Source organism: Salvelinus namaycush, chromosome 10 (genome assembly GCF_016432855.1).
Source record: "Salvelinus namaycush isolate Seneca chromosome 10, SaNama_1.0, whole genome shotgun sequence".
NCBI lineage: Eukaryota > Metazoa > Chordata > Actinopteri > Salmoniformes > Salmonidae > Salvelinus > Salvelinus namaycush.
Window position 1 is genome coordinate 29,484,707 of NC_052316.1, and position 288,358 is coordinate 29,773,064.

At 44.1% G+C, this 288,358-nt stretch overlaps 8 protein-coding genes and 2 pseudogenes across 19 annotated transcripts in view; 7 read left to right on the plus strand and 3 right to left on the minus strand.

The window, feature by feature from the left end:
* LOC120054944 (protein PRRC2C-like) overlaps positions 1–4,684 on the plus strand; it is a 4,874-nt gene extending 190 nt beyond the window's left edge. Inside the window, exons 2-4 of the mRNA XM_039002710.1 lie at positions 206–332; positions 2,450–2,728; positions 2,851–4,684. Coding sequence (XP_038858638.1) covers positions 243–332; positions 2,450–2,728; positions 2,851–3,105 — 624 coding nt within the window. The 5' untranslated portion in view covers positions 206–242 and the 3' untranslated portion in view covers positions 3,106–4,684. The remainder of the gene's footprint in view (positions 1–205; positions 333–2,449; positions 2,729–2,850) is intronic.
* An 8,464-nt stretch (positions 4,685–13,148) lies between these two features.
* Positions 13,149–43,943, plus strand: LOC120054945 (vesicle-associated membrane protein 4-like). Of its 2 annotated transcripts, none has more exons than XM_039002712.1 (8): positions 13,149–13,345; positions 17,436–17,540; positions 25,090–25,136; positions 25,234–25,284; positions 36,850–36,950; positions 42,782–42,861; positions 42,930–42,981; positions 43,097–43,162. In XM_039002712.1, exons 2-8 carry the CDS (start codon positions 17,475–17,477, stop codon positions 43,120–43,122), a joined length of 423 nt encoding a protein of 140 aa, XP_038858640.1. In that variant the 5' UTR covers positions 13,149–13,345; positions 17,436–17,474; the 3' UTR covers positions 43,123–43,162. The 2 variants fall into 2 exon arrangements, with proteins under 2 accessions (XP_038858640.1, XP_038858639.1); XM_039002711.1 differs by lacking the exon at positions 13,149–13,345 and adding an exon at positions 15,627–15,838 and having other exon boundaries at positions 43,097–43,943.
* Positions 43,944–51,887: 7,944 nt separating this feature from the next.
* myoc (myocilin) lies at positions 51,888–59,234 on the plus strand. Its single transcript, XM_039001710.1, has 5 exons — positions 51,888–52,374; positions 56,065–56,130; positions 57,019–57,120; positions 58,211–58,422; positions 58,595–59,234. The coding sequence occupies exons 1-5, from the start codon at positions 51,888–51,890 to the stop codon at positions 59,165–59,167; spliced, it is 1,440 nt and encodes a 479-aa protein (XP_038857638.1). The 3' UTR covers positions 59,168–59,234.
* A 4,151-nt stretch (positions 59,235–63,385) lies between these two features.
* Positions 63,386–69,104, minus strand: LOC120054521 (annotated as a pseudogene).
* A 205-nt stretch (positions 69,105–69,309) lies between these two features.
* Positions 69,310–73,200, plus strand: mettl13 (methyltransferase like 13). 2 transcript variants are annotated; one of them, XM_039001960.1, is made up of 10 exons: positions 69,310–69,681; positions 69,908–70,180; positions 70,363–70,455; positions 70,572–70,947; positions 71,069–71,268; positions 71,403–71,592; positions 71,661–71,852; positions 72,048–72,254; positions 72,413–72,544; positions 72,715–73,200. In XM_039001960.1, the coding sequence occupies exons 1-10, from the start codon at positions 69,529–69,531 to the stop codon at positions 72,996–72,998; spliced, it is 2,100 nt and encodes a 699-aa protein (XP_038857888.1). In that variant the 5' UTR covers positions 69,310–69,528; the 3' UTR covers positions 72,999–73,200. The 2 variants fall into 2 exon arrangements, with proteins under 2 accessions (XP_038857888.1, XP_038857890.1); XM_039001962.1 differs by having other exon boundaries at positions 71,664–71,852.
* Positions 73,201–74,983: 1,783 nt separating this feature from the next.
* Positions 74,984–99,004, plus strand: LOC120054946 (dynamin-2-like). 4 transcript variants are annotated; one of them, XM_039002713.1, is made up of 23 exons: positions 74,984–75,263; positions 75,532–75,774; positions 80,582–80,655; positions 81,041–81,190; positions 81,305–81,384; positions 81,483–81,606; positions 81,775–81,873; positions 82,325–82,485; positions 82,583–82,725; positions 82,828–82,963; positions 83,055–83,122; positions 83,221–83,359; positions 83,479–83,565; positions 83,665–83,735; positions 83,855–83,906; positions 84,127–84,153; positions 85,466–85,579; positions 93,316–93,425; positions 95,566–95,677; positions 96,658–96,822; positions 97,054–97,292; positions 97,371–97,565; positions 98,497–99,004. In XM_039002713.1, exons 2-23 carry the CDS (start codon positions 75,560–75,562, stop codon positions 98,534–98,536), a joined length of 2,601 nt encoding a protein of 866 aa, XP_038858641.1. In that variant the 5' UTR covers positions 74,984–75,263; positions 75,532–75,559; the 3' UTR covers positions 98,537–99,004. The 4 variants fall into 4 exon arrangements, with proteins under 4 accessions (XP_038858641.1, XP_038858642.1, XP_038858644.1 ...); XM_039002714.1 differs by lacking the exon at positions 84,127–84,153; XM_039002716.1 differs by lacking the exons at positions 93,316–93,425; positions 96,658–96,822; positions 97,054–97,292; positions 97,371–97,565; positions 98,497–99,004 and having other exon boundaries at positions 95,566–95,674.
* Positions 99,005–100,912: 1,908 nt separating this feature from the next.
* On the minus strand, positions 100,913–102,255 carry LOC120054294 (annotated as a pseudogene).
* A 2,959-nt stretch (positions 102,256–105,214) lies between these two features.
* On the minus strand, positions 105,215–185,807 carry suco (SUN domain containing ossification factor). Of its 4 annotated transcripts, none has more exons than XM_039002718.1 (23): positions 185,360–185,800; positions 134,948–135,077; positions 133,792–133,890; positions 133,357–133,709; positions 129,158–129,329; positions 128,509–128,638; positions 127,045–127,169; positions 126,871–126,938; positions 126,331–126,438; positions 126,139–126,244; positions 123,727–123,747; positions 123,372–123,427; positions 121,385–121,476; positions 119,790–119,855; positions 118,048–118,125; positions 114,576–114,666; positions 113,263–114,498; positions 113,097–113,184; positions 112,785–112,889; positions 112,478–112,620; positions 109,935–110,026; positions 109,052–109,104; positions 105,215–108,327 (listed from the first exon to the last, which is right to left on the minus strand). In XM_039002718.1, exons 1-23 carry the CDS (start codon positions 185,410–185,412, stop codon positions 107,857–107,859), a joined length of 3,936 nt encoding a protein of 1,311 aa, XP_038858646.1. In that variant the 5' UTR covers positions 185,413–185,800; the 3' UTR covers positions 105,215–107,856. The 4 variants fall into 4 exon arrangements, with proteins under 4 accessions (XP_038858646.1, XP_038858645.1, XP_038858647.1 ...); XM_039002717.1 differs by having other exon boundaries at positions 109,052–109,107; positions 185,360–185,798; XM_039002719.1 differs by lacking the exon at positions 123,727–123,747 and having other exon boundaries at positions 109,052–109,107; positions 185,360–185,796.
* A 2,969-nt stretch (positions 185,808–188,776) lies between these two features.
* On the plus strand, positions 188,777–202,504 carry LOC120054295 (transmembrane emp24 domain-containing protein 5-like). Its single transcript, XM_039001711.1, has 4 exons — positions 188,777–188,953; positions 193,533–193,630; positions 193,719–193,902; positions 202,286–202,504. Exons 1-4 carry the CDS (start codon positions 188,777–188,779, stop codon positions 202,502–202,504), a joined length of 678 nt encoding a protein of 225 aa, XP_038857639.1.
* Positions 202,505–205,153: 2,649 nt separating this feature from the next.
* LOC120054949 (histone H2A deubiquitinase MYSM1-like) lies at positions 205,154–221,338 on the plus strand. Of its 4 annotated transcripts, XM_039002722.1 has the most exons (16): positions 205,154–205,210; positions 210,033–210,108; positions 210,195–210,259; positions 210,369–210,449; positions 210,578–210,662; positions 210,737–210,835; positions 211,089–211,792; positions 211,873–212,003; positions 212,127–212,227; positions 215,816–215,973; positions 216,084–216,189; positions 216,301–216,375; positions 219,418–219,606; positions 219,777–219,906; positions 220,074–220,237; positions 220,406–221,338. In XM_039002722.1, the coding sequence occupies exons 1-16, from the start codon at positions 205,155–205,157 to the stop codon at positions 220,775–220,777; spliced, it is 2,592 nt and encodes an 863-aa protein (XP_038858650.1). In that variant the 5' UTR covers position 205,154; the 3' UTR covers positions 220,778–221,338. The 4 variants fall into 4 exon arrangements, with proteins under 4 accessions (XP_038858650.1, XP_038858651.1, XP_038858653.1 ...); XM_039002724.1 differs by lacking the exon at positions 210,195–210,259 and having other exon boundaries at positions 205,194–205,210; XM_039002723.1 differs by lacking the exons at positions 210,033–210,108; positions 210,195–210,259.
* Positions 221,339–288,358: the final 67,020 nt, after the last annotated feature.

Below are 288,358 nucleotides of genomic sequence, written 5' to 3' on the forward strand. Positions count from 1 at the left end.
ACACACACACACACACACACGCCTAGTCCTTACAGGTAACACACATTCTCTCACACACTACTCCTACATCTAGTCCTTACAGGTAACACACACACACTACCCCTACACCTAGTCCTTACATGTAACACACATTCTCACACAGAACCTGTCCCACCTTCTACTGGTTTTATGAGTATACCAAGAGCTGATGTATTTGTCTGGTCAGGGCCAGCTCTACATCTCCCAGCAGCCAGTCCAGTAAGATGAACAGCATGCTGTACCAGAAACAGTTCCAGCCCAGCTCTGCTGCCATGAGGATCACACAGCACTTCCCTGGACAGTTCAACCCACAGGTAACGCACGCACACACACACACTGGGGCGCCACAGCGTCTCTACTTCCATCGGCGGCTGAAGAAACTGCATGCCGCCCCGGGTCCTCTCCAAATACTACCGCTGCACTATCGAAAGCGTCCTGACCGGTTGCATCACGGGCTGGTACAGGAATTGCTCTGTCCAAGACCACAAGGCCCTCCAGCGGGTGACGAAGACGGCCCAGTACATCACTGGGACCATGCTCCCATCCATCCAGGACATCTACTTTAAACGGTGGCTGGGGAAGGCCTGCAGCATCAAGGACCCCAGCCACACGATATCGGAGCATGAGGTCTTATACCAACCGGAATGAGACAGTTTCCATCTACAAGCCATCATACTGCTGAACACTTGTACTGGACTGACAACCTGCACGGATTCTCCACACCTTACCACACTCACTCATGCACCCACACACATTATACGACTAACATTTGACACTTGTGATAGAGGCCAGCTTAACACCACATTTTCCTTGGATTTCTAATACACTGCTCAAAAAAATAAAGGGAACACTTAAACAACACAATGTAACTCCAAGTCAATCACACTTCTGTGAAATCAAACTGTCCACTTAGGAAGCAACACTGATTGACAATAAATTTCACATGCTGTTGTGCAAATGGAATAGACAAAAGGTGGAAATTATAGGCAATTAGCAAGACACCCCCAAAAAAGGAGTGATTCTGCAGGTGGTGATCACAGACCACTTCTCAGTTCCTATGCTTCCTGGCTGATGTTTTGGTCACTTTTGAATGCTGGCGGTGCTCTCACTCTAGGGGTAGCATGAGACGGAGTCTACAACCCACACAAGTGGCTCAGGTAGTGCAGTTCATCCAGGATGGCACATCAATGCGAGCTGTGGCAAAAAGGTTTGCTGTGTCTGTCAGCGTAGTGTCCAGAGCATGGAGGCGCTACCAGGAGACAGGCCAGTACATCAGGAGACGTGGAGGAGGCCGTAGGAGGGCAACAACCCAGCAGCAGGACCGCTACCTCCGCCTTTGTGCAAGGAGGTGCACTGCCAGCGCCCTGCAAAATGACCTCCAGCAGGCCACAAATGTGCATGTGTCTGCTCAAACGGTCAGAAACAGACTCCATGAGGGTGGTATGAGGGCCCGACGTCCACAGGTGGGGGTTGTGCTTACAGCCCAACACCGTGCAGGACGTTTGGCATTTGCCAGAGAACACCAAGATTGGCAAATTCGCCACTGGCGCCCTGTGCTCTTCACAGATGAAAGCAGGTTCACACTGAGCACATGTGACAGACGTGACAGAGTCTGGAGACGCCGTGGAGAACGTTCTGCTGCCTGCAACATCCTCCAGCATGACCGGTTTGGCGATGGGTCAGTCATGGTGTGGGGTGGCATTTCTTTGTGGGGCCGCACAGCCCTCCATGTGCTCGCCAGAGGTAGCCTGACTGCCAATAGGTACCGAGATGAGATCCTCAGACCCCTTGTGAGACCATATGCTGACACATGCACATTTGTGGCCTGCTGGAGGTCATTTTGCAGGGCTCTGGCAGTGCTCCTCCTGCTCAAAGGCGGAGGTAGCGGTCCTGCTGCTGGGTTGTTGCCCTCCTACGGCCTCCTCCACGTCTCCTGATGTACTGGCCTGGCTCCTGGTAGCGCCTCCATGCTCTGGACACTACGCTGACAGACACAGCAAACCTTTTTGCCACAGCTCGCATTGATGTGCCATCCTGGATGAACTGCACTACCTGAGCCACTTGTGTGGGTTGTAGACTCCGTCTCATGCTACCATTAGAGTGAGAGCACCGCCAGCATTCAAAAGTGACCAAAACATCAGCCAGGAAGCATAGGAACTGAGAAGTGGTCTGTGGTCACCACCTGCAGAATCACTCCTTTTTTGGGGGTGTCTTGCTAATTGCCTATAATTTCCACCTTTTGTCTATTCCATTTGCACAACAGCATGTGAAATTTATTGTCAATCAGTGTTGCTTCCTAAGTGGACAGTTTGATTTCACAGAAGTGTGATTGACTTGGAGTTACATTGTGTTGTTTAAGTGTTCCCTTTATTTTTTTGAGCAGTGTATAAAGAGTTAATGACGTTAACACTCCTCCTCTCCCTCCTTTCAGATTCTGTCCCAGCCCAACCTGGTCTCTCCTCTGGTGCGCCCTCCCTCCCACACCCAGCATGCTAACTCATTTGGTGGAGGGATGCAGCGTTCGCCTATGGGCCCACCCCCCATGTCTCCCTCTCTGGGAGGGGGTTTGATGCCTCACCCCCGGCCGCCACCGCAGCAGCAGCAGTTCCCCCAGATGCACCCCTCCCACCCCCCTAGAGGGCCTCTTCCCCCCCTCGCACCTAGAGGCCCTACAGGTCCCCGAGGCAACCAGGCAGAGCAGGACCTCAAGGTATAGTACTGCTTGCTGATTAGTTGACTGGTTGAACTAGAATGTGCCTGGTGTTGAAATCCTGATGTCTCCTAAATGAACCCAGCATGTGGTTGAGTGAGTCATTTGATTGCTGTCCCCAGGCGAAGCAGCGAGCTGAGGTGCTCCAGTCGACTCATAAGTTCTTCTCAGAGCAGCTCAAGGCTCCGTCAGTCTCCAAACCCTCTCGTCTCGACCAGGGGGGTGGCAAACCTCCCCTCGACATCCTGCCCCCCAACCACCAGACGGTGGGAGTCGTGGAGCGCCCTGAACCCGACAAACCCTCCCTGTCAGCGGGCAAACCCATCCGCACTGGCCCCATCAAGCCCCAGGCCATCAAACAAGAGGAGGGGAAGTAGAGCCTCACACATCTCCACAGATGGAGGGATGGGGGAGAGAGATGATCCAGCTGCTCCACATATTCATGCAATCACTCACACACACATCACCCTCTCTGGTGTTAGAGGCGGAGAAAGAGAGGAGAGGTGTATAAGTCAATGGTTACTGAGGGGGCTACTGTGTGTGTGTGTGCTCCAACCTCATCTCTCTCTTCCCTTCTCCTCTCTTGTCCTCCCCTATTGGGGGTATGTGTGATTTTTAGCCCCGCCTCTTGTAATTTGGGTGGGGCGGAAGATAGCAAGCTGTACTTCAAATGTCTACTAAGATGGTAAAAAAAGATTGAATGGAGAAAAAAGATTTGCCAGTTTGCCATTTTTATAGCCCTAGGATTTCTGTTCCTTTGTTTTTCACAATAGAATCCCATTATTAGGAGGACAGGGTTGTTATTTTTGTTAACAGGAGAATCAAGCAATCTTTTGTTTTTGTAGTTGGATCAAACAGTCTTATTTAAAGAAGTATTTTAGTGAAGCACAGACACGTTCTATTCCTCTGCCGGTCTTCCATCCATCATTGCTAACACACAGCTGTGTGAGTGTATACAAGCTTGTACGATCACCACACACAAACTCCCTCTAGCGCTCAACGCTTTCACCAATATTCACTAAAGAGAGAAACTATGAAATCAGGGTTTGTCTCGAAAGGAAATGTAAGATGCAGCAGTTGGTTGATTTAATTGATTAGTCTGCCTTTTCTCTTGCTCGCATCTCTGCCTGAGCGGAATGATAAAGGTGGTGTTTGTGTGTGTGTTTGCGTGTGGCACACGGGAGGCCACTGCCCGGTTCTCTCCTGTATCTTTAGCCAAAGGTTAAGCGTGCAAAGATGATTTCACAGAGCCTTGAGAATCCCTGTTGTTAGTGTGTGGAAGGGGAGTTATTATGAGCTGTCTGTAAATGGACAGACAGACCCTGAATTCAGTCAGAGCTTTCCTCCCCCGTGCCTCCCGAGAGAGAGGAGGATGGAATACCTCTTCACCACTGCTCACACACCCATCGTCACGGTGTCTCCTCACACACTCACTCACTTGCCTGTAGGGCACCCAACCCTGCTGCTACTAACAGAAAGGGAGTGAGTACTAGTTCAAAACTGTAGAAACAAAACAGTGTGGCTTTTTGTTAACCCTCACCAAGAGGGAAAGGGAGACCGAAGGGGGAGAAATAAAACAAAATTAGAAATAGCTTTGTGTTCGACTGCTGCATTTCAGGGCAGAAGGACAGGTGTTAGTGTTGAGAGGAGAGATTATTCCTGTCTCATCTCACTTCCACTCACTCAAACCTACACCACTCTCATCGCTGGTTTACCATGGTGACAAGGGTCCTTCAGAAATGTACAGTAGTATGCTCCACTAGTGGGGAGGGGTCTACCCCCTCCCCTAACCAGAACACGGGATGAGGAACCTTGTGTAGGACAGAGTGGGGGGGTAATTGGTTTGTTTTTTCTTTTACTTGTACAGGGGGTACATCGCTGTATTAAAATATGTACGGTCTTACATTCTTGGTTTTAGTTAAGAAACTAATAAAATAATATGCTGTTTAAAAGGTAGCCCTGTGTCTGGGGTAGTTTGAGTCTGTTTTAACTCATGATTCTGTTTGAAGAACCAACATGTAGTTACAGATGGCACCACTAGATGGGAATTTCAAGACCAATACCGTAGGAGGGAAAACTCAACATTTACTTAAGATCAGTGGCAATCACACTTTGCACACACGTCCAGTTAGGGTGGAAATCCAGAGGCCAGGATTTAGTAGGAATGTGGAAGATCCAATGTTTGACCATTCAGTCCTACCACAGCCCCATGCTGAAGTGATTCTCCAACAGTTTGAACCCACTTCATTCGGGGTTCCCTAGTATTTATGAGACTATGAAAAGTGGGCTTTTAATCATCACAACCACTTTGAAGCTGTCAACTGAAACCAATTTGGAAACATGGAGTCAGAAGTAGTGTACTACATGGGCAATAGGTAATTTGAGAAAGAGTCTGGTGTAGGTTCTGGTGAAGTGAGGTATGTTTGGCCAACCTCAGAGGGAAGTATTTAGGAGGCTAGGACAGACTCCCTTCTATACCACATCAAACCCTCTCTGCCCCTTGGTGGGTTAACGATGGAGAGAACTCATAAAGGGTGGGGTTGCTCTCCTTCCTCTACCTCCCTACAATTAAACACAACATTCCTCTTTCACTAATCCAGTGGAAATACCTCTGTCCTGTCTCCCATCCACCCACATCACATGTATGTGTGGAGAGGTACCGGTAAACCTGTTATTGATGTGTTGCGTCTGCTTCTGAAGACCGGTACGATAACATCCTGCTTCTCCTTCCTGATGAGGAACCAGCCATCAGACACACCATACCAGGAATGACTGACAAAGGGACTTTCACACTACATCCTATTGCTGTTTAAACATCTATTACAAAGCTGACAGAAATGTGATATGATAATAAAACGTATACAGTAACACTAAGCATGTAGCCCTCAGTCAAAAATGCTCCAGTCAAGTTAGTTACACAACATCTATCCTGCCCAACTGAGAACTGCTGCGTGGAGACAATATTCTAGGAATAGAAGAACAATGGCTTTCATGTAACTCTGAACATTATGAGCCTCAGCCCCACTTGTAACTCTCCTATTTCCACACAACGCAGAGCCAAAGAGTCTTTAAACCACTACTGAGTGATTTCACACCTGAGAGGGTGGTGTTTAATCACCCTAAGCACCTGCAGGGTAGAAAGGCTGCGTGATAATGTGGGTTTTAATGTGTTCTCTGTGAAGACCCTAGTAAAGGTAGAGTCCTGTTGAACACATCGTAATCACTGGCCTTTTATTAGTTGGGACAGACACATCCAGTCTACGTAAACGTGTGTGTGTGTTTGCGTGAGTGCGCACATGCATATCACATCTGTCTGTCATCATAAATACATGGCATTGACTGTTGTTTAGTGTGTGTTTACACGTTGTTTAGTTATGTGTGGGTTTTTGCATAGCATCTCTATGGAGTGGAATATATGACTACTTCTCCCTTCGGGGGACAATCTGTTTACAGCCATGTGACTGGAAAAACACAGCACCGGATAAATAAATGACCGCTATGTTAAAACTGCTGTTCACTAGATGACACAGACCTAGATCTGTGATGAAAACAGTCAAATGGAAAGTGTTGTTTCCCTCAACACCTTCTGTTTACTGTTAGTGATTATAATTAACAGACTTTTTTTCAGATTTAGAATCTGGCATGTGTTTTGGTACATAGCAGTGTTAAGTGAGGACATCATTTCCCCTTGGCTACCAGTATCTTACTCAGAGCAGCTAGGCTGGGATTGAGAGTCCGTGTGTGCTCTAGCATCGGTCATAACCTCACACACTGGGACTACAACAGTGCTGGTGTGAGATAGGGGAAATAGGGATATAACCACTGGGCTAGGGAAAGGGGGCTAGGAAGTCTTGAGGTTTTGCTCAGTACCTTATGATAAGCTGTAGACCACAATATAAGAGGGTTTTCATCTATATTCTTATCTGTCTATCATCACAAACCGACGCTCGCACTATGACGGCACTCAACGAGCTGTTTAAGGCCATAAACAACAAATAAAATGCTCATCCAGAGGCAGTACTCCTAGTGGCTGGGGACTTTAATGCAGGAAATCTAATCTGTTAGACCTAATTTCTACCAGCATGTCACATGTGCAACTAGAGAGAAAAAAAAGTTTTAGTTTTTTACTCCACATAGCATATAAAGCTCTCCATCGCCCTCCATTTGGCCAATCTGCCAATAACTCTATCCTCCTGATTCATGCTTAAAGCAAAAACAGGAAGTACCAGTGACGAGCTCAATACAAAAGTGGTCCGATGAAGTGGATGCTAAGCTACAAGCACAGACTGGAATATGTTCCGGGATTCATCCGATGGCATTGAGGAGAATACAACATCAGTCACCGGCTTCGTTAATAAGTGCTTTTTCTACATTTTGTTACGTAACAGCCTTATTCTAAAATGTATTAAATTGTTTTTTCCCCCGATCAATCTACACACAATACCCCATAAAGACAAAGCAAAAGCAGGTTTTTAGAATTGTTTGCAATTTTCCACAAAAAAACAACTGAAATATGACATTTACATAAGTATTCATACCCTTTACTCAGTACTTTGTTGAAGCACCTTTGGCAGGGATTACGGCCTCGAGTCTTCTTGGGTATGACGCTACAAGCTTGGCACACCTGTATTTGGGGAGTTTCTCCCATTCTTCTCTGCAGATCCTCTCAAGCTCTGTCAGGTTGGATGCGGAGCGTCGCTGCACAGCTATTTTCAGGTCTCTCCAGAGATGTTTGATTGGGTTCAAGTCTGGGCTCTGGCTGGGCCACTCAAGAACATTGAGACTTGTCCCGAAGCCACTCCTGCATTGCCTTGGCTGTGTGCTTAGGCTCGTTGTCCTGTTGAAAGGTGAACCTTCACCCCAGTCTGAGGTCCTAGGCACTCTGAACCAGGTTTTCATCAAGGATCTCTCTGTACTTTGCTCTGTTCATCTTTCCCTCGATCCTGACTAGTCTCCCATCCCTGCCGCTGAAAGGTTATCCCATCTCCACAGCGGAACCCTGGAGCGCTGTCAGAGTGATCATCGGGTTCTTGGTTACCTCCCTGACCAAGGCCCTTCTCCCCCATTTGCTCAGTTTGGCCAGGAGGCCAGCTCTAGGAAGAGTCTTGGTGGTTCAAAACTTCTTCCATTTAAGAATGATGGAGGCCGCTGTGTTCTTGGGAACCTTCAATGCTGCAGACACTTTTTGGTACCATTCCCCAGAACTGTGCCTCGACACAATCCTGTCTCTGCGCTCTATGGAGAATTCCTTCGACCTCATGGCTTGGTTTTCACTCTGACACGCTGCCTCTGACATGCACTGTCAACTGTGGGACCTTATATAGACAGGTGTGTTCCTTTCCAAATCATGTCCAATCAATTGAATTTACCACAGGTAGACTCCAATCAAGTTGTAGAAACATCTCAAGGATGATCAGTGGAAACAGGATGCACCTGAGCTCAATTTTGAGTGTCATAGCAAAAGGTCTGAGTACTTATGTAAATAAGGTATTTCTGTTTTTATTTTTAATACATTTGCAAAAATGTCTATAAACCTGTTTTTGCTTTGTCATTATGGGGTATTATGTGTAGATTGATGATAAACATTTTTTTTATCCATTTTAGAATAAGGCTGTAATGTAACAAAATGTGGAAAAAGTCCAGGTGTCTGAATACTTTCCGCATGCACTGTATAATTATCATAATGATTTGGCTCTAGATTGCAGGAAAAAGCTGATTCAGGTGTTTGAAACATGCTAAATTCTCCAACTTCAGGAAGGGGGTGAAGACCCTCCGGACCACCCCCCTTCCATACTCACGTAGTTCATGCCCCCTCTAAAATAATGGGTGCATGATGCCCTGCCAAGGCTTCACATAATGGACAAATAACTTGCCACATTTGTACTGGGATACAGACACAGAGTTGTCTACTTTATAAGATGCAAGAGAAAGTTTCCCAAAGTAGATACAATAAACTAAACTAACTATGAGCTGACTCAGACTTTCCTCAACAAAGCATTTACTGTTGAGGCCCAATCTAAACTTCATGATTATATTAGACTGATTAGTTTGACTCTGAATGGTTTAATAAGATAAACAGTTGATCATGAGGGAAACGTGATGGCCCATTAGTGTAAACTGTAACTGTTAAATGGGGACAAATCCAGCTTCAGCTGACGAGTGTGTGTGTGTTTTGACATACCTGTATGTGTGTGAGATAAATTATCTGGTGTTAGTCTGGGCTAAGCACTGGGGACGGTTGTGTGTGTGTGTGTGTGTGTGTGTGTATGTGTGTTCTGTCGGCACATCTGGGAGGCATCACTCACAATTTTGAGCTCAGTTCCTGTTCTAGGGTAGTTTATAACCTAAACTCCCCTGGTGCTGCTGCTGCTGTTGTGAGTGTGTGCATGTGTGTATGCATGCGTGTGTTTGTGCGTACTGAATGACCTCCATCTTCCTCTCAACATCCGCCCTCCCCTCCTTCCTCCTCTCCTCATCCACTTCTAGCGTTCGATCCATCTCAGCTCCCTCATCCTCCTCTCTCCAGCCCAAGAGCCCCTCTCAGGCGCTAGTCTGTTGCTCTCATTAGGGCCTCTGGTGCTCCATTCTACAAATTCTCTTGGTCTTTCATTGATTCTCTGCCAGGGTTACACACACCAGAACAGACTATTCTATTGCTGTTACTAGTAGATCTGGACACTAGTCAGAGCCCCTTAAAAATGCTGGCTGAGTTGAAGGCTTGGGACCTGGGTGGCAAGACCTCATCTGAGGCATGGCATAAAAGTGTAATACTAGTAGGCATGTCTGAGCCGTGGTCACCCTCTTATAAATAAATACAAGGCCTGGTCACACCTATGAAGATTCCCAAGCTTAGCCATTTCTCTCTCTTTCGCAATAAAGATGTCTATTTTCAGTATTTATCAGTCATCCAGCAATTGTATTGACTTCAAATCAATGAATTTGAATCTTCTAATTGATGCTGCTTCACATCTGGGAGAAACTGGGCACTGGGCAGGCAGTGATTCTAGGGACTACAGCTACAACCGGAAGTTACTTTTCGAAGCAAGTTAGGATTATTTACGCAGCAGGTTAGGATAATTAAGGTGGCAGGTTAGGAGACTTAGGTTAAGGTTAGGCAAAGGGTTAGGGTTAGCTAAAATTCTCTCCTAACCTGCTACAAAAAGCAACTTCTGGTCATAGCTGTACTCCCTGGAAGAAGAAGAATGTAGGAAGTGGACAAACACGGATTTGATTAGATAGAATACAGTTTGCCACAATTGACCAGAATTTACTTTTCGTAGCAGGTTAGGAGATCTTGCTCAGCAGGTTATTTTAAAAAAAAAAGTTTTATTTCACCTTTATTTAACCAGGTAGGCTAGTTGAGAACAAGTTCTCATTTACAACTGCGACCTGGCCAAGATAAAGAAAGCAGTGTGACACAGACAGACAACACAGAGTTACACATGGAATAAACAATAAACAAGCCAATAACACAATAAACAAGTCAATGACACAGTAGAAGAAAAAAAAGTCTATATACAGTGTGTGCAAAAGGCATGAGGAGGTAGGCAATAAATAGGCCATAGGAGCGAATAATTACAATTTAGCAGATTAACACTGGAGTGATAAATGAGCAGATGATGATGTGCAAGTAGAGATACTGGTGTGCAAAAGAGCAGAAAAGTAAATAAAATAAAAACAGTGTGGGGATGAGGTAGGTAGATGGGGTGGGCTATTTACAGATGGACTATGTACAGCTGCAGCGGTCGGTTAGCTGCTCAGATAGCAGATGTTTAAAGTTGGTGAGGGAAATAAAAGTCTCCAACTTCAGCAATTTTTGCAATTCGTTCCAGTCACTGGCAGCAGAGAACTGGAAGGAAAGGCGGCCAAATGAGGTGTTGGCTTTGGGGATGATCAGTGAGATATACCTGCTGGAACGTGTGCTACGGGTGGGTGTTGTTATCGTGACCAGTGAACTGAGATAAGGCGGAGCTTTACCTAGCATAGACTTATAGATGACCTGGAGCCAGTGGGTCTGGCGACGAATATGTAGCGAGGGCCAGCCGACTAGAGCATACAGGTCGCAGTGATGGGTGGTATACGGGGATTTGGTAACAAAACGGATGGCACTGTGATAGACTGCATCCAGTTTGCTGAGTAGAGTATTGGAAGCTATTTTGTTATGAGAATTAACAAAGCAGGTTAGGATAATTCGATTAAGGTTAGGGAAAGGATTAGGGTTACCTATGAAAAAAAGATCTACTTTAGACGTAATTTAACATAAGATGTATCCCAGGAGTGTGAGAGAGCGTTGGAGGTTAGAAATGGCAGTGACGTGTGCAGACAAAATTGAGAAAAAGTTGGTGAAGCAACAGCTGTGCTGGAATGCAAACATTATGGCTTTCAGTTCTGATGGTATGGAGCGGGAGGATGAGGTTCAAGGACCGGAGTGGTTGGTAGTGGAAAGACATAGGAAGAAGAGAGATCATGATACAGAAAGCAGTGGAGCGTCTAGTAAAGAAAGCATAAAGAGGGCCAAGGTAGGAAGCAAGAGCAATGATGTGTTGGAGTGGAAAGTGGTGATAGTGTTTGATGAGACCACAGGGCCTCACTTATACCCTATCAAATCAAATCAAATGTTATTGGTCACATACACATGGTTAGCAGATGTTAATGCGAGTGTAGCGAAATGCTTGTGGTTCTAGTTCCGACCATGCAGTAATATCTAACAAGTAATCTAACAATTTCGCAACAACTACCTTATACACACAAGTGTAAAAGAATGAATAAGAATATGTACATATAAATATATGGATGAGCGATGGCCGAACGGCATAGGCAGGATGCAGTAGATGTAATGTAGGGTATGTAAACATTATATAAAGTGGCATTGTTTAAAGTGACTAGTGATACATTTATTACATACTCAATGTTAGTGATGGCTGTTTAACAGTCTGATGGCCTTGAGATAGAAGCTGTTTTTCAGTCTCTCAGACTAACTAATGCTGTAAAGATTTAACTAGGCAAGTCAGTTAAGAATAAGTTCTTATTTACAATGACAGCCTACCCCAGCCAAACAACGCTGGGCCAATTGTGCACCACCCTATGGGACTCCCAATCACAGCCAGATGTGATACAGCCTGGAATCGAACCAGGGTGTCTGTAATGACACCTCAAGCACTGAGATGCAGTACCTTTGACCACTGCACCACTTGGGGGCCCATATGCAGAGGCTCTAAAACAGATTGGTAGAACTATAGTGCGGACTGATGGATCTTACATAGATGTACCTGTAGTAAGTGGACCTACTGTCAGACTGATGGATCTTACATGGATGTACCTGTAGTATTGGACCTACTGTTGGGGCTGGTGCTTCTGAAGGTCATGGCATGGTTGAGGTCTGTTCAGAAATATTGTGCTCATTACTGTGCTGTGTCAAAGGACACTTTGATAATGAATAAAGTTGACTTCATAGCTTTTATTGGTAAGGTTATCAATACGACTCAGGTTGTGGAAAGCAGAAATGCCAGGTTGAGAGTTATTGTGGAGACGGCAAAAGAGATATTGGGGGCAACAGATGTTAGTGTTGTAAATGGTTGTTGACATGCTGAACAATCCTAAGGGTGTAGTGTTTGAACGTGATATACATAAAGTTTAATGCGTTTGGGTTGTTTTTCTGGGGGGGGGGGGTGACCAGGGTGGTAGGGATCTATTTGGGACCTAGGTGTTAAGGATCTATTTGGGACCTGGGTGTTAGGGAACTTCCCTAGAAGTTTGAGATCTATTTGGTTTTGAAGTCTATTTTCATGGTAGTACAGAATTTGTACATTTGCATATTTCCGTTAGGGAACGCCTACTCTGAAGTGCGCATGTGCAATAACTCAATTAGCCTTTGCACTCCTTCTAAACAACGCATTTAAAAAAATTACTTTGGCAAAGTGTAAAGTCTGTGTAAAGTGTCCACTCTGTTCGTAACAGGTTATAGTTTTGGGAACAGAAAACTGTATTGAGATTAAATGTTCCGTCGATGGGAAAATTAACCGAATGTCGGCCAAAATCCATATATTTTCATAGTCTCCCACTGCCGGTCAATGGGCTTTTGGTAGTGAGTGGAAATGACAAGCGGATGCTTCACATTTATACATCCTGTAAAATATATGTCTCATTGTTCTATCTGTTGCTGTATTCCCTCTAGTAACAGTCGAAATTGGATTTAAGCCAATTAAATACTCTACTAACAAAAAAGCTGTTAGAATAATAAGTGTATGTATGTCCCTTAAGGTCCTTGTGTAATGTGATATTGTACCCCCTAGCCCAATTGTGCTTTGAATATTATTTGTATATACTTATGTTCCCACATGTACTTCCTGTATTGATTTGTTGTTAATTAAATAAATAAACATTTAAAAAACAGTCGCAATTGGTCCGCACCAGCTTTCTGGTCTGTGGTCAGCTAATCAGAGAGAGCAGGAAGGATTGGAAGAGCAACTCTGTAGCAACCATCCTCAGTTGGATTTTTTTTTTTTTTTTTAAACATTTATTTTATAAAGCGAAATAGAACATTGTGAGCCTGTATTTATTAACGAAGATTAACTAAGTTTGTTTGGTCGTCTGTATGCGAGGGTGCGAATCTAGCAGGTAACGTTAGCATTAGTTTGCTAGCTAATGTTTTTTTCTACAGTGTGACTATGAAAGTTGTCACCAGCGGCCTGTGTCAGTGTCTTGATAATAATCTTAGCTAACGGTAGGCATCATAACCAAACATATTTGATTCGATTGATAGCTTCATACAATTAGGTTGTATTTAAGTATTACTGATATTGCTAGCCAGCTAACTAACGTTACGCTGTTCCCAGCTGGTTGTCATCCTAGTTAGGTAACGTTAGCTAACTAACTACAGTTACCATTCACAGAAGACAAATATGTTTGTCTGGCTTTCTCGATATTTCGGGTTTAGCAAGCTAGGTACCGTGACTGCAAGATGGGATGGCTCACTCTATTCTTGATGACGAATTGCTGAGGATAGCTAACGTTAGCTAGTTGGCTTGTGTTACACAATCAGTGTTGTTGATAAGGATTACATTGAACCAGTATCTGTGTTTAAGAGGTTCTCTGACGCAAAGATACTGGTTCTGGATTACATGGTTATGTCAGTGTGGAAACTATATTTTATTTAGTGCTAGCTAGATAATGTAATCCATTCAATACTGTGAGTATCAAATGGTAAACTGCAGCTGAGCTGTGCTACAGGGCCGGGTCCTGCTTCATGTTTTAGTGCCAGTCTCTTCCTCCTGTCCATAGACTAGGCTAATAGAATATCAGAGTTCCACTTCCCTCAACAACAACAAAACTTTGATCATGGCTGCCTGAACCAGTTGTTTTAGGCTCTCTGTCATTTCCTCATTCCCCATGTTGCTGATGAGCTTCTGCCATTTAGCCTAGATACTTGGCTTAGGCTATACCTTTTTCAGCTGATTCCGTTTTTTTCTAAGCTTGATTTTTAAAGGCACAATCTGTTTCACTGTCCATAGGGCAATTCCATGCCAGCGTGAGCAGATTCTTTAAAAAAAAATCTTAGCTTGTTCTGTCAATTCTCACATATAAACTTAATTGGGAGGAAGGATGTTTGAACTGCGTTTTACATTTCTATCACAAACCATTTTTAATAAAAATATGATGAGTGGCCATTTTAGGCCCATTTTAGACCTATACATGCCTCCTGTAAGACCCTGTGATCTGTGACGCATACATGATACGGACAACATCTTGGTGTCATTATACTCTATATTCGAGAGCACACTATAAGTACTCTGTCGAGATATTGAATACTATTTCACATTAGTTTATTCAACATCAAAAATATCTCAAAACTACTACACTTTTAGATTTAGTTCATTTTAAGACATTGTTTGGAACAATATACTCTTCAGGTAAATAATATGTCCATAGTGGGCTCTCTGATAATTCTGAAGGTATGATTAATGTAATTGACACCACCAACACAGTGAATGAGGAAAATGGATTCAAAGGGAACTCCCTCTGCTGATTTGCTGAATGTACAATCCTAAAGGAGGGCTGTGATTGATTAATAACCTATAATGTCGATTTCTATGTTTTAAAATGGGTCGTATCATTAAAAGTACCAGAGGGCTCTTGAAATTTGAGGTTGAAGAGTTTTGTTACAATTTCTTTTTCAAAAAATAGGCAAAATCAGAAAGGGTGGTTTTGAGATTCATATATATATTTTTTGTATTTCAGAATCTATACAAACTCCATATTTGAGAGAACACTATAGAGCCCTCTAACTCAACTCTGGACCTCAAAGCCAGCCAGTTCTGCTACATTTTTTTCATTGTTCACCTCTAATCAGGGGCTGATTTAGACCTGGAACACCAGGTGTGTGCAATTAATTACAGAAAACCAGCAGGCTTTGGACCCTGTAGGGTTAGAGTTGAGTACTTCTGCTATAGAGAGTTTAATGACACCAATATGTTGTCTGCATCGTGTACAGTTCACAGGGTGTCATGTACAGTTCACAGGTCAAAGGGTCTTACAGGAGGCATATATCGGTCTTAAAAGGGCCTAAAATTAAAAATTTCATCATGATTTTCAAAAAAAAAAATTGTGATACAAATGTTAAAAGCATGTTAAACATCCTTCCTCCCAATTAAGTTCTGATGAGAGAATTGCTGGAACAATCTGAGAAACCACAAATATTTTCCCTGGTGTGGAATCGCCCCAATACAATCGAGTGTGAAACTTAACAAACACCCCCCTCTACATCTCGCTCCTTTCATCCCACTCTTCTTCATTGATTTTTGTATGAACAAAACATCTTACCAGAAGTAGATGTTACAGATTGTGCCTTTTTAAAGTGCTTCTTTCAAAGCTGCCTACTTGGATATTTGCACCCCAGATTTGCTAGCTTGGCTTTTCTTTCCTCTTCTTTCCTTTTCTGTGCATCTCTCTTTCTTCTCTGTAGTTGCCTGAGATAGAGCTCTGACCCCTGCCACTCTTTCCTCTGTTTACCGGAACGTTCCGCTCCTGGCCATGGAACGTCCCTTTACCAACTGCCCTGCCAGAAGAAGACGCTGAGAAAAGCAACAGTTTCAGTCTGAGCTGGATTCAATGGTACATAAGGGGTAGGAGAGATAGGAGAGATGGGCTCGGAGGTAGAAGCTGTGAAGAAAGGTGGGGTGTGTTTAGACAAATTTGTATAAAATTCTACCTTGAATTTATTCAGTTCAATTCATTAAATCTTTATTGTCTCCAATGGACAATTCATGTGCAGCATAAAATAATAAAAAAAGCGATGGGTTTGGGGTTGGGAAGTATTTCCTTTTCCATGACTTCTGTGAGGCGGAGCCTTGCCTCGCTCTCTCTTCTCACCGAAAAGCATTTGGTTTCAGTAAAACCATTTGATGTCTGGCTGTATAACTCACAGGCTGTACAGGAGGCCTTTGTGCCCCACCTAAAACCACTGAACAGCAGGGGTTGTGTTGTATGTTACTGGGGCTGAGTTTGATGCACAGCCAATCAACTGGTTTGGGAAGAGGGACGGTTGAGGCTAGATGGAGGAACAGCATGTTTTCTACTCTGGGCCTCCGAGACAGGAATGAGGGAATAGAGATGGAGACACAATGAAGAGGTACAGGCAGCAGTGAGCGGACACAGGAGCCCTCCCCTGAGTGAGCTGGGTTCCACAGCATAGCCAGCCAGCAGAGTTAAATCAAACTCTGCTCCCCATTAAAACTGCTCCCATGTTCCACCCCTCAAAAGGGAACAGGCAGGAGAGAAGAGCAACTCTGAATAACAACCAGGCCGCTTTGCTGAAATGGAACATTTAGTCCAACGCCACCACCCACGCATAAGTAGGCCTAACTTTCTCACAATTACATCCTGGCAAGCCTGACATAATCCCTAAAGTTTTGGGGGTTAGGGGAAATGGTTTAAAAACCAGAATGTTTCTGTTACTAAATATGCTTAAATATACTAAATATCTATCCTAAATGAGTTCTACATGTTTTGAAGATTTAGGTGAAGTGTTTAGTTCCTCTCTGCTCTCACACTCTTCATGGTGAGGCCAAGGCTGCAGTTATCGTTATCAGCCTGCAGCACTCACACACACACACCTCCTAACATGAGCGCGAGGGTCCCCTCTTCACTGCTCTGTTTGCTAAGTGACATATAGGCTGATACTGTAAGTAGGATAGTTGTTTCTGTTTGGTCAGTCCAGTCACAGAACACTTCACAAACCCAGGACCTAAACCCTTAGAGAGCAATACCTGAGTCTGGCTTGGTGAAACTTAGAGAGGAACCAGGACCAGTCATAACTTTGAACATAAGTGTTCACGTCAGAAAAAAAGGTGTTTAAAAGAGTCAAGCAGGCAGACCAGCTTTGTCATATTATATATTTTATGTGATAACCAAGCTGGTGTTGAGGCCCACCTGAGTGTGTGCTTTGCGTGTTTGGTATTTGTCTGCCATTGGTATAATGACTGTAGCAGCAGTGGTCATCTGGAGGGCTTGCTGCAGGCTTTCATTTCCAGCCCATCACTTACACGCCTGATTCTACTAATAAAGAATTATCCTTGATTAGTTTAAACAGATGTTAGTGCTGGGCTGGAGCAAAAGCTTGCACCCCAGTAGGACCAAGGTTTCTGCTGAACTGTATCATTAATATGTGTGTGAGGTTTGTAACAGGTGTGTTTCTCCTCCTGTCCTACAGAGGGAGCCAGAGCGGGAGGAGCAACCTGAAGATGCCATCATGCCTCCCAAATTCAAACGACACCTCAATGATGAAGAGGTCACGGGATCCATATGCAGCGAGAGGGTGAGACACTGGTGGAGGGAGGGATGGAGCAAGGTTCATGGGTTTTTATTAGTTACATTTACAAAAAAATGTAATCTGTTTCCCAAGTGCAAACTCATTTAAGACCGGACTTAAAACCATGGGTGGAGAGAGCGGTTGAGAGCGGGACATTGCAGGGGGACAGAGAGGGGAAGGCATCCACGTCCGGCAAGTGCAAATTATCCTAGATATAGGAGACGCAGATGGGTCATGAAAGGAGGGGAACATTGGAAACATAAGGGACAGAGGGATTGAAGAGAGCAAGAGATGGAGGGATGACACTCCAGAGCCCTTTAGCCAAACGTATGTTCTCCATCATAGTTCCTCTATCCCTTTGCTTCTCTGAGGTTCAGAGAAGACTCCCTCCCTCCTCTGTCTCAGGATTGTGTTGTTGTGTTCAGCTGAATTCAAAGAGAAACACAGACTTGCTTCTTACATACAGATCTGGCATCTTAATTTGATCACCCTTTTGTTGCAGCAAGTTTTCCTCGTCCACAGGAAAAAGCAAATGGTCGCAAATGGGCTTTGCGTTTAACATAAATGCAACAGAAACCCAAATAAACCCTTTCTCTTCATGCAGGGACAGTTAAGTCATTAGTTCAGATTCAAGTTATAGAATTTGCATTAAATGAAGGCTATCCGTTTCCTGCAAGAACAGAATGGCCCAGTAAGATCCTGGTGCTACAGGAATAATTTGGGTCACATTAAGATGCCACATCTGTAACACACACACACACCCCTCTCCATTCTCCTCCCTCCATCCCCCTTCTCTGATATTAGCACTCAGTCCTCTCCTGGCTCCTGGGATCAGACATCCAGGAGTTGGACAGAGCTGAGCAGTGACATGCAGTCAGATGGCTGGGATGGAACATGGGTAGAGGAGAGGAAGAAGGGGGGTTTGGAGCACACATCAGATAAAGGCTTGTCCTTATGATCATACGGATCACATTTAGTTTGTACAACGCGATTCAAACCAGAGTATACCGGACCTATTTTCTCTCCATATCCCCGGATTCCTACCGCATGCTCTGAACCTTCTCACCTTGATCATCGCAGCTAGCTAGCTGCAATCCGAGTGACTACTCCTGGCTAACGTCTCTGTCCCGTAGCAAGCACCAATTAGCCTGGAGATAGCCCATGCTAGGCCCATCTCCCGGCTAGCTGAAGAGGTCCATCAGCCACTCCTGGGCTACAATACCTGTTTTGCCAACTGGCCTGGACTCCTTTTACTGCCAGTACGGGGTACGGAACCCTGCCAATTCTTCACGACTGGACTACCGACATAATCTGCTCAAGTGGGTTACTCAACTGGCTCCTACGTCGCGACGTCCCCTGAATGCCCATCTGCTAGCCGCGGCCCGCTAGCTGTCTAGGGCATATCGGACTGTTAGCTAATAGGTCCATCGGCCAATTTCTCTTCCTCTATTCCTATTTTGCCAATCGGCCTGGGCTCCTTTTACTACATGAAGCCCTGCTTATCCATCACGACTGGACTACCGACGTAATCTGCCCGAGGGTTTTTTCCCCAACAGGCCCCTCCGTCACAACATCCCCTGAATGCCCATCTGCTAGCCTGCTAGCCGTGGCCCGCTAGCTGTCTAGAGCATATTGGACTGTTAGCTGAATAGATCCATTTGCCAATTGGACTGGACCCCTCTGCTACACGAAACTCTACTAATCCATCACGACTGGTCTATCGACGGAACCGCACGAGGAGGCTAAAACAGACTTTCCTCCGTCGCGACGTCCCTCTAAGGCCCTTCTGCTAGCTTGCTAGCCCCGGCCTGCTAGCTTTCTGAATCGCCGTGTATCCAGCCAGCCCAACCATTCACTGGACCCTTATGATCACTCGGCTACACATGCCTCTCCCTAATGTCAATATGCCTTGTCCTATACTGTTCTGGTATGTGATTATTGTTTTATTTCACTGTAGAGCCTCTAACCCTGCTTAATATCGTTCTGCCCCTGAACAGGCAGTTAACCCACTGTTCCTAGCCCGTCATTGAAAATAAGAATTTGTTCTTAACTGACTTGCCTAGTTAAGTAAAGGTAAAATTACATTTTTAAAAAGATATATGCCTTAACCAACCATTTAGTTCCATCTCCCACATATGCAATGACATCACCTGATTTAAATGTTTCTAGAGACAATCTCTCTCATCATCACTCAATGCCTAGGTTTACCTCCAATATACTCACATCCTACCATACCTTTGTCTGTACATTATGCCTTGAATCTATTCTATCACGCCCAGAAACCTGCTCCTTTTACTCTCTGTTCCGAACGTACTAGACGACCAGTTCTTATAGCCTTTAGCCGTACCCTTATCCTACTCCTCCTCTGGTGATGTAGAGGTTAATCCAGGACCTGTCATACTATCCAGGTCTAAACAATTCGAGCTTCTACTTTTTAAAAATCCACCTTTCCAGAAATAAGTCTCTCACCGTTGCCGCTTGCTATAGACCACCCTCTGCCCCCAGCTGTGCCCTGGACACTATATGTGAATTGATTGCCCCCCATTTATCTTCAGAGCTCATGCTGCTAGGTGACCTTAACTGGGACATTCTTAACACCCCGGCCATCCTACAATCTAAGCTTGATGCCCTCAATCTCACACAAATTATCAGTGAACCTACCAGGTACAACCCCAAATCCGTAAACACGGGCACCCTCATAGATATCAGCCTAACCAACCTGCCCGCCAAATACACCTCTGCTGTTTTCAACCAAGATCTCAGCGATCACTGCCTCATTGCCTGCATCCGTAATGAGCCTGCGGTCAAACGACCACCCCTCATCACTGTCAAACGCTCCCTAAAACACTTCAGCGAGCAGTCCTTTCTAATCGACCTGGCCAGGGTATCCTGGAATGATATTGACCTCATCCCGTCAGTAGAGGATGCCTGGTTATTCTTTAAAAGTGCCTTCCTCACCATTTTAAACAAGCATGCTCCATTCAAAAAAATGTAGAACCAGGAACAGATATAGCCCTTGGTTCACTCCAGACCTGACTGTCCTTGACCAGCACAAAAACATCCTGTGGCGTATTGCATTAGCATCGAATAGCCCCCGTGATATGCAACTTTTCAGGGAAGTTAGGAACCAATATACACAGGCAGTTAGGAAAGCTAAGGCTAGCTTTTTCAAACAGAAATATGCATCCTGTTGCACAAATTCAAAAAAACGTTCTGGGACACTGTAAAGTCCATGGAGAATAAGAGAACCTCCTCCCGGCTACCCACTGCACTGAGGCTAGGAAACACTGTCACCACCGATAAATCCACTATAATTATGAATTTCAATAAGCATTTTTCTACGGCTGGCCATGCTTTCCACCCGGCGACCCCTACCCCAGTCAACTACCCGGCACCCCCCTTCAGCAACTCGCCCAAGCCTCCCCCATTTCTCCTTCACCCAAATCCAGATAGCTGATGTTCTGAAAGAGCTGCAAAATCTGGACCCCCTACAAATCACCCGGGCTAGACAATCTGGACCCTCTCTTTCTAAAATTATCCACCGCAATTGTTGCAACCCCTATTACTAGCCTGTTCAACCTCTCTTTCGTATCGTCTGAGATTCCCAAAGATTGGAAAGCTGCCGTGATCATCCCCCTCTTCAAAGGGGGAGACATTCTAGACCCAAACTACTACAGACCTATATCTATCCTACCCTGCCTTTCTAAGGTCTTTGAAAGCCAAGTTAACAAACAGATAACCGACCGTTTCGAATCCCACCTTACCTTCTCCGCTATGCAATCTGGTTTCAGAGCTGGTCATGGGTGCACCTCAGCCACGCTCAAGGTCCTAAACGATATCATAACCGCCATCGATAAGAGACATTACTGTGCAGCCGTATTCATCGACCTGGCCAAGGCTTTTGACTCTGTCAATCACCACATTCTTATCAACAGACTAAACAGCCTTGGTTTCTCAAATGACTGCCTCGCCTGGTTCACCAACTACTTCTCTGATAGAGTTCAGTGTGTCAAATCGGAGGGCCTGTTGTCTGGACCTCTGGCAGTTTCTATGGGGGTGCCACAGGGTTCAATTTTCGGGCCGACTTTCTTCTCTGTATACATCAATGATGTCGCTCTTGCTGCTGGTGATTCTCTGTTCCACCTCTACGCAGACGACACCATTCTGTATACTTCTGGCCCTTCTTTGGACACTGTGTTAACTAACCTCCAGACGAGCTTCAATGCCATACAACTCTCCTTCCGTTGCCTCCAACTGCTCTTAAATGCAAGTAAAACTAAATGCATGCTCTTCAACCGATCGCTGCCCGCACCTGCCCGCCCGTCCAGCATCACTACTCTGGACGGTTCTGACTTAGAACAACTACAAATACCTAGGTGTCTGGTTAGACTGTAAACTCTCCTTCACATTAAGCAACTCCAATCCAAAATTAAGTCTAGAATCTGCTTCCTATTTCGCAACAAAGCATCCTTCACTCATGCTGCCAAACATGCCCTCGTAAAACTGACCAGCCTACCGATCCTCGACTTCGGTGATGTCATTTACAAAATAGCCTCCAACACTACTCAACAAATTGGATGCAGTCTATCACAGTGCCATCTGTTTTGTCACCAAAGCCCCATATACTACCCACCACTGCGACCTGTACGCTCTCGTTGGCTGGCCCTCGCTTCATACTCGTCGCCAAACCCACTGGCTCCAGGTCATCTGCAAGTCTCTGCTAGGTAAAGCCCCGCCTTATCTCAGCTCACTGGTCACAATAGCAGCACCCACCCGTAGCACATGCTCCAGCAGGTATATCTCACTGGTCACCCCCAAAGCCAATTTCTGCTTTGGCCGCCTTTCCTTCCAGTTCTCTGCTGCCAATGACTGGAACGAACTGCAAAAATCACTGAAGCTGGAGACTCATATCTCCCTCACTAGCTTTAAGCACCAGCTGTCAGAGCAGCTCACAGATCACTGCACCTGTACATAGCCCATCTGTAATATAGCCCATCCAACTACCTCATCCCCATACTGTATTTATTTATTTATCTTGCTCCTTTGCACCCCAGTATCTCTACTTGCACATTCATCTTCTGCACATCAATCACTCCAGTGTTTAATTGGTATATTGTAATTACTTCGCCACCATGACCTATTTATTGCCTTACCTCCCTTATCTTACTTCATTTGTACACACTGTATATAGACTTTTTCTGCTGTATTATTGACTGTATGTTTGTTTATTCCATGTGTAACTCTGTGTTGTTGTATGTGTCAAACTGCTTTGCTTTATTCTTGGCCAGGTCACAGTTGGAAATGAGAACTTGTTCTCTACTAGCCTACCTGGTTAAATAAAATAAAATAAATTCCTTTTGTTATCTGAGATATATTTATATACAGCCAGATATCCACCAAATATACAAAAGTATGTGGACACCCCTTCCAATTAGTGGATTCGGCTATTTCAGCCACACCCGTTGCTGACAGGTGTATTAAATCGAGTACACAGTCATGCAATCTCCATAGAAACATTGGCAGTAGAATGGCCTTACTGAACAGCTCTGTGACTTTCAATGTGGCACCGTCATTTCAACAAGTCAGTTCGTCAAATATCTGCCCTGCTAGAGCTACCCCAGTAAACTGTATGTGCTGTTATTGTGAAGTGGTAGGCCAGACAAGTTCACAGAATGGGACCGCCAAGTGCTGAATCGCATAGCACGTAAAAATTGTCTGTCCTCGGTTACGACACTCACTAGCACGTTCCAAACTACCTCTGGAAGCAACATCAGTACAAGAACTGTTCGTCGGTGGGTTCATTAAATGGGTTTCCATGGCGAGTAGCCGCACGCACACAAGCCTAAGATCACCATGCGGTTGGAGTGGTGTAAAGCTCGCCTCCTTTGGACTCTGGAGCAGTGGACACGCATTTTCTGCCATGATTAATCACGCTTCACCATTTGGCAGTCCGACAAACGAATCTGGGTTTGGCGGATGCCCTGAGAACGCTACCTGCCCCAATGCATAGTGCCAACTGTAAAGTTTGGTGGAGGGGGAAAGAGGAGGAACTAAACACTTCACCTAAATCTTTAACGCTACAACATACAATGACATTCTAGACGATTTTATGCTTCCAATTTTGTGACAACAGTTTCCTGTTTCAGCATGACATTGCCCCCATGTGCAAATCGAGGTCCATACAGAAATGATTTGTCAAGATTGGTGTGGAAGAACTTGACTGGCCTGTACAGAGCCCTGACCTCAACCCCATCGAACACTTTCGGGATGAATTGGAATGCCGACTGCGAGCCAGGCCTAATCGCCCAACATCAGTGCCCGACTTCACTAATGCTCTTGTGGCTGAATGGAAGCAAGTCCCCGCAGAAATGTTCCAACATCTAGTGGAAAGCCCTCCCAGAGGAGTGGAGGCTGTTATAGCTGCAAAGGGGGGACTAACTCCATATTCATGCCCATTATTTTGGAATGAAATGTTCGACGAGCAGATGTCCACATACTTTTGGTCATATAGTGTATTTATTTGTGTTGGCTCCCGAGTAGCTCAGCGGTCTAAGGCACTGCATCTCAGTGCTAGAGGCGTCACTACAGACCTTGGTTCGATTCCAGGCTGAATCACAACTGGCCGTGATTGAAGTCCCATAGGGCTGCGCACAATTAGCCCAGCATCGTCCGGGTTTGGCCGGGGTAGGCCGTCATTGTAAATAAGAATTTGTTCTTAACTAGTTAACTAAATAAAAATATGACTGAGGCTAGATATAGACTTTATGGAGCTCTCTCTGGCATGTTTTTGGGGATTCCTCTCCACTGTTGTTGCCAGACTCTGATAGGCCTGCTGTCTGTTATGGTTGTTATGGCCAGAGCCATGGTTGTAGGCCATATCCTACCTGTCCCTGGTAGAATACGATTGAACAAGGATCTGATATCCCTGAGAAGGGTGTGGTTTACCCCAGTCTGTCAGAGTTACCTGGTAATGGCTAGTGAAGTCCACACGACAGGAGAAGAATAATAAGCAGAGACGTTCTGTTTATTCTGTAGCCAACTCTCCACCTGAGAAAGATGTACAAAACCATCCCAGTCTGTTTTATAACATTCCTTCACTGTGATCAGTTTTATACACAGTCTATTATAGGGGTTTAACTGAGCTGTTTTAACCCACATTTATATAGGGTCTTATATAACACAATTGAAGAGTCTGTCTTGTTGGAGGTAGGTATATGATGGTTGGTAAGCTGACTTCAGATCAGCCAGTCTCTGGAAGCATTCACACTACTCAGCTCCTCTTAATAGACTCCATGCTCTAATACACTGTGAAAGGCAAAACAAACAACATTCTCTCTCAAGTAATGTTTATAGCAACAAGACACACAGGAGACCAGCACAACAGAGCAGAAATATACCTTTTTTATTAGCTTATGTAAGCAAAACAGAAAATAGATTAGATGTTGAATGGTTTCTCAATGATCATGTAATTGATTTGATTTGCTACCATGTCATTGTATTCCATATCAGTGGTGGTGTGTCTGACCCCTGACATCTAACCTTTGCCCCCTCACAGAGGAACCTGCTGGAGGAAGACTCCGATGAAGAGGAGGACTTCTTCCTGTGAGTAAAACATGAGTGTGTTTGACTGAATTGGCCGTCTGTTTCCTATACAGTGCTGTGTATGTGGAGCTACAGATTCTTTGTATGTTTCTTTCAGGAGAGGACCAACTGGACCCAGATTTGGAGCTGGAAGTGACAAAATCAGACAGTAAGTGTGTATGCACATGCCGTGTGTGTGTGTGTGTGTTTGGGATGGGGGGCATGAGTCTACACTCTTATATTTGAAATTATGAACGAAATACGTAATTCTGTTTTTTGTTAATATTTGTTAATTTCCTCTGCTTTTCTGAACCATCAACAAATCTGACAATTTTTTTTAATGAGTTCTTTGGTTCATTATTTTATTGAAGAACTACATATGTTTCTGTGAAACTGCTGAACACAGTTGATTTAGATGGTTCTGGATATACTGCCTCTTAGTAGTACTGCCTCTTATTGGAACCCTCGCTGATACCAAGGTAGAGGAAATCTTTTGGGCAACAGGTGTTCTAGCGATTGGTCTGATGTCACCGCCAATGCCCATAGCACATCTGTTCTAGAATCCCAACCCCGCTGCTCTTCCGGTCTGTCTCCGGTCTGTTCAGGAAAAATACAAAAGAGTGGTGATTTCCAGACAGACCTTTGGTGCATCACACCACGTATTGCTTGACATAGTCGGTGCCCTTGAGCCGGTGCTTGGTGGAGTCAAAGACCCCGTCATCTGGAGCTCTTGGAGGACAGCTTGGCACAGACCTCGCTGTGTTTCTCCAGGCGGCTGGAATGAAAGCACCGGCCGCAGTGCTCCCATGTCTTCAGCTTGGAGCTGGCCGCACTTATCCCAAATCGATGTTTCGTCTCCACCTGAATTAAGTAATTATTCTAATTTGTTTATTAATTTGATAAATGTCAAATACATTGAGTTTCCTCAGTCATTATGAATACAACACTACATACATTTAAAATGGTCAAGAATAAAAATCACGAAGTGAACAGAAATATTTCCATTGTGGTCCTCCTCGTTATCAGATGGGCAAGCGAATGCACAGCTCAGGCACTCTAAAGGCACTTTACACACAATTAAATTGAATAAATGCATACAAAATACAGTATGTATTTCAAATAGGCCTACATGTGATCACAACAATAAATTAGAAAAATAAATCCATTAAGAAAAATGTGATTTGCTTCATTCAGCTCTTGGAAAGTATTTTTGTGGCAGTGGGTAGGATTGCCTGAACATGTGAACATTAGTTTAGTGTCTCTAGCTTGAACGGTTCAAGAGTTATTACCGTGGGAGGTTATTTTATGCGAATTTATGAAAGTTTATTTAGTTATAGTTGATAAACGTTTTAAATAATTTGAAGTTGGGATAGCCTGAACATGTGAAAGTTAGTTTGGTTTCTCTAACTTGAACAGTTCAATATTTTACTGTTGAGTTATTTTATGTACATTTCTAAAGTTATAGTTGAGTTGATAAACATTTTAAAGAATTTGATGTTTGGATAGCCTGCACATTTTAAAGTTGGTTTGGTGTCTCTAGCTTGAACAGATCAAGAGTTACTGTTGGTGAGTTATTATTTTTTATGCTAATTTATGCAAATGTATATATTTGATAAAGATTCTAAAGAATTTGAAGTTAGGATAGCCTGAATGTTTTAAAGTTGGTCTTGTTTCATAATTGGCTAAGGAGCAGGACCCTTTTGAATAGCTACCTCTGTATTCCTATGGTTCTCATTCAAACCCATGTTTATTTATTTTAAATGGTTGTAGTTCAAAAGGTGTAAATACTATAAAAACTATTTTGACAAGCAATCTAAGTAGGGTCAGTCTGAACATGTCAGCGTTGGTTTGGAGTTGATAGCTTAAATGGTGAAAGAGGAGATGGGTCTAGAATTTTAGATTTCTTTACCATTCTAGTCTATGGCCCTTTTTTTTGCCATTGAAATGCATTGGAATCAATAACAATGAGCTGTTAGCTGATATTAGCTAGTTACTTTTCATCACTCAGCACCAACAAACAGTTGTAACTTTTTATTGGTAGCAGATAGGGCTGTGGCGGTCATTCATGAAATTTGTCAGGCGGTTATTGTCAAGCAAAATATTGCCGGTCTCACACGTTTAGCATCTTCAGGCCTCCAAACGTACAAGCTGCTGCGTGCCTTTGGAAGATCTGCATTTTAACAAGTCTAATAAATCAATTGTAATATAAACCATAATAATAATCCATTATTTTAGGTAGGTAAAGAATCATTGTGATATGAAGACAATGTATTTCAGATGAACAGAATATGAGTTGGCCTACTGTGGCCTATGTGCCATAGGCTGTAGGCTTGTTCATTTAGCAGACAAGATACAGTGGGGCAAAAAAGTCAGGTTTCAAATTATCACTTTTACCCTCAACAAAGCCTTCATATGCGCACAGTGTACCTATGATGAAGTGTACCTATGATGAAAATTACAGGCCTCTCTCATCTTTTTAAGTGGGAGAACTTGCACAATTGGTGGCTGACTAAATACTTTTTTGCCTCACTGTATGCTTATAAGTCCCGTGTCATTATTTTATATGATTTGATAGTAAGAAGAATATAATTTAACTTAGCTGAATAAAATCGAAAGGCTATTTTTCCCATTCTGCAGCGTGTGCGCATATGAAGGCTTTGTTGAGGGTAAAAGTGATAATTTGAAACCGGTCCTATAGGCTACGCTAGATTTAGAGTTATTTAGCAACTTTAGTTGTTAATCATACAAACCTTATATGTTTTGATTTAAAAGACATTCTATGGGCTGCATGATTCAACTATAGGCTGTTGATGATTTCAGAAAGTCGCAAAAAAAAGCTTATGCTCTGTTCCTTGCGTCAGGCTGCACACACTGCACACACAAGTGACCATATCACCCGTCAGACTATTCTTAATATTGTCTTCACTAATATGTTAAATTAGTTTAGGTTTAGAATGGCCCATTATCAAATGGGCAGGGGGAAAAAATACATGTCAAATGCTTATGCAGTCGAATAGCGAATGGACGCTGCTTTCCCATCTGTTTGTTAGGGTAGGCTACTCCGGGTATTTCACTCCATGCAGCAACCATTGTTTGAGGAGCATGCAACCTCTCACTGCACGACAGGTGATATTCCGACAAAAACTCTGTATGCCATGGGCTCCCCAACCTTGTTCCTGCAGCTACCACTTGCTTAATTTGGGAAACAAAGTGAAATCTGTCGGGAACGTCGAAAGTAACATGTTTTCACAACGAAACATATTTCATTAAACTGTTGACAGCTACTCTCTCTGCTTGCTTGAGAAAGTAATGAAGGAGAAAGGGGAGGAGATGGAAAAGCACGGTGGTGATATATTCTGCAGCTAACGGTAGCCAAATGTGTCCCCCTATTAATTATAAAATTATTTTAAAAAGTCCTATTACTAGGCCATTCAAAATCAAATACAAATTCACTATTGTAGGCTAACTCTGTAAGCCACCCTGCATAATCAATGAACCAACAGCATCACCTAGGCCTGCCTATACGTTCTCTCTCAACGCATGAATAGAAACTTTGAAGTGTAGCATAAGGTAACCAGTTTAGTATCTAGTATTCATAATAATACAGTCCACACTCAAAGGTGATTACTAGAATTTGAATAATTTTGGAGTATAGGCTAGACCAATTAAACATATTAAATCAGTTTTAAAAATATATATTTTTTTCTGTGCTGCATAATATGCATAGGCTATGTGTTGTATAAGGAATCATGCACAATGCATCATTTTAATATTTGTTTCAGTCTTGGGCTCATATATAGGTCTATGTGTATGTATAAGCTCTAATATGTGTATGGGTGTCTTGAATTAACCATTACCTTTTGAAAGCGCTGTCTATTTCGTTGTTAGGCTTTGAAACAACATCCACAATGTTCATGTTTTCCACTGTTTCAATCTGTTGAACTTCTTTCTTCAAATTGATCAATTACAGTGAGGTGAGTTTTAAAAGCACGATACTGTTTTGATAAGTGTTTGATGTGATTTTCGATTGCATTGATGTCAGTGTTTTAGAAGGACAATAGAGCCCTGAGTACCAGGCCATTAGCGAGTTGGATACTACCAACACATGTCCTGAGTGCATAAGAGGAGATTACGGTGAATGGTCACGTGGAGCCCTAGTATCAGATAATTCTGTTCTGATTCTGGTTTTGAATAGCAGAGAAGTAGACCAAGATGTCACACACTTAATATTTTGTCTAAAGTGCTGTGAAAGTGGGCAAAAATGTTAGTTGTTTGTAAAAAGTTAGAGAATTTTGTTTATGAGGTCTGACACATTGTTTGCTGCCTCAATGACTCAATATTTTAAACAAAAATGGGAGGCTATAACTAAGGCTGGGAATGTCAATACAATCAAACTAGCAAGCGCAATGATCACAGGTCAGTCATAACGTGTTTAATAGGCTACGTGTCAAACACGTGTCAAACACAAGGCCCGCGGACCGAATAGGACAAACAAGCGAGTATAAATGAGTCATCTACTAGTTACAGCCTGATGTGCTCGCATGGGTGAATTCAGCTGCACTGCTTTCATGTGTCAGATTTACAGCGTACAGCGGAGGGAAAGTGTACAGACACATGCCACAGTCCTAGTTTGGCTACTAAAATGTCGCAGTCTGGCTTTGGTTTTTAAAGCTTGACAATGAATAACCATAAACTAAACCTGCAACAAAACACCATACAGCAATGCTGCATTTAACTGCACTGTTGAATGCAAATGTTTAAATGTTACAACAACCTACGTTTTTGTTATTTAGAGTTATTAAATACTTTTTGATTTGGGTTGCAGCATATTATGCAGATCTGCAAGTATAGCAGCAAAGGCTGGACAAATATGATTTCTCTGTTTTTGTTTTAATATGTTAATGCTATATATAGCATCCTTATATACATAAGTGGACATTATACAGGGACATAGCAGCCAAGTCCCCATTCAGTTGTGGGTTGGGACAAGCATGCATTGGCAGGCAAGCTGCAGAAGGACGGGCAGGCTACTATTCCCCATCGTGGCTCTCATTCAGGCAAATGAGAAATAAGTGCACTCAGGGTATCCGGAAGGCCAAAGTTAGTTACTTTAAGGAACAGTACTCTCTCTCTGGGTCTAGCCCCAAGAAGTTCTGAAAAATGGTGAAAGACCTGGAGAATAAACCCTTCTCCTCACAGCTGCCCATGTCCCTTACTGTTTGTGATGTGGTTGTTACTGGCTGAGCTCTTTAATCACCACAACACAATGTCAGGATTCCTATTTGACTCAGCCATGCCTCCTTGCCTGTCCAACACTTCCTAATCCCTCAGCCCTTCTAATGCAACTATCTCTGATGCTCCTCCCTCTTTTTCCCCTGCCCCGCTACACGGTTTCTCCCTGCAGGCAGTCACTGAGTCTAAGGTGCTATAAGAATTCCTTAAACTTGTCCCCCCAAAAATATCTGGGTCAGATGGTTTACATCCTTTCTTCTATAAGGTTGCAGCCTCTATCATCCCCGAGCCTATCTCTCACCTTTATAACCTGTCTCTGGGGAGGTTCCCAGTGCTTGGAAGGCAGCCACGGTGCATCCTATATTTAAAGGGGGAGAGCAAGCTGATCCTAACTGTTATAGGCCAATTTCTATCTTGCCCTGTTTATCTTAGTGGGAAAATGTGTCAATAATCAACTGACTGGCTTGCTTGATGTCCAGTGTTTTCTCTGGTATGCTATCTGGTGTCTGCTCAGTTTATGGATGTGTCACTGCAACCATAAGTCCTCTGATGTCACCATTGCCCTTGATTCTAAGCAATGTTGTGCTCCTATTTTTATTGACTTGGCCAAAGCTTTTGATACAGTACACCATTCTATTCTTGTGGATCAGCTAAGGAAAATTGGTGTCTCTGAGGGGTCTTTGGCCTGGTTACCCAACTACCTCTCTTAAAGAGTGCAGTGTGTAAAGTAAGAACATCTGCTATCTCGGGCACTGGCTGTCAGCAAGGGAATACCTGAAGGCTCGATACTAGGCTCCACGCTCCTATCAATTTACATCAACAACATAGCTAAGGCAGCAGGAAGCTCTCTCATCCATTTATATGCAGATGATAGTCTTAAACTCAGCTGGCCCCTCCCCGGATTTTGTGTTAAACGCTCTAAAACAAAGCTTTCTTAGTGTCCAACAAGCTTTCCAACAAGCTTTGTGATTAACACCTCTGAGGGTTTAGAGCTTGAGGAAGTCACCTCATACAAGTACTTGGGAATATGGCTAGACAGTACACTGTCCTTCTCAGCACATCTCCAAGCTACAGGCTAAGGTTAAATCTAGACTTCATTTCCTCTATCGAAATCACTTTTTTTTTTACCTTGTTTTCTACCCAATTTCGTGGTATCCAATTGGTAGTTAGTCTTGTCTCATTGCTGCAACTCCCGTATTGACTCGGGAGAGGCAAAGGTCGAGAGCCGTGCATCCTCCAAAACCCGTGTCAGCGTGCACTGCGCCCGGCCTGCAACAGGAGTCGCTAGTCCGCGATGGGACAAGAACATCACTGCCGGCCAAACTCTCCCCTAACCCGGACAAAGCTGGGCCAATTGGGTTTCCCGGTTGTGGCTTGCTGCGACAGAGCCTGGACTCGAACCCATAATCTCTAGTGGCGCAGTGCCTTAGACCACTGCGCCACTCGGGAGACCTCGCTCCTCTTTCACCCCAGCTGCCAAACTAACCCTGATTCAGATGACCATCCTACCCATGCTAGATTACGGAGACGTAATTTATAGATCAGCAGGTAAGGGTGCTCTCAACCGGCTATATGTTCTTTACCATTCGGCCATCAGATTTGCCACCAATGCTCCTTATAGGACACATCACTACATTCTATACTCCTCTGTAAACTGGTCATCTAAGTATACCTGACGCAACACCCACTGGTTGATGCTTATTTATAAAAATCCTCTTAGGCCGCACTCCCCCCATCTGAGATACCTACTGCAACCCTCATCCTCCACATTCTCATCCTCCACAACACCCATTCTGCCAGTCACATTCTGTTAAAGGTCTCCGAAGCGCACACATCACTGGGTTGCTCCTCTTTTCATTTAGCTGCAGCTAGCGACTGGAACAAGCTGCAAAAAACACTCAAACTCGATAGTTTTACATTTATCTCTACATTCAAAGACTCATCATGGACACTGTTACTGACACTTGTGGCTGCTTCACGTGCTGTATTGTCTCTACCTTGCCCTTTGTGCTGTTGTCTATGCCTAACAATATTTGTACAATGTTTATGCTGTTACCATGTTTTGCTGCTACCGTGTTGTTGTGTTGCTACCATGCTGTGTTGTTGTCTTAAGTCTCCCTTTATGTAGTGTTGTGGTGTCTCGTCATGTGTGTTTTGTCCTACATTTGTATTTTTAATCCCAGCCCCATCCCCGCAGGAGGCCTTTTGCCTCTTGGTAAGCCGTTAAGAATTTGTTCTTAAATGACTTGCCTAGTTAAATAAAAGTTTTAAAAATGTATAGGTCCAGAGAATAGGGTGTTTGTGTGTGTGTGTGTGTGTGTGTGTGTGCATCAGTGGAGGCTGCAGATGGGAGGAGGATGGCTCATAATAATGGCTGGACTGGAGTATGATGGCTGGTGTGGAGTGAATGGAATGGTATCAAGCACATACAGAGTAAGATGGCACCGACAGATACGGCAGCTCTGCTTCTAGCTCCTAAGCAACTTTGGAGTATCTTTTTTTTTGTGTGTGTTATTTCTTACATTATTAGCCCAGAAAATGTTTTGTGTTATTACATACAGCCGGAATGAACTTTTGGATATCAGAGTGCCGGTAACTCACCAGCATTATGACCAGGAATACTACTTTCCCGAATTGAATCCTTTGTACCCCCCAGGGCAATTGAACTTATTCCAGAGGCTGCTCCAAAACCCAGCCGGCGGAGAAGAGGCATTCAGAGTGGACTTCTAGTCCGAATCAGGAGGCATGCACACCATCCACCGCTTCTGAGTATATTTCTCGCTAATGTTCAGTGTCTGGATAATAAGGTAGACAAGCACAGGGCGAGGATCTCCTTCCAGAGAGACATCAGGGATTGTAACATAATGTGTTTCACGGAAATGTGGTACTCTCGGGACATACTGTCCACGTCCATACAGTCAGCTGGGTTCTCAGTACATCACACAGACAGGAATAAAGAACTCTCCGGGAAGAAGAAAGGCGGGGTGAATCTTTCATGATTAACTCCTCATGGTGTGATTGTGATAACCTATAGAAACTCGAGTCCTTTTGTTCACCCAATCTCTAGAATACCTCACAATCAAATGTAGACCGTATTACCTCCCAATCGAATTGTCTTTGGTTATAGTCACAGCCGTGTATATTCCCCCTCACGCCGATACCACGACGGCCCTTGTTAGCAGTTGATGTTATTCTTCAATATCACAGACCCCAAAGCAAATCAGGGAGAGAAATTCAAAGATTTAGAGTAACTGTAGTGATGCCACAACACTGCGACGCAGTGCCTTAGACCGCTGCGCGACTCTGGAGGCCTAGAAACATATTCTATTCTTATTTACAATAAAAGTTACTAAATTAGTTCTCCAAAGCGCCAAATTTATTCAAAGAGAACAAATCATAGTTGTTATGCCGGGAAGTAGATGGTAGATGTTTATTTTTCCCTGTCCTTAATGTTTCTCCACTGAACAAAGAGATGTAGTTTATACCCCAACCCTAGCCTGTGGTTGATCAATTAGAATTCCTTGTAGTAAAATTGGGCCAATGGCCAAATAACAAGTACCCCTTTTAGGCTCAATGTATAGACAATTTGGACCAATGAGAACTTGCCACATGTAGCTTTAAGTCCAGGATTGAAATTCCTCCCGTGTCCCTGACCCATTCATCTTCAAAGAAACAACTATTTCCATTGATCGTTAATTCCCTCTTGTCCTCTGCGTTGCGTATTTATCTTTGAATATTCTTACACCCTCAAAGAACTACACTGGACTTTATGCAAACTGTAAACCACATATCCTGAGGCCGCATTTATTGACTTTGGGGATTTTAAGAAAGCAAATTTGAGGAAAAAGCTACCGAAGTTCTACCAACACATTGACTGTGGTGCTCGCGCTGGAAAAACATTGGACCACTGCTACTCAACTTTTTGAAATGCCTACAAGGCTCTCCCCCGCTCTCCCTTCGGCAAATCTTATCACGACTCCATTTTGCTCCTCCCTTCATATAGGCAGAATTCAAACAGGAAGTATCCGTGCTAAGGTCTATTCGACGCTGGTCTGACCAGATTATTTTGATCACGTGGACTAGGATATGTTCCGGGTAGCCTCTAAGAATAACATTGACGAATACACGGATACAGTGACTGAGTTCATCAGGATGTGTATAGGAGATGTTGTACCCATTGTGACTATTAAATCTACCCTACCCGAAACTGTGGATAGATGGCAGCATTCGCACAAAACTGAAAGCGTGAACCACCGCATTTAACAATGGCAAGGTGATGGCCAAATACGAACAGTGTAGGTATTCCCTCTGTAAGGCAATCAAACAGGCAAAACGTCAGTACAGAGACAAAGTGGAGTCGCATTCCATGGCTTAGACACGCAACGTATGTGGCAGGGTCTACAGACAATCATAGACTACAAAGGGAAAACAAAACCAGCCATTATGCGGACAACGACTTCATGCTTCTGGACAAGCTTAACACCATCTTCGCCTGCTTTGAGGATAACACAGTGCCACCAACACGGCCTGCGACCAAGCACTGTGGGCTCTCCTTCTCCGTGGCCGACGTGAGTAAGACAGTTTAAGCGTGTTAACCCTCACAAGGCTGCCGGCCCAGACGGCATCCCTAGCCGCGTCCTCAGAGCATGTGGAGTCCAGCTGGCTGGAGTGTTTACGGACATATTCAATCTCTCCCTATCCCAGTCTGCTGTCCCCACTTGCTTCAAGATGTCCACCATTGTTCCTGTACCCAAGAAAGCAAAGGTAACTGAACTAAATGACTATCTCCCCGTAGCACTCACTTCTGTCATCATGAAGTGCTTTGAGAGACTAGTCAAGGATCGTATCACGTCTACTGTACCTGACACCCTAGACCCACTTCAATTTGCCTACCGCCCCAATAGATCCACAGGCGATGCAATCGCCATCACACTGCCCTATCCCATCTGGACAAGAGGAATACCTATGTACGAATGCTGTTCATTGACTATAGCTCAGCATTCAACACCATAGTACCTACCCTCCAAGCTCATCATTAAGCTCGGGGCCCTGAGTCTGAACCCTGCCCTGTGCAACTGGGTCCTGGTCTTCCTGACGGTCCGCTCCCAGGTGGTAAAGGTAGGAAACGACACCTCCGCTACGCTGATCCTCAACACAGGGGCCCCACAAGGGGTGTGCTCAGCCCCCTCCTGTACTCCCTGTTCATCCATGACTGGTTGGCCACGCACACCTCCAACTTGATCATCAAGTTTGCAGACAACAGTAATAGGTCTTTTTTACCAACTATGATGAGACAGCCTACAGGGAGAAGGTGAGGGCCCTGGGAGAGTGGTGCCAGGAAAAATAACCTCTCACTCAACGTCAACAAAACAAAGGAGCTGATCGTGGACTTCAGGAAACAGCAGAGGGAGCACGCCCCTATCCACATCGGTGGGACCGTAGTGGAGGTGGAAAGCTTCAAGTTCCTCTGCGTACAGATCACTGACAATCTGAAATGGTCCACCCACACACACAGTGTTGTGAAGGCGCAACAGCACCTCATCAACCTCAGGAAGCTGAAGAAATTTGGCTTGGCCCATAAAACCCTCACAAACTTTTACAGATGCACAATTGAGAGCATCCTTTTGGGCTGTATCACCACCTGGTACGGAAACTGCACCGCCCACAACCACAAGGCTCTCCAGATTCTGGTGCGGTCTGCACAACGCATCACCAGGGACAAACTACCTGCCCTCCAGGACACCTACAGCACCCGATTTCACAGGAAGGCCAAAAAGATCATCAAGGACAACAACCACCCGAGCCACTGCCTGTTCACCCCATTATCATCCAGAAGGCGAGGTCAGTACAGGTGCATTAAAGCTGGGACCGAGACTGAAAAACAGCTTCTATGTCAAGGCCATCAGACTGTTAAACAGCCATCACTAGCTGGCTTCCACCAGGTTACGCAACCCTGCACCTTAGAAGCTGCGGCCCTGTATTCATTGACTTGGAATCACTGGCCACTTTAATAATGGAACATTAGTCGCTTTTTAAATAATGTTTACATACTGCTTTACTCATCTCGTATATACTGTATTCTATTCTACTGTATTTTAGTCAATGCCACTCCGACATTGCTCAAATTAATTTCATAATTTTTATTTTAGATTTGTGTATATTGTTGTGAATTGTTAGATACTACTGTACTGTTGGAGCTAGGAACACAAGCATTTCGCTACACCCGCAATAACATCTGCTAAATATGTATATGTGACCAATAAGACTTGATTTGATTTTGATTTGATACAGTTAAAATAAAATGTTTGATTCCATTCCGGCAGTTATGAGCCATCCTCCCCCCAGCAGCCTCCACTGGTGTGCATTTATTTGAACGTCCCTGTGTGTGTGTGGTTTTGTGACTGTGTCAGTAAGAACACCTGTACCAGCTAACTCCTCCACCTTCAACACTGTTCACATGTTATTTCTGTGTGTTGACATTCATGTTTGTTTCTCTCCCCAGAGTGCAGTCGCAGGTTGATGAGGTCATCGATGTGATGCAGGAGAACATCTCCAAGGTGATCGACAGGGGAGAGCGACTTGAAGACCTGCAGGACAAGTCAGGTGAGACTCAAGTCCTATTCAGATCAAGTTAATATCTATAAAATGATATGTACAGAATCTGAGACTAACATAAAAACACGGTAGACTCCTGTCTTACATAAACAGTTCAGATAGGAAGGGAAAGAGACTGTATATGTGATCCTATGAGCGTACCCTGCCAGAAGTCTGTACAAGCAAGAGAACATTCCTGTTGAAGATGACCTGGATTTCTGACAGGTCCATTAGTCATCCTCTACAGGAGCTAATTTCCCACTGAGAATTCCACTCAGTCACTCCGGAATGGGAATGTGGGGGGAGATATGACAAGGCTAACTCTCACTCTTGACTGCTCTTATTTGGTTACCATGGATCAGACCTAGAGGTCGACCGATTAATCGGCATGGCCGATTTAATTAGGGACGATTTCAAGTTTTCATAACAATCGGTAATCAGCCTTTTTGGACGCCGATTACATTGCAATCCACGAGGAGACTGCGTGGTAGGCTGACCACCTGTTACATGAGTTGCAATCCACGAAGAGACTGCGTGGCAGGCTGACCACCTGTTACACGAGTTGCAATCCATGAGGAGACTGCATGGCAGGCTGACCACCTGTTACACGAGTTGCAATCCACGAAGAGACTGCGTGGCAGGCTGACCACCTGTTACACGAGTTGCAATCCACGAGGAGACTGCGTGGTAGGCTGACCACCTGTTACATGAGTTGCAATCCACGAAGAGACTGCGTGGCAGGCTGACCACCTGTTACACGAGTTGCAATCCACGAGGAGACTGCATGGCAGGCTGACCACCTGTTACACGAGTTGCAATCCACGAGGAGACTGCATGGCAGGCTGACCACCTGTTACACGAGTTGCAATCCATGAGGAGACTGCATGGCAGGCTGACCACCTGTTACACGAGTTGCAATCCATGAGGAGACTGCATGGCAGGCTGACCACCTGTTACATGAGTTGCAATCCATGAGGAGACTGCATGGCAGGCTGACCACCTGTTACACGAGTTGCAATCCATGAGGAGACTGCATGGCAGGCTGACCACCTGTTACACGAGTTGCAATCCACGAGGAGACTGCATGGCAGGCTGACCACCTGTTACACGAGTTGCAATCCACGAGGAGACTGCATGGCAGGCTGACCACCTGTTACACGAGTGCAGCATCAAAAGGACCTGGTGGCTGCAAGGAGCCAAGGTAAGTTGCTAGCTAGCATTAAACTTATCTTATAATAAACAATCAATCTTCACATAATCATTAATTAACTCCACATGGTTGATGATATTACTAGGTTAACTAGCTTGTCCTGTATTGCATATAATCAAAGCGGGTCCTGTTAATTTATCATCGAATCACAGCCTACTTCAACTTCGCTAAAAAGAGTGATGAGTTAACAAAAGCGCATTCGTGAAAAAAGCACAATCGTTGCACAAATGTACCGAGCCATAAACATCAATGCCTTCCTTAAAATCAATACACAGAAGTAGATATATATTTTTAAACCTGCATATTTAGTTAAAGGAAATGCATGTTAGCAGGGAATATTAATTAGGGAAATTGTGTCACTTCTCTTGCGTTCAGTGCAAGCAGAGTCAGGGTATATGCAGAAGTTTTGGCAGCCTGGCTCATTGCGAACTGTGTGAAGACCGGAATTAATTTGCCAGAATTTTACATAATTATGACATAACATTGAAGGTTGTGCAATGAAACAGCAATATTTAGACTTAGGGTTGCCAGCCGTTTGATAAAATACGTATTTAGACTTAGGGTTGCCAGCCGTTTAATAAAATACGTAACGTTCTGTATTTCACTGAAAGAATAAACGTTTTGTTTTCGAAATGAAATGATTTCACCATTATTAATGATCAAAGGCTCATATTTCTGTGTGTTTATTATAATTAAGTCTATGATTTGATAGAGCAGTCTGACTGAGCGGTGGTAGGCACCAGCAGGCTCGTAAGCATTCATTCAAACAGCACTTTACTGCATTTGCCAGCAGCTCTTAGCAATGCTTGAAGCACAGCGCTGTTTATGACTTCAAGCCTATCAACTCCCGAGATTAGGCTGGCAATACTAAAGTGCCTATAAGAACATCCAAATAGTCAAAGGTATATGAAATACAAATGGTATAGAGAGAAATAGTCCTATAATAACTACAACCTAAAACTTCTTAACTGGGAATATTGAAGACTCATGTAAAAGGAACCACCAGCTTTCATATGTTCTCATGTTCTGAGCAAGGCACATATTGCACTTTTACTTCTCCAACACTTATTGTTTTTGCATTATTTAAACCAAATTGACCATGTTTCATTATTTGAGACTAAATTGATTTTATTTATGTATTATATTAAGTTAAAATAAGTGTTCATTCAGTATTGTTGTAATTGTCATTATTGCAAATATATATATATAGATATAGAAAAATCGGCCGATTTTAATTGGTATTGGCTTTTTTTGGTCCTCCAATAATCGGTCGACCTCTAATCAGAGCCAAATGTGGCGATGACATACAGAACACGCACACAAAATGCAAGGCTTAGACGTGCAGGTGTGGCAACTGTAAAATAAGTTTTATTTTACCTTTATTTAACTAGGCAAGTCAGTTAAAGAACAAATTCTTATTTTCAATGACGGCCTTGGAACAGTGGGTTAACTGCCTTGTTCGGGGCAGAACGACAGATTTTTACCTTGTCTGCTCGGGGATTCGAATTTGCAAACTTTCGGTTACTAGTCCAACGCTCTAACCACTAGGCTACCTGCCGCCCCAAGTAAATGGAGTCTAGTCTGTACTGTTGTAATAATGATTAGAGTAGTCCCGGGTGGCGCAGTGGTCTAAGGCTGTGGCTGTGCCACCAGAGATTCTGGGTTCGAGCCCAGGCTCTGTTGCAGCCGGCCGCAACCGGGAGGTCCATGGGGCGACGCACAATTGGCCCAGCGTCGTCCGGGTTAGGGAGGGTTTGGCCAGCAGGAATATCCTTGGCTCATCGCGCACTAGCGACTCCTGTGGCGGGCCGGGTGCAGTGCACGTTGACCAGGTCGGTGTTTCCTCCGACACATTGGTGCGGCTGGCTTCCGGGTTGGATGTGCGTTGTGTCAAGAAGCAGTGCGGCTAGGTTGGGTTGTGTTTCGGAGGACGCATGGCTCTCGACCTTTGCCTCTCCCGAGTCCGTACGGGAGAGGCAAAGTTGCAGCGATGAGACAAGACTGTAACTACTACCAATTGGATACCACAAAATTGGGGAGAAAAAGGGGGTATTTTTTTTTTGTTGATTAGAACTAATTAGTAAGGATGTTTTTCATCTGGAGCAGTAAGGAGCTGTTAGAGGATGTAGGAAACTGAACACATCCAGGTGTGCAAGCCATCGGAGGAATCCCGGAACATATTCCAGTCTGTGCTAGCAAAACAGTCCTGTAGCTTAGCATCTGCTTCATCTGACCTCTTTTTACAACATTAACAATGTCTACACTGTATTTCTGATCAATTTGATGTTATTTTAATGGGGGAAAATGTATGTGTGTATATATATTTAACGTTTATTTAACTAGGCAAGTCAGTTAAGAACAAATTCTTATTTACAATGACGGCCTACACCAGCCTAACCCGGACAACGCTGGGCCAATTGTGCACCGCCCTATGGGACTCCCGATTACGGCCGGTTGTGATACAGCCTGGAATTGAACCAAGGTCTGTAGTGACACACCTAGCACTGAGAAGCAGTGCCTTAGACCGCTGCGCCACTCGGATGCCCTTGTGGCAGGGCTTGCAAACTATTACGGACTACAAAGGGAAGCACAGCCGCGAGCTGCCCAGTGACACTACCAGACGAGCTAAATAACTTCTATGCTCGCTCCGAGGCAAGTAACACTGAAGCATGCATGAGAGCATCAGCTGTTCCTGATGACTGTGATCATGCTCTCCGCAGCCGATGTGAGTAAGACCTTTTAAACAGGTCAACATTCACAAGGCCGCAGGGACAGGCGGATTACCAGGACGTGTACTCCGAGCATGCGTGTCTTCACTGACATTTTTCAACCTTTCCCTGACCGAGTCTGTAATACCAACATGTTTCAAGCAGACCACCATAGTCCTTGTGCCCAAGAACACTAAGATAACCTGTCTAAATGACTACCGACCCATAGCTGGTCATGGCTCACATCAACACCATTATCCCAGAAACCCTAGACCCACTCCAATTTACATACTGCCCCAACAGATCCACAGATGATGCATTCTATATTGCACTCCACACTGCCCTTTCCCACCTGGACAAAAGGAACACCTACGTGAGAATGCTATTCATTGACTACAGCTCAGCGTTCAACACTGTAGTGCGACTCCAACACCATCATTAAGTTTGCCGACGACACAACAGTGGTAGGCCTGATCACTGGCAACGATGAGACAGCCTATAGGGTGGAGGTCAGATACCTGGCAGTGTGGTGCCAGGACAACAACCTCTCCCTCAACGTGATCAAGACAAAGGAGATAATTGTGGACTACAGAAAAAGGAGGACTGAGCACGCCCCCATTCTCATCGACAGAGCTGCAGTGGAGCAGGTTGAGAGCTTCAAGTTCCTTGGTGTCCACATCACCAATACACTATCATGATCCAAACACACCAAGACAGTCGGGAAGAGGGCACGACAACGCCTATTCCCTCTCAGGAGACTGAGAAGATTTGGCAAACGGTTTTACAGCTGCACCATCGAGAGAATCCTGACTGCTTGCATCCCCGCCTGGTATGGCAACTGCTCGGCCTCCGACCACAGGGCACTACAGCGGGTAGTGCTAAAGGCCCAGTACATCACTGAGGCCAAGCCTCCTGCCATCCAGGACCTCTATACCATTGCCAAGGGCTCCAGCCACCCTAGTCATACACTGTTCTCTCTGCTATCGCACGGCAAGCGGTACTGGAGCGTCAAGTCTAGGTCAAAAAGGCTTCTTAACAGCTTCTACCCCCAAGCCATAAGATTCTTGAACAGTTAATGAAATGGCTACCTGGGCTATTTGCATTGTCCCGACCTCCCCATTTTTACGCTGCTGCTACTCTCTCTGTTTATTATCTATGCATAGTCACTTTACCTCTACCTACATGTACATATTACCTCGACTAACCGGTGCCCCCGCACATTGACTCTGTACCGGAACCCCCTGTATATAGCCTTGCTACTGTTATTTTATTGTTGCTCCTTAATAATTATTTGTTAATTTCTGTGTATTCTTTTTTCTTATTTTTTTTCTTAACTGCACTGTAAGTTAAGGGCTTGTAAGTAAGCATTTGACTGTCAGGTCTACACCTGTTGTATTTGGCGCATGTGACAAATACAATTTGATTTTTAGATGGTGCATGATTACAATGTGCTTATTATCCCTTTCTGTAGGTGTCTGCTAGTTATTGGCTGGAGCAAGTTCAGCTCTGTTAACAAGTACAGGAGATGACATGAGAGGAGAGGTGTTCACCATGAGAACAGGAGATCTCTGCATGCTCAGTTCAGCAGCTTTCATGTCCCTACCAACACACAGAATGTCAAACAACTGTCTGACTCCAAACAGAGAGATCAAATCAAACTTTATTTATATATGTAGACATGGAGAGGCAGAAGGAACAAGTTGTGTGTTTTGCTTTGGCAACATGAGGTTGTCCCTGTCATACCAGAGTATGAGGTGAGGTAGTTCTTAGTCATAGAAACAGAGAATACAACACAGACAGCTCCTATCACATGCTGTTAACATGTTTCTGTTTTCTTCTATGTGTCTCCCTGTCCCCCTCTTCCCTGTCTGTCCCCATCTTCTCTCCGTGCACGTGTGTCCTTTGGTCATATGACCTTCCAGAGAGCCTATCAGACAACGCTTCAGCCTTTAGCAGCAGAGCTAAGCAGCTGCACAGGAGGATGTGGTGGAGAGATATGAAGGTGAGTCAACGTGTGTGTCCGTGTATGTATCCATGTCTTTGTGTAATGCTTGTTTCTGTCTTCTACAGATGAAGGCCATCATAGCTCTGGTGGTGGTCGTTCTGCTGCTTATCATCATCAGTGAGTATCAGCCTGAACAACACATATTGTATTAATCAAGAATATTATCACACTGATTCAACGTATAGCACTGAATACACACTTAACTATCTCTCTCTTTCTCTTTCTCTCTCAGTTCCAGTGGTATTGCGGTATCGCTAGTGTCGCCAGGAGGAGGAAGAATATCTCCTCCTCCTCTTCCTCTCATTATCCTGTACACAGTCCTCCACATCAGCCAGGGGGCACCACCCAGCCTCCCAGACCCCTGCTGTGCCAGCCTGTGTGGCTCTGGGTAGAAGTTGCTCCTAACTACAGATCTAGGATCAGCTCACCCTCTCCCAATGCTAACCTTTACCGTTAGGTCAGTTTTGTGTTTTCAATCCTAAGGTCAGTGTGTACTAGAGACCACTTCATCCTACTCTGTGAGTCCGGATCAAGGGTGACATAGGTAGCATTACGTTGGCGTTACATAGGGGTTGGGTTTGCTTTGCAAATGACACCTTATTTAGGGAAAAGGTTGTCATTTGACATGCTGCCTGTGTCTCAGCCCCCTCATCAAACTTAAGGAGAACTCCATTCAATACATAATACATATCAGCTAGTCCAGTGGTCACCAAACTTTTCTGAGTCAAGATCTCTTTTACAGTCAAAAAGCAAGCCGAGATCTACCACTTAGATAATTTTACATTACTTAAAAAATGTAACATTAACTCAATAGTTCTGTAGGAATGAGGTTTGTGCAGTAGGCCTAATACATTATCACAGCATATTGGCTATATGCCTGGACTGCCAATATTGTTCTTCTCAGACTATATTATATTTCAAAACTCGAGCTTTGATAACAAAATAGACCAGTTGATGTAGCACTTGCGAGGCACAGCTAGGGCTGTTGCGGTCACGACATTTCGTCAGCCGGTGATTGTCAAGCAAATAACCTCATGGTAATTGACCGTGAATTAACATAAACACATTTAGCATCTCCTGGCTTCCACACACAGCCTACAAGCCATTTAAAATGTCTAATAAATCCATTATTTATTTTAGACAGATCTAAAGAAGCATGATATGAAGAAAATGTATTATATTTCAGAATAAAAGAATAGCATACACCTGATGTGCCAAATGGCTGTTGGCTACACTAGTTCATTTAGCAGACAAGATTCGATTATAATTCCGTGGTGGTATATTATTTTATAGTATGAAGAAAACAATTGAACAAAGCTGAATGAAATATAAATATTTTCTCTGAATGATTTGTCAGTCAGTGCGCACATGCGGCTGTTCTGTGTTGAGTGGTTAATAAAGAAATAGGTACTCCTATATGCTTCATTTAGAGTTATTAATGTAACTTGTTCTACAAACATTGGGCTGGCTATATGTTTAGATTTTTAATACATTGTAAGGCTGCGTGATGCAACTTTTTAAAGTTCTGCTTTGTTTTTTGCACAGGCTGAACACAGTCTCTTATTCACAATTTGACAAGCAATTTGACATTGCCTAGACATGGCGGCATCCCCTTTGTGGCCGTAATGCATCCTATAAAAATCCATGCCTTTTGCGGCCCGGAGTGCTGCATTGTGCCCTTCCCCCTGAGTGTGCTGCGCAATCCGAAGCGTCTCTCACTCACACGGCTCTGACACATCAGGGACGCAGTTGTGCGTGTCCTTATCCAATTACAAGGCGCATATTGAAGATATTGGAAGAACTGGCCACATTTACTTTTCATCAGCCAACAAGATGAGTAAGCCTAACGAACAGCAAAAGTACTAGCATATGTCAATGTACTATCCCCCATAGTACAAAAGCCGACCTATTCTGTGCGAGAAATGAATATTCCTAACATAGTCTGGGACAGTTGTGGGATGCGATAGATCCCAAATTAATATAACCACTAACATCAAAAAAACGTTTTGATGCAATGTGGCTGACGCAACAGATCAGAACATATAGCTTAAAATGTTAAAAATCTATTAGGCTATTTATTCACATTATAACCGCAGCAATGCGCACATGGTAGTAGGCAATAAGCGCACATGTTCCATTAGCAGAAAACAACATTAGCAAAAGTGACTGCAAATGCAAATATGCATGTAATGCTTTTACTATAAAGGTGCATTTTAATGTGAAAATTAACTTCCCCAAACTGGAAACTCAGGCGCTGCTTATATATGCCAGTTAGGCTCTACACCCCTTGTAAAGGTGATTAATGTGTTTAATTTTAAGTTATTTGACCACTTTAGTTGTGATACAAACCTTATTAAAACATATAGGCCTATGGGCTAGGCTACATGAGGTGTGCGAATATGATTCGAACAAGTCGCAAAAAAAAAAGTAATTGTTTCTTATGCTGGGCATCATTCACAAGTGATAATATATCATTCACACGTGATAAGCTAATATTGTCACCCATCAGACTATTCTTGATTTAATCTTGTCTTTACATATACTAAATAATATATGTGACATTTGTTTTGATTTAGAATGGACCATTATCATGCACCTGTATTGAAACGGGCAGCAGGAAAAAATGTCATCTCACGCAATTGCATTGCCTATAGAAATGTTGCGCAACATGAGCTCATGGGCTCTCATGAAGTGTTTGATTAGGTCTTCGAATATATTTGCATTGATGTCAGAGTGATTAGAGGGACAATAGAGTGCTGAGTAGTTAGCAAGTTTGGTAGGCTACTAATGACCAGCAGCAGCATCAGAGCTTGGAGAAGCCTAATTACCGTGACCACGGTGTGGCGGTAATATGGTCACCGCAACAGCCCTAGGCACAGCTGAGCATATATTTTAGAATTTGCTTTATTATTTTACTGGAGGTATGGTACCTGCGTCTGATGGTCATGGTGCTTTCAAGACAACTGGGAACTCGGAAAAATCGAGGTCAAATCATGACGTCAGTGAATTTCAGGTCGGAAAGTCGGAGCACTGAAAGGTACCGGAGTTACCGAGCTGGATTACCGTTCAAAACGATTTTCCCCAGTTGGATCTCGTTTTTTCCCCGAGTTCCGACTTCAGTGCGTTCAAGACAACTGGGAAGTCTGAGATTTGAAAAAACGGTATTAGTCTCAAGGGAGGGAGAGAGCAGCAGTGGGTCCGCCTCTCACGGTCCCTGCTCTCTCCTTTCCTCAGGTGAGACTGACCAGAGAGAGAGTACATAATCTTTCAACTGATGGCAACTCAAGTCGCACCGCATCTGCCTCAGGCACAAATTCTTGTTGTTCCTATGACCAAAGAAAGTTAAATACTCCTCGATATTAAAATATACACATCGAGCTGCTAATAATAATAAAACGCAGGGCTATCGATACACTTGGCAACTCATTCATTGCAGCTGCAGCGTGAGTGGAAGAGTGTTTTATGTTTTGTAATAGTGTTGAATTAAAACAGTGTTGACAGTGCTGAATAAAACTTAGACATGAACTCACTCATAAAAACAGCAGTTCTTTGCTCTATTCTTTGACAGTCTCTCTCTGGACATGGTTTTAAAAGTTATGGAATCTAGGACCTCTCGAGTAACGCAGTGGTCTAAGGCACCACATTGCAGTGCCAGAGGCGTCACTACAGACCCGGGTTCGATCACAACCGGCTGTGATTGGGAGTCACATAGGGCAATTGGCCCAGCGTCGTCCTGGTTAGGGGAGAGTTTGACTGGGAGGCGCTTTACTTGGCTCATCGCGCTCTAGGGACTCCTTGTGGCAGGCCGGGTGCCTGCAGGCTGACCTCAGTCATCAGGTGAACTGTGTTTCCTCCGACACATTGGTGCAGCTGGCTTTCGGGTTAAGCGGGCGGGTATCAGGAAGCGTGGTTTGGCGGGTCATGTTTCGGAGGACGCATGACTCCACCTTCGCCTCCCGAGCCCGTTAGGGAGTTGCAGCGATGAGACAAGATCGAAATTGGGGAGGAGAAAGGGGGTAAAATACACACAAAAAAAAGGTATGAAATCTCACATAGGCTAGTATCAAACTTTGCTGTGGGCGGGGTCGTGAAAGCTGTAGGTAGGCACGGTGATTTGAGCTATCCTATTGGCCAGCACAGTAGGCACGCTCTATTTAACCACATATCTCCCGGTCCACCAGGTAGGCAGAGTTTGTATTTTCAGACAAATGAAATGGTTCAAACTGGGAATACTTTGCCTACCCGGTGCACAGGGCTTCTGTATGAAGTGCATCTACCACCAACAGCGCAACACGGGGGAAAAAAGGAGTGCAAGTGTTTTTGCCTTTATCGTTGGCTTTTCTACAGAAATGTTGGTGATCGTCTAGGAATGCCTTGAAGATCGACCAGCGATCGACCGATTGGTGACCATTGCCAGTAAGGTTACATTTCGTATCATATACTGTAGTCAGACATATTATTATTATAGTCAACTTATTATAATTATTATTTATTATTATAGTCAGATGTAGTAGTATTATTATAGTCAGACGTAGTAGTATTATTATAGTCGGACGTAGTAGTATTATTATTATAGTCAGACGTATTATTATTATAGTCAGACGTAGTAGTATTATTATTATAGTCAGACTTTTAGTCAATCTGTCTGCAGTAGTCTATCAACCGCTTAGAAACATGTTATACAGGACTTGTAGCACACCAAACTATTTGAAGATAAAGAAAGTAACCCCCACTACCACCCCCTCGTCCCTTCTCACATGTTTAAAATGCTTTCAAGCCAGAACTGAAAATGAGGTAATGGATGTATCTCAATACTCTACAGTGGCCTCCTTTACTTGTCTCCTGCTTTCCTTTTCTACACCCAGCTTGATCCGACACTAGTAGGATAGGTTCTAGCCAGTGAGCGGAAGCCACTGTTGAGTATTGAACTAGGCTTGGGCTGTATCCAGACTGTCCTACCTTCATACAAACCTTGAGCCATACCAGGATATTCCATAATACCGGCACCCAAGGAGCGCTATTTTCAAACCCAACTCTGCCTCTGTAATCCGAAGGTTAGCAATGCTAACAAGTACATGTAAAAACCCATATAGAATGCTAACTAAATACTAAAGTTATACAAATAACTAAAAAATGCTAGTCACAGTTTGTTGCACGCACAAAACAAATCTTAGACAGCAAGGATCTTGATCCGGGAAGGGATTTTCTGCTGTTACCAAGCAAAGCTTTATTTTGGAAGAAGTTAACCACTTAGCTAACTAACTAACTAGCTACTAAATTAGCAAACCAAAGCATTTGCCACATTTTAGACTTAATAGTTAACTTAATAGTCATAAGATATCTCGCTGGCAAACATTTAGTTGTAAATTACATACTGTAACTAGATCACCTGGTTTGTGCTGAACAACAGTGAGTGACTCACAAGGCTCTGGTCTCTCATCATTGTGTGCTTGTAAACAAACACCATGTGGCTGGGGACTACCGAAAAGCTTCATAATGAAAAATATGTGACAGGTGAAATGAAGATCACATTTGTCTTTATCTCCTAACGTATTGCATAAGTTGACTTGAGGGATTTACTTAAAAAGTAGCTACAGATATTCACATTTATAAAAATAAAAAAACTTCAAAGAAATAGTATTGACAGTATTGAAAAATCATCCCGTGGCTATTTCCAAATAACACATTATACGGTATACCAAGCCTAATTGGAACACAGTGTGTCCTACTGACCTAGTACGGCACACTGGGTCATAATTGCGGAAGACACATTTTGTTTGAATGCATTGAGTTGTGCAACTGACTAGGTATCCCCTTTCCCTGTGGTACTGCTTGGCCACTTGATCTAATTTCTCATTGGTAATGCTAGGTTAGTTGTCTATCTCTAGATGGGTGAATTCTATTGTGTATGATGTATTTTTTCTGTGATATTGAGTTCTGCTGGAAGGTTAACATGAAGCTTATGAATGTCTGCTGCTATTCCCATTAACCCTGAGGAGCTAAGGGACAGACACTGTTCATTCCACTGCATCTGCTGGAGGTCATAGCTGTCTAGTACCACTGCTAGTGTGTGTGTGAGGGAGAGATTTGGGTGACCCATACATTCTGAGGGGGTGGGGACTCAGGTGGCATAATTTGTTTTAATTTGAATGGTATTAGTTTGTATTGTTATGATGTGTCTGGAAGAGTGCTGGTTAATGAGTTACAATGACTCTATGGGCTGTGAAACACACACAGACTGGGGTGTAACACTGCCTAGTGTGATGACAACACAGCGTCTTGCATATCTGTACAATACAATAACCCCTACATCTTCATACCTTTTGTTTTGTAATGTAATTTATTTGAGGTGTAAATATTGATCTGTAATAATGTATTATACTCTGGCATTGACAAACTGTGAACTACTGTAATGTTTCTCTGAGCTAATAAAATTATTTTAAAGGATATCTGTATTCGACTGGTTTGGTCTTGTTTATGTGACACGGAGTAGTGGGGAGGAGAGGGATGGGTGGATAGGGGAGGAGGAGCGGTTGGAAGAGAGAGGTGATCGTTGGGACAGAGGTGGTTCCTGTGTCATCTTGCCTCTTTGGGCTGGCATGTCAGAGGCCGTGTGTGTGTGGAGACAGTGCTGCTGGTATTTTTCTCATCTCATTATTGGCCCTTTTTATTAGTGACTTTCAAAGCTCTCTGTAGTTAAAGCCCAGACTGACTGTTATACTAGTGTTCCTGCTGCGCCTCTCATCTCACTACTACTGTACCTGGCACACACGTGTAAATGTAGAGTCAATGACACAGTGGAAAGTTGTACGTACGGTCATATAGATGACTACTGGTTCTAGCTTCCAGCTCTGTGACCCCAGGCTCTTCATCTTCTTTATACCTCTTCAGAGAGAGCGATTCTTCTTATGGGTTACCAACACACACACACACACACACACACACCTTGTTATGGGTTACCAACACACACACACACCTTGTTATGGGTTACCAACACACACACCTTGGCAGGACTATGTGTTTTGGTCCAGTTGGGGCTGGATGATGTCATAATCCAGACAAAGCAGCAGTCATATATCGGTAAAGAGAGAAACATTTGAGACATAGTAGCTGGGTAAGACTCTGCTCTGCCAACCTCCTGTTTTTCACTACAGGACAAATGAGCCTATTGAGGGACTGGGGAATCAGACACACACACACACACACACACACACACACACACACACACACACACACACAACCAGACACTGAAGGATGGGGCAGACACTAGGAGGAGGGAGATGGATGTGGCTACCTGGAGGAAGTAGTAGAGAATAAATCAGCATCACAACAACCCAGTCTGACACTCACCACTCCTGTTGGCTACAGCAGCAGTACTACGTACATATTCAGCAGGGTGACAACATGGAGAGAATACCAGCCAGGACTTGCACAGACGAGCAAAGAGATTTGGGGTTTAACTATTCCCTACATTATCTCTCGTCTCTTTCATCCCCTTGACCCTTTGAAATTGGTCTCTGGAAAGATGTGCCCATGCTAATAATACTGACCCCAAATCACTGGCTTCCTTAATCAAACACATACCAAATCCATCTAGCTAATGAAATGCAAACCCCACCAATCTCCTGACCAATCAGGGGTTGAGGCTAACAAACATCCTGCCATTAGAAACAGAGCTGGCCTGTACCAACCTGCCTGAGAGGCAGAGAGAGCTTTGTGGAAGAGAGTATTTCAACGCCAGCCTTCCTGACTGATGTACCAATTGAGCTATATGACCCCTGACCCCATTTCTCAGACTCCTCCAGGGTGTGTATGTATGTATGTGTGTGTTCTAGTCTTGAGCTCAATTTGAAAATGAACAAGGGATCATAAAACAATGCATCACATGAGGGTGAGGAGGGAGCGAGAGTTCAGTCTGGTAGGTAGGGGCTTTGTGTGTCTGTTATTATGTGAAAGACAGGGATTGACAGGGAGAGGGATAGAGAGAGATAGAAAAGTCTAGAGCAGGTGTGTGACTCATGTTATATTAAACTACAAATTTAAAAGTTATGAGTGGAAAAGCATCTGGTGAACACACACAGACCCATGCATGCACACGCACACACATGCTCACACACACACAAGTAATCCAGCTATCGATTGACTCATAAGTCTAGCCCTTCATTCTGGCAATTGGAATCTGGACAGCATGGGTCAGGAGTCTTGTAGTGATCAGTCTCTTTTATGACAAACCAATTGTCTGCTTGCATCACATTTTGGCACCCTATGGGGGCTCTCCGTCTTTATGGGATGGTAACTCAATCCCCTCAAGGCCCAGCTACCCCTCCCATCCCTGTGGAGACTCCCCTGCCATGCCCCCCTATCCCTGGGATCAAACAGCTACAGACAGCTACTCACGTAGCTACAGATAGCCCAGCCCTGTCATAGCTGACAAGGAGTGCTACTGGATATAGAAAGTGAGAGTGAGCCTGTATTCTCTCCTTGCTTACCCTCTTTGCATGTGCACACGCACACCCAGGCATGCATGCATACACCAGCATGCACGTGAAAACACACAAACAGTCCTCACCCCTCCCATCTCTCCCGCCTTTTCTTCCTTCCCCCTCTCTCTTTCCACTCTTCTCTCCTTACTCACCTCCTCTCTTTCCTCTCCCTCCTTCACAGATTGTATAAATATCCCTGAGCTGTTGAGAGGGACTCAGAGACCTGAGGACCCTGACCTGAGAAACAAACAGACCGGAACAGAAAGAAGAGAGACAGACAGGCAGCAGCAAGAAAACAGACAGACTAATCAGAGAATAAGAACAATAATCTGCTGTAGCACATTGAGAAAAACAAGGAAAAGGAAGACAGATGGGCAAGAACTAGGTGAAGAGATAGAAGGGGCAATTACCACAGCTAGAGAAAAAGGAGAAGGGTTGAAACACAGAGTGGTGGAAGAGAGACCCTGAAGAGAGAGAGCGTGAGAGAGCAGAAGAACCACGTCTAGTCTACATCTGTGTGTGTAGCTGTTTGTATCCACCATGTGGCTGCTGCTTAGCGTGTGTGTGTTCTGTCTGCTGGGGTGCAGTGAGGGGCAGGACCGTGCCACTCTCTGGAGGGGGAACGACCACAGCGGGCGCTGCCAGTACACCTTCACCGTGCCCAGCCCCAGCGAGACCAGCTGCTCCCCTACAGTCTCCGGAGGACCAGAGATGGAGGGGCTCAAGGCTAGACTCAGCCTGCTGGAGGTATTGGTGGCCAGGCTGACTGGAGGGGAGATAGGGGGTCCTGGGGCTGGGTCCCAGTCCCAGGCTGGTCTCCAGGAGGCTCTGACCCAGGCTATGGGAGAGAGGATCCTGCTGCAGGGAGAGAAAGAGCATTTGGAGAGAGATGTGGAGGGGCTTCAGAGGAGGATGGAGGAGATGAGGAGAGAGACGGAGAGACTGCAGAGCAGACCCTGCTACCCACAACACCCTCTGTTGCCACCCAGCATCCCACTACAGGACAGTGGTCTGCGACCTGCCGGAGGTGAGTAACAACATTCTCTGTCTGTTCTCTCTTCTGCTAGGGTCGGAAGTTCATAAGATTCCTGATTAAGTGGTGCAAACATTATAGACAGACTGTGTTGTAGACAGACTGTGTTGTAACTGCAAGTGTTCTCCATTCTCTCTATGAGACCTATTTTTGCTGCAGATCCTGTGTCTTGTGGTTTTATAGTGAGTCAGGAGATTCTGAGTTAACTGGAAGAGCTGAGTAAAAACATGACGCCACAGACCTGTGTGTGCATATGGGTGGGTGGGTGTGTGTGTGTACATGTCTGTGTTTGGGCAACACAAGCAAGGATGCAGAAGTAGGGTCAGGTTTCTCAGCTATCGGTCTGTTTTAAAGAGCAGAGGGAGGGAGAAGGTTCTAGAGGACAGCCAGCGACAGACAGGATTAGTCTGGTATTTACGACCAGAGCCTTCTCTATGATGGTGCTTCCCTGAACTTCCTCCTACATTACCCGGGGAGGGGGGTTCAGTCTCACCTCCATCTCACCTTAGGTTTGATGACGCTCGACTCTGTGTGTGTGTCTTGTAAAACCGTAAATCCTCCTTTGCCAACATCCCATACACCACCTCCCTATCTCAGAGCAGCCCTATTGGAGCAGCCCTATTGGAGCAGCCCTAATGGAGCAGCCCTATTGGAGCTGCCCTATTGGAGCTGCCCTATTGCACTACAGCCCTAAAAGGAGTTCATATATTTCCCTGCATGGCTCTGTGGCATCTGGTTAGATCCTCATGTAAGCACCTGCAGGCTGAAACATACAGATAGAATGCTGGGGGAGCACCATACAGCTCCACACAAATACACACACTCAGGGGACAGGCATACGGAAAACAAATCACAGCCAGAGAGAAGGAAACATGAAAAGGGAAGAGAAGAGTGAAAAGTAAAACAATTACAGTGTTTCCTCTATATTCATATTCTGCCACTCCCAAAATATGACAATAATAAAATACACGTTCAGTATTTCTGCCAAGGAATTTTGCACAATTTTGGCAATTAAGCAATTTTTTGACTTACCCAGATTCAGATGAATCTGTTCCCATAGACTTCCAGTCATTGCGCTAACGATATTTAGCAATGGCTCGCGAAACTACCTTCAACTTGTGTGTTTGTGTGCTTGTGTGCATGTGTGTGTGCTCGCATATGTGTGGTGAGGTATGGTAAAGGGGTCCTTGGTTTTAACAGCCCATCCGCTCAACAAACACAACATAAATCCCCAGCTGACCTCGGCTGATAGAGCCCAGTTTTACTGGACCAGTTGAAATACTGTGGGCCCTACTGGGTAAGATTAGAACACCTCTCTGGCCCTGTAACAGGCCATGCTTTATTCATGTCTCCTTTTATTGTTTAACTCAATGGGACTTCCTGGTTATATAGTGGGTAGCTAGGGCTGGTCAGTCAGAATTAGGCATATAGAAGATGAGGTTGTTTGTGATGGTTAACCAGGTGAACTGAAATATGAAGTGGGTTTCATATTGGTTCTAAAATCATCTGTAGCGACTGACTCACATCTCCCTAAATATATTTTATTACATTCATTTTCTAATGGGTTCTGAAAATACCTTTGTTGTAGAATAGATGTTATCAACAGCAGCCAAGGCAAGAGTCCCATTGTGAGCATGTCTGCATCCAAGAACAGCTCTGCTACACAGCAACATTCAGGTGGACCGACACGTGCTGAGAGACTGAGACTGAGGGAGGCAGAGCAGAGCAGCCTTCAACCAAATTAGAGTCTTTTATTTCCTCTTAGCTCTAATAACTCTAATAGCACATGGTTAGGGCTGATTGGGCCGTTGTCAGAGAGTGTGCATGTGTGTGTGTTCATATGTTTTGGTTTTTCAGTCTGGGGGTCTTGATGTTCTGCCGGATATACCCTGATATCCAACACACACAGCCAGAGGAACAATATGCTCTTGTTTACCTCAGATGCTGAATGACCTGGCCCTCTGGGAACACTTATGTAGTTCAGGGAAGCAAGACTCTTCCCCTCACCCTCCCTTACCACTTTTACCCCACCCCCCCCCCTTTCCCCATACTCTCTCTCTCTCACACAGAGAGAGAGAGAGAGAGAGAGAGAGAGAGAGAGAGAGAGAGAGAGAGAGAGAGAGAGAGAGAGAGAGAGAGGAGAGAGAGAAGAGAGAGGAGAGAGAGAAGAGAGAGAGAGAGAGAGAGAGAGAGAGAGAGAGAGAGAGAGAGAGAGAGAAACAATATGCTCTTGTTTACCTCAGATGATGAATGACCTGGCCCTCTGGAAACACTTATGTAGTTCAGGGAAGCAAGACTCTTTCCCTCACCCTCCCTTACCACTTTCACCCCACCACCCTCCTCTCCCCATACTCATCCACCCAGAAAGCATCCATTGACTCTGGCCATACAAGGCATGAACAGAAGCCAACGATAATGGACATTCTCATTGTGCAAGGTCAGGCTGTACTTCCTCCATTTCAAAACCCCTTTCTTCTGTTTTGTGCCTGTTGAACTTAGCCCTGGTCTCCCCCCTTCAAACCCCACACCTCTCCTCCTCCTTCTCATCCAACTTTACCCCAACCTCACCCACTCTCTTCATCAAAAGAGGAAATCAACATCAGTTTCCAGATGCTAAGGCTAACACGTTCTGCATCATTATCGCTCTTTAGGATCCTGTAAACCCTTCACACACATGCATTGTACCATTACAAGGTTGTAAACACATTAGCATCCATCACTGTTGTAGACCAGTCACAGCTGCTGTTTATCAACACTTCTGAAGCATTAAAAAACTATCAATTGTAATGGTTGTCTGAGGGGCTGAAAGACTGAAGGGAGCAGGAGAGGGTATGGCGCAGAGGGGATGGGGATTGATGGGTGTTACGTGCCTCCTAAGTGGAGGGAGGTGCAGGAGAGCAAGGGAGTCCCAGTAGCACAATCGTTTATTAGAAGTCCCAACTCAACAACAACAGGTGGAGGGACACGCCCAAATGAAGTCGCCACACACAGGGAAGTAACGTAACACACGGAGGAGAAACCTCTACTCCTAATTACAGTCCAAAACGGTACAACGACCGTGAGAAAGAAAACCCCATGGCGCAAACACGCACCCCTAACAGAGCAACAACAGCAAATAATCCTGCACAAAGAATAGCAGGCAGCGGAGATTAATAAACCCACCGAAATTAACTAATAGGACACAGGTGTAAAGAAAAAACAGACAGACACAAACGAAAAGGAAAATGGATCGGTGGCAGCTAGTAGGCCGGCGACGACGACCGCCGAGCACCGCCCGAACAGGGAGAGGAGCCACCTTCGGTGCAAGTCGTGACAGTGGGTGAGGCTTGGGCTAGTGTTTGGAGTTGTTCTAGTTGAACTAAACTGGTATGAGGAATCTCTATCTGTGGCAGCAGGGCAGATAGCGGGGGGCTCCATGACTGAAGGTTGTGTGTATGTGTGTGTGCATCCAACAGCCCGGCAGACTCCACAGTAGCTGGGAATCCACTCAGGAGTGTTTTTTTCCTCCTCTTACATTACCTGCTGTCAGTAGTATTGCCACAGACCCCCTCCCAACACACACACAGAGATACCCCATGGCTGGCTGATGTGGGCTGCTCTGGCCTCAATGGTCATTGCATGGTCAGTGTTGGTGCCGTCAGTGTGACTATTCTGTGTGATACTAAATCCAGTATGTGTTTGCAGGTGCTGGTGTTCTCTCTCACCTGGTTTCCAGACCTGGAAGACAATGGGACACTGGCAGCCTGAGAGGTATGGCGTCTTCTGTAATACCACTGAGTGTGTGTTTGCATGTTCGTGTACATATCTTATTTCAACAGAATGAATATAGCTTAATAAAAAAGTAAGAAAGTACACAATGAAGATAGTGTCCAGTGTCATGGACAAATGTGCCAGGAGATAGTTTTTTAATGATTGTTGGTTTTATGCAGTTATCACACCTGCAGCTGGAATGTGTCAATGTGTCGCAGGTAATCCATCAGGGGTAGATTGTGGTAGTCTCCCACAAGCCGCTTTACCTTCTCCAGGCTAGTGCAGACTCTCTCTGGTGATGGTAGGTTGCCAGCGAAGTACTGGTCCAGTTGAGGTTCATTCAGAGCCTGTTGTTGTTGCAGGGCTGTAAGATATAGGCTGCTGGAATCACGGTTGACTGTTGCAGCCCCGAAAAGGTGTACAACTGCTGAAACAAAGGTGGGGCCCCTAATGAATGACCCATCTACACACCAGGATGAGGACTGGCACAGGAAATCTAGGTTGTATGTCGTTGTGAAGATAAGAAACCTTTCTGGTCCTGGTCCACTGCCATGCTGGAGGAACAGCTGTCCACCCGCCCTGCCACAGTAGCTCTCTGGTTGTTCTATAGGTCCTCCTGTTCAAAAGGCCAGGGCTTACTCAACACAAACACAACCGCCGAACAGGCATTCACACGTCTGGGTCTCCAGGTCCTCCTGCAGTGAGGATGATGCAACCTTTGCACTTGTACTGATCATAACTGGTGCACTTCCAGAACCGCTTATTTGTAGTAAAGCTATCCTATCTGTAAATGTAGCCAGTTTGTGCCAGGACAATGGTTCAAGTCTTGTTCGGGCCAGCATAGCCAATGTTGCAGAGTTCCATTGTAACCCCCCCTCTTCACTCCAGACCCAGCATGGCAGTATGGTGGTAATCCAGTGCTCCAGGAGTTGAAGGCTGAGGTGACTGAGATTCCTGCTCCTAGTCCTGAGGGCCCTGAGGACAGCACAGGTGAGACACACACCTGAACACACAGCTGTCCTGAACACCCACCTGGAGTATCAAATAGTTCATTAACCTGACGCGATCCCAAGAGCCCCATTATTATTACACAGTAACCCCCTCTCCCCCATACAGCTGACCCACAGAATACCCGGGCAATACCAGGGCAAATATTAGGGCAAATACCAACACCAGAGCATGAGAGACTGCATGTGTTTGTATATTTAGTGCCTGACAGGGAGCGAGATCCATTGAAGCTCTCTGAACACACTGAGTGGCACATCTATGATAAGATTATCTCCATCATGCGTGTTTACCTCGGCACATTTCCGTTGCTGTTTCTGCCACATCTTGAAAAAGACTGAAACGTCAACAAAATAAACATGCTGAAATGAATGTGTGTGCTGGAATAATTAATATCAGTGATGGCTGTGCCTGTAACACATTTATATTTAACCTTACATCCAGAGTTACACCCCCCCTTCTCTGCCTCACACACACCATTCTGTCTTGAATATTCTGAAGGTATTTTAGGAATTGGTACATTTACAGCAGCCTGATCATTCTCTGTGTGAGAGACTTGAAGTGGTGAAGGATTCCTTCTTGCATCTGATCAGCTGCTGCCTTACTAACTCTGTACCACACACACACTCATCGGGTATGTCAAACCAACACGCTGTAGACCTACTAGGTGTCTCTACTGACTGATGATCATCTCTCATATCTTTCAGAAGCCATGACTTCTTCCCTCCATCCCCCTATCCAACAACATGATTTACTACAGATCATCTCTACACACACCTCTTCCTCTCTCACTCTCTCACTCGCTCCCTTTACGGGGCTTTATTGGCATGGGAAACATATGTTTACATTGCCAATGCAAGTGAAATAGATAATAAACAAAAGTGAAGTAAACAATAAAAACTGTACAGTAAACATTACACTCACAAAAGAATAAAGACATTTCAAATGTCACTCTCTCGCTCTCTGTCTTACAGGGTGCATCTCAATAGTCTAAAATAGACACCTCTAACAACTGCCCCCCTCCCCCTCCCCATCTCTCACTTAATGTCTCTAACTCTCCCCTTCTCTCTCACAGGCTGTGGAGAGTTGATATCAATAGGTGAGCCAGTGTCTCATCGTAAGGCTGACAGTATAGCTGGTAAATACGGGGTGTGGATGCAGGACCCAGAAGCTGTGGCGCCCTATGGAGGGAAGATGGTGTGGCGCATTGATACAGTGGGGTCAGAGGTCAGACAGCTCTTTGGTTACGAAGACATGGATCAGCTCTCTAAAGGCTTCCCCTCCAAGGTGGGTGACTGACTGACTGGCATGGGATGGTCCTAGAGGCTAACCTTAACCACAGATCTAGTATCAGATTACCTTCCCCCTAACCAACCTTTACCTTAACCATGATAACATATTGAGGTATAATGTAAAGTGTGACCATTGACCAGACTGTATTATCATTATCTATCACAAGGTGTTGCTGTTACCGGAGCCAGTGGAGAGTACAGGAGCAACTCTGTACCGCGGCTCTCTGTACTACCAGCGCCGCCGCAGCCGCACTCTGCTGAGGTACGACCTGGTGTCTGAGAGCATCGCTTCCCGCCGAGACCTGCCCCACGCCGGCTTCCACGGCCAGTTCCCCTATTCCTGGGGGGGCTACACCGATGTGGACCTGGGGGTGGACGAGCAGGGCCTGTGGGCTGTCTACAGCACCAACAAGGCTAAAGGAGCCATAGTGGTCTCCCAGCTGGACCCACACAGCCTGGCGGTGAAGAGGAGCTGGGAGACCAGCATCAGGAAGACCAGCGTGGCTAACGCCTTCGTCATCTGTGGTCGTCTGTACACAGTGGCCAGCTACACAGCTCCCAACACCACCATCAACTTTATGTTTGACACAGCTACAGGCCAGGGGAAGGAGGTGGCGCTACCCTTCAGGAATAAGTACCGCTACAACAGCATGGTGGACTACAACCATGCCCAGAGGAAGCTCTTCGCCTGGGACAACTTCCACATCGTGTCCTACGACGTCAGGCTGGGCCGCCAGTAGAGGAGGAGGCCTCTTCATACAAACCAAAGACTTTCAATGTCTGTCCTTCAAAGCCTGACAGCTTTAGAGCAGCTAGTGTGGTGGTAAGTTGTTAGTGTTATTCACCACCTTCATCAATGCATAGGCCTAGTAGTTACCATAACTGGCCACTATAGTGATTGAGATTTAAAATTATTCTAGCAAATTGCATTATGAATGGAACCCCCTGCAGGTATCTTGTTTCTGTGGAAAGGCAATTGCTGTGGCACGGTCCACAAATATGTTTATATAGGAATTATTTTTCTACTGTTTGGTCATCAGAGTAGTGCTTTTATTGTATTTCATGTATAGTTTTGAGAAGGGGATTGGGGGCAAAGCCAACATTATCAAGTCTACTGCTCTCAAACATCAATGATCATACAAGGTCTAATGTGTGTACTGTGTATAAAACTCATTCCACCCTGTCCTGTACATAGTGCCTCTCCCCCCAGTAGGAAACATTTTCAGAGACAAACTTGCTGCTCTCTAGCTCAGCATTTATTGAAATATTGCATGTTCCTGTGCATTGTACTTCTCTATATTAAATGATGTACAAATTCATACCAGGGTCTAATAAAGATTATCTATTCTAAATAATATAGTTATCTGTAAAAATCATTAACTTCTAGATTTTAGGAGGATGATAACTCAGTCGCATACCCTTTTACTATCATAAGAAGGGGAAGAAATGGATTCAGTCACCAAATAGCCCAGATCCATCCACTGCTTCCATCCATTCAGCTCTTTCAGGTCTGTGAACACAGAAGGAAGGCCTTGGACCAAAGAGGCCAATTATAAAGAGCATTCCTTCACAGGTCAATAGTGACTGACGACTCCATTTTAGTGGAGGTTGATGTGTTAGTGCAGTGGTTTTCCCCATCAGCTGCATTCATGAATGATTTCCACAATAAAACACACGTCCACTCATGGGACCTTCACCAGAGAAGGGGGAGACAAGACGAGGTGATGAGGGGAAACGAGTGGAGAGGAGGGAATTGAAGTGTGAGAAACAGAAGAGAAAACATTCACTGTGTTCCTTCCGTAAAGAGAAATAAAACTAAGGATGGCAGAATGTTTATGGTTTATTATACACTTCTCTTGGGGCACTCCATACACACTCACAGAACCAGCCTCAGTAACACATCACACATACAGTATGAGTATAGTGCTGGTTTGGAGTCTGCACTTTAGAAAGCAAAAAGTATTGGTTATAAACCCACATAATCCAGGTTGGACAAAGGACACATCTTGAGTTCTTCCAGTTTAAGGAAAGCAGATAGAGTGCCTTCAGAAAGTATTCAAACCCCTTGACTTTTCCCCACATTTTGTTGTGTTACAGCCTGAATTTAAAATCGATTCAATTTAGATTTTGTGTCACTGGCCTACACACAAGACCCCATAATGCCAAAGTGGAATTAGGTTTTTAGAAATGTGTACAAATTAAAAGCTGAAATGTCTTGAGTCAATATTGTATTCAACCCCTTTGTTATGGCAAGCCTAAGTAAGTTCAAGAGTAAAAATATGCTTAACAAGTCACATAAGTTGCACGGATGCAATAATTGTGTTTAACATGAATGACTACCTCATCTCTGCACACCACACATAAAATGATCTTTAAGGTCCCTCAGTCAAGCAGTGAATTTCAAAAACAGATTGAAACACAAAGACCAGTGAGGTTTTCCAATGCCTCGCAAAGGGTACCTATTGGTAGGTGGGTAAATATAAAAAAAGTAGATATTTAACATCCCTTTGAGCATGGGTCGAATATTAATTACACTTTGGATGGTGTATCAATACACCCAGTCACTACAAAAATACAGGCGTCCTTCCTAACTCAGTTGCCGGAAAGGAAGGAAACTGCTCAGGGATTTCACCATGAGGCTGTGATAGCAGAAAACTGAGGATGGATTAAAAACATTGTAGTTACTCCACAATACTAACCTAAACCACTGTATCAAAAGCACCACTATCTAAATTCAACATCAGAACTGTTTGGTTGGCTCAGACTCTGATACCCATAAGTCAGAGTAGGTAGAAGTTGCCCCACCACTGATACAGGGTCAGATTTTGTATCCCTCTAATGCAGTGGTTCTTAACCTGGGTTCGATCGAACCCCAGGGGTTCGGTGAGTCAGTCTCAGGGGTTCGGCGGAGGTCAAGACACACATCCGACTCATATGATTCGTGATGACACGCCCCGCTTGGCCATCATTGGCTGCAGGTGATCACGCTACATCGCTTGGCCTATCTGTGCTGCAGGGAATTTGGTGCGCTCAGTTGTCGACTTGTGACTGTCGTGATGGTACGTCTTGTGATTTCTTTCTTAATATTTTAATCCCTTCATACTTACTATGTCGAGCAAAAAAAGAAAGTGTGTATATGTACAATATGGATTCACATGTATAACGGAACGTGATGGGAGTCAGCGTCATAACTGCATGATTTGCAATGCCAAGTTGAGCAATTCTAGTCTAGCACCGGCAAAACTAAGAGAACACTTCCTTAAGCTGCATGGAGATGGAAAATACAAGAACACAACGCTCACTGAATTCAAGGTGAAGAGAGCCAGATTCGATGAAAAGGCTACTCTGCCTGTTCTCGGCTTTGTACCCATTAACAAACCGATCCTCACAGCATCGTACGAAGTTGCTTACCTGATCGCAAAGCAGGGCAAACCACACACCGTTGGTGAAACACTCATAAAACCAGCTGTGTTGAAGATGGCGAATATCATGCTGGGAAAAGAGGCTGAAGTTAAGTTATCCCAAATGACACCATCAGTGACAGAATAGAGGACATGAGCAAAGACATCTTGGCTCAAGTAGTTGCAGATCTGATTTCAAGCCTGGCAAAATTCAGCCTTCAACTCGACGAGACCACAGACATTTCCAATCTAAGCCAGCTTGCTGTATTCGTGCGCTATGTGAAAGACGACGTGATAAAGGAAGATTTTTTATTTTGTAAGCCTCTTACAACAACAACTAAGGCAGCCGATGTGAAGAAACTTGTGGATGACTTCTTCAAAGACAACAATCTTTCGTGGGATATGGTTTCTGCAGTTTGTTCGGACGGAGCTCCAGTCATGCTGGGAAGAAAGTCTGGTTTTGGTGCGCTAGTGAAAGCCGATGCACCACACATCATTGTTACGCATTGTATTCTGCACAGGCATGCGTTGGCAACAAAAACCTTGCCTCAAACTGGCAGAAGTATTAAAAATTGTAGTGGAATGCGTGAACTATGTGCGAACTAGTGCTCTGAGGCACTGCGTCTTCAGTGAGCTGTGTAAAGAATGAATTCGAGGTACTTCTGTACCATTCTAACGTTCGGTGGTTATCCCGGGGACAGGTGCTGAATCGTGTTTTTGCCGTGCGTGTGGAATTAGCCCTGTTTTTGCAAGAGCACCAACATTGTCATGCAGATTGCTTCAAAAATTCTGAGTTCATTCTCATTTTAGCGTACCTTCGCAGCTCTCAATCATCTCAATCAAAAGATGCAGGGCGGTAGAGTCAACATCATCGAAGCAGAGGAAAACCTGAAGGCTTTTCAAAAAAAGCTACCGTTATGGAAACGACGAACAGAGAACGATAACTTCGCAAACTTTCCCCTGCTGGACGACTGTGTAAGTAAGATCGAAGATGTATCTGGAATCGGAGACATTTCTGTACCCGTGGAACTGAAGCAAGCAATTGCCACGCACTTAGATGAGCTTGCAAAGTCTCTCGACGGATACTTCCCTACAAGAGAGTCATATCCAGCATGGGTGAGACAGCCGTTCACGTTTAGTGTTGAGACAACAGATGTCAATGATGAATTTCTCGATGAAATCATTGAAATTCAGCAGAGCCAGGTTCAACAGCAACTCTTCAGAACAACAACGCTTTCAGCGTTTTGGTGTCAACAAATGGTAACATACAAGAAAGCTCTGGAGATTTTCATACCGTTTGTTACAACATATCTTTGCGAGCAATCCTTTTTGAGGATGCTGGACATAAAAACGAAAAAAAGGAACAGACTTTGTTGCGAAAATGACATGAGAGTGGCACTTGCCAAGGTGAAGCCGCGCATTTCTGAACTGGTCTCTGAAAGGCAACAGCAGAAGTCACACTGATTTGCAGTAAATATTCATTATTATGTTTTTGTGTGAAAATCATGTTTTGATGATTTTGTTCTTTGAACACACGGTGTTGATGTTTATGCACGGTTCATTTTGTGCACCAGTAAAATATATACCTATGTTTTGAATTTGAAAAAATCATATTTTATTTTTCCAATTAAGAAGGGTTCGGTGAATGCGCATATGAAACTGGTGGGGTTCAGTACCTCCAACAAGGTTAAGAACCACTGCTCTAATGGTTATGTGATCTGATGCTAGATCAGGGGTTAATAGCCGTTTCTTCTTCTTGCTGTCTGGTGTGCCATTGTCCTGAGAGGAGAAGTGTTCAGACATGGCTGCCAGAGCCTGATACCGATGAGAAATGGTGTTCTTCACCTCCTTGGGTAGCTCAGCATAACTACATGGATGATAGAAAGAGGAGAGAAAATTTACAAATCATCAGTGAAACTGGGAATAATCACTATCATTAGTTTCCGTCAATTGGTTCAATAAAGACAGGTAAAGTCTGATGCATAAACCCAGACTTCTGCTAGTAAAATAAATGTCCTGCATTAAGTCCTGCTTATGTTTTGTCGTATCCGTCTGGCTGGAAACAGGGGTCCCATCCAAAGTCTCTGGGCCTCCAGGCTCTACAATGTAACAGTTCAGATAAAAGACATGTACAGTACCAGTCAAAAGTATGGACACACCTAATCATTCAAGGGTTTTTCTTTATTTTTACATTGTAGAATAATAGTGATGACATTAAAACTATGAAATAACACATATGGAATCATGTAGTAACCAAATAAGTGTTAAACAAATCAAAATATATTTTATATTTGAGATTCGTCAAAATAGTGTCATGATGTGGCCTTTTCTGGGTGTAGATCGTGGCTCCCTGTACATTTCCCAGCTGACAGGTTTACATCTAAATATTGTGAAACGTATGTGATTAAACATTAAACTATTTGTGAAAAGATGTCATGTGATGTTAACCTTTAAATGAGAGTATGAGTTTTTCATATAAAGTTAACCAAATCAATGGCCACGCCCACGTGAGCATGGACATTACGTCGGCGTCATGGAACCGCCCTTTTCTACTGAAACGTATAAAATCCACTCCTGATGAAATTCACACCAGACCACGCAAACCCCGGTGCGAGCGGTGCAAAATAAATTTAGAAATCTATGTTATTCAATTATTGCGAGCGTCTGCGTCGCCAGGGCTAAAATAGAAGTCAGTTCTATTTCTGACGAAGATCGTGCTGCAAGTCCTGCCTCTCCCATCTCCTCATTGGTTTATAGAAGCAGGTACCCACGTGCCATCTCCTCATTGGTTATACCCACATGGGTGACTGAAAGACGGATGAGGTCAGTGGCGGTAATGCACCTAATTTATGAAAGTTGCCAATCGCATTATAAAGTCAAGAGAAGAAAAAGCCTGGAAGGATGAGAGATGACTAGAAACGATTCGGTTGACCGTTGGCTGATTTTCCTTCACTCTGTGGTCCAACTCATCCCAAACCATCTCAATTGAGTTGAGGTCAGGTGATTGTGTAGGCCAGGTCATCTGATGCAGCACTCCATGACTCTCCTTCTTAGTCAAATAGCCCTTACACAGCCTGGAGGTGTGTTTGGTCATTGTCCTGTTGAAAAAGTAATGATAGTCCCACTAAGCGCAAACCAGATGGGAAGGCGTATCGCTGCAGAATGCTGTGGTAGCCATGCTGGTTAAGTGTGCCTTGAATTCTAAATAAATCACTGACTGTGTCACCAGCAAAGCACCCCCACACCACCTCCTCCATGCTTCACGGTGGGAACTACACATGCGGAGATCATCTGTTCACCTACTCTGCGTCTCACAAAGACACAGCGGTTGAAACTAAAAATCTCAAATTTGGACTCATCAGACCAAAGGACAGATTTCCACCGGTCTAATGTCCATTGCTCGTGTTTCTTGGCCCAAGCAAGTCTCTTCTTCTTATTGGTGTCCTTTAGTAGAAGTTTCTTTGCAGCAATTCTTCCATGAAGGCCTGATTCACAGAGTCAAATAAAGTTTTATATGTCACATGCGCCAAAAACAACAGGTGTAGACCTTACAGTGGAATGCTTACTTACAAGCCCTTAACCAATAATGCAGTTAAGAAAATACCTAAAAAAGTAAGAGATAAATGTAACAAATAATTAAAGAGCAGCAGTTAAATAACAATAGCGAGGCTATATACAGGGGGTACCGGTGTCGAGGTAATTGAGGTAATATGTACATGTAGGTAGAGTTATTAAAGTGACTATGCATAGATAACAGAGAGTAGCAGCAGTGTAGAATGGTGGGGCAATGCAAAAAGTCTGAGTAGCCATTTGATTAGCTGATAGAAATTAGGTAATGTCCCCGGCCACTAGGAGCGCCACCTCTAGATGAGCGTTTTCCTGTTTGCTTATGGCGGTATACAGCTCATTGAGTGCGGTCTTAGTGCCAGCATCGGTCTGTGATGGTATGTAGACAGCTCCGAAAAATACAGATGAAAACTCTCTAGGTAGATAGTGTGGTCTACAGCTTATCATGAGATAATCTACCTCAGGCGAGAAAAACCTTGAGACTTCCTTAGATATCGTGCACCAGCTGTTGTTTACAAATATACATAGGCCACCACCAGAGGCTGCTGTTCTATCCTGCCAATAGTGTGTATAACCAGCCAGCTGTATGTTATTAATGTCGTCGTTCAGCCACCACTCAGTGAAACATAAGATATTACAGTTTGTAATGTTCTGTTGGTAGAACGTTGGCTAACAGTACGGATGGCAAAGGCAGATTAGCCACTCGTTGCCTGATCCTCACAAGGCACCCCGATCTCGTTCCACAAAATCTAAGTTTCTTTTACCTGCGAATGACAGGGATGAGGGCCTGTTCGGGTGTTTGGAGTATATCCTTCCAGTCCGACTCATTAAAGAAAAATCTTTGTCCAATTCGAGGTGAGTAATCGCTGTTCTGATGTCCAAAAGCTCTGATGTCTAGAAGCTGCTACCGTCATAAGAGACAATAGCAGCAACATTATGTACAAAATAAGTTACAAACAATGCGAAAAAACTAACAAAATAACACGGTTGGTTAAGAGCCAATAAAACAGCAGCCATCCTCTCCGGGACCATCATCAATATTCAGTCTCCTCTGAACAGTTGACTTTGAGATGTGTCTGTTACTTGAACTCTGAAGCATTTATTTGGGCTGCAATTTCTGAGGCTGGTAACTCTAATGAACTTATCCTCTGCAGCAGAGGTAACTCTGGGTCTTCCTTTCATGAGAGCCTGTTTAATCATAGCGTTTGATGGTTTTTGTGACTGCACTTGAAGAAACTTTAAAAGTTCTTGAAATGTTCCTGATTGACTGACCATCTTAAAGTAATGATGGACGGTCATTTCTCTTTGCTTATTTGAGCTGTTCTTGCCATTATACGGACTTAGTCTTTTACCAAATAAGGCTATCTTCTGTATACCACCCCTACCTTGTCACAACACAACTGATTGGCTCAAACGCATTAAGAAGTAAAGAAATTCCACATATTAACTTTTAACAAGGCACAGCTGTTAATTGAAATGCATTCCAGGTGACTACCTCATGAAGCTGGTTGAGAGAATGCAAAGAGTGTGCAAAGCTGTCATCAAGGCAAAGGGTGGCTACTTAGAATAATTTCAAATATAAAATCTATTTTGATTTGTTTAACACTTTTTTTGGTTACAAGTTGTTTCATGTTATTTCATAGTTTTAGATGTCTTCACTATTATTCTACAATGAAGGAAATATTAAAAATAAAGAAAAACCCTGGAATGAGTAGGTTTGGACCTTTGACTGGTACTGTATATTAGAGCAAGCATGCAGAGATTTTCAATGTGTGTGTGTGTGTTATATTCTTACCTCAGTTATCCCTCTAAAGAGTTGTACCGGTTCCTCTTTCCCTGGATAGAAGGCAAAGGTACACAGAGCCCAGGCCGACTTGTCCTCAAACCCAGCCAGCATCTTAAACAGACCTGGGCCCGGTTTCCCAAAGGCATCTTAAGGCTAAGTTCATCATTAGAACCATAGGATCCTATATATAAAAAACATCTTATGGCTAAGTTCATCATTAGAACCAAACCGGGCCCTTAAATGTTCACACACGCTTACATAATAATTGGTAACTTTACATTTACTGTAAGTAACTGTACTCATTTATACATAACATAGGCTTTGTAGCTTATGAGTCATTGCTTACTTTCTGGCTTCAGTTTATTCAGGAACCATTGATAAGGTGCACTCACAGTCAATCTTCTTGGACACTAGTTTGTAGGGAAACTTGTCCCCCAGGATCTGAATCACCTGTTGGTCAGAGAACAGAGGAGCAGTATTTTAGAATAGCATGGACTTTTAGTCGGACTGCAAAACTTCTGTAACTCAGTTCATGTTATCTCTGTACAACACATATCTCCATCTATTTATTGCCTTTTTTATTTAACTAGGCAAGTCAGTTAAGAACAAATTATTTTTTACAATGATGGCCTATCAAAAGGCCTCTTGCTGGGACGGGGGCTGGGATTAAAAAAATGTAGAAATATAGGACAAAACACACATTAAGACAAGAGCCAACACTACATAAAGACAGACCTAAAACAACATAGCAAGGCAGCAACACGGTAGCAACACAAAACATTGTACAAACATTATTAGGCACAGACAACAGCACAAAGGGCAAGAAGGTAGAGACAACAATACATCAAGCAAAGCAGTCACAACGGGTGGGTATAATTTGTGGAATGTTCCAACAGGAATCTGTTCCAAAAATGTCGTTAATAACAAGGATGCCAACAAACAACGCATACAAATTAGCATGATCAACTCACCACGTAGCTTATTTTTAATGTTTGTCCATCGGCTACCAGAGTGAGGGCAGACATTTTTCGGAATAAACGTGGTGAGTGAAAAATGTAACAAAATTTCCCACTCCCTACCCGGTATCCTATTCTGCCGCTATACAACGGTGTATGCGTTGTTTGTTGGCATCCTTGTTATTTACGAGGTTTTTGGAACAGATTCCTGTTGGAACGTTCCCCAAATTATACCCACCCGTCACAACTGTCAGTAAGAGTGTCCACGATTGAGTCTTTAAATGAAGAGATTGAGATGAAACCGTCCAGTTTGAGTGTTTGTTGCAGCGAACTGAAGAGACGAGCGACCCAGGGATCTGTGTGCTTTCGGGACCTTAAACAGAATGTGACTAGCAGAACGGGTGTTGTATGTGGAGGTTCAGGGCTGCAGTAGATATCTGATAGGGGGGAAGTGAGGCCTAAAATAGTTTTATAAATAAGAATCAACCAGTGGGTCTTGCGACGGGTATACAGAGATGACCAGTTTACAGAGGAGTATAGAACGCAGTGATGTGTCCTATAAGGAGCATTGGTGGCAAATCTGATGGCCGAATGGTAAAGAACATATAGCCGCTCGAGAGCACCCTTTCCTGCCGATCTATAAATTATGTCTCCGTAATCTAGGTGGTGAACCGTAATCTATTTTTAGCGGCTAATAACAGCTATCAAACCATTTGATCTGTGCAGGTGTAATCTAAAACCACCACCACATTCCCCGTCAGTCATTTCCATGCCTTCACAGGGGTTGGCTGCCATGGCTAGAACCTAAGTAAAGCCTCTAATAAACAGCACACGCTGTAACGTTTAATGTTCACAATAGGCCTTTTCTACATGGAATATCGATTCTTGTGAACCATTCTGCCACCACTTCTAGTTTATTTGCGGTTCCAGTCACGAAGACCACAGATCTCCCTGTTGGGACAGCCATGTTGATGCCTCTTGTTGTACGGAAGATAATCACCGACGGACCAGAACTCGCCAGGCCGCAAAGGCATCCGATTCCACATCAGACAATGACAGGCTTCTGTCAAGAATCTCAGCAAATCAGCATTAGACTAGGAACTCCGCCTATTCATAGCTATCCAATCGAAATGTAGTTGTGTACAGCTCGGAATAATGTCCGGGTGAACATGCCATGTGGGGAAGGGATCTGAAAATCCAAGCATTTCTAGCTTGATAATACGTTTTTCGACCAATTGACAATCTACCAATTGCTACCTTTAGACAGTTATGATGTCCTGCATGTTCCTGAATCTTAGCTAGCTTGTTCAAAGCTAATCGAAAGTATTCTAACGTTAGTTTGTTTACAAGTAGCTAGCTAGCTACTGATATAAACCTAGCAAGTGTCAAAGATGAGTCTTCTACCTCGCACTGCCGAGGAGTTCAGTTCTGCAGAGTACTGGGAACGCTTCTTCAAGAAGAGAGGAGAGAAGGCTTTTGAGTGGTATGGAGACTACAACAAACTCTGTGGCGTGCTGCACAAATACATCAAACCGCGGGATAAGGTGAGCAGATACACTGACAACCTGACATGTAGGAAAATGCCCCCTAAAAACGTTCCGAATCCACAGTCAATTTGTCTTCTGCTGAAATTCTTTCTACTGAAGAGCCATGTAAGTTTTGTATTATATGACGCACGGAAGAATTCCTATCCAAATGACAGGGTCCTTTAGCAGACGCTTTTATCCAACGCGATTTACAGTCATGCGTATCTTGTCTCGTCTGTCCCAGGTCTTGGTGGTGGGCTGTGGTAACTCTGAGCTGAGTGAGCAGCTGTATGACGTTGGCTACAGACATCTGACCAACATTGACATTAGTGAGACGGTGGTGAATCACATGAACCAGAAGAATGCCAAGCAGCGCCCAGACCTGACCTTCCAGATGGTGGATGCCACCCAGACGCCCTACGAGGACGGAAGCTACCAGGCTGCACTGGACAAGGGGACACTGGACGCCATGGCCTCCCAGGAGGAGGGGGCTCTAGCTGGGAGGATGCTGGCTGAGGTGTGCTGGTGTGGAGTAGTTTGACAGGGATTATAAAATGGTTTAACAAAGCCAGAAGCCCTGCACATAGAGTAGTACTCCAGGAGTGTGGTATACACTCTGGTATACATACATATGTTAGTAAAATGTGTCTTAAAGTTTAATCACATGCAATAAACCCTTTATGCCTTGTGTTTGTGTAGGTGGGCCGTGTCCTGGGTATAGGAGGCCGCTACGTCTGTGTGACCCTGGCCCAGGAGAGTGTCATCAAGCTGGCTGTGGAGCACTTCATCCAGGTAAAAAGCTTAGGTTAGATGCATTGATAGTGATAGATGGTTGCCGTACCTACTTTAATTCAATTCACTCAGGATAGGATAAGAGCATTTTCGAAATGATTGAAATGTTAATGTAGGTGGGCTGGGCTGTGAGACTCCATTGTCTGGGTGACCCGGAAAGCCAGGAGGTCTCTTCCTTCGCTCTGCCTGTCTTCGTATTGGTTTGCACAAAGTTCCGCAAGCCAATGCCCATGCCCATCCTGGAGATGTGCCAAGGGGAGGATGGTGCCCCCGTGAGGCTTCCCGTGGTGGCAGACCTGCTGTCTGTGGTGAGAGAGCGCCAGGCGTACGCCATGCTGAGACAGAGGCTCCGTACGGGTACAGACGCGTCCTCTACCCCCTCTTTGACCCTCTGTCACGCCCCCACTGGGCGACCCCGCTACACCCTCACCGTACAGGACTGCCCCCCTGGTGCCAAGGTTCCCCGTGCCAACCACTTTGCCATCTTCATAGGTGAGGGATAGGATTTGTCGTATATCGGCACACCTGGGTGGAAAAACATGGGTATGTTTGTCTTTCCTTTCTGCTCTTGGCTGCATTCTTAACCTGGCTCTTCCTGTCTCAACCCTGACAGTGCCTCAGGGCAGAGAGACTGATTGGCTGTACGGCTTGGCTGAGGGGCGGGGCCAACTAGCGGCTAGCGCTAACTTCAGACGTCTGGTTGTCGTGGCCATGCACAGAGAACAGGAGTATACTGACATGCAGGCTGTCCAATCAGAGCTCTCCCCCATGGTGATGGAACTCGCCCCCCCTGGGATGCCAGCCAATCAGAAAGTAGGGAAGTTGTGATTATTCTATTTTGGGTAGTAATTAAAAAAACATACATGTTTCCTAATTTCTCTATCATCTTGCCCCCTTCACCCATTTTCCCCATCTCCCTCTCTCCATCCCTGTCCTTCCCCCTGTAGGTTCCGTTCCTGTCGGTGGGAGGTGAGCTGGGTTGGAGGGAGGTGGTGAGTCATGGTACCAGTGATCTGAGTGGTCAGTACTCTGTAGAGGACGTGAGAGGAGAGGATGGTCAGCTCTACCGTAGACTGGTGTTCCTGGCTAACGACGGACTGGTCCAGTCAGAGAGCCGCCTCACTAACCCAGCAGCAGGTGAGAACAAACACGCACAGTTTTTATTACTTGGTGAGTTCAGTGGCTAACCGTCTCTTTAACTTTAGCAGCAGCCTTGTCTCGGAAGAATAAGAAGAGCAGAAGGAAAGCCAAGCCCTCTACCTCTCCCCCCATGACAACCCCATCCCAGACACCAGGTGGCGCCCTGGAGGTGGACAAAGGCTATCTATGCTGTGCCCACCACAGGGTCATGGTGGCTGGCCTCGCCATGCTAGGCGTGGGCACCGACCACAACAAAGGTAGGTGTATTTGCCAGCATTGTCTGCAAGTCAGTTGCCCTGTGCCCACATACCTGCCAAATACCAGTCTGTGTTTGACACTTTTTCTCAAATCCACTATTTTTGCCTACAGGAAGTTTGGTCTTTTGACACGACAGGTCTGATGAATCAGCCAAATGTCTCCTGTCTGTCATGTCTCCTATAACTTCTCTGTAGATGTGTCAGTGCTCCTGGTGGGACTGGGTGGAGGAGGGCTGCCCCAGTTCCTGCGGGACTTTGTACCTGGAGCCAGGGTGGAGGTGGTGGAGCTGGATCCAGCAGTGCTGGAGGTGGCTCAGGGATGGTTCGGCTTCACACCTGATGAAAGGCTCACTGTCACACTGGGAGATGGACTGGAACGCATTAACAACATTGAGAGAGAAGGTGAGAGTGCTGGGAGGGAGGGGGGACGAGAGAGGGAGATGAGGAAGAGATACCGGATACACATTTAAGGTGGGAGGGAGAAAGTAAAAGGTTGCTTCAAGAGCAAATTTGTAACCTCGAGCATGCACATGATTAACACTATTCTCTTACCTGTCTAGGTGGTCATCAGTATGATGTCATCATGTTTGACGTGGACAGTAAGGACCCCAGTTTGGGGATGAGCTGTCCTCCTCCTGCCTTTGTAGAAACAGCCTTCCTGGATAGAGTTGGCAATCTGCTGACACCTCGAGGTACAGTAAAAGTTTTTTTAATAACTTTCAAGGAGCTAGTCTGCTTTATTTTCCAAATCTAAAATGTTACATTTTTCAAAGCCTGTAGACCTAGGTCTTATCGAGGTGTATCTTGTATCTCACCATATTACACCCTCCCTCTGTCCGTCTCTGTCACCCCTCCCCACCAGGTGTGTTCATGTTGAACCTGGTGTGTCGTGACTCTGCATTGAAGAAGAGTGTGTTGGGTCGTGTGCGGGGTGTGTTCCCGCGTGTGCTCTCCCGGGGCATCGAGGGGGAGGTCAACGAGGTGCTGCTGTGCTCCAGGGGAACGGGGGAGACAGGGGTCCCGCCCAGCCTGCTGAAGGCAGGGAAGACTCTACAGGGAGCACTGGGCATGAACAGCAGTAGAGCAGCAACCTGCATCCCTCAGATAGACATCACTGAGCTGCTAGAGGACCTGAAGGTGGCATGAGGGAGAGGGGCATGAGGAGAAGAGGACAATGTGAAAAACTATAATTTTCATTTTAATTCTCAAGATGCTACATGCAATAATGTGTGAAATAAAAATGTACAGATGTATACTGAACTAAAATATAAATGCTACATGCAATAATTTCATATTTACAGTTCATATTAGGAAATCATTTGATTTAAATAAAATCATTAGGCTCTAACCTATGGATTTCACATGACTGGGAATACAGATATGCATCTGTAGAGCGTGGATCAGGAAACCAGTCAGTATCTGGTGTGACCACCATTTGCCTCATGCAGTGTGACACATCTCCTTCGCATAGAGTTTCAGGCTGTTGATTGTGGCCAATGCACTGTTGTCCCACTCTTCAAAGGATTTGTGAAGTTTAATGGATATTGGCGGGAACTGGAACACGCTGTCGTACACGTCGATCCAGATCATCCCAAACATGCTCATTGGGTGACATCTGGTGAGCATGCAAGCTATGGAAGAAGTGGGACATTTTCACCTTCCAGGAAATGTGTACAGATCCTTACAACATCGGGCCTTGCATTATCATGCTGAAACATGAGGTGATGGCAGTGGATGAGTGGCACGACAATGGGCCTCAGGATCTCGTTGCGGTTTCTCTGTGCATTCAAGTTGCCATCGATAAAATGCAAATGTGTTCGTTGTCTGTAGCTTATGCCTGCCCATACCATAACCCCACCGCCACCATGGGGCACTCTGTTCACAACGTTGACATCACCAAACCGCTCACCCACACAACGCCATGTCTGCCATCTGCCCGGTACAGTTGAAACTGGGATTCATCCATGAAGAGCGTGCCGGTGGCCATCCAAGGTGAGCATTTGCTCACAGAAGTCTGTTACGATGCTGAACTGCAGTCAGGTCAAGACCCTGGTGAGGATGACGAGTACACAGATGAACTTCTCAGATATGGTTTCTGACTGCAGAAATTATTCGGTTATGCAAACCCACGATCCCGCAGGTGAAGAAGCCGGTTGTGGAGGGTCTGGTGTGGTTACATGTGGTCTGCAGGTGTGAGGCCGGTTGGAAGTACTGCCAAATTCTCTAAAATGACATTGGAGGTGGCTTATAGTAGAGAAATTAACATTAAATTATCTGGCAACGTCTCTGGTGGACATTCCTGCAGTCAACATGCCAATTGCACGCTCCCTTAACTTGAGACATCTGTGGCATTGTGTTTTGTGACAACTGCACATTTTAGAGTGGCCATTTTTTGTCCCCCAGCACAAGGTGCACCTGTGTAATGATCATGCTGTTTAATCAGCTTCTTGATATGCCACACCTGTCAGGTGGATGGATTATCTTGGCAAAACTCACTAACAGGGATGTAAACAAATTTGTTCACAAAATTTTAGATAAATATTTTTTGTGCGTATGGAAAAATCCCCTGATCTTTTATTTCAGCTCATGAAACATGGGACCAACACTTTACATGTTGGGTTTATATTTTTGTTCTGTGTACTTGGTCCCAACAGAATCCATAAATGTTTTATTCTCAAACTTTTCTCTGGTGTTTATTGATGATGAACCCTGGAGTGATATGCTTATAGTTGGTTTCAAGATATTTTAGAATATATATTTTTTTCTGGCAGATTTTCATCTGAAATCTTTTGCATAAAGATCCCCCTACCCACAGCTGATTTTATACAGCACTGCCTCGCACTCACACATACTCTCTCTCACTGCCAAAGAATGCAGCCGTGTTATTTACAGTAGATGAATCGTGTGGCATGGTTACAGTCTCCAGACTACATGGACAAGAGAGACAGTTACTGCGAGGTGGGTGTGATTTAAATAGGCCTGGGCTGGAGGCGGGGAATATTACCTGTCTGTCAAGCAAAATCAATATTATAACTGGCCATCTGTTCTGTTAACAGCTATGAATGGGCGTGCAGACTATCTGGCAACTCCTGCACAGATTTGTACGCATGCGCAGAGAGACCCGTTAGCTGTCAAATTGATCAAATTGTCATCGAGTTGTTTCACTGGCTTAACCGTGTCGAATCAGACTCAAAGTCCACCGGAGGAAATGTTACCTACACGATTCTCTCTTTGACTTTTTGGAATCGTCTTTTCCAACAGGAAGTAAATATTAAACACGGTATCACACGGTAACTTGCGTTTGGATCACACGGCACTGGACCACGGCGGTCCCAAGTTGGATTTGACAGTACCATTGCTAACGTTACCAGCAAGACAAGAGAGAAAACGGATTTTTAGACCGACTACCAGGTATCCAGAAAGCCGCTAGCTAAAAAACTAGAAATAATTTATACATATAAAAACTTACTATTTGTTTTACTGGCATGCCGATTCAATAAACATCAACCAGGGCCAGCACTCACTGGAAGTTGTTAGCCCTGCGATAGCTACAATAGCTAGCTCACTGGTTGTCAGCTCAGCTATCAAAATATCCCAAATAACATTATTTTTTAATGCCTTCATTTATTCTTGGAAATTTGGCAAATTTGCTTGTCCACAATTATGTCATTCTTCCCAGGTTAACCGAACCAGAAAGTTCGGTCCGGATGGTGTTGTCTGTACAAATTCAGGTGGTTGACAGTCGGACGGGCACTGTCGCCATGGGCAACCGGGGGATGGAGGATCTGATCCCCTTGGTGAATAGGCTCCAGGACGCCTTCAGCACCATTGGCCAGAGCTGCAACCTAGACCTGCCGCAGATAGCTGTCGTTGGCGGTCAGAGCGCAGGCAAGAGCTCTGTCCTGGAGAACTTTGTGGGCAGGTATGGTAGTCAGACCTAGCTAGTGATCATCAACAATAAGACATCAGCTAATGCACCAGAACCATTCATGTGCAGGAAACCATTCATGATGTTATTCAATAATGGGTTATTCAGATGCTGGCTGTTTTGAGTTTGGTAGAGATTCATGGTTCCCAACAGTTGACCTCTCCAAATGAATGCACACTGCAGACAGACACCCTCTCCTATTCAGTGAGCGCTAGCATGGGTTGTTTACTAAAACCTCTGCCAAGGGTAGTTGCGTTTGAAGCAGCTGATCGTTACAAATTAGTTCAGTTATGTGACAATAGGCATGATGTGTAAACAAGTGTTTTCAGATCATAGCAGATGAAGGAGAGAGGAGACAATAATATTCTCTCCTTTTCTTTCTCAGTATGGTTGGCATGAAGTGGGGGCTCCTCAGAGGAGGAAGGGGAGGATCATCCTACTCAGTGAATTTCATAAAAATAAAAACTGTGAAAGATTTTAAGTTATCCTTTTTAGATTAAACTATACTTAATATTTATTCACGTCACAAAATAACTGATTAAAACACTGTTTTGCAATGAAGGTCTGCAGTAGCAGCAACAGCAGTCTCCACCAGTGTAACTGCTAACCGGCTTGCTGTCAGAGCATGTGAGGGCAGTTGGAAATCCCGCTCATTTCTCATGGAGCAGTGGTTGTGCACGGTTCCGGTGCTCCATGTCCTTTCCAACGCTCCACTGAAAACGGCTCCGCTCTCAGAGGGAAAAAAACTGCCACTCCAAATTCGCTCCATTCATAAAATCCCAATTTAACCAACAGCCATCTATTTTTTGTGACTACCTGGACCTACCATTTGGTTTTGAAGTATTGAAACCAAAGCATATGGATTTGAATGAAAAGTATTTGAATAAACATAAAAAGGTGAATGTAAGAAGTACACATTTCAAATAGACTACATGTCATATTAAACAGCATATAAACACTCTAAATAGGTCAGGAGCCAGACAGGGAGCCTAAGAAGGAACGAAAGTTAATTATTTCGTCTATATTATTTAAATTATTTCAAGGCTATAGCTTATAAAGAAATACATTGTGAAGCATTTGCGAGTGCGACACAATAGGCTGGTAGGGACATAAAGCGCTCAGCATTTAAACAACATTTCGTTGTATTAAATCATTATAGTCTATACATTGCGCATATAGGCTGTGACTTACTTAGAATTAAATACAAATTAAACGGAAGTGCCTTTTTAATAAATTTTTAGAAACACCAGTTTGGCCAGTCTGTGGCTTCAGGCTCATGCGATGGTGCCTGGAGAGCAGGCCAGCAGCGGATAATATTCTTTCCGCACTTGCAGAGCCACTGGCGATGCTAAACACCCTTTAGGCCACTCTTGCCAGGCTGGGCAGAGATGCAGTTTTTTATTTATCTTTTATATAGGCAGGCCTAAAGGTTTTTAGGCAAAATAACCCAATCAAAACGGAAAGCTCCTTGAACGTAGGAATATGCCAGGCCTATTGGGCCAAAATCAACTATGTCCTATTGTACAGATAATATAACAAAATTAACATTGTTTAAGAGATCTGATTTAAAATAAAATACTTTGCTACAATGACACACTTAGTTATCTACCCAACTCTTTCCTTACTTTTAGCATGTGCACGTAGTAAGTACACCATCAGGCCTTTCGGGATAAGTGTATTTTCAGGTCCCACAATGATTCTTTAGTGGTGAACACTACATCACCGCACTCCCTCTCGTGCTCTTGGTCCTCATCTTTGTAATTCACCTTGATTTAGCACCTGTGTGTTCTATCAGTTTCTTTCTGAAAATATTTAGTGAACTCGATGACAGTAGCCAAAGCAAGGGGCTATAGCAGCACACAAGTAGACTACAAAGGCATGCTGGGCCAGGCTTGCCCTGAGCTCGTGAAGTGAGCGCTACTAGATCGAAATTGGAGTGGGCGAGAAGGCCGCCGCTCCAGCCTTCTTGAATCTCGTTCCGCGCTCCAGTCAAATTGGGCACGCTCCGCTCACATACTCTGTTTCCTGTACACTGTACTGCATGATTGTAGCGGGTTTACTAACGCGTTAGTACTAGTCGCCATGTTGACTATGACGTTCGCAAATATGGTGACAACGATGTAAGCTGTGTGTAGCGGTTTGGTTTTAAGAAATGTTTTTCGCCTGGTCACAGACATATGTTGTGTTGTGCACTGAAGTCCACAAACGAAGGGAAAAGGTGAGAGGAGGAGAGTGCGTAGATGCAAGAAAGAATTATACAACGAACAAAGTGATGATGCTGTTTGTATGTGGCTGCTATGAAAGTGAATTGTGTATTCATTCCGCCGATTCTGTTGAAAAACGTTTCTTAAACGGAACGAAATGGGGATAAACCTCAATTTGTCCAATCGAAACTCTTGTTTGCAACTGTTTGGAATAATGATTGTAGCAACCTCATGATGGTTATAGGGCAAATGTGAGTATCATGTAGTAGCCTAAACCTATCACTGTTACATTGAACTGGGTGAGTGGAATATGAATGACAGTCATCTAATATGCTGTAATAAAAGCCCATGCTCATCCCCAAAAAAGTGTCCTGCCTAATCTTAAATCTTTGGACTCTCAAGTGGCACAGCGGTCTAAGGCACTGCATCTCAGTGCTCGAGGCGTCACTACAGACACCCTGGTTCGAAACCAGGCTGTATCATAACCGGCCGTGATTGGGAGTCCCATAGGGCGGCACACAATTGGCCCAGCGTCATCCGGGTTTGGCCTGCACGTGCTACAGGTGGGTGTTATCGTGACCAGTGAGCTGAGATAAGGCGGAGCTTTACCTAGCATAGACTTATAGATGACCTGGAGCCAGTGGGTCTGGCGACGAATATGTAGTGAGGGCCAGCTGACTAGAGCATACAGGTCGCAGTGGTGGGTGGTATAAGGGGCTTTGGTGACAAAACGGATGGCACTGTGATAGACTGCATCCAGTTTGCTGAGTAGAGTATTGGAAGCTATTTTGTAAATGACATCGCCGAAGTCGAGGATCGGTAGGATAGTCAGTTTTACGAGGGTATGTTTGGCGGCGTGAGTGAAGGAGGCTTTGTTGCTCCAGATACGCAACTAGTCTAAAGAAGGCCAGTTTTATTGCATATTTAATCAAAAAAACAGTTTTCCGCTGTGCTAACATAACTGCAAAAGGGTTTTCTAATGATCAATTAGCCTTTTAAAATGATAAACTTGGATTAGCTAACACAACGTTCCATTGGAACACAGGAATGATGGTTGCTGATAATGGGCCTCTGTACGCCTATGTAGATATTCCATAAAAAATCAGCCGTTTCCAGCTACAATAGTCATTTACAACATTAACAATGTCTACACTGTATTTCTGATCAATTTGATGTTATTTTAATGAACAAAAAATGTGCTTTTCTTTCAAAAACAAGGACATTTCTAAGTGACTCAAACCTTTGAACGGTAGTGTATATATATTTTTTATTTAAACAGCACCAACCGCCACTGTTGGCATGGGAGAGTGAAGTGGTTACTGGATGCCTGATATGACTGTGTGAGAGTGATGGCTGTGTGACAGTGACCAGCACTTGGTGGCTTATCTAGCAGGCTCCCTGCTGAGGACTGGATCTGTGCTGAAGGACTGGAATCAGAGAGAGGTCAGGGAACAGAGTATGCCTTAGAGCACGTGCAGTCAGTCAGAAAGTTTTCAGTCAGTCATTGAGCTAACAGAGCTGAACTGAAGAGGGCATTGTGTTCCTTTCTTCCCTCTGTGTGCTGATGCTTGATGTCTCCTCCTTACTGACTGACTGACTGACATATAAGCAGGACCTCTTTCAGACAGGCATGACGCAGCCTCTAATTCATTTCCTATCAACTGACACTGGAGGAGAGTTGGAGAGCTGTTGACCTGGTGAAAACTCTCTCTGCTGCCATACGACACACAGACATACTCCCACAGTAACAGGCTAACAACAACACTGCAGCGTCCCCTTGGCAGAATGTGTCCCCTTTATCAGTCTTTTCTGTCTCTGACTCACTGACTTCATGTCTGAAGGCTGAATCCAGCTGTATCTCCTGCCCTGAGTGTCAGTCCTTCCTCTCTCCAGGGATGTTGTGTTGTCACAGCTGAATTATAAATGGAGGTAGGATGCTGTAAAATAAATACAAAACGGGACAACAGGGAAAAGGTGGCACTCTGAAGTTGGAATGAAAGACAAGAAATACGTCATCGTGTTTTCCACCCATTATTGCTTTGTACTTGATACTGTAGCCTGAGTGGGGGCTTGTTTTGACATTGAGATGTAGAGCTATTGTATGTAGAGCTATTGTATGTAGAGCTATTGTATGTAGAGCTATTGTAATACATTAGAGATGCTTCAGGTTCCAATGTTGTGCTTGATATCATCTTTCTCTTGTCTTTTAAAAGTAAAACAAACCTACACTAGCTGTGTCCTAGTCATCACACATAAATGAACATGCCCCTGCCTGCACTGGAAAAACCTATACCGGTATGTAAGCCCTCCACAAATAAGTGTTGTAGCAGTAGTAAAGATGGTGAGGTTGAGTGAGCCGGTCTAGTATTTCAGGCTCTGATAAAATGTGCTGGCTCGACTTGGCCAAGTGTGCATTGGCTCTGAGCCTCTGACTGCCCTGGCATTGTGCCTCTGAGAGTGGAGCTTCCTCTATAGAGCTAATACACAGACACACTGTGTATCTGTTGTTTGGCAGTGAGACAGATGCCTGAGGGGGTCAGTCTTTCATCTCCTGACTCTTCTATTCCTCTATCCCCTTTCTCTTCCTCTCCTCTCAGGGACTTCCTCCCCCGGGGTTCTGGCATCGTCACCCGCAGACCCTTGGTCCTCCAGCTTATCTCTGCCAGCACAGGTAACACACACACACACACACACACACACACACACACACACACACACACACACACGACAAATAAGTCTATAACTGTAGGATACATCACATTAAACTTCTGTCACTGTGTGTAGATGTGACTCCCTGTCTGTCTGTCTTCAGGGACAATTATGGAACGCTGTTAATTGTACACAACTATAGGAGACACACCATACTGCTCTGTTCCCCTAAGCTCCAGGGTTTGTTATCTGTGTAGTGCAGATACAGCAATGATGTCATATATACAAACTAGACTAGATATCTGACGCCTGACGTATGTGTCCGAAGACGATTGGTATAATATATTTAATGTCTGTGTGAAATGGGCATCTCTCTCTCTTTCTCTCCCACCCCTCTATCTCTGTAGAGTATGCAGAGTTTCTCCACTGTAAGGGGAAGATGTTTTCAGACTTTCAGGAAGTTCGCCAGGAGATCGAAGCAGAGACTGTGAGACTCACTGGAACCAATAAGGGCGTCTCTCCTGTCCCCATCAACCTACGAGTTTATTCCCCTCACGGTACACACACCACAGTGTACTACTCTTACACACTCCCCACATGGTAACACACCCTGCATCTCAACCTAAACCGGATGCTTCAATGCATAAATATGTGTGTCTGTTTGTCCTCAGTGTTGAACCTAACCCTGGTGGATCTGCCTGGCATTACCAAAGTGCCTGTAGGAGACCAGCCGGCTGATATAGAGTACCAGGTCAGACACATCAGTACAATTGAACTAATATTATAAGATAATTTCTCCCACCCTTCTCCTTCTTTCATAAATCAAGTTGTATTGTATTTGTTCCCCAGGTGAGGGACATGATCATGCAGTTTATCTGTAAAGACAACTGTCTGGTCTTGGCTGTGACTCCAGCTAACATGGACCTGGCCAACTCCGACGCTCTCAAACTGGCCAAGGATGTGGACCCTCAGGGTGAGACCAGAAGGACAGAACGTCTCCCCCAGCACCTTTTCACATGGTCCAAATCATAGAAATAGCATTATTTCTTCATTCTTTTTTCAATGGTCAAAATAATCAGTACTTTGGAAGTGAATATAACATGGGTACTGTTTGACTTTCTTTTTCATTGTTTTCCACCAGGCCTGCGGACCATAGGGGTGATCACTAAGTTGGATCTGATGGACGAGGGAACGGATGCCCGGCACATACTGGAGAACAGGTTACTGCCACTACGCAGAGGTACATGGGGTTTTATTACCATAATGTTCCCCATAATGTTCCCCTAACATCCCAATAATGTTCCCATAACATCAGCCGTGACCAGGCTGAGGTAAGTTTTGAAATGGAGGCTTGATGTCCTCCTGCCATGCTGAGCTGAGCTCACGGGTTGAGTTACAGTATTACAATCAGTGCCAGCCTGCCCTGGGAGTGTGTGTATGTGTGTGTGTGTGGGGGGGGTCAGGGTCTAGGCTGGCTGGGTAAAGCTGTGCCAGGTGCAGGGTCATGCTTGATCCTTCAGGTAATACATTATACATGGAGCCTACTGTTAGTACTGCTGTTACAGTAGCAAGTTAGAGTTGAACTGCCTCGAACCTCTGCTGGCCTGCTGAAATCAGATGACCTCTGAATCCTGCATCCAGAGATGTAGTGATGTGTAATGCATGGAGACAGCTTACTCTCTCCTCTCCAGGTTATATCGGGGTTGTGAATCGTAGTCAGAAGGACATTGATGGGAGGAAGGACATTAAGGCAGCTCTGGCTGCAGAGAGGAAGTTCTTCCTGTCTCACCCTGCATACAGACACATGGCTGACAGCATGGGTACCCCCTACCTACAGAGAGTCCTGAACCAGGTACACAAGAACATACACTGATACGTGTTGACCAGATAACTGTTCAAATCAGCTTTTTCTTTATTGTTTGTGTGTGTGTCTCTAACTCTCTCTACAGCAACTGACCAATCACATCCGAGACTGTCTGCCAGTGTTCCGCAGTTGTCTCCAGAGCCAGCTCCTAGCGCTGGATAAAGAGGCTGAGGAGTACAAACACTACAGAGCTGACGACCCAGCACGCAAGACAAAGGCCCTACTACTGTTAGTACACACACACACACACACACACACACACACACACACACACACACACACACACACACAGCTAACATAATACACAACGCTCTATTGATGTGTGTGCAGGCTGATGCAGCAGTTTGCAGCAGACTTTGAGAAGCGTATTGAGGGCTCAGGAGACCAGGTGGACACTAAAGAACTGTCAGGAGGAGCCAAGATCAACCGCATATTCCACGAACGCTTCCCCTTCGAACTGGTCAAGGTCAGCCTGGGGGTGTGTGTGTGTGTCTCACCAGCTTTCGCTCAGTGTGTGTCACGTCTTACTTTGGGTGTGTGCGTGTTTGTATCTTCAGATGGAATTTGATGAGAGGGAGTTGCGGCGGGAGATCAGCTATGCCATCAAGAACATTCACGGCATCAGGTGTGTGTGTCAGAGGGGATACATGCTTTGTTGGGCTCAATGGTCTATTTCACCACTCCTATTTCTGTCTCTGTGTCTGTCTGTCTCTCTGTATCTAGGACAGGCTTGTTTACTCCAGACCAGGCGTTTGAGGCCATAGTGAAGAGACAGATAATCAAGCTGAAGGGTCCCTGTATTAAATGTGTGGACATGGTCATCCAGGAGCTGATCAACACTGTACGCCAATGCACCACCAAGGTAACCACCGCTGTGTGTGTGTGTGTGTGTGTGTAACCACCGCTGTGTGTGTGTGTGTGTGTGTGTGTGTGTGTGACAGTAATTCCACCATCATATCTCTTGTTATTTCTTGTCTCTAGTTGGGTTCCTTTCCAAGACTGCGAGAGGAGACGGAGAGAATTGTTACCACAAACATCCGAGACAGAGAGAGTCGAGCTAAAGACCAGGTCTCTCTCTCTCTCTCACACACACACACACACACACACACACACACACACCCCAACCATAAAATATAGTGACGGTGTGTGTGTGTGTTCTCTGTACAGGTCCTGCTGCTAATCGATGTACAGGTGGCCTACATCAACACTAACCATGAGGACTTCATTGGCTTCGCTAAGTGAGTTTCCCTGTCTATGTTTTCTGGTCATCATCATATGTGGGTTGGACATGATGATGATTAAATGAAGAAAAATTGTCTGATGGGAGAGTGACTGACTGTGTGTGTGTGTGTCCCAGTGCGCAGCAGAGGAGCGCTCAGACTAATAAGAAGAGCATTGCAGGAAACCAGGTGAGTTTCACATAGCTTAGTTACTTTATCTCAGGTAATGAATGTCTTAGGTTTTATTATCTGATGCTAATACGTGTGTTATGAGAAGTTAACAAATGTACACCTGGAATGGCAGCTGATGTGGAGGTTTACTGTATGTAGGAAGAGCAGCTGAACCTGCCTGGGCACACAGTGTCTGCTCCATCCTAACCTCCCTGTTCTCTCCTCTCTCCTGTTACAGGGTGTGCAACCAGTCTCCAGTCTAATAGTATGAGTAGTCCAGTCTCTGTAAGGCTAAACCCTCACTGCTGACTCATGGCTGCCTCCTACTGAGACACTGTTTGTACCTCTCACTGGTTGCCTCCTTCACCAACCTCTCTAACCCACAGCTTCACTGCTCTCTTTTCCACCGTCTTTCCACAGACTGCACTCTGGCCCTCTCCCTGCTCCTCTCTCTCTCTCTCTCTGTGTGTGTGTGTAAGCAGCACAAAATGGCGCTGAGTTGTAAACTTGGCTCGGGTTTCTCAGATCCAAGCGCAGCTGTCTGGTCACTCAATAAATACAAACACTAGGGACAGCTACATCAGTTTGTGTGTATGTGTGTCACTGCCTCATCCCCCTTTCTCTCACTTCCTCCTCTCTTTCATCCTCTGTCCAAATCTGTCGGCTTTTAGCCGTCAGCTCTTTTTCTTCCTTTGTCTTCTCTTTTCCTCCTTCCTGTCCTCCTCACTGCTCTCTCACTCAGTCTCATCACTGAGCTCACAGTTTCTCTCTCCCACAGTTCTTCAACAGTTGTTTTTCTCTGGGACTATTTCTTGGTACTATTTTACCATAGCGTACCGTCAATGTCTATCATTTCTAATGTTTATTCCCCTCATACTCTTTATTTCGCTTTGTATTGGTCAGAGAAATGTGGTAAAGGACTTGGCAGAAATGACCACTAGTGATGTAATGACTGGGTGAGGGGACATTTCCATTTTCTAACTGATCCTCTGTCTCAACAGCTGATCCTCTGTGCACGCATTACATATCTCTCTCAATCTATGTGCATGTATATGGATATCTGTGTATGTATATGGATATCTGTGTATGTATATGGATATCTGTGTATGTATATGGATATCTGTGTATGTATATGGATATCTGTGTATGCATGTAGTATATCTGCTCTCTCCCACACTGTGACCCATATGTAAGATACATCATCCCACCATCTCGCTTGTTCTCAAGCTAAGCTCCACAGCACCTGCCTCTCTGTCTCTAAACCTCCCAGCTCAAAGGGATAGTTCACCCAGACCACATATTGACTCTTCTATTTACAACATGCTAACAGGACTTATCACACACATTGTTTTACCTGCACAATTCTAATGCTGGGCTGTAGCTAAGTAGACATACAGTACAATCCCAGATCTTAGCTAGCTGACATACTGTAAGGGCTTCATAGCCTACTGTCTTTTGTACCCATGAGATGAGGTAACTTTGTAATCTGAGTGAACTATCCTTTTAATTCCTCCCACCTTAAAACCTCTTCTCAGTCCCTCCCCTGACATCACCCCTGACCTCAGATCTCTCCACAGGTCATCCGTAAGGGCTGGCTGACCGTCAACAACATCAGTATCATCAAGGGCGGTGCAAAGGAGTACTGGTTCGTCCTGACCGCTGAGAGCCTGTCCTGGTTCAAGGATGATGAGGTGAGCACAGAGTCACTGATCTGGTCTGATGATGAGACTACTGAAGCTGCTAAAGCTTTACTATTGAGGCTTACTAGTAGAGTAGTGATGGGGGGGGGGGGGGGGGGGGGAAATCGACACAGTTGCATATCAGGATATTCTTTTTGACGATGTATCGTTTTGACAATATCGCATTATTATTTTTGCACTAGTTGGCTGTACTTGTACCAAAAAGGTGGTTTTCCATCTTCTTTTTAAATAGGGAGCCAATTTATTTTTCAACACAAATTTCTATGACTGATCTAAACTAGTTCTCATGGTTCTCTTGTCCCGCTGCAGTAGACAAACATTGCCTTCAGAAAGTATTCACACCCCTTGACTTTTTCCACTTTGTTGTGTTAAAGCTTCACTTTAAAATTGATAAAATTTAGATTTTGTGTCACTGATAAACACACAATACCCCATAATGTCAAAGTGGAATTATGTTTTAGAAATGATTTCAAAATGAAAAGCTGAAATGTCTTGTTATTGCAAGCCTAAATAAGTTCAGGAGTAGGAATTTGCTTAACAAGTCACATAATGAGTTGCATGGACTCACTTTGTGTGCAATAATAGTGTTTAACATGATTTACCTGATCTCTGTACCCCACACATACAATTATTTGTAAGGTCCCTCAGTCGAGCAGTGAATTTCAAACACAGATTCAACCACAAGTCCAGGGAGGTTTTCCAATGTCTCGCAAAGAAGGAAAATTATTGGTAGATGGTAAAGAAAAAAAAGCAGACATTAAATAACCCTTTGAGCATGGTGAAGTTATTAATTACACTTTGGATGGTGCATCAGTACACCCAGTCACTACAAAGATACAAGCATCCTTCCTAACTCCGTTGCCGGAGAGGAAGGAAACCGCTCAGGTATTTCACCATGAGGAGTTGGAGTTTAATGGCAGTGATAGGAAAAAGCTAAGGATTGATCAACAACATTGTAGTTATTCCACAATACTAACCTAAATGACAGTGAAAAGAAGGAAGCCTGAATAGAATAAAAAATATTCCAAAACATGCATCCTGTTTGCAATTAGGCACTAAAGTAAAAATGCAAGAAATGTGGCAAAGATATGAACTATATGTCCTGAATACAAAGCGTTATGTTGGGGGAAAATCCAACACAACGCATCACTGAGTACTACTCTTTATATTTTCAAGCATGGTGGTGGCTGAATCATGTTATGGGTATGCTTGTCATCGGCAAGGACCTTTACAGAAGGACAATAACCTGAAGCACAAGGCTAAATATACGCTGGAGTTGTTCAATAAGACAACATTGAATGTTGCTGAGTGTTCTTGTTACAGTTTTGACTTAAATTGTCTTGAAAATCTATGGCTAGACTTGAAAATGGCTGTCTAGCAATGATCAACAACCAACTTGACAGAGCTTGAAGAATTATTTTATAATAATGTGCAAATATTGTACAATCCAGGTGTGAAAAGCTCATAGAGACTTACCCAGAAAGACTCTCAGCTGTAATCGCTGCCAAAGGCGATTCTAACATGTATTGATTCAGGGGGTTGAATATTTATATAAAATACATATTTCTGTATTTAATTTGCCAAAAATTCTAAAAACATGTTTTCACTTTGTCATTGTGGGGTATTGTGTGTAGATGGGTGAGAAAAAAAAACATATTTAATCAAGTTTGAATTCAGGCTGTAACAACAGTGTGAAATAAGTCAATGGGTATGAATACTTTCTGAAGGTACTGTGAGTAATATAGTGAGCAATATGTTTGGAACATCGAATCATAATAAAATCACAGTATCGAATCGCAACACATATAGAATCGTGAGAATCGCAATACCGTATCGGCACCTAACTATTGTAATAATATCTTATTATGAGGTCCCTGGCGATTCCCAGCCCTATAGTAGAGGCTGGACAAAATACACACCTGAGTACCCCAGACCAACACACACACATTTATTACACATACATTTCTGTTAGCTACAAAATAACTCCAAATACTACTGTCTTCTGCAGTAGGGGAAGGGAGAGTCTAATACAGGGAATGTAGGAAAGACATGGGCAGCTGGGGTTTGAGTCATCACCATCATCATCAAGCAGGAAGTCTGGGGTATACTGGCTAGGATTGGCTCTGGGAGCTGTCCGTCAAGCTGTAGGTGCGATGTGGTTGGTCCGTGGGTCAGCGGGGCTGCCATCTGTCTGCCTGTCTGTGCCTGCTGTACAGGATAGGAAGGTCTGCACAGCAAGTGTAGACAGGCAGACACACCACAACACTCTCTCAGCCTAGCACAGCACTGCTCGCTCATGAGGTCCACAGACTGTGTTTGTTGGTGTGTGTGTTTTGTGATGGGCTGGCCTGTAACTTAGGTAACTCAAATGCACACATGTAAGTACAGAGCTGGCCCAATACTACTTCAACTAAGCCCCTCTATTCCCCACCATACCTCTCAAGTACAGAGCTGGCCCAATACTACTTCAACTAAGCCCCTCTATTCCCCACCATACCTCTCTCCCTCTCTATTCCTCCCTCTCTCTGTCCACTCTTCCTCCTGCTCCCCCTCTTCCTCTCTATTCCTCCCTCTCTCTGTCCACTCTTCCCCCTGCTTCCCCTCTTCCTCTCTCTTCCTCCCTCTCTCTGTCCACTCTTCCCCCTGCTCCCCCTCTCTCTTCCTCCCTCCCTCTGTCCACTCTTCCCCCTGCTCCCCCTCTTCCTCTCTATTCCTCCCTCTCTCTGTCCACTCTTCCCCCTGCTCCCCCTCTTCCTCTCTATTCCTCCCTCTCTCTGTCCACTCTTCCCCCTGCTCCCCCTCTTCCTCTCTATTCCTCCCTCTCTCTGTCCACTCTTCCCCCTGCTCCCCCTCTTCCTCTCTGTCCACTCTTCCTCCTGCTCCCCCTCTCTCTTCCTCCTTCTCTCTGTCCACTCTTCCCCCTGCTCCCCCTCTTCCTCTCTCTTCCTCCCTCTCTCTGTCCACTCTTCCCCCTGCTCCCCCTCTTCCTCCCTCTCTCTGTCCACTCTTCCCCTGCTCCCCCTCTTCCTCTCTATTCCTCCCTCTCTCTGTCTACTCTTCCCCCTGCTCCCCCTCTTCCTCTCTATTCCTCCCTCTCTCTGTCCACTCTTCCCCCTGCTCCCCCTCTTCCTCTCTATTCCTCCCTCTCTCTGTCCACTCTTCCCCCTGCTCCCCCTCTTTCTTCCTCCCCCTCTTCCTCCTCTGGGAGTTGAGGCATTTGGAGGAGTTCACTCTGACACAGCTGGAGCTGCCCCAAGCCAAACCAACACACACATCTCCTTAATCATTCATTTATTGTTACTCATCACGTTCCTTTCACAGGGGTATGATGGCAACAATGATCTAAATAACACAGTCTCGTCTAACAGCAGTGTCTCTGACAACACTACTGATAGGAGAACTACTACTAGCCTGGCTGGTACAGGAGGTTCTAGTGCCCCTTTGCTCTGCCTTCTATTTCACAATATTACACATTACTACACAGTGTAGTTACAGGTATGCTGGGAAAGGGGTAATAATCTATGGTGAAATGGTAATCAGAACTCTTTCTTATCCAAAGGGCAACAGGGTTGACTACTGTTGGAGCCCTGTACTCTCTCCATGTGCCTACAGTATGTGTGTTTGTCTCAGTGAGGGGGGGATGTCCACTGTAATAAATTATCCTTACTATCACAGCTACATCAGCATGCTGCCCCAACACCACTGTAGGCCTCAGACACACTCCTCGAGTCAGACCCAGGCCAAGCTTCTCTCTCGCAAAGTCTCCTATATTTGAACCCACTTTCTCCACCTCCCCAAAATGTTTTTTTCTTTCCCCATTCCTATCTCTCCCTTTTTCCTCTCTTTTTCTTTCTTTCTCTGGCCCTTCTCTGATTCCCTCCCTCTTTTCTGCTCTCTCCCTCCTATTCCCCCTCTTGCTGGGTCTCTCTCCCTTTCCCTTTCCCTCTCTCCCTCCCTCCCTCTCTCTGATTGGCAGTCTCTTTGGGCCTGTACACATTCCTGGCTGGAGAACTCAAGGTTTAGTCCAAACACCCGCTTAGCTTCCAACATCTAGCTAGAGAAATCCCACATGGCCGCTTCTTCACTTCAACCCCCCCCCTCCTCTCTGTTCTCCCCCCCTTCCATGTCCCCTTTCTCCCACTCACAACTCTTCCACACATCCAGATCACCTAGCCAGACCACCAGACACCCTTTCTCACTCTCCCTTGTGATCTCTTACTTTTTCTTCAGCTCATTCAATCATGTCTCACGACAGTGTGGTCACCGTTACTTATTTTCCTTACATAAACACACATGCTGTACCCAGTCACACACAAACACAAACTCCCTCCCATATTTGCTGCTCACATTCTCTCAAGTATAGATACCCTCCATACGTTTAATCTAAACAATGTATACACACTAATCTCCACACACTAAACGGTGTATAATCTCTATATAACATTAAACAGACAGACATTCCTCCTTCCCTCTCTCCCTGCCTGACGTGCAGCCTGAGGAAAAACAGACGACCTGCGCCCATACTCACCTTATACACACGTCCCATACAGCACCCATACACTCACATTACACTGTACATACACATTCCCATACAGCACCCATACACTCACATTACACTGTACATACACATTCCCATACACTCACATTACACTGTACATACACATTCCCATACACTCACATTACACTGTAAATACACATTCCCATATAGCATCCAACCATTATAATCTACAGACTCACCTGCAGCCTTTTACCACAGCACAGTAGTGTGTCTGTCCGGTCTGCTTGCTATATCACACAGTGAGTCTGCAGAGAGACCCAGTTTCAGATAGAGCATCTTTGATATATGATCCACCATGAGCAGCCTGACACACACACACACACACACACACACACACACACACACACACACTATACTACCATACCGACCACTTACTTACAAATATAACAGGCCTCTAGGCTTTCCTAACACAAACAGCACAACAACGTACTGTAGTAGCAGACAGCAAAGACCAACTCATACATCTAGTCCCCAGTGTGAATGTGCATGCGTGTGTGTGTATATGCTCGTGTGTGTGTGTGTGTTTTGAGAGAGAGTGGTGGAAGCCATTCCTTGCCCAGTCTAACCAATGTGCAGACTACTGTACACCAGTAAGACCCTGAACAGGTAGTCTGAACACTGGGATGACGGAACAGGACTCACTCTCTCCTCTCCTTCTTCTCTCTCTCTCTCTTCTCTCCTTCTATGTCTTTCTCTCCGTTTGTTTCTCTTTGCTTTTTCATCTCCGAAGTGTTGGAAGAGTAGAAAGATTCTTCATGTCTCCTCTCTGTTTTATCTTCTCTCATTCCTTTCTTTTGTCTTGTTTTTCACCCATCCAAAGGTTTCGTTGACAAACTGGTTAAAGGATTCTCAATGTCTCCTCCCCTTTCTCGACCTGAGTGAAGGGTGACGGGGTCGCACGCATGTGCACGCACACACACTGGCTGTCCTCTTCTATTGATCTGGGTCCTGTTCTGGTCGCGTCTCGGCCCGGTCCAGTGTGTGCCGGGGATCTGAGGGGCTGCGTCCGAGCAAACGAGTATCCAGCCTCGACGTGGCACATTCACTCTCACCACTGGGGATCTGCCAGTGCACTTAGTGAAGGCATAACGAAAAAAGGGGGGAAAGGGATGGAAGAAGGGAGGGACTGAGGCGCCATATATGGGTTGTTGGGACCCTTGGGAATCAACTTTGGAGTGGTCTGCAGTTTCTCTCTCTCTCTCTCTCGCTCTCTTTCTCAAGCGGTACCAGATGTCTGTCGTCTGTCGGAGCGCCAGCCTCTCTCTGTATTTTTTTCTGCCTTTCTAACAGGAAGTGGGCCCCTCTGGAAAAAATAGAGCGGAATGAAGGAAGAGTTGCAGGGTTCAGGAGAGACCAACACACACACACTAGCGTGTGTGAGACAGACTGTCACCTTTCAGTCTTTTTTTCTTCTTTCATCTTTACCTTTCCTGCTCAATGGGGCACTCCTTTTTAGGCCATATCTTCATCCCTTTCTCCATCCCTCCTCCATCTCTCTCTTTCTCCATCTTCCCCCTTCTCTCCATCTCTCCTACCATCCTTCCTCTCTCCACTTTTTACTGTAGCGGCTTCCTGAGAATAGCCCCTCTGGAAGGGGGAGTGGAGTGGAGGAGAGGATAAGAGAGGGGAGGAGAAGGGTGGACGAGAAGAGAGAGGGGAGCAGGGTGGCGAGAGAAACGTGGAGAAGAGCGAGGGGAGGAGAAGAGAGGGGATGGAGAAATTTTGTTTTAGAGCTTCACTTTGAGCAATGACTTTCACATGTAGGATGGCTTCTTTCCCTCCCTATCTTGTTCTCTTTCCTCATCTCACTCACTTTTCCTTCCCTGTTTTATTCTCTCCTTTTCTCTCACTCACTCCATTATTTTCCACTATCCCCATATATTTTCTGTCATTCTCTCTGTTTTGCTTCATTTCTCCAACTTTTTACTTTCGTTCGTAACTTCTAATGATGACAGTGTGTAGACTCATGCCTCCCCTCCTAAACACACACACACAAACGCATCACTGTAATGTAGAGTAGTCCAGTCCCTTTATGTATCCTAGCTAGCTCTGTTTCTCTGCTGTTTCCACCATAGAGAAGAATGTTAACAAACCAATAAGACGCCTCCCCCCCATGCTATACTTAAGCAATACGGCCCGGGGGGGGGGGTGTGGCCAATATACCACGGCTAAGGGCTGTTCTTAAGCACAACACAGAGTGCCTGGACCAGTGGTGTAAAAGTACTTTAAAGTACTACTTAAGTAGTTTTTGAGGGTATCTGTACTTTACTATTTATGTTTTTGACAAGTTTTATTTCACTACATTCCTAAAGAAAATAATGTAATTTTTACTCCATACATTTTCCCTGACACCCAAAAGTACTTGTTACATTTTACAGGAAAATGGTCCAATTCACACACTTATAAAGAGAACATCCCTAGTCATCCCTACTGCCTCTGATCTGGTGGATTAACTAAACATAAATGCTTCGTTTGTAAATTTTGTCTGAGTTGGAGTGTGCCCCTGGCTATCCGTCAATAAAAAAATAACAAGAAAATTGTGCCGTTTGGTTTGCTTAATATAAGGAATTTGAAATGATTTATACTTTTACTTTTGATACTTAAGTATATTTTAGCAATTCCATTTACCTTGATACTTAAAACCAAATACTTATAGTATACTTAAAACCAAATATTTTACTGGGTGACATTCACTTTTACTTCAGTCATTTTCTATGAAGGTATCTTTACTTTTACTCAAGTATGACAATTGGGTACTTTTTCCACCACTTGCCTGGACACAGCCCTCAGCCGTGGTATATTGGCCATATACTACAAATCCCTGAGGTTCCTTATTGATATTATAAACCGTTTACCAACGTAATTACAGCAGTAAAAATACATGGATATACCACCGCTGTCTGCCAATCAGCATTCAAGGCTCGAACCATCCAGTTTATAATACAGCATATTTTCTCTGCATGCTGTTTCTGCTTTGACCAGAACAGTAGACCTATCAATGAATGAACCCTTCTTCTATCCTCCCTCCCTCCACATCTCTCTCCCTCCCCCGTCTCTCTCTCTCCATCCCTCCCCGTCTCTCTCCCTCCATCCCTCCGTCTCCCTGCCTCCATCGTCTCTCTCCCTGTCTCTCTCCCTCCCCCGTCTCTCTCCCTCCATCCCTGCCCAGGAGAAAGAGAAGAAGTATATGTTACCGTTGGACAACCTGAAGCTGAGAGACGTGGAGAAGAGCTTCATGTCCAGTAAACATGCCTACGCCATCTTCAACACCGAACAGAGGTGTGTGTGTGGTTATAGTGGTGTTTTATGAGACAAGGTTATGACAGACATATCTGAAAGAGATGGAGGGTGAGGTTCAGGACTTTGACACCCTAACTTTGTGACTTCCTCACTGACAGAGAGAAGCAGTGGGTTACTGGACTGAGCAGGCTAGTGCTGAGCTGGGTGGGACCTGGCTGGGTAGGGTGTGTTTGTGTGGACCATAGTATACCAAGGGCAGGCTCATTAAGCAGCTATTCAATGCCAGAGTTCTGGACCAGAGATGAGGCTGTTCTTGTTAGGAAACTATTTCTCAGATCGCCACAAGAAGGAGGGAAAGAAAAGAGAAAGAGGGCTGGGTGGGGTGAGTGGAGGGGAGGGAGCGATCAGCCAGGAATGTGTCAAAGCGTGTCCTACTGCGCCCCCTGTTCCCCCTTCTCTGTCTGTGTGTGTGTGCATGCTTTTGTGTCCAGAGTGCTGATCCCGGTGCTCTGTATGTCCGTCTGACATTTATCACAACCTCAGGAAAGTCCCTGATCTAAAGGCAGGGGGAGAGAGAGTGAAAGGGTAAAGGGAGAAAGATGCTAAAATTCCTCAAGAGGAGAGAAACTCCCTGGACACAGCGGAACTGAGCGAGGAAAAAGGAGAGGGAAAAAGTGGGATTTGGTAACTGGTTACAATCCAGCCATTGTAACGCATTGAGTGAGTTAGTGAGTGGGAGTGAGAGAGCCCCCGACTGGCCCTCCTAACACCTAACCCTTCTGGCCATCTGACCAACAACATCTCCAGCAGCATCTGGTCTACCATCCAGGGATCGACCAGGCCCTGCCTAGCATACAGACACTTGAGATGTCATGAGATACTGTATGTGGTGAGGCTGCTCTCCATAACACTCAGCCTTCGTTTGGAGACAGACAAACACACACACCAACAACGGCAGCTTAGAAAACATGAGAGAGGGAGAAACAAAAGGAGAGGAACAACAGAGTGATCAAATAGAATGTTTAACAGATGTGTGTTTTAACAGATGGGCTTTAGACAGCTCCAGATTCCTGCCACTGTCAGACGCAGCGGCGTCTCCCTGACAGAGGGGGGGAGAGAGCGAGGGGAGGTGGAGAAGTAGAAAGGGGGAGATGAGAGAGCGAAAGATTCATTGTGTGTGAATAGGTGTTTTCCAGCACTCATAGCATGCCCTGTGTGAGACCTATGTTGTAGTCATGTGTATGCATATGGGATGCAACCTCAAACATCGAAAGCAAGGTGACTGTTTGACTGTATCTGTTATAATTGTTGGAACTAGACTAGATCTTTAGTAGTGGTTTCTTTGCAGCAATTCGACCATGAAGGCCTGATGCATGCAGTCTCTCCTGAACAGTTGATGTTGAGATGTCTGTTACTTGAACTCTGTGAAGCATTTATTTTGACTGCAATTTCTGAGGCTGGTAACTCTAATGAACTTAACCTCTGCAGCAGAGGTAACTCTGGGTCTTCCTTTCCTGTGGCGGTCCTCACAAGAGCCAGTTTCATCATAGCGCTTGATGGTTTTTACGACTGCACTTGAAGAAACTTTCAAAGTTCTTGAAATTTTCCGCATGTCGCAAAGTAATGATGGACTGTTGTTTCTCGTTGCTTATTCAATCTGTTCTTACCATAGTTTGGACTTGGTCTTTTACCAAATAGGGCTATCTTCTGTATACCCCCCTACCTTGTCACAACTCAACTGATTGGTTCAAAAGCATTAAGAAGGAAAGAAATTCCACAAATTAACAAGGCACACCTGTTAATTGAAATGCATTCCAGGTGACTACCTCATGAAGCTGGTTGAGAGAATGCCAAGAGTGTGCAAAGCTGTCAATGCAAAGGGTGGCTACTTTGAATAATCTCAAATATAAAATATATTTAGAATTGTTTAACACTTTTTTGGTTACTACATGATTCCATATGTGTTATTTCATAATTTTTGATGTCTTTGCTATTATTGTACAATGATGGAAATAGTACAAATAAAGAACAACTCTTGAATGAGTAGGTATGTCCAAACTTTTGACTGGTACTGTATATAAGACCTATAGGTTCCGGGAGCTGGGTATAGGTGTTTTTTTAAAGCTGCTGGCTGGGAAATGTAGTTTGACGTAGCTGACCGTATGTAATGTTATTGTAGGAATGTGTATAAGGACTACAGGTTCCTGGAGCTGGCGTGTAGCTCTCAGGAGGAGCTAGACAGCTGGAAGGCTTCTCTGCTGAGGGCCGGAGTCTATCCTGAGAAAGTCACTGTGAGTACCCTAGTCATAACCCCTGACCCCTGACCTCTAACCCTAAACCATGATCTATAAAGTAACTGAATATTGTTACCCTGATCCCTAACCTCTAACCTTTCCCCCTGACAATATCCTGCACCTGCCCTAAATGTCCTCTGCCTGGCTACCCTGCCCCTCCTCTCTCCTATCTCGTCCCCTCTACAAGCCCTCCCCTCCTGTTGTTGGCTGCTCATAGCAGCATTCCTGGGCCGTGATGTCATTATGTGTGTGTGTGTGTGTGTGTGTGTGTGTGTGTGAGAGTGCGTGTGTAGACTCCGAGAAATGTCAGATCTGTTTCTAATCAGCACTGCTCCCCTTCCCTCTTCTCTAACCCCCTCCCCTTGTCTCCTTCCCTTCCCTATTCTCTAACCCCCTTCCCTATTCTCTAACCCCCTCCCTTTCTCCTTCCCCCTTCTCTAACCCCCTCCCCTTGTCTCCTTCCCTTCCCTATTCTCTAACCCCCTCCCCTTTCTCCTTCCCTTCCCTCTCATCTAACCCCCTCTCCTTGTCTCCTTGCCCCTTCCCTAACCTCCTCCCCTTGTCTCCTTTCCCCTTCTCTCTTCTCTAACCCCCTTCCCTCTTCTCTAACCCCCTCCCCTTGTCTCCTTGCCCCTTCCCTCTCCTCTAACCCCCTGCCCTTGTCTCCTTGCCCCTTCCCTCTCCTCTAACCCCCTCCCCTTGTCTCCTTCCCTCTTCTCTAACCCCCTCCCCTCATCTCCTTTCCATCATCTCCCCTCTCTCTTTTCTCTTCTCCCACTCATTTTTGTCCATCAATTCAATTCAAAAAAGCTTTTAGGTTAAGGAACTTTCCATGTTGCCAATGCAATATACTGTACCTTACAGCAGCCATGACAAATTACACCACTAACAGCCACCTCTCTCCCCCACTCTTTTCCCTCCCTCTCTCCATCCATCCCTCCCTCCCTCTCTCCAACCCTCCCTCTCTCTCTTACCAGGTGGATGGGGAGTGTAGTGGTTCTAGTGATAGTTTCTCTATGGACCCTCAGTTGGAGCGTCAGGTAGAGACCATACGGAACCTGGTGGACTCCTACATGAACATCGTTTACAAAGCCATCAGAGACCTCATGCCCAAGACTATCATGCACCTCATGATCAATAACGTAAGACTGTCTGTCTGTCTGGGGGCGTTCCAGACCATCTTCATCACATCTCATAACACCTGGACAGAATCACATTGTTATCCTAGCAATCTGATCTATAAGACTAGTACACTCTCAGGTTGTACAACATATGACACAACAGTTGTGATATAGATATACAAACATGTTTAGACAACCATGGCTTTGTGTGGTGCCTCCATCCCCCTCTCCTCCTTTTCTCCTCCTCCCCAGGTGAAGTTGTATATTGGTAGTGATCTCCTGGTGCAGCTCTACTCTCTAGCAGAGAAGTGTGTGTTGATGGATGAGTCTCCAGAACAGGAGCAGAGGAGAGAGGAGGTGCTGAGGACTCACTCTGCCCTGAAGGAGGCGCTGGCCATCATAGGAGACATCTCTACCTCCACCTCCTCTACTCCTCTACCACCTCCTGTTGACTCCTCCTGGCTGCATGGAGCCCCTGGGACCAGCTGCAGGTAACACACACACGTGTACATATGAGTGCATGCACACACACACACACACACCATAACTCTAACCCCATTCTCCTCCAGGTCTCCCAGTCCTACAGCTATAGCTTCTAAGCGTATAGCCGCTGCTCCTAGAGCCTCACCCTCCACCAGAGGCCCCGCCCCCATGGCCCCACCAGTCCCCTCCCGCGCTGCACCCCATGGACCAATCAGCAATCACGCTGATACCACCCAGTCTCCACCCACCGGACTCATCAGACCCCCCCCTAGTGTACCCAGGTAACCACGGTGATGATGTTATTTTATTCATTAGCTATTTGTTGGAATTCTGTGCGCGTGCAGAGCCAAACATTGGGCTGCAGAGAAAGAGGGAGGTTATTTGAACTGCATCAACCCCATATTACAAACGTTGTCTCACCTCTCTCTCTCAACTTCACTTCTCTTGGCATGGATTTGTTCTACTGCGTTCCATTTTTCCTCATGCAATATCTGTCTCCCCTCTCCTCCACTCATTCCTCCCCTGCTTTTGGCCCGTCTCTTTTTCTTTCTGCCTCATTTCCTCTCCACAGTTCTTTTGGGCCTCACCCATCATCCCTCTCAAGCCCCTTCCTAACTCACTCCATAACTCTCCCTCTCTTTTTCTCTACCTCTATCCCAGGAAAATTACAAGCCCTTTTCTCCTATTTCACATCACAGCAACACTCTGCCAGTACACACACACACCAAAAGATTCCTTTGTCTCCACAGGGATCTTTCCTGGTCAGCACTAGCAGGAATGCTCACTGATTTCTCAACAGGACTTTCCTCCTGAGTGCACACTGTTTTCTTTAGGAGATCTATAGTGTATTATTTTGTTTTAATCATTTAAAAAAACTTTGTATGAATTGTAGAGTACTCTAATACTTTAAATACATACTACATGTGTATGATGGATGTACTGTAGTGTGTGTCCTGTAGTAATCTAACGGAGTAGGCGTAGAAATGCCTGAAACTAGATCCCCCTACATACTGGTCTTGACGAAAAAAAATTAATAAAAAAAAATGTCGGGAGGTTCTCTTCTGCACTGTTCAACCAATCCAGTAAATGTGGAGGAGGAGTTAAGATGGAGTGTCGCCTTGTTAACGTCCAAAAGCGGCAGTCACGCTGAACATTTGGTTGTTGGGGCACAGGCTAGTCCAGTAATGGTCTCTCTTCTCTTTCCCTTTCCAGGAGGCACCCCCCAGCTGTCCCCACAAAACCATTGCACTGACCCCTCCCCACAACACAACAATGCCTCTTATAGGACAACTACATCATACAGTCATGTCAATCAGATGGATTATATGACTTTTTTTGTAATGCCTTTTTTAACTTCTTTGCCAAATCCCAAATGCACCCCTATCCCACAACCCTGAGGCACTTCTCCTATCCCCTACCTCCCGGACACTTGCAAAGATCTGAAATGATTGGATAGGTGTAATCAATGTGGTGACTATTTCTACTAGTCTATTGGAGGGCAAGTTGAAGCCATTGCCATATTGATAATTTCTACACATTCTAAACTCAAATATCAATCTACCATTTTGCTGGAGACTCTTACCCAAATCTTGTCAATGAGCTGTCTAATCTGTAATACAGTGTGCTGGCTCTTCCTCCCTCCCCTCTCTCCTTTCCTTTCCTCCCTCCCCTCTTTCTTCCCTTCCCTCCCCTCTTTCTTCCCTTCCTCCCTCCCCTCTTTCTTCCCTTCCCTCCCCTCTTTCTTCCCTTCTCTCCCTCCCCTCTTTCTTTCTTTCTTTCCCTTCCCTCCCCTCTTTCCTTCCCTTCCCTTCCCTCCCTCCCCTCTCTCTTTCCTTCCCTTCCCTCCCTCCCCTCTCTCTTTCCTTCCCTTCCCCCCCTCCCCTCTTTCCTTCCCTCCCCTCTCTTTCCTTTCCTTCCCTTCCTCCCTCCCCTCTCTTTCCTTCCCTTCCCTTCCCTCCTCCCTACCTCTCTCTTTCCTCCCATCTCCCTACCTCTCTCTTTCCTCCCCTTCCCTTCCTTCCATCTCCCTCCCTCTTTCCTTCCATCTCCCTCCCTCTCTCCTTCCATCTTCCTCCCCCCTCCCTTTCCTTCCCTCCCCCCTCCCTTTTCTCCCCTCCCTCCCCTCCCTTTCCTTCCCTCTCCCTCCCTCTTTCCTTCCCTTCCTTCCTCCCCTCCCTTCCCTCTCACCCCGCTCCTTCCCTCTCACCCCTCTCACCCCGCTCCTTCCCTCTCACCCCTCCCTCTCTCCCCTCCCCTTTCCTTCCCTCTCACCCCTCCCTCCCTCTCACCCCTCTCTCCCTCCCCTCTCCCTTTCCTTCCATCTCCCTCCCTCCCTGGGGAATCCTCTGTAGTCACTCCCACAATCTACCATTTTGCTGGAGACTCTTACCCAGATCTTGTCAATGAGCTGTCTAATCTGTAATACAGTGTGCTGGCGCTCTCTCTTTCCCTCCTCTCTCTCCTTCCTTCCCTCCCCTCTTTCTCCTTCCTTCCTCTCTCCTTCACTCCCCTCCCCTTTTGTACATATGGTAATGTCTACAAATGTTGGAATGTGTGTGTGTGTTACCATGTGTGAGCTTTGTGTAAATATACAATATTGTGTAAATACACAAAAACAATACACCACTGTTTCTATGGTTTTAAATAAACAGGGTTTTAATTTTCTACAATGTTGTGGACCTTTTACTTGAAGATTTGTATTTGATAGATCCATAAATATTAACAGATTGGACAATTCGATAATTCCAATCAGCGCGTCAAAAGAGAGGGACAAGACTCCCAGCCACGCTTTTAGTATAATAAGCCATACAGCAATGATATGTCACCCTTTAATTAGGCAAATAGTGTTTTCTACACGTTATTACAATTGCTTTATGTCTAGGTTGAAGATAATTTAATAGTATTAGTATTTTTTTCGACCTAGCTTTATGTGCCTGGTGGTTGTGTTCGATGTCGATGTCGTCGGTGCGCGAATGTAGCATCATTAACTTCTATTGTTACGCCATTCGTGTGAAAACCAGACAAAATCATTCCGGCCTTTTCTCAGTGGTCTAGTAGGGGAGCGCCAAGGGGGTGAGAGGCACTATCCACGGCTGAACTCAGTCGAGGATCAAACAACTCACCATGGAGCCACAGGACCGACCACAGCCCGGGACAAAGCCGAGAACCAACCGCGTCAGGCCCGGGAAAGGCGATGTGAAGGTAGGCCTACGGCTGACATCAAGTGGATTTAGTACGGTACTCCATACACGTAGTTTAGTGTACTCGACTAATACACTAACAGTACATATTTTTGGTTGTGGCACCAGACAAGCACACCTGATTCTACTTGTCAACTAATCATCATGCCATTGACTAGTTGAATCAGGTGTTTTTGTCCAGGGCTACAACAAATCTGTGCAGTTAGGGGTATTCAAGGACCGGAGTTAGGAAACTGCTCGAATCAGGTCTCTCCTTTCCAATCTAGTCTAACCACAGTCAACAGTAACACTATCCACTGAATAAATTCATCACACATACGTTTTTATGAGTTCATGAAACCTTTGAAAGTTTGCCCCATTCTGAAGAATAATTGTCTCTAACCTATATGATGTATAATAAAAACAACTTTTATTATAACAAAGCTGCATTTAAAAAAACACTGACAGTACTACAAAAATGTTAATCATTACAGGTTGAATATTCCCTACTTAATTCAACATGTTTGCAATCTATCATGCTTCAGAGCCCTTGGTTACTAGACACGTTTAGAATTTTTTTCTTCATATTTGTACAATTAATAAATTAACAACAATGTCCTTTCTTAGTGCTGGAATCTGAGCAAAGAGCATTATTATTTCTAGATGAGAAACACTCCTTGTTCTGCTAAAATAGGAGCAACATATTTCTCTGAAGTGTTTTCAGGATGCCAATCATGCTACCAGTCTGGTATTTGAGGACGGCGACATTGGCTAACCCTCCTCAGTGGATTAGGGGGTGTGCGTGGCTTGCCCCACCAGTCCTCTCCCCCTGGTCTTTCCCTATCAGTGTAGAAAGTGTCAGGTCCTCTCGTATCTCGGCCTTATCCCAGGGTCCCTGTATGTTATCCTTGTCACTCTGCAGTTTGATCAACTGGGCCCAGCAGAGCATGCTGAAGGTATGAAGGGAGGAGGGAGAGGAGTCCAGGCCCCAAGAGGTGGAGAAGGGAGAGGCCAGGCAGACTGAGGCGAACAGGGCAGCATTGAGAGAGGCTTCCAGGGGGAGTGGGCTGGGTGTAGGAGAAGGCCACCAGCATCAAGGCTGTCATGGCGTAACCGTGTCTGTATTGACGGACTCTTAACGTCCTGAGGACAGGAGAGAACCCGAAGGTGAAGATGGAGGCACTCTTCAGGTCAGACCAACGTGTACACTGGTGGCTGTCTGAATTCTCCCGTGGAGCCAGCGCTTGGTAGTCTGTAGCCAAGCAGGGCACAGAGCAGGCCGCTCCACAGCAGGGTGGAGAGCAAAAAGATAGGGTTTAGACTTGAGACATGTCCTAATGTGGTAGGAGTCAAACTGAATCACAACCTATTCCCTTTTCTAGTGCACAACTTTTGACTACAACCCTAGATATGTGACTTACACCATGTTGTTCTGGTCACGTTAGTGCACTATGTGGAGAATAGGTTGTCATTAGAGCTTCACTGTAAGGTGTGTACAGTACCTGCTCCATGTACAACCAGCAAGTGAGGAACAGAGCCACAAAGGAGATGTGTTGTGCCACCAGTCCTGCCTCCCGCACCACAGCAGCGATATAGGCGGAGACCCTCGTTCCTCCTGAGCTCCTCCATGAAGCGGCGGTCCACGTAGTTATCAGGGAAAGACTGGCGATCCCATAGCACCGTCCCCCAGGACACTGCCTGGGCCTGGGGCCGCCCCCGACCCACTGTCTGCCCCATCAACTGGACAAACACATAACCTTCGGTTGACCACTAGCTAGGTAGCCTAGTGGTTAGAGCGTTGGACTAGTAACTGGAAGGTTGCAAGATCGAATCCCCGAGCTGACAAGGTAAAAATCTGTCGTTCTGCCCCTGAACAAGGCAGTTAACCTAGGCCGTCATTGAAAATAAGAATTTGTTCTTAAATGACTTGCCTAGTTAAATAAAGGTTACATTTTTTTAAAATAATAAATATCAAAAATAAATAAAATAACCATAGGCAAAATATTAATCCCATAGATCACAACTAGTATATTCCCTATACTGCCCCACCCAGCACCACATCCTTCTCACACACATCATACCAGAAATGATTGTTTCTGCTGAGACAAACTACAGAGACATGGGTAGTCAAATTGGTACTATAGTTTCAGAGCACAACATTATTGCATAAAAATGTATGACAAGCACTGCCAGGTTTGTCTTGAAAGCTGATTATGGTTGTTAGCTCTAGTATTCCTAAGTAATCATTCAACAACAGAACCATCCTGAAAAGATCCCACAGACCGTGTTACATTTCTGTTAATAACTACACATTATTTCAGTAAAAAGGGATTTTCAGATTTGACCTGCGAGGGACTGGTGCCGCGAACTTAGATATTTCTGACTTCAGTGCATTCAAGACAACAGGACTGAGTTTGGGAAACCCTGGTCTACAGCTCCGGCTTTCTAGCCTGAAGATATCACACAAACAAAAGTTAAAACTCCCTAAAAATCATTAACTGGTTTCATAACTTTTGATGTCTGTACAGGTGTCTGTGGTGAACATGTGTGGTCCCTCCTCCACCATCCTGGGGATGATCTCCCAGCAGACTGCCCTGTCTATCAACAGGTAATAACACACAATACACCCCCCCCCCCCACACGTCCTAGAGACGCCTGCATCTGTCCGTAGTCAATACCCAGTCCAGAGGAGTAAACCCTGGCCCTACGCTCCCCACCTGATGGGCCTGGCTCCTGTACCAATAACACCCAGACCTCTCCTCTGCAGCACCCAGACAAGCAGAGGGACAGAACCAACCACACCCACCACGGTAAGCATAGGGTGAGGAGATTAGGGCTACAGTTAAACTAATTGTTTGGATTACAGAGTTTGGGACTACAGACAGGCGTTAATGTTGAAAGTCCTATGAGCAGGGGTTAAATTAGGAATTGGAGAGCCTTTTGGGGGGGGGGGGGGGGGGGTTACAGTTAGGATTATGGTTACAGTTGAGGTTATCCTAAAACTAGCTTCATGTCCACATTCCAGTTCAATCCAAACCCTAAATACATCTCTAATCCTAGCCTCATGTTCAATCCAAACCCTAAATACATCTCTAATCCTAGTCCTATGTTCAATCCAAACCCTAAATACATCTCTAATCCTAGCCTCATGCTCAATCCAAACCCTAAATGCATCTCTAATCCTAGCCTTATGTTCAATCCAAACCCTAAATACATCTCTAATCCTAGCCTCATGTTCAATCCAAACCCTAAATACATCTAATCCTAGCCTCATGTTCAATCCAAACCCTAAATACATCTCTAATCCTAGCCTCATGTTCAATCCAAACCCTAAATACATCTCTAATCCTAGCCTCATGTTCAATCCAAACCCTAAATACATCTCTAATCCTAGCCTCATGTTCAATCCAAACCCTAAATACATCTCTAATCCTAGCCTCATGTTCAATCCAAACCCTAAATACATCTCTAATCCTAGCCTCATGTTCAATCCAAACCCTAAATACATCTCTAATCCTAGCCTCATGTTCAATCCAAACCCTAAATACATCTCTAATCCTAGCCTCATGTTCAATCCAAACCCTAAATGCATCTCTAATCCTAGCCTTATGTTCAATCCAAACCCTAAATACATCTCTAATCCTAGCCTCATGTTCAATCCAAACCCTAAATACATCTCTAATCCTAGCCTCATGTTCAATCCAAACCCTAAATACATCTCTAATCCTAGCCTCATGTTCAATCCAAACCCTAAATACATCTCTAATCCTAGCCTCATGTTCAATCCAAACCCTAAATACATCTCTAATCCTAGCCTCATGTTCAATCCAAACCCTAAATACATCTCTAATCCTAGCCTCATGTTCAATCCAAACCCTAAATACATCTCTAATCCTAGCCTCATGTTCAATCCAAACCCTAAATACATCTCTAATCCTAGCCTCATGTTCAATCCAAACCCTAAATACATCTCTAATCCTAGCCTCATGTTCAATCCAAACCCTAAATACATCTCTAATCCTAGCCTTATGTTCAATCCAAACTCTAACCTTGGTTTGTCATACTTTTCTCTTTGGACCCATAAACTGCAGGAGCTTGGCCCCAGCTCAATGTAACTACGTCTTATGAGTGACGATGTGTGTTGACTATCTCTGACCCTAGCTGCAGGCAGGGACCCCTCAAAGCTCAGCCAGAGAGAGGCAGGACCGGAGCAGGGTGTGGCCGTGTAGACAGAGACTGAGGGAGCGGTAGGGACACACACTATACTGACACAGAGTTAAGGAAGATGCAGTTTTAGCATGTCTTTTCCCCGCTCTCCCTCTTGCACTCTGCTCACATCCCCAATCTCAGGTTGCGTCCTCTGTGTATAGCGGAGGTCTCCAGTCCGACGGTGGAACAGTGTCGAGGGATACAACCGCTCTGTCAGCCCCTCAGAACAAAAAAAATACACCAGTCAGCTCATGAAGGTTAGTATTGGCCCAAAACCAAAGAATATCAGGGTCAGAAAAGTAGGATTGTTTAATTTACATACCAAAAAGCCTTTTCTATTTGTAAAAGCAGGAATTGGTTAAAATCTGAACAGGTCATGTGTTGTTTTGCAGTGTGCTGTTCACTGTTCTACCATAAGATGGTGATGGGGAACTTCTCAGCACAGCAGGAATCTGTAGAGAATAAATAAACCTCCACTGATCCTAGATCTGTGCAACCTTTACCTGGAGCAATGTCACGAACGAATACAGACTCCAAACCAGTCGAGTGAAAGACTAAATGTTTTATTTGGAAATTCACAGTTTCTAATGGCACTACATCTTTGTAGTTCCTCTCGATCCTGTTCCACAATACTGTGCAGCTCTTTCCCAGAATACTCAGAGAAAGAGAGAAGCGTGGAAACAAAGCAGTTGACAGACAGCGTTTAGTGTAGAAAAACAAAAGGCATGAAGGTAGTAATAATAACAAAGTGCACACTGAGACCTGGAGGTCACCGACGACCAATCTCTAGTCAGTGTGTTAAATTAGGGCTTCGCTGAGTCTCTCACAAACACGCATCAAGAGAACCAAGAAACACTCTTGCATGCATACACACTTACCCATAATATCATACACATTCAAAAAGGGTAGAAAAACAAAGTCGGTCATGATTCACTGGGTGTGGAACACTTGTAATCAGATAAAACAGTGCATTCCAAACCCTTTCCCAACATTCCCTTTTAAATTCACAAGTTCCTTCAGACTCCTGAAAACCACTACCTTATTTGAGGTGGGGTGAATGCACAGTAATGAACACATTAATGAATGACGAGCTAGTAAGGACAGCAGAGGTGGCCAGTTAAAGGTGCTGTTCTTGGTAATGGGAACAGAAGTGGTTCAATTAAAACAGATGCACTAAAAGAGAGCTCTTCACACTTTCTGAACCCTGAACTGTGTAGGGGTCAGAGGTCAGTGTGTGGAGTAGGGGACCTGGGTGGCTGGTCTGTAGAGGTAATGGAAGTATACTGTAGAGGGAGTGTGGTGTGTGTAGTTTGTGGAATACAGTGGGCCCAGTCTCTCTTTCTCAGTCAGTCAACAACCAACCCAACATAGCTCAGAGGCCATCTAACCACTGGCATACTAACCACTGGCACAGATATACAGATATATAGTACACTGATTTTTCACATCCGCAACTTATTAAAATTGACTTTTGCCGTTCCAATCACATCCTTGCACAGACATCTAGAGACAGACAAACAAATTGACTTCAAACATTTCTTGTTTTAACGTCATCTTCCCAAAGGACGACCCCAGCAGTTATTGGGACTGTTACTGTTACAGCCCTCTGTTCCCTGGTAAAGTTCTAATTAACAGGATGGTGTGTGTGCAGGTGTGACAGTGGAGGCAACTCTACAAACACCAGATGATCAAGCCACCTTTACATCCACCTTTACAGAGACAAAAGGTGGATGATACCTTGTTGTCCGTTTAGCTTTGAAAACACAAAACAAATATTGGTCGCAAGAGGTGAACTAGTGTCGGGCAGCCAGTGACAATCATACAGTATGCGACAGTAAAATGCTATGTACAATACATCTACCTTTGTGTTTTAATTGCAATCATTATTATTCTATGTAACATGTGTTTCCCCTGGGCTACAGTATGATAGGGTTGTTTTGAGGCCAGAACATAAATAACTAGATAAATAAAAGTGGCCTCACAGCATCCCCTACAGGACCTCAGGGGATCTGCTCTCGACTGACATTACCCTGTGTCACGGATCGTCAGTGTTGCATTGCACTGTTGATATGAATGGTTAACATTAGGAATTGGGGGAGGAAAAGCAGATCCTAGAGGCAACTTCTACCAACAGCGGGTGTTTGTGTGCTCGAACACACCGACATCTTCAGACTAAACTGTTCCTAACAACTATAATAACACACAACATTCAGCTCTCAGCATGGCTCATATACAGCTCAATATAAAAACAACCCAACTAACTCTGACTGGGTTCTGTTGACCTGTCACAATGTGCAAAAACAACCAGCCTATACAGTACAAGATCCCTTTCCTCTTGGCTGGCTCTCTGTATACACACACACACACACACTACCATTGGAGGTCTGACTGGAGAATAGCTAGGTTAACTAGTTCAAGAGGTATAGAGCATGTTCCTTTGTATCAGAGCTGGATAAACATGGGCTAGAGACAGGAACGCTTGCATGCACACACCAACGCTCAAACACACATTGGGTATGTATCTTCATTCAGCTCTGCTGGTTGTGTGGTGTTAGGTTAGACTGCCTGAGAAAGGGAGACAGAGGGCCTGTTGTGTGTGAAGGGTTAACACCCTGGTCCCATACGAACAACTGCAGTGGTGTTAGCTACCGCTGAACAATGCACAGAGAATGAACAGAATGTGGAAATGGAGGAAAGAGGGAGAGCTTAAAGAAGAAGCTAATCCTGCTGCACAGTTCTCTCACTGCGACACATTTCATCCTTACAGCTTCATACTGTACTTTCACAGGCTTCAGGTAAGAGCTCTACTCAGCCCCTCTCCTCTGGGTACAGGGCTGGAGTACAAGCCCCTGATGCCCAGGTCTGATGTGCTTGTCCAGTAGAAACAGCTGAATGAATGTCTGTTTTCTAGTAACACTCCCCACCATTAGTCTCGCTCCGAACATAAAAAGAACAATCCTTTCAGTGTTTTTTATATCAGTGAAAACTTTAGAGTGGACAGAAAGGCACATGATTGTGGAGAGGTCTCTGAATGGCTGTTGCTGGGTGACTAATATCATGGTGTCTGAGTTCCACTGTGGCCCGGGTGCTCATGGGAGATGTGGTTCAGAGATGTGGCCATTTTGGGGCAAGACCACACCCTTTCACATATCCCTAACCAAGTCTGCTACCAGGGTGTGTGTGATCAGATGTGTCCTGTGACTGCCGTGGCTCTTATGGTCCCCACACTGATCTCCTTGTTTCCCTTGATCAGCTGCTGCAGGCTGTGCAGAGAGTTCACAGCAGCGCCTCCTGTCTGTCTGGAGGAGAACTGCAGATCTGCCTGACGAGACCGCCGACGCTTCACTGACCTCTTAGAGGGAGGGAGGGGGAGAGTGGTAAGGTAGGACGGGAGGGGAAGGGCAGCGTGGCCATTACACAGGCCTGGGGGGGAGGAGAGGGGATGGCCTCGGCTGATGTAGGACTCTTCAGAGTGGTTGGAGGAGCTACAGCTGCTACTCTCTGATGGGAAGGGGAGCTCCTTACAGGACATGTCTTCTAGAGGGGGAGGAGGAGGGCGATTCAGGGAGTGGGGGAGACCATTGCATTTGAGTCCCCCGTTAGCCATCGGAGAAGAGGGGGCTGATAATGCTGCCTTCAGTTTACATCGGTTCTTCTGGAGAGGGAGAGAAGGATTGAGAGATTGATAGAGTACAGGGATAACTTTAGAGATGTATAAATATGTTAAGTCATGTTAACCACATCTATACCAGACACATTGCACGGTTACAACCAAACTGGACAGATACCAAGCTTTCAAAGATAGAACAGGAGACAGTATGAGGTTACAGACAGGACTGGGAAGGGCAGGGACTGTGGGTAGAATGGCATTATAATAATAATAATGTTTTGTCGTCACACACACTGGATAGGTCCAGTGAAATGTGTTGTTTTACAGGGTCAGCCATAATAGTATGGCGTGACTGAAGAAAATTAGGGTTAAGTGCCAAACCTTAGCATCTCTACATGAGTGGAGCAAAGCCATGTTATGGGTCGCAGCTTATTGCCATCTATTGGTGGGATACAACTTTGAAACCACTGCCCAAGCCTGCCCTGTGCCTGCTCATACATCGTCCCCCTAACAGTGGGCTTCTAGCCTGTGTCAACAGAGAAGTTTAACCTAACAAGTTCGTAAATCGCCCATAACCAGAGATCTAGGATCAGCTTAACTCTCCCCAGACCCTACAGTATTCTTAACCATTAGGAGAATGCTAAACTGACCTTAGATCAGAGTCTGGGGGCAAGTTCACCCCACTCCACTGAAACCATAAGCAAACAAAGATGGCCGCTGGGGCCACCATACAACAGCAGTAGCAGGCGGAGAGGAGGGGACACTGTACCTTTTTCTCTGGTGAGAACCTTAAAGGTTCAACAATGTAAAGGTCGTCGGGGCCTACTGAACAGGGAGAGAACAGGGCCATGTTAATGATGAGATGGCAGGCACACAGGAACACACGTTACAAGCATGACGCCACCTTGCAAGTAGTACTACTGATTTACTATTAAAGTAGTATTACACACCCTGACATACTATAGCCCAGAATAAAGGTTATAGCTCCACTGAAGAGGTTATAGCTAGTAGGTACACTGGGTGACGTAGGGTTCTCTAGTTGTTGTTACTACTTGCAGTGGTGTAACAAGAGCCAGCCAAAAGCATTGTGTTCTATTTATATTCTCCTTCAGTTCAGCCTCTATAAGGACACGCACTCTGGCCCAAGGACACGCACTCTGGCCCAAGGACACGCACTCTGGCCCAAGGACATGCGATAAATAGAGTGGGAAAGAGAGGAAAGAGGAGTATTATGTTACATGGCTGTCTGAATGAAGGTCTTTATTCCTTCATGGTGGGGTGTGCCCAGGCAGTCCCACTGGGGTGTCTGTGGCTCCAGTACCCTTACAGCAGACATACTGTTCAGCAGCTCAGCAGCATGGACACAGCCAGTAGCATGGACACAGATGGGAGAGCATCTAGTCATGCGGTCTATAATGAAGCTGGCCTCTATATAGAGAGGACATGTCAGGCTTTCTGAGTCTTTTAGTCCTGCTTCAGCTCCTATGGGTGTGATAGGGCAGCAACAGGATGGACAGAACAGCGATGTAGAAGACGGGAAGGGTGTGAGCAGGCCTCGTGAGCAGGCCTGCTGCAGGCCACGTGAGGCCACGTGAGCAGGCCTCTTATCCTTGTTAGAAAGCTGTAGAGTGACTTGGTGTGTGTACACTCACCTTCGGAAGTAGGAAAGGTGAAGGACTTGGAGCGTAGGAGAGGGCACGATACCCTCCGCTTCAGACTCAAATCATCATAGGAGGAGAAACACCTGACACATACAGGATATGACACGTGCAGTAACGTTAGTACGGGTTAAACTAAACAACGCCTGTATGGAAGAGATCCAATGTTCCCTATGAAACATTAACTGAACTAAGAGGAACATATCAGACCTACAAAAGCAACAACAATACTCTTATAAATAATGTGGGGAGATCAGACAAAGGTGTGTGTGTATTTACCTCTTGGGGCTGGGATAGTGGTTGACTACGGTGTGTGTATTTACCTCTTGGGGCTGGGGTAGTGGTTGACTACGGTGTGTGTGTTTACCTCTTGGGGCTGGGGTAGTGGTTGACTACGGTGTGTGTGTTTACCTCTTGGGGCTGGGGTAGTGGTTGACTACGGTGTGTGTGTTTACCTCTTGGGGCTGGGGTAGTGGTTGACTGCGGCGTGTGTGTTTACCTCTTGGGGCTGGGGTAGTGGTTGACTACGGTGTGTGTGTTTACCTCTTGGGGCTGGGGTAGTGGTTGACTACGGTGTGTGTGTTTACCTCTTGGGGCTGGGGTAGTGGTTGACTGCGGCGTGTGTGTTTACCTCTTGGGGCTGGGTTAGTGGTTGACTACGGTGTGTGTGTTTACCTCTTGGGGCTGGGGTAGTGGTTGACTACGGTGTGTGTATTTACCTCTTGGGGCTGGGGTAGTGGTTGACTACGGTGTGTGTGTTTACCTCTTGGGGCTGGGGTAGTGGTTGACTACGGTGTGTGTGTTTACCTCTTGGGGCTGGGGTAGTGGTTGACTACGGTGTGTGTATTTACCTCTTGGGGCTGGGGTAGTGGTTGACTACGGTGTGTGTGTTTACCTCTTGGGGCTGGGGTAGTGGTTGACTACGGTGTGTGTGTTTACCTCTTGGGGCTGGGGTAGTGGTTGACTACGGTGTGTGTATTTACCTCTTGGGGCTGGGGTAGTGGTTGACTGCGGTGTGTGTGTATTTACCTCTTGGGGCTGGGGTAGTGGTTGACTACGGTGTGTGTATTTACCTCTTGGGGCTGGGGTAGTGGTTGACTACGGTGTGTGTATTTACCTCTTGGGGCTGGGGTAGTGGTTGACTACGGTGTGTGTATTTACCTCTTGGGGCTGGGGTAGTGGTTGACTACGGTGTGTGTATTTACCTCTTGGGGCTGGGGTAGTGGTTGACTACGGTGTGTGTGACAGTGTGTGTATTTACCTCTTGGGGCTGGGGTAGTGGTTGACTGCGGCGTGTGTGTTTACCTCTTGGGGCTGGGGTAGTGGTTGACTACGGTGTGTGTGTTTACCTCTTGGGGCTGGGTTAGTGGTTGACTGCGGCGTGTGTGTTTACCTCTTGGGGCTGGGGTAGTGGTTGACTACGGTGTGTGTGTTTACCTCTTGGGGCTGGGGTAGTGGTTGACTACGGTGTGTGTATTTACCTCTTGGGGCTGGGGTAGTGGTTGACTACGGTGTGTGTATTTACCTCTTGGGGCTGGGGTAGTGGTTGACTACGGTGTGTGTGTTTACCTCTTGGGGCTGGGGTAGTGGTTGACTACGGTGTGTGTGTTTACCTCTTGGGGCTGGGGTAGTGGTTGACTACAGTGTGTGTGTTTACCTCTTGGGGCTGGGGTAGTGGTTGACTACGGTGTGTGTGTTTACCTCTTGGGGCTGGGGTAGTGGTTGACTACGGTGTGTGTGTTTACCTCTTGGGGCTGGGGTAGTGGTTGACTACGGTGTGTGTGTTTACCTCTTGGGGCTGGGGTAGTGGTTGACTACGGTGTGTGTATTTACCTCTTGGGGCTGGGGTAGTGGTTGACTACGGTGTGTGTGTTTACCTCTTGGGGCTGGGTTAGTGGTTGACTGCGGCGTGTGTATTTACCTCTTGGGGCTGGGGTAGTGGTTGACTACGGTGTGTGTGTTTACCTCTTGGGGCTGGGGTAGTGGTTGACTGCGGCGTGTGTGTTTACCTCTTGGGGCTGGGGTAGTGGTTGACTACGGTGTGTGTGTTTACCTCTTGGGGCTGGGGTAGTGGTTGACTACGGTGTGTGTGTTTACCTCTTGGGGCTGGGGTAGTGGTTGACTACGGTGTGTGTGTTTACCTCTTGGGGCTGGGTTAGTGGTTGACTACGGTGTGTGTGTTTACCTCTTGGGGCTGGGGTAGTGGTTGACTACGGTGTGTGTGTTTACCTCTTGGGGCTGGGTTAGTGGTTGACTACGGTGTGTGTATTTACCTCTTGGGGCTGGGGTAGTGGTTGACTACGGTGTGTGTATTTACCTCTTGGGGCTGGGGTAGTGGTTGACTACGGTGTGTGTATTTACCTCTTGGGGCTGGGGTAGTGGTTGACTACGGTGTGTGTATTTACCTCTTGGGGCTGGGGTAGTGGTTGACTACGGTGTGTGTGTTTACCTCTTGGGGCTGGGGTAGTGGTTGACTACGGTGTGTGTGTTTACCTCTTGGGGCTGGGGTAGTGGTTGACTACGGTGTGTGTGTTTACCTCTTGGGGCTGGGGTAGTGGTTGCCTGCAGTGTGTGTGACGGTGTGTGTGTTGGCGCTCCAGCAGCACTGCAGGCAGAGCACCAGGCCCAGACAGAGACACAGGACTAGAGAGACCACCAGGTAACTCTGTCGGTCAGACACCTAGAAAACACAAACAACATTTAGACATCAGAAGAAACACAAACTCCTTACATCCGATCATGACATTTTGCGAGTTCTGATTAAAATAGGCCAACATTGAATCTGATATTCAATACGTGTAGTTAGTAAGAGCAGAAGGCATCATGGTCTTCAGCTGTGTGTACCTCTCTCTGTAGCTGTGAGACAGTCATGGTGAGGTTGATCATCAGCTTGGTGACGTTCTCCAGCTGGCCCTGTAACATCTGGATTGACTCTGTCTGCCGCTGGTCCTGAGGGATCACACAACCAAAATACAACGTTAATACAACCAAGTTGAACCAACCCATCCCAGAACCATCAGACACAACCTACACCAAACAATGACTCAACCATCACTGAACTACACAATAACAATCATATAACACAATTGCAACAGCCATCCCAGAATAAGCATCCGGCCAACCCAAACCCAATCAAGAAGCAATTGTCTAACAGACCTGTTCTTCAGCGATGCGGGAGGTGTTCTCCAGTTTGATGATGGTCTTGTTGAACGCTCTCTGCATCTCCTCCATCTGCTTACGATACCTAGAACACACAAGCCAATCAGAACCTGAACAGGACGAGTGATAGAGGAAACTACTAGGTTAAAGACAGACAGCTTACCTCTGGCTGAGTTCCTCCAGGTATCTGCTGCTGAGGGACATGTTCATCTCCAGGGCTTTGATCCTGTTGTTCAACCTCATGAACACACTCTCCTTCTGACTGGAGCCATGCACGTTCACTCCTCCGTTCACCCCTCCATTCCCATTCCCTCCAATGTACTCCCCCGCGCTCTGCAGCTCAGCGTAGAAGTCTGTAGCCGTCCGGTGTAAATGTCCGTTAGCGGTCACCGGGACGCTAAGCAGTAGGTCTTCCACGGATTCTTCCCCACGCAGGTGTTCTGCTGGCTGGGCAGAGGCGTCTCCCTGCTCCCCCTGACCCTGGATGTCTCCACTCTCTGCCCCAGCCCTGGGTGTATGTGGCTCTGTGTTTGTGTCAGGCTGAGGGGGGACAGGGAGGTCGGTGGGAGGGGGGAGGTCTGCAGGTCTAGAGGCTGTGGGAAGGGGCTGGACTGGTTGCTCCTTCAGGGGGGGTGGAGGGATGTCCAGGGAGGCTGTCTCAGAGGTTGGTAGGTGTAGGGGAGCGGTGGAGCTGGGAGTAGGGGTGGGGGTGCTGGCCTGCTGAGTCTCCGGGACGGGGGCTCCCTGCAGGGCTGGAGGGGGGACAGGGTCTTCTTGGCTGGGGTGCTGGGGAGCTTCGTCCTGGGTAGGGGTGGGTTTGCAGAGGGAGGTTTGAGAGAAGCTGTGGGGGGGCAGGGTAGAGGTCCGGCTAGGCTCCAGCAAAATGATAGGGTCCACGTGGTGTGTGTCGATGTGATTGGTATGATTTTGAGAGTCTAAAGGGGGTAGCCCCTCATGTTGGTCCTGGGGGGCAGTCTCAGGCTCAGGAACCGTCTGTGTGTGTGTTGGGGCTTCCTGTGTGTGTGTGGGAGTAGGGACAGGGACCTGTATAGGGGTGTGTGTGTGTATGTCTTGCTGCCTCTCTCTGGCGAGGTGAGCGTCACACCAGCGCTGTAGCAACTCTGGCAGTGTGGCCACACAAGAAAGAGAAGAGACGGAAGAGATTGGACAGTACAGCTGGCTCTCTCTCTCCCTCATCCATTGTTCCTCTCTCTCCTCCTGCTCGTTATCATCCCCCTCTTCCTCCATCAGAGTCACAGTGGACTGTGGGGGCTCCTCCTCCTCCTGCACCACCAGAGTCACGATCTGTCCATCCTCCGGGGAGGGGGGAAGCAGGGAGGAGAGGGGGACCTCAGGGTCTTCCTGGGGAGCAGGGTAGTCTGGCTCTACCGTCTCCACACTGAGAGAAGGGGGGGGGGGGGTTAGACTCTTACTGCAAGGTGAATGAGGGCGAGAGTGAGTGAGTGAGTGACTCACGCTGGAGGAGGAGTGGTGGGGGTTGGAGTTGGGGTGAGCTGCACATCTTTGTTCCCCTCGGTCTCGTTCTGGGCTTCTAATGATGCGTTGGCTGGAAGAGATGCACAGACACACAGCAGGCTTTAGATAAAGTCGTCAACTACTACATTTAACCCTTCACAGGATAACAAACTATCACTGGACATGGCATGGCAGAGATCTCCAACCCCAGTCCAGCTGGTGCCAGTCTCCTCCACTCTACTGTATGTTGCCACTGCCAGCGGGTTAAAATGGGGAACAGAAACAGCTTTGTTTTGGCCAACGTCTATGCTTGGTGTAACAAGCACAAGAGTGGTCTGAACTAAAGCAGAAACAGTCAGGCTGGTCCAGTTAGAACTGGTCTCAAACCTCAGCAACCTTATGGGTTGAAAAAAGATCAAACACCATCAGCTGCCTCACTGCAGCCCATTGAGGGTGTGTCGATAAGGATGAAGGGGTTATTCGGGTTTAAAACAGTGTTTAGACTCCAGTATATTCTGAGGGCAATATGGTGTTCTGAGGTAGTTGGTTCTGCGTCATGGACCCCCTAGTCCTAATAGACAGAGCTCGCCTCCTGCTGCTGTGTTATACAACACAGAACTATGGTTCCTCTGAAAACCTCCTGCCAACAGTCAACATCTGGAGCTCCAGGCAGGCACACATACACATGGACACACACTGCAAACCGGAGCTACAGTTGAAGTCGGATGTTTACATACACCTTAGCCAAATACATTTAACCTCAGTTTTTCACAATTCCTGACATTTAATCCTAGTAAAAATTCCCTGTCTTAGGTCAGTTAGGATCACCACTTTATTTTAAGAATGTGACATGTCAGAATAATAGTAGAGAATGATTATTTCAGCTTTTATTTCTTTCATCACATTCCCAGTGGGTCAGAAGTTTACATACACTCAATTAGTATTTGGTAGCATTGCCTTTAAATTGTTTAACTTGGCTCAAACGTTTCAGGTAGCCTTCCACAAGCTTCCCACAATAAGTTGGGTGAATTTTGGCCCATTGCTCATGACAGAGCTGGTGTAACAGTCAGGTTTGTAGGCCTCCTTGCTCGCACACGCTTTTTCAGTTCTGCCCACAAATTTTCTATGGGATTGAGGTCAGGGCTTTGTGATGGCCACTCCAATACCTTGACTTTGTTGTCCTTAAGCCATTTTGCCACAACTTTGGAAGTATGCTTGGGGTCATTGTCCATTTGGAAGACCCATTTGTGACCAAGCTTTAACTTCCTGACTGATGTCTTGAGATGTTGCTTCAATATATCCACATTTCCCTTCCTCATGATGCCATCTATTTTGTGAAGTGCACCAGTCCCTCCTTCAGTAAAGCACCCCCACAACATGATGCTGCAAACCCCGTGCTTCATGGTTGGGATGGTGTTCTTCGGCTTGCAAGCCTCCCCCTTTTTCCTCCAAACATAACGATGGTCATTATGGCCAAACCGTTCGATTTTTGTTTCATCAGACCAGAGGACATTTCTCCAAAAAGTACGATCTTTGTCCCCATGTGCAGTTACAAACCGTAGTCTGGCTTTTTATGGCAGTTTTGGAGCAGTGGCTTCTTCCTTGCTGAGTGGCCTCAGGTTATGTCGATATTGGACTCGTTTTACTGTGGATATAGATACTTTTGTACCAGTTTCCTCCGGCATCGTCACAAGGTCCTTTGCTGTTGTTCTGGGATTGATTTGTACTTATCGCACCAAAGTACGTTAATCTCTCCTTCCTGAGCGGTATGATGGCTGCGTGGTCCCATGGTGTTTATACTTGCGTACTATTGTTTGTACAGATGAACGTGGTACCTTCAGACTTTTGGAAATTGCACCCAAGCATGAACCAGACTTGTGGAGGTCTATAAGTCTTGGCTGATTTTTTATTTTTTCCCCCATGATGTTAAGCAAAGAGGCACCAAGTTTGAAGGTAGGCCTTGAAATACATCCACCAGGTACATCTCCAATTGACTCAAATGATGTCAATTAGCCTATCTGAAGCTTCTAAAGCCATGACATAATTTTCTGGAATTTTCCAAGCTGTTAAAAGGCACAGTCAACTTAGTGTATGTAAACTTCTGACCCACTGGAATTGTGATAGTGAATTATAAGTGAAATAATCTGTCTGTAGACAACTGTTGGAAAAATGACTTGTGTTATGCACAAAGTAGATGTCCTAACCGACTTGCCAAAACTATAGTTTGTTAACAAGAAATTTGCGGAGTGGTTGAAACACTTAGTTTGGAGTCATTAAAACTCGTTTATGTAAACTTCCAACTTCAACTGTATATACCCCTTGTATATGGCCCTGTTATTGTTATTTTATTGTGTTTCTATTTTTTTTTTTACTTTAGTTTATTTTGCAAATTGTTCTTACTTTTTAAAAACTCTGCATTGTTGGTTAAGGACTCGTAAGTAAGCGTTTCAAAGTAAGGTCTACAACTGTTCTGTTCGGCTCATGTGACAAATATAATTTGATATGACCCAGTTTCGGAACAGCTTAATCTAAGCAAGATGGGGGCTCAGACTAAACTGTCCAGCGGTACAGTGAAGGAGGGATGCAGGGAGGAAGAGAGGACATAGACTTATAAAATAAGAAAAGGGGAGTTGGGCAAGAGAAAGGAGGATGAGACTAGCGTGATTTGCTGGGAAGGAAGCAGAACCAAAACTGACAGTCAGAATGAATAAACGCATTAGATTGGAGCTGACTTAGCTTGTACTGTGTGTGGGGTCTCTCTCAACACAAGTACACGTCAGACGTTCTATCACAATTTGTTGGCTTTGGACCAGCATTGCTGACTCACATTTGACTGAACACACAAAGACCTGCTGAGTTCTGAGTAGAATATGAATGTAATTTATTGTTGTGTGGATGAATAAGTTGGTTCTGTTTGATAGTTTCCATTGGCAGTGTGTGTGGTTATTAAACAAGCAGGGTTGAATAACAGGGCTTGTTCGGAAAAGAGAGGGCGAAGGACAGAGCCGTACTAGATGGTTGAACTTCTCTTCTGTGAAGTAAATAGAAGGGGCAATAGCCTGGGTCTGAGACTCATAAAACCCTGCTGCTATATTTAAGACCTTTATAATGTATATAATACCTCTCATGACACACTCCCTTGGGCAGCACGGTGCTTTAGTTAACACGAGACAAATGTTCCACCACAAGTTTCATAAGCAAACCTCATGCCTCTCGCTCCAAGAAGTGGTTACCACAGCAAGTTATTTACAGTATCTAACCCATAGCATTTCCTTTAAAGGAATGTATAGTATGGGGGGAGTGAGAGGAGAAGAGGGGAGTATAGGAAAGAGACGAGAGGGGGAGAGTAGAGAGAAGGGGAGGGGAGAGAAGGGAATGACGGCTTTTTGGTAGGCCGTCATTTAAAATAAGAATTTGTTCTTAACTGACTTGCCTAGTTAAATAAATAAAAAAGGGGGAGAAGAATCCATACCTTCTATCTGTGCTCCTCCCTCAGGCTTGCCTCCCAGAACATTGGCTGCTATGTTGTTGACCATGTTGAGAATGGCATCTGTAGGGAGCGCGCACACACACACACACACACACACACACACACACACACACCACACACCACACACACACAGGAGAGCGAGTGTGAGAGCATCATGAATGTTGTCCTTCACTGGTAGTATAGTAAAATAGGAAGGCCCCACAGGAATCTGTAAAACCACAGGCCTTTGGCATTCCCCTCAGACTCTCCATTCCCTTACCCAACCACTTCTCTCCAGCCCCTGCCAGTGTCTGCTTGGCTACAGAAGACCCTGTCAGAGTCTGCTTGTTTTCTCTCACTGAGTTGGGGTTGGGGTCATATAGGAATGGGTCAGTCTGTTTTCTCAATGTTGAACAAGGTGTGTGTGGGGGGGGGGGGGGGGGGGGGGGGGGTGTTTTAGCCAATCTGATTGCAGCCTCATTGCAGTGCCAGTCCCTCCCCCATAGAGGCAGGGAGAAACAGGGGCTCCAGTGTGTGTAGCAGTTATATACGTCAGTCGCTAACCCGCTTTGTGTGTGTGTGAGTGGGAATACAGCAACTGAAGGAACATTCAGGACTTCATGTATTCAAGGAAAGCAGCTTCTAGTCTCTCCATTCTCCAAGAAACACAGAGCCAATTCTGGAGATCAATTCTCTGATGTGATTAGATACAATAGAGAACTGACACTCAGCCAGGATATCAAGTTACCCATGTTAATGCTATCCTGTGCCATGTGAATCTACAGTTCCTTCAGAAATGATTCATACCCCTTGACTTATTCCACATTGTGTTACAGCCTGAATTCAAAATGGATTGTTTCTCACCCATCTACACACAATACCCCATAACAACAAAGTGAATAAATGTTTTTTGAAATTTTAGCAAATACAGAAATTCCTAAATTACATAAGTATTCACACACCTGAGTCAATACTTCGTGGTGGCGATTACAGCTGTGAGTCTTTCTGGGTATGTCTCTAAGAGCTTTCCACACCTGGACTGTGCAACATTGGCCCATTATTCTTTTCAAAATTCTTCAAGCTCTGTCATATTGGTTGTTGAGCATTCCCAGTCAACCATTTTCAGGTCTTGCCATAGATTTTCAAGTAGATTTAAGTCAAAACTGTAACTCGGCTGCTCACGAACATTCTCTGTCTTCTTGGTAAGCAACTCCAGTGTAGAGGTGGCCTTGTGTTTTAGGTTATTACCCTGATGAAAGGTGAAGTCATCTCCCAGTGTGGAAAGCAGACTGAACCAGGTTTTCCTCTAGGAATTTGCCTGTGCTTAGCTCCATTCTGTGTTTGAAATTCACTGCTCAACTGAAGGACCTTACAGATTATTGTATGTGTGGGGTACAGAGATGAGGTAGTCAATCAAAAATCACATTTAACACTATTATTGCACACAGAGTCCATGCAACTTATTATGTGACTTGTTAAACACATTTTTACTCATTAACTTATTTAGGCTTGAAGGGGTTTGAATACTTATTGACTGAATTAATTTGCAAAAATCTCGAAAAACATAATTCCACTTTCACATTATGGGGTATTTGTGTGTAGGCCAGTGATAAACTAATCTCAGCGTAATCCCTTTTAAATTCAGGTTGTAACAACAAAATGTGGAAAAGGTCAAGGGGTGTGAATACTTTCTCAAGGCACTGTAAGCTCAAAACAATCTGACGTGGTTGTGTGTCTGTACATACTTGTGGCAGAGCCCAGCAGATTTTTAGACCCCTTGTCCTCAGAGTGGAGGTACCCAGGAGGGTAGTCTGTAGATTGGGGATCAAAAGATTATTTAAATCAAATAAAATGTTATTGGTCACATACACATGGTTAGCAGATGTTATTGCAAGTGTAGTGAAATGCTTGTGCTTCTAGTTCCGACAGTGCAGGAATATCTAACAATTCCACAATAACTACCTAATACACACAAATCTAAGTAAAGGAATGGAATAAGAATATATACACATAAATATATACACATATAAATATATGCATGAGCAATGACAGAGCAGCATAGGCAAGATGCAATAGATGGTATAAAATACAGTACCTTTCAAACATTTGGGGTCACTTAGAAATGTCCTTGCTTTTGAAAGAAAAGCAAATTTTTTGTCCATTAAAATAACATCAAATTGATCAGAACTACAGTCTCAACGTCAGTGAAGAGGCGACTCCGGAATGCTGGCCTTCTAGGCAGAGTTCCTCTGTCCAGTGTCTGTGTTTTTTTGCCCATCTTAATCTTTTATTTTTATTGGCCAGTCAGATATGGCTTTTTCTTTGAAACTCTGCCTAGAAGGCCAGCATCCCGGAGTTGCCTCTTCACGGTTGACATTGAGACTGGTGTTTTGCGGGTACTATTTAATGAAGCTGCCAGTTGAGGACTTGTGAGGTGTCTGTTTCTCAAACTAGACACACTAAGGTACTTGTCCTCTTGCTCAGTTGTGCACCGGGGCCTCCCACACCTCTTTCTATTCTGGTTAGAGCCAGTTTGCGCTGTTCTGTGAAGGGAGCAGTACACAGCGTTGTACAAGATCTTCAGTTTCTTGGCAATTTCTTGCATGGAGTAGCCTTCATTTCTCAGAACAAGAATAGACTGACGAGTTTCAGAAGAAAGTACTTCTGGCCATTTTGAGCCTGTAATCGAACCCACAAATGTTAACGCTCCAGATACTCAACTAGTCTAAAGGAAGGCCAATTTTATTGCTTCTTCAATCAGAACAACAGTTTTCAGCTGTGCTAACATAATTGCAAAATGGTTTTCTATTGATCAATTAGCCTTTTAAAATGATACACTTGGATTAGCTAACACAACGTGCCATTGGAACACAGGAGTGATGGTTGCTGATAATGGGCCTCTGTACGCCTATGTAGATATTCCATTAAAAAAAAAAAAAATCTGCCGTTTCCAGCTACAATAGTCATTTACAGCATTAACGAAGTCTACGCTGTATTTCTGATCAAGTTGATGTTATTTTAAATGGACCAAAAAATGTGCGTTTCTTTAAAAACAAGGACATTTCTAAGTGACCCCAAACTTCTGAACTGTAGTGTATATGAGTAATGCAAACATGATTAAAGTGACTAGTGATCCATGTATTAAAGTAACCAATGATTTCAAGTCTGTATGTAGGCAGCAGCCTCTCTGTGTTAGTGATGGCTGTTTAACAGTCGATGGCCTTGAGATCAAAGCTGTTTTTCAGTCTCTCGGTCCCAGCTTTGATGCACCTAATCAGGTACGTTATTGAGAACAAAATCTCTTTTATAACCAATTATCAAACACAGTGTACCATCTCACCATAATCCTCATCAAGGTATTCCAGCCTCTCTGAGGGGTACTGAGAATCTGCAATCTCTTCATATTCCTCCACCATACTGGTACCAAACACCCTGTAAACACACACACTGTTATATAACACACACACAGCTAACATCTGGTTACATTTATTATATATAGCTGAAAGAGAGGAATTATGCTTAGACTAACATGAAATTTGTCAGAAAACTGACAGGTGGGTTGACATGTTGCTGAGATAACACTGTTCCCTATAGTATCCTCTAACTCAAACAAACCCCAGCCCTGAGGAGATGTGGCATTGAGTGAGAGGGTCAACATCAGGGAAACGTCTGTACTGTAACTGCACATTCATATATACATCTCAACCCTTTAACCTTATCGACTGAGAGAATGTACACCTTAACATGTAGTTTATCTACAGAGTAGCAGCAGTTAAGTGGATGTGAACTTAGTTCCAGTTAAAAGGGGACAAAGGGTGTTTTTCAGTTTTTTTTTTAAATACTGACTGTTATCAGATCTTCAACCAAAACCTAATATTAGATAAAGGGAACCTGAATGAACAAATAACAATTACATGCTTAATGTTGTTTAAGAAATGAATTAAATAAGTAACACCCAATGCCCTGGTGTGAAAAAGTAATTGCACCCTTACACTCAATAACTGGTTGTGCCACCTTTAGCTACAATGACTCCAACCAAACACTTCCTGTAGTTGTTGATCAGTCTCTCACGTCGCTGTGGAGGAATTCTGGCTCACTCTTCCATGCAGAACTGCTGTAACAGCTACATGTGGTTTTTTTAAAGAATGAACAGCTTGTTTCAAGTCCTGCCACAACATGTCAATTGGGACTAGGTCTGGACTTTGACAAGGCCATTCCAGAACTACAAATAAGTCGTTTTTTTTGCCATTTTCATGTAGACTTGATAGTGTGTTTTGGATCATTGTCTTGCTGCATGACCCAGCTGCACTTCAGCTTCAGCTCACAGACGGATGGCCTGACATTCTCCTGTAGAATTCTCTGATACAGAGCAGAATTCATGGTTCCTTCTATTAAGGCAAGTCGTCCAGGTCCTGAGGCAGCAAAGCATCCCCAAACCATCACACTACCAACACCATGCTTGACTCATCTGTCCATAGAACATTATTCCAAGAGTCTGCATGATCACCCAGGTGCTTTTTGGATGACATGGGTCCCATTATGCCTGGTGAAAACCAAACACTGCATTCCAGTCAGAACCTCATACCAACAGTCAAGCATGGTGGTGTTGGTAGTGTGATGGTTTGGGGATGCTTTGCTGCCTCAGGACCTGGACGACTTGCCTTAATAGAAGGAACCATGAATTCTGCTCTGTATCAGAGAATTCTACAGGAGAATGTCAGGCCATCCGTCTGTGAGCTGAAGCTGAAGTGCAGCTGGGTCATGCAGCAAGACAATGATCCAAAACACACTATCAAGTCTACATGAAAACAGCTGAAAAGCAACACATTTGAAGTTCTGGAATGGGCTAGTCAAAGTCCAGACCTAGTCCCAATTGAGACGTGGCAGGACTTGAAACAAGCAGTTCATGCTTGAAAACCCACAAATGTCACTGAGTTAAAGCAGTTATGCATGCAAGATTGGGCCAAACTCCCTCCAAGCAATGTTAGAGACTGATCAACAACTACAGGAAGCATTTGGTTGCAGTCATTGTAGCTATGTGGCACAACCAGTTAGAGTTTGAGGCAATTAATTTCCCCACAGGGGAATTGGGTGCTGGATAACTGTTAATTAACTAAATAATATAAGCATACTTTTTTGGGGTTATTTGTAACCTCAGGTTCCCTTTATCTAATATTAGGTTTCAGTTGAAGAGCTGATCAAAAACATGCAAAAATAGAGAAAATAAGAAAAGGGGGCAAATACTTTTTCATAGCACTGCATCTGTAAAAAGTGAAATGACAGTCTCTCTACCACTCCTTCCTTCCCTCCCTCTATACATCTCTAACCTGATAAGGCTGAGGGGACAGAAGTGTTCTGATCCAAAGTGGGAGATGAGCTCCACCTGGAGGGAAGGGGAGACGAAGGGTTAAACCACTGATAAAACACTCACACCTGGTTAATTAAACCACCCAGCAACACTAACATTCTAGTCATCCAATAACGTCTATACTAAATCAAATGTGATGTAGTAGAACTTGCCAAGCTGAAAATGTATGTTTCTATTCATGTGTGTTTTATTGTTTTAGTTTGTTTTGGTCATGCATGACAGTATCTGTGCACTGCCACCAAAGCTCCCCATTATGGTACATTATATAAGGCATCATTGCATATTTACAACCTCTAAAAGAGAAGAATGCTAACCTTTATGTACTTGATGAACATCTGATGCAAGAGGAAGAGAGAGAGGGGAAAAGGAGAGAAATCAGTAAAAGGCTGATACATGCCACAAGCAAGTCAAGCACCTGGTCCTTTTTTTGGGGGTATTTTCGTAAAAATATTTCCTGACAACATAACACAGTGTTGACTGAATGCTTGCTCTAAAAGAGACTACAAGGATAAAGCAATAAAGGACAGGTTAAGGTATACGAAGCAATACAAGGTACAAATAGCATTAAAAGGGAAATGTATTATACAGTGCATTCGGAAAGTAGTCAGACCCCTCGACTTTTTCCACATTTGGTTACGTTACAGCCTTATTCTAAAATGTATTAAATTGTTTTTCACCCCTTCAATCTTCCCATAATGACAAAGAAAAACACGTTTATAGAAATTTGCGAATTTATATAAAATAAAAAAAACGTGAATAATAATTTTTACATAAGTATTCAGACCCTTTACTCAGTACTTTGAAGCACCTTTGGCATCGATTACAGCCTTGAGTCTTAGGTATGACGCTACAATCTTGGTACACCTGTACTTGGGAGTTACTCCCATTATTCTCTGCAGATCCTCTCAAGCTCTGTTAGGTTGGAAGGGGAGCGTTGCTGCACAGCTATTTTCAGTTCTCTCCAGAGATGTTAGATCGGGTTCAAATCCGGGCTCTGGCTGGGCCACTCAAGGACATTCAGAGACTTGTCCAGAAGCCACTCCTGCATCATCTTGGTGTGCTTAGGGTCATTGTCCTGTTGGAAGGTGAACCTTCGCCCCAGTCTGAGGTCCTGAGCGCTCTGGAGCAGGTTTTCATCAAGGATCTCTCTGTACTTTGCTCCATTAATCTTTCCCTCGATCCTGACTAGTCTCCATGTCCCTGCCGCTGAAAAACATCCCCACATCATGATGCTGCCACCACCATGCTTCACTGTAGAGATGGTGCCAGGTTTCCTCCAGATGTGAAGTTTGGCATTCAGGCCAAAGAGTTCAATCTTGTTTCTCATGGTCTGAGAGTGTTTAGGCAAACTCCAAGCGGGCTGTCATGTGCATTTTACTGAGGAGTGGCTTCCGTCTGGCCACTCTACCACAAAGGCCTGATTGATGGAGTGCTGCAGAGATGGTTGTCCTTCTGGAAGGTTCTCCCATCTCTCCACAGAGAAACTCTAGAGCTCTGTCAGTGACCATCGGGTTCTTGGTCACCTCCTTGACCAAGGCCCTTCTCCCTCGATTGCTCACTTTGACCAGGTGGCCAGCTCTAGGAAGAGTCTTGGTGGTTCCAAACTTCGTCCATTTAAGAATGATGGAGGCCACTGTGTTCTTAGGGACCTTCAATGCTGCAAAAAAAATGTGGTACCCTTCCCCAGATCTGTGCCTTGACACAGTCCTGTCTCGCAGCTCTATGGACAATTCCTTCGACCTCATGGCTTGGTTTTTGCTCTGACATGCACTGTCAACTGTAGGATCTTATGTAGACAGGTGTGTGCCTTTCCAAATCATGTCCAATTGAATTTACCACAGGTGGACTCCAATCAAATTGTAGAAACATCTCAATGATGATCAATGGAAACAGGATGCACCTGAGCTCAATTTCGAGTCTGAATAGGGTCTGAATAGTTATGTAAATAAGGTATGTTTTTTATTTGTAATACATTTGCAAACATTTCTAAAAACATATCGCTTTGTCATTATGGGGTATAGTGTGTAGATTGCTGAGGATTTATTTGTATTTAATCCATTTTAGAATAAGGCTGTAACGTAACAAAATGTGGAAAAAGTCAAGGGGTCTGAATAGTTTCTGAATGCACTGTAAGTATTCATAGCAGTTACTTTTAAGGAGTAGGGAAGAGGTAGACAAACAGAACCTAGACAGACATCAGAACAAGACATATCAGGTTGAGAACAGCTTCAGTTCTTCATCATTTGGTATCAGTGGCATATTCATATTAACCCAACACAAAAAAAGCTCCCACAAAATATTATTTTAAACTACACAAATAATTAAATAAATAAATGCAATAACACTTAGTGTTAGATAAGAGAAGATGGCGAGGAGGAGTAGAGTTGAAAGACTACAATATAGTAGACACTTTCCAATACTTTTTTACTGTATTTATTACACATAGAAGTAGGGAGGAAAGGTAGCTGAAATACATCAACACCCTCAGAATATTTCCTTCCACATTTTCACCCTCACAATCACATATATGGTGTGAGGTTTGAGTAGGGAGCCAGTCTCATGTTGATGACATAGGAAACCTATTGTGAAGTCATGAGGAATTTACCTGGGCTTAGAACATAGAATTCAAATGGTGTGTGTGTCTGCAGTATGTGTGTGTGTGTGTGTATGGGTGTTTGCAGTGTGTGTGTGTGTGTGTGTGTAGGCGTGAGTGTGTAAGTTTGTACCTTGATGTATTTGGCGTAGAGCTGTTCATCCAATGGGAAGCTCTGGACGGTGCGCTCGTCACGGGCGTGGAACGTTCCCAACTTCAACCACTTGTTGGTGGGATACCTGAGAGAGAGCAAGAGAACGAGAGGGGTGGTCAGAGGGGCAGGTGTGCGTGTGTCCTGAGAGAAACGGGAAGGGTGTGCATGTACCTGTCGCTGATGGAGACCAGGAAGTCTTTAGGTGTGGAGGAGAACAGTTCAAAGTTAGCGATGTCCAACTGTTTCACCTGGATGGGCTCACAAAGCTCTATCACAAACCTAGAAAGAGAGAAGAGGAAGATAGAGGTAGATGAGGAATGATAATGTGAGATCATTTCCAGCTGCCTGCTCTCCCCTTGACCTCTGCCTGGGCAGATGGTTGGCAGTTGGGGTCACACGTGCTGAGGGGACAATGTGTGCGTGCGTGTGTGTTTCTGGAGGAAACAGCAAAGCAGAACACTGAGTCACCCATTGTCACCCTGCAGCTCCACAGAGAGCAGCCAGAACCAGGAGAGAGAGGAGGAAGGGCAAACTGTCCAGAATTAAACAACGAGAGATGAGTAGATTGAAAATCTGACATCTTTAATTATTTATTCTCATGATTGTTTCAAACTGTGTATCCCTCTTGCACAATGTTAACTGAAGCAAAAGTGACAACGTCTCCTGCATCAGCAAGCATAGACACGCCCCTAGAATGTGTGTGTGACTCACCAGATCTTAATGCTGCAGGGGTTCAGCATGTACAGGTCCATATTCTCCATGAGGATGGCAGATGTACTCTGGAAACCAGAGAGGATAGAGAGAACAAAATGGCAAATATGAGACACATAATGAGTCAATGGACTGGTTCATACTATTCTAAGAACATATAGACTTGTGTGTTACCTTGGCCTCTGTGTTAGCTGACAGTATCTTAGCTCCACACTCCACAGAAGCATAGTTGTTTTTAAAGTTCTTCTGCACCTTCTTCACAGGGGTGCTTCCACTTGAAGAGGTATGGAGGGACAGAGCTGGAGAAGACAGGAGGGTTAGGAGGTGTGTGTGTGGGTTGGTTCTTCTATCCTTGAGGGGACCTAAAATACCCCAAAAGTCCCCACAAGGATAATAAAAAAAGGAAAATTCTCCCTTGTGGGGACATTTCCCATGTCAACAAAGGCTATTTTAAGCTTAGGGGTTAGGTTTAGGGTTACTATTAGGGTAAAACCCAATTTATGCTCGACCCGAAAATGTGGTCGGAGACTTCATATGGAGGGTGTGACGCAATTGCCGAGCTTCTGGAGGCATGCAGAGGCCAAATCAAGCTCCCTACCGCATTGCTGTGCTCCGTATAACTCCACATTGACATGATTGGTTGACGGCAGGTGGGGGTGGTACGTCTTGTATAAACACAAACTCACTTCATTGACAACAGCTCTGCTCAGCGCAATAAGGATGAAACCCTGACGTCTGCGGAGGCTGCATGGAGTAAATGCTGTACGGCCTCTTCAGAAGTCAGATTGACCACGCAGAGCCTTTAAGTGGTTAGGTTTAGGAGTTAGGTTAGGGAAAATAGAATTTTGAATGGAAATTCATTTTAGGTCCCCACGAGGATAGAACTAACCGTGTGTGTGTGTGTGTGTGTGTGTGTGTGTGTGTGTGTGTGTGTGTGTGTGAGAAAGATGCAGTCCGGGACCTTAAACACTTCCAAATCCGTAACATATTGTACAAATTACAAAATAAAATAAAACATATCATATGAAATGGATGACGTAGTACACAATTGCCACCGTCACGCCATCTGTTTATAAATGTGGTGTCTGTCTGGTCTGTGATTATGGTGACGCTGAGGACAGGAGATCTACACAAGGTCCAGTTTCTAGCTCAGCGGATAACAACACAATGGGTTAACTGACCCTGCCACGCTGTCTATGATCTAAGAGTGTGAGGGTACTGTACGCAATCTGGAAGTGTGTGTGTGCAGTGCATGTGGCATGGAGTTCGAGAGTGTGTGTGAACTCATGCATGTCTGTTGGTCTGTGTCCTTCTGCTCCAGTAGACCGGGCCATTCATGATGGTGGAGAAAGAGTGCTGCCTCAGAGGAGGGTGAGAGGTTGACGACACTCACACATGGTCCAGTACCCATACTGCCCTCATTCAGAGGGAAGAGATTCAAGAATGAAAGGCAAGGGAGAGAAACTATGAGGGAAGGAGGAAGATGGAGGGAAGGAGTTGAAAGGAGGAAAGAGATGAGGTCTCTGCACTCGTTTGTCTGAAAAATGACTGTTGCGACCATCATGCCTTCTTCATGGTCACTGAGCTTCTCCTGAACATGAGATTAATGAGGGAAACGTGTCCCTGTGTGTTTCTTACTCTTCTCCTTCTCCACCTCCATGACTTGTTTCTTCCACTCGTCAAAGGTTGGGATGTCCTCCTTACTGGGCACTGAGGGATCCGTCTCAATAGCGCTGGCATCACTGGCATCCACTGCCTGATCCACTGCCTTGACAGGTATAGAGAGACACGTTATACAGACACGTCATACAGACACGTCCAGTGAGCTGTAATTTATATATTACATAATCACTTGATAAGACCACAGAACGGTCGACAAAGCCACCAAATGGCAAAGCCTCTTCATTAACACACAGATACAGGCCAATCCGGTTCAGCTCTGTCTGTCTGCAGCCAATGTAGTTGGAGAACAGAACAGCTCTGTACCAATACTGGACAGGGCTTTTAATTCATCATCATCTACAAACAAAGGCTGACCCTCTTCTTCCATTCACTCCCTCCATCCCTCCTCCCAGTAAGAGAAAGGCAGAGGGAGCAGAGGGTTCCTTTACTGAATGAAACATTAATGAAGCAGCTTTTTGCAGAATTAGCAGCCAAGCTGTGTGTAGCTCCTCCCCCCCAATGTTCACACGCAAACCTCTACACTCCCCATTACGTTTACATTCAGTGGCACAACTAACGGTCTACTCTCTAACACTGAGGAATAGGTTGTGGGACTCCCTCTCACCTGCTGGTCTTGGTTGGTGTCTTGGTGCCTGTGGGAGGTGTTTCCCCCCTGGTCCAGCTCTGGTAGACCTTGGTCCTGGTCTGGGTCCTCTGGGCTGACAGATGCTTGGACATCAGCATCAGCCTGAATTTGATCCTGCTCTGACTGGCTCTCTACTGGGTCAGCATCACCACTATGGGGGAGAGGGAGAGAAGGCGAGTGGAGGACAGAAGAGAGGGGGTTAGAGGGGATGAAAGGAGAAACAATCTGGAGCCACAGTATTTTATTTCAATAACATTCCTACCGTGTATAAAGGGGCATTTACATTTGAAAAATAAATAATAATTACGTGAAAAACTCAACAAAAAACTATTTCAGCTTCAAGGGAATATCAGTTAAATAACTGGATGTACATCAGAGGTTGACTAATGACACCACCTCTTACGATATGATAAATACTTTATACCAAAGAGGAAATTGTCGTGGACCCATACTTCTGCTATAGTAACAGAAATAACATCTCATATACATCATACGTACAATTCACATTTCTCATTTTAGTAATTTAGCAGTGCACTCATCTTAAGATAGATAGTGGGACAACCACATATCACAGTCAGAGTAAGCTACTTTATTGAAGAAAAATGTACTCTCAGCAAAGTCAGGGCTAGTAAAGGGGAAAAGAGTTAAGTGTGAGTGTTCGTTCACTAAATGCTTTTTGAGGAGAGGGTGCAAGGGGGGTGCAGGGGGATTATTTAACATACTCTTTGAAGAGGTAGAGTTTCAGGTGCTTTCAGAAGATGTGCAGGGACTCTGCTACCCTCCCATAGTGCCAAAAGGCCAGAGGTGGCAGAACGGAGTGCTCGGGTTGGGGTGTAGGGTTTGAGCAGAGCCTGAAGGTAGGGAGGTGCAGTTCCTCTTGCTGCTCTGTAGGTAAGTACCATGGTCTTGTAGTGAATGTGAGCTTCTACTGGAAGCCAGTGGAGTGTGAGGAAGGAGCAGGGTGACATGGGAGGAGCGGGGTGACATGAGAGGAGCGGGGTGACATGAGAGGAGCGGGGTGACATGGGAGGAGCGGGGTGACATGGGAGGAGCGGGGTGACATGGGAGGAGCGGGGTGACATGGGAGGAGCGGGGTGACATGGGAGGAGCGGGGTGACATGGGAGGAGCGGGGTGACATGGGAGGAGCGGGGTGACATGGGAGGAGCGGGGTGACATGGGAGGAGCGGGGTGACATGGGAGGAGCGGGGTGACATGGGAGGAGCGGGGTGACATGGGAGGAGCGGGGTGGCATGGGAGGAGCGGGGTGACATGGGAGGAGCGGGGTGACATGGGAGGAGCGGGGTGACATGGGAGCAGCGGGGTGACATGAGAGGAGCGGGGTGACATGAGAGGAGCGGGGTGACATGGGAGCAGCGGGGTGACATGAGAGGAGCGGGGTGACATGAGAGGAGCGGGGTGACATGAGAGGAGCGGGGTGACATGGGAGGAGCGGGGTGACATGGGAGGAGCGGGGTGACATGGGAGGAGCGGGGTGACATGGGAGGAGCGGGGTGACATGGAAAACTTGGGAAGGTAGAACAGCAGGCGAGATGCAGTGTTCTGGATACGTTGCAGGGGTTTGATGGCACAAGCGGAGCCCAGCCAACAGTGAGTTGCAGTATTCCAGGCGGGAGATGACAAGTGCCTGGATTAGGACTTGCGCCGCTTCCTGTGTGAGGTACGGTCGTACTCTACGGATGTTGTAGAGCATGAACCTGCAGGAGCGAGTCACTGCTTTGATGAGGACACCGTGGAGTTGTCAAAAGTGATGGAGAGTTCAAGGAGCAGGCATCCCTTCCCCGGGAGGAAGAGCAGCTCCGTCTGGTCAAGGTTGAGCTTGGGGTGGTGGACCGACATCCAAGCGGAGACAACTGCCAGGCTTGCAGAGATGCATGTTGCCACCTGGGTGTCAGAAGGGGGAAGCCGAAAAGTAGGTGAGTGTCATCCGCATAGCAATGATAGAAGAGACCATGTGATGATATGACAGAACCGAGGGACTTGGTGTAGAGAGAAGAGGAAAGGACCAAGAGACCTGGGAAACACCAGTAGTGAGGAGACTACGTGGTGCAGACACAGATCCTCTCCATGTCACCTGGTAGGAGCAGCCTGCCTGGTAGGATGCAATCCAAGAGTGTGCAGAGCCTGAGACGCCCAGCCCTGAGGGTGGAGAGGAGGATCTGATGGTTCACAGTGTCGAAGGCAGCGGATAGATTTAGGAGGATGAGAACAGAAGAGAGCGAGTCAGTTTTGGCAGTGCTGAGAGCCTCTGACACAGAGAAGAACAGTCTTGGTTGAGTGACCCGTCTTCAAGCCTGACTGGTTAAGGTCAAGAAGATCGTTCTGAGAGAGATCATGAGACAGTTGGTCAGAGACAACATGCTAAAGTGTTTTGGAAAGAAAATCATGAAGTGAAACCGGTCTGTAGGTTTTGACGTCAAAGTGTGTTCGTTTCTTGAGGAGGGGAGCGACTCGGGCCATTTTGTAGGCAAGGGAATGCAGCCAGTGGTCAGGGATGAGTTGACAAGGGAAGTGAGGAATGGGAGAAGGTCTCCAGAGATGGTCTGGAGAAGGGGATGGGGTTGAGCAGGAAAGTTGTCGGGTGGCCAGACCTCACTAGTCACAAGATTTCCTCTGCAGAGAGAGGGGAGAAAGTGATCAAGGCGTAGGGTAGTGGGACCAGTGGACTCAATAGGCTGAGTGAATGAGCAGCAAATGTCGTCAACCTTTTCAAAGTGGTTGACAAAGTCGTCCGCAGAGAGGGAGGAGGGAGGAGGGAGGGGGAGGAGGATTAAGGAGTGAGGAGAAGGCAGAAGCTTGACATTTAGAGTGATAGAAAGTGGCTTTATCAGTAGACACAGAGAAAGAGAAGGTAGAGAGGAGGGAGTGAAAGGACAATAGGTCCTCCGAAAGTTTTCGCTCAGCTGGCCGCAGCCCTGTAAGCTCGCAATGAGTTACTCAGCCACGAAGCAGGAGGGGAGAGCCGAGCCGGCCGGGGGGAAAGGGGACAATACGAGTCATAAGATGCAGAAAGGGAGGATAGTAGGGTCAGGAGACAGGAGGGAGAAGGAATTATCAGAAGGGAGAGATGATAGGATAGAAAAGGAGAGAGGAGAGAGAGAGTAAAGATTGCGATGGCGCATAACCACTCAGCCCCTACCCAGATGGTCAAGGTTGGAGGAAAGGGACACAGAAAAGGAAACAAAGTAGTGATCAGAGACCTGGAGGGGTTACAGTGAGACTAGTAGGCAAACAGCCTCTAATAAAGATGTCAAGCGTATTGCCTGCCTTGTGAGTGGGAGGGGACTGGGAAAGGGTGAGGTCAAAACAGGCAAGGAGGGGAATGAAAGTTGTAAAGAAGTGAATCAAAGGCAGACGTCAGGAGGTTGAAGTCACCAAGTACGAAGAGTGGTGAGCCATCGTCAGGCAATGAACTTGTCAAGGTGTCAAACTCATTGAAGAACTCCCTAATGGCACCTGGCAGGTGATAGATGACAATGTTAAGCTTGAGTGGACAAGTGACAGTGACAGCATGGAATTCAAATGAGGAGATGGACAGGTGAGAGAGGGAGAAAATAGCCCTGTGCCACCACCGCAACGACCAGATGCTCTTGGACTATGAGAGAAAACGTAGTCGGATGGAGAGCAGCTGGAGCAGCAGTCTTCTCTGGGGTAATCCATGTCTTCGTTTGGGTCTTCGTCAGGGCAGCATAGGCTGAGATGAACTCGGAAGTTCCAAAACGCTGCCGGAGACCAGGAATTCCACATTGTTCTCGCAGGGTACACTAAATTAGTTGGGTTGCAGCCAAGGTTTGGGGAGCGTCTTTAAAGCCTACATGGAGAGGAGCGAACTGAGATAGAACACACACACATAGTTGCCAAAGCTACAAAAGAGCAAAATTTGATCTGAAAAGTAACTAGGGAAGATATTCAAGTGAGCGAGTGATGTGGAGCCTTTCTGTCCCTTAGTTGTTGACACATCAACCAGGATTATCTTCAAGTTATGAGCAGTCAGCAGTTCACACACACCAAGTGGGCTATTAGGAAGACCGGGAGCACTTAAAGTAGGTGGCCCTAGCTAGCAAAAAGAAAGTACTAGACAAAAACAGATTAAGACAAATGATACTCCTCACTCTAGGAGATATCAGGAGTCATCTAGCTATAGAATGAAGCAGCTTACCTGGCTGGGGCTGGAGCAGGGGTGTGAGAGGTAGAGGTAGGTGTGTGTTGGGGGTCTTCTGTGGCCGGGGCTGGGCTGGGTTCTGCCAGGGCATCACTGCGGGTCTCCGCCGGGGCTGGGGGGTCTGTGGAGGCTTGGTCCTGGGCTAGGTCATTGCTGGGCGATGGGGTGGAGGAGGGTGGAGTTGCCTGGTCCTGGAGGGGAGGGAGTTGTGTATCGGGCTCTGGGTGTGTGTGTGTGTGAGGCTGTGTCATTTGTGTGCGTGGCTCAGCAGCAGCGGGGGGTTCAGGATCAGCGTGTGGTTCTGGGGCTGACCAGACCTCTACCACTACAGGCTCCTCCTGATTCACAGTCTGGAAAACACACACACCAGTTCAATTCTCTGTCTGTGTGTGTGTGTGTGTGTGTGTGTGTGTGTGTGTGTGTGTCTGTTACCTGTTCAGTGTTGTGTGTGTTGGGCTCCTCTAGTGCAGCCCTCTCCGTCTCCAGTCCCATGTCGTAGGAGGAGTGTGTGTGTGTCCTCGGCGACTCCATCTGGGGAACAGGCGCACACGCGCCGTTAGAACATGGCGCACACACAGACACACTTCCAATAGGAAGTTTTAATTCTACAGAAACTATGGTAAACTGAAGTAGGCTAGCCTCTTTCGCCGGAAGACATGACAGAATGATAGAAGAACACCACAAACAGGAGAATGAGTGAGCGTCTCAGGCTGAGAAACAGTTCTTTGTTAGACCGAGGGACAGAACAAAAGTCTGTTCTATAAGGGACTGACAGCACGGCTCCGACAGTACAGACAGGCGTGTTTGCCATGTGTACATTGACAGTATACCAGCATGCAGCAGGCTTGTACTTACATGCCCACGGAGGACTAAATATGTGTTAACATAGCCCCCCACCCCTCTCCCTCAGCCCCCTAGTTCAGAGTTGTGTGTGGATATGGGCTGAGACAGTAAGAGGGATTAGTCTGTATTTGGCTAATACTGTCAAAACAAAGTCTGAGTGAGGCCTAGTGGGGTCTGGGGGAAAGCTGAGTGAACTGTGGCCTCACCTGGTCTGGGCCTAGATACATTACCATTATCATAGTCTCAGGAAGACACCATGGCCGGTCAAGCAGACCTGCTCTCAGCCTAGGGGCCAGAGATGGGGGCTGGGAGGAGGTCTAGTCAACAATCTAATGCACAACAACCACCAATGTTAAGTCTTGCATAACTCTTCAGCCAAATACCACCCCGCTCACCTCTAGCCAGAGGTCAGGACCACACACACACACCTCTCCTCCACTCCCCAGGCCAAATCCCAAACTCATTTACGGCCTTACCTCCTCTGTCTTTCACCGGAGGTCACGTATGACCCCACATATAGCACTACACAACCCCCCCCCCCCCCTCCCTTAACACATTCACACTCATGGCTTTGTTGAACTGGTAGGTCAGAGGAAAATAAACGCTTTAGGTGGGTCACCGTGCAAACAATTAGTTAACTCAGGTCTGATCATGATCCTTTCTGGCTGAAACCCCATAGTAACTGATTCTAGGTGTAGTAGTGGATTATTAGCCTGGTCTGCTTGTGCTTTAGACAACTCCTCACCTTGTGGTCCGTCCTGTGGTACTGTGCATGCTCATGGTCGTGAAGATGCTCTGGGGGGCTGCTGTCTCCACTAGACACACCTGGACCTGACGAGTTGTGCTCTGAACAACACACATGACTTCTGGGGTACCTGGAAGATAGAGACAGGCTCAGTAACACACAATGAACAATACAGCTGGGGTACCAACGCTGTCGTGCGTGGAAAAATAATTATACATACAGTACCAGTCAAAAGTTGACACTTAGTCATTCCAGGGGTTCTTTATTTTTACTATTTTCTACATTATAGAATAATAGTGAAGACATCAAAACTATTAAATAACACATAAGGAATAGTGTAGTAACCAAATTTTAAAAAGTGTTCAAATATATTTGATATTCTTCAAAGTAGCCAGCCTTGATGACAGCTTTGCAAAGTCCCCCACCCCCATGCAAACTTTGCCACCGCTGCCTTAAAGGAACAGGACTGGGCTTGCTGGACACTGAACCAAACTACTGTAGAACTGCCCTGCCGATGCCATCTCTGCCACTGGATTCCTTTTGGTCTTAGTACTAGAGAGAAAGTCTGGAAAGGTCTAATATTGCATAAGAGCACAACATCGAGATAAGCAGGAGAAAAAAAAGAGAAGTAGAGCAGGGTCTTTTTGTGTTTATCTGATCAGAGGGGTAAAGGCCGAGGTGATGTGGCGGGAGAGGAGGGAGGGTCCCTGGGGTGTGTGTGTGTGTGTGTGTTTAGGGCTCAATGCGCGTGGGGCCTGCCTGAACATGTCCACAATGTTCAGCTTCACACACACTTTAATAAAATGTTTTTTACACAATGTACTTTCCCCTCGGGCCTGGCCTCTGAAGCCCAGTATAAATCTAAATAACAGCTGGACGCTGCAATTGTCACCTCACACACACGCCCCTTGCTCTGAAACCTGAGAGCTTCACCTTGACATCACTGTCAGGCCACACACAATCTGGACTATGTTTTAGCCTATTAGTTTGATGGCAGGACTTGAGAGGATCCTGAGAAAGGTGAATGTGTGTTGTTTACCATGGTGAAGTTAAGGACTCTGATCTTCTAGACCAGTGGTTCCCAAACTCTTTATAGTCCCGTACCCCTTCAAACATTCAACCTCCAGCTGCGTACCCATCATTGTAAGCCTGCCACACACAATACATTTAGTATTGTGTGTGTGTAAATGTTTGTCACAAACCGGCTCATGGGAAGTGACAAAGAGCTCTTATAGGACCAAGGCACAAATAATAATAATCAATAATTTTGCTCTTTATTTAATCATTGTAAATATAAAACCTTATTTGTTCATCAAAAACTGTGAGTAACTCACCACAGGTTAATGAGAGGGTGTGCTTGAAAGGATGCACATAACTCTGCAATGTTGGGTTGTATTGGAGAGTCTGTCTTAAATCATTTTCCACACACAGTCTGTGCCTGTATTTAGTTTTCATGCTTGTGAGGGCCGAGAATCCACTCTTCTCGGCCCGTATGTGGTAGCAAAGGGCCTCGGTGTCTTAACAGCGCGATTTGCCAAGGCAGGATACTCCGAGTGCAGCCCAATCCAGAAATCTGGCAGTGGCTTCTGATTAAATTCAATTTTCACAGAACCGCTTGTTGCAATTTCAATGAGGCTCTCTTGTTCAGATATTGGTAAGTGGACTGGAGGCAGGGCATGAAAGGGATAATCCAGTTGTTTGTGTTGTCATGACGTTGGCCTGTGGGTAAGGTTTAGGACCCCCCATAAATACCTTTCTCCCTTTCCTCTCTTGACTCTACCGAAGGACTCTTGAATAGCCTTTGTTAAACATAGAGAGTCTGGGAACATCAAAAGGTGGGTGGAAAGGAACCATATTTCGATAATCCAACCAGTTGAAAATATGCATTGGTACTCAATGAATATGAAGCCAGATCAGTTGGCGTCTGAGACATGACTGATGACAGGACAACATAAACTGTATCTTGGCAATTCTACACATTCTAGTTATCAGATTCACATGGAATTGTTGTGCAATTTAAATGTTTAAATATTAAACTATTTGTGAAAAGATTAAATGTAATTTTAGCTTCCAAATGAGAGAATTGGGTTTTCATAAGGTTAGAGCTCTGCCCATTAAGTGGCCCGCCCATGTGAAGAGACGTTGGTTATAAACTATGAAACACGCCCTTCTCTCCCCTCCTATATAAAGCCCTTGACGAAAATGTAACTTTCTGTTCCGAGGACGATAGTACTTTTAACGTATGGACCGTCGTCCTAACATGTCAACTACAGAACTAAGCCAACCTCAGCATGAGCTTTGGTTGCGAATGGTATGAACTTCAAACTCTTATTCACTAAAGAAGTGAGACATCCTAGCCGTTGAGTTAGCAACAGCAGCTGTAAACGTGGGCTAGGAAAGGACGGACGACGTATCCAGTCTACCACACAACGACGATACTACAACGTATCCAGTTTACCACCAGAGACACTCTTCAAAGGACAAGGAAGATCTCTGTTGGGCAACACGGCCTTCCATCTACGACCAACCTATTGAAGCGCAGCTCAGAGTAAATATTTATTGCATTTTCCTTTTCCAAATGGGAGGTAAATTTAGAATGCATAAGATACTGTATTTGCGCTAGCATAGCTTCTCCCTTTGTTCCTCAGTCTTCCCGCTTTTTCACTCAAACCCAACCCCCTTTCCTTTGTGTAGCCAGCCGTCATGTCGGCTCCGTCCACCAGGGACGTTTTCTTTATGACATAATTTGCATTCTGTGTGATTAGTTAGGTATTTAGTAAATAAATAAACCAAATTTTGTATTGCTGATTCAACTTGTTAGCCAGGGTTCGTGATGATAACCAAGAATCTACAACTTTCAGATGAGACTGAAACAAGGTGACGATTGAATATTGACTGCTATTGATGTAAAAGTTCACCAGGTCTTTAAGAGTTTATTCGGAAGATAACAGCTCTATAAACATTATTTCGTGGTGCCCCGACTTTCTAGTTAATTATTTACCTGATTAGCTTAAATCAGGTAATATTAATTACAGAGAAATTATTTTATAGAATAGCATGTCATATCACTTAATCCGGGTATAGCCAAATGACACGACAGTGTCATCCGCTTTGGGAAAGTGCCTGCATAATTGCACACCCAACTCACTCAGGTGCTTCGCTATATCACATTTGACATTGTCTGTAAGCTTCAGCTCATTTTCACACACAAAAAAAAATCATAAAATGATGGAAAGACCTGTGTGTTGTCCTTCTTAATGCAGACAGAAAACAGCTCCAACTTCTTAATCATAGCCTCAATTTTGTCCCGCACATTGAATATAGTTGCGGAAAGTCCCTGTAATCCTAGATTCAGATCATTCAGGTGAGAAAAAATATCACCCAGATAGGCCAGTTGTGTGAGAAACTTGTCATCATGCAAGTGGTCAGACAAGTGAAAATTATGGTCAGTAAAGAGAACTTTAAGCTCGTCTCTCAATTTAAAAAAACGTGTCAATACTTTGCCCCTTGATAACCAGTGCACTTCTGTATGTTGTAAAAGCGTTACATGGTCGCTGCTCATATCATTCCATAATGCAGAAAATACACGAGAGTTAGTGGCCTTGCTTTAACAAAGTTAACTATTTTCACTGTAGTGTCCAAAACATCTTTCAAGTGGTCAGGCATTCCCTTGGCAGCAAGAGCCTCTCGGTGGATGCTGCAGTGTACCCAAGTGGCGTCGGGAGAAACTACTTGCACACGCGTTACCACTCCACTATGTCTCCCTGTCATGGCTTTTGCGCCATCAGTACAGATACCAACATCAGCAGCAGCTACGTTTGGCTACATATGGACCGTTAGTGGAATTCAAGCACGAGAGTAATGTTTAATGTGATTGGATGTTAATTATTTGACTAGGCTACCTGTATTTGACATTGTGTTATTTCGCTGAACACTAGATGGGTTTCATTTTATTTTTGGCAGTGAAACGAGGCTACTCAGGCGAGAGAAAAAAACTCACCCAAATGTATAGCCCCGTTGGAAAATATAAATGGACTGTTTGTAAAAAATATTTTTTTAATTCAAAAAAAAAAAAAAAAAAAAAATGAAGGACCTCGGCATTACTCTGGACCCTGATCTCTCTTTTGACCAACTTCAAGAATATTTTCAAGGACAGCTTTTTTCCATATTCGTAACATTGCAAAAATCAAAAGCGTTGTGTCAAAAAATTATGCAGAAAAGCTAATCCATGCTTTTGTCACTTCTAGATTAGACTACTGCAATGCTCTACTTTCCGGCTACCCGGATAAAGCACTAAATAAACTTCAGTTAGTGCTAAATATGGCTGCTATAATCTTGACTAGAACCAAAAAATTTGATCATATTACTCCAGTGCTAGCCTCTCTACACTGGCTTCCTGTTAAGGCTAGGGCTGATTAAGGTTTTACTGCTAACCTACAAAGCATTACATGGGCTTGCACCTACCTATCTCTCCGATTTGGTCTTGTCGTACATACCTAGATGGACGCTATGGTCACAAGACGCAGGCCTCCTTATTGCCCCTGGAATGTCTAAGCAAACAACTGGAGGCAGGGCTTTCTCCTGTAGAGCTCAATTTTTATGGAATGGTCTGCCTATCCATGTGAGAGACACAGACTCGTTCTCAACCCTAAGTCTTTATTGAAGACTCATCTCTTCAGTAGGTCCTATGATTGAGTGTAGTCTGGCCCAGGGGTGCGAAGGTGAACGGAAAGGCACTGGAGCGACGAACCGACCTTGCTGTCTGCCTGGCTGGTTCCCCTCTCGCCACTGGGATTATCTGCCTCTGACCCTATTACGGGGGCTGAGTCACTAGCTTACTGGTGCTCTTCCATGCCGTCCCTAGGAGGGGTGCGTCACTTGAGTGGGTTGAGTCACTGACGTGATCTTCCTGTCCGGATTGGCACCCCCCCGGGTTCAGGCCGTGGGGGAGATCTTCGTGGGCTATACTCAGCCTCGCCTCAGGGTAGTAAGTTGGTGGTTTGCGGATACCCTCCAGTGTGGGGGCTGTGCTTTGGCAAAGTGGGTGGGATTATATCCTGCCTGGTTGGCCCTGTCCGGGGGTATCGTCGGACGGGGCCACAGTGTCTCCCGACACCTTGTCTCAGCCTCCAGTATCTATGCAGCAGTAGTTTGTGTCGGGGACCTAGGGCCAGTCTGTTATATCTGATGTAATTATCCTTTCTTATCCGGTGTCCTGTGTGAATTTAAGTATGCTCCCTCTAATTCTCTTTCCCGGAGGACCATGCCTCAGGACTTGCTGTCCCCAGTCCACCTGGTCGTGCCGCTGCTCCAGTTTCAACTGTTCTGCCTGCGGCTATGGAACCCTGACCTGTTCACCGGTCCTGCTACCTTGTCTCGGACCTGCTGTTTGAGACTCTCTCTCTCCACCGCACCTGCAGTCTCTAACTCTGAATACTCGGCTATGAAAAGCCAATTGACATTTACTGCTGCGGTGCTGACCTGTTGCACCCTCTACAACCATTGTGATTATTATTTTTATTTGACCCTGCTGGTCATCTGTGAACGTTTGAACATCTTGGCCATGTACTGTTATAATCTCCACCCGGCACAGCCAGAAGAGGACTGACCACCCCTCAGAGCTTAGTTTCTTCCTAGGTTCCTGCCTTTCTAAAATCAAATCTAGCCACTGTGCTTCTACAGCTGCATTGCTTGCTGTTTGGGGTTTTAGGCTGGGTTTCTGTATAGCACTTTGTGACATAGGCTGATGTAAAAAGGGCTTTATAAATACATTTGATTGATTATTTCACTCTTTATCTTGACTGACGCACGCCATACTATACATGTCCTTTTCCTCATCCTCCTTATCTACAGAGCACATGATCCATGCATCTAATCATCCAGTGCTGACGGTGTTGCAATGAGGGCCTAATCACATAGCAGCATCACCACTTTGTACAAACATCCAGCTCCAGCTCTAACCCGACGGCCCCATAGTCAGAGATGATACAGTTGAATTCGGAAGTTTACATACACTTAGGCTGGAGTCATTAAAACTCATTTGTCAACCCCTCCACAAATTTCTTGTTAACAAACTATAGTTTTGGCAAGTTGGTTAGGACATCTACTTTGTGCATGGCACAAGTAATTTTTCCAACAATTGTTTACAGACAGATTATTTCACTTCTAATTCACTGTATCACAATTACAGTGGGCCAGGAGTTTCCATACACTAAGTTGACTGTGCCTTTAAACAGCTTGGAAATTCCAGAAAATTATGTCATGGCTTTAGAAGCTTCTGATTGGCTAATTGATATCATTTGAGTCAATTAGAGGTGTACCTGTGGATGTATTTCAAGGCCTACCTTCAAACTCAGTGCCTCTTTGCTTGACATCATGGGAAAATCAAAAGAAATCAGCCAAGACCTCAGAAACAAAATTGTAGACCTCCACAAGTTTGGTTCATATCCTTGGGAGCAATTTCCAAACGTCTGAAGGTACCACGTTCATCTGCACAAACAATAGTACGCAAGTATAAACACCATGGGACCACGCAGCTGTCATACCACTCAGGAAGGAGACGCGTTCTGTCTCCTAGAGATTAATGTACTTGTGCGAAAAGCGCAAATCAATCTCAGAACAACAGCAAAGGACCTTGTGAAGATGTTGGAGGAAACAGGTACAAAAGTATCTATATCCACAGTAAAACAAGTCCTATATAAACATAACCTGAAAGGCCGCTTAGCAAGGAAGAAGCCACTGCTCCAAAACCGAAATAAAAAAGCCAGACTACGGTTTGCAACTGCACATGGGGACAATGATTGCACTTTTTGGAGAAATGTCCTATGGTCTGATGAAACAAAAATAGAACTGTTTGGCCATAATGACCATCGTTATGTTTGGAGGAAAAAGGGGGAGGCTTGCAAGCCGAAGAACACCATCCCAACCGTGAAGCACGGGGTTGGCCGCATCACGTTGTGGGGGTGCTTTGCTGCAGGAGGGACTGGTGCACTTCACAAAATATATGGCATCATGAGGGAAAATTATGAGGATATATTGAAGCAACATCAGTCAGGAAGTTAAAGCTTGGTCGCAAATGGGTCTTCCAAATGGACAATGACCCCAAGCATACTTCCAAAGTTGTGGCAAAATGGCTTAAGGACAACAAAGTCAATGTATTGGATTGGCCATCACAAAGCCCTGACCTCAATCCCATAGAACATTTGTGGGCAGAACTGAAAAAGCGTGTGCGAGCAAGGAGGCCTACAAACCTGACTCAGTTACACCATCTCGGTCAGGAGGAACGGACCAAAATCCACCCAATTTACTGTGGGAAGCGTGTGGAAGGCTACCCGAAACATTTGACCTAAGTTAAACAATTTAAACGCAATGCTACCAAATACTAATTGAGTGTATGTAAACTTCTGACCCACTGGGAAAGTGATGAAAGAAATAAAAGCTGAAATAAATCATTCTCTCAACTATTATTCTGACATTTCACATTCTTAAAATAAAGTGATTATCCTAACTGACCTAAGACAGGAACTTTTTACTCAGATTAAATTAAGTTTAAATGTATTTGGCTAAGGTGTATGTAAACTTCCACTGTATATGGCAGTGTCGGTAGGTAATGTAAGAGGCAGCATACAAAATCAGACCATAATGAGCCGTAGGGTGGATACAGCCTAAACTTAGAGCCATAGCTTTGAACTATGTACTGCTTCAAATGTCACATACGTGAGGGTGGGAGAATGGTTGATGTGCGACCAGGGGTGGTGAGGTGGGGGTATACTGTATGCTGACAGGCCTATGGGTTAGAGCAGGGGTGTCAAACTCATTCCACAGAAGGCCTAGTGTCTGTAGGCTTTTGTTTTCCCCGTTCAATTAAGATCTAGACAACCAGGTGACAGGAGTTCCTTACTACACTAAACAAAAAAAAACTGCAACATTCAGCAATTTCAAAGATTTTAAATGAGTAACAGCTCATATAGGGAAAATAGTCAATTGAAATAAAATCATTAAGTCGTAATCTATGGATTTCAAATGTCTGGGAATACAGAAATGCATCTGTTCACAGATAACTTTAAAAAATAAAAATCTGAAAACCAGTCAGTATCTTTGGTGACTGGTATGTGGTGTGACCACATTGCCTCCTTCGTATAGAGCTGTTCAGGTTGTTGATTGTGGCCCCACTCTTCATTGGCTGTGCGAAGTTGCTGGATATTGGCGGGAACTGGAACACAGTGTCCTACACGTCAATCAAGAGCATCCCAAACATGCTCAATAGGTGACATGTCTGTTGAGTATGCAGGCCATGGAAGAACTGGGACATTTTCAGCTTCAAAGAATTGTGTACAGATCCTTACGACATGGGGCCGTGCATTATCATGCTGAAACATAAGGTGATAGCGATGGATGAAAGACGCGACAATGAGCCTCAAGATCTCGTCACGGTATCTCTGTGCATTCAAATTGCCATCGATAAAATGCAATGGTGTTCGTTGTCCGTAGCTTATGTCTGCCCATACCATAACCCCACCACCACCATAGGGTGCTCTGTTCACAATGTTGACATCAGCAAACAGCTCGCCCACACACGTCTGCCATCTGCCCAGTATAGTTGAAAACGGGATTCATCTGTGAAGAGGACACTTCTCCAGGGTGCCATTAACCATCGAAGGTGAGCATTTGCCCACCTAAGTGGGTTACGAAGCCGAACTGCAGTCAGGTCAAGACCCTGATGGAGGACGATGAGCATGCAGATGAGCTTCCCTGAGACAGTTTCTGACAGTTACTGTAGAAATTCATCGGTTGTGCAAACCCAAAGTTTCATGAACAGCCTCAGACGATCCCACAGGTGAAGAACCCAGATGTGGAGATCCTAGGCTGGCGTGGTTACACGTGGTCTGCGGTTGTGAGGCCGGTTGGACATACTGCCAAATTCTCTAAAATGACATTGGAGGTGGCTTATTGTAGAGAAATTAACATTCAATTCTCTGGCAACAGCTCTGGTGAACATTCCTGCAGTCAGCATGCCAATTGCACGCTCCCTCAAAACTTGAGACATGTGGCATTGTGTTGTGTGACAACTGCACATTTTAGAGTGGCCTTTTATTGTCCACAGCACAAGGTGCACCTGTGTAATGATCATGCTGTTTAATCAGTTTCTTGATGTCACACCTGTCAGGTGGCTAGATGATCTTGCCAAAGGAGAAATGCTCACTAACAGGGCTGTAAACAGATTTGTTTTCAAAATATGAGAGAAATACACTTGGTGCACATTGAACATTTCCGGGATGTTTTATTTCAGCTCATGAAACATGGGACCAACACATTACTTGTTGCGTTTAATTAATCAATCAAGTACAAGGGTGGAGCGCAAACCCGCAGACACTCGACCCTCTGTGGAAAGAGTGACAAGTGGGTTTGAGTATATTGTCCCATCCCACGTCAACCCCTATTCATACCCCCTCTACTCTGTGCTCTGTAGATCTAAGAGGTATGAGTAATATGGCACAAATTCCACCTAGCCAATCAGGGGTTGATTTGGAATTGGGCACATCAACCAGCAGAGAGAAATACCATGAGGTAACATCACCATGAGGGGCTTGTAGTGGGTAGAAGTTCATCTTAGACTTAAAAACACTTTGAACTAAAGGCTCTGCCATTTACCCTTACATAGCTTTTAGCCAAAAATAATAGACTTCTACCCCCATCTGCACGGGCCTATAGGCTAGCCTAGACCTTGTTGTGAACTAAACAGACTTCTGCCACGGTGAAGGACAGCGGTGATGGTAGGAGTGTTTATGTCACAACGTGTCTGAGGAACTGGACAGGAACCACAGAGATGATTGACACCAGAACCATTTACAACTGGATTGACAGTTACAACTCAATTAAAATAATCCCCATAAAACGGCCTCTGATCCCAGAAGCCTTGCATTTCTATAACACTTCACACGCGCACTCACCTCTCTCCTTGATGGGACTTCTCTTGGACAGCTGCAATCATCACACATATAATTACATGCTGAGGAACCAAGTGGTCGGCTGATATTTCAGACATTACACAGAAGAAAAATCGACACAATTTAGGTTCACATGATCCTTCTTAAACCAATTATACACTCGTACCCGTATACGGGTTGAAAATTGTAGATTTGGGCACTGGTAAGCACCTACATTGAAACGCAGTGGCTGTACAGTAACTTGCGATAGCCTAAATGACGTCAGAACTCAGGCACAGCGCTGTATGGGTTGTGACTGGACTGCCGTTCTGAACTTGAGCACCGCATGCGACAAGAAGTTTCCCCATCCCTCGGGGTAATCGGGAAACTTTTTTGTCTGAGTGAGGGAAATGCTGTAAATTAAGAGGACTTGATGTATTTTGAAATATGAGACGTTGAGGATTCTAATAAATACCGCTTTGATGTTATACAAGCAAGCTAAAACACCAGAGTCCAAATGTGCACTTAACATTTCCATATAATAACTCATGTCATATACAGTGTCAAAGTTTTTATTCACCATGTTTGGTGTACAGTTACAAGACGACAAACTCTGCGTTATCCTGAACATAATGATCCTGTTTGTCTTTGGTGAAGAATTTTGTCTGTCATAGTTGAAGTGTACCTATGATGAAAATTATAGGCCTCTCTCATCTTTTTAAGTGGGAGAACTTGCACAATTGGTGGCTGACTAAATACGTTTTTGCCCCACTGTATATATATATTTTTTTTTAAATACGGATCCTAAATCGACGCACAAAACCATTCACAAAGTCCAAATGGGTTTTCTCCCACTTTTCCTGAAATAGTCACATAACATCAGAAACCCTACTGCTGCGGTCATTCGATGGCATTGGCATATGTTCTTCAAACAGAGGACGCCGTATTGAGATAAATAATTAAGCCTAAGCTACTGAAAAATAGGCCTTTAACAATGCTAAAACATGACAGGGGTGTTTGATATTTATTAAAGTGAATGAGTCCAGACAGGCTACCAGCATATGTCAGACAACAGCAAATGTCTCCTTTCCTTATTTGAATACTACTTTCACAAAGCCTATGAGATAATGAATTGACAAGGACAAAATGAAGAGCAGAGAGCCAGCTATGCTATAGTATGAAGATGAAATTGAAAGTCATTCAAATAGAAACAAATACACCCAACATGTCCACATCCTATTTATCAACGTTGATTACTCTATAAATTAAGAAGATATTCCGTATCCAATTACACCATGCCAGGTTGGAGAGGAGTGGCACATTGCCCATTTGACTAGGCATTACAGGCCTCAGAGACAAAACAACCATGACGATTGATGTTGAAGAATTAAATGAAGTCACAGCCAACCTTTTTTTAAAAGACAGACTTATTTATTTACTTACAAGCAAGCAATGAAACCCCCCCTGTATAAAATAAAGTCCACATATCAAACAATGTTTTTACTGAAGTGCCTATAGGCTACTGCTTCAACACCTACGTGTCGAGTGGATTAGCTGCTCCAGCATCAAACGACTGAAAGAGGATGAGATGTAGACAGCGCAACACAGACTAAGTTAGCAAAACAATTGCTTATAATCATTAGTAAACATATTGTCGACAAACGACCGCTCTTAGGTTAATTTTATCTACATGAAAATAAAGTTAATAAAAAATGTTTTTCCAAAAATGTACATAAGCCTAGTTAAACGGTTTAGAAGGTTATTTTATTTTCATGACGGTCTTTATCCATAACCATCGGTTACACGGTTATTCAATTACCGTCACAGCCCTACCGGTAATTCATTCTGCCTGCCATCACGGCAGGTGCTGCTGACGGTGATGTAAGGCAGTCCCAGTAGCCTGGTGTAGCTCTGTGCAGGCCCTGCATGGCCTACTAGCTGCTACTAAATACCTTCATCTGATAGCTCTTAAATAACAGTGTTAAGATGACCCTCCGCTAACTATAGCATGAGATACAGTAGGGTTGCACAGCAGGCTTATTTACTCACAGCTAAGCTCTTTACTGATACAGACACTCCTACTCTCATTTGACAGGGTCTGCATAGAAAGAGAGAGCGAGAGAGAAGGGAGCCACCAGCTAGCAGGTAGATGGAGGGAGAGATAGCTACTATAAAATGGAGAGAGGGAGAGGGATAACAGAGCATCCATTAGCTGGCAGTGAGGGAGTTATTTCAGGGTGTGTGGATGGAGAATATGGAGAGACTGACTATCACTGGGGCGGCTGGTAGAACACTCTTTGGGCCGTAATGGGTTGGGTTATGTAGTGGGTTAATTTATGATGCTGCTGTAGAAGTTTGAATGGCTTCTAATGGCTGTGATGGGGTTTAGGCTAGCTAATAGAAAAAGCAGAACAGCAGAACCTTTAGGCCTCTAGAGCACTCCTGACATCTAGTTCAGCCATTGTTAGCTAACATTTCTATGAATACCATTTTAGAGTTACTATAGTTGGAAGTCATACATATTGAATAGCATAGTTACTAGCCTGAGGTCTGACATCATTTGGAACTGCTCTGTTAATATTCACGTGTGTGTGTGTAGCCCTGAAGCTGGAGAGGAGTCTTGTGATGTTGGACCTCAGATTAGATATGGCTGACTCTGGGTTCAGTGGGTTGTGAGAGGCAGTGTGGTGCATCAGAGGCAGTAGGGAACAATACTACAACGTCGTTGGCTTTTCTATAAACAAACCATATTTTTCCACTCCAGTATTGGAGTTCCTTAATGGACACCAAAATAAGATGACAAAGGATCTTCCCTCTGTCATTGCCAAGTCTCCAAAGCCTAGAGATACCAAAAGCCTGGAAACTTGGAGACCAGAAAAAAGGGGTCATGAGCTGTCTGTTTCTCCCTGAGCTCAGCCACGTATTAAAGATCAACACAAAACTCTACTACTCCATGTAGCACATCTACTAACCCAACAACAGACGAAGACAAACAAGATTACCGATTATAGAAGGGAACTAAAGGGCTGACCGAGGGATGGAGAGTGGGGGTGAGAGTCCAAGAGACAGAAAATGAGGTCGAGGCAGAAAATCTATATATAAAGATTGAGAGGTAGACAGAGAGAGGTAGACAGAGAGAGGTAGACAGAGGGAGGTAGACAGAGGGAGGTAGACAGAGGGAGGTAGACAGAGGGAGGTAGACAGAGGGAGGTAGACAGAGGGAGGTAGACAGAGGGAGGTAGACAGAGGGAGGTAGACAGAGGGAGGTAGACAGAGGGAGGTAGACAGAGGGAGGTAGACAGAGGGAGGTAGACAGAGGGAGGTAGACAGAGGGAGGTAGACAGAGGGAGGTAGGGAGGTAGACAGGGAGGGAGGGAGGTAGGGAGGAGACAGCTAAAGAGAGCCACGTGTGCAGGCCAGGGTGAGTGCAGGGCAGGCGGTATGCCAGCAGGGCTGCTAAAGTAGTGCAGCCTCGGCCAAGTAGACAAAGTCATTCCGTCAGCGCATAGGGGGGTCCGAGCTCTTAACGGACAAGGCTCTCTGTGTTTGTGTGTGTGTGTGCGTACACTATATTGTGTGTGTATACTGTATGGTTGTGTTTTTTTTTTTACCGGACTGCTTTGGTGTATGTGTGTTGTATATGTGTGTGTTCTGTGCTATGCCCTGTCTGCATGCAGTAACAGAGGACAGCATTACCAAAGCCTGCGGATCGCAAATAATCACCATCACTGGGCTGGAGGCTGAGCAAGAGGGCAGGATGTCAATACCTGCATGGCCAGAGGAGTGCCAGGGGTCTGAGACATCATGTACAGGCTGTAGTGGCAGAACTGAGTACAGTAGCTACTTAGTGTGTGCTCTAGCAATACAGAACAGTGGCAGAACCACCCATCTACTTCAAATCATATTTGTCACATATACATGGTTAGCAGATGTAATGTGAGTGTAGCGAAATGCTTGGGCTTCTAGTTCCAACAGTGCAGGAAAATCTCACAAATAATCTAACAATTCCCAACAACTACCTAATACACACAAATCTAAAAAAAAGGGGTGAATGAGAATATGTACATGGATGAGCGATGGCCCAGCGGCACAGGCAAGGTGCAATACTAGTGTCCAGTTGATCACTGTGTTCTATCAGTGATTCAACGCTGCTACTGTGGTACAAATCCATCCATCAATAACTACAGTTGAACAACAAGAGCTGCTGTGGTGTGTGTGCCTGCATGCACGTGCACGGGTATCTAGCATGTTAGCAAGCAGTTCCGTGTCTTGAATCATGTCAGAGACACCGATAGAGGTTAACAACAATAAAAACTAACATTGCAGATCACAGAGCAGTCTCTCCCAAAACAGTTATTTTGTGGTTTAGGGAGAATACGCCTTTCCTACATCTGTAATTAAAGGCAACCACATTATTGTCCAGTCAACAACAACATTTATTCTCTACTCCTACAGACTTCTGTATACCCCAAGAGTATAAAACTCAGAGGGTACTGCCAACCCTACAGCACAACCCAAGGGAGGGAAAGATAAAAAAACTGGACTCAGGGACAGCCTTGAATGCACAAGGGACAGCCTTGCATGCACAAGAGACAGCCAAATCTCTGTCAGACGATGCCATTACATTCTACTGGGGCACAGGCCCACGCACCCTCACTCTGTCATGCCCTACTGGGGTGGGAATTCCAACGTCTCAACATGAGAGGAAACACACCGGTGACTGCCACAGTCTTATCAACATCAACCGATCTTATCAGCTCTGATACTATATTGTAAACACCCTAGTGGCAGGAGGGAATTGTTATAAAAAGGAAAAACCCACTCTCACTGAAATACTCTAAGTTACAGTTGAAGTCAGAAGTTTACATACACCTTAACCAAGTACATTTAAACTCAGTTTTACACAATTCCTGACATTTAATCCTAGTAAAAATCTGTCTTAGGTCAGTTAGGATCACCACTTTATTTTAAGAATGTGAAATGTCAGAATAATAGTAGAGAAAACTATTTATTTCAGCTTTTATTTATTTCATCACATTCCCAGTGGATCAGAAGTTTACATGCACTCAATTAGCATTTGCTAGCATTGCCTTAAAATTGTTTAACTTGGGTCAAACGTTTTGGGTAGTCTTCCACAAGCTTCCCACAATAAGTTGGGTGAATTTTGGCCCATTGCTCATGACAGAGCTGGTGTAACTGAGTCAGGTTTGTAGGCCTCCATGCTCGCACACAGTTTTTTAGTTCTGCCTACAAATGTTCTACAGGATTGAGGTCAGGGCTTTGTGATGGCCACTCCAATACCTTGACTTTGTTGTCCTTAAGCCATTTTGCCACAACTTTGGAAGTATGCTTGGGGTCATTGACCATTTGGAAGACCCATTTGCGACCAAGCTTTAACTTCCTGACAGATGTCTTGAGATGTTGCTTAAATATATCCACATAATTTTCCTGCCTTTTGTGAAGTGCACCAGTCCCTCCTGCAGCAAAGCACCACCACAACATGACGCTGCCACCCCCGTGCTTCACGGTTGGGATGGTGTTCTTTGGCTTGCAAGCCTCCCCCTTTTTCCTCCAAACGTAACGATGGTCATTATGGCCAAACGGTTCGATTTTTGTTTCATCAGACCAGAGGACATTTCTCCAAAAAGTACGATCTTTGTCCCCATGTGCAGTTGCAAACCGTAGTCTGGCTTTAATATGGCGGTTTTGGAGCAGTGGCTTCTTCCTTGATGCGCGGCCTTTCAGGTTATGTTGATATAGGACTCATTTTACTGTGGATATAGATACTTTTGTACCTATTTCCTCCAGCATCTTCACAAGGTCCTTTGCTGTTGTTCTGGGATTGATTTGCACCTTTCGCACCAAAGTGCGTTCATCTCTAGGAGACAGAACTCGTCTTCTTCTTGAGCGGTATGACGGCTGCGTGGTGCCATGTTGTATATACTTGCATACTATTGTTTGTACAGATGAACGTGGTACCTTCAGGCGTTTGGCAATTGCTCCCCAGGATGAACCAGACTTGTGGAGGTCTACAATTTATTTTCTGAGATCTTGGCTGATTTCTTTTGATTTTCCCATGTCGTCAAGCAAAGAGGCACTGAGTTTGAAGGTAGGCCTTGAAATACATCCACAGGTACACCTCCAATTGACTCAAATTATGTCAATTAGCCTATCAGAGGCTTCTAAAGCGATGACATCATTTTCTGGAATTTTCCAAGCTGTTTAAAGGCACAGTCAACTTAGTGCATTTAAACTTCTGACCCACTGGAATTGTGATACAGTGAATTATAAGTGAAATAATCTGTAAACAATTGTTGGAAAAATTACTTGTGTCATGCACAAAGTACATGTCCTAACCGACTTGCCAAAACCATAGTTTGTTAACAAGAAATTTGTGGAGTGGTTGAAAAACGAGTTTTAATGACTACAACCTAAGTGTATGTAAACTTTCGACTTCAACTGTAGGTATTAGGTTAGGAAGCCTTCGTCAGCGTTCATGTATATGCCTTTTGAACCCGGCGCCCCAAGACTTTTTGGTACTACAAACATTTGAGCTGAGCCCACCAATTCCTCTTTCTAGGAAGGCACTCTTCCCATCAATGAATTAGGGACAAGAGTCTTCCTGACCACATGGCCAGAACAGGACAAAACACTGGGACCTATTTGAAGGGATTGGGAAAGTATTGAGCTGACAGACAGGCTAGTCAGGTAGGAGGTTTAACTTGGTGTTAAGCCCTTTGTCCTGGCTCAAGTCCTCCCTGTCATGGTCACCTATTCTGTAATTAATTGATTGGCTTAACCCTTTTTCCTCCATACCCCATTCTTCTCTTGCCAAGTTTCAAAGAGAACAATGTGTTCTCAGTCAGACAACTTGCTAGGCACATTGTAACTAATGAAATAGACTCTGAAGCGCAAACTTTGCAAGCCAGGCAAGCTACATCACGCACAAGCTGTACGCACCCGAAATATTTACCTTTTTAAAAACGTATTCACCCCAACAGTTAGTCAGTGAATAGGAGTCAGACAATAGCCCACCCATAACCAAAAGTATGCGGACACCTGCTCGTCGAACATCTTATTCCAAAATGGCCACCGTTTTATTGGCTCTTAACCAACCGTGCTGCACTACAGAGGGTAGAGCGCAAGGTCCAGTACATCACCGGGGCCAAGTTTCCTGCCATCCAGGACCTCAATATCAGGCCGTGTCAGAGGAAGGCCCTAAAAATCGCCAGACTCCAGCCACCCTAGTCAGACTGTTCTCTCTGCTACTGCACGGCAAGCAGTACCGGAGTGTCAAGTCTAGAACCAAGAAGCTTCTAAACAGCTTCTACCCCCAAGCCATAAGACTCCTGAACAGCTAATCAAATGGCTACCCAGACTATTTGCATTGCCCCCCCCCCCTCTTCTATACTGCTGCTACTCTTATTATCTATGCATAGTCACTATAATAACTCTACCTACATGTACATATTACCTCAATTACCTCGACACCGGGTCCCCCGCACATTGACTGTACCGGTACTTCCTGTATATAGCCTGGCTATTGTTATTTACTCCTGCTCTTTAATCATTTGTTACTTTTAGCTCTTACTTTTTGGGGGGTATTTTCTTAAAACTGCATTGTTGGTTAAGGGTTTGTAAGTAAGCATTTCACTGTAAGGTCTACACCTGTTGTATTCGGCGCATGTGACAAATACAATTTTGAAAATCATTGCTATTAATATGGAGTTGGTCCCCCTTTGCTGCTATAACAGCCTCCACTCTTCTGAGAAGGCATTCCACTAGATGTTAAACATTGCTGTGGTAACGTGACTTCCTTCCATTCAGCTACAAGAGCATTAGTGAGGTCGGGCACTGGCGATTAGGACTGGCTCGCAGTCGGCGTTTCAATTCATCCCAAAAGCTTTGATGGGGTTGAGATAAGGGCTCTGTGCAGGCACGTCAAGTTCTTCCACACCGATCTCGAAAACCATTTCTGTATGGACCGCGCTTTGTGCACGGAGGCATTGTCATGCTGAAACAAGAAAGGGCCTTCCCCAAACGTTGAAAATCACTAAGCTCCGCAGTAAGGCCATTCTACATCCAATGTTTCCTATGGAGATTGCATGGCTGTGTGCTGGATTTTATACACCAGTCATCAAAGGGTGTGGCTGAAAATGCAGAATCCACTAATTTGAAGGGGTGTCCAAATACTTTTTATATATATAGTCTCTCTCCCCACCCCCACACACAGACTGACAATAAGTGAGCAATGACAATGGGAAGCAGCCCAGCGGTACGAGACTGGGATCAAAGGCCTTGGGAACGCAGCATCAGGACCGTCGTTGGAAGGGAGGCAGACTGACGCAGTCATGTGATCTAATGAGAGCTGATAGGAAAAGCCACGCTGTGTGTGTACGCATCAACGGGCAAAGCAGAGGAACAATAATTCATAAAACACTCAGACCCCTTATACAGAGTACTGATATATACCAATAAAAAAAAAATCGTTGGGCACATATCGGGATATCATCTTTGAAGATAATGTATGTTTTGACAATATCAATATCATTTTTATGCTAGTTGGCTGTACCTGGACCAAAACTCCAATAATTTTCCTTCATAGCTTTGAAATAGGAAGCCAATTTATTTTCAGCACTTTTATCATGGCTCTCTTGTCCCTCTACAGCAGACATGTGGGGAGCAATACGTTTGGAACATCGAATCATAATTTAAAAAATAAATAATCACAGTATCAAATATCAATACATATAGAAAGAATCATGTCTATCGCAATACATGTCGTATCGGTACAGGGATTCCGTTAAGAAAATGTGTCGCTGGACATTTGACTGGCAACATTTTAATTTATTGGACATTTGAGAAACTTGCCTGACCCATATGCATTGGGTGTGGAACCTGATTATGGCGTACACCCACAGTGCTCAGAATGACATTTAGATTATGGTAATTCATATTAAGAGAACATGCAAGTCGAGAATTTAACGATGTGTGGTCCTTCTTACCGAATTCATATGTGCATAACTGTCCACATGTACTTTTCCTCAGCCAACAAGACAAGTAACAGCAAAATCACTAGCCTGTCAATCTACTATCCCCCATACTAGAAAGTTGCCCTATTCTATTGGTCAGCTTATCAAGAAAGAAATAGCCTATTCCAAACAGACTCTGGGACAGTTGTGGGATGATGGATCCCAAATTCATACAACCAGTATGCCTAGGCTACAAAGAAAATGTTAAAAAAGCAATGATGCAACAGATCTGAACATTTAGCTTAAAATGTTGATAAACTATTTATTCACATTATAAGCACAACTATGCGCACAAGGCAGTAGGCTACGCGCAAATGTTTGTTCCATAATGCCATTAGCGGAAAACATTGCTGTCAAAAGGGCACCGTACATACAAGCAGTTTAACGTGACAGACGAAAATATCTAATAGGCTACTTGGAAGCAAGGTAAGACATGTCTCATAATATGTATTCAAACTTTCAGGTTTCCAACAATTAAGTATACGTTTAAAAAATGTACAGCCTACTGCCTCCAGCTCACTGCAAAGAGGTGGTGCTGATGAAGCCTGCCTTTCATTGCAGTTTGAGATGCTGCAGCAGCTCTCGCGCTGTCTGGCAGATTTACCGCTCAAAGGCTGTTTGCTGTACAGGTGTGATAAATAAGATGCATACCAAATATACTGTAATGAAACAGCAGGGAGCAGGTCTCGAACCCTCGACCTTCTAGCCCGAGGTCCGGCGTGCTATCGACTGTGCCGCAAAAGCATGCTCGAGCGGCAGGGTCGATTTCCGCGCTTATAAACCCAGGGTCGTTACAAAACTGTAGCCTACGGACACTGCAATTTAATAGCGAATTAACCTATAGAACGATAAGCATGACCAGTCAAATGTATTTCTATAGACTGGTATTTCAAATCAATGAATATAGGCTAAAACGTATTATTTCTCGATTGGATTTTATCTTATTTTTTCTTCACCTGGACAATTGGCCAGCGTAAATTTTATTTATCATCTTTCAATTTTTTAATAAGCCCAAAAGCCGGCTACTACCAGCTAACGGAAACCCTGTATCAGCACCTAAGTATCGTGATAATATCGTACTGTATAATGAGGTCCCTAGCAATTCCAAGCCCTTCCTGTACTACGCACAGCCTACATCTTTTACTACAGAAAACATATCTTCTACTGTAGAGCGCCTATACACACTATAATAGGGCTCGGAATTGCCAGGGACATCACGATTAGAGGTCGACCGATTATGATTTTTCAACGCCGATACCGATTATTGGAGGAAAAAAGCGGATACCGATTAAATCGACGATTTTTATTTTATTTATTTGTAATAATGACAATTACAACAATACTGAATGAACACTTATTTTAACTTCATATAATACATCAATAAAATCCATTTAGCCTCAAATAAATAATGAAACATGTTCAATTTGGTTTAAATAATGCAAAAACAAAGTGTTGGAGAAGAAAGTAAAAGTGCAATATGTGCTATGTAAGAAAGCTAACGTTTCAGTTCCTTGCTCAGAACATGAGAACATATGAAAGCTGGTGGTTCCTTTTAACATGAGTCTTCAATATTCCCAGGTAAGAAGTTTTAGGTTGTAGTTATTATAGGACTATTTCTCTCTATACCATTTGTATTTCATTAACCTTTGACTATTGGGTGTTCTTATAGGCACTTTAGTATTGCAAGTGTAACAGTATAGCTTCCGTCCCTCTCCTCGCTCCTCCCTGGGCTCGAACCAGCAACACAACGACAACAGCCACCATCGAAGCAGCGTTACCCATGCAGAGCAAGGGGAACAACTACTAGAAGGCTCAGAGCGAGTGACGTTTGAAACGCTATTAGCGCGCGCTAACTAGCTAACCATTTCACTTCGGATATACCAGCCTCATCTCGGGAGTTGATAGGCTTGAAGTCATAAACAGCGCAATGCTTGATGCACAACGAAGAGCTGCTGGCAAAACGCACAAAAGTGCTGTTTGAATGAATGTTTACACGCCTGCTTCTACCTACCACCGCTCAGTCAGATACTTGTATTCTCAGTCAGATTATATGCAACGCAGGACACGCTAGATAATATCTAGTAATATCATCAACCATGTGTAGTTAACTAGTGGTTGTGATTGATTGTTTTTTATAAGATAAGTTTAATGCTAGCTAGCAACTTACCTTGGCTTACTGCATTCGCGTAACAGGCAGTCTCCTTGTGGAGTGCAACGAGAGAGAGGCAGGTCGTTATTGCGTTGGACTAGTTAACTGTAAGGTTGCAAGATTGGATCCCCCGAGCTGACAAGGTGAAAATCTGTCGTTCTGCCCCTGAACAAGGCAGTTAACCCACCGTTCCTAGGCCGTCATTGAAAATAAGAATGTGTTCTTAACTGACTTGCCTAGTTAAATAAAAGGTATTTAAAAAAATATATATAAAAAAAATAGGTTTATTCAAAAGAGGACAAATCATACAGGGAGGTAGATGGTCATTCTCCCCTGTCCTCAGTGGTTATCTCTAGTGATTCTCTCCACAGAACAAAGGGACAGCATGTAGTTTTATAACCCAGCCCTAGCCTGTGGTTGACCAATTTGACTTGTTTTATTGCAGGAATTCTATGTCCAAATAACAAGTATCCTATTTCAGAAGACATATTCCTCCCATGTCTCTGAACCGTTGATCAATATTTCCCTATTATAGAAAAAAAACTATTTCCATTGATCGTTAGTTCGAGTCCTCTTGACCTCTCGTACTGCCTCTGTGTTGAGTATTTATCGTCGACATATTCTAACAACGTCACATAATAATTGAACGCATAAATTTATTGTATGTAGTTATTACACATTGATTACACCATCACTCGTATTTCATATATCACAACGATACATATGCTATGATGCTGGTAATAATCTGTTTCAGTAGCTATAGTTAGCTAGCTAACTATATAGCTTGGTGCCATCTAAAATAACCCTAATTTATAAGAGAGTTCTTATTTGATTAATGGTGGTTGGACCCATCTATGTGAAGCTAGCCACAATAGGAATTAGCCACAGTAGAGGACTTTGCCGTTAGCCTTCACAATAAAAGTATGTCATTGACAGTGATGCAAATGAATACAAATAGCAGAATTATGCCATAATTGAATAGATCATGCTAAAAAGAGGTTGGAATATTGGATAAAAATCAACAAAAGACAATTAGTTAATTTTACAAAAATCTGTTGAAATCCCACTGGATGTATTGTACTTTAGAATTGCATTGGGTGTATACTTATTTCACTGTACAGCCTTACCTATGGATTGTGGATCAATTACATGGGGTAGTCTACTCAGTGACACCCAGAGAACATTAATGTCGTAACTCTTATTGCGGGACTCTGAAACAACTGATTTGAGCCACATTTATTGTCAACATATGTATATTCAACACTATTCCCAAGGAAAAACTATACTGCGTGGATGTTTTGGAGTCTGATAATTCTGAGGAGGACGTTGGGAAAAAATATATTGGGTATTGAGTAGACTGACACCCCATTTCATTGATCCCTAAACCTTAGGTAAAGCTTGGAGTTAATGGATTTCGCCTGAGTTGTCTCGCTGACATTTTCTTACTCTTTCAAATGACTGTTCAACATGTTGACTGCTCGATCCACACAGCAGACATTGTGGGCTAGGTTAGGAATGCTGTGTTGCACGTGTAGCACAAAATTTAACGTTGCGTCATTACGTACCTACGTTATAAAGGTATTGCACGTCAGCTTTGACAGTTTCACAACGATGTGCAAAAAAAGCCGATACTGATGTTGGCATTTTTAGCTAATATCGGCCAATTCCGATATGTTCACCGCTATATCGTGCATCCCTAGTAGCAACCAATAAATAAGATACTTGGAGTCGAAAAACGATAACAATATTGTCCAAAAATAATATAAAAAATATGTAACTATTGATTTTCCTACTCTATAATAATGTACATACAATAGGCCCCTATAACAATATACATTATTTAGGGCTGTGACGGTAATTGAATAACTAATTGACAATTATGAAGACCGTCATGAAAATAACTCAAAACCATTTAAATTGGCCTATATTCATTTTTTTATGTTTAATTAACTTTATTCATGTAGATAAACTATAGTGTTTACTAATGATTATAAGCAATTGTTCTGTCAATTAAACCTTCTACATCTCCTCCTCTTTCCAACTGTCCTTTGATGCCTGAGCAGGGGTGTAGAATTGATGAGTGTACTTTCGTTTATGCAATGCACGTTTTCATTGCTTGCCAGTAAATAAATAGGTTGTCGATGACTGTGTACATCGGCCTGGCCAATTACCATAACCTCAAATTCCAAGACCGTCACAGCCCTACATATGTTTGCAATATGTTTATGTACAGCTTCACATACATACAGCAAGTCAGAGCAAGAGGCTTGCGGTTGTCTGTTTAAACTCTACATAGGCTACAGATATCTATGTAGAGAGATAAACAGGTTGTTTCCTGTTACAAGCTGAAAGCTGGTTGGACGGGTTGAGGCTCTTTCTGTATAGTCTCCCTATAACGTTAACCTATAGATATGTACAGCTGTGTAGTTCAAGACGTTACTTTAGTTGCAATAGAAAAGCAGGGTGGGGAGAAGGTCTTTGTAAATCAACTCTATAACAAATATAGAGTACCAGTCAAAAGTTGGGACACCTACTCATTCAAGGGTTTTTCTTCAATTTAACTACTTTATACATTGTAGAATAATAGTAATGACATAAACTATGAAATAACACATTATGGAATCATGTAACGAAAAAAGTGTTAAATCAAAATATATTTTATATTTGAAATTCTTCAAAGTAGCCACCCTTTGCCTTGACAGCTTTGCACACTCATTGCATTCTCTCATTCAGCTTCACCTGTACTGCTTTTCCAACAGTTTTGAAAGAGTTCCGACATTTGCTGAGCACTTGTTGGCTGATTTTCCTTCACTCTGCAGTCCAACTCATCCCAAATTGGGTTGAGGTCGGGTGGAGGCCAGGTCATCTGACGCAGCACTCCATCACTCTCCTTCTTGGTCAAATAGCCCTTACACAGCCTGGAGGTGTGTTGGGTCATTGTGCTGTTGAAAAACAAATGAGTCCCACTAAGTGCAAACCAGATGGGATGGCGTTTTGCTGCAGAATGCTGTGGTAGCCATACTGGTTAAGTGTGCCTTGGATTCTAAATAAATCACTGACAGGGTCACCAGCAAAGCACTCCCACACCATCACACCTCCTCCTCCATGCTTCACGGTGGGAACCACACATGCGGAGATCATCCGTTCACCTACTCTGTGCCTCACAAAGACACGGCGGTTGGAACCAAAAATCTCAAATTTGGACAGATTTCATCCGGTATAATGTTTCTTGACCCAAGCAAGTCTCTTCTTATTATTAGTGTCATTTAGTAGTGGTTTCTTTGCAGCAATTCGACCATGAAGGCCTGATGCATGCAGTCTCTCCTGAACAGTTGATGTTGAGATGTCTGTTACTTGAACTCTGTGAAGCATTTATTTGGGCTGCAATTTCTGAGGCTGGTAACTCCAATAAACCTATCCTCTGCAGCAGAGGTAACTCCTTTCCTGTGGCGGTCCTCATGAGAGCGAGCTTCATCATAGCGCTTGATGGTTTTTGCAACTGCACTTGAAGAAACTTTCAAAGTTCTTGACATTTTCCGGATTGACTGACCTTCATGTCTTAAATGAATGATGGACTGTCGTTTCTCTTTACTTATTTGAGCTGTTCTTGCTATAATATGGACTTGGTCTTTTACAAAATCGTCTGTATACCACCCCTACCTTGTCACAACACAACTGATTGGCTCAAACGCATTAACCTGTTTGGCGTGCAAGCCTGACGTCGGTACACTTATGACAACAGCCAGCTCAAAGTGCAGGGCGCGAAATTCAAAAGATTTTTTTTTTTTTTTTTAAATATTTAACTTTCACACATTAACAAGTCCAATACAGCATATGAAAAGGTACACATCTTGTGAATCAAGCCAACATGTCCGATTTTTAAAATGTTTTACAGGGAAGACACAATATGTAAATCTATTAGCTAACCACGTTAGCAAAAGACACCACTTTTCTTACTCCATCAGTTTTTTACTCCATCAGTAGCTATCACAAATTCGACCAAATAAAGATAAATAGCCACTAACCAAGAAACAACTTCATCAGATGACAGTCTGATAACATATTTATTGTATAGCATATGTTTTGTTCGAAACATTTGCATATTTCAGGTATAAATCATAGTTTACATTTCAGCTACAATCAGAAATTGCACCGAAAGCAGCCATAATATTTACAGACACCAACGTCAAATACCTAATTACTCATCATAAAACATTTCTGAAAAATACATAGTGTACAGCAATTGAAAGACAGGCATCTTGTGATTCCAGACAATATTTCCGATTTATTAAATGTTTTACAGCGAAAACAAAATGTAGCGTTATATTAGCGTAGCCACAATAGCCAGAAACACTTGGGCGCCGACGACCAGTTCACATGCACGACAGATATTAGAAATAGCATCATAAAATGTTTCTTACTTTTGGTGATCTTCCGTCAGAATGTTGGACAAGGTGTCCTTTGTCCAGAACAGTCGTTGTTTGGATCTGGAACGGCAAATTTCCCTCATCATTTAGCATGGGCACTTGCCAAGTGGCACGGATCTCTCCAACGTCAACAAAGTCAGAGAACGGAACACGGCAAAACTCCCGAAAAAATTTCAATAATCTGATTAAACTATATTGAAAAAACATACTTTACGATGATATGGTCACATGTATCAAATAAAATCTAAACCGGAGATGTTAGTCGTCCATAACGACAGCTAAACAGAAGGCAAATCCATGTCCCCTTTCGCGCGCTCCAGAAACAGGAAATGGACGGTCAAGTCATACAAAGAGCTTTAATTCCACCTCAGACCAAGATAAACACGAAATTTCTTCTCTCACCGCCTCTTGACAACCAGGGGAAGGTGTATGAAGTGTACGTAGACTCTTACGTATCATGCCCATGTATAGGCAGGCAGTTGAACAGAGCATCGATTTCTGACATTCCACTTCCTGGTCAGGAAATGTGCTGCAGAATGAGTTCTGTTTCACTCAGAGAAATAATTCAAACGGTTTTAGAAACTAAAGAGTGTTTTCTATCCAATAGTAATAATAATATGCATATTGTACGAGCAAGAATTGAGTACGAGGCCGTTTGAAATGGGCACCATTTAACTGGCTACTCAATACTGCCCCTTGCAGCCATAAGAAGTTAAGGAAATAAATTCCACAAATTAACTTTTAACAAGGCACACCTGTTAATTGAAATGCATTCCAGGTGACTACCTCATGAAGCTGGTTGAAAAAATGCTAAGAGTGTGCAAAATTGTCATCAAGGCAAAGGGTGGCTACTTTGAAGAATCTCAAATATAAAATATATTTTGATTTGTTTAACACTTTTTTGGTTACAACATGATCCCATATGTATTATTTCATAGTTTTGATGTCTTCACTATTATTCTACAATGTAGAAAATAGTACAAATAAAGAAAAACCCTGGAATGATTAGGTGTGTCCAAACTTTTGACTGGTACTGTACATCTCTACAAGCTATCGGGAAGCAGGATGAGATGACTCAATGGTTCTTTGTGTATGCATTTCCTCTAAGCAATGCCTTAATTTATTGGGCTCTCGAGTGGTGCAGCGGTCTAAGGCACTGCATCTCAGTGCAAGAGGCATCACTACAGTCCCTAGTTCGATTCCAGGCTGTATCACATCCAACCGGGATTTGGAGTCCCATAGGGCAGCTCACAATTAGCCCAGCGTCGTCCGGGTTTGGCCGGGGTAGGCCGTCATTGTAAATAAGAATGTGTTCTTAAACTGACTTGCTTAGTTAAATAAAGGTTACATTAAAAAAATATATATTATAAAAATAATAATAATAATAATAATAATAAGCTAAAAGTACACAATGTACAGAAAGAATATGGATACTGCACAGCTGGTGGAGAGCTCCCTCCTACACACACACACACACACACACACACACACACACACACACACACACACACCCACAAAGATGTACAGATACAGGGAGAGACATGGAGGTGAGTGGCTGGTTTAGAGCTAGCTGTGGTAAACAGTCAGTGCTGAAAAGAGAAGTGGGGGAGGGGCAACATGAAACAGTTTAGAGTTTCTACAGAGGGAAAGAGGAGAAGAAACGGCATTTGCTGGGAGAAATGGGGGATGACAGGAGCAAATCAGTCCCTCAAAACGTCCATGTGATATTCATTCACCCACACACCATCCCTCGCCTCAACAGAAAAACTACTGTTCTTCACCATCTTCTTTACCAAAGAAATTACATACTCAACCCAAACCCTACCTTTCCCTATAAACCGTACACAGCCACCAAGTACAGTAGAAAATAAAAAGTGCCCTATAAAAGCCAGTACAGTGCTTACAGTCCTACCCACCTTATAAAACTAACAATCCACACCTAGAATTACTGCTATCAAACCACAGAATAAACTGTTTCAATCTCCAGAACTACTAACTGCCAGAGGCAAAAGGATAGCATTACAGTATGACGGACCGCAAACTCAAGAAAGCAAGATCCTGTTTGCTTACGGTACTGAATTTGAATGGCACACACGAAAACAGAGTTCATTTAGTATTTTGAAAACGATACTTTCAGAGAACAGACTTCAGACAGCCGCATGGTTCACAAAAACAAGAGAAGTTGCTGTACTGTCGCCAGTACTGCCTGTGGACCCTCAGTTCCAGATGACTTGGCACCCCTGGCATAGTGTTGCTGAATGCTTATAACGTACAAAAACAACGAGGGAGAGGGAGAGAACGAAAAACAACATTGTCCAAGAAACTCAGCTCACGGACCAGTCCTTGTCGCCCCCACCTACACAGACAGAATAGACTATAGGGGGACAATGACGGGTAGACTATAATGTCATTTTGTGACATTATATAGCAGGGGGCTTTGGGCAGAATGGGCACCCAGGCCCCGTCTCACCCTGTTTGGCTGTCCCACAGAGACAGAGACAGAGACAGCGGGGCGGGGATCTGTGTGCCCTGCCTACAGCCTTCACAGCCACTGGTCAAGAACAATACAGACAGAGGCAACTATCGATTTTTCCCACATCACTAATAATAACAGGCGATGGATGGAATGAAGAAAAACGTGATCAGAGTTGAATTCAGAGTCACATACAGAGTCATAGATGAGTTTATCATGACTCGTTTGAATGAGTTATCAAGCTTTTCCCAGACGCTTGTTGAAACCAGCATTCACATTCATGATTAATATTATCCTTAGCAAAAAGGATACACTCAGTGGCCAGTTTATTAGGTACACCATCCTGTTCACGAAAATGGTTCGCTCCTACAGACTGAGTCACGTGGCCGTGGCTTGCTAAATAAAGCAGGCAAACAGGCAGAGGCATTTAGTTACTGTTATTTTAAACAGAATGGGTAAAACAAGAGACCTAAGCAACTGAACGTGGTATGATAGTCGATGCCAGGAGCGCCGGTTCCAGTATCTCAGAAAAGGCCGGTCTAGAGGGCTTTCCACACACTACAGTAAAAAACAACATCAAATTCAGCTCGTTGCTGAGAGGAAGCAAGCCTCAGTCGTGCAAGCCAACAGGCAGACCACTGCGCAGTACAACAGTAGTGTGCAGAACAGCATCCCGGAATGCACAACTCGTGGGTCCTTATCACGGTTGGGCTATTGCAGCAGACGACCACACCGGATTCCACTCCTATCAGCTAAAAACAAGAAGAAGCGGCTCCAGGGGGCAGACGATCACCAACACTGGACAATTGAGGAGTGGAAAAACATTGCCTGGTCCGACAAATCCGGGTTCCTGTTGCGTCACGCTGATGGCAGAGTCAGGATTTCGCGTAAGCAGCAAGAGTCCATGGCCCCATCCTAACTGGTGTCAACAGCACAGGCTGGTGGCGGTGGTGTAATGGTGTGGGGATGTTTCCCTGGCACACATTGGGTCCCTTAATATTAATTGAGCAACATTTCCATGACCCGAAGTCTTAAGGCTGTTCTGGAGGCACTAGATGGCCACTGAGTGTAGTTGTTCCTCAGTTTCGATTAACTGTACCAAAAACGGATTTGGTCAAACCCCACATTACGTAAACAAACAAGCAGAGATGCGTACAAGGGGCCTGAGCACAAATACAACAATTAGTTCTGATTGTTGCCATTCATAACTAACTAGATGGAAACAGACCAAGCCTTCTGCTGTACCTTCCATCAGAAATATGAGTGGAGGAGAGAAAGAGAGGATGCCACAGAACAGTGGAAAAGGAAGAGAAGCATGTCTGCATGACTAATGCCATTTCAGCAGCAGCAACCTTTAAAACAACTTTCCAACGGGAATTCCCTTTAAACCAGACCAAACTCTCCCTTCTGAGTCTCAATTCTCTATACTCCAAACAAGGAAATGGCATTTTACAGTTAAAATATGACTTCACACACTGGCATTACCTAATGACAATAACAAAGTGATTAGGATATCATACAGGATATTATGCTTCTCTACACAGCACTGTCAAAACTGCTACGAGATCAAGAGAGGCTGGCTCACCGCACAGCTGGCTCACCGCATTTGCATTTGATGACGCAAATTCTGAGCCATGCTTTGGGACATTACCTGTACACTAGTGTGTGTGTGTGTGTGTGTTCCCTGCACTAATGTGAGTCAACACTATTTTCTGCAGCAGTATGTCAGACAATTAAGACTGTGCCATAATGACATAGCCTTATTCAGACCTCTGCAGTTCATTAGTTATGTCATCATCATGGCCAACATGTTCTTTGGGCTCCAATAGTTCATCTTTAGACAATGGCTGAAATATCACTTCAACCCTTCAAAATGTGTTAAGCTTCCAAGCCATACATTTTGGGGTGGAATGGTCTTTATTTTCAGATTCCCTAGCAATTAGGGCTGCACCAATATCACATTTTTGGCCACTACCGATACCCAATATTTTCCTTGCCCAAAAAACTGGCCTGAATCCAAGGCCTGAGGTCATCTGCCTTTGGCCTAAAGAGCAGGAACCTGGACTTCACCAAATAAATCAGAAATACAGACATTGTCATCCTCCAAGAAAGATGGTATAGAGGAGATGGACCCACTGGTTTCCCTTTAGGTTACAGAGAGCTGGTAGTCCCATCCACCAAACTACCAGGAATAAAACAGGGAAGGGACTCAGGGGGTGTGCAAATTTGGTATAGAGCAGACCTCACTATTAAATGAATCAAACAGGAAAATTAGGCTAGCAATTTAAAAGGAAATCTCAACAGACCTAGCTATATTCCCCCACTAGAATCCCCATACTTTATTGAAGACAGCTTCTCCATCCTGGAGGGGGAAATCAATCATTTCCAGGCCCAGGGACATGTACTAGTCTTTGGCGACCTAAATGCCAGAACTGGACAAGAACCTGACACCCTCAGCACACAGGGGGACAAACACCTACCTGGAGATGATAGCATTCCCTCCCCCATATGCCCCCCTAGGCACAACTACGACAACATAAATGGGTCACAACTCCTGCAGCGCTGTCGCACGCTGTGTATGTATAGAGTCAATGGTAGTCTTTGAGGGGACTGCTATGGTAGGTACACCTATAGCCCATCCCTTGGCAGTAGTACTGTAGACTACTACATCACTGATCTCAACTCAGTCTCTCAGAGCTTTCACAGTCAGCCCACTTACACCCTATCAGATCACAGAAAAATCACAGTCTACTTGAACAGAGCAAAACTCAATCATGGAACTGAATAATATTAAGAAATGCTATAGATGGAAGGAATGATGTTGTGGAAACCTACCAAAAAACAATTAGGAAACAACAAATTGAACCCCTTTTAAACAACTTCCTGGACAAAATGTTCCACTGTAATAGTGAAGGTGTAAACTTGGCAGTAGAAAATCTAAACAGTATATTTGACCTCTCAGCTTCCCTATCAAATCTCAAAATTTCAAACAGAAGACCTAAGAAAATTAACAACAATGACAAAATGATTTGATGAAGAATGCAAAAACCTAAGAAAGAAATTGAGAAACCTATCCAACCAAAAACATAGAGACCCAGAAAATCTGAGCCTACGCCTTCACTATGGTGAATCACTAAAACAATACAGAAATACACTGTGGAAAAAGAAGGAACAGCACGTCAGAAATCAGCTCAATGTAATTGAAGAATCCATAGACTCTAATCACTTCTGGGAACATTGGAAAACACTAAACAAACAACAAAGAGTTATCTATCCAATCGTTTTGGCTCTAAAACAAAGCACAATCAGCAAAAGCATTTACATGATCAAATACAAAATCTTAGAATCAACTATTAAAGACTACCAGAACCCACAGGATTCTCCAATTACCTTGAATGAACTACAGGATAAAACACAAACCCTCCAACCCAAAAAGACCTGTGGTGTTGATGGTATCCTAAATTAAAATGAGAAAATATACAGACCACAAAGTCCAATTGGCTATACTTAAACTCTTTAACATCATCCTTAGCTCTGGCATCTTCCCCAATATTTGGAACCAAGGACTGATCACCCCAATACATAAAAGGGGAGATAAATTTAACCTCAATAACTAGCTTCTCATGCTTTGTTGATTTAAAAAAAAAGCCTGACTCAATTTGACATGAGGGTCTGCTATACAAATTGATGGGAAGTGGTGTTTGGGGAAAAACATATTATAAAATTTACGGTTGTGAGGTCTGGGGTTCGCTCACCAACCAAGAAATCACAAAATGGGGCAAACACCAAATTGAGAAACTGCATGCAGAATTCTACAAAAATTTCCTCCGTGTACACCGTAAAACACCAAATAATGCATGCAGAGCAGAATTAGGCCGATACGGCTAATTATCAAAATCCAGAAAAGAGCAATTAAATTCTACAACCACCGAAAAGGAAGCGATTCTCAAACCCTCCATAACAAAGCCATCACCTACAGAGAGATGAACCTGGAGAAGAGTCCCCTAAGCAAGCTGGTCCTGGTGCTCGGTTCACAAACACACCCCATAGAGCCCCAGGGCAGCAACACAATTAGACCCAACCAAATCATGAGAAAAGGATCATTCTTACCAATGTGTCAAGTAATTAACAAAAAAACTGTGCAAACTAGAATGCTATTTGGCCCTAAACAGAGAGTACACAGTGGCAGAATACCTGACCACTGTGACTGACCCAAATTTAAGGAAAGCTTTGACTATGTACAGACTCAGTGAGCATAGCCTTGCTATTGAGAAAGGCCGCCATAGCCCGTCTTTTCTTGAGAGCCAGGTCTGCCTATGTGCACACTGCCCACAAAATGGAGGTGGAAACTGAGCTGCACTTCCTAACCTCCCGCCAAATGTATGACCATATTAGAGACACATACAGTGGGGCAAAAAAGTATTGTCAGCCACCAATTGTGCAAGTTCTCCCACTTAAAAAGATGAGGCCTGTAATTTTCATCATAGGTACACTTCAACTATGACAGACAAAATGAGAAAAAAAAATCCAGAAAATCACATTGTAGGATTTTTAATTAATTAATTTGCAAATTATGGTGGAAAATAAGTATTTGGTCACCTACAAACAAGCAAGATTTCTGGCTCTCACAGACCTGTAACTTCTTCTTTAAGAGGCTCCTCAGTCCTCCACTCGTTAACTGTATTAATGGCACCTGTTTGAACTTGTTATCAGTATAAAAGACCTGTCCACAACCTCAAACAGTCACACTCCAAACTCCACTATGGCCAACGCCAAAGAGCTGTCAAAGGACACCAGAAACAAAATTGTAGACCTGCACCAGGCTGAGAAGACTGAATCTGCAATAGGTAAGCAGCTTGGTTTGAAGAAATCAACTGTGGGAGCAATTATTAGGAAATGGAAGACATACAAGACCACTGATAATCTCCCTCAATCTGGGGCTCCACACAAGATCTCACCCCGTGGGGTCAAAATGATCACAAGAACGGTGAGCAAAAATCCCAGAATCACACGGGGGGACCTAGTGACCTGCAGAGAGCTGGGACCAAAGTAACAAAGCCTACCATCAGCAAGGGCATTGAAGATGAAACGTGGCTGGGTCTTTCAGCATGACAATGATCCCAAACACACCGCCCGGGCAACGAAGCAGTGGCTTTGTAAGAAGCATTTCAAGGTCCTGGAGTGGCCTAGCCAGTCTCCAGATCTCAACCCCATAGAAAATCTTTGGAGGGAGTTGAAAGTCCGTGTTGCCCAGCAACAGCCCCAAAACATCACTGCTCTAGAGGAGATCTGCATGGAGGAATGGGCCAAAATACCAGCAACAGTGTGTGAAAAACCTTGTGAAGACTTACAGAAAACGTTTGACCTCTGTCATTGCCAACAAAGGGTATATAACAAAGTATTGAGAAACTTTTGTTATTGACCAAATACTTATTTTCCACCATAATTTGCAAATAAATTCATTAAAAATCCTACAATGTGATTTTCTGGATTTTTTTTCTTCTTATTTTGTCTGTCATAGTTGAAGTGTACCTATGATAAAAAGATGAGGCCTGTAATTTAAGTGGGAGAACTTGCACAATTGGTGGCTGACTAAATACTTTTTGCCCCACTGTATTTCCCTCAGATTACACAGATCCAAAGAATTCGAAAACAAACCCGAATTTGATAAAAACCCATATCTACTGGGTGAAATACCAGTGTGCCATCACAGCAGCAAGATTTGTGACCTGTTGCCACAAGAAAAGGGCAACCAGTGAAGAACAAACACCATTGTAAATACAACCCATTTTTATGTTTATTTATTTTCCCTTTTGTACTTTAACTATTTGCACATTGTTACAATGCTGTCTTTATTATTTTGGAACTTCTGTGAGTGTAATGTTTGCTGTTCATTTTTTTTGTTTTATTATCTACTTCACTTGCTTTGGCAATGTTAACATACGTTTCCCCATGCCAATAAAGCCCTTAAATTGAATTGAGAGGCTCAGGTGTACCGACACATGGATCATAAATCACCATACTTATTGGGACTAGACAGGATAATACAGACAAGCGAGCTAGTGAGAGGGAGCTGGTGGTGAGCTAATGGATTTCTAAAGCAAGGATCCTTCTAACCCACAGCTAGCTAGGGCCATGGGATCCGTGGCCTTCCCTTTCCATCCCCATGGCTAGAAGAGCTGTGCGGTCAACTAAGGCCATTCTGGCTCCATGTCTCCCCAACAGGTGCCTGTGTACTGGTCTGAAACTCCAGACCACTGCTAGGGGTCAACATATGAGGAGCAGCTTATGGAACAGGACTACCTGCCAAACTGGCTCTCCAATTATTATTAGTTTTTAACAAGGAGCATATGTGCACCTAAGTTGGAAAATGTAGGCACACAAATACATTTAGGAGCACTATGAAAAACACAGAATCCTTACATTTTTCTAGATGCACTGGTGCTCTTAAATGTAAATTTCAGGTTGCACAGGTAAATATTTTGGTGCCTATGCGAGTAAAATGGTCGCTCTGTAGAGCACTGCACATACACACCTTTTACAAAGGCCCTCTACTCACACACTGCTTGTCTATACTTACTGTTGCGTTGCATGTGCGCGCACGTATAAGGAAGGGAGGCGCCCTATAGCACCTTGAACAGTAAAGAGTTGTTCTTAGCTTGGGTCAGCCCTGCTACTCTTCAGAAAGCATGCAGGGTAGGGCATGGAATCCCCTCAGCAACATGTCACTGATAGACTATAGCCTTGGTTTTGGAACTTGTAACACGGATATACCTGGGGGCAAAGTCATATTCCTCCTAAAGGTTAGGCCTATCTAATCAAATGTATTTGTATAGCCCTTCTTACATCAGCTGATATATCAAAGTGCTGTACAGAAACCCAGCCTAAAACCCCAAACAGCAAGCAATGCAGGTGTAGAAGCACGGTGGCTAGGAAAAACTCCCTAGAAAGGCCAAAACCTAGGAAGAAACCTAGAGAGGAACCAGGCTATGAGGGGTGGCCAGTCCTCTTCTGGCTGTGCCGGGTGGAGATTATAACAGAACATGGACAAGATGTTCAAATGTTCATAAATGACCAGCATGGTCAAATAATAGTAATCAAAGTGAACAAGTCAGGGTATCTAAACTATATATTTGCTAAACCTGTGGATCTGATCAGTTGGTTTAGTAACTATTGATTGAAGTCTTGCCTGAAAACTCCACCATATAGATACGATAAGGCAGGTGTTCCAACACCAAAGGGCATACAGTGGGTAAGCCTGATCTAGGAGGTGGCCACAAGGATGGAAACAGCCATACAGTACAGCAGAGCTCAGCCTATAGATAAGAAATTAAACTGGTTGGCTGAGCCGGCCTGGGATATACTGGTGTTGTCATACCGTTACTAACGCTCAGAGTAACTACTGTCAACATCTCAACTTTGCCTGAAGGGTCATTGTAGGTTTTATTCAGCAAATGTGTGAGGTTCAGTTGTGTTTGTGTGGCCAGTACGGAAATCACATCCACAACCGAGGTTGCAACTTGCATAAGTCTACCACAAGTTCCAATCAATTGAGCTGGAGGTTCTTTAGTATTAAGACCCCAGGTTCCCATCTGGGGCCACAAAAGTTGAACTGGCCATTATCTTATTAGTGATGACAGTCTACATGATAATCTGAAAGACTGATGAGAACGAGATTCTCTCCCTCACACACGGTTCACTGCGTCTGCCCAAATTAGATATATCACAGTGTGTAGGAATCTAAAGTGAAAGAACAGAATAGAAAAAAAAATAGAAAAAAAAATAAGCCAAGAATAGACTGCAGGGTGCCATACACTGCCATACAATGTAGAGAAAATGGGGCCAATCAAGAGGGTGCTACGATATTCAAATCAAAAATCACATTTTCGCATGGTTTGAATACAACAGGTGTAGTAGACCTTACCGTGAAATTCTTACTTACAAGCACTTAACCAACAATGCAGTTCAAGAAATAGAGTTAAGAAAATATTTACAAAATAAACTGTAGTAAAAAAAAATGTTTTGAATAAAAAGTAAAAAAATATCAATAACAGGGCTATATACAGGGGTTACAGAGTCAATGTGAGGGGGTACAGGTTAGTCGAGGTAATTTGTATATGTAGGTAGGGGTAAAGTGACTATGCATTGATGATAGACAGCAAGTAGCAGCAGAGTAAAAACAAAGGGGCGTGGCCATTTGATTAATTGTTCAGCAGTCTCATGGCTTGGAGTAGATGCTGTTTAGGAGCCTTTTGGACCTAGATTTGGCACTTCGTTACTGCTTGCACTGTGGTAGCAGATAGAACAGTCTATGACTTTGGTGACTGGAAACATATTTGACAATGTTTTGGGCCTTCCTCTGACACCGCCTAGTATATAGGTCCTGGATGGCAGGAAGCTTGAACCCAGTGATGTACTGGGCCGTATGCACTAGAGGTCGACCGATTAATCGGAATGGCCAATTAATTAGGAACAATTTCAAGTTGTCATAAAAATCGGTATTTTTGAACACCGATTTGGCCGATTTTTTAAATTATTATTTATTCTTTTACACCTTTATTTAACTAGGCAAGTCAGTTAAGAACACATTCATATTTTCAATGACGGTCTAGGAACGGTGAGTTAACTGCCTTGTTCAGGTGCAGAACAGATTTTTACCTTGTCAGCTCGGGATTCAATCTTGCAACCTTACGGTTAACTAGTCCAACGCTCTAACCACCTGCCTTACATTGCACTCCATGAGGAGCCTGCCTGTTACGCGAATGCAGTAAGAAGCCAAGGTAAGTTGCTAGCTAGCATTAAACTTCTCTTATAAAAAAACAATAAATCAATCATAATCACTAGTCAACTACACATGGTTGATGATATTACTAGTTTATCTAGCGTGTCCTGCGTTGCATATAATCGATGCGGTGCGCATTCGCAAAAAAGGACTGTCGTTACTCCAATGTGTACCTAACCATAAACATCAATGCCTTTCTTAAAATCAATACACAAGTATATATTTTTAAACCTGCATATTTAGTAAATATTGCCTGCTAACATGAATTTCTTTTAACTAGGGTAATTGTCACTTCTCTTGCAACAGAGTCAGGGTATATGCAGCAGTTTGGGCCGCCTGGCTCGTTGCGAACTAATTTGCCAGAATTTTACGTAATTATGACATAACATTGAAGGTTGTGCAATGTAACAGGAATATTTAGACTTATGGATGCCACCCATTAGATAAAATACGGAACGGTTCCGTATTTCACTGAAATAATAAACGTTTTGTTTTCGAAATTATAGTTTCCGGATTCGACCATATTAAATGACCAAAGGCTCGTATTTCTGTGTGTTATTATGTTATAATTAAGTCTATGATTTGATATTTGAAAGAGCAGTCTGAGCAATGGTAGGCAGCAGCAGGCTCTCGTAAGCATTCATTCAAACAGCACTTTCGTGCGTTTTGCCAGCAACTCTTCACAATGCTTCAAGCATTGAGCTGTTTATGACTTCAAGCCTATCAACTCCCGAGATGAGGCTGGTGTAACCAATGTGAAATGGCTAGCTAGTTAGCGGGGTGAACGCGGTTCAAATCGGTGACGTCACTTGCTCTGAGACTTGGAGTAGTTGTTCCCCTCGCAGCTTTTGTGGAGCGATGGGTAACGATGCTTCGAGGATGGCTGTTGTCGATGTGTTCCTGGTTGGAGCCCAGGTAGGGGCGAGGAGAGAGACGGAAGCTATACTGTTACACTGGCAATACTAAAGTGCCTATAAGAACATCCAAGTCAAAGGTATATGAAAATACAAATCGTATAGAGAAATAGTCCTATAATAACTACAACCTAAAACTTCTTACCTGGGAATATTGAAGACTCATGTTAAAAGGAACCACCAGCTTTTATATGTTCTCATGTTCTGAGCAAGGAACTTAAACGTTAGCTTTTTTACATGGCACATATTGCACTTTTACTTTCTTCTCCAACACTTTGTTTTTGCATTATTTAAACCAAATTGAACATGTTTCATTATTTATTTGAGGCTAAATTGATTTTATTGATGCATTATATGAAGTTAAAATAAGTGTTAATTCAGTATTGTTGTAAATGTCATTATTACAAATCCAATTTTAATGTTTTATTTATTTTAGTTATTATTATTTATTTATTATTATATATATATATATATATTTTTTTTTTTGGTCCTCCAACAATCGGTATCGGTGTTGAAAAATCATAATCGTCGACCTCTAGTACGCACTACCCTCTGTAGCGCCTCATGGTCGAATGCCGAGCAGTTGCCATACCAGGTGGTGGTGCAGCTGTAGATCTTTTAGAGGATCTGGGGACCCATGCCACATCTTTTCAGTCTCCTGAGTGAGAAAAGGTGTTGTGTTCACAACTCTCTTGGTGTGTTTGGACCATGATAGTTTGTTTGTTATGTGGATACCAAGGAACTTGAAATTAATGTGTGCATATAGCCTAGCAGACTGAAATCCGGTGTTTCCCTGAGCAGCTGTGTGTGCTTTAGCTCGGTGCTGCTGACATTAATGGTCTGGGCTAATGTATACAGCTCTGCTGTTGACTGTGAACCTAGTGGAAGATACACGTATGCTGCTACGCCCCTCTGAACACTGAGACAGCTAGTTACTGAGTGCCCATGAGGGTCTCTCCTTACCCTATAGAGGACAGAGTCCACGCAGCCATTTCAGGTCTTGATTTACCATTAATGAAAACATAGCCTTAGAAGCATTAGTAGAAATGTAAAACAGCACAGTGTGTGAGTGTAACAATGCAAAGTCAATAAGCTGATTCACAGCTCCAGGAAGCATTTCCAGGGCGACTTGATTGGGCCTTACTGGTTTGTTAGGTGAAATGTGACGAGAATCCCCACGGGAGACAGGCCTTGACATATAGAAACACACTTCACCCTTACCAGGCCCCCAAGCTCCAACACAAACTCACTGGAGGTAAGCACAACTCCTACAAACTCCCATCTATGGTAAAAACTTTCTGGCCATTGGATTCTTCCATCTGCTGTGCTGCCTGTTCTTTCCATGCCAGAGGCGAGAATTGGCACAGAGGGGTGAGAAGCCAATAGCCGCACGCTAAAGGGTTTGCATTAGTAATCATGCCAGCAAGAGTGTGTGTAATTAGGTTTGCTGTGGGATAGTGAAAGCAGGCACCCACCAAACTGGGAACCCAATCTGCCTTGGAAGAGTATTCTTCTCCTTGTATTAATAATGTATGTCTCAATAAGAGAAATTCAAACAACAAAACACATGTAGTGTGCATGCGGGGATCACAATATACTGCAAATAATGATCTCCCTTCTTATAGTCCTATCTCGAGCAGAGGGCCGATGTGCAGAAAACAGGATGTACTAACAGAGCAGCGCCCAGTCTGCCCAGTGGCCACCAACCGGTCGATCGTGATCGACTAGTCCATCTCCAAGGAATTCCTAGTCGATCACTAAACCTTTCAGTAAAACAAAGATAAAGCCTTGCGTTCCTCTTTTTGGAAAGGAAGGGGTGCGATATTGCAGGTAGGTGCACCTGGTTTAGCTACCCTGTGCGTCTGGTAGGCAAAGTGTTCCCATTTTTAAAAATGTAATGTGTCTGTAGGTACAAACTCTGCCTTCCCGGCGGCCCCAAAGTTAATATAGTGAGATTTCAAAACTTTTAGAACCATGACTAGAGAGAGACGAATACAGCGAAGAGCTGCTGTTTTTATGAGTGAGTTCATGTTTAAGTTCTGTCAACACTTTATATTCAACACCACTCTCGCTACAACCAGCACTGCAGCTCCAATGAATGAGTAGGAAAGTATGGATGGGCTTGGGTCTTTTTTAATAATCGAGTAATATTTCATTTTCTCTGTTCATAGGAGTAACAACATGAATTTGTGCAGGAGGTAGAAATAATGCGGTGCAACTCGAGTTTCACCATCAGCTGGAAGATAGCGTCCCTTTTTGGTCAGAGCGGGAAGGGGAGAGCGGAGGGATGTTCAGAGGCGGACCCTCAGTCTGCTGCTCTCTCCCTCCACTGAGACTGACCATCAGAAGCAGGCACCATCAGCCCAGTAAAAAAAAGAGCTAATTATTTAAACGTATGCTCACTCAGCTGTCTCTCACAAGCAATACAACAACTGATCTATTACCAGTGTGATCATATAGCCTACCTAAAATGGTTATGTTTATATATATATATATATATTTATATTTGAAATGGTCTGAATAACAATGCATTTGTAGAGCGATTCAAGCAAAGCCAATACAGGGCTTGACTATTCTTTCTAAACTACTTTTGGAAGAGTAGGACTGATTTTTTACTTGTCCGAAAGCCCCCCCCCCTCCCCAAAAAAGAATTAAGTAACAACGTGGGCCAAAAATGTGACTGAAAATGGTGTTGTATGATGCAAGAAACCACTTAACAAAAGAACATTCATTATCATCACTGGTTTTGGCAATGGAAGGCTGCTGGTCTCTGATCCCATGTATTATACAGTATCTCCTGCCGTTGTGGTCTTGAGCCAGGCAGTTAAACACACCCTCAAAGTAAAATACTGCACTGATAGGCTATTGTATAAAACACATGGTCCTTCAACCCTCCATCTGGAGAGATACTGGGTGTCCAACCCTGCTCAAACAAACCAGTCAGCTTAACAAGGTCCTATAAAGCAGCTGATTTTTTACAATGTGGTATGTCTGCGTGTGCCCAATGGCACACTCAGGTGATGCGCATAACATTACTTTTCCAGGACTTTCATTGGTGACCAAAAATTATGAATGGGCAAATAACTCACTAACTAGCAATGAATATCAACAAATGTGCACACGCAGTTACTGTAGGCTCGCTGCATGATTGAAAGACCTCTCTCGTGCCGGTCAATGCAGGCCTACAATACTATACTCTGATGCGCTCTGCAGAGATTGGGAGGAAAGTGTGAAACACATTTAATCTGCAGGACACTGATCCAATTCTGATCTGAGTAGCCTAATTGTTTGATAGTGATTTTTTCATGATTATTAAAAAATGTAGTCCATTTGGATAACATATCTATATTCTTGTCTAACAATTATTACTCCCCCCTTACCCCACTTGTCCAGGGCAAGCATTAATGTCTAGCCCGGCAATATGCGGTGATAACATATTGGACATATAGCCTACTGCACAAACCTCATTGCGACAGTACTGTTTTCAATATGTTAAATGTTGCATAGACATCATGCAAAACAAAAATCATAGAGGTAGACCTCAGCTTGCATTTTGACTTAGAATGTGATCTTGACTCAGAAAAGGTTGGTTGGTGCACACTGCATTAGGCCTACTGCTGCCTTTATGTTGCTCTCTCCCTTCGTGTCTCTGTGTTCAAGCAGGGAGGCCAGTGCAGAGGACTGGAAACAGTTAACCCCTTCACTTCCCTCTGGGCTGGCTGACTGACATTGGCAACGACATGCCTGCTCCTCCTCTCCACAGACATTCAGTACAGAGAGGATTGGGTAGGACATGGTAGAACAGAAAGAGTAGAGCTAAATATAACAATAAAAACATATCCTTTATCGCTCTCACATCCTATTTCACACGTATGCACACAAATACTCAAAACTCCCCATGCTTTACCAGAACACACCATATTCACTAACAAATGAAGGAATTCAGATGATTGTAAGTAAATGAGTCAGGTTGTGTTTGCCTAATGGATATGACCTACTATATGGGAGGGAGATGGTAGTGAACAGGTATATTTGCATCAAACTCACCTGGAAAGATGATTAAAATCCATAAAATTATAATATACCCCCTCATTTAATAATTATTTTTCCATAACATGATTAGGATACTCAGGGGTCTTAAAATGCACTGTAATGTGAGAGACCAGGGCTGTGTACCAAAATAGACCACAGGCTCAAAACACGAGTTAGGTGGGAATCAGGATAACAGAATAAGAAACTAGCGTAACTAACCAATTAGTTTATTACTAAATTCAATCTAGGAACCTAACTAGTGGTACAGAACTTAATAAATTACATTTAAAGCAATATAATCTAAGTTTGCCATTAGCAAGGCTTCTCAGAAGTCATCATGCTTGGCTGAAAACTCTGCAGCAGATTTCTGTGTTTTATTTATTAATGAACAAACTGTGTCAGTCTTGTCATGATGAATAAAACATCAGCAGTTAAAACTCAACGGCCTAAAACTAATCAGCTGAAGCTTGAAAGGCTCAAGACAATACATGGGACAAAGGAATGGCACATGATTTCATACAAATGATTCAATTCTTCTTACCAATAGGTGCTTGAGCTGGTATGGAGTCAAATGATGGAGAGATGGAAAGACTAAGTCAATCTTCTGAGACAGTACAGTGGAAAGGCAACTCTCTAGCACTAGTGTGGGCTGTAATTTCCTAAATAAAACAGTAGAAGTTCAACTCTACAAGAACAGGAGTATATACTAGAGGTCGACCGATTAATCGGCATGGCCGATTAATTAGGACCGATTTCAATTTTTCATAACATTCGGTAATCTGCATTTTTGGACACCGATTATGGCCGATTACATTGCATTCCACGAGGAAACTGCGTGGCAGGCTGACCACCTGTTATGCGAGTGCAGCAAGGAGCCAAGGTAAGTTGCTAGCTAGCATTAAACTTCTTATAAAAAACAATCAATCTTCACATAATCACTAGTTAACCTAGTAATATCATCAACCATTTGTAGTTAACTAGCTTGTCCTGCGTTGCATATAATCAATGCGGTGCCTGTTAATTTATCATCAAATTACAGCCTACGTCGCCAAACGGGTGATGATTTAATAACAAAGGCGCATTTGCGAAAAAAGCACAATCTTTGCACGAATGTACCTAACCATAAACATCAATGCCTTTCTTAAAATCAATACACAGAAGTATCTTTTTTTAAACCTGCATATTTATTTAAAATAAATTAATGTTAGCAGGCAATATTAACTAGAAAAATTGTGTCACTTCTCTTGCGTTCATTGCACGCAGAGTCAGGGTATATGCAACAGTTTGGGCCGCCTGGCTCGTTGCAAACTAATTTGCCAGATTTTTACATAATTATGACATAACATTGAAGGTTGTGCAATGTAACAGCAATATTTAGACTTAGGGTTGCCACCGGTTTGATAAAATACGGAACGGTTCCGTATTTCACTATAAGAATAAACGTTTTGTTTTCGAAATGATAGTTTCCGGATTTGACCATTTTAATGACAAAAGGCTTGCATTTCTGTGTGTTATTATGTTATAATTAAGTCTATGATTTGATATTTGAAAGAGCAGTCTGACTGAGCGATGGTGGGCACCAGCAGGCTCGTAAGCATTCATTCAAACAGCACTTTCGTGCGTTTTGCCAGCAGCTCTGCTTTTTATTAATTCAAGCCTATCAACTCCCGAGATTAGGCTGGTGTAACCGATGTGAAATGGCTAGCTAGTTAGCGGGGTGCGCGCTAATAGCGTTTCAAACGTCACTCGCTCTGAGACTTGGAGTAGTTGTTCCCCTTGCTCTGCATGGGTAACGATACTTCGAAGGGTGGCTGTTGTCGATGTGTTCCTGGTTCGAGCCCAGGTAGGGGCGAGGAGAGGGATGGAAGCTATACTGTTACACTGGCAATGCTAAAGTTCCTATAAGAACATCCAATAGTCAAAGGTATATAAAAATACAAATCGTATAGAGAGAAATAGTCCTATAATAACTACAACCTAAAACTTCTTACCTGGGAATATTGAAGACTCATGTTAAAAAAATAATAATAATAAATCGGCCAATTAATCTGTATCGGCCTTTTTTGCTCCTCCAATAATCGGTATCGTTGTTGAAAAATCATAAAATCGGTCGACCTCTAGTATATACACAAGGAGAGAATCTCAAATTGCATAGCCTACTTCTCGCGTCCCATCCTTCTCAAAACTCATTGGAGGATGGACCTCTGGCTCTCTCATCCAATGCGTTTTGAGAAAGTCGCAAGGAGAGGATGCGGGGAGCACACAATTGAGATTCTCCAAGGTAAAACCCACAGCCATACCCTTTCACGTCTGTTTCTTATAGTCTAACCTCACTTTAGGGGGGATTGGAGCCACAAGTTACAACTTCACTCACTTTGACGCAAGCGCAGAACAATGAAAGCCTTTTAACTCCTGACTCATACATACATCTAAGGCTGTTGCAGTGACCGTATTATCGCCCCACCGGCGGTCACGAGTCATGACAGCAGTCAAATTCCACATGACCATTTTAGTCACCTTAATTAGGCTCTGATGCGGCTGATGGTCATTAGTAGCCTACCAAACTTGCTAACTGCCTGGAACTACGCACTCTATTGTCCCTGTAAATCACTCTGACATCAATGCAAATGCATTTGAAAATATAATCAAACACTTAATGAGAGCCCATCAGATCATGCTGCGCAACATTTTTATAGACTAGAAAACAGAGTGATGGCCGTTATAAAAATAATAGGATCCCGTCAGCTTTCTATAGGCTAGGCCTACTATATTTATTTCTCAGCTTTCCTAATATTAAGCACATTACTTATATTTACAACAGGAGTATGGCCTACCTGGCTGGTATGAAAAGAAACCACAGGCAAAAAAAAATATTTTTTTAAAAGTGTCCTCCATTCGCTATTTAAGTGAATAGATGACAAATACTTTTTCCGGCTGCCCCCGTTTCAATACAAGTGCATGACAATGGTCCAATCTCAATAAAATGTCACAGACGAAATAATATATGTAAAGACAAGACAAAAATCAAGAATAGTCTGATGGGTAACAATATAATATATTATCACTTGTGAATGATGCCCAGCATAAGAATCATAGCAGCACATCTCAAGGTTTGTATGACAACTAAAGAGGCCAAATAACTTCTTAAAATCAAGCACATTAATCTACTTTACAACGGGTGTAGAGCCGAACAGGCTAACATGCATACACAGTGGAGTGAGTTTCAAGTTTGGGGAAGATCATTTTCACAATAAAAATGGACCTTTGTAATAAAAGCATTACATACTTAACTGCATTTGCAGTCAATTTTGATAATGGTGTTTTAGGCTAATGGAACACTCGCACTTATAACCTACAACCATGTGCACATTCCTGCACTTACAATGTGAAGAAATAGCCTAATAGTTTATCAGCATTTTAGGCTAAACATTCTCACCTGTTGCGTCAGGCTCTGCTTAAATCAGGTTTTTTGATGCTTGTGGTTATATTAATTTGGTATCTATCACATCCAACAACTGTCCCAGACTATGTTTGGAATATTTAGTAGAAATATAAACATATAGCCCTACGTTTGTAGAACAACTAAAGTTACATTAATAACTCTAAATGAAGCATATAGGAGTACCTATTTCTTTATTAACCACTCAACACAGAACAGCCGCATGTGCGCACTGACTGACAAATCATTCAGAGAAAATATTTATATTTCATTCAGCTTTGTTCAATTGTTTTCTTCATACTATAAAATAATGCCACGGAATAAGCAAATCTTGTCTGCTAAAAGCACTAGTGTAGCCCACAGCCATTTGGCATAGACACATAAGAACAACTCAAAGTATGCTATTATTTTCTTCTGAAATAGACTACATTTTCTTCATATCATGCTGGTTTAGACCTGTCTAAAATAAATAATGGATTTATTGTGAAGGTGTAGGCTACAGTTGAAGTCGGAAGATTACATACACTTAGGTTGGAGTCATTAAAACCTAACCTCTCTGGGATATGTGGGACGGTAGCGTCCCACCTGGCCAACATCCAGTGAAAATGCAGAGCGCCAAATTCAAATAAATTACTATAAAAATTAAAAACTTTCATGAAATCACACATTTGATATACCAAATTAAAGCTACACTTGTTGTGAATCCAGCCAATGTGTCAGATTTCAAAAATTCTTTACGGCGAAAGCAAACAATGCTATTATCTGAGGAAAGCACCCCAGCTAACAATCACAGACCATATTTCAACCCTCCCGGCGCGACACAAAACGCAGCAATAAAGATATAATTCATGCCTTACCTTTGACGAGCTTCTTCTGTTGGCACTCCAATATGAGACAAACATCACAAATGGTCCTTTTGTTCGGTTAATTCCGCCGATATATATCCAAAATTGAAATTTATTTGGCGTGTTTGATCCAGAAAAACACCGGTTCCAACTTGCACAACGTGACTACAAAATAACTCAAAAGTTACCTGTAAGCTTTGTCCAAACTACTTTTGTAATACAACTTTAGGTATTTTTTAACGTAAATAATCTATAAAATTTAAGACGGGATGATTTGTGTTCAATACCGGAGGAAAACAATGTGTAGCATGCTTTCTGGTCATGCGCCTCTAACAAACAGTACCCTTCACTGGAGCCTCATTCTGAACATGGCTACCTCTTCATTCCTCAAAGGAAAAACCTCAACCAATTTCTAAAGACTGTTGACATCCAGTGGAAGCGATAGGAACTGCAGGAAGGTCCCTTAGAAATCTGGATTCCCAATGAAACCCCATTGAAAAGAGAGTGACCTCAAAAATAAAAATTCTGAATGGTTTGTCCTCTGGGTTTTCCCTGCCAAATAAGTTTTGTTATAGTCACAGACATGATTCAAACAGTTTTAGAAACTTCAGAGTGTTTTCTATCCAATACTAATAATAATATGCATATATTACCATCTGGGACTGAGTAGGACGCAGTTTACTCTGGGCACGCTTATCATCCAAATGTGAAAATGCTGCCCCCTATCCTCGAGAAGTTAACAAACTATCGTTTTAGCAAGTCAGTTAGGACATCTACTTTGTGCATGACACAAGTCATTTTTCCAACAATTGTTTACAGACAGATTATTTTACTTATAATTCACCGTATCACAATTCCAGTGGGTCAGAAGTTTACATACACTAAGTTGACTGTGCCTTTAAACAGCTTGGGAAAATCCAGAAAATTATGTCATGGCTTTAAAAGCTTCTGATAGACTAATTGACATCATTTGAGTCAATTGGAGGTGTACCTGTGGATGTATTTCAAGGCCTACCTTCAAACTCAGTGCCTCTGCTTGACATCATGGGAAAATCAAAATAAATCAGCCAAGACCTCAGAAACAAAATTGTAGACCTCCACAAGTCTGGTTCTTCTTTGGGAGCAATTTCCAAACGCCTGAAGGTACCACATTCATCTGTACAAACAATAGTATATATAGTATAGTATAAACACCATGGGACCACGCAGCCGTCATACCGCTCAGGAAGGAGACGCATTCGGTCTCCTAGAGTTGAACGTACTTTGGTGCGAAAAGCGCAAATCAATCCCAGAACAACAGCAAAGGACCTTGTGAAGATGCTAGAGGAAACATGTACAAAAGTATCTATATCCACAGTAAAATGAGTCCTATATCGACATAATCTGATAGACTGCTCAGCTCCAAACCCGCCATAAAAACTACAGCTACAACTACGGTTTGCAACTGCACATGGAGACAAAGATCGTACTTTTTGGAAAAATGTCCTCTGGTCTGATGAAACAAAAATAGAACTGTTTGGCCATAATGACCATTGTTATGTTTGGAGGAAAAGGGGGGAGGCTTGCAAGCCGAAAAACACCATCCCAACCGTGAAGCACGGGGGTGGCAGCATCATGTAGTGGGGGAGCTTTACTGCAGGAGGGAATGGTGCACTTCACAAAATAGATGGCGTCATGAGGAAGGAATATTATGTGGATATATTGAAGAAACATCTCAAAACATCAGTCAGGAAGATAAAGCTTGGTCGCAAATGGGTCTTCCAAATGGACAATGACCCCAAGCATACTTCCAAAGTTGTGGCAAAATGGCTTAATAAGGACAACAAAGTCAAGGTATTGGAGTGGCCATCACAAAGCCCTGACCTCAATCCCATAGAAAATTTGTGGGCAGGACTGAAAAAGCGTGTGCGAGCAAGGAGGCCTACAAACCTGACTCAGTTACACCAGCTCTGTCAGGAGGAATGGGCCAAAATTAACCCAACTTATTGTGGGAAGCTTGTGGAAGGCTACCCGAAATGTTTGACCCAAGTTAAACAATCTAAAGACAATGCTACCAAATACTAATTGAGTGTATGTAAACTTCTGACACACTGGGAATGTGATGAAAGAAATAATAGCTGAAATAATCATTCTCTCTACTATTATTCTGACATTTCACATTCTTAAAACAAAGTGGTGATCCTAACTGACCTAAGACAGGGAATTCTTACTAGGATTAAATGTCAGGAATTCTGAAAAATTGAGTTAAAATGTATTTGGCTAAGGTGTATCTAAACTTCCGACTTCAACTGTATATTACATGGATTCATTAGACTTTTAAAAAATGGCTTGTAGGCCAGGACATGCTAAATGTGTTTCCTAATTAAGGGTCACTTACCATGAGACCGACAGTTATTTGCTTGACAATCACTAGCTGATGAAATTTTGGGACCGCCACAGTCCTACATACATCTAGTCTGTCTGTTTACAGTTCAAAGGCATGTTTGAGAACAGTAAAGCCATTTATTTAACTACATGCAATCAATCTCACAGCACTAATACTCAAATCACCCCTTTACTGATAGGGGGCATACTGCAGTCACATATTTACATTATAGAAAACCATAATGGACCTTTCTATAGTGTAAAAAAATGTACTGCTGGACTGCTAAAAATGTGCACAATATAGATTCTCAGTGAGGCTCGAACCCAGAATCTCTGGTGGCACAGCTAGCACTGCGATGCAGTGCCACTGCGCCATCCGGGAGGCCACTGTAGTCTCTTTTCAAGCTGTGTAGTTAGGGTTATCACGATACCAGTATAACAATACTCAGTGGTATCATGGAAAGGAAACATTAAACAGACTTAATTTCCTGAGGAAAAACAGTCCTAATGTTGGAAACATGCAGCCTTATGTTGTCACCCAGAATCACATGTTTATTTCCAAGCTATAGCAACAATATTTTACATACAGTATGCTTTTTAAAGGACCAAAGAGTTTAGTGTGCTTTGCATGTTCCTTTTTGCCATGGGAAATCAGGTATTGTAGTATTGCGATACTGGTATTGTGACTACCCTAGCTTCCATAGATTTTTAAACGAACCTGTTCTTGGCAATACTTTCTTTGTCCTCGATTCAGTGAAAATTGTATCTCAAATGTCAGTTTCCAGTTGCATGTGGGTTTACAAAAACTATAGAAAATTCAGAAAGATAAATGTAATGTTTTGTATCCAGTGAAACATGCCATGCATGTGTGTAGATCTTTGTTTTGGTCGCACTGTGTGACGTGCTATCATCTATTTCTACATATGGCCTTGTCACATACAAACGACTGCTTCCTGCAAAGACGCTGCGAAATGCTAGATGTGTGGCAAAACAAGTATTTAATATCTTTCTTTTCACTGGTTTTCATAGAACCACCTGCAACTGTAAACTGACATTTGAGATACAATTTTCACCGAATCGAGAATGAAGAAAGTGTTGCCAAGAACAGGTTAGTTGAAAAATCTATGGAGGCTGTTTGTATGAGGGTTTTCTGTAATGCCCAGTAACGAACACCAAAAATCTTTGGTTATATCACATTATTTGGCATCCAATCTGTAACTACCCATCTGGAGAAACTTGGCATGCTACTGACTATCTAATCACCTGTAACCAGTCCTGGGTATTGTCAGCTGCTGCGTCAGTGGCTCTTATAAGTGGTTAACCAATGCTGGACGTCGACCAGTGATAATCCACCACCTGTCAGTGTTACCTCTGTGCATTGGTAAGAACTCAAGACAAGCAACTGGATAGAAAGTTTTACAGCTAGATAGCTGATTTATAGATGTTAGTCAAGTACAGCACCAGGACCACTTATGAAAAATAGTAAATACTAGTAGATGTCCACCTTCTAATATAACTAACTGCTATATCTAATTAGGAGGAAAGCATAATATTCAGTAACTGTTAGTCAAACCAACTAGAAGAAACGTGTATTATCGGTGTGCCTGACAAGCCATGGACGACTGAGTTGAGAAAACAGATTAGCTAGTTAGCTGATGGTGTACCCTTCTGGCTATCTTCGCTTAACATATGAGAGGATTGAATAATCTATAGAGTTAGCAACATCTGTCAGTGTTCTTTTTAAGCAACAATGATTTTTAACACCACGGCGTTATCCAACGTCACCTGTTTGTGTTAACGTTAGCTAGCCAGTCACACCCCCTTGACGATGCGAGCTAGCCAACATATGTGTTACCTTAAAATGTCTCGAGGGACAAAAAAAGCATCCCACACCACGAAAGGACAAGGTCATAATATCAGTATAACAGCTTTCCAATGCTGCTTTCGAGTTCTGTCATTTGTTCGACGTAACGTGACAGTCAAAAGCTATATTTACTACCACAATGAAAAGCATTTAAGAAGGGCTTACCAGCAAAGGACAGCTACAATGAGGCACACGAACAAAACGCGCAACCGCTTCATTATCTTCCCGCGGGAACCAACATCCTCGCTATTATAGGATTTTACTAGCAAGATATTTTTTTTAAATAACCTTTGTTGATTATAAAATATAGATAATATTTAAGGGAGGGTGGCACTTTCCTAAAACTACAGTCGATGTAGCTAGGCCAATTTTCATTCAGTCATCCACCTCGCCGCCCCTTGCTGTCTTTCTGTTGCTCTGTTACCCTGCTCGATTTTGCTAAGGTTTCCTGAGGTTCTCCTCTCGGCCAATAGCATTAGGGCAGTACTGCGGTACACCAATAGGATCAGGTAGCGACCAAGAAGTAGTGACGTACTAAGGGCCATTTCCTCTGCTTGAGCTGAGTTGGAAGTTCTGACATGGAACGCGTGTCCATTACGATAAGCAAAATATACAAAACCTGAAATAGTCCACCCGATTAGACTACAATCACCCCACTAATAACCAATTTTTGGATGACACCAACGTTACCATCCAACCTTTTTTTTAACGCGAGTAATGCCGCGTCGGACTAGGAAACTTGGAAATAGCTGATTCGTTGAACACAGTACATGTATAACTACAACCAGATACCATGTCGAACATTACCGAGTTTTCTAGTTCCGACTAGTATTTGAACGCGTTATAAATTACATATCGGATTTTAAAAAATCGTGACAGGCCTACATTTTCGGTAAACTGTCCAAATGTCGACAAAAGAAAATACGGTGTGATATATTTGTGTCACTAAAATTAATTATGCGAGACATGTCAGTGGAAAAGCTTTTATGCACACATTTTGATATAATAACCATAATATTCAAGTGAACTTTGAATCACGCGATGACATGTTGTGTGGTCCTCCCACTACGACTCGTTGGGAAAGCATGCAGTTTAGGCTACAGATTAAATAAATTATGATGAATTTTACGGGGTTGTAAAAGTGCAAGGTGATGAACTTGATTCACCATACCAATAAATATCGAGGATCTTATTCTGATGACATAATTGGTGCTTGGCTGCCATTTGACAAAACATTATCTGCTTTTAAATTGCCCATATTAATAATAATAATAATCTCGTCATGTAGGCTATAGGCACTTGTAATGGCTCTCATACAATTGTAGTCAACTTTTCTGATGTTTTGTTGATACTGCTGTCTTGAGATATTTGCTCTACTCAAGTCATTTTTTTTTTTATCCTGTTTTTTTTTTAATGGTTTACTTCAATCATATACTGAGATAACCACGTCGATGACAGACATGACATGCAGAGGACTTTGTGCATATCTTTGCTGGTCCTGGGGGCTTTGAGGTGCCTGCCATAGTGGTACTACAATATGTCAGTCTGTGTTGAAGTGCAATGAGTTTAATGGTACGTCAGTCTGTTGTGACCTCAACACCTCTTAATAGTGATTTTGACTTTGTGTCTCTCCTTTTCCGTTTTGTCTTCATATTTGTATTTATAGGTATGAGCCTTTATTCGGCATGCCATCTGCCCAAGTCCCCCCCCCCCCCCAGTTATGTGGAGTAATTCAAGGAATTTATTTATAAATAAGAAATGTTTATTTATAAATAAGAAATGTTTATTTGTAAATTTATTTATAAATAAGAAATGTTTATTTATAAATAAGAAATGTTTATTTATAAATAAGAAATGTTTATTTGTGGTATTATGTCACAATACCCATAAAACCTAGCGGTCAACAGGTAAATGGTTCCAATCGTTTTTCCACCATTCATTTTTCCCCATAGGGAATTTTCGAAAGACTTAAAATAAGGACTGTGTTTTGTGTAGGCTTACCCTTGCGTAACGTTTGGATAATCATGTAAATCTCTCGGGCAAAGTTACTTTTATCAATATATTCAGCTCCATTTACTCTCTGATTTGAAATGGTAATTAGCATCAAAGTAGACACGCGAAACTATAAATCCCTGCAAGCTCCTACACATCATCCCTAGCTGACACCTTCGCTCACAGGTATTGTGTACATTTAAAACTTGCACAACACAGTTCACAGAATTGGCCATTTTAAGAAATGTAGCTAATTTATGAATTACTACATTTAGCTGACATTAGATAGTTAACCCATAGATTCTTACCTTTGCCTCGATTTGTCAGTCTTGTCCAGATCATCATGACATTTGTAGTTCTTTATGATAGCCACATGATAGCCAGCTAATACAGGAAAATATATTTTATTTTATTTTATTTGGATCTCTTTTAGTTCCCATTTGGACTAATCTTCCAAGAGTCCTTAACATTAAAATACAATTTATAATACGAACACATTTTCACATATAACACACTATTACAAACATACATAATATACTAACATAATCACCCAATAAATACTCAATATAAAAAATATTGATTCTTCATCTACTATAGTCCCACAACATTTATATGTATTATATTTAAATCGTTTTAAAATAATATTTAAATTTATATATTGAAAGGTTTCTGGTTTGCTCTGTTAATTTATTCAATTTCTTTATTGCTCTAAATCGAAATGTTCTTTTGCCTATTTCTCTTTTCTGTCTGGATAACGTATAGATGGTGGACAATCTATTCCTAGTATTTACGGAATGTCTGTCTCTTACCAACTGAATACCGTTGTGAATAGAACTTGGCCGTTTTAAATTATGTATATTATGAAATAAAATAAGCATGTTTTTTTCAATTATCTTGTCGATTGATGACCAACCAAGAACATTGCGCATGACTGCAACAGAATAACCATATCTCCACCTTAAAACAATCCTTGATAAGTCACTTTGTCCTAGCGAGATTTACATGGCTATCAAAACATCACGCCAGGGTAAATTTACACAAAACACAGCACTTATTTTTAGCGAACCAGTTCCCTGTTTGACCGCTAGGTTTAATAGGTATTATAACGGTCCTGATGTTGTAAAGACGAGTGCGCTTTGGGAGCAGCGTTGGATGCCGTCTTTTGTTCTTAAACACTACATTGCCCATCATACAACGGATACCTGCGTCTTCTGAGAACTGCCTGTATAAACGTTTTTGTTAAATGTAACATAATACACGCAGAATGTGTCCCAAATATATTTTATGCACCAATAAATACATGAACTTGAATAAGAAAAGGTTTGAGATTTCAACCTAGCATTTAGAATGTGAGGCACTGAGGCTTAGAGCCTCACATTCTAAATGCTGGGTTGAAATCTCAAACATGAAAACTCGTTGAGCGAAAACGATTTCCATTCTGAAAAGGCAGGGTCCTCATATAGTGATTGCCATCGAACGGTGAGCTGGTCATCATAAGTTAAGTTTTGACGAACACGAATTGAACTAGCACTTATCGAGAGCTTGTCTCTTTACGGAGTCAAAATCTAGAGTTGAAGGCAGCGGGAGACCATGGATGTGGCCCGGGTGTTACTGTGCCTGTTCTCGGTGCTGGTGTCTGAGAAGTTCCTGGTGGCCGCGTTCTCCCAGAGCCTGGTCAGCGACTTCACATTCACACTCCCCGCAGGACGGAAGGAGTGCTTCTTCCAGACCATGAAGAAGGACGCGTCGCTGGAGATAGAATATCAGGTGCCAGGGGTTTATATGATTGGTTTTACATGGGGAAAGGGTGAACACAAAGTTATAAATGAGCACACTTGATATAACTCATGTGGGTAGCTTTGGAGACGTCTCTACTCTACTAGTACTACTCGCATGACTCCACAAGAAGTCTCATGTTATGTGCATACCCCATCATTGATTGTGGTTAGCGCTGTCGTATCCAGTGGCGGAAAAAGTACCCAATTATCATACGAGTAAAAGTAAAGATACCTTAATAGAAAATGACTCAAGTGAAAGTCACCCAGTAAAATCCTACTTGAATAAAAGTCTAGAAGTATTTGGTTTTAAATACGTAGTGAGTCCGCCATATCAGAGGCAGTAGGGATGACCACTTCCCTTGATAAGTTTGTGAATTAGACAATTTTCCTGCCCTGCCAAGCATTCAAAATGTAACAAGTACTTTTGGATGTCAGGGAAAATGTATGGAGTAAAACGTGCATTATTTTCTTCGGGAATATAGTAATGTTAAAGTAAAATACAAATAGTGAAGTACAGATACCCCAAAAACTACTTAAGTAGTACTTTCAAGTATTTTTACTTAAGTACTTTACACCACTGGTCGTATCTGAATCCAGAACTTAGGAACTACTTGTGGAATAGGTTGAAGTAAATTAAATGTATTGTAAATGTATTAAACACTAACTATAGGCCTATGTGATTTTGAAATTATGCCATCATACTAGTTTAGAAACTCGTTTTTACCAGAACTGGCTATAAAGTTAATTTCTAATAATGACATTCCATCCTAGGCTGTGGTTCCTCTTACTCCTATTTCATTGGCCTAGCACTAGATTGTGCTCTGCTGATGTGTTTAAAATGTTTCCAATTGAGTAGTGGCCCTGAATCACAAATCTCAACACAGAAGTCTGGTAAAACCTCTATTTTCTATGAAATATTTAAACATTTCTGACATAAACGGATTGTCATACCATCACAGTAGGATAGCCTAGCTGTAGCATGCTACCACCATAGACAAGCTATTTTTGTGGCATGCTGTAGCCCAGCACTCTGCTCTCGGAGTGTGAACAAAACTGATAATGTCCTTAGTTTGTGGAGACACTAATTTCTAAGTACTTCATGGTATCTGCTCAATGTCTGTGTTTGGAAATACTCAAATAACTAGACATTAAAGTTTGGAAACCCTGTCATTCTTTGCTCCTGAGTAACAAAGGAGGCAGAGATCTGTGGAAATAGTGAACCAGTAATGCAACTGTAGAGAAACAGGCACCAGGGACTGGCCTGTTCACTTATTGTCTTGAATGGACTCAATCCAACCATATTTCACTAGTGAAAATAGGCCTTGTTCTTGGACTGGACATTGTGAAGCACCTCTGCTTGTTCTACAACTTTTCAGCACCAGCTCTCCTCAACCTCTCTCTCTTTCTGAGTGCGAATTATACTGTGACATTCGGGGTGGTCTCTTGGGTGAATTTTTTAAAGAGGATAATAATGATAATAAAGACATCATTTAACGGTAAACATTGATTACCTTTTAATGTGGCATGAACACAGCCAGTCATGGTTTTCATCTGATTTTCAAACAAATCACTTAAAGTGGGCTACCTGTGCATGTTCGTCCACAAAATAATTCTAGCATCACAACAGTACACTGCATGTACACTCGTGCCATTTGATGAATGGAAATGAACATCTGTTACAAAACACCAATAAGTGTGCCAAATGACATTCAGTGATTGTCATTGATTAGGCCTCCATTGATTGGGCCTGCATTGATTGATGTGTCTTGCTGACAAATTAACATTATTTGTTGCCTGATAAGTCGGGACACCTGAATTGGGGCTGAAACTGTCCCGTGAAATAACAGGATGGTCACCCTAACACACACGGTCAATTTACTAGACTACAATGTGTTTTACCATGAACTTCTAATAGGTCTACCGGTAGCCAGTGACGTAGTGGTAAAAAAGATAGGTGGGTAAACTATAATTGCCGGTTGTGGTGAAAAAAGTAGCACGCCCTATACTTACATTTAAGTCATTTAGCAGACGCTCTTATCCAGAGCGACTTACAAATTGGAAAGTTCATATATATTCATCCTGGTCCCCCCGTGGGAATTGAACCCTGGTCCCCCCGTGGGAATTGAACCCACAACCCTGGCGTTGCAAGCGCCATGCTCTACCAACTGAGCCACACGGGACCACTTTCAATGCATTTTTCTGAAAAAGGTGGGTAAACTGTTTACCCTCCACTAGGCCAACACCACTGGCAGTAACCTACCCTCTCAGTCGAGGCAATTGTACACACATGAATACATGCAGAACAGGTAGCCTACATTCAATATAATAGGCCTACATGAGATGAATCAAAACATGTTTACACCCTAGTTCATGAGTTGTCCATAATTCATTAGTTGAATGCTTGGAGTTTTCACAGTTCATGTGACATAAAACACTACCATTTTTTCCTTACATGAATGACATTTGTGACAGTGTTATTTGTCATTATTAAGCATTTAACCATTTAGTTAGAACTTTAACCTGTATGAATCCTGGATCTTGGAGATCTCAGAAAGTTCACTACGTGTAACTATGCTTACATAACATTTCATTATCTTTCGCCGTGAAAATAGTTCTCATGGGCACACAAATCCAAAATAAAGTAGGCCTATGCAAATACAAAATCTAATGGTTGTGACTGAAAAAGCCAACTATAGGCCTGCTGTCATTAACGTATATTGAGTGTACGATTTCCATGACAGACTGACCAGGTGAAAGCTTATTGATGTCACTGGTTCAATCCACTTCAATCAGTGTAGATGAAGGGGATGAGACAGGTTAAATAAATATTATTTTAGCCTTGAGACAATTGAGACATGGATTATGTACGTATGTCTTTTAGAGGGTGAATGGGCAAGACAAAATGTAAGCAATTTTGAACAGGGTATGGAAGTAGGTGCCAGGCGCAATGGTTTAAGTGTGTCACGAACTGCAACCCTGCTGGGTTTTTCACGCTCAAGTTTCCTGTGTGTCTCAAGAATGGTCCACCACCCAAAGGACATCCAGCCAACTTGACACAAATGTGGGAAGCATTGGAGTCAACATGGGCCAGCATCCCTGTGGAATGCTTTCGACAACTTTTAGAGTCCATTCCCTAACGAATTGAGGTTGTTCTGAGGGCAAAAGGGGGTGCAACTCAATATTAGGAGCTGTCCCCAATGTTTTGTACACTGTGTATACTTGTTGGATGGATTGGAAGCACATTGGTGTCTGTGTAGGCTAGTTGTAGTGATATTGTCTACCATCAGCTGAAAACAAATATTGATAGAAAACAATCAAGCTAAATAAATGGTCTACTTCTTCTGGCCACGGACGGCACAGAGAACACCAATACCCACGCGCACCTGGAAAAACAAAGTTGTGAGCACAGCTGACTGACAAAAGCGAACGGTAATAAATCAACGGATGAATATAATGCATTGGAATAAAGGCTATTTCTATAAAGGACACATGGCAAACAAATGGTGAAAATTAGGATGTACAAAGGAAAATCTATGCATTTAAAAGAGCTCAGCTTAGGCCGAAATTCAGCACTACAGAGTGGACAGCGCCGCTGTCTAGCTAGCTATGGAATTCTACAGTACCAATCGTGGACAGGAGGACGGTTTGTGTAATCATATAGAAATAAATGGTTTGAGGCCTCACGAGTGGCGCAGTGGTCTAAGGCATTGCACTGCAGTGCTTGAGACGTCACTACAGACCCGGGTTCGATCCCAGGCTGTGTCATAGCTGACCATGACTAGGAGACCCATAAGGCGGCGCACAATTGGACCAGCGTCGTCTGGGTTAGGGGAGGGTTTGGCCGACTGGGGCTTCCTTGTCCCATCGTGCTCTAGCGACTCCGTGTGGGGGGCTGGGCGCCTGCAAGCTGACAACGGTCGCCAACTGGACAGTGTGCGGCTGGCTTCTGGGTTAAGTGAGCAGTGTGTCAAGAAGCAGTGCAGCTTGGCAGGGTCGTATTTCGGAGGATGCATGGCTCTTGACCTTCGCCTCTCTCGAGTCCGTAGGGGAGTTGCAACGATGGGACAAGACTGTAACTACTAATTGGATATCACGAAAAGGGGTTAAAAGTGCAAAAAAAATGAAATAAATAGCTTAAACAATGACATTGGCGTGTTCGTTTCATTTGGAAGCTTTTATTTTCATAATTACCACTGCATGGTTAAATTAGCATAATTTAGAGAGCCCCCTGAAAGTTGGACTTTTGTTGCATTTAGGGGAGCTAATGTCTCATTCAGGGAAGCCGACAAAAGCATACTTTGGAAATGGAATGATTCATTAACAATATCAGTAACAACATCAATTATAAATCATCAAGAATTCGTTTGCCATGGTGTACTGTCGATTTAGGGCCAGATAACACTGCATTTTGCTCTGTGCTTGTTTTCCAATGTATTTTTTTATTTAACTTTTTATTTGACGAGGCAAGCCAATAGGTGATGTAGTTTTGTTTTGACTCTCTCGCTCTCCTTTTATTAGTCTGTCTCATCTGTCTCTCACCCATCCCACCTGTCTGTGTGTGTCCTCAGGTGTTGGACGGAGCAGGTCTGGATGTTGACTTCTCACTGTCGTCTCCTACTGGACACGTTCTGTACAGCGAACACCGCAAATCAGACGGAGTATACACGTAAGACACACACACCACGCAAGTGTGAATACACACTCACATGGAGTTGGGCTCGCTCTCACTCTCTCTCCCGGTGTGTTTCCATTAGTGTAGAGACGGAGGATGGAGACAACATATTTTGTTTTGACAACTCGTTTTCTGCTGTGTCGGAAAAGATCATCTTCTTCGAGCTTCTCATGGACAACATGGAACAGGAAGGGGAGGAGCCAGAGGACTGGAAGGAGTACGTCCATGGGACCGACATGTTGGACATGAAGCTGGAGGACATCATGGTGAGGGGTTGTGCTTATATTACATCTAGGCTACATGCTGATTCTTCACCCTTCTCCTGAAGTGTGTACTTAAACTTTCTCACATGGATTTTACAATGGTGGAAACCCTCCAACCAATGCTTACACCAATCCTATGCTTTGAAATCCATGACAGGGAGTGTGCAAGTGCGTAACTCTAGAAAAGGATGGAGTTGTAGTCCTAGCTAGGCCTGGAAGCATGCTTTGCTTTTACACACACTATACATGTATGGCATCATGGAGGGTGCGTTTTATTCACCCAACATCTGTATTACATCATGCGAGCGGGTGCGATTTCACACATAACATTTCACAGAATTCACACATGTTCTTTGAAGATCTTGGAAAGGGATACTGGATAGTCAAAAAGGAATCCCTGTGGATAGCCATTGGGAAAAAATCCATGTGTTTGTCAGATTAGGCCAATTCCACTGTAACAGAATTGCAGACTCCCATTTTTTACTTAAAATATATGGCAAAAAAAAAACATTGATTTCAAAGTTTAACAGAGTTTAACAAACCATACAACTCTATGCACAATGACTACCGTACTACTACAATTTACATTGAACATTTTACAGAAACACATTTACTGGAAGAGCTGTGCAGATGCAAAGTTTGGTTACATAATTTGCGTATAATCTACCTCAGATTTTGTGTCCACGTTTTCAAAAAACTCTTAAATATCTGCTCCCAATTAAGATTGAATGATGTCTGCAAAAATAATGGGGTGTCAGCTATGACATGACGCATTGACTTTGAAAATATGAACTACAGTAAGTGAAGTGGATTTACACCCGGTAACGGAATTTCACCATCGGTCCCTGATCTGTACTACACAGAAATGCGTAATTATGGATATATATAAATCATTTTGGGGGGGGGCTTGCCTTGTCATATGAAGATACATAATGAAGAGAAATTATACATAAAATGTATCGGTGCTCATCGGTCATTGGACATAAAGATTACACAAGAAGTTGGAAATCGCAATATTCAACAATGAGTGGTTTGTTAGGAATCACTGGCTAACTGCAAGCATTGCAAAGCAACCACTAACGTTAGTCTGCTATTCAATGGAGTGGCTGTGTGTTTTCCATGCCAGCTTTCAAGGTGAGTCCAAAAAGGTATTGTATGCTGCTGCAAAAATGATGTCATATGCAAGGGAGATATGTATACTGTAGCTAAGAAAGTAATACTAATGTATGTTGTGTAGTAAGCTGTTAGTAGCCCATGTGCCTCACCTTAATAATTTGTTCTATTTTCACCAACATGATATTGTAAACCCATCATTCGTGGCTGGTGTGTGCTTGTTTGCAAACATTTTTTGTACAGCTTTGACAGTGCTACTGATAGTAGTGGTGGCGCTTGGCTTGCACGTGCAAATTCAGCACACACAACATTCTATAATAGAATTGTGTTATTTGACGTGTCAAATTAAAAGCTTAATTAACGCGTCAAATAGTGATATATGATTAATCTTTTTTGACACGCTGTCACACCCTGACTTTAGAGAGCCGTTTTATTTCTCTATTTGGTGAGGTCAGGGTGTGATGTGGGGTGGGCATTCTATGTTTTGTATTTCTTTGTGTTTGGCCGAGTGTGGTTCCCAATCAGAGGCAGCTGTCTATCGTTGCCTCTGATTGGGAATCATACTTAGGTAGCCTTTTTTCCCACCTATGTTGTGGGATCTTGTTTTTGTACAGCTCTTGTAGCCTACGGAACGGTACGTTCGTTTTGGTTTCACTTTGTTATTTTGTTGCTGGTTCTCATTTAAATAAATATGATGATCACAAATTACGCAAATTGGTCCACTTCTTCAGATGAACGTTACACACGCAAAGACCCAAACGGCATTCAATGTGCCTCACCCTAATAATTTGGTCTATTTTCACCCCTTAATTTCGCCTACTGTTCTAACTTGGTGGTGCACATATAGCCTATAACCTGTTTTAGAGAAATGTAATCATTGAATATTGTAAGAGCTTTCATTGTCTGTTTATATGCCCCATTTATTTATTCTACGGTTCTGACTTGTTGTACAGGGAGTACACTGTAAGAACGGGCCATGTTCTGAATTCTGTGGCTGTACGTTTCGAAAGTGCTGAACAAATAGTTATATTGACTACGTCCGTTGTCTCACGCTCATTAATGTCTTAACCGAAATTACGAAATGTCTCTTATCCGTTTGTCGTCCCCTTATGCCATAGTTTGTACATCTCAATTGTCAGTAGAAACCACATTTTGTTTAAGCAAGTCAGCCATATCAGCTATGTTTTTTTTTTAAGGCAGTAAATGAGGCTCAATTAACTTTTTCGCTGTCAGACAAGGCTCCGCTGACTGCCAGGTGTAGCAGTGTTAAGGTGTTGGGACTGCTGTTGGGACAGCTTTCGTAGGCCCTAACAGTTTGTGGGGACCGTTTGTCACCGTTATAGTGCAATGAATGTATTGTTTAGTGTTGTGTAGTGGCTTTGGTGGCATGCATCCCACTTGTTTTTGTTGTTGTTGCCCCGTCAAGATTTACAAGCTAAAATCGCCACTGCTTGGCGGTGATGTACTGTCCCCACAAGTGACAGAACACTGAGCTAATCATGGTGCAACTAGAGAACATTACCAACACCTACGCTTTGTATTTTCCGATGGCTGCCCCACCACCACCACCACAGAAAGCACTAAGCTAGGCTGAAACACCTGTATTTTGGAGCTGCCTTACTCAAGACAGCAAAAAAGAGACCATGTTTGTATGCGGCTTTATTAACTCAATTATGTTTTTGTTTTTTTTTTACATTGTTTGCAAACTGATATGTGACACATATTAATGCCAAAATAGCAAAAATGTGGGGCTCAAAACAGGTGGGGCTCTGCCTAAATGACTGGTCGCCACTGGTCCTTTTACATGAAAATGCCCATTAGTAATGGTAGAGTGGTGTGTGACCAGAAGGGCAGAAGAATCTGGGTCTTGTCTGAAGCCTGTTGACATTGGTGTCTGTCCTGTCTTTCTGAGCCAGTGTTGCACAGTATACTGAAATATAGGTACTTTCTCAGTGCTAGAACCCAAAAAACGGTTCAGTAGTACAATGTTTGTTACTTTGGGTACTTCTGCCAAATGTTTCTCATGTCGTCTACTGATTGAGAGAGGATCATGTCGCAGCCAATGTCCCCTTTCAGCGCGAGAGCACTGTGCCTAGGGCTGTTGCGGTGACCGTAATACTGCCACACCAGCAGTCATGAGTCATGACCGTTGAGCCACGGTAATCTCTTCTCATGCACTCTGGACATGTGTTGGTAGTACACAACTTGCTAACGACCATTAGGTCGCTAATGACCTGGTACTCAGGGCTGTAATGTCCCTTTAACCACTGAGTGTAAAACATGGTCTTCGTGGATGTTGTTTCAAAGCCAAACACAATGAAATGGGCAGTGCTTTCTAAGGAGATGATTCTTTCAAAACAGCCATCAGCATATTAGAGTTTATGTATATGCATAGGATTAGGCCTATATATGAAGCCAAGCCCGAAAAATAAAAAATTATGATTGTGCTGTTATACAATATTATGCATGGCAGAAAAACATTATAATAAAAAAATATAGTGATTTAGTGATTGGCCAAACCTATACTCCAAAATGTGTCACATTTTTCCCAAATGAAGCACTGGGTATCTGCAAGGAACAGGGTTGGAGAGCCCACGGCATACAGTTTGGGCGGAATATCACATGTTGCGCAGCGATCATGCTCCTCAAACAGTACTTGACGGGTGGAGTGAAATAAGTGTTATTTATTTACTTCTCAGCTGCTCATATTAGACACATGCTCCGCTATAAAACCGAAGTAGCCTACCCAGCACCATTGAAAAACGAACCGGCTGGAAAGCGCGCGGCAGCTATTCGAGTGCATACAGATGACTTATTTTCCCCCCTGTGGCTGTTCCTGCCTATTTGATAATGGGGCATTCTAAATCGAAAGTAATTTTACGTATTAGTAAAGACAAGATTAAATTGAGAATAGTTTGATGGGAGAAAATATGGTCACGTGATGAGAGAACAGCTGTGCAGCCTCAGACACAGGCAGCCTCGGGCGACTTTCTCAAATCATCAATAGCTTATAGTCGCATCATGCAGCCCATATATGTTTCGATTTCTAAGACATTCTGAGATTTGTATCATTAATCAACTAAAGTTGCCAAATAACTAAATCTAGCGTATAGGACCTGTTTCAAATTAGCACTTTTACGCTCAACATAGTCACTTCATATGCGCAATCGCTCCGGAATGGGAAAAATATAATTTATATTTTATTCAGCTAAGTTCAAATATATTCTTCTTACTATAAAATCATATAATATAAAATAATGGCACTTGACTTATGCATATCTTGTCAGCTAAATGAACAAGCCTATGGCATGGAGCATAGCCAGATAACATGTTCTTCTGAAATACGTTGTCTTCATATTGTAGCGACCCGCACAGACAGCTGTGTGTTATGTGTTAGGCTAGTAGGTGGTTGTGTTGTACTGACCAGTACCCAGTGTTCGCGGGGTCCGACATGCCAATCAACCTGCTATCTGCCAATCACGGGAATGCCTGGAATGTTCTGATGCCGGGCATCCTGGCGGTTGGCGGAGTGGCGTGGAGGGGGGTTGTCCAGGGGGATGGAGCATTGGAAGTTAAGACCAGGTTTCGCCTTTGTTCTCCCTCTCTTACGTCTGGGCTTCACAAGAGAAGGTCACGATTGGCTTGTGGGTTATCTGTCATTTATTTGGCGTGTGCTACGGCCCAAACAGTAGCCTGTGTAAAGTTGGTTTAATAAACCGTCAATTCGCAAACTCAAGCCTCTGTCTGGACAATTGTTCATTTATGATCTTGTCAGGTCATTACAATATCATAATGTTTCTTTAGACCTGACTAAAATAAACAATGGATTTGTTGTGATGGTGTATATTAAGTTGAATGTAGATGTTCTGAAGGCTTCATCAGCAGCTTGTATTAGTGGAGGCCTGGATATGCTAAACTTGTTTATGTTAATTATTGGTCAATTATCATGATGTAACGGATGTGAAATGGCTAGCTAGTTAGCGGCTAGCAGCCTTTCAGTCGGTTACGTCACTTGCTCTGAAACCTAGAAGTAGTGGTTCCCCTTGCTCCGCAAGGGCCGCTGCCTTTGTGGAGCGATGGGTAACGATGCTTCGTGGGCGACCGTTGTTGATGTGTGCAGTGTGCTGTGTGCAGAGGGTCCCTGGTTCGCGCGAGGGGACGCCATAAAGTTATACTGTTACAGTATTTTGCATAACACTAACTGGATGACAAAATGTCACTGCCACAGCCCTAACCGTGCCTGCTCCACTTACCCATTGCTAGCTCTAGCCAGTCCTGAGGAACCACTACTCACTGGGAAAATGGGCTGCACCACCACTTATGCTGCACAGAAGTTTTAAATAATGCAAAACGGCATGTAGAAATGTTGAAACTGTTAATAACTGTTATCAAAACAATGTCCATTACAGGCTAGAACATTTTACAATGCAAGATCCCGGTAGCTTCCAGTTTTGTAGGCTAGCTTTCCTTGCTAGCTTACAGCTCAAGCTAACATCAATTCACTACCCTAGTACCTTTTTTGTGATAATATGCAAACCATAATGCAAAATATTGTATTGCTGATTGTCACCAAAAACGTTATTAATTCACTTCATCTCCCCGCCTCACGTCTCTCCCAGTCAAGATGGTGATTTATAGTACTTTTTGAAACAATAATACAACAGTACACGGGGAACACAAGTATACATAAATAATATACAAAGGACAGTTGGGCTAGGGGGTACAATATCACATTACACAAAGACCTTAAGGGACATACACACACTTATAATTTTAACAGCTTTTTTGTTGGTAGAGTATTGCATTGTGTTAAAATATTGTTAAATTTCCTTTTGTAATGTAAGAAAAAGGTCCCACTGTAGCCATTTGATATACACTGAACAAAAATATAAACACAACATGTAAAGTCCCATGTTTCATGAGCTGAAATAAAAGATCCCAGACATTTTCCATACTCACAAATTTGTTTACATTACTGTTCTTGAGCATTTCCCCTTTGCCAAGATAATCCATCCACCTGACCGGTGTGGCATATCAAGAAGCTAATTAAAGAGCATGATCATTACACAGGTGCACCTTCTGCTAGGGACAATAAAAGGCCACTCTAAAATGTGAAGTTTTGTCACACAACACAATGCCACAGATGTCTCAAGTTTTGAGGGAGTGTGCAATTGGCATGCTGACTTCAGGATTGTCCACTAGAGTTGTTGCCAGAGAATTGAATGTTCATTTCTCTACCATAAACTGCCTCCAACATAATTTTAAAGAATTTGGAGGTATGTCCAACCGGCCTCACAACCGCAGACCATGTGTAACCACACCAGCCCAGGATCTCCACATCTGGCTTCTTCAACTGCGGGATCGTCTGTGGGTTTGCACAACCAAATCATTTCTGCGCAAACTGTCAGAAACAGTATCAGGTAAGCTCATCTGTGTGCTCGTTGTCCTCACCAGGGTCTTGACCTGACTAGTTCAGTGTCGTAACTGACTTAAGTGGGCAAATGCTTACCTTGCGTGGCCACTGGCACGCTGGAGAAGTGTGCTCTTCATGGATTAATCCCGGTTTCAACTATACTGGGCAGATGGCAGACAGTGTGTATGGTGTCATGTGGGCGAGCAGTTTGCCGATGTCAACATTGTGAACAGAGTGCCCCATGGTGGCGGTGGAGTTGTGGTATGGGCAGGCAAGCTAAGGACAATGAACACAATTGCATTTTATCGATGGTAATTTCAATGCACAAAGATATCGTGACGAGATCCTGAGGCCTATTGTTGTGCCATTAATCCATCGTCATCACCTCAATGTTTCAGCATGATAATGCACGGCCCCATGTCGCAAGGATCGGTACACAATTCCTGGAAACTGAAAATGTCCCAGTTCTTTCATGGCCTGCATACTCACCAGATATGTCACCCATTGACCATGTTTGGGATGCTCTGGATTGACGTGTACGATAGCGGGTTCCAGTTCCCACGTATATCCAGCCACTTCGCGCAGCCATAAAGTAGTGGGACAACATTCTACAGGTCACAATCAACAGCCTGATCAACTCTATGTGAAGGAAATGTGTCGTGCTGCATGAGGCAAATGGTGGTCACACCAGATCTGACTGGTTTTCTGATCCATGCCTCTACATTAATTTATTCTAATTTTTATCTGTGACCAGCAGATGCATAACTGTGTTCCCAGTCATGTGAAATCCACAGATTAGGGCCGAATGAATTTATTTCAATTGACTGATTTCCTTATATGAACTGTAACTCAGTCAACTCTTTGAAATGATTGCATATTGTGTTTTATATTTTTGTTCAGTGTAGCATCTGCTGGGTTTTTGAATAACAGGGTTAAGATTTAGGAAGCATCTACACTTCTGATCCTTAGTAATGGTTATTCCTAAAATGTAAGTTCTTATTTCACTGGAATACCTATGAATTCACCTGTATTGTGTATATAGGCCTAGGCTACATCTTGATTAACCCAGTTTATTAATAGACCATTCAAATAAATGATTACCATTATGATGTTATGTAGTTGATTGATTGTGTAATTGATTCATTAATGTATAGATTTTTTAAATTTCAAATGTAATGATATTGAACTCAAAAGATCCAAGTGCCATTCTGTGACATTGGCTAATAGGCCTTCTTCTTTTCCCTTGGTATTGTTTTGATATCATTTTGGTATCGAGGATTGTGATGGTATCGAGTATCGTGATACTAAACCTGGTATGGGTGTCAAAGTTCTGGTATCGTGACAACACTACTCTGAGGTAGAGATGCCTGGAATTACAACACGTCAGCTTACAGAGTACACAACTACAAAGGTGGTGTCACTTTGACCCAGCTCACACACGCTGCCAACACAACAGCAGAAGGTCAGAGAGACCGAGCACCACAGCCATCAATGTCACAACAACACACACGTACCTGAGAGCAGAATGGTTTGATCTTTCTTCCAGACCTCCCCCCCCCCCCCCCCCCCCCCCCCCCCTGTATCGGTACACAGACACAGTCAGAGACAGGAAGTGTAAACCACAGCTGTGGTCCCTTGAGAGGACTCACCGACTTGTCGGATTTGTTTACATGCACCCACCACTTCTCCACCCTGTCCTGTTGCCTTGGTCCCTTAGGACCTCTCTAGGTAACATCTATAATCTGCATGGTCCTGAAGTCTAGTCTACTCTCTCTACTCAGTGTATTGCTTAATACTAGTTCCAGGATGGTTCTATGACTATGACAATAACCCAAACTACTATCTCTCTCGGCTCTCCAGGACACCATTAACAGTGTTAAAGCCCGGCTGGGGAAGAGCCTTCAGATACAGACGGTGCTCAAAGCGTTTGAGGCTCGCGATCGCAACCTCCAGGAGTCCAACTACGACCGGGTCAACATGTGGTCCATGACCAACATGCTGGTGATGATGCTGGTGACGGGAGTGCAGGTCTACCTCATCCGTGCGCTGTTTGAGGACAAGAGACACGTGCGCACGTAACACCCCGCCCACTGGGAAGGGCCAGGGAGAGACGGACAGCTCTGTCTACACCTGCCAGCCAATAGCGAGCAGGACTGTTGAAGATGAGATTGTAACTCATCAGATTTTTATGTACAACACTCACACACTCATACGTTACATCACACATCCTTACAGACACAAATGCCATACCCGTCCAGTCTCTTCATCTGCTCTGTTCTCCTCTGTCTAGCTGCTGATGGTCAGAGGGTCTGTGTTGGTATCTGCTCTATCTATCTAATAATCAGTGGCGGGTGAGACACCAGCCAGACCTTCAGTTATTGGTGTTTAAAAGCGAGCGTAAATGAACAAGTATTTCTAATTTAATATGGTAATGTGACCTCTCAACTATTTCTTCCAGACACTGAGGTGTGTGACTGTCCTGTCTCTGTGTCATGTCTTCCAGTATGTGACCTGTGAGTCATGTTGCGAAACACTTTATTGTAGAGTAGGTTATTGATACGCCTTAGAGATTCTGATTTAGCTGTCTGTGCCAAACTGCCAGAACTGTGGCCTTCCAAACACTGGCTGGAGTGGACAGCAACACTGAGGCAGAACACACATGGCCTTTCACCCTCACTCTCTTTCAAAAACACACTCATTCTCACACACACACAATCTCTTACTTACACACACTCAAACCCACACACTTCTTCATTGAAACCGCTGCTGTCTGCCAGTTCCAGCGAATAGAGAAGTGGAGTAGGGGAAAGGGAATGGTTCCATATGTAACTCTCTAAATCACTGCTGTTCTCTTCTACTCCCTCCTTTTCGTCCTACTATAACTCTGTCCTGATGGTCTGTCAGACTTAGTGCCGACAGGAGAGTCAGGTTTCAGTCATACAGGCAGAAGTGAAATGGAACCTGCCCTGCCCCTTTCGCTCTCTTTTTCTCTTGTGACAGAAATAGAATGCTATCTAACACACAGCTGTGTCATCACAGCAATCACACCCTGCACTGGGGGGTAAAAGAGGCAGGAATGTTTGTGGGAAAAGGGTTGCGGGTGACTGAAGGAGGTGGGAGTGGTTGGGAAATCATCTAATTGACTGTTATTTGGCTTTATTTTATTGTTTTGTAGCTCTGTCATATACGCACTTTGACAAACATACAGATGTGGTTGATGCACTGAGATATGTGCCAACATTTTGGAGCTGCTGACAAATTTTGTCGGATTTCTCTCTCTAACTGCTATCTATGTTACAAAAGAGTTTTTCTATAAATACGCAATGCGCTGCTGTGTTGATGAGTAATACCACACCGCCATCTTGTGGCTGGACACCAAACTGCTCACGCAAAACAAAACATGACTTGTTCACCTCTCGGACTGAAGGGTGTACCACAAAGCATGCTCAATGAAATAGCCAGGTAACTTTGATAAATAAACAGATAGCTATTGGTTTTCTGTTTCATTTAAGAATGCTAAACTTATATATGCTTGAAATGGGCATATCTAAATGTCAACAGGATAATTTATTGAACCTGCTTTGTAGTAAACCCTTCTGGCTTTCAACCTATCCCTGCTTTCAGATATTAAATAAGCAATAATACAGTGCGGCAGTATCCACTCTTTCTCCACTTTTACAATGGGAGAGTAACTTACTATACGATAACAGGGTGATGTTCAAGGGGTCTTGCATTGAGCCATTATGAGCCCTCTCCGTCTCAGTTACAGCTTCTCTAAGCCAATTACAATGGGTTGTATTGCCACGGTCTGTCTCTGCCCACCATTTTGTGTCAAAGTATTTTAGCTGATGCTCAGGCAAGCATCACCATGGGAGATTAATCAATAAAATGAATATTTTTAATTTATAGAATGTCATTGATGCTCTTCTCCAACCTTTTTTGTTCCTTTCTGCACAAGACAATGACGGCCTCTTACTAACAACAAACTCAATGTTTTGAACCTACAGACAAGTTGTTTAGGAGAAGGTGTCTGTTTTACTAACCTGATGATGGAACGAGGAGAGTATATTTTAGCAATAAGGCTTGAGGGGTTGTGGTATATGGCCATTATACCACGGCTAAGGGATTTTCTTAAGCACGACGCAACACGGAGTGCCTGGATACAGCCTTTAGCCGTGGTATATTGGCCATATACCACAAATCCCTGAGGTGCCTTATTATAAACTGGTTACCAATGTAGTAATTAGACCAGTAAAAATAAAGGTTTTGTTATACCTGTGGTATATGGTCTGATGTACCATGGCTGTCAGCCAATAAGCATTCAGGGTTTGGACCACCCAGTTTATAATCTGGGATATACAGACTAATGTTCTGTATATGTAAATGTGTCAAATTAAAAAATTATACTTTTCTGAACATGGTGTCCTGTTGTGTCCTTTGCCTTCAAATGAGTGGTAGGAAATGAGAAGGAGCCACTTCAGACTGCAGACAGCACTGTAGATCTTTCATTTATCAGTGGTAATGAAGGAGAAGAGGTTAGGAAAGCTAAATATTTTAAAAGTATTGAGTCTCAACACTCCTTCCAAATATGTTCTCCACCGCTTGCATTGCCCAATGTGGAAAAGTGACTGTATCACACTCCCACCACTTGGTGTCGATGTCGAGGAATCCTGTCATTGTTGTGAATGAGTACACTTAGCCCCTTGTTTGAAATTTGTCTGTAGCCAACATGGCGGACGAGCTGGACGTTGATATCGAAGGAGACGAATATGACGCTAAATTGGGGTAAGAGCGTTTTTTTTGTGTTTCATTGATGGGCTAAAAGTCATTAATATAACGTTTAAACGATATTTTGGCGATTCAGAGAACCAAAGCCAGTTAAATAAAAAATAACCGTTTGGACACGCAAAAGACATGGCTAGCACGGTAACTAGCTGCTAACGTTAGCTGATGACAACAGGTCGCTTGATCAGTACATTATTTTAGCTAGTTAATTTAACATGTAATGGTCGCCCCCTTCGACTACCAAACAACGTCGTAGAGACAAATTTCAAAGAGACTGATGTGGCTCCAGTCATCTATCTGCCTCAGCCACGTGAAACCTGACACTCATGACACGCCCACTCCACTGTCTTTGCTGCAGCAGTTCTTTTTTGATAGAACAGGGATGGTTTTTACTACTCTTCCTGGTGTCCACATACAATATGACAGAATACAGTACATCTATGCTGTGTTCATGTGCTAGTCGGAACTAGGAAACTCTGAAATTTCCTACTTGATAACTGGGTGTAGTTATTAGACACCAAGTTAGCAAGCATAGATGTACTGCATTCACCAGCCCACAAATAAATAACAACATTAGAACCAACAAATTCCCTACTGACAGTTGCATGCATACAATACATAAGCACATATGTATATGTTGTCCTTGTTATCAAATAAAATTTTATTGGTTGCATACACATATTTTACGGATGTAATTGCAGGTACAGCGAAATGCTTAAGTTTCTAGCTCCAACAGTGCAGTAATACCTAACAATAAAAAACAATGCACACAAATCCCTCAAATTTTTGAAATTATGAAATATCAAAACAAACAATGCCCGAGCATTATACACACTTACACACATACATGCATACATGCATACATACATACATACATACAGTACATACAGTACCAGACACGCACACTTATTTAAGGGTTTTTCTAAATGTTTTACTATTTTCTAAATTGTAGAATAATAGTGAAGACATCAAAACTATGAAGTAGCACATGGAATCATGTAGTAACCAAAAAAGTGTTAATCAAATCAAAATATGTTGTATTTGAGATTCTTCAAAGTAGCCACCCTTTGCCTTGACAGCTTTGCACACTCTTGGCATTCTCTCAACCAGTTTCACCTGAAATCATTTTCCAACAGTCTTGAAGGAGTTCCCACATTTTCTGTGCACTTGTTAGCTACTTTTCCTTCACTCTGCGGTCCAACTCATCCCAAACCATCTCAATTGGGTTGAGGTCGGGTGATTGTGGAGGCCAGGTCATCTGATGCAGCACTCCATCACTCTCCTTGGTCAAATAGCCCTTACACAGCCTGGAGGTGTGTTGGGTCATTGTCCTGTTGAAAACAAATGATAGTCCCATGAAGCGCAAACCAGATGGGATGGCGTATCGCTGTAGAATTCTGTTGTAGCCATACTGGTTAAGTGTGCCTTGAATTCTAAATTAATCACAGACAGTGTCACCAGCAAAGCATCCCCACACCATCACAACTCCTCCATACTTCACGGTGGGAACCACACATGCGGAGATCCGTTCACCTACTCGACATCTCACAAATACACAGCGGTTGGAACCAGAAATCTCAAATTTGAACTCATCAGACCAAAGGACAGAATTCCACCGGTCTAATGTCCATTGCTTGTGTTTCTTGCCCCAAGTTAGTCTCTTCTTATTATTGGTGTCCTTTAGTAGTGGTTTCTTTGCAGTAATTCGACCATGAAGGCCTGATGCATGCAGTCTCTCCTGAACAGTTGATGTTGAGATGTCTGTTACTTGAACTCTGTGAAGCATTTATTTGGGCTGCAATTTCTGAGGCTGGTAACTCGAATGAACTTATCCTCTGCAGCAGAGGTAACTTTGGGTCTTCCTTTCCTGTGGCGGTCCTCATGAGAGCCAGTTTCATCATAGCGCTTGATTGTTTTTGCGACTGCACTTGAAGACTCCTTCAAAGTTCTTGAAATGTTCCGGATTGACTGACCTTCATGTCTTAAATGAATGATGGACTGTCGTTTCTCTTTGCTTGTTTGAGCTGTTCTTGCCATAATATGGACTTGGTCTTTTACCAAAAAGGGCTATCTTCTGTATACCACTCCTACCTTGTCACAACACACTTGATTGGCTCATTCGCATTAAGGAGGAATGAAATTCCACAAATTAACTTTACCAAGGCACACTTGTTAATTGAATTGCATTCCAGGTGACTACCTCATGAAGCTGGTTGAGAGAATGCCAAGAGTCTGCAAAGCTGTCATCAAGGCAAAGGGTGGCTACTTTGATGAATCTAAAATGTGTTTTTTGAACACTTTTTTGGTTAGTACATGATTCTATATGTTTTATTTCATAGTTGTGATGTCTTCACTATTATTCTACAATCTAGAAAATAGTAAAAATAAAGAAAAACCCTTGAATGAGTATGTGTCCAAAACTTTTACTGGTACTGTGTGTATACAGTTGAAGTCGGAAGTTTACTTACGCAGCCAAATACATTTAAACTCAGTTTTTCACAATTCCTGACATTTGATCCTAGTAAAAATTCCCTGTCTTAGGTCAGTTAGGATCAGCACTTTATTTTAAGAATGTGAAATGTCAGAATAATAGTAGTGATTTATTTCAGCTTTTATTTATTTCATCACATTCCCAGTGGGTCAGAAGTTTACATACACTCAATTAGTATTTGGTAGCATTGCCTTTAAATTGTTTAACTTGGGTCAAACGTTTCGGGTAGCCTTCCACAAGCTTCCCACAATAAGTTGGGTGAATTTTGACCCATTCCTCATGACAGAGCTGGTGTAACTGAGTTGTAGGCCTCCTTGCTCGCACACGATTTTTCAGTTCTGCCCACAAATTGTCTATAGGATTGAGGTCAGGGCTTTGTGATGGCCACTCCAATACCTTGACTTTGTTGTCCTTAAGCCCTTTTGCCACAACTTTGGAAGTATGCTTGGGGTCATTGTCCATTTGGAAGACCCATTTGCGACCAAGCTTTAACTTCCTGACTGATGTCTTGAGATGTTGCTTCAATATATCCACATAATTGTCATTCCTCATGATGCCATCTATTTTGTGAAGTGCACCAGTCCCTCCTTCAGCAAAGCACCCCCACAACATGATGCTGCCACCCCCGTGCTTCACGGTTGGTATGGTGTTCTTCGGCTTGCAAGCCTCCCCCTTTTGCCTCCAAACATAATGATGGTCATTATGACCAAACAGTTCTATTTTTGTTTCATCAGACCAGAGGACATTTCTCCAAAAAGTATGATCTTTGTCCCCATGTGCAGTTGCAAACCGTAGTCTGGCTTTAATATGGCGGTTTTGGAGCAGTGGCTTCTTCCTTGCTGAGCGGCCTTTCAGGTTATGTCGATATAGCCACAGTAAAACGAGTCCTATAGATACTTTTGTGCCTGTTTCCTCCAGCATCTTCACAAGTTCCTTTGCTGTTGTTCTGGGATTGATTTGCACTTTTCGCACCAAAGTACGTTCAACTCTAGGAGACAGAACGAGTCTCCTTCCTGAGCGGTATGATGGCTGCATGGTCCCATGGTGTTCATACTTGCGTACTATTGTTTGTACAGATGAACGTGGTACCTTCAGGCGTTTGGAAATTGCTCCCAAGGATGAACCAGACTTGTGGAGGTCTACAACAACCCAGCAGCAGGACCGCTACCTCCGCCTTTGTGCAAGGAGGAGCACTGCCAGAGCCCTGCAAAATGACCTCCAGCAGGCCACAAATGTGCATGTGTCAGCATATGGTCTCACAAGGGGTCTGAGGATCTCATCTCGGTACCTAATGGCAGTCAGGCTACCTCTGGCGAGCACATGGAGGGCTGTGCGGCCCCACAAAGAAATGCCACCCCACACCATGACTGACCCACCGCCAAACCGGTCATGCTGGAGGATGTTGCAGGCAGCAGAACATTCTCCACAGCGTCTCCAGACTCTGTCACATCTGTCACATGTGCTCAGTCTGAACCTGCTTTCATCTGTGAAGAGCACAGGGCGCCAGTGGCGAATTTGCCAATCTTGGTGTTCTCTGGCAAATGCCAAACGTCCTGCACGGTGTTGGGCTGTAAGCACAACCCCCACCTGTGGACGTCGGGCCCTCATACCACCCTCATGGAGTCTGTTTCTGACCGTTTGAGCAGACACATGCACATTTGTGGCCTGCTGCAGGTCATTTTGCAGGGCCCTGGCAGTGCTCCTCCTTGCACAATGGCGGAGGTAGCGGTCCTGCTGCTGGGTTGTTGCCCTCCTACGGCCTCCTCCACGTCTCCTGATGTACTGGCCTGTCTCCTGGTAGCGCCTCCATGCTCTGGACACTACGCTGACAGACACAGCAAACCTTCTTGCCACAGCTCGCATTGATGTGCCATCCTGGATGAGCTGCACTACCTGAGCCACTTGTGTGGGTTGTAGACTCCGTCTCATGCTACCACTAGAGTGAAAGCACCGCCAGCATTCAAAAGTGACCAAAACATCAGTCAGGAAGCATAGGAACTGAGAAGTGGTCTGTGGTCACCACCTGCAGAACCACTCCTTTATTGGGGGTGTCTTGCTAATTGCCTATAATTTCCACCTTTTGTCTATTCCATTTGCACAACAGCATGTGAAATTTATTGTCAATCAGTGTTGCTTCCTAAGTGGACAGTTTGATTTCACAGAAGTGTGATTGACTTGGAGTTACATTGTGTTGTTTAAGTGTTCCCTTTATTTTTTTGAGCAGTGTATAAAGGTGTGTATGGACTGTATATGAATAGAAAAGGTGTGTACATCATTATCACATTCCTGCTAGAGTGAGAGATAATAGCTATATCATCACTTCTATGTCAGGGGCTTTGGTGAGGGAGCAGCTCTACTCCTGAACCAGTACCCGCAGTCAGCATGGAAGAACATGACTGGAGTCTTGGTAAGAAGTGTTGCTGCCAAATCAATATGCCATGATGGAAGTACTGTGTGATGGTCTTGTGTGTGTTGACTCTCTCTCCCCTGTAGCCATGGGAACTAGACAGCTCTATCAGTGCAGAGAACAGAGAGGAGAACATACTGCTGGAGGAACAGTATCCTTCTCATAGACCACACACACACCTGGGATAGATTTTGATGTGTTTGTGTGTCTGTCTTTCTTGATATAAGATGTGTTCTAGTCCTTATTAAGCACTTTTCTAGGTATTATTTGACAGGTAAAGAGATGTCCAAGAGTGTGTGGGCCAACTCACCTAACTGCAAGCCTAAACCCAAAGTGAAGAAGTGAGTCAGTTGTCCCATTTGTCCGTGTGTTGCTCTAAACCTCTTGTGAAAACGTTCACTTCCCACCCCTCTGATGTGATGTGTTGTTGCCTCTGACATGATACTGTTACTGCTGTGTTTTCACCCAGGTCTCCTGCCAAGCCTTCAGGTTCAAGCTCCTCCACAGCCACTCGCTGGTCTCAGCAGGAGAAGGAGCTGTTTGAGACAGGACTGGTACGACCCTCTCTTCTCCTCTCTTCTCCTCTCCTCACTGATCTCAGATGACACCCTACTTTTTATACCCCCAGGCTCAGTTTGGCCGTAGATGGACTAAGATCTCCAAGCTGGTAGGCAGTCGGACCATTCTACAGGTGAAGAGCTACGCCAGACAGTACTTCAAACACAAGGTAACACTGTCCTCTAGTCGACATCTCTCCCAGCTCAGCCAACCAGGATATATTAGAGATATCCTACAGTCCCTGTCCTCTTTCACCATGTCACTCTCCCTGTCCTCTTTCACCATGTCACTCTCCCTGTCCTCTTTCACCATGTCACTCTCCCTGTCCTCTTTCACCATGTCACTCTCCCTGTCCTCTTTCACCATGTCACTCTCCCTGTCCTCTTTCACCATGTCACTCGCCCTGTCCTCTCTGCCTGCAGGCTAAATCAGAGTGCAATACTACTGCAGTGACAAGCCCTACAGCCCCGCTGGTTTTAGGCCAGGTCCCAGAGACAGGGTCAACAGTGTTCACCTCTGGCCTGTCTGTCCCCACCCACCTGTCAGCTCTGACCAACGCTGTCCGGATAGAGAGACTGGGGGACGAAGAGGAAGAGGAGGTGGACATCACTGATGACTTCAGCGATGAGGGAAGTAGTGGAGGAGGAAATGGAGGAGAGAGAAATATTGAGGGGAATGTTGAGGACCTCCAAGCTGGAGTTAGGACTGAGACACATGAGCCTGGAGCGCCAGAGGAGCTGGACAACCATGGAGTAACCCACCAGGTGCAACCCAACCAGACACACCCCAGGCTGGAAGAGACGGATCAGGAGCAGCCTAACTGTAGCCCCCCATCTGCCCTCACAGCTCCCTGCCCAGCAGAGCAGGCACCCAGCGGACAGTGTGAGGGGGGAACTGCTGAGCCCCTGAGGGACCCAGTGGAGTCTGAAGAGGAGACAGGGGGGTCTGGGTGGCAAGGGGAGGAGTTTGAAGAGGAGGAGCTTACAGCCCCCGAGCAGGAAGCGGAGCTGGACCTGGCGACTATCACTGAGGAGGAGAAACGAGCTATCCCAGAATTCTTTGAGGGACGGCCATCCAAAACCCCAGAGAGATACCTGAGGATCAGGAACTACATGCTGGACCAATGGTACACACTCACACAATCACAACCAATCAGAGACATCAAGGTTTCACTTTCAACATGCTTTTTGTGTTTGTTTGTCTCAGGTTGAAGAGTAAGCCCAAGTACTTGAACAAGACGTCAGTGCGTCCTGGTCTGAAGAACTGTGGAGATGTCAACTGTATCGGCAGAATACACACCTACCTGGAGCTGATAGGAGGCATCAACTTCAACTGTGGTAACTAGGACTCACTACTAGTGTGGTTCTCTCATTCTTTTTCTCAGTCTATCTTTCTTGGTTATGCAAATCTTTCTGATTTGTCTGATCTACCTGTCTATTCTCTCCACTCTTCCCCTCCAGATCAGGCAGTGTATAACCGTCCCAGGGTGGTGGATCGTTCTAAACCCAGAGAGAGCCGAGACACTCTGGAATACCAGCTGGCCCAAAGACTACAGAGCATGGTGAGTCAACCCCTGACCTCTGTAACCTCTGACCCCCTACTGTATCCCAGACCCCTCTAGCTGGTCCAGACAATAGAGCATTGTGAGAGAACACCTATCAATGTCAGGTATTTGTCAGGCCTAGGTTGGTCATTTATATTTGGTTTATTAAAGATTGAATCTACATTTAGGGAAACAGCTGCAGTTTGCCTCAGCACATTTGTTATTGTTTTGTTGATGAAATGGAGGAGAGGAGCGTCAGGCAGCGTGGGAAAAATATTTTCAGTTCATATTGTGCTGTTCTATCCATAGACATTAAAACCAGTAGCTAGTAATATCGCTGACGTCATCCACGTGTCCCTATGGAAAACTTCCAATGGCGCATGCAGCTGGAAGTATTTGAATTTGAAGCGTGCCATATTGCTGAATGGGGCTGAATGGCACCAACAAGTCGCTAAGGATCATGGTGAAAGTGGCCGTAACTAGCAAAGGATTATGGTCGATTTAGGCGTTTTCATCCTGCCTGAGAGTCAACTCTATGCTGCCGGCCCGTGATTGGTCTGTCAGCACGTGGTCCTGTGTGAGCTCCACACCCAGCAATGCAGTAATCAATATAGCACAAAAAGTAACACAAGGTAGAATACAAACACAAAAAATGTAAATCAGAAGAACTCGAGAAAGTAAGAAGCTATATACAGGGTCAGTTCCAATACTATATTTACAGTGTGCAGGGATACTGGAGTGATAGAGGTAGATACACTATATATACAGAATTATGTAGACATCCCTTCAAATTAGTGGATTCGGCTATTTCAGCCACACCTGTTGCTGACAGGTGTATAAAATCGAGCACACAGCAATCTCCATAGAATACATTGGCAGTAGAATGACCTTACTGAAGAGCTCAGTGACTTTCAACGTGGCACCGTCATAGGATGCCACCTTTCCAAGTCTGTTCGTCAATTTTCTGCCCTGCTAGAGCTGCGCCTGTCAACTGTAAGTGCTGTTATTGTGAAGTGGAAACGTATAGGATCATCAACTGCTCAGCCGCGAAGTGGTAGGCCACACAAGCTCACATTGCAGGACCGGCGAGTGCTGAAGCGTGCAGCGCGTAATAATCAGTTGCATCACTCGCTACAGAGTTCCAAACTGCCTCTGGAAGCAACATTAGGACAAGAACTGTTCGTCTAGAGTGGGTTTCCATGGCCGAGCAGCTGCACACAAGCCTAAGATCACCATGCGCAATGCCAAGCGTCGGCTGGAGTGGTGTAAAGTTCGCCTTCATTGGACTATGGAGCAGTGGAGAAACGTGTTCTCTGGAGTGATGATTCACGCTTCACCATCTGGCAGTCTGACGGACGAATCTGGGTTTGGTTGATGCCCGTAGAACGCTACCTGCCCCAATGCATAGTGCCAACTGTAAAGTTTGTTTTTCATGGTTCGGGCTAGTCCCCTTAGTTCCAGTGAAGGTAAATATTAACGCTACAGCATAGAATGACAGTCTTGAAAATGCTATGCTTCCAACATTGTGGCAACAGTTTGGGGAAGGCCCTTTCCTGTTTCAGCATGACAATGCCCCCGCGCATGAAGCGAGGTCCATACAGAAATGGTTTGACGAGATCGGTATGGAAGAACTTGACTGGCCTGCACAGAGCCCTGACCTCAACCCCATTGAACACCTTTGGGATTAATTGAAACGCCGACTGTGAGCCAGACCTAATCGCCCAACCTTAGTGCCCGACCTCACCAATGCTCTTGTAGCTGAATGGAAGCAAGTCCCTGCAGAAATGTTCCAACATCGAGTGGAAAACCTCCCCAGAAGAGTGGAGGCTGTTATAGCAGCAAAGGGGGGACCAACTCCATATTAATACCCATGATTTTGGAATGAGATGTTCGACGAGCAGGTGTCCACATACTTTTGGTCATGTAGTGTATGTATAGGGGTAAGGTAACTAGGCATCAGGGATATTTGATAAACAGAGTAGCAGCGTGAATTAATATTTTATGTGAGTGTTTGTGCATTTGTATAGTCAGTATAAATGTGTGTGCATGTTATGTGTGTTGGAGTGTGTAGAGCCCTGTGAGTGTGCATAGAGACAGTATAAAATACAATGGTCAACACAGATAGTCTATGTAGCCATTCTGTTAGCTATTTAGCAGTCTTATGGATAGAAGCTGTTCCGGAGCCTGTTGGTGTCAGACTTGATGCACCAGTACCGCTTGCCTTGAGGAAGCAGAGAGAACAGCCTATGGCTTGGTGGCTGGAGTTTTTGACAATTTTTAGGGCCTTCCTTTCACACCGCCTGATATAGATGTCCTGGATGGCAGGGAGCTCGCCCCAATGTTGTACTGGGCTGTCCGCACCACCTTCTGTTGCTCCATATGATCGAGGACGGTGCTGTTGCCATACCAAGCAGTGATGCAGCCGGTTAAGATGTTCTCAATGGTGCAGCTGTACAACATTTTGAGGGCCTATGCCAAACCTTCTCAATGCTATGAGGGGAAGAGGAGCTGTCACTCCCTCTTCACTACTCTGCGCGTGTGAGTGCATCATTTTAAGTCCTTAGGGATTTGGACACCCAGGACCTTGAAGTTCTCAACCCGCTCCACTGTAGCCCCGTTGATGTAGATGAGGGCGTGGTCTTTGTCTTACTGACATTGAGGGAGAGGTTGTTGTCCCGGCACCAAACTTCCATGTCACTGACCTCCTCCCTGTAGGCTGTCTCCTCGTCGCCGGGGCTCAGGCCTACAACCGTTGTGTTGTCAGCAAACTTGATGATGGTGTTGGAGTCGGGCGTGGCCACGCAGTCCGGTGAACAGGGAGTACAGGAGGGGACTGAGCACACACCCCCGTGGGGTTCCCGTGTTGATGGTCAGCGTGGCGGAGGTGATGTTGCCTACCCTCACCACCTGGTGTCGGCCTGTCAGGAAATCCAGGATCCAGTTGCAGAGGGAGGTCTTCAGTCCCAGGTGCCGAGCTTGGAGGGGACAATGGTGTTGAACGTTAAGCTGTAATCAATGAACAGCATTCTCACAAAGGTATTCCTCTTATCTAGGTGGGTTAGGGACATATGGAGTGCAATTAATATGGGGCGGCAGGGTACCCTAGTGGTTAGAGCGTTGGACTAGTAACCGAAAGGTTGCAAGTTCGAATCCCCGCGCTGACAAGGTACAAATCTGTTCTGCCCCTGAACAGGCAGTTAACCCACTGTTCCTAGGCTGTCATTGAAAATAAGAATTTGTTCTTAACTGACTTGCCTAGTTAAATAAAGATAAAATATCAAAATGAGATTGCGCCATCTATGGATCTGTTGGGCGGTATGCAAATTGTGGGTCTAGGGTGTCTGGGATGATGTGTGCCATAACCAGTCTTTCAAAGAACTTCATTATTACAGATGTAAGTGCTACAGGGTGGTAGTAATTGTGACGTGAAGCCTTGTGAGTGTTGACCTGATTTAATGTCGGCCTCGGAGAGAGCGAGATCGCCCAGTCCTCTGGATCGATGGGGGCCCTCGCGCACGGTTCGGTGTTATTGTCGAAGTGTGCATAAAATGAGGCATCTGTGACCTGTTATAGCTGTATGACATGTTGATTGGTTGTGTGTCGTAGCGAACCAGGAAGCGTCGTGTGAGGGACGTGTGGGGGAACTGGCGTGACGCTAAAGACCTGGAGGGACAGACATACGAGCACCTGAGTGCAGAGGAGCTAGCCCTGAGGAGAGAGATGAGGAGACCGCATAAACCCTGTAAGGTCTCCAGGCACAGAGGGTGAGTGGGTGGTGTATACTACCAATGATGTCTGTGTGTTGTCAACACTGGATCCTTAGAAATGTGTACTGTAAATTACATGCATTAAAAGTCTCTTTCTCCATTATCAGGTTGCTTGATCCGTTCCAGCTGATTCCGTGTCGTGTGTTTGGAAAGGAAAGGCAGGAGCCCTTTCAGGTGATGGTGTGTGCCGAGGCTCTCCTCATCATGGACATGGTAGGTACACACATCTACACGTATTTAATAAAGCAACAATGTTCACACATGAACACACAGACAGAGCTATGGGTTGTTTACCAAGGTCTTAGTGTTTGTATTTTTACCCAGCATGCCCATGTGTCGATGGGTGAGGTCATCGGGCTACTGGGAGGATCCTACAGCGAGGGAGACAAAGTCCTGAAGGTGAGACTACCACCTCATGATGATGATGTTGATAAAGAAAATGCTAATAACACTAGTCTATCCTGTGTCCTACAGTGCATTCAGACAGTATTCGGACCCCTTGACTTTTTCCACATTTTGTTACGTTACAGCCTTATTCTAAAATGGATTAAAAAATAATAATAATCCTCAATCTACAGAAAATACTGCATAATGACAGTGAAAACAGGTTTTTAGAAATGTTTGCAAATGTGTTGAAGTCTGAAGTGTCATACAGTTTTTCACAAATCAAATCAAATGTATTTATAAAGCCCTTCGTACATCAGCTGATATCTCAAAGTGCTGTACGGAAACCCAGCCTAAAACCCCAAACAGCAAGCAATGCAGGTGTAGAAGCACGGTGGCTAAAAACTCCCTAGAAAGGCCAAAACCTAGGAAGAAACCTAGAGAGGAACCAGGCTATGAGGGGTGGCCAGTCTGGCTGTGCCGGGTGGAGATTATAACAGAATATGGCCAAGATGTTCAAATGTTCATAAATGACCAACATGGTCAAATAATAATAATCACAGTAGTTGTCGAGGGTGCAGCAAGTCAGCACCTCAGGAGTAAATGTCAGTTGGCTTTTCATAGCTGATCATTAAGAGTATCTCTACCGCTCCTGCTGTCTCTAGAGAGTTGAAAACAGCAGGTCTGGGACAGGTAGCACGTCCAGTGAACAGATCAGGGTTCCATAGCCGCAGGCAGAACAGTTGCTGACATTTAATCCTAGTAAAAATTCCCTGTCTTAGGTCAGTTAGGATCACCACTTTTATTTTTAGAATGTGAAATGTCAGAATAATAGTAGAGAGAATTATTTATTTCAGCTTTTTATTTATTTCATCACATTCCCAGTGGGTCAGAAGTTTACATACACTCAATTAGTATTTGGTAGCATTGCCTTTAAATTGTTTAACTTAGGTCAAACATTTCAGGTAGCCTTCCACAAGCTTAAATAATAAGTTGGGTGAATTTTGGCCCATTCCTCCTGACAGAGCTGGTGTAACTGAGGCAGGTTTGTAGGCCTCCTTGCTCGCACACACTTTTTCAGTTCTGCCCACACATTTTCTATAGGATTGAGGTCAGGGCTTTGTGATGGCCACTCCAATACCTTGACTTTGTTGTCCTTAAGCCATTTTGCCACAACTTTGGAAGTATGCTTGGGGTCATTGTCCATTTGGAAGACCCATTTGTGACCAAGCTTTAACTTCCTGACTGATGTCTTGAGATGTTGCTTAAATATATCCACATAATTTTTCTGCCTCATGATGCTATCTATTTTGTGAAGTGCACCAGTCCCTCCTTCAGAAAATCACCCCCACAACATGATGCTGCCATCCCCGTGCTTCACGGTTGGGATGGTGTTCTTCGGCTTGCAAGCCTCCCCCTTTTTCCTCCAAACATAACGATGGTCATTATGGCCAAACAGTTCTATTTTTGTTTCATCAGACCAGAGGACATTTCTCCAAAAAGTACGATCTTTGTCCCCATGTGGAGTGGTTGAAAAACGAGGTTTAATGACTCAAATCTAAGTGTATGTAACCTTCCGACTTCAACCGTGTGTGTATGTCTTATTTACATAAGTATTCAGACCCTTTGCTATGAGATTTGAAATTGAGCTCAGGTGCATCCTGTTTCCATTGATCATCCTTGAGATGTTTCTACAATTTGATTGGAGTCCACCTGTGGTAAATTCAATTGATTGGACATGATTTGGAAAGGCACACACCTGTCTATATAAGGTCCAACAGTTGACAGTGCATGTCAGAGGAAAAACCAAGCCACGAGGTCGAAGGAATTGTCTGAAGCGCTCTGAGACAGGATTGTGTCGAGGCACAGGTCTGGGGAAGGGTACGAAAGAATGTCTGCAGCATTGAAGGTCCCCCAGAACACAGTGGCCTCCATCATTCTTAAATGGAAGAAGTTTGGAACCACCAAGACTCTTCCTAGAGCTGGCCGCCCGGTCAAACTGAACAATCGGGAGAGACGAGCCTTGGTCAGGGAGGTGACTAAGAACTTGGTTACTCTGACAGGGCTCCAGAGTTCCTCTGTGGAGATGGGAGAACCTTCCAGAAGGACAACCATCTCTGCAGCACTCCACCAATCAGGCATTTATGGTAGAGTGGCCAGATGGAAGCCACTCCTCAGTAAAAGGCACATGACAGCCAACTTGGAGTTTGCCAAAAGGCACTTAAAGGACTCTCAGACCATGAGAAACAAGATTCTCTTGTCTGATGAAACCAAGATTGAACTTTTTGGCCTGAATGCCAAGCGTCACATCTGGAGGAAACCTGGCACCGCTTATCACCTGGCCAATACCATCCCTACGGTAAAGCATGGTGGTGGCGGCATCATGCTGTGGGGATGTTTTTCAGCCGCAGGGACTGGGAGACTACTTAGGATCAAGGGAAAGATGAACGGAGCGAAGTACAGTGAGATCCTTGTTGAAAACCTGCTCCAGAGTGCTCAGGACCTCAGACTGGGGTGAAGGTTCAACTTCCAACAGGACAACGACCCTAAGCACACAGCCAAGACAACGCAGGAGTGGCTTCGGGACAAGTCTCTGAATATCTTTGAGTGGCCCAGCCAGAGCCCGGACTTGAACCCGATCGATCATCTCTGGAAAGAACTAAAAATAGCTGTGCAGCAACGCTCCCAAACCAACCTTACAGAGCTTGAGAGGATCTGCAGAGAAGAATGGGAGGAACTGCCTAAATACAGGTGTGCCAAGCTTGTAGCGTCATACCCAAGAAGACTTGAGGCTGTAATTACTGCCAAAGGTGCTTCAACAAAGTACTGAGTAAAGGGTCTGAATACTTATGTAAAAGTGATATTTCATTTTCTTTTATTTGCAAACATTTCTAAAAACCTGTTTTTGCTTTGTCATTATGGGGTATTGTGTGTAAATTGATGAGGACAAACACGATTTAATTAATTTTAGAATAAGGCTGTAACGTAACAAAATGTGGAAAAAGTCAAGGGGTCTGAATACTTTCCAAATGCACTCTGTGTGTGTCTATGTGCTAGATTGTTGCAGCGGAGCCGTGTAACAGTGCGAGTACAGGTCTGCAGTGTGAGATGGACCCTTTGTCTCAGACTCAGGCCTGTGAGCTGTTGTCTAGCCTGGGCTTGGCTGTAGTGGGATGGTACCACTCTCACCCCACCTTCCACCCAAACCCCTCTATACGGGATATACACACACAGGACCAGTTCCAGGTACGTGTGTGTGTGTGTGTGTGTGTGTGTGTGTGTGTGTGTGTGTGTGTGTGTGTGTGTGTGTGTGTGTGTGTGTGTGTGTGTGTGTGTGTGTGTGTGTGTGTGTGTGTGTGTGTGTGTGTGTGTGTGTGTGTGAGAAACTGTGTTCTGACTCCCTCTCTTTCTCTCAGAGTTATTTCTCTCGAGGCGGAGCCCCGTTTATTGGGATGATTGTGAGTCCGTTTGACCCTGCTAACCCCTCCCCCCGCTCCCAGACCACCTGCCTGATGGTCAGAGAGGACCAAGGACCTGGACCACAGAGTATGACACACACCTCTTAACATGACCCCTTTCACAACCTCTAATCAACTACAGGACCCCTTTCACAACCTCTAATCAACTTGGTAGAAAAATATAAATATAATAAAAAGATAGTCTGAGTGTGCATATTCATCCTCTACCTCTCCTTTCCTCCTTCCGTCTCTCAGAGCTGCCCTACAGGTTTGACTACCAGTGTTCCCAGCAGCAGCCTGACTGGAGCCAGCTGATGAGGAGGGCAGAGTGGATTATCCACAAGTATAAACACGCCCACGGCAGTGTCCAGATGGACAGGCCGTTCCGCAGGGACTCTCATCTCACCTGTCTGGAGAAGGTAGGTCACCTTGTCTCGATTCACTCTCTTACCCTGTTTCATATTGCTGTGTCACCTCTCTCTGCTGTCTGAGTTTTTCTCTTCTTTCTCTATCATCCCTGCCTCATTTCCATCTCTCAACATCTTGCTCTCTTTCTCCTCCCTGTCACACCCTCTGTCTCTATCTAGATGATGTCATCTTTAGGGAGGTATCTGGAGCCCCTGCTAGAGGAGGAGGGAGACCACTTCCTCTCCCAGATCCACACTCTGTTCCTGTCACACTTTGTTGCTGAGAAACCAAGAGACGAGGATGAGGGCGAAACCTCTGACTCCTCAGATCCAATCAACACCCATGCCTTCCCCTTCACTCAGCCAATCAACATCAGAGGAACAGACGACACAGGAACAAAGGATAACTGGGAGAATGAATCGGTCTCGCCCATTGATAGTATAGAAACGCCTAATATAGAAACCACTAACTCACACACAGCTAACCAAGAGAACTTACATCCAATGCAGTTTGGTTCTGTGTTGTTAACTGGTCATGATTATCTATTCTGAATCTAATAGATTTCTCTATATATCCAGTTTGTAATGCGGTAATCTGCAGTTAACAATAACAAAGTGTTATCCCTGCCCCTATTTCGGTAAAAAGCGCTGGGGGATGTGGCTGGAGATATGTAACCCCTCATAGACAGAGCTATGGATGCAAGTTCTGACAATCCATGATATAAAAATGATAGTTTCAACCATGTTTTGGAGCTATATAGTGTTTGTTTAAAAACATTGTAGTAAAACAAGTGTATATTTTGGGTTCTGATGGGATACAACAGTTCAAGAATCAGTGGGTACATATAAATCATTTATCGTTCCAAAAATAAATGAAGCTCTAGATTGGCCTTTTAAACCCCTTGTGTGGTGTTCATGTTTTTGTTATTCACCCAATGTTCACCGGTCTGATGGACCCACAACATTATTGGGTATTAAAACAATACAGCCATCACAATTTACGTAAAAATACTTAATACTTAGATGATGACTTAAATCAATTACAAGCAATATAGACGACATACATGGTTAATATTTGCCATTTACCTCTGCTAGATCACATTTATCAATAAAAGTGCTCTTTTTTTTTTTTTTTACCAAAATAGTTTATAATCAAGACATGGGTGGAATAAATCATGTTAATCTTGAACAAATATAAATGAAACAAGGTTTTCATCAATATTGATGTTTATGGTTTTGAACTGAACAAATTGGAAGGACACATTTTACCAAAAAGTTAAGAGCCCAATTGAACACAAATGAAGGCCGATCTACACACCACATGAGGGACAGAGTCTTACACTTGATGCATGTGTAGTGTGTCTTCCTGTCCTCCTTGTTGCTATTGGCTGCAATCTAGAATGATGAAAACACTTAGTTCAGGGATTTGACTAACATCTCACTCACATATATAGTTACAGCAGGCCAAGGTAGGAGAGTCAGACACATGCAACATCACTCACACTTCCGCTATTGGAGTTGTTGGTTCTGTAAGTCGGGTGGATGGGGCACCAGCATCCTCCTCACGATGGCTGCAGAAGCTGGGGTCCTTGGAATATGTTGCCGCCTCTAGATTTGAGGTCTCACCAATACCTTGCCCAGCTCCTGGAGTATCTCTGTTCCAATCTGGGTTCAACGCCATCCAGATGACAAACGCGTTGTACGCCGAGATGTCCAAGATGTTGAAGAATATCACAAGTGTCCAGCATAGGGTTATTTTGCAGCTGTAGCCAGTCACCAGCTTGTCTAAATTGTCCACCCCTCCTTTGGTGGCATTGTAATCCAATATGATTTCTGTTTTTTGATGTTCCTGGCCACAGATTCTCCCATCCCTATGAAGCGTACTCATGAGTACCACATTTTTGCCTTTCTTTGGCACGTAGGACACTAGGGATGTGTCGGCTGTCAACACAAACTTAGAGGAATTGACAGGCCTGTTCTGTGTATTCAACAGCTGAGGGGGAAGCTCTGGCTTGTTTTGTTCCTATACTTCCTACCATTGTCAGCTTCCTCTTGAGGAGCTCCTGTCCCAGCTTATTGCATGTGATGTTGTGGCCACGGAGTCTCTGTCACGTCCAGGACAACCTGCATCCCTTGGTTCTTCTCAGGGGCTCCTCCATCTGCCTTCCCCGTATATACTTGCAAGTTCCACGCATATGATGAAGCAGCATCACAGGCAGCCCAGACCTTGAGTCCATATTTTGCGGGTCTAGATGGTATGTACTGCCTGAAGGGGCAGTGACCCCTAAATGGCTTAAGCTGCTCATCAACAGTAACGTTGGGCCCATGGTTGTAGTACAGGGGAAGGCGGGCACCCACTTGTCCCACACTGACCTGATTGCAGCTAGATTGTCTCTGCCGCCGAGCTGATCTGGTGTCTCGGTTATCGAAGCAGATCATCTTGGAAATAATGTGGAATTTTTCCAGAGACATTGTTGCACAGAAAAGTTCTCTGCCAGTTTTTGCATCCCACAGGGATTCTGTGGATTCCCCATTGGATCTAAAAACACCAGCAATGAAAAGAACCCCAAAGTATGCATGTAAATGAGTTTGGTCCATCTCCTTCCATCTCACGCCTTCCCTCCAAATGAGTGTGCACTCAATGAAAATGTGTTCTTTTACATGTTCTTCACAGAAAATAAGCCTAGGCCAATGAGTCTCAGGTTGAACAAAATTATTAATTGTATAATTTTTCTTCTACTAAACATTGAAAATGGGTCCCACAGACCCGAACGCTACACAAGGGGTAAATATTTAAATTTTTTAGGTTCATTAGTAGGCTTACTTGATTTAGCTTGACTGGTGCGTTATGTGGAGTTTGTTTCCAAAAGGGAAAACTCTGCCTACCTGTTGCACAAGGCAAGCTAATTCAAGTCTGCCTACTGTTTTAATGGCTTTATACTGTATTTAATATTTTAAAAAACATTGCTAGAACAAGTGATGTAGCAAGTTTTTACATGTTATTTTTCATACCATATAAGTTGTATCATTCCACACCTTTGAAAAAACGGAATGATAATCAAACATTTCAATGTTTAGGTTTGCTTTATGGTGAAGTTACCTCAAGAAAAACAGAGGAAAAAATAGTTCCTGTAGTTAGTTCCTGTATCACTGTCGATAATAAAATAATAATAATAATAAAATGTGTATATTTGTAATGCATTTCATTTCCATTTATTAACACAATGAATTTGTCAAACATTAATATACACTGCAGAATGTTATATTTGACGAGACGGTCATTGACGGAACGTCCTAGCGCATGATGTCGCAGGGGGATTGCAGACACACGACACAACCATGAAAGAGAGTACACTACAGTATGGTTTAGAAGCTCTGGTTCCTCCTTTGCCAATCAGGTTTTGACTTGCAGAGGACCGTTAAAGCAAATGAAAATGCTTTGACAAGATGGATCCAAGGGGTTTGATTTGATTAGGATTCCCATTAGCCGACGCCAATGGAGACAGCTAGTCTTATGGTGCCCGACGTATAACGAAAAAGACATTACAAACAAAATACTTTACAATTTACATAATTTAAAAACACTAACATGGAATGTGTGTGTGCACCTATCAGTTACAAATACATGTCAATACATACATGCAAGTAGGTCACATGGGTGAGAGGTGTTGTGCTGTGAGGTGTTGCTTTATTTGTTTCTTTAAACCAGGTTTGCTGTTCACTTGTACTATATAAGATGGAAGGGAGTTCCATGCACTCATGGTTCTGTATAATACTGTATGTTTTCTTGAATTTGTTCTGGACCTGGGGACTGAAAAGACCCCTGGTGGCATGCCTGGTGGGGTAAGTGTGTGTGGCAGTGCTGTGTGTAAGTTGACTATGCAAACAATTTGGAATTTCCAACACATGTTTCTTATAAAAACAAGAAGTGACGCAGTCAGTCTTTCCTCAACTCTTAGCCAAGAGAAACTGGCATGCATAGTATTAATATTAGCCCTCAGAGTATGAATCATACAAAGGTAAAGTGTTGTTTACGCATGCCATTTTTATCGGTGCATCAAGACAATCTAGCTTACTTGCTAATGTTAGCGCTGCTGTGCTCTAGCTGAAAAAACTGCAAGACATGACATTGAATCTCTATTATTAGCTATAAATATGACCAGAGTTAAAAGTGGAAATCTCAGGGAAACGTTTGTGGCAATTGCAAACTAATGCCAGTTGACTGTTCTTCCATAGGCTTTCAGATGGACATTTCAGGAAGTGGTGTCTTCTCATTCAGTAGCCATGTAGTTGTTGTTTGTCTGTCTCTTCAGGAACCAACGCAGTTGCCTCCTTGCCTACCTGTCTAGAAGCTTTCAAACCGCCTTCTGCCGATAGAGACCAAGAATAACCAGGAGGACGTTGCCTCCCGAGTGGCACAGCAGTCTGAGGCACTGCATCACAGTGCTAGAGGCGTCACTGCAGATCTGGGTATGATCCCATGCTGTGTTGCAGCCGGCCGTGACCGGGAGACCCATGAGGCGGCGCACAATTGGCCCAGCGTCGTCCGGGTTAGGGAAGGGTTTGGCCGGCTGGGATGTCCGGGCGCATGCACGCCGACTTCGGTCACCACCTATATGGTGTTTCCTCCAACACATTGGTGCGGCTGGCTTCTGGGTTAAGCGATCATGTGTCAGGAAGCAGTGCGGCTTGACGGGGTCGTGTTTCGGAGGACGCATGGCTCTCGACCTTCGCCTCTCCCGAGTCTGTAGGGGAGTTGCAGCGAATGGACAAGACTGTAACTACCAATTGGATATCACGAAATTGGGGAGAAAAAGGGGTGAAAAAACAAATCAAACAGGATAACTCTACTACTCAACCAACATATGTTGGAATCTACTGCAGCATGAAACCACGAACTCAGTTTGTCAACTTCAATTGAGGCTATCTTTGTCTCAGAGACTGTATGTAAGAACAGGACTTCTCCCAGTAGGGACCCCCAGACTTGGCCCTCCTGTCAACTGTGTCTCTGTTATATGGCTGTCTCAGTGTGGACAGAACCTCTTCCATACCTCTGCTCCTCCCTGCCTTCTCCTTTAAAAAGGCTGGTACTCAAAACCCTGCAGAAGATAGTGCCTACTATACTGGGCAGGTAAGACACACACACAGATCTGAGTGTGATCTCCTTGAGTTAAGATGGATCAGATGTTGCTGCTACATGGTGTTTTTGGTGTTCGTGTCTCTAGTAGTACTACATGGTGTTTTTGGTGTCCCTGTCTCCAGTAGTACTACATGGTGTTTTTGGTGTTCGTGTCTCTAGTAGTACTACATGGTGTTTTTGGTGTCCCTGTCTCCAGTAGTACTACATGGTGTTTTTAGTGTCCCTGTCTCCAGTAATACTACATGGTGTTTTTGGTGTCCCTGTCTCCAGTAGTACTACATGGTGTTTTTAGTGTCCCTGTCTCCAGTAGTACTACATGGTGTTTTTGGTGTCCCTGTCTCTAGTAGTACTACCTGGTGTTTTTAGTGTCCCTGTCTCCAGTAGTACTACATGGTGTTTTTGGTGTCCCTGTCTCCAGTAGTACTACATGGTGTTTTTAGTGTCCCTGTCTCCAGTAGTACTACATGGTGTTTTTGGTGTCCCTGTCTCCAGTAGTACTACATGGTGTTTTTAGTGTCCCTGTCTCCAGTAGTACTACATGGTGTTTTTGGTGTCCCTGTCTCTAGTAGTACTACATGGTGTTTTTAGTGTCCCTGTCTCCAGTAGTACTACATGGTGTTTTTGGTGTCCCTGTCTCCAGTAGTACTACATGGTGTTTTTAGTGTCCCTGTCTCCAGTAGTACTACATGGTGTTTTTGGTGTCCCTGTCTCTAGTAGTACTACATGGTGTTTTTGGTGTCCCTGTCTCTAGTAGTACTACATGGTGATTTTGGTGTCCCTGTCTCCAGTAGTACTACATGGTGTTTTTGGTGTCCCTGTCTCTAGTAGTACTACATGGTGTTTTTGGTGTCCCTGTCTCTAGTAGTACTACATGGTGTTTTTGGTGTCCCTGTCTCTAGTAGTACTACATGGTGTTTTTGGTGTCCCTGTCTCTAGTAGTACTACATGGTGTTTTTGGTGTCCCTGTCTCCAGTAGGACTACATGGTGTTTTTAGTGTCCCTGTCTCCAGTAGTACTACATGGTGTTTTTGGTGTCCCTGTCTCCAGTAGGACTACATGGTGTTTTTAGTGTCCCTGTCTCCAGTAGTACTACATGGTGTTTTTAGTGTCCCTGTCTCCAGTAGTACTACATGGTGTTTTTGGTGTCCCTGTCTCCTCTAGGAGCATTAAGAAGTGGTGGCAGGCCCTCCCGCCCAATAAACAGCAGCTCCTGCGTCAGGGGGCCTTGCGCCGCCGTTGGCAGCTGGTGGTATGGTTGCTATGCTGGTCATGGCACTGTTATTCCTCACTATACCTGGACGAATCACCCGTCACGGGACGCACATGCCTCCTAGTGTTCAGTAGAGCAAACTACATGGAACTGGCTGCAGTGATCAGACTGGGTGAGACAGAGTGCGGAGATGGGTGAGAGGGGGGGAGAAAGAGAGATGCTGTTAACCCTGTGGGCCCCTATAGAGCTTGCCAGCGTCTTTAAAAAAAGGAAATTAATTACCTCTGGTTCGTTTCGCCATTCCTATGGGGGAAATTAATGGGGAAAGAATGGGGTTTTGGGATAAACGCCGAAAATAAGGTCTGCGGCTAACACAGGTTTAGGAGATCTTATATGTTTTGTTCAATGAGATATCAGTCAGTTTACATGACCTTCGTGAATTATTGAGCCTTTATGTGCTTGTTTTGATTAGATAAATCACAAAAGGCCCGCCTTTTTCTATAGTCCACAATCAACTCCTTTGTCTTGCTCACGTTGAGGGAGAGGTTGTTGTCCTGGCACCACACTGCCTCCCTGCTGTTATCTCTTATTTTTCAGTTATTTCGCCACCTTCATCATTGTGTGTGTGTGTGTGTGTGTGTGTGTGTGTGTGTGTGTGTGTGTGTGTGTGTGTGTGTGTGTGTGTGTGTGTGTGTGTGTGTGTGTGTGTGTGTGTGTGTGTGTGTGTGTGCGCTCGCTTGGGGGCTACACAGAGTAATGTCCTGTTCTGTGCAGGGTGACTAATCAGTCTTAGTAATGCTACGCTAGTACTGCTCTCCTCTCCTTACTTTCATCCACATCACCTGACCTAAAGCTCAGATCTGCTGCAGGTCTACAGAGAGGATGTCATTAATTGCAGTGGGGTTGCGTCATCAGCCATAGTTATAAGAAGCTCACAGGCAGACAGACAGTACTTTAGAAGTCTGAGACACTAATGTTGTTTCTGGACCGATGGCACAGCTGTTTAAGTAGCAGAGAGACTCTAGTCTCAGCCCTGTTCAATTAAATCAGAATCACTGAGTGTTCTAATCGAATATTCTTCTTGATCTGAGAGAAATGTTTGGAGATAGTTTCTGATAATTTACTCTGAGAACTTCATACCCTCCAATACAGAGGAGAGTTTAATTAGATGAAGAAAATGTATATGGATTAATCAGTTCCAACCTCGCCCTGGGTGTCTTCTATTAGATTCACTGTTCAAATGTAATCTCCACATTAGGTCTGAATTAAAAAGTTCAGATGAAATAGGTGGGAACAATCAATACATTTACAGAGAATAATTTACTTATTGCCTTTCCTCCCTCTCCCCTTCCCTTCCCTTCCCTTCCCTTCCCTTCCCTTCCCTTCCCTTCCCTTCCCTTCCCTTCCCTTCCCTTCCCTTCCCTTCCCTTCCCTTCCCTTCCCTTCCCTTCCCTTCCCTTCCCTTCCCTTCCCTTCCCTTCCCTTCCCTTCCCCTCTCTTCCCTTCCCTTCCCTTCCCCTCTCTTCCCTTCCCTTCCCTTCCCTTCCCTTCCCTTCCCTTCCCTTCCCTTCCCTTCCCTTCCTCTCCCTCTCTCTCTCTCTCCCCCTCACTATCTCCCCTCCACCCCCTCCCTTCCCTCCCTCCCCCTCTCTCTATCCCTTCCCTCCCCCTCTCTCTATCCCTTCCCTCCCCCTCTCTCTCCCCCTTCCCTCCTCCTCTCTCTCTCTCTCTCTCCATTCCATCCCCTCCCTCTCTCTATCCCTTCACCTCCCTCCCTTCCTCTCTCCCCTTTCCTCCCTCTCCCTTCCCTTCCCCCTCTCTCTCCCCCCTCACTATCTCCCCTCCACCCCCCCCCCTTCCTTCCCTCATTCCCTCTCTCTCTCTCCCTTCCCTCCCCCTCTCTCTATCCCTTCCCTCCCCCTCGCTCTCTCCCTTCTCTCCTCCTCTCTCTCTCTCTCCATTCCGTCCCCTCACTCTCTCTATCCCTTCACTTCCCTCCCTTCCTCTCTCCCCTTTCCTCCCTCTCTCCCCTTCCTCTCTTCCCTCCCTCCCTCTCTCTCTCTTCTCTTCCCTTCCCTCCCTCGCTCTCTTCCCTTCCCTTCCCTCCCCCCTCCCCCTCTCTCTCTTCCCTTCCTCCCTCTCTCCCTCCCCCTTTCCTCCCTCCCTCTCTCTCTTCCCTTCCTCCCTCTCTTTCTTCCCTCCCTCCCTCCCTCCCTCTATTTCCTCCCTCTCCCTTCCCTTCCCTCTCTCTCTCTCCCCCATCACTATCTCCCCTCCATCCCCTCCCTTCCTTCCCTCCCTCATTCCCTCTCTCCCTTCCATCCCTCTCTCTCCCTTCCTCCCTCTCTCTCTCCCTTCCCTCCTCCTCTCTCCCCTTCCCTCCCTCTCTCCTCTTCATCTCTCTCCCTTCCCTCTCTTCCCTCCCTCTCTCTCTCTTCCCTTCCTCTCTCTCCTCCCTTCCCTTCCCTTCCCTCCCTCTCTTCCCTTCCTCCCTCTCTCTCTTCCCTCCCTCCCTCCCTCTCTCTCTTTCCTCCCTCCCTCCCTCTCTCTCTTCCCTCCCTCCCTCCCTCCCTCCCTCCCTCCCTCCCTCCCTCCCTCCCTCCCTCCCTCCCTCCCTCCCTCCCTCCCTCCCTCCCTCCCTCCCTCCCTCCCTCGCCCCCCCCCTCTCTCTCTCTCTCTCTCTCTCTCTCTTCCTTCCTCCTTCTCTCTCTTCCATTCCCTCCCTCTCTTCCCTTCCTCTCTCTCTCCTTCCCTTCCTCTCTCTCCCTCTCTCTCTCTCTTCCCTTCCTCTCCTTCCTTCCTTCCCTTGTCCCTTCCCTCCCTCTCTCTCTCCCTTCCCTTCCCTTCCCTTCCCTTCCCTCTCTCCCTCCCTCCCTTCTCTCTTCCCTTCCCTTCCTCCCTCCCTCTCTTCCCTTCCCTTCCTCCCACCCTCCACCTCTTCCCTTCCCTCCATCTCTCGCTCTCTCTTCCCTTCCCTCACTCTCTCCCTCTTCCCTTCCCTCCCTCCCTCTCTTTTCCCTTACCTCCCTCCCTCTCTTCCCTTCCTTGTCCCTTCCCTCACTCCCTACCTCCCTCCCTCCCCCTCTCTCTCTTCCCTTCCCTTCCCCCACCCCTCTCTTCCCTTCCTCCCTCTCTCTCTTCCCTTCCCTTCCTCCATCTCTCTCTTCCCTCCCTCTCTCTCTCTTCCCTTCCCTTCCCTTCCTCCCTCTCTCTCTTCCCTTCCTCCCTCTCTCTCTTCCCTTCCTTCCTTCCTCTCTCTCTTCCCTCTCTCTCTCGCTCTCTTCCCTTCCTCCCTCCCTCCCTTTCTCCCCCTTCCATCCCTCTTCTTCCTTCCCTCGCTCTCTCTCTCTCTCTCTCTCTCTCTCTCTGTCTTCCTTCCCTTGTCCCGTCCCTTCCCTCACTTCCTCGCTCTTCCCTCCCTCCATCTCTCTCTTCCCTCCCCTCCCTCCCTCTCTCTCTTCCCTTCCCTCCCTCTCGCTCTTCCCTTCCTTCCTCCCTCTCGCTCTTCCCTCCCTCTCTCTCTCTCTTCCTTTCCTCCCTCTCTCCCTCCCTCCCTCCCTCCCCTCTCTCCCCTTCCCTCCCTCCCTCCCTCCCCTCCCTCTCCCCCCCCTCTCTCCACCTCCCCTTCCTCTCTCTCCTCCCTCTCTTGCTTCCTTCCCTTTCTCCCCTTCCCTCCATACCACTCTCCCCTTCCCTCCCTACCTACCTCTCCCTTCCCTCCCTACCTCTCTCCCCTTCCCTCCCTCCCTCTCCCTCCCTCTCCTTCTCTCCCCTTCCCTCTCTCTCCCTTCTCTCCCTCTTCACTTCCCTCTCTCCCTCCCTCCCTCCCCTCTCTCCCCTTCCCTCCCTCCCTCCCTCCCCTCCCTTCCCCCCCCCCCCCCCCCCTCTCTCTTCCTTTCCTCTCTATCGCTTCCCTTTCCTCTCTCTCTCTCCCTCTCTCTTCCCTCCCTCTCCAGGACAGGACTCTACAGGATAGGACTGTAACTCAGCATCACTCTAATTCGGACCCTGCTGTATATGGTGACTAACCGGTCATCTGCCTACAGTGCACTAGATGGCGATGTTGTCAATACAGTTTCTCTCTCTCCTGTAACTATTTGTGCCTCTCCTTCCTGGCGTCTGCTGATGTGCGGGCAGGGCCAGTGTTCTGGCAGCAGATGGACAGGCTGGTCCCACAGGTAACAGGTAACACACACACCTGAGATCATGGCTGGTCATGGCTCACATCAACACCATCATCCCAGAAACCGTGGACCCACTACAATTTGCATACCGCCGCAACAGATGACGCAATCTCTATTGCACTCCACACTGCCCTCTCCCACTTGGACAAGGTGAACACCTACAGTTGAAGTCAGAAGTTTACATACACCTTAGCCAAATACATTTAAACTCAGTTTTTCACAATTCCTGACATTTATCCCAGTAAAAATTCCCTGTTTTTGGTCAGTTAGGATCACCACTTTATTTTAAGAATGTGAAATGTCAGAATAATAGTAGAGAGAATGATTTATTTCAGCTTTTATTTCTTTCATCACATTCCCAGTGGGTCAGAAGTTTAGTAAACCTGGTGTAACTGAGTCAGGTTTGTAGGCCTCCTTGCTCACACACGCTTTTTTAGTTCTGCCCACAAATCTTCTGTAAGATTGAGGTCAGGGCTTTGTGATGGACACTCCAATACCTTGACTTTGTAGTCCTTAAGCCATTTTGCCACAACTTTGGAAGTATGCTTGGGGTCATTGTCCATTTGGAAAATCCCTTTCCGACCAAGCTTTAACTTCCTGACTGATGGTAGTTAGTCTGGGTAGCTATTGGGTAACAGTTTAACTACCCTTTTTGCACCAACTCTTTTGATTCATCACATACACTGATGCTACTGTTTATTATCTTTCCTGTTGCGTAGTCACTTTATACCTACCTCAAAAGTTTGGACACACCTACTCATTACAGGGTTTTAACTTATTTTTACTATTTTCTACATTGTAGAATAATAGTGAAGACATCAAAACTATGTAATAACACATATGGAATCATGTAGTAACCAAAAAAGTGTTAAACAAATCAAAATATATTTTAGATTCTTCAAAGTAGCCACCCTTTGCCTTGATGACAGCTTTGCACACTCTTGGCATTCTCTCAACCAGCTTCACCTGGAATCCTTTTCCAGCAGTCTTGAACGAGTTCCCACATATACGGAGCACTTGTTGACTGCTTTTCTTTCACTCTGCAGTCCAACTCATCCAAAACCATCTCAATTGGGTTGAGGTCAGGTGATTGTGGAGGCCAGGTCATCTGAGGCAGCCCACCATCACTCTCCTTCTTGGTCAAATAGCCCTTGCACAGCCTGGAGGTGTGTTTTGGGTCATTGTCCTGTTGAAAAACAAATGATAGCCCCACTAAGCGCAAACCAGATGGGAAGGCGTATCCCTGCAGAATGCTGTGGTAGCCATGCTGGTTAAGTGTGCCTTGAATTCTAAATAAATCACAGACAGTGTCACCAGCAAAGCATCCCCACACCATCACACCTCCTCCTCCATGCTTCACGGTGGGAACCACACATGCAGAGATCATCCATTCACCTACTCTGCATCTCACAAAGACACGGTGGTTGGAACCAAAAATCTCAAATTTGGACTCGTCAGACCAAAGGACAGATTTCCACCGGTCTAATGTCCATTGCTCTTGTTTCTAGGCCCAAGCAAGTCTCTTCTTGGGGTGGCAGGTGGCCTAGTGGTTAGAGCATTGGGCTAGTAACCAAAAGGTTGCTGGATCGGATCCCTGAGCTGACAAGGCAAAAATCTGTTGTTCTGCTCCTGAACAAGGCGGTTACCCACTGTTCCCCGGTAGGCTGTCATTGTAAATAAGAATTTGTTCTTAACTGACTTGCCTAGTTAAATATAGGTAAAATAAAAAATCTTATTGGTGTCCTTTATTAGTGGTATCTTTGCAGCAATTCGACCATGAAGGCCTGACTCACACAGTCTCTTCTGAACAGTTGATGTTGAGATGTGTCTGGTACTTGAACTCTGTGAAGCATTTATTTGGGCTGCAATCTGAGGCTGGTAACTCTAATGAACTTTTCCTCTGCAGCAGAGGTAACTCTTGGTCTTCCTTTCCTGTGGCGGTCCTCTTGAGAGCCAGTAGCGCTTGATGGTTTTTGCAACTGAACTTGAAGAAAATGTAAAAGTTCTTGAAATTGACCAGATTGACTGACCTTCATGTCTTCAAGTAATGATGGACTGTCATTTCCCTTTGCTTATTTGAGCTGTTCTTGCCATAAAATGGACTTGGTCTTTTACCAAAAAGGGCTATCTTCTGTATACCCCCCCTACCTTTTTCACAACACACCTGATCGGCTCATTCGCATTAAGGAGGAACGTAATTCCACAAATTAACTTTTAACAAGGCACACTTGTTAATTGAAATGCATTCCAGGTGACTACCTCATGAAGCTGATTGAGAGAATGCAAAGTGTGCAAAGCTGTCATCAAGGCAAAGGGTGGGTACTTTGAAGAATCTCAAATATAAAATATATTTAGATTTGTTTAACACTTTTTTGGTTACTACATGATTCCATATGTTTTATATTATAGATTTGATGTCTTCACTATTATTCTACAATGTAGACAATAATAAAAAATAAAGAAAAACCCTTGAATGAGTAGGTGTGTCCAAACTGTTGACTGGTACTCTATATACAAAGGTATGTGGACACCCCTTCAAATTTGTGGATTCAGCTATCTCAGCCACAACCGTGGCAAGCACTGGCAGTAGAATAGCCTTACTGAAAAGCTCAGTGACTTTCAACATGGCACCATCATCGGATGCCACCTTTCCAACAAGTCAGTTTGTCAAATTTCTGCCCTGCTAGAGCTGCCACGGTCAACTGTAAGTGCTGTTATTGTGAAGTGGAAATGTCTAGGAGCAACAACGGCTCAGTCGCAAAGTGGTAGGCCACACAAGCTCACAGAACGGGACCGCAAAGTGCTGTCCTCCGTTGCAACACTCACTGAACAGTGGCACACCAGCTTAAGATCACCATGTGAAATGTCAAGTGTTGGCTGGAGTGGTGTAAAGCTCGCCGCCATTGGACTCTGGAGCAGTGGAAACAGGTTCTCTGGAGTGATAAATCATGCTTCACCATCTGGCAGACCGACGGGCGAATCTGGGTTTGGCGGATGCCAGGAGAATGCTACAGTACCTGCCCCAATGCATAGTGCCAACTGTCAAGTTTGGTGGAAGAGGAATAATTGTCTGGGGCTGTTTTTTATGGTTCGGGTTAGGCCCCTTAGTTTCAGCGAAGGGAAATCCTAATGCTACAGCATACAATGACATTCTAGACTAATATGTGCTTCCAACTTTGTGGCAACAGTTTGGGGAAGGCCCTTTCCTGTTTCAGCATGACAATGCCCCCGTGCACAAAGCGAGATCCATAAAGAAATGGTTTGTCGATCGGTGTGGAAGAACTTGACTGGCCTGCACAGAGCCCTGACCACAATCCCATTGAACACCTTTGGGATGAATTGGAATGCCGACTGTGAGCCAGGCCTAATCGCCCAACATCAGTGCCCAACCTCACTAATGCTCGTGGCTGAGTGGAAGCAAGTCCCCGCAGCAATGTTCCAACATCTAGAGGAAAACCTTCCCAGAAAAGTGGAGGCTGTTATAGCAGCAAAGGGGGGGACCAACTCCATATTAATGCCCATGATTTTAGAGTAAGATGTTCGACGAGCAGGTGTCCACATACTTTTGGGGATGTTGTGTATCTACCTCAATTACCTAATACGCCTGCACATCGACTCGTTACTGGTACCGGTAAATTGATAATATAATTTTTCCCTCATCAATCTACACACAATACCCCAAAATTACAAAACGAAAACAGTTTTTTAAAAATGTTTGCAAATTTATAAAAAATAAAAACATACTTTATTTACATAAGTATTCAGACCCTTTGCTATGAGACTCTAAATTGAGCTCAGGTGCATCCTGTTTCCATTGATCATCCTTGAGCTGTTTCTACAACTTCATTGGAGTCCACCTGTGGTAAATTCAACAAGATTTGGAAAGTCACCCACCTGTCTATTTAAGGTCCCACAGTTGACAGTTCATGTCAGAGCAAAAATCAAGCCGAGAGGTCAAAGGAATTGTCCGTAGAGCTCCGAGACAGGATTGTGTCGAGGCACAGATCTGGGAAAGGGTACCGAAAAATGTCCGCAGCATTGAAGGTCCCCAAGAACACAGTGGCCTCCATCATTCTTAAATGGAAGAAGTTTGGAACCACCAAGACTCTTCCTAGAGCTGGCACTGAGCAATCTGGGGAGAAGGGCCTTGGTCAGGGAGGTGACCAAGAACCCGATGTTTACTCTGACAAAGTTCCTCTGTGGAGATGGAAGAAGGACGTCCATCTTTGCAGCACTCCACCAATCAGGCCTTTATGGTAGAGTGGCCAGACGGAAGCCACTCCTCAGTAAAATGCACGACAGTCCACTTGGAGTTTGACGAAAGGCACCGAAAGGACTCTCAGATCATGAGAAACAAGATTCTCTGGTCTGAAGAAACTAAGATTGAACACGATTGATTGATTTGCCTGAATGTCAAGCTTGATTTGCCTGAATGTCAAGCATCACGTCTGGAGGAAACCTGGCACCATTCCTACAGTGAAGCGTGGTGGTGGCAGCATCATGCTGTGGGGATGTTTTTCAGTGGCAGGGACTAGGAAATTGGTCAGGATCGAGGGAAAGGTGAACAGAGCAAAGTACAAAGAGATCCTTGATAAAAACCTGCTCTAGAGCGCTCCGGACCTCAGACTGGGGCAAAGGATCCCTGTCCAACTGGATAACAATTCTAAGTACACAGCCAAGACAACGTAGGAGTGGCTTTGGGACAAGTCTCTGAATGTCCTTGAGTGGCCGAGCCAGAGCCCTGACTTGAACCCGATCTAACATTTCTGAAGACCTGAAAATAGCTGAAACTTCCCAGATACAGGTGTGCCAAGCTTGTAGTGTCATACCCAAGAAGATTTGAGGCTGTAATTACTGCCAAAGATGCTTCAATAAAGTACTGAGTAAAGTGTCTGAATACTTATGTAAATGTTAAACAACAAGCCTGTAACGTGGAAAGATAGACATGCTGAGAAAGGCAGAGGGGGCTAGAGAAAGGAGATATGCTGAGCTGTTTTAGGCTGCTGTCAGAAAGAGGACTAAAACCTCTGGCTGTGTTTACCTGACCTGGTTGGAGAGAAGAGTCAGTGAAAGAAGGAGGGGAAGATAGAGGCAGTGAGAGATAGACATGCGTTGGGGGTTGGGAGGGTACTGAAGAGAGAGATGGAGAAAGAGGAACACAAAAAAAGACAGAGGGTATGGAGGGAGAGAGATGGAGAACTCTCTATTTTAATCCAGATACACAGTGCAGCCCTAAACTCCACGCTCTGCCACGTGTCACCCACATTGTAAGGTTCTTATAGAGCCGTGAATGTGTATTTTTCCTTCCATCTCCCCCTCTCTCGGTCCCTCCCTCTCTATCAACCTCTCTCGCCTTTTGTTAGGTTGTTACTGGGTCCTTCAACTTTAATCCCACTCTTTAATAACTCTCCAGATCAGGGCCCGGCCAGGGCTTCCAGTTCCGACTAATCTCACACAGAAATAGATCTTCTCTCTTCCACTCTCTCGCATGTGTGTGTGTGCTGTAGCCATATGCAGGTATTACTGTTTGGCTGAGTATTGCTGGCTCTCTGCTCTCTCTGATGCCAATGCGAATTCCCCAAAGTACGGAAACAGCACTGATAGCTAATTAGCATGTAGCATTACAATTTGTTCCCAGACCAGTCGAGACCAGCGGAGTAAAAACTCATAATTATCAGCTTACATTCAGTCAGCCCATAAAACCGCTTCTACAGGCCAAAAATATACACACATTTCTTAAAACATTATCTTAACAGCCTTTATATCTACAGTGTCATGACGTTGGCCTGTGGGTAAGGTTTATGACCCCCCCCATAAATACCTTTCTCCCCTCTCTCTCTTGACTCTACTGAAGGACTCTTGAATAGCCTTTGTTAAACATAGAGAGTCTGGGAACATCAAACAAATGGGGGGAAAGGAACCATATTACGGTAATAGAACCAGTTGAAAATATGCGTTGGTACCTAATGAATATGATGTCAGTTCGGTTGTCATCTGAGACATTATGACTGATGACAGGACAACATAAACTGTATCTGGGAAAGTCTACACATTCTAGTTATCAGATTCACATGGAATTGTTGTGCAATTTAAATGTTTCAATATGACACTATTTGTGAAAAGATGAAATGTAATTTTAGCTTCCAAATGAGAGATTTGGGTTTTCATAAGGTTAGAGCTCTGCCCATTAAGTGGCCCGCCCCTGTGAAGAGACATGGGTTATAAACTATGAAACACACCCTTCTCTCCCTCCACTATATAAGCCCTTGACGAAAATGTAACCTGTTCCGAGGATGATAGGACGACGGTCCATACGTTGAAAAGGACTAACATGTCAACTACAGAACTAAGCCAACTTCAGCGTGAGCTTTGGTTGTGAATGGTATAAACTTTGAACTCTTATTCACTAAAGAAGTGAGACATCCTAGCCGCTGAGTTAGCAACAGTAGCTGTAAACGTGGGCTAGGAAAGGACAGACGACCTATCCCGTCTACCACATGTAACAGTATAACTTTAGTACGTCCCCTCGCCCCGACCTCGGGCGCGAACCAGGGACCCTCTGCACACATCAACAACAGTCACCCACGAAGCGTCGTTACCCATCGCTCCACAAAAGCCGCGGCCCTTGCAGAGCAAGGGGCAACACTACTTCTAGGTTTCAGAGCAAGTGACGTAACTGATTGAAACGCTAGTAGCGCGTACCCGCTAACTAGCTAGCCATTTCACATCCGTTACACTCACCCCCCTTTCAACCTCCTCCTTTTCCGCAGCAACCAGTGATCCGGGTCAACAGCATCAATGTAACAGTATAACTTTAGACCATCCCCTCGCCCCGACGCGAACCAGGGACCCTCTGCACACATCAACAACAGTCACCCACGAAGAGTCGTTACCCATCGCTCCACAAAAGCCGCGGCCCTTGCAGAGCAAGGGGCAACACTACTTCTAGGTTTCAGAGCAAGTGACGTAACTGATTGAAACGCTAGTAGCGCGTACCCGCTAACTAGCTAGCCATTTCACATCCGTTACACACACAACGACGATACTACAACATATCCAATTTCCCACCAGTGACATTCTTCCATTTACAGGAAGATCTCTGTTGGCCAACACGGCCAGCATCTACGACCAACCTACCGAAGCGCAGCTCAGAGTAAATATTTATTGCATTTTCCTTTTCCAAATGGGCGGTAATTTAGAATGCATAAGATACTGTATTTGCGATAGCATAGCTTCTCCCTTTGTTCCTCAGTCTTCCCGCTCTTTCACTCAAACCCAACCCCCGTTCTTTGTGTAACCAGCTGTCATATATGTTCCGTCCACCAGGGACGTTTTCCTTTATGACATTATTTGTAATCAACGTATGATTCATTCTGTGTATATGTAATTCTGTGTGATTAGTTAGGTATTTGGTAAATAAATAATTAAACCCAATTTTGTATTGCTGATTCAACTTGTTAGCCAGGGTTTGTGAAGATGAAGAATTCTTGTGAACCAAGAATTCTACGATGTTCAGATGAGACTGAAATAAGGTGACAATTAATATTGACTGCTATTGATGTAAAATATTACTAGGTCTTTAAGTGTTTATTCGGGAGATAACAGCTCTATAAACACTCTTTCGTGGTGCCCCGACTTTCTAGTTAATTACATTTACATGATTAGCTCAATCAGGTAATATTAATTACAGAGGAAGGATTTTATAGAATAGCATGTCATATCACTTAATCCGGCATAGCCAAAGACACGACAACAGTATAAGCATTTCGCTACACCCGCAATAACATCTGCTAAACATGTGTGTGACCAATAACATTTGATTTGATTTATAATAGACATGTTCGCGCAGTGGCGAACCTGTAGGCTTTCTGTGTGTGACATGTTAAAGGATAAGCAGTCCATAAACTCAGACATAATAAGCCAGTAGGTCCCAATCAAAAGAATACAAAAACACAACTATTAAGCATTTTCCAATCAAAATGTACAACTATTACTTCCCATTGCAAAAAAACATTTCATGTTTAGCACAAAGTAACCTGTGACCTAAAGTTTACAGTGGAACTGACAGCGTTTTAACTACTTTGCAAATAGGAAATAAACAGACAATCATAATATCAGAAATTCCCACTTTATGCTACTTAACCTACTTTAAAAGAGGTTTTATAAAGATGTTCTATTTGACTCAACGTTCCATGATATACACTAAGGCATTGTTGGCAGAATAGATGGAGGAAGTTCAATGCATGATTAATATAATTCATTGATGCATTACTTGGTAGTCAAAAAATATTGCTATCAGGTGGTCAATCACAGTTGGCCTGGTACATCGTTTGCGGCCTCCATTTGGGATGCACTGTTTCAGTTTCAATGACTCAATATTCTGAACAAAAACGGACAAATGTAACTGGGAATGTCAATACAATCAAACTAGCAAGGGCAATGATCACAAGTCAGTCATGACGTGGCTAATAGACTAGCATATCTATCTATTTATGTAGCAAGCTAAAAACACAGTGCCTAACAGTAGCTAGATAGTTAGCTAGCTAGCTGCTAGGAAGATGTCATGTCATGCCATTGGAGGAAAAGTGGTAAGTGACTGACTTTTTCCCCTCATATCGTTTTTCGGTGTCTATACACAGCTAGAGATGCAGGTGTCATTTGGTTAGCTAGCAAGAACTTCAACAACTGTTATATCTCTTGCATTCCAAATTCACTCGGAGCACTCTCGTCTAAGTGTGCCAGAGCACAGAACAACTGATACATTTACGAACGCGCAACACCTGCTGAATATGACCATTGTCAGTAAAGATAGGTAAAAAAAGTAATAGTCAGTCAAGAACACTCTAGATAACCAGCTCTGCTATGATGAGTAAAATGGTCAGAGTGAGGTGTTCTTTCATTTGGGTCTGGAAGTAGCAAGCTAGCAAACTTTAGCCAATTAGCGTGTGTGCTTGGTTGGGACAAGCATGCATTGGCAGGCAAGCTGCAGAAGGACGAGGCGGCTACTATTCCCCATCGTTTATCAGTGACATTTTGACGGCCAACTAGCTGAAAAAGTTTGAGAGGGTTTATCTAAAGTTCCTTAGTTAGATTTTAACTCATCTTGCTCTGGCTAGCATTAGTTGTTGATCTTGTTGTTGTTGACGTGCATCACTGAGGGAGAGAGAGCCTACTTTTTCATGGTTGTTTGATCAATAGGACTGTAAAGTTCCCAAATGTAAGAGGACTCCCGTTGTGTTTTACATACAGCATTTGCAGAAATCCATTCAGGTGTATTTTGTGACTTTTGGCGAATGCGTTCTAATGATCTGAAGATGCGTGGTTGCAACTACCTGTAAACACACAGTCCAGTTCAAAGTGAATGATGGCAGGCCCATGTGGCAAATGGCATGTTTGTATAAATGCCTACAGTACTGTAGCTCTGATTGGCTATAGCTCAACGGTCTGTGTAGACTCCATTACTGGACAAGACAGATGTTTTTATTTGGTTTTATTTACTGCAGTGCCTATTAATTGTCCAATTGCACAGCCGCTTTCCCACTCTATATTTCTATAGAATTTTCACAAATGCCTTTAGTATACTTAATTCCCAAACACTATGAATTTAGGAAAATGTGAAAATGACCATATCTAAGTGTTCGCTTGTCAGAAAATGTTTAAAAAGTGTAATTCTTCCTGGGGGTGTATATGAACAGATTGTAATAAGATTTCATATTGCTAAAATGCTTTCAGTTCCACTTAAAATGCAACAATGTTTCATACACAAGTTATTTTCAAAGAGATGGCTAACAACACAGCAAGCATGCTGCAATAAAAAACACAGTTCCATTAACCAGATGATGATCATTTGAAACTTAAATTCTTGTTGAAAGTTATTCTTGAAAAGGGAGAAGCTATCCTCTTGGATAACACCTGCTACAGCCGCTGCAAACTAGCCAACAACAAAAGCTAGCTAGCTAGACCGTGGAAAAAACTACTGCTCACTATTGCACAGTGACCTGTTGGCCTTCAAGAAGACAGAAGTTTCCATACCTTTTTGTAAAAACGGTCCCACCCATTAAGTCAAAATGTGATTGGTTGATTCCTCTCTCACTCCAAAATGTTGCCCTAATACAGTTGAATGGCAGATGCCTTTATCTAGCTTCTGATGGCCAGGACAATGGCAGACTTAGCTAGCTAGATTTATCTCCCCAGAGCCCAGCAGTGTTAACCCTTTTCTTTTCAACAAAAACTATAGACATTAAATCAGAACATTATTGAAAATAATATTACAGTTATCATTATTATAATCATTATTTTATAAATCCTTAGCCCTTCTCTGAAGGCATAGGAAGCCCATTGTTTTCCACTGTGTTTGAGTTAGTAATCATTTGTAGAGTGGCTCTATTTTCCATTTGTTCACTATTCTGAATGTCTAAAGAATCCATATGTTCTGAAATATGAACACAGAAATACTGGACATTTTTAACTCTTATGTGGTGATTTGACACAATTACAATCATGGTCTTGAATTGGACTCGCATTTTTCTGGTCTTGGTCTTGACTCGGTCTCGCTCCCCAACCGGTCTTGGTCTTGACTCGGACTCGATTTTCTCCGGTCTTGAATCGATCTCGCTTTAGGTGGTCTCGAACACAAAACTGCCACAGAGCAAGCCACACATGCTCACCTAGCTTACTAAACACCCACACACACAAGCTGACGGACACTTACTAAGGCTTTTACCAAACATAACTTCTCTCATACTCAGCCACCACCGCCCGTTGTCACGCTTGTGTATGTGTGTTAACGAGAGGTTGCCAAGGGCACACACACAGACGAGACAAGGTGTCAGAGCAACTGTGATCTGGTAAATGTCATCTGACTATTTAATTTAGTGTTGAGCGTACCAGTGCTTGTGTGTGTGTGTGATACATTCGTTTGTCTCCTTGGCCTACATAGGCCTGTTGTAAGTAGCACAGTGAGCAGCTCCTTCCCCAGTAGACCCAGCTGAATAATACATTCCCTCTCTCCCCCTCCCTCCCACCCTGAATAATAGAGCAGTGTTGGGGCTGCTGGGTAATAAGATACACTGGCTCCGGAATAACTTGCTGGACAATATGACGGTGTGTGAGAGAGAGATCATCTTGGTAATGACTGCTAATATTCTGCGGCTTTGGGACCAAATATACACAGACCAAATATACACAGGCACAGCCTGTTATATGACTGTGTGTGTGTCTGTTTGTGTGTGCGTGCGTCTGCTATTATTCCAGGCATTAGAGACCAGGCACATGCATGGTCTTATGTTAGCCTATGGGCCAATGGAGAGCTGCTCAGAATAACATTATACATATCTCTTTTTCTCTTTCTTTCTTTTTGTGTTTGTGTTTGTGTGTGTGTGTGTGTGTGTGTGTGTGTGTGTGTGTCAGGGGGTTGGCTTTGTGACTTTTCTAGATTGACAGGAGTGCTCCCTATTATTGCCCAGACTCTGAAGTGTGTGTGTCTCTTAGTATGCTGTCCCTGTCCTTCTCTCCACTCTCTTTCTTTCTCCTGTTATCCCACCCCTCCTCCACTTTAAGCAATAGTCTAATCTTCTCAACCCTCTCTCTCCTCCAGCATAATTTAAATCCAATGAATACTTAATGACCCAGAATCCTACCTGAAACCCACTTTCCTCAACTCACCTCCTACTCCTCTCACCTCTCTCATCCTTTTCTCTGAAACGTGAATTAAGGATTGTGGCTTTTATACAGTTTACCAAATGCATTTCACATAATGCTAGGCTATTTGCTGTTAAATAACATTTTCATAAGGTTGAAATTCATAATCTCACTGGATTATCCTATCATTAGCCTACCTGTGTTGGCTATTAAGTCTTGTTATTGTAAGAATTTAAAGGCCAAAAAATATTGCCCTACCTTTCTATTGTCTCAACCATCCAGCCAAATCCAATAATTCCATGCCATGTGTCCTTATAAACGTGCACACAGGTATTCCATGATATGTGGTAATAATCCATCACTGCAGTTGATTGCCAGATATCGTCATTCATCACATACACAAATGCAATTTATAATCATTACACGACTTTCAAGGAGTAGTACATTTGAGATAAACATATAAGTAGGCTATAACCTTTCCATTGTATAAAATGACATCCTCACAATTGCTTGCTTGCCATACTAGTCTGTTCAACAAGAAATTAGCCAGCCACAACCGACCGTTGAGGGATAATGTTGATTGTAAGGTCTACACCTGTTGTTTTCGGCGCACGTGACAAATAAACTTTGATTTGATTTGATTGGCGGTTGGAATGATGTCCAATGAGGTTGCAAGTGACTGGTAGTCAAGTCTATATGATATAAGAATATTGCAGCTGTCATTCCCTGCTGGCTGGTTCAATTATTAATCCAGCAATTCTGGCTCTGAGACCAGACCACTGTCTGTACCGGCATAACATCCCCACTCCCTTCACAGTTTGAGAGAGAGAGAGAGAGAGAGAGAGGATGTATGGATAGACAGATAAATAAAGTGCTACAGGCAATGGTGGACGTTGAATCACATCTGTGACATCACCTTGTGTGTCATCACTCCCCAGGCGTCCTTGCTATGTGCTAAGTCACTGTGATGCTGTTCTCAAATCTCTTACCTTGGAGATTAGGTTCTGCTGTTCTGTTGCTGCGCTCCTGAAGAAACCCTGCCAAGCTGCCCTGCAGAGGGACACCAACACAACCGTGCAGAACTAAACTGACTGAAATAGAAAATAGATTGCAAGGCCACTGAGTCGTCTGCCCACTGCGCACGCGTGTGCGCGCGCGCACACACACACACACACACACACACACACACACACACACACACACACACACACACACACACACACACACACACACACACACACACACACACACACACACACACACACACACACACACACACACACACAGGTCCACAGTCTCAGGGCTGACCTTGTCAAGCAGAGAAAGGTACAGTATGTAAGGGTGCCTGGCACAAATTTCAAACAAGCAATTGCTTATTTCACAATAACCTGTGATACTGTGTTGCTCTCCTCCTCCCTAACAGCAATGTGTGCGCGCGCTTGCGTAAGCATTACTCCCGTGGGAGTAGGTTATAAATCAGGTACAGTTCCACAGGGAATGTTCACTCTGCTGAACAATAGATGGGTAGGTGTGTGTCTCTGTAGGCAGAGAGGGGACAACTGGCAGTGAGAGTTTGGTCAGAAACGATTATTTTGTAGCTGATGTTTAGTGGTCTGCAACTATAGACTGGTCTATAACTACTCTGTGTGTGTGTGTGTGAGAGTGAGAATGACTGGTCTGTAAATACTCTACTGTGGTTCTCTGCTAAATCAGCACTTTTCTCTGGGACATGGATCACACTAGGAGAGAGAGTGAGTGTGCTGGCGTAGAGCTCCCTCATCAGAGCTGCAACGTTTGGTCCTCGGGCTCTACTGGAGCTCAGCCAGAATTACACAGCAACACCACCACTAACCTCTCTCTCTCTCTCCTTCTCTCAGAGTACCTTTAACTAACTTCATATGTTCTGACTGTGACTTTACGTGTGTTCCAGACAAAATAAACATGTTGATATGAATGCCAGTGGTGCTGCAGGCAGGGAAACTTAGCTGGGTCATTCACTACAGTAAAGACACATTGTAGACGTTTATAAATCCATTCCTTTAGTAATTTCTCTCCATCTGAGCAAGAGAGCGAGGGCGAGCGAGAACAGGATTTAAGGGGAAGAAAATGTTTGTTGTCATGAAGCTGCTTTGTTGGTTGTGTGAAGTAAGGAGGTGAGTGAGGGTTGTTACAGTGTGTCCTTGCAGAACCTCTTTGTTTTTATTACTGCAATGAACCCTGCTAGCAATGCTGTTAATGTTGACAAAACCAACAACAATACGTTTATTTCTGGAGTAATATGATTACATTTGCATGAAAATAAACAGTGGGTTGCTCAAAGGGCAGTGCACCAATATCAAGACTGTGTTTTATAAATGGATTTTATAACAAATGGAAACAAACATTGTTCCTTGCGATACCTTTTCACATGACGCACAGAAAATAATTGGGACCCTGAATTAAGTGTGTGTGTGTTTTGTTCTAGGTGAGGGCAGAGTAAGAGTATACTGAAAAGGGCAAGCTCAAGTTATAAGATGGCCGTGTCACCACAAGTGTGTGTGTGTGTCACCCCGTGTGACCCTCACGTTGTCGTGGTAATTAACAGATAACCTTTAACAAGATGTGGGTGTCGCTGGCCTTAACGAGGAAAATGTCACGCTTAAAGAGAGGGAGACAAGGACACACACACACACAGTGAGACAAGATGTGACAAGGTGTCAGAGTAACTGTGATCTGGTAAATGTCATCTGACAATTTCATTTAGTGTGTGTGTGTGTTTCAACTTGATCAGTTCGGATGTAACCTAAAGTATATGAGTGTTGGGAGATAACTGGCAGGGAAAATCTCCAATAACACCAAATAAGAACGAAGCAATAAGACAAGCATATGGGGGATTCAGGCGAAGCTATGTCTCTCTCGACGCTCTCCTCCTCCAACGGTCACATGCATACCTTGTCATCCCCCCCTCCATCCTCTTCCTCTCCGTTCTTTGTCTGTCTGACTCTGAGCCTAGAGGTTTGACAACCCATTTATGGAGAGAGAGATTGTGTGTGTTGTCCGGCACAGTGAAAACACGCATGCATGCAGAGTTATCCAGGTGGTACACAGAGGAGTTGTTCGTGGTAATAAGTGTAGAGTAGAACTAGACTCTCAGCACCAGCTTGGTAGTTAATTATCTGCGCTGTGAATTGTTGTTGAGAGCCAGTTGGATCAGGTATACTAGAAATAAACCAATATGTAGAATGGCTCAGGGGGGAGGGGCGAGGTCATACTGTGTTGAGAAACACTGGTATGGTGCTGCTAGACAGTAGACTAAAGCACTCCAAGTGACATGTGAAACCTGTACCTCTTGCTGTCTGGGAAAAATAACATACAGTTGAAGTCGGAAGTTTACAAACACCTTAGCCAAATACATTTAAACTCCGTTTTTCACAATTCCTGACATTTAATCCTAGTAAAAAGTCCCCGTCTTAGGTCAGTTAGGATCACCACTTTTATTTTAAGATTGCGAAATGTCAGAATAATAGTAGAGTGATTTATTTCAGCTTTTATTTCTTTCATCACATTCCCAGTGGGTCAGAAGTTTACATACACTCAATTAGTATTTGGTAGCATTGCCTTTAAATTGTTTAACTTGGGTCAAACATGTCGGGTAACCTTCCAAAAGCTTCCCACAATAAGTTGGGTGAATTTTGACCCATTCCTCCTGATAGAGCTGGTGTAACTGAGTCAGCTTTGTAGGCCTCCTTGCTCGCATACGTGCTTTTTCAGTTCTGCCCACAAATGTTCTATGGGATTGATGTCAGGGCTTTGTGATGGCCACTCCAATACCTTGACTCTGTTGTCCTTAAGCCATTTTGCCACAACTTTGGAAGTATGCTTGGGGTTATTGTCCATTTGGAAGACCAATTTGTGACCAAGATTTAACTTCCTGACTGATGTTTTGAGATGTTGCTTCAATATATCCACATCATTTTTCTCCTCATGATGCCATATATTTTGTGAAGTGCACCAGTGCCTCCTGCAGCCTAGCACCCCCACAACATGATTCAGCCACCCCCGTGCTTCACGGTTGGGATGGTGTTCTTTGGCTTGCATGCCTCCCCCGATGATCATTCTGGCCAAACAGTTCTATTTTTGTTTCATCAGACCAAAGGACATTTCTCCAAAAAGTACAATCTTTGTCCCCATGTGCAGTTGCAAACCGTAGTCTGGCTTTTTTTTATGGCGGTTTTGGAGCAGTGACTTCTTCCTTGCTGAGCAGCCTTTCAGGTTATCTTGATATAGGACACGTTTTACTGTGGATATAGATACTTTTGTACCCGTTTCCTCCAGCATCTCCACAAGGTCCTTTGCTGTTGTTCTGTGATTGATTTGCAATTTTCATACCAAAGTATGTTAATCTCTAGGAAACAGAACGCGTCTCCTTCCTGAACGGTATGACGGCTGCGTGGTCCCATGGTGTTTATACTTGTGTACTATTGTTTGTACAGATGAACATGGTACCTTCAGGCACTTGGAAATTGCTCCCAAGGATGAACCAGACTTGTGGAGGTCTACAATTTTTTTCTGAGGTCTTGGCTGATTTCTTTTGATTTTCTCATGATGTCAAGCAAAGAGGCCCTGAGTTTGAAGGTAGGCCTTGAAATACATCCACAGGTACACCTCCAATTGACTCAAATTATGTCAATTAGTCTATCAGAAGCTTCTAAAGCCATGACATAATTTTCTGGAATTTTCCAAGCTGTTTAAAGGCACAGTCAACTCAGTTAATTTTCTGACCCACTGGAATTGTGATACAGTGAATTATATGTGAAATAATCTGTCTGTAAACAATTGTTGGAAAAATTACTTGTGTCATGCACAAAGTAGATGTCCTAACCAACTTGCCAAAACTATAGTTTTTTAACAAGACATTTGTGGAGTGGTTGAAAAACAAGTTTAAATGACTCCAACCTAAGTATATGTAAACTTCCGACTTCAACTGTATGTGGTTAGTGTCTGGGAATTCATAGCTGCAGTCTTATGAATGGAAGAGGCCCAGACACAGACAGGCATCACATACAGATATAGGATCTTAATCTGATCACTCTTTTGTTGCAGTGAATTTTCCTGCACTGGGAAATCAGTGAAACCCACGCTAACACACTGTTATATTAAGAGTATTGCACTTTTACTGTAGCCTACTTTTGAGCAGCTAATAGCCTAACCACCGATCATGCAACATTATTGACTAAACGTTCAAATCCTGTTGCTGCAGCATTATTTTGCTGTGACAATAAAGGTCAAATTAAGATCCTATATCTGTACACATATACACCCAGTTGTCTGCACACACACAATCAAATATATATTCTCCCTGCATCTCTACTCTCGTTACGCCTCTCTGACCCTGTCATTGTCTGAACCAACACACACACACACACACCACAAAAAATTATACCAGACACACAATAGCATTCTCATTTTGGTGGGAGGATAATTTGTTCAGCATCTGTGAAATTAGACAAGGTTTTACAATGTAGTGCTTTCATTATTGATCACTGTCATACAGTGTGTTTGTGTGTGTGTATGATGAAGCTCCTTTGTATGTGGTTCTTTTGTGGGCTGTGAAATACATGCTGTTTAACTTGTATTCATGCAGTAGCCCTTTACACAGTGATTAAAGTATATGTGAATGTATTTGTGTGTGTACAGTGCACATGTAGCTGTTACAGCCTGAATTCAACATTGATTTAATATTCGTTTTTTCTCTCTCCCATCTACCCACAATACCCCATAATGACACAGTGAAAACATGTTTACAATTTTTGCTAATTTATTGAAAATGTTAATGGAATATTTCTATATTTTATGTATCCACACCCCTGTCAATACATGTTAGAATCACCTTAGGCAGTGCTTACAGCTGTGAGTCTCTAAGAGCTTTTGTCACGTTCCTGACCTATTTCTGTTAGTTTGTTGTATGTGTTAGTTGGTCAGGACGTGAGTTTGGGTGGGCATTCTATGTTTTCTGTTTCTGTGTTGGTTTTTGGGTTGCCTGGTATGGCTCTTAATTAGAGGCAGGTGTTTGGCGTTCCTCTAATTAAGAGTCATATTTAGGTAGGCGTTGTCACAGTGTTCGTTGTGGGTGATTGTCTTCCTGTCTGTGTAATTGTTTGCACCATACGGGACTGTTACGGTTTGTTCGGTTTGTGTAGTCTAATTGTCCTATTCGTGCGTTCTTCTTGTTTTATGTAAGTTCGTCGTATAGGTCTGTCTACACCGTTTGTTGTTTTGTTAGTTTAGTTAAGTTCGTGTTTTCGTTAAATAAATATGTGTTCAAACTCCACTGCGCCTTGGTTCGATCAATACTCCTCCTTTTCGGAAGAAGAGGAGGAGGACCGCCGTTACAGCTTTGCACACCTGGATTGTACAATCAAGCTCTGTCAAATTGATTGATAATTGGTAGACAGGCATTTTCAAGTCTTGCCGTAGATTTTCAAAATGATTTAAGTCAACTATAACTAACCCCCTCAGGAACATTCAATGTTGTGTTGGTAAACGACAACTGTTTTAGGTTATTGTCCTTCTGAAAGGTGAATTTGTTTCCCAGTATCAAGCTTTTCCTCTTGCATTTGCCTGTACTTAGCTCTATTCTGTTTTTTATTTTCATCCTAAAAAAACTCCCTAGTCCTTGCCGATGACAAGCATATCCACAACTTCGTACAGCCGCCACCATGTTTGAAAATATTGTGACGGCCCCTCCCAGCTCTGTCTACTGGGTTTTGCTGTGCTTACTTCCTGCAGGAGATTGGTGGGCGGAGTAGGAGAGGTGGGCGGAGCTGGGAGTGTTGTCAGTGCTGATGGGGCACACCTGTTGAAGCTCAGCTGTGGCATAAAGCCACTGTTTCCCTATTCAGCAAGAGATTCCTCTCTCCATGCATACCTTTGGTTGTTTTGTTGTGGCTTTGGCAGTTGACATCTAATTTACTGTCCTTCATGCCTAATCTGATTATTGTTGTGAGTGTTTACTTTATTTATGGAATAAATTAATTGTGTTATTCCTTTACTCAGTGTGTGGTTTCCCATTGCTTGTTACAATCTTGACAAAGGTTATAACAATATGAAGAGTGGTACACAGTCATGTGTTGAATTTGCCCCAAACCTAGCGCTTCGTATTCAGGACAAAGTGCATTTCTTTACCGCATTTTTTGCAATTTTACTTGAGTAACTTTTTGCAAAGAGAATGCATGTTTTGGAATTTTTGTATTCTGTACAGGCTTCTTTCTTTTCACTCTGTAGTTACTCCACAATATTAAACTGACAATGTTGTTGATCCATCCTCAGTTTTCTCCTGTCACAGCCATTAAACTCTTACTGTTTTAAAGTCCCCATTGGTCTCATGGTGAAATCCCGGAGTGGTTTCCTTCTTCTCCGGCAACTGAGTTAGGAAGGACGCCTGTATGTTTGTAGTGACGGTGTATTGATACACCATCCAAAGTGTAATGAATAACTTCCCAATGTTCAAAAAGATATTCAATGTCAGTTTTTGTTTTACCCATCTACCAATAGGTGCCCTTTGCGAGGCATTGGAAAACCTCCCTAGTCTTTGTGGTTGAATCTTTGTTTGATATGGAGTTGGTCCCCCCCTTTGCTGCTAGAACAGCCTCCACTCTTCCGGTGAATTGGTACATTGCTGCGGGGACTTGCTTCCATTCAGCCATGAGCATTAGTGAGATTGGCACTGATGTTGTGCGATTAGGCCTGGCTCGCAGTCGGCATTCCAATTCATCCTAACGTTGTTCGATGGGGTTGAGGTCATGGCTCTGTAGGCCAGTCAAGTTATTCCCTACCGTTCTCGACAAACCATTTATGTATGGACCTCACTTTGTGCACGGGGGCGTTGTCATGCTGAAACAGGAAAGGCCCTTCTCCAAACTGTGCCACAAAGTTGGAGCACAGAATTATCTAGAATGTCATTGTATGCTGTAGCTTTACGATTTCCCTTCACTGTGACTAAGGGGCCTAGCCTGAACCATGAAAAACAGCCCACTCCAGCCAACGCTTGGTGTTGCACATGATGATCGTAAGCTTGTCTGCGGCTGCTCGGCCATGGAAACCCATTTCATGAAACTCTCGACGAACAGTTCCTGTGCCGACTTTGCCTCCAGAGGCTGTTTGGAACTCTGTAGTGAGTGTTGCATCCGACTATTTTTAGGAGCTACGCGCTTCAGCACTCGGTGGTCCCGTTCTGTGAGTTTTGTCTGGCCTACAACTTTGTGGCTGAGCTGTTGTTGCTCCTAGACATTTCCACTTCACAATAACAGCACAGTTTACCAGGGCAGCTCTGGCAGGGGAGAAAGTCTTAGAACTGACTTGTTGGAAAGGTGGCATCCTATGACAGTGCCATGTTGAAAGTCACTGAGCTCTTCGGTACGGGCCATTCTACAGCCAATGTTTATCTATGGAGATTGAATGGCTGTGTGCATGGTTTTATACACTTGTCAGCAACGGGTGTGACTGAAATAGCCAAATCCACTAATTTGAGGGGTGTCCACATACTGCTGGACATAGTGTACTTACTGACTCGAGACATTTCAGCTTTTTGTTCATTTGTAAATGTTTCTAAAAAACACAATTCCACTGACAGTGTGGGGCCAGTGACACAAAATCTGAATTTTAAATTCAGGCTGTAACAGAACAAAATGTGGCTAAAGTCAAGGGATGTGAATACTTTCTGAAGGCACTGTATCTGTTTATTGTATGCACATGTGTATGGAGCTAAAACATAGTCTTTCTAATATAAGTACACTACATGAAATGTATGTTTAGAGCTGGATTGGATTTCTCTGCAGTGGGTGACTTCTTCTAACACTGCTGTATGCACAAGGGACTGCGCTGTTTGTAGTTGTGACGGGGGTGAAAATGTATATGGAGACAGGGAAACTGCACACTGTTATTAAATGAAGCACAATTAGATACTTGATCCTCAGTGTGTATTTAAGCAGTCACGTGTCCCCCCCCCCACATGCCCCATCTCTCTCTCCATTATAATGAGGTCTATTAGCAGATGTAAATATTTACCTCTAAGTGACGTCTGAGATTTATAGCACACACTTCACTATGCTCTTTTAAAACAATATTTCAACTGCTACGCTGTGTGTGTACTAAGATCAGATCATTAGGGCCTCCTGTAGTGTGAGATCATCAGAGAACAGAGAGAAAAAACAACAGTTTAGAGAGGGGGAGAATCAAACATCACACGCGGTGCTACTCACTGCTTGGAGGGTTACACACACAACACAGACAGCGTAGCCGTTGAAATATTGTTTTAAAGAGCATAGTGAAGTGTGTTTATATATCCCAATGTCACCTAGAGGTAAATATTTACATCTGCTAATAGACCTCATTATGATGGGGGGGGGGGGGGGGGGGGCGCGTGACTTAAATACACACTGAGGGTCAGGTATCTAATTGAGCTTCATTTAATAAGTGTGCAGTTTCCCTGTCTCCATATGCGTTTTACAACCCCCTGTCACAAACACAGTGCAGCCCCGCTCTCGTCTGTCTCTCTCTAACTGCCACACACATAATTCAGTGATATTGTTAGAGATGGAGAGAGCCACTGGCAGTCTTTACATCTCTCCTCTTCCTCCTTTGTGTTCCCTTTCAGTCTCCATCAGTTTTTCAGAAACTTGAGATTTATTAGAATTGTGTTTATATGAATCCTACTGTAGCTGTGATGGACCAAATATTGTTATAATATAGTACTGCACTAATTACCATTGTAACCACTCCCCCAGATGGTGTACATCTGAATTGAGTGTGTGAGAAAGATCTCCAAAATAAGATGAATAACAAATCAATCAGCAGTGTGTGCTTCTGGGTTTCTCTACAGACCAGTGGTTGAGACTTATGTCGGAGTCTCTCTGCACAGGCACATAGCTACAATACACTACATTTGTGTGTGTGTATATAATCCCTTAGTCTCCGATGTGTTATCATGATGTCTGAATATAGGGTCTGTCGTGTGTGTGTATGTGTGTGATAATCTGAGTAGCAGTTGGAATGGAAGGGGAAGGGGATACCTAGTCAGTTGTACAACTGAATGCATTCAACCAAAATGTGTCTTCTGCATTTAACCAAACCCCTCTGAATCAGAGAGGTGCGGGGGGCTGCCTTAATCGACGCCCACATCAGCGCCAGGGGAGCAGTTGTTGGAGTTAACTACCTTGCTCAAGGGAAGAACGGAGAAAACAAATCTGCCTTTTTCCACCTTGGGCCAGTAACAACATTTGTTGGGTACTGGCCCAACGCTCTTAACAGCTAGGCTACCTGCCGCCCCATGAGGAGCGGGGGAGAGTAGGGAACAGGAGAGGTTATTTGTATAGATTTTGATGGGCTACTGGTTGTTGTGAGGTGTGTGTGAGAGAGTTGGTTGATGTTTGATCATGATGCAGAAAGAATTTAAACAGGGTGTTTCTCTGAAAAAGCCATTTCTCACTCACACGTGTGCATACACGCAGACATGCTCACACATCTAACCAGTCTGCGAGTTACGGGGGGGCTCAGACCCATGAATGAGACATGAGCTCCCCTAAATCCAACAAGTCAAACAAGTCTCTAATTTAACCATTCTCCCATTTGTTTAAAATGCGATTTTGTACTGATACAGTGGTAAGTATGAAAATAAAAGCTTATTCCAAATTAAACAAACACCCCCACCTCTCATGTTTTAAACCAGTGAATTGGTTCAGGTTCTTTCACTCGTATTCATCATACTGTTCTTCTGGCAGCTGGATATTTAGGCAGGTCACCCATGATACAAATCAATATTCAACATCCATCCATGTCTGAGGACGTTGGGAGTTGACGTGGAAACCGACCCCTAGGGGCAACAGTGATGGATGAGGAATGGCAGATGGGCATAAGCATCTGCCTCTGGTTCCAAAGGTTGAGAGTTTGAATCCAATGACAAGTTTAAAATAAAAATATCAAAACACTATCCCAAACTTTAGCCATTAACCTAATCAAATGTATTTATAAATCCCTTTTTACATCAGCCAATGTCACAGTGCTATACAGAAACCCAGCCTAAAACCCCAAACAGCAAGCAATACAGATGTAGAAGCATGGTGGCTAGGATAAACTCCCTAGAAAGGCAGGAACCTAGAAAGTAACCTAGAGAGGAACCAGGCTATGAGGGGTGGCCGGTCCTCTTCTGGCTGTGCAGGGTGGAGATTATAACAGTACATGGCCAAGATGTTCAAACGTTCATAGATGACCAGCAGGGTCAAATAATATTCACAGTGGTTGTAGAAGGTGCAACAGGTCAGCACCGCAGGAGTAAATGTCAATTGGCTTTTCATAGCTGATCATTCAGAGTTAGAGACAGCAGGTGCGGTAGAGAGAGTCTCAAACAGCAGGTCCGGGACAAGGTAGAACATCCGGTGAACAGGTCAGGGTTCCATAGCCGCAGGCAGAACAGTGTGTGTGTGAGTGAGAGATTTAATTCACACTGGATAAGACAGGAGAAATACTCCAGATATAACAGACTGACCCGAGCCCCCCCGACACGTAAACTATTGCAGCATAATTACTGGAGGCTGAGACAGGAGGGGTCGGGAGACACTGTGGCCCTGTCTGACTATACCATTACCTTAACCATTCAGAGTTAATGCCTAACCTTAAGCATTCAGCGTTCATGCGTACATTTAACTTGGGAACGATACAGAAAGTAACCAAACACTTCGAAATTTTACATTTGAGAAACATGGATGAACGTCTAATTCTGAGGTGAAACTTTGAGAGCTTGTTGGGATATTATGTTGGCAGCAGGATCGCAGTTTTTTTTATTCCCCCTACAAAGACGTGCTAAACTTTGGAAATATATATTATTTTTTTTGCACTCCAGTGCAGTACAACTGCTTTTCACAGCATTGCAACCACCTTTAAAAAACAAATGGATAATTTGACATAGTTTTATTTTTAATATTGTATCTATACCATCTTCAGAAAGTTTACACCAGTACTGGTATGTTGAAAGTTGTTGTATAGGCTATTTGTAAAGAAATACACTTAATAATATACAAATATATGTAATTGGAACTACTCTATAGTCTACAAAACTTAAACTGGTCTATTGTGCTGGGCAACGGGTTTAATACAGAGTGCTTGTGACTCCTTACTCCATTCACTGCAATGCAGTACACTGCATATGAATTACATATTAGCTTATAGAGAACAAACTACTCTGTGGCGATGTAGAAGTGAGGTTGGGATTATTTATTTGGCTCTGTAGAATCTATACAGTGCCTTCAGAAAGTATTCAGAACCCTTGACTTTTCCCACATTTTGTTACGTTACAGCCTTATTAAAAAAAAACAGACTCTTTGCTCAAAATTGATGCCAGGTGCAGCGTGTTTCCATTCATCATCCTTGAGATGTTTCGACAACTTGATTGGAGTCCACCTGTGGTAAATTCAATTGATTGGACATGATATGAAAAGGCACACCTGCTTATATAAGGTCCAACAGTTGACAGTGCATGTCAGAGCAAAAACCAATCTATGAGGTTGAAGCAATTGTCCATAGAGCTTCGAGACAGGATTGTGTCGAGGCACAGATCTGGGGAAGGGTACCAAAACATTTCTGCAGCATTGAACGTCCCCAAGAACACAGTGGCCTCCATCATTCTTAAATGGAAGAAGTTTGGAACCACCAAGAGTCTTTCTAGTGCTGGCCACCCGGCCAAACTGAGCAAGCCGTGGATAAGGGCCTTAGTCAGGGAGGTGACCAAGAAAATCCACCTTTCCAGAAACAAGTCTCTCACCGGCATTTTTAAAGAATAACCAGGCATCCTCTACTGACGGGATGAGGTGAATATCCTTCCAGAATACCCGGGCCAGGTCGATTAGAAAGGCCTGCTCACTGAAGTGTTTCAGGGAGCGTTTGATAGTGATGAGTGGAGGTCGTTTGTCCTCTGACCCATTACGGATGCAGGCAATGAGGCAGTGGTCGCTGAGATCTTGGTTGAAAACAGCAGAGGTGAATTTAGAGGGCAAGTTAGTTAGGATGATATCTATGAGGGTGCCCGTGTTTACGGCTTTGGGGTTGTACCTGGTAGGTTCATTGATAATTTGTGTGAGATTGAGGGCATCAAGCTTAGATTGTAGGATGGCCGGGGTGTTAAGCATGTCACAGTTTAGGTCACCTTGCAGCACGAGCTCTGAAGATAGATGGGGGGCAATCAGTTCACATATGGTATCCAGAGCACAGCTGGGGGCAGAGTGTGGTCTATAGCAGGCGGCAATGGTGAGAGACTTGTTTTTAGAGAGGTGGATTTTTAAAAGTAGAAGTTCAAATTGTTTGGGTACAGACCTGGATAGTAGGACAGAACTCTGTAGGCTATCTCTGCAGTAGATTGCAACACCGCCCCCTTTGGCCGTTCTATCTTGTCTGAAAATGTTGTAGTTAGGGATAGAGATTTCAGAGTTATTGGTGGTCTTCCTAAGCCGGGATTCAGACACGGCTAAGACATCCGGGTTGGCAGAGTGTGCTAAAGCAGTGAATAAAACAAACTTAGGGAGGAGGCTTCTAATGTTAACATGCATGAAACCAAGGCTTTTACGGTTACAGAAGTCATCAAAAGAGAGCGCCTGGGAAGTAGGTGTGGAGCTAGGCACTGCAGGGCCTGGATTCACCTCTACATCGCCAGAGGAACACAGGAGGAGTAGGATAAAGGTACGGCTAAGAGCTATGAGAATTGGACGTCTAGGACGCCCGGAACAGAGAGTAAAAGGAGCAGGTTTCTGGGGGCGATAAAATAGATTCAAGGTATAGTGTACAGACAAAGGTATGGTAGGATGTGAATACAGTGGAGATAATCCTAGGCATTGAGTGATGATGAGAGAGATATTGTCTCTAGAAACATCATTGAAACCAGGTGATGTCATCGCATGTAATGAGCAGGGCTAGAGGATCTACAGTGAAATAAGCCAATAAACCCTAACCAAAACAGCAATGGACAAGGCATATTGACATTAAGGAGAGGCATGCTTAGCCAAGTGATCATAAGGGTCTAGTGAGTAGTGAGGTTGGTTGGGGTCACGGCGATTCAGACAGCTAACCGAGCCATGGGTAGCAAGCTAGCAGAAGATGGAGGTCTGTTTTTAGCCACCCCGTGCATTTCCGTCGGTAGATTAGTGGGGTTCCGTGTGGTAGAGGGGACCAATCCAATTGTCAAAACAATTATAGTTATAGTGGCCCAAGAAGATTGTTCGATCGACCTTTTCAGATAGCAGCCGATATGCTCAAGACAGCTAACGATTAGCGGGCCGCAGTTAGCAGATGGGCGTTCAGGCTACGTCGCGATGGAGGGGCCAGTTGAATAACTCCCTGGGGCAGATAACGTTGGTATTCCAGTCGTGAAGGCCCGGTGGGGCTTCGCATCGGCAGTAAAACGGGTCCGGATAGGGGATTGTAGCCCAGGAGTGGCTGATGGAACTCTTCAGCTGGCTAGCTCCGGGATAATTGGTGTTTTCTCCGGAATCGACGTTAGCCAATAGTCACTCGGATAGCAGCTAGTTAGCTGCAAGATCCATGTGTAAATGTCCAGAAATCCGGGGATATGGAGAGAAAATAGGTCAGGTATGCTCTTGTCTGAGTCGCGTTGTACAAAACTGCCAATAGCTTTCCGAGCTAAAGGATAGCTGATGACCGCTAGCCGTGGTTAGCTGAATACTAACGTTAGCTAGTGAGCTGGCTAGCTTCTGGCTAGCTTCTGTTGTGGATTTCGGATACGAGGTGAATAATACTTTTGAAAAACCCCCAGATCCGCACCACATTTGGTGAGGCGGGTTGCAGGATGAGTTTTTAGAAATAAATATATAAAAAGATATGCGAAGAAAAATGTAAAAATATATAAAATATATATACACGGGACAAGACAAGGACTGCTACGTCATCTTGGAAAAAGGAAAATCTTATGAATTTGGCAGGGCCGGAAGAATTATTAAGATTAAGAAATAATGTTTTTTTGCAGGGTCCGAAAACTTATTTCATGCAATTCTACATCATTTCCATGACAGAAGACATTAGCTGAATATTTTTTTTATACCACACAAATAACCGAAATGAGGCTACTCTGACAAACTGTTATCAGTCTGGTCTTGAATTCAAACAAACAATAGCCAAGGCCAATGAAGCCACACACAGATGGCCACACACAGATGTTCAAAATTAGGAGGCAATATATACAGTACCAGTCAAAAGTTTGGACACCTACTACTTATTCCAGGGTTCTTCTTTATATTTACTATTTTCTACATTGTAGAATTATAGTGAAGACATCAAAACTATGAAATAACACATATGGAATCATGTAGTAACCAAGAAAGTGTTAAACAAATCAAAATATATTTTGAGAATCTTCCAAGTAGCCACCTGAAGAACATGTCTGACGTTTTACATTCTCCCAACCAATTGTGCAATTTTGTAATTTTTTAGTTTTTTTGTGTAACTTTTTTTTTTTTGGTGGGGTTGGGGGTGTGTCTTTTTGTCAATAACAGCTGGTGCGCGATGTCTAATATTAAAGAAGTCTTGAGGTATTGCTCGCCTGAGGTAGAGTACCCTATGATAAGCTGTCGACCACACTATCTTCCAAGAGAGTTCTTATCTGTATTATTCATAGCCGTCTATTTAGCACCACAAAGCGAAGCTGGCACTAAGACCGCTCTCAAGCAACTCTATAAGGCCATAAGCAAAGAAGAAATGCTCACCCAGAAGCGGCGCTCCTAGTGGCCAGGGACTTTAATGCAGGCAAACTGAAATCAGTTTTACCAAATTTTTACCAGCATGTCACATCTGCAACCAGGGGGGGAAAAAATCCTAGACCACCTTTACTCCACACACAGAGATGCATACAAAGCTCTCACCCGCCTTCCATTTGGCAAATCTGACCACAATCCTATCCTCCTGATTCCTGCTTACAAGAAAAAACTAAAGCAGGAAGTACCAGTGACTCGCTCAGTACAGAAGTGGTCAGATGACGTGGATGCTACACTACAGGACTGTTTTGCTAGCACAGACTGGAATATGTTCCGGGATTCATCCAATGACATTGAGGAATACACCACCTCAGTCATCGGCTTCATCAATAAGTGCATCGATGACGTCGTCCCCACAGTGACTGTACGTACATTTCCCAACCAGAAGCCATGGATTAAAAGGCAACATCCACATTGAGCTAAAGGAAAGAGCTAACGCTTTCCAGGAGCAGGAGACTAATCCGGACACTTATAACAAATCCCGCTATGCCCTCAGACGAACCATCAAACAAGCAAAGTGTCAATACAGGATTAAGATTCAAGCCTACTACACCGACTCTGACACTCGTCGGATGTGGTAGGGCTTGAAAACTATTACGGACTACAAAGAGAAATACAGACGCGAGCTGCCCAGTGACGCGAGCCTACCAGCTAAATGCCTTTTATGCTCGCTTCAAGGCAAGCAACACTGAAGCATGCACGAGAGCACCAGCTGTTCTGGATGACTGTGATAACGCTCTCGGTAGCCGATTGTGAACAGAACCTTTAAACAGGTCAACATTCACAAAGCCGCTGGGCCAGACGGATTACCAGGCCGTTTACTCAAAGCATGCATGGACCAACTGTCAAGTGTCTTCACTGACATTTTCAACCTCTCCCTGACCGAGTCTGTAATATCTACGGGTGTCAAACAGACCACCATAGTCCCTGTTCCCATGGAAGCGAAGATAACCTGCCTAAATGATTACTGCCCTGTGGCATGTCGGTAGCCATGAAGTGCTTTGAAAGGCTGGTCATGGCTTACATCAACAGCATTCTCCAGGACACCCTAGACCCACTCCAATTCACATACCGCCCCAACAGATGACGCAATCTCAATCGCACTCCACACCACCCTTTCTCACCTGGACAAAAGGAACACCTATGTGAAAATGCTGTTCATCGACTACAGCTCAGCATTCAACACCATAGTGCCCATGAAGCTCATCACTAAGCTAAGGACTCTGGGACTAAACACCTCCCTCTGCAACTGGATGCTCGACTTCCTGAAGAGCCGCCCCAAGGTGGTAAGAGTAGGCAACAACATGTCTGCCACGCTGATCCTTAATACTGGTGCCCCTCAGGGGTGTGTACTTAGTCCCCTCCCGTATTCCCTGTTCACCCACGACTGCGTGGCCAAACACGACTCCAACACCATCATTAAGTTTGCTGACGACACAACAGTGGTAGGCCTGATCACCGACAACGATGAGACAGAGAACTGGTACTGTGGTGCCAGGACAACAACCTCTCCCTCAATGTAAGCAAGACAAAGGAGCTGATCGTGGACTACAGGAAAAGGTGAGGCCGAACAGGCCCCCATTAATGTGGAGCGGGTTGAGAGTTTCAAGTGCCTTGGTGTCAACATCACCAACGAACAATCATGGTCCAAACATACCAAGACAGTCGTGAAGAGGGCACGACATAACTTTTTTTCCCCTCAGGAGACTGAAAAGATTTGGCATGCATCTCCAGATCCTTAAAAGGTTCTACAGCTACTCCATCGAGAGCATCCTGACCGGTTGCATCACCGCCTGGTATGGCAACTGCTCGGTATCTGACCGTAAGAAGCTACAGAGGGTAGTGCGAACGTCCCAGTACATCACTGGGGCCAAGCTTCATGCCATCCAGGACCTATATAATAGGCGGTGTCAGAGGAAAGTCCATAAAATTGTCAGGCATTGTCTTTGCTACCGCACGGCAAGTGGTACCAGAGCGCCAAGTCTAGGACCAAAAGGCTCCTCAACAGCTTCTACTCCGAAGCCATTAGAGTGCTGAACAATTCATAAAAATCACCACTGGACAAATTACATTTACCCCCCCTCCACACTGCTGCTACTCGCAGTTTTTTTGTTACCTATGCATAGTCATTTCGCCCCCACCTACATGTACAGATTACCTCAACTAGCCTGCACACTGTCTCGGTACCGGTGCTCCCTGTATATACAGTTGAAGTCAGAAGTTTACATACACCTTAGCCAAATACATTTAAACTCAGTTTTTCACAATTCCTGACCTTAAATCTTAGTAAAAAGTCCCTGTCTTAGGTCAGTTAGGATCACCACTTCATCTTAAGAATGTGAAATGTCAGAATAATAGTAGAGAGAATGATTTATTTCAGCTTTAATTTCTTTCATCACATTCTCAGTGGGTCAGAAGTTTACATACACTCAATTTGTATTTGGTAGCATTGCCTTGAAATTGTTCAACTTGTGTCAAATGTTTCGGGTAGCCTTCCACAAGCTTCCCACAATAAGTTGAGTGAATTTTGGCCCATTCCTCATGACAGAGCTGGTGTAACTGAGTCAGGTTTGTAGGCCTCCTTGCTCGCACACGCTTTTTCAGTTCTGCCCACACATTTTCTATGGGATTGAGGTCAGGGCTTTGTGATGGCCACTCCAATACCTTGACTTTGTTGTCCTTAAGCCATTTTGCCACAACTTTGGAAGTATGCTTGGGGTCATTGTCCATTTGGAAGACTCATTTGCGACCAAGCTTTAACTTCCTGACTGATGTCTTGAGATGTTGCTTCAATATATCCACATAATTTTCCTGTCTCATGATGCCTTCTATTTTGTGAAGTGCACCAGTCCCTCTTGCAGCAAAGCACCCCCACAACATGATGCTGCCACCCCCGTGCTTCACGGTTGGACAAAGTTACATTTTTGTTTCATCATACCAGAGAACATTTCTCCAAAAAATATTATCTTTGTCCCCATGTGCAGTTGCAAAACGTAGTCTGGCTTTTTTTATGGAGGTTTTGGAGCAGTGGCTTCTTCCTTGCTGAGTGGCCTTTCAGGTTATGACGATATAGGACTCGTTTTACTGTGGATATAGATACTTTTGTACATGTTTCCTCCAGCATTTTCACAAGGTCTTTTGCTCTTGTTCCCCCTGGAATTGTGATACAGTGAATTATAAGTGAAATAATCTGTCTGTGAACAACTGTTTGAAAAATTACTTGTGTCATTGTCAGATGTGTGCGTACTGGTAGCGAAGTCAGGTGAAGGAGAGCATAGATTTGTGAACAGGCGCACACTTTATTTAGACAAAAGTGCAAAGCGTGCAAAACAGTCACAAGAATTATGTTTAACAATAAACATCTTCGTGAAAAATAACACGGAAAAAACAAGCCAGTCTGGCGCGTCAACAATACACACGTAACACAAACAATCTTACACAAAGACATGATGGGGAACAGAGGAATAAATACATGTATATTGATTGGGGAATGAAAACCAGGTGTGCAGGGAATAAGACAAACAAATGGATACATGAAAAATGTCTAGAAAGCCGTCGACGTCGACCGCTGAACGCCGACCGAAATAGGAGAGGAGCCGACTTCGGCAGTCGTTGTGACAGTACCCCCCCCCCCCGACGTGCGGCTCCAGCGGTGCGTCGACACCGACCTCGGGGACGACCCGGAGGGCGAGGCGCAGGGCGATCCGGCCGGCGATGGTGGAATTCCCGCAGCAGTTCAGGGTCCAATACATCAGCCACCGGAACCCAGCACCTCTCCTCCGGACCGTACCCCTCCCACTCCACGAGGTACTTAAGGCCCCTCGCCCGACACCTTGAATTCAGGATGGAACGGACGGAGTACGCCGGGGCCCCCTCGATGTCCAGAGTGGGTGGAGGAACCTGCCGCACCTCAGACGCCTGGACCAGCCACCACCGGCCTGAGGAGAGACACATGGAACGAGGGGTTAATATGGTAATCGGGGGGAAGCTGTAACCTGTAACATACCTCGTTCACTCTCCCCGGTGCGGACATCGGGCCCTCACTGCGGTGACGGTCCCTGCTGGTCTTTTGGCGCAGCGCGGCCTGTTGGAGGTGACCATGGGCGGCTTCCCAGATATCCTCCGCGCGTCTGTACCAATCGTCCACCGCAGGAGCCTCGGTCTGACTCTGATGCCACGGTGCCAGAACCGGCTGGTACCCCAAAACACACTGAAAGAGGGAGAGGTTAGTGGAGGAGTGGCGGAGTGAGTTCTGCTCCATCTCTTTCCAGGGCACGAACGCTGCCCACTCCCCCGGCCGGTCCTGGCAATAGGACCGCAGAAACCTGCCCACATCCTGGTTCACTCTCTCCACCTGCCCATTACGCTTGGGGTGGAAACCCGAGGTGAGGCTGATCGAGACCCCCAAACGTTCCATGAACGCCCTCCAGACTCTCGAAGTGAACTGGGGACCTCGATCAGACACTATATCCTCAGGCACCCCGTAGTGCCGGAAGACATGTGTAAACAGGACCTCCGCAGTTTGTAGGGCCGTAGGGAGACCGGGCAGAGGGAGGAGACGACAGGATTTAGAGAAATGATCCACAACGACCAGGATCGTGGTGTTTCCCTGTGAGGAAGGAAGATCCTTTAGAAAATCCACCGACAGGTGTGACCAAGGCCGTTGTGGAACGGGTAAGGTATGTAGCTTACCTCTGGGCAGGTGTCTAGGAGCCTAACACTGAGTGCACACTGAGTAGGAGGAAACATAAACCCTCACGTCCCGAGCCAAGGTGGGCCACCAGTACTTCCCAGTCAGACAGCGCACCGTCCGACCGATCCCCGGATGACCAGAGGAGGGTGATGTGTGGGCCCAATAGATCAACTGGTCACGGACAGCAGACGGAACGTACTGACGCCTGACGGGACACTGGAGGGGAGCGGGCTCTGTACGCAATGCCTGTTCAATGTCCGCGTCCAGCTCCCACACGACCGGCGCTACCAGGCAGGAGGCCGGGAGAATGGGAGTCTGATCCATGGTCATACAGCCGGGACAGTGCATCTGCCTTCACATTCTGGGAACCTGATCTGTAGGACAGGGTAAACAAAACGGGTAAAGAACATGGCCCACCTTGCCTGACGAGGATTCAGTTTCCTAGCTGCCCGGATGTACTCCAGGTTGCGGTGGTCAGTCCAGATGAGGAAAGGGTGTTTAGCCCCCTCAAGTCAATGTCTCCACGACTTCAAAGCCTTAACCACAGCCAACAGCTCCCGGTCCCCCACATCATAGTTCCGCTCCGCCGGGCTGAGCTTCTTCGAGAAGAAAGCACAGGGGCGGAGCTTCGGTTGCGTGCCCGAGCACTGAGAGAGCACAGCTCCGATCCCAGCCTCGGACGCGTCCACCTCCACTATGAATGCCAAAGAGGGATCCGGATGGGCCAGCACGGGTGCCGAGGTAAACAGAGCTCTTAGGTGCCCAAAAGCCCTGTCCGCCTCAACCGACCACTGCAGACGTACAGGACCCCCCTTCAGCAGTGAGGTAATGGGAGCAGCCACCTGGCCAAAACCACGGATAAATCTCCAGTAGTAATTCGCAAACCCTAAAAATCGCTGCACCTCCTTTACCGTGGTGGGAGTCGGCCAATTACGCACGGCTGCAATGCGGTCACTCTCCATCTCTACCCCTGATGTGGAAATGCGATACCCTAAGAAGGAGACGGCCTGCTGAAAGAACAGCCATTTCTCAGCCTTGACGTACAGGTCATGGTCCAACAGTCGTCCAAGTACCTTGCGCACCAAGGACACATGCTCGGCGCATGTAGCGGAGTATATCAGAATGTCATCGATATACACCACTACACCCTGCCCGTGCAGGTCCCTGAAAATCTTGTGTACGAAAGATTGGAAGACTGATGGAGCATTCATCAACCCGTACGGCATGACGAGGTACTCATAATGCCCTGAGGTGGTACTAAACGCCGTCTTCCACTCGTCTCTCTGCCGGATACGCACCAGATTGTACGCACTCCTGAGATCCAGTTTAGTGAAGAAGCGCGCCCCGTGCATTGACTCAATCACCGTGGCTATAAGAGGTAGCGGGTAACTGTACCTCTCCGTGATCTGATTTAGACCTCTATAGTCAATGCACCGGCGCAGACCTCCATCCTTCTTCTTCACAAAAAATTAACTCAAGGAGGCGAGTGAAGTGGAGGACCAAATGTACCCCTGACGCAGGGATTCGGAGACATATGTCTCCATAGCCATCGTCTCCGCTTGCGACAGGGGATACACGTGACTCCTGGGAGGTGCAGTGTCTACCAGGAGATTTATCGCACAATCCCCCCGTCGATGGGGTAGTAATTGAGTCGCCTTCTTTTTACAGAAGGCGAGAGCCAAATAGGCATATTCTGGAGGAATGCGCACGGTGGAGACCTGGTCTGGACTTTCCACCGTGGTAGCACCAACGGAAACCCCTACACACCTCCCCGAGCACTCTCGCAACCACCCCGTGAGAGCCCTCTGTTGCCAGGAAATGGTGGGGTTATGACGAGCCAACCAGGGAAGGCCTAGTACCACGGGAAACGCAGGAGAGTCAATGAGAAAGAGACTGATTCTCTCCTCGTGACACCCTGCGTCTCCATGGCCAGGGAGATGGTGGCTTTCCTGATTAGCCCGGACCCTAATGGTCGGATATCCAGAGCATGAACCGGGAAAGGTCTATCCACAGGAATAATGGGATCCCTAAACTAAGAGCTAATGCTCTGTCGATAAAATTCCCAGCTGCGCCTGAATCGACAAGCGCCTTATGCTGGGAATGCGGGGAGAACTCAGGGAAACAAACAGGTACAAACAGGTGGACAACAGAGGACTCTGGATGAGAGTGGTGCAGACTCACCTGGGGTGACGCTAGAGTGCACTGCCTGCTGCCTCGACTCCCAGAGGGACCAACCCGGCACCGACCGGCAGTGTGCCCTCTTCGGCCACAGATGGTGCACGTGAAGGCCCCTCCTCCCTACGCGCAGCCCCTCCCAACTCCATGGGCACCGGAGCGGGAGTTCTGGGAGATGGAACCGACAGAGCCCCCTCAGGACGTCCACAGATGACCAGCAGGTTATCCTACCGGATGGACAGATCCACCAGTTGGTCAAAGGTGATGGTGGCATCCCTGCAGGCCAACTCCCGTCGGACGTCCTCACACAGGCTGCATCGATAGTGGTCGATGAGGGCCCTGTCGTTCCATCCTGCTCCGGCGGCCAAGGTCCGGAACTCTAGCGCGAACTCCTGTGCGCTCCTCGTCCCCTGCCTCAAATGGAAGAGTCGTTCCCCCGCCACTCTACCTTCGGGCGGATTGTCAAAGACGGCCCGGAAGCGGCGGGTGAACTCCTCGAAGTGGTCCAACGCCGCGTCTTCCTCTCTCCACACGGCGTTTGCCCACTCCAGAGCTCTCCCCGAGAGGCATGAGACGAGGACGGATACTCTCTCCCTTCCTGAGGGAGCTGGGTGAACGGTGGCCAGGTATAGGTCCAGTTGTAAAAGGAACCCCTGGCACTGTGCGGCCGTCCCATCATACTCCCTGGGAAGGGAGAGACACATCCCACTGGAGCTGGATCCGGACGGGATGGGTAGAGGTAACCCCGGTTGCGAAGTCAAGAGACTTCCTGTCTCTCCCAGCGGTCCATGGTCTGGACAACGCGATCCATCATGGCACCGATATGATGTAGCATTGCCACGTGTTCCTGGAAGTAAAGTTTGATTTGATTTTGCCTTGATGACAGCTTGGCACACTCTTGGCATTCTCTCAACCAGCTTCATGGGGTAGTCACCTGGAATGCATTTCAATTAATAGGTGTGCCTTGTTAAAAGTTCATTTGTGGAATTTCTTTCCTTAATGCGTTTTAGGCAATCAGTTGTGTTGTGACAAGGTAGGGGTGGTATAACCCTATTTGGTTAAACACCAAGTCCATATTATGGCAAGAACAGCTCAAATAAGCAAAGAGAAACGACAGTCCATCATTACTTTAAGACATGAAGGTCAGTCAATCTGGAAAAATAAGAACTTTGAAAGTTTCTTCAAGTGCAGTTGCAAAAACCATCAAACGCTATCATGAAACTGGCTCTCATGAGGACCGCCACAGGAAAGGAAGACCCAGAGTTACCTCTGCTGCAGAGGATAAGTTCATTAGAGTTACCAGCCTCAGATTGTAGCCCAAATAAATGCTTCACAGAGTTCAAGTACCAGACACATCTCAACATCAACTGTTCAGAAGAGACTGCGTGAATCAGGCCTTCATGGTTGAATTGTTGAAAAGAAACCTCTACTAAAGGACACCAATTAAAAACAAGAGACTTGCTTAGGCCAAGAAACACGAGCAATGGACATTAGACCGGTGGAAATCTGTCCTTTGGTCTGATGAGTCCAAATTTGAGATTTTTGGTTTCAACCGCTGTGTCTTTGTGAGAGGCAGAGTAGGTGAACGAATTATCTTTGCATGTGTGGTTCCACCGTGAAGCATGGAGGAGGAGGTGTGTTGGTGCTTTGCTGGTGACACTGTCTGGGATTTATTTAGAATTCAAGGCACACTAACCAGCATGGCTACCACATTATTCTGCAGCGATGCGCCATCCCACCTGGTTTTGGCTTAGTGGGACTATCATTTGTTTTTCAACAGGACAATGATCCAATACACACCTCCAGGCTGTGTAAGGTCTATTTGACCAAGAAGGAGAGTGAAGGAGTGCTGCATCAGATGACCTGGCCTCCACAATCACCCAACCTTTTTGTTTAATTTTTTTATTTATTTTACCTTTATTTAACTAGGCAAGTCAGTTCAGAACAAATTCTTATCTTCAATAACAGCCTAGGAACAGTGGGTTAACTGCCTTGTTCAGGGGCAGAACAACAGATTTTTAACTTGCCAGCTTGGGGATTCAATCTTGCAACCTTTCGGTTACTAGTCCAACGCTCTAACCACTAGGCTACCTGCCGCCTCACTAGGCTACCTGCCGCCCCCTCAACCCAATTGAGAGGGTTTGGGATGAGTTGGACCGCAGAGTGAAGGAAAAGAAGCCAAAAGTGCTCAGCATATGTGGGCAGTCCTTCAAAACTGTTGGAAATGTATTCCAGGTAAAGCTGGTTACCGAGACCTCTTGGTATACATGCCTATTGAATATTTATCTGTTTCATGGTGATTCGGTCATTATAGAGCAACTCTTAAACCCTATTGAGTGTTTGGCAGTCTGCTATAATGTAAGATAAGTGAGCGTGTTAACAGAGTAGAGGAGATAGACTAATGAGGAATTGATAGCTGAACAATGTTTAGTAAAATAACCCTGAGATGCACATATGTCACACTGGAGCTGAAACACACTAAAGCATATCATTTAAAGATATTTAATTATCAGAGTTTCAGTCCCTGAATAACAGCAACAGAATACCTTCAATTTCCAAACAAATTCATGTCTCACATCTCGCCTCCCCTCTCTTTCTCCCTCCCGTCTCTCTTTCTCTCTTTCTCTCTTTCTTTCTTTCTTTCTTTCTTTCTTTCTTTCTTTCTTTCTTTCTTTCTTTCTTTCTTTCTTTCACTCTCTCTCTCTTGCTCTTTCTCCCTCCCATCTCTCTCACTCTCTCGCTCTTTCTCTCTCTCTCTTATTCTAATTAGTGTAGAGAAGAGTGAAATTATTTAAATTAACTCCTGTTTACTGATGAATGCAGGCTGCTACTTTGTGTGTGTGTTTGCAGGTTATTATATTTCCAGGCAGTGTAGGTGTGTGTGTGAATTCCATTCTGCTTATCAGACGTGTCCAATCCTGAGGCTTATCAGATCACAATGTAAAAACCTAATTAATTACATACCGTGACCACTGTGCGTGTGTGTGTGTGTGTGTGTGTGTGTGTGTGTGTGTGTGTGTGTGTGTGTGTGTGTGTGTGTGTGCGCGCATAGTGAGAGCATTAGGGATGAGCCTGTCAGCAAACAGAGGTTTGGGGGTTAACCTTTCTGAACCACCCATCCCGGATCCGGGATAATTGTCATCAGCAACGCTGAATAGCATAGCGCCACAGTCAAATAATATTACTAGAAAATATTCATATTCATGAAATCACAAGTGCAATATTGCAAAACACAGCTTAGCCTTTTGTTAATCCACCTGTCGTCTCAGATTTTGAAATTATGCTTTACAGCGAAAGCAATACAAGCGTTTGTGTAAGTTTATCGATCGCTCGACAAAACATTAAGTACACTTAGCATCAGGTAACTTGGTCACGAAAATCAGAAAAGCAATCAAATTAATCGTTTACCTTTGATGATCTTCGGATGTTTTCACTTACGAGACTCCCAGTTAGACAACAAATGTTCCTTTTGTTCCATAAAGATATTTTTATATCCAAATAACTCCGTTCGTTTCGCGCGTTATGCTGAGGAATCCATAGGAAAAAGCGTTCACGACAACGCAGACAAAAATTCCAGATAATATCCATAATGTCCACAGAAACATGTCAAACGTTTTTTATAATCAATCCTCAGGTTGTTTTTCAAATATCTATTCGATAATATATCAACCGGGAGTGTTGGTTTTTCACTAGGACCGGGAGTAACAGTGGCCGCCTTTTTCTGTTGCGCACAACTCACTCTGAGAGCCCCCACCTATCCACTTACGCAATGTGAACGTTCTCGCTCATTTTTCAAAATAAAAGCCTGAAACTATGTCTAAAGGCTGTTGACACCTTAGGGAAGCCATAGAAAAAGGAATCTGGTTGATATCCCTTTAAATGGGTAATAGGGATGCATAAGAACAGAGAGGTTTCAAAAACAGAGGCACTTCCTGATTGGATTTTCCTCAGGTTTTAGCCTGCAATATCAGTTCTGTTAAACTCACAGACAAAATTTTGACCGTTTTGGAAACTTTAGAGTGTTTTCTATCCTAATCTGACAATTATATGCATATTCTAGTTTCGGGGGCTGAGAAATAGGCAGTTTCAAATGGGTACGTTTTTTAGCCAAAAATGAAAATACTGCCCCCTACACTTAAGAAGTTTTTAAAGGGTAAATGCCGCAGCCTACCTATGTTGATGAAGGCTTCCACAGTGTCTCACACACATACACACACAGTGTAGGGTGAATGTGTGCAGTCAGGTTTATTGCTGTGACCATAGCAATCAGGAGTCCAGATGGAAATACCATGTTTACAGGAGGGAGGGGGAGAGAGAGCGAGAGATCTCCATTCATCCTCTTCAATCTCCATCCTTCTTTGAGGAAATGGATTGATTGATTGGAAAATCGATATGATATTGATTATTGTAAACGTGTTTGTAGAGATTTTAACCTAATGAATCCCAAACTTTCTCCAAGTTTCACCATCATTGTAAAGCCCTAGTTATTTTGTTGCTTTGACAAAGTCATTTTGAAAATATTATAATTTATTTCATGGGATTAGTGTTTTAATTTTTTAATTTGCCATTTCAGATGTGATCTCAGTGTTGTGAATACAGTGTTGTATTCCCTCCTCTCTGCAGGCTCACAGCTTTAGCCTGTTGTAGGGTAAATGATGTTCCCATCCCATGTATTCTCCCGTCTGTCTGTCTCTCTCTCTGTCTCTCTGTCCGTCTGTAAATACTGTGTCTGAGCTAATAGCTATATTATGGAGGGGAAACTACGCCTGTCTTTGTCAAGGCATTAGACGTGTAGAGGTGTTTGTGAGCGTGTGTGTTACACACCCCTCTCAATGTGTGTGCATTACGCATAGAGGATGAATACATTAAAGGATAAACAACATGAGTGCTTGGATTAGGATTAATCTACCCCTCCACTCATCCTCCTTTTCTCCTCCTTCTCCTCTTCTGAGGAGGTGAATTAGGGGGGATGACTTGTCAGAGAAGAGGAGAGTAGAGAGGGATGCTGTTATTAGGAGGAATGTGGTAGTGGTGAGAGAAGAGCGGGGGGGAGAGGGAGAGGGAAGCTTAATGCTGATTACGTGCTGCTAGCTACCCTCTGTGCTGCTGTAAATCTATAGCTGCATCTAGCTTGACCGGCTAGCGCTGTAGAGCTCTAGTAGTACACTAGTGTAGCGTCACTCTGCCAATCCTTTGCTCTCCCTGCATTAGCATTAGCCACCACTGCAGGTGGAGCCTCTGCACCAGGCAGCATCAGCCCTTCTAGTGGCATGCAGAGTAGAGCTGCTGTTAGTCAGCAGTGTCTCTCATGCAATTGTAGTACAGTGAGCTATTGTGGTCTTGTGTCTGCCTGCCTGCCTGTCTGTCTGCCTGCCTGTCTGTCTGCTGAGAATTTCCATCTCCTTCCGGGATACCCTCTTTACCGGGGACCCAGGAGGAGAGAGGAAGAGAGGAAAGAGCGTGCCTTGTTTGACCTTCGGAGCGGTTTCAGAGCGAGGAAGAAGGAGAGGAACGGGCGAGAAAAGCAGAATCCATCAGGTGTGTACGCCGCAGAGGAGGGAGAGAGGAGAAAGGAAGGAGAGAAGGAGAGAGAATGGATGAGTGTGGTCTGGGGTGAGTGTGTGTGCATGGGGAGGGGGGAGTCGTACATCAGGTATGGTGTGATGTTCTCTCTTATGAAATCTTTTAGCTGGCAAAATATGTAATTTCTGTGATATTGTTTTGCAATGGTAATACTGGTTTGCTATTTTTATGACAAGCATGCATGGAGATTGATATATTTTACAGATGGATAGGTGGAGAGAAGGGACAAAGTTGAAATGGAGAGTTCTTACAGAGAAAGATATTTAGAGATGGATAGAAATATGTATAGAAAGGGGTACAGATTGATAGAGAGAGCTAGAGATGGATGGATACGGCTACAAAGAACAAGGTGTGTGTTCTGGGCCGCTGTGACAGCTGTGTGTAGCAGGGTATCAATCACCATGGCTGGGCGCTGCCTCAAGGCTGCTCCATACCACTGTTCTTTCTATCTTGTGTGTGTGTGTGTGTGTGTGTGTGTGTGTGTGTGTGTGTGTGTGTGTGTGTACCAATTGTATATGGTAGATGTATTGTGGTGTGTCAATGCATGGATAATTAATTACTGAAGGGATTTATAAAGTATTATGATGTATTGCATTATGTCTTGTGTATAAGCTGTACATGTCTGCTCTATAAGTGATCTGATAAACTCAGACTGCCAGTCTTCCCCTCTGTCTATCTCTCACACACACACACACACACACACACACACACACACACACACACACACACACACACACCAGGCTAAGGCCTCACACACCAGGCTAAGGCCTCACACACCAGGCTAAGGCCTCACACACCATCACACATGCAGGCAAGTATGGAGCAGCTGACTAGAATGTGAAATGGGGAAAGCAATTAAATCCACTGAGAAGGAAAAAGACGCAAGTCATTCCATCTGCACAAAGCCAGCCCAGAGGGTGTGTGTGTGTGTGACTGACTCTCTTTCTTTCTATGCCTCTCTTTCTCAATCCCTTTTCTCTCCCTCCCCCTTCTCTGTCTCCCAGACACACACTAAGACATCCACCCACAGTTGTAGTCAGTGTGCCACAGGTATGAATGCTAAATCAGCCTCATGCTGGTTCTCAGCCTACCAACAGCCACGGTCTGTCTGAGTCTGAGGGTTACAACATGGCCATGGCAGCAGTCTATCTACTGCAATAGTGGTGGTCTCTGTCTATTTTTGCAGAACTGTGTGTGTGTCAGACAATTTTTGGGGGGTGAACACGTAATTACTTTGGAGGTGACTACAACTATTTGAATACACATCCCACATTTCTTTGGTACTTTGGAGGTGACTACAACTATTTGAATACAGATCTCAGGAAGTGACTACTTTTCATAAACTATTGGATTGGATGTCTTCAACTAAAGGCAGGGCTGTATCAAGAACTGTACGTTGCAGATATAAATACATTGGAATCGAGCAAAAACATTTTCCTATACTATTCCAACCTATCTGACAGAAGATCATATTTGATGTACACAATACATTTCTCAGTACCAGTCAAACGTTTGGACACACTCATTCAAGGGTTTCTTTATTTTGACCTTTTTCTGCATTGTAGAATAATAGTGAAGACATCAAAACTATGAAATAACACATGGAATCATGTAGTAACAAAAAAGTGTTAAACAAATCAAAATATATTTTAGTAGCCACCCTTTGCCTTGATGACAGCTTTGCACACTCTTTGCATTCTCTCAACCAGCTTCATGAGGAATGCTTTTCCAACAGTCTTGAAGGACTTCCCAGATATGCTGAGCACTTGTTGGCTGCTTTTCCTTCACTCTGCAGTCCAACTCATCCCAAACCATCTCAATTGGGTTGAGGTCAGGTGATTGTGGATGGCAGGTCATCTGATGCAGCACTCCATCACACTCCTTCTTGGTCAAATAGCCCTTACACAGCCTGGAAGTGTGTTTTGGGTCATTGTCCTGTTGAAAAACAAATGATAGTCCCACTAAGCACAAACCAGATGGGATGGCGTATTGCTGCAGAATGCTGTGGTAGCCATGCTGGTTAAGAGTGCCTGGAATTCTAAATAAATCACAGACAGTGTCATCAGCAAGGTACACCCACACCATCACACCTCCTCCATGCTTCATGGTGGGAACCACACATGTGGAGATCATCCGTTCACCTGCTCTGCGTCTCACAAAGACACTTCGGTTGGAACCAAAAATCTCAAATTTAGACTCATCAGACCAAAGGACAGATTTCCACCGGTCTAATGTCCATTGCTCGTGTTTCTTGGCCCAAGCAAGTCTTTTCTTCTTATTGGTGCCCTTTTAGTAGTGGTTTCATTGTAGCAATTTGTAGCAAGGCCTGATTCACACAGTCTCCTTTGAGCAGTTGATGTTGAGATGTGTCTAGTACTTGAACTCTGTGAAGCATTTATTTGGGCTGCAATCTGAGGCTGGTAACTCTAATGAACTTATCCTCTGCAGCAGAGGTAACTCTGGGTCTTCCTTTCCTGTGGCGGTCCTCATGAGAGCCAGTTTCATCATTCTGCTTGATATTTTTTGCAACTACACTTGAAGAAACTTTCAAAGTTCTTAATTTTCCAGATTGACTGACCTTCATAAAATCAAGTAATGATGGACTGTCGTTTCTCTTTGCTTATTTGAGCTGTTCTTGCCATAATATGGACATGGTGTTTTACCAAATAGGGTTATACCACCCCTACCTTTTCACAACACAACTGATTGGTTCAAATGCATTAAGAAGGAAGGAAATTACACAAATTTACTTTTAAGAAGGCACACCTGTTAATTTGGATGCATTCCAGGTGACTACAGTACCTCATGAAGCTGGTTGAGAAAATGCCAAGAGTGTGGCTACTTTGAAAATATAAAATATATTTTGATTGAACACTTTTTTTGGTTACTACATGATTCCATATGTATTATTTCATAGTTTGATGTCTTCACTATTATTCTACAATGTAGAAAATAGTAAAAATAAAGAAAAACCCTGGAATTAGTAGGTGTGTCCAAACTTTTGACTGGTACAGTACATCTATATTTACATTCTGTAAATATACATTCTCCTGAACAGTCTCCAGGTGTAGATAATTAAGTCAAACCAAGTAACTAATGATATTTTGTACAGGTACGTATAAATAAGTTGTGAGACTCAACTACTGTTTGATTCATGTCTTTCAACATGCAGCTGAAAAGGTCGAAAGCTGCATTTCATTTTGATACCTGAAATTCTAAGCCATTTGCAAACATTGCAAACACGAAGTTGGATGCTTAGCAAAAACTATTTTGAACCTCCATGTTTCAAACACACATTATACCTTATATTTGAAGGGATCGTTTACTCAGAATACATTTAACATGATTTTCTACCAAACTTGGCTGTAGTTGGTTCAAGAAGGCAGTTTTTGAATATTTTGTTCACTTAGAAACTTAACCCTTTACACTCGTGGGAATTAACCGATATGGATAGGGCTACATTTAAATGTTTCTTACAGAAGGAATATGGAATGCATAATCGTGGTAGCAGTTGAAAGGGAGATTATGGGAGAATTATGTGCATTTTACATTTACTGTGCTTTTTCCCGCATTTGTTGATAACAAAATCTGAAAATACTCTTAATAGATTCAGTAACATGATAAGAATATTCCTGGAAAATGTGTTGTAGGTGCAACATAAGACAAATCAATTACAAGGGGTTGAGTGAGAGGACTAACTGGTGTCTCCAAGTGGCCACACACCTCTCCAAGTGTGCATAGTTCCTAAGTAATTTCAATGCCTTTTATGACTCAAAGAAGAGTCTTTAACTACAAGGTACTTTTTCAGCTCTCCGAGCTGTGAGATTGAGGAACTAGAGCAAGCACACTTGTAGTTGTTTCGTTTGGAACACAACCCTGCATCCCAGCTATCACACATTAACTGTTGTTTACGCAATCCAAAAACTGCCCTTTTTTAATTGCAATTTGAATCAGGTGGTGTCACGTTCGTCGTAATGAGGAGACCAAGGTGCAGCGTGATTTGAATACATTCTTCTTTATTTAACGAAGAATACTGAACAAACTATACAAAACAACAAAACAAACGTGAAGCTAATATAACGAGTGCTGACATGCAAACTACATATAGACAATAACCCACAAAACCAAAATGGAAAATGGCAACCTAAATAGGATCCCCAATCAGAGACAACGATAAACAGCTGTCTCTGATTGGGAACCAATTCAGGCCACCATAGACCTACATTTACCTAGACAATACCAAAACCCCATAGATATACAAAACCCCCTAGACAAGTAAAAACATCCATACCACCCTCGTCACACCCTGACCTAACCAAAATAATAAAGAAAACAAAGATAACTAAGGTCAGGGCGTGACAGGTGGGCATAATTTGAAAGCTTGTTATATTGCTAACATGACTAGCTAAGTTCTAAAATATGATCTTACAGTGTTAGGTTTTCACAAGACAATTCAGAGAAACAGATCGGAATTTTGGTGCGAATAGAAAGGAGTCATGAGTGAATTCAGGTGCATGTTCAGCGGCAATTTTTTTCACAATAGACAAACATAGGCTCTTTATGTTCAGAACAACTCAGGGTATGATGCCTAGCAGTGGCAACTTGTCATTCAGGGCAGGTGGGCTCTGTATTTTTTTTACTTAAGTATTTTAGGTTATTTTGCCATTTTTAATACATGTCACATATCAGTTTGCAAACAATGTAAAAAATAAATCATTAAGTTAGTAAAGCCACATACAAACATGGTCTCTCTTTTTTGTTTTCTTGAGTAGGGCAGCTCCAACATGCAGATGTTTCAGCCTGCTCAGTGCTTTCTATGGTGGTGGGGCAGCCATCGGATAATACAGAGTGTAGGGGTTGGTAATGTTCTCTAGTTGTGTTGTGATTGGCACAGTGTTCTGTCACTCATGGGGACACTACTGTACATCACCGCAAAATCTATGGTTAGAGCTCGAAAATGTAAGCCCCTTGGGTGCTGCCATAGAGTTACATTAGAAGTAACCATCCAAGAAGGCTCAAGGTCATTGGCCACAGATAAAATAACGTAAAATCACGTTATATCTATCGTAGCTTTGATTGGACTGATCATGTCAAAATCATACTTCCAAAATCTTAGCTACAAATGTACTGTAGACAAGCAGTCATCATCATGAATCATGTTAACAATCTACTGGCAAATCCTTTTCAATCTTTGTCATATGAAGAGAAATAATGAAGAGAAATTATAGATAAAACGTATCGGTGCTCATCGGTCATTGGGCATAAACATTACACAAGTTGGAAATTGCAAATTCAACAATGAGGGGTTTGGAAGGAATCCGTGGCTAACTGCAATCATTGAAAAGCAATCGTTGAAAAGCAATCACTATTCAGTGGAGTGCGTGTGTGGTTCAAGTCAAGGTGAGTCCAAAAATGTATTGTATGCTGCTGCATAAATTATGTAATATGCCAGCGAGATATGTATACTGTAGCTAAGAAAGTAATACTAAGTGTATATTTTGTAGTAAGCTGTTAGTAGCCCATATGCCTCACCCTATTAATTTGGTCCCTTTCCGCTGCATAATTTAGCCTACTGTTCTGACTTGGTGGTGCACATGTAGTCTATAGCCTGTTTTAGAATATTGTAAGAGCTTTCGTTGTCTGCTTGTATACCCCCTTTGTTTATCCTACGGTTCTGACTTGGTATACAGGGAGAATACTATAAGAACGGACCATGTTCCTAATTCTGTCGCTGTACAGTTGTCACGTTCTGACCATAGTTCTTTTGTGTTTTGCTTGTTTTAGTGTTGGTCAGGACGTGAGCTGGGTGGGCATTCTATGTTGTGTGTCTAGTTTGTCCGTTTCTATGTATGGCCTGATATGGTTCTCAATCAGAGGCAGGTGTTAGTCATTGTCTCTGATTGGGAACCATATTTAGGTAGCTTGTTTGGTGTTGGGGTTTGTGGGTGGTTGTTTCCTGTCTTTGTGTTCTCTGCACCAGATAGGACTGTTTCGGGTTTTGCCACGTTTGTTATTTTTGTATTTGTGTAGTGTTCATGTTATCGTCGTTTATTAAACATGTTGAACACGAACTACGCTGCGTCTTGGTCCGATCCCTGCTACACCTCCTCTTCAGACAAAGAGGAGGAAGGCTGCCGTTACAACAGTACACTTCAGAAGTGCTGAACAAATTGACTACATCTGTTCTAGCTCGGTCATTAATGTCTTAATCAAAATTACGGATTGCCTCTTATACGCTTGTCGTCCCCTTATGACAAAGTTTGTACATCTCAATTGTCAGTAGAAACCACATTTGTTTAAGCAAGTCAGCCATATCAGCTACACTTCCGGTCAAAAGTTTTAGAACACCTACTCATTCAAGGGTTTTTCTTTATTTTACTATTTTCTACATTGTAGAATAATAGTGAAGACATCAACACTATGAAATAACACATATGGAATCATGTAGTAATCAAAATATATTTTAGATTTGAGATTCTTCAAATAAACACCCTTTGCCTTGATGGCAGCTTTGCACACTCTTGGCAGTCTCTCAACCAGCTTCATGAGGCATTCACCGGGAATCCATTTCAATTAACAGGTGTGCCTTCTTAAAAGTTAATTTGTGGAATTTGTTTCCTTAATGCATTTGAGCCAATCAGTTGTGTTGTGACAAGGTAGGGGGGTATACAGAAGATACCCCTATTTGGTAAAAGACCAAGTCCATATTATGGCAAGAACAGCTCAAATAAGCAAAGAGAAACAACAGTCCATCATTACTTTAAGATATGAAGGTCAGTCAGTCTGGAAAATGTCAAGAACTTTGTTAATTTTTGTCAAGTGCAGTCGCAAAAACTATCAAGCGCTATGATGAAACTGGTTCTCATGAGGACCGCCACAGGAAAGGAAGACCCAGAGTTAGTTCTGCTGCAGAGGATGAGTTCATTAGAGTTACCAGGCTCAGAAATTACAGCCTAAATAAATGCTTCACAGAGTTCAAGTAACAGACACAGTTCAACATCAACTGTTCAGAAGAGACTGTGAGAGTCAGGCCTTCATGGTGGAATTGCTGCAAAGAAACCACTACTAAAGTACACCAATAAGAAGAAGACTTGCTTGGGCCAAGAAACATGAGCAATGGACATTAGACCGGTGGAAATCTGCCCTTTTGGTCTGGAGTCCAAATTGGAGATTTTTGATTCCAACCGCCGTGTCTTTGTGAGACGTGGTGTTGGTGAACTGATGATCTCTGCATGTGTATTTCCCACCGTAAAGCATGGAGGAGGAGGTGTTATGGTGTGGGGGTGCTTTCTTGGTGACACTGTCTGTGATTTATTTAGGATTCAAGGCACACTTAACCAGCACGGTTACCACAGCATTCTGAATCAATACGCCATCCCATCTGGTTTTGGCTTAGTGGGACTATCATTTGTTTTTCAACAGGACAATGACCCAACACATCTCGAGGCTGTGTGAGGGCTATTTTACCAAGAAGGAGAGTGATGGAGTAGGCCCTAACAGTTTGTGTGCACCGTTTGTCACCGTTATTTTTTATTTATTTTTTATTTCACCTTTATTTAACCAGGTAGGCAAATTGAGAACACGTTCTCATTTACAATTGCGACCTGGCCAAGATAAAGCAAAGCAGTTCGATACATACAACAACACATAGTTACACATGGAGTAGAACAAACATACAGTCAATAATACAGTGAAAAAAATAAGTCTATAGTTATAGTGCAATTCATGTGTTGTTTAGTGTTGTGTAGTGGCTTGGTTGGCATGCATCTAAAAAAAATTGGGGGAGTTTGCCCCACCAAGATTTACATGCTAAAATCGCCAGACGCCATGTCATCTTGTGACTGAACATCAAACATAGTGATCATAAACCTTGATACTGTATATGACATGAGTTTTATGATATGGAAATGTGAAGTGCACATTTGGACTCACAGGTATTTGACTTGCTTGTATGACATTTATTATAATCCTTAACGCCTCATATTTAAATAATATATTGAATGGTCTTAACTTACAGCATTACCCTCACTCAGACAACAAAAACCTTTCTAAAGTTGACCAATTAGCTAGAGGGATGGGGACAACTACTTGTCGCGTTAGGTGCTAAAGTTCATATCGGCCAGTCAAAAACAAACACACCGCGGTGTGATGCACAGAGCCTGAGATTTGACGTCATTCATAGCATATTACTGTACAGCCACTGCGCTCAAATGTGCTATTTTCAACCTGTATACGGGTACAAGTGTAAAGGGCTAATAGACAAACAGTTACTGTTAGCATTCTCAGTAACATTAAAACGTCCTTGTGCCTGTGTAATAACACTGTAATTAATTTTAGAGCAATATTTTATTAGCATGATTAGTACTATGTATCAAAAATGTTGCTATTTTAGTCATCACAAAGTTATAAGATATGTATAAGAACCTGATGTCAAGTGTTACTCTATTAGGGACTGTACTTGATATATAATCATTCAAATGGCGCCGGAGCAGAAGGCAGGCGTTTTACGTGCTCCCAACTGATTGTGTTATTTTTGTTTGTTTATCTGCGTTGTTTGTAACTTATTCATTTACTATTTTTGTACATAATGTTGTACCAACTATGTACCAACTCTGATGACCGAAAAAAACTTCCATACATCAGGACTGTGATTACTCACCACAGACTAACAGAATCCTTTTTCTTCTTTCACGACTCTGACGAGCCGAGTCGGAGGATATACGGCTCCCTCTGTCTACAGTTGAAATCGGAAGTTTACATACACCTTAGCCAAATATGTTTAAACTCAGTTTTTCACAATTCCTGACAATTAAACCTAGTAAAAAATTCCCTGTCTTAGGTCAGTTAGGATCACCACTTTTTTTTAAGAATGTGAAATGTCAGAATAATAGTAGAGAGAATGATTTATTTCAGCTTTTATTTCTTTCATCACATTCCCAGTGGGTCAGAAGTTTACATACACTCAATTAGTATTTGGTAGCATTGCCTTTAAATTGTTTAACTTGGGTCAAACGTTTCGGGTAGCCTTCCACAAGCTTCCCACAATAAGTTGGGTGAATTTTGGCCCATTCCTCCTGACAGAGCTGGTGTAACTGAGTCAGGTTTGTAGGCCTCCTTGCTCGCACACACTTTTTCAGTTCTGCCCACACATTTTCTATGGGATTGAGGTCAGGGCTTTGTGATGGCCACTCCAATACCTTGACTTTGTTGTCCTTAAGCCATTTTGCCACAACTTTGGAAGTATGCTTGGGGTCATTGTCCATTTGGAAGAACCATTTGCGACCAAGCTTTAACTTCCTGACTGATGTCTTGAGATGTTGCTTCAATATATCCACATAATTTCCCTTCCTCATGATGCCATATATTTTGTGAAGTGCACCAGTCCCTCCTGCAGCAAAGCAACCCCACAACATGATGCTGTCACCCCCTTGCTTCACAGTTGGGATGGTGTTCTTCGGCTTGCAAGCCTCCCCCTTTTTCCTCCAAACATAACGATGGTCATTATGGCCAAACAGTTCTATTTTTGTTTCACCAGACCAGAGGACATTTCTCCAAAAAGTACGATCTTTGTCCCCATGTGCAGTTGCAAACCGTAGTTTGGCTTTTATATGGCGGTTTTGGAGCAGTGGCTTCTTCCTTGCCGAGCGGCCTTTCAGTTTGTCATTATAGGACTCGTTTTACTGTGGATATAGATACTTTTGTACCTGTTTCCTCCAGCATCTTCACAAGGTCCTTTGCTGTTGTTCTGGGATTGATTTGCACTTTCACACCAAAGTACCTTCATCTCTAGGAGACAGAATGCGTCTCCTTCCTGAGCGGTATGACGGCTGCGTGGTCCCATGGTGTTTATACTTGTGTACTATTGTTTGTACAGATGAACGTGGTACCTTCAGGCATTTGGAAATAGCTCCCAAGGATGAACCAGACTTCTGGAGGTCTACAATAATTTTTCTGAGGTCTTGGCTGATTTCTTTTGATTTTCCATGACATAATTTTCTGGAATTTTCCAAGCTGTTTAAAGGCACAGTCGACTAAGTGTATGTAAACTTCTGACCCACTGGAATTGTGTCACAGCCGTCAAAGGAAGTGGACCAAAGCGCAGCGTGGTGAGCGTACATTATCCTTTTATTATAGAAAATGAACCCAACAAAACAACAAACAAAGAAAACAACCGTGAAGCTCACGAGGGCTAAGTGCCACAAACACAAGTCAACTTCCCACACACAGAAAGGAGGGAAAAGGGCTACCTAAGTATGGTTCCCAATCAGAGACAACAATAGACAGCTGTCCCTGATTGAGAACCATACCCGGCCAAAACAAAGAAATACAAAAACATAGAAAATAGAACATAGAATGCCCACCCAAATCACACCCTGACCAAACCCAAAACAGAGACATAAAAAGCTCTCTAAGGTCAGGGCGTGACAAATTGTGATACTGTGAATTATAAGTGAAATAATCAGTCTGCAAACAATTTTTGGAAAAATTACTTGTGTCATGCACAAAGTAGATGTCCTAACAGACTTGCCAAAACTATAGTTTGTTTACAAAACATTTGTGGAGTGGTTGAAAAACTAGTTTTAATGACTCCAACCTAAGTGTATGTAAACTTCTGACTTCAACTGTATGTATTTTTGTAAACAACAGCTGGTGCACGATATCTAAGGAAGTCTCAGGCCATTGCTCGCCTGAGGTAGAGTTTCTCATGATAAGCTGCAGACCACATTACCTACTGAGGGAGTTCTCATCTACATACCACCACAGTCAGAGGCTGGCACCAAGATAGCATTGAATGAGCTGTATTCCCCCATAAGCAAACAAGAAAACGCTCACCCAGAGGCGGTTCTCCTAATTGCCGGGGACTTTAATGCAGGGAAACTTAAATAAGTTTTACCTCATTTCTGTTAACATGTTAATTGTGCAACCAGAGGGAAAATAACTCTGGACCACCTATACTCCACACACAGAAATGCATACAAAGCTCTCCCTTGCCCTCCATTTGGCAAATCTGTCCATAATTCTATCCTCCTGATTCCTGCTTACAAGCAAAAATTAAAGCAGAAAGCGCCAGTTACTAAATCAATAAAAAAGTGGTCAGATGAAGGAGATGCTAAGCTACAGGACTGTTTTGCTAGCACAGACTGGAACATGTTCCGGGATTCCTCCAATGGCATTGAGGAGTACACCACATCTGTCATTAGCTCCATCAATAAGTGCATCGATGACGTCGTCCCCACAGTGACCGTACGTACATACCTTAACCAGAAGCCATGATTACAGGCATCATCCACGCTGAGTTAACAGCTAGAGCTGCCGCTTTCAAGGAGCGGGACTCTAACCCGGAAACTTAAAAGAAATCCCACTATGGCCTCCGATGAACCATCAAACAGGCAAAGCGTCAATACAGGACTAAGATCGAGTTGTGCTACAACGGCTCCGACGCTCGTCGGATGTGGCAGGGCTTGCAAACCATTACAGACTACAAAGGGAAGCACAGCCGAGAGCTGCCCAGTGACACTAGCCTACCGGATAAGCTAAACTACTTCTATGCTCGTTTCGAGGCAAATAACACTGAAACATGCGTGAGAGCACCAGCTGTACCGGAAGACTGTGTGATCACGCTCTCCGCAGCCGATATGAGTAAGACCTTTAGACAGGTCAACATTCACAAGGCGGCGGGGCCAGACGGATTACCAGGATGTGTACTGTGAGCATGCACTGACCAACTGGCAAGTGTCTTGACTAACATTTTCAACCTCTCCCTGTCCGAGTCTGCAATACCAACATGTTTTAAGCAGACCACCATAGTGTCTGTGCCAAGGAACAATAAGGTAACCTGCCTAAACGACTACCGACCCGTAGCACTCACGTCTGTAGCCATGAAGTGCTTTGAAAGGCTGGTCACGGCTCACATCAACACCATCAACACCATCATCCCAGAAACCCTAGACCCACTCCAATTTGCATACCGCCCCAACAGATCCACAGATGATGCAGTCTCTATTGCACTCCACACTGCCCTTTCCCACCTGGACAAAAGGAACATCTATGTGAGAATGCTATTCATTGACTACAGCTCAGCGTTCAACACCATAGTGCCCTCAAAGCTCATCACTAAGCTAAGGACCCTGGAACTAAACACCTCCCTCTGCAACTGGATCCTGGACTTCCTGACCACCCAGGTGGTTAGGGTAGGGAACAACACATCCACCACGCTGATCCTCAACACAGGGGCCCCTTGGGTGCGTGCTCAGTCCCCTCCTGTACTCCCTGTTCACTCATGACTGCACGGCCAGACACGACTCCAACACCATCATTAAATTTGTCAACAGTGGTAGGCCTGATCACCGACAACGATGAGACAGCCTATAGGGAGGAGGTCAGAGACCTGGCCATGTGGTGCCAGGACAACAACCTCTCCCTCAATGTGATCAAGACAAAGGAGATGATCGTGGACTACAGGGAAAAGGAGGACCGAGCACGCCCCCCCATTCTCATCAACAAGGCTGCAGTGGAGCAGGTTGAGAGCTTCAAGTTCCTTGGTGTCCACATCACCAACAAACTATCATGGTCCAAACACACCATGTCAGTTGTGAAGCGGGCACGACAAAACCTATCCCCCCTCAGGAGACTGAAAAGATTTGGCATGGGTCCTCCGATCCTCAAAAGATTCTACAGCTGCACCATCGAGAGCATCATGACTGGTTGCATCACTGCCTGGTATGGCAACTGCTTGGCCTCTGACCGCAAGGCACTACAGAGGGTAGTGCGAACGGCCCAGTACATCACTGGGGCCAAGCTTCCTGCCATCCAGGACCTCTATACCAGGCGGTGTCAGAGGAAGGCTCTGAAAATTGTCAAAGACTCCAGACACCCTAGTCATAGACTGTTTTCTCTGCTACCACACGGCAAGCGGTACTGGAGCGCCAAGTCTAGGTCTAAGAGGCTTCTTAACAGCTTCTACCTCCAAGCCATGACTCCTGAACATCTAGTCAAATGGCTACACAGACTATTCACATTGCCCCCCCCCCCCTCCCTCTCTACACCACTGCCACTCTCTGTTGTCATCTGTGCATAGTCACTTTAATTAACTCTACCTACATGTATATACTACCTCAACAAACCGGTGCCCCCGCACATTGACTCTGTTCTGGCACCCCCCTGTATATATTGTTATTTTTTTACTGCTCCTCTTTAATTACTTGTTACTTTTATCTCTTATTTTTATCTGTATTTTTTGAAACTGCACTGTCGGTTAGGGGCTCATAAGTAAGCATTTCACTGCTACACCTGTTGTATTCGGCGCATGTGACTAATACAATTTGATTTGATTTGAAACCTGGAGAATATCTGAACTATCTGAAAGGAAAATGGATGGCCTTCCCTTCAGTAAAATATATTTTACCCAACCCTCCCTGAATGCTCGAAAAAAAACAAGTGACCCTCCCCTATACCCAAAATAATAATTAAAACATAAACTGGATAGCAAAGAACATGCCCACCATTTGCCTCCTAGGACAGACCAGAGCCTTAGATATGCAGTTTTAGAAACTGTTCTTGTTTTGTAAGCACTACATGGTAAAGTAGCCAGAAGGTTGTGGATTCGCAGACCATAGCTGACAAGGGTAGGGGTGGTCCGAGAAAAATATCCTTTTATAAACGCATTTCATGCAATTCTATGTCATTTTACATGACTGGAGACAAGCAACATCTTTTTTTAATACCACAACAGAGCATGACAACGAATGAGTGCGTGCTGCAGCACTGGAGACATTTGGATTTTATTTATAGGCTATTGTTAAGAAAGAGGATAACATACTTTTGAAACAGTGCTGAATGTATCTATCAACTGTAACAGAACCAGTTACAACTTAAGTATCTGATCATCAATGAATTCGAGAAAAAGCTATTTGTTTTTTAACACAGCGGCCACATATCATCAGGTTAGGCCTACAGTAAAAGGAGGACCGAGCACGCCCCCCCCCCCCCCCCCCCCATTCTCATCGACGGGGCTGCAGTGGAGCAGGTTGAGAGCTTGTAACTCTTTTATTTAGGAAACTATCATTTTATAATTTACTCTATTTAATTCCATGATATTGTTATTACAAAATAGATTTGTGTTGACTGTGATTAGAGCATGGGACTATAAAAGCATCTGCTAGGCTAAATAAACAAACTAGGCACGCATAGTTCACCGCATGATGCTCAAATAGGGCTGTGGTGGTCATGACATTTTGTCAGCCAGTGATTGTCAAGCAAATAACTTCCAGTCTTATGGTAATTTACCGTTTAATTAACATAAACAGGTGTAGCATCTCCTGGCTTCCACGCATAGCCTACAAGCCACTAATGCAGACCTTTTGGAACATCTACATTTTAAGTCGAATAAATTAACTTCTCTGGGATATGTGGGACGCTTGGCCAAAAGCCAGTAAAAATGCAGCGCTCCAAATTGAAATATATTACTATAAAAATCAATCTTTCATTAAATCACACAGGAAAGACACCAAATTAAAGCTACACATGTTGTGAATCCAGCCAACATGTCTGATTTCAAAAAGGATTTACGGCGAAAGCACACCAAACGATTATATTAGGTCAGTACATAGCCACAGAAAAACACATCCATTTTCCCAGCCAAAGATAGGAGTCACAAAAAGCAGAAATAGAGATAGAATTAATCACTAACCTTTGATGATCTTCATCAGATGACACTCATAGGACATCATGTTACACAATACATGTATGTTTTGTTCGATAATGTGCATATTTATATCCACAAATCTCAGTTTACATTGGCGCCATGTTCAGAAATGCCTCCAAAATATCCGGAGAAATTGCAGAGCCACATCAAATAACAGAAATACTCATCATAAACTTTGATGAAAGATACATGTTTTAGATAGAATTAAAGATACACTTGTTCTTAATGCAACCGCTGTGTCAGATTTCAAAAAAACTTTACGGAAAAAGCAAACCATGCAATAATCTGAGACGATGCTCAAATATAAACAACATTTCTCCGCCATGTTGGAGTCAACAGAAATTACATCATAAATATTCCCTTACCTTTGATGATCTTCATCAGAATGCACTCCCAGGAATCCTAGTTCCACAATAAATTGTTGTTTTGTTCGATAATGTCCATTAATTATGTCCAAGTAGCTACTTTTGCTAGCACGTTTAGTACACATGTCCAAACGCTTGCGCAGGTCCAGGCGAACGTCGGACGAAAACTTCAGAAAGTTATATTACAGGTCGAATAAACTTGTCAAACTAAGTAGAGAATCAATCTTCAGGATGTTGTTATCATAAATATTCAATAACGTTCCAACCGGAGAATTCCTTTGTGTCTACAGAAGTAATGGAATGCAAGGCGATATCATGTGGAATGCGCATGACCAGGACCTGGCTCTCTGCCAGACCACTGACTCAAACACCTCCCATCCGGCCCCACATCACAGTAGAGGTTTCATTCAACGTTCTACAGACTGTTGACATCTAGTGGAAGGCGTATGAAGTGCAAACAGATCCATATCTTACTGGGATTTGAATAGGCGATGAGTTGAAAATTGACCAGCCTCAGAATTTTCACTTCCTGTTTGGATTTTTTCTCAGATTCTTGCCTGCCATATGAGTTCTGTTATACTCACAGACATCATTCAAACAGTTTTAGAAACTTCAGAGTCTTTTATATCCAATAGTAATAATAATATGCATATATTAGCATCTGGGACAGAGTAGGAGGCAGTTCACTCTGGGCACGCTATTCATCCACAGTGAAAATGCTGCCCCCTATCCTAGAGAAGTTAAGCATAATAATGTGCTTAATTTTAAGAATTTATTTGGCCACTTTAGTTGTGATACAAACATTATCAAAACATATAGGCCTATGGGCTAGGCTACATGAGGTTGTTCGACAACTACAAACACATACATGGGTTTTATTACCTTACTACACAAGCTGGGCATAATTCACAAGTGATGGCTAATATTGTCACCCTTAAGACTATTCTTAATTTAATGTTGTCTTTACATATACTAAATAATATTTCTGTGACATTTATTTTGATTTAGAATGGACCATTATCATGCACCTGTCTTGGAACAGGGGCATGGGAAAAAAATACATGTCATTTATGCACTTAATTAGCGATTGGAGGACGCTTTTCCCGTGGTTCATTTTCATGCCAGCCAGGTAGGCTATACTCCGGTTGTAAAGTGAAACAATGTGCTTAATATTAGGAACGTTGGTAAATAACTAAATATAATAGGCCTCCTCTTTTTAATAGAGGCCATCAACTCTGTTTTCTCACTCTCATGCAATTGCATAGCCAATAGAAATGTTGCACAACATGAGCTCATGGGCTCTCATGAAGTGTTTGATTAGATTTCGATTACATTTGATTAGAGGGACAATAGGGACAATAGAGTGCTGAATACCAGGCAGTTAGCAAGTTTGGTAGGCTACTAATGACCAGCAGCAGCATCAGAGCTTGGAGAAGCCTCATCACTGTGACTAAATGATCACGTGGAGTTTGACTGCCATCATGACTTGTGACAGCCGGTATGGCAGTAATATGGTCACCATAACAGCCCTATCCTCAAACCTGACTGGCCAAACTGGTATTTCTAAAAGTTAATTGAAAAGGCACTGTAGAATGATTATAGCATAATAAGGCATTTTTCTTTTCCTTATAATTACTTTCTAAGTAATGTTTTTTTACATTTATACAGCCTAAATGCAAAATGTATAGGCATGTTGTTGAAATTGTAAAGGCAGTCAATGTTGTTCTCCCCCTTAGACGAGAAGGAGCATGGATAGGACCAAGATGCGGATTGAGGGAAATAAGCCATCTTTTAATGACAACAGCAAACAAGACACTACAAAACTACAAAACAACAAATGTGACTAACCTTCAACCGTCCTGTGAGGACACAGGAACAAACACCCACAAAACCCCAGTGAAACCCTGGCTGCCTTAGTATGACTCTCAATTAGAGACAAACGATACACACCTGTCTCTAATTGAGAATCATACCAGGCCGAACACAAAAACCAACCTAGAAATACAAAACATAGACTGCCCACCCAAAACACACGCCCTGACCAAAAACACATACAAAAACAACATAAAACAGGTCAGGACCGTTACAGAAATGCTGTTGTTGAAATGCTGATTGCTCCTGTCAGCCTGTAGCGTGTCACAAATGCTACATGATGTATTTCTTAAAGGTATTTCTTAAATGGCAAACTATAGCCTTGAAACAATAATAACATAGCTTAAATAATACATGTTCATTCCTTCTTAGGCTACCTGGCATGCCCCTGACTGATTTAGAGTTAGTATGTTGTTTAACAGTCTGTTGAAATGTTGAACGTCAATTGATAGTGACAGAATCACACATTACCTCCCAAGCAAAGTAAATTCTTTGTTTCCTTGGCTATAGAAGGGTGTAGCGCAACCTCTGAATGTCAGAGACAAACCAAAGATATTCCGTCCATCGGAGTCACGTCTCCACAGCATTTTCCAGCTTGTTTCTAGCATAAAGCATTGCTGACTAAAGCGTTATAATAGATTGCTTTATATAATCAGGTCCATTTAATTTTCTCCCCAGGTCTGGAGTGCGCGTGTGTGTGGTGCTGAGTCATGGTGGCTCTTATGGTAACGGGTTGATATTACAAATTCCAGTCTGGTTGTCAAGAATGTAACAGACAG

What these genes read in the sequence shown, in the direction of transcription:
- LOC120054946 (XM_039002713.1), top strand. Translation starts at nt 75,560, where the DNA reads ATGGTGTTGTCTGTACAAATTCAGGTGGTTGACAGTCGGACGGGCACT. An exon ending in CAAGGATGTGGACCCTCAGG is followed by an intron (nt 81,607 to 81,774) that starts GTGAGACCAGAA and finishes GTTTTCCACCAG; the next exon opens with GCCTGCGGACCATAGGGGTG. An exon ending in CCTGGTTCAAGGATGATGAG is followed by an intron (nt 85,580 to 93,315) that starts GTGAGCACAGAG and finishes ATCCCTGCCCAG; the next exon opens with GAGAAAGAGAAGAAGTATAT.
- LOC120054945 (XM_039002711.1), top strand. An exon ending in GAAGAGGAGGACTTCTTCCT is followed by an intron (nt 25,137 to 25,233) that starts GTGAGTAAAACA and finishes TGTTTCTTTCAG; the next exon opens with GAGAGGACCAACTGGACCCA. An exon ending in TGTGGTGGAGAGATATGAAG is followed by an intron (nt 42,862 to 42,929) that starts GTGAGTCAACGT and finishes TGTCTTCTACAG; the next exon opens with ATGAAGGCCATCATAGCTCT.
- suco (XM_039002717.1), bottom strand. Translation starts at nt 185,412, where the DNA reads ATGAAGCGGTTGCGCGTTTTGTTCGTGTGCCTCATTGTAGCTGTCCTT. An exon ending in TGTTCATCAAGTACATAAAG is followed by an intron (nt 123,428 to 123,726) that starts GTTAGCATTCTT and finishes CCTTCCCTCCAG; the next exon opens with GTGGAGCTCATCTCCCACTT. An exon ending in ATACCTTGATGAGGATTATG is followed by an intron (nt 119,856 to 121,384) that starts GTGAGATGGTAC and finishes CCCAATCTACAG; the next exon opens with ACTACCCTCCTGGGTACCTC.
- LOC120054295 (XM_039001711.1), top strand. Translation starts at nt 188,777, where the DNA reads ATGGATGTGGCCCGGGTGTTACTGTGCCTGTTCTCGGTGCTGGTGTCT. An exon ending in CGCTGGAGATAGAATATCAG is followed by an intron (nt 188,954 to 193,532) that starts GTGCCAGGGGTT and finishes GTGTGTCCTCAG; the next exon opens with GTGTTGGACGGAGCAGGTCT. An exon ending in AAATCAGACGGAGTATACAC is followed by an intron (nt 193,631 to 193,718) that starts GTAAGACACACA and finishes TGTTTCCATTAG; the next exon opens with TGTAGAGACGGAGGATGGAG.
- mettl13 (XM_039001960.1), top strand. Translation starts at nt 69,529, where the DNA reads ATGAGTCTTCTACCTCGCACTGCCGAGGAGTTCAGTTCTGCAGAGTAC. An exon ending in GGATGCCAGCCAATCAGAAA is followed by an intron (nt 71,269 to 71,402) that starts GTAGGGAAGTTG and finishes TTCCCCCTGTAG; the next exon opens with GTTCCGTTCCTGTCGGTGGG. An exon ending in TAACAACATTGAGAGAGAAG is followed by an intron (nt 72,255 to 72,412) that starts GTGAGAGTGCTG and finishes TTACCTGTCTAG; the next exon opens with GTGGTCATCAGTATGATGTC.
- myoc (XM_039001710.1), top strand. Translation starts at nt 51,888, where the DNA reads ATGTGGCTGCTGCTTAGCGTGTGTGTGTTCTGTCTGCTGGGGTGCAGT. An exon ending in GGACACTGGCAGCCTGAGAG is followed by an intron (nt 56,131 to 57,018) that starts GTATGGCGTCTT and finishes TCTTCACTCCAG; the next exon opens with ACCCAGCATGGCAGTATGGT. An exon ending in GGGCCCTGAGGACAGCACAG is followed by an intron (nt 57,121 to 58,210) that starts GTGAGACACACA and finishes TCTCTCTCACAG; the next exon opens with GCTGTGGAGAGTTGATATCA.
- LOC120054949 (XM_039002722.1), top strand. Translation starts at nt 205,155, where the DNA reads ATGGCGGACGAGCTGGACGTTGATATCGAAGGAGACGAATATGACGCT. An exon ending in AACATACTGCTGGAGGAACA is followed by an intron (nt 210,260 to 210,368) that starts GTATCCTTCTCA and finishes GCACTTTTCTAG; the next exon opens with GTATTATTTGACAGGTAAAG. An exon ending in GACAGTACTTCAAACACAAG is followed by an intron (nt 210,836 to 211,088) that starts GTAACACTGTCC and finishes CTCTGCCTGCAG; the next exon opens with GCTAAATCAGAGTGCAATAC.